The 285517-nt window shown below is 50.4% G+C and overlaps 4 protein-coding genes, 1 long non-coding RNA gene and 1 other non-coding gene across 11 annotated transcripts; 2 read left to right on the top strand and 4 right to left on the bottom strand.

Moving 5' to 3' along the window:
• Positions 1-3270: 3270 nt before the first annotated feature.
• On the bottom strand, positions 3271-14068 carry CFAP161 (cilia and flagella associated protein 161). The gene is made up of 7 exons (XM_066240084.1): positions 13932-14068; positions 12966-13055; positions 12194-12426; positions 10728-10815; positions 6637-6795; positions 4212-4285; positions 3271-3825 (listed from the first exon to the last, which is right to left on the bottom strand). Exons 1-7 carry the CDS (start codon positions 14040-14042, stop codon positions 3630-3632), a joined length of 951 nt encoding a protein of 316 aa, XP_066096181.1. The 5' UTR covers positions 14043-14068; the 3' UTR covers positions 3271-3629.
• A 2445-nt stretch (positions 14069-16513) lies between these two features.
• LOC136311319 (U6 spliceosomal RNA) lies at positions 16514-16620 on the bottom strand. Its single transcript, XR_010726722.1, has one exon. It is a non-coding gene; the product is annotated as a U6 spliceosomal RNA (small nuclear RNA).
• A 69082-nt stretch (positions 16621-85702) lies between these two features.
• TLNRD1 (talin rod domain containing 1) lies at positions 85703-87432 on the bottom strand. Its single transcript, XM_066240462.1, has one exon. It carries the CDS (start codon positions 87430-87432, stop codon positions 86344-86346), a length of 1089 nt encoding a protein of 362 aa, XP_066096559.1. The 3' UTR covers positions 85703-86343.
• Positions 87433-88746: 1314 nt separating this feature from the next.
• Positions 88747-100574, top strand: MESD (mesoderm development LRP chaperone). Of its 2 annotated transcripts, none has more exons than XM_066240464.1 (3): positions 88747-88874; positions 98140-98372; positions 99924-100574. In XM_066240464.1, the coding sequence occupies exons 1-3, from the start codon at positions 88755-88757 to the stop codon at positions 100183-100185; spliced, it is 615 nt and encodes a 204-aa protein (XP_066096561.1). In that variant the 5' UTR covers positions 88747-88754; the 3' UTR covers positions 100186-100574. The 2 variants fall into 2 exon arrangements, with proteins under 2 accessions (XP_066096561.1, XP_066096560.1); XM_066240463.1 differs by lacking the exon at positions 88747-88874 and adding an exon at positions 95448-95687.
• On the top strand, positions 92127-93158 carry LOC136311218 (uncharacterized). Its single transcript, XR_010726690.1, has 3 exons — positions 92127-92210; positions 92619-92726; positions 92809-93158. It is a non-coding gene; the product is annotated as an uncharacterized lncRNA (long non-coding RNA).
• Positions 100575-104757: 4183 nt separating the features above from the next.
• On the bottom strand, positions 104758-260732 carry CEMIP (cell migration inducing hyaluronidase 1). 5 transcript variants are annotated; one of them, XM_066240080.1, is made up of 32 exons: positions 259547-260701; positions 258115-258278; positions 257416-257603; positions 182627-183958; positions 180643-180752; positions 177796-177942; positions 176768-176906; positions 175867-176103; positions 170373-170552; positions 167937-168007; positions 165629-165724; positions 164958-165079; positions 160964-161096; positions 159985-160176; positions 150273-150448; positions 148801-149010; positions 139870-140075; positions 139173-139242; positions 138297-138425; positions 135899-135984; positions 134678-134809; positions 132076-132111; positions 131840-131995; positions 127461-127641; positions 126171-126386; positions 119779-119990; positions 118291-118476; positions 114773-114977; positions 114491-114577; positions 113673-113830; positions 111700-111800; positions 104758-110635 (listed from the first exon to the last, which is right to left on the bottom strand). In XM_066240080.1, exons 4-32 carry the CDS (start codon positions 182668-182670, stop codon positions 110508-110510), a joined length of 4146 nt encoding a protein of 1381 aa, XP_066096177.1. In that variant the 5' UTR covers positions 182671-183958; positions 257416-257603; positions 258115-258278; positions 259547-260701; the 3' UTR covers positions 104758-110507. The 5 variants fall into 5 exon arrangements, with proteins under 5 accessions (XP_066096177.1, XP_066096179.1, XP_066096178.1 ...); XM_066240082.1 differs by having other exon boundaries at positions 183033-183958; XM_066240081.1 differs by having other exon boundaries at positions 260517-260701.
• Between the last annotated feature and the right edge of the window lie 24785 nt (positions 260733-285517).

The raw sequence follows: 285517 nt of genomic DNA, 5'->3' as shown, positions 1-285517 counted from the left end.
CCTATGTGATCTCTCCTAGGTGCTCAGCCAGTCCTGTTGACAGTAACTGTCTGGGCCCTGCAGGCCCTGCCTCTGGCATCTTCCCCGTGCCTGGCATCTGTCCCTTCTCTGAGTTGGGCCTATTTGCCCACCTGTAAAATGACCAGGTGAGGCCAAGTCAGCTCTGACACTCCTGGCTCTGTTACTGCCTTAGGTCTGAGGAAGAACAGGGCACCCCACTGTCCTTATTTGAACATGCTTTGAAGTGCTTATTGGATACGGGAATTCTTTTTATAATTAGCAACTCAAATGCTTTCCTTATTTTTCAACTGTGATGGCTGTCCTCTTCTTCTCTTTTGTGTGTGACACTTCTTTCTAGCTAACTGCTGCCTCCCTTACCACGGTCTGCCCTTAGGAATTAAACCAAGGACTCCCGTCAGGCTCTCCTTATGCGAATGCCTGTGATAACTCAACTGATACTACATTATTATCAAATCTATAAATGACTCTACATGATTATACTTTAAAATAAAGCAGTTATGTTCCTCTCTAAAAGCTCCAGGCAACATCAGATGTTGAGAGAATTTACTAGTGAAACAAACAAACAAACAAAAACAACAGCAACAACGTTTCTACTATTTTTTGCCTTGCATAGAATAAATTAATTGATCTGCTAAAGCCCATCAATCAGCCGGCCAGCTCTGCCCTCTCCCAGGGTCGGGCCTTTGGAGTTGCTCACCGACGATGACTGTGGACTCAGAAGTGACCCTGCCTTCCTCATCCCGGGCATCTCCAGCTCGGGAATAGGCAGGCTCTGCACTGCCCGCTGGATGAATACAGACCCCTCACTACTGCCGTTCCCTTTCAACACCCCCCCCCACACACACACACACACACACACCGGCTCCTACTCGTTGCTACGCTCAAAGTCAACTTCTTGACAAGCTTCCCAAACACATCCTGCATTTCCCCAAGTCAGTAGCTTTGGATTATTAGATTTGTTTTGTGCTTTGTTTTTCTTTAACAACACAAATAACCTCTCTTCATCTCTTAAGTGCCGTCTCTTCAGCTGAGGACCTGAAGGCATGAACATATTTATTCCTGCCTGGATCCCAAGGGCCCACCTCAGTGTCCAGTATGAAATAGTCAGGGAGGTCTGTTGGGTTCAATTAGATGCACAAAAGTCTGCTGTGTGGGCGAGAAAAGAGGGGGTCCTATCCCAGGTGTGAACCTAGGGTGGAGATGGGGACAAGCTGCTTGGACCTCCCCGTGCTAACCTCCCGTGGAAGGCAAAGGCGGGTCCACACACAGACCACCTAACCTCACGGTACAGCACAGCCAGCCCCCCACAGCCTCAAGGGCCCTCACTCTTCCCACTTCACAGAGGCTGCCCTGGGTCCAGTCACCTCCCAGCCAGGAAGTGATCGATCCTGGCCTCCAGCCTTGCTGGTCTCCTCCACGCTCGCAGGCAGGGAACTAGAGTTATCACTCACCCCTGAAGTTGTATTGCAGCCAGTGATCACTCGGCTGCGCGTCTGGGTGGCCGGCCGGCCAGCCCAGCACTGTGCCCAGGAGGTAGTGGAGCATGGCTTCAGCCTCATCCACAGAAAAGCAGCCTCCACCAGAGTCAGCCACCTCCAGGCAACCACCCCAACTTCCCTGCACAGCAACTGCTGTGTTCAGAATCTCACCTAAACATGGAGGTTCCCCTGTCAGTGTCTTAGTGCAGAACCTCACCTCTCTTCCCGGGACCCCTCTCCCTCCCCGCTGCCGCCATAGTGATCTTTTTCAAGCAAAGTCACTATACTTTCCTCCTCAAACTTGCAAAGGATAAAATTCAAGTTCAGTAACTTGATACACACAACCAACAGTGATATTCAGTATAGTGAGCAATTTACAGTTTTCCCTCAATATCACTAGGCGCCAATGAATTAACGCAAACTCAGGCCAGGGTCCTGCAGGCCCCCCGCAGGGCCAGGCATTTACTCTTCAGTTGGCGGGTTGTAGGGAAGTCCAGGGGTCCCTCCGGGGAGGTGCTGGTGTTGCAAGGGGCATCTTGGGAACCAGGATCAGGACCTAGTTTCCAGCCAGAAGGAAGGCATCCCATGATTTTACACCCATGCAGCCCAGCTGGGGGTACCCTCTGAATGTCGGCTTTGCACTGAGAACCCACACTGTGCCAAGTTCTTGCCTCCCACCGCTTTTCCAGAGACTGTACTTCAGGGACACAGAGGGGCCTCCTTTGCCTGGAACAGTGCTGTCCGTAGCGTGTAGCTCCAGTGTCATCTGAGGACAGTACTCCTGTCCCGGGCGTGAGTAATGGCCTTGTTCTTCCACCGGGACCCAGAACGCTGGCTCAGTGCATTACCACACTGGTGGCTGCTCCCTCCCTCCCCCGGTGGCAGGTCTTTGCCTGTTTTCTCACTGTGCCCACCACCTTAGCAAGAGAACTAGCACATGGTCACGGATGGGTCAACATCTGCCCAATTGAGCAAAAGTGAACCTTAGGGCTGGGGAAGCCTCCGTCCATGACTCAGGACACAGCTATGCAACAGTGACTCGGTGGCATTTTCTGTATAACAATCAGCACCCAGAGTACACAAGGGCCACCATCTGTCATTGAGCACCCTTCCTAGTAAGTTCTGAACATTAGCTACACGTATATACACACACAGAGAAATATATATGTGTCTTATATATAACATATTTATAAGTTTCTCCCCACTCATGCCTACTATACTCTTATGGACACTAAAACTAACATCTTGAACAGTAAAAAGCACACACTTAATGCATTTTAAAGCCCCTGAAAAACCCCAACTTTACACTTTTTTTCTAATGACACCAAGTTTGGTTTCATATGTGCAATTTTAACACTAATAGTACATAATATTTTTTATTTATTTAAAAATATGGTTGACATGTATTTTTATTCCCCCCCCTCTCTTTTTAAAGGGGCCCAATATTTTCTTCTGCGCCCGGGGCCTCAACTGACCTTAACCCGCCTCTGAATACATGTGTGTTTTGTCAAGAACTCTCTGACCGCATGGGTGCCACTGCTAATGTGCCAGTTTCAAATGTAAGATAAAAATATTCTGCAGTTCAGAAATCATTACCAAATCACACGTGACCAGTCAGGTAGAGATCCTGCCCCTCCTAAGGCAGAGGGGGGACATCACACACAAGGGGGAAATCGCTGGGCTCCAGGGAAAGGCCACGGCCCCCAGGGACACCCTGGTGATTTCTCAGGACGTTGTACCAAATGGGGAGAAAGCATGGGGCCAAACCTCAGAGCGTTCCCAGAGCTTTATTACAGACACAGCCGCGCCAGGCGGCACCCAGCCCCGTGCACGCGGCCGCTGCATCGGATCTTCACAGAGAAAGCGGAGTTCTTCAGAATCTCGTCATCGACAAAGAAATTCCCCGTCACTTTCAAACACCATTTCTGAGCTATACTCACAGGACTAATTTTTTTGTGTCCTAGACCACCCCTCTCTACCACAACTAACGCAATAATCTTATTCAACAGAGCCTTATTTCAATATACTGATCAGATAGAGGGTTCTGTCCCTTAAAACTGGCATGAAGCATGACCAAGACTGTTGTCGGTTTCTTGAAAAGCCACATTGAACGCCAGCACACCTGGTGTGTCACTGGGCCCTGGGGCTGGTCGCCTGCCCCAGGGTACGGGTGTTCTCCACCGGGGGTTGGTGCACGTCTAGCATGGTGGGCGAGTCCTTCCTGGGACTGCCCGTCACCAACATCCAGTGGTTCCTGGGCTTTTCCACCTTGTGTGGATCCAGGTGTGTGTGAGCAGCAACTTCCACTTCCTTTCCAAAGTAGGTCCTAGGGCGGGAAAGAACGCATACTGACGGAAATGCAGCAACGGCGCTCAGCACATTGGTCATCTGTCAAAAGCACCCAGCTTGGCAGGCTGCTATACAGAACCTTGGGGAAGGGGCCGTCTAAAGCACAGCATCTGTACGAAGAAGCTCCACTCTATTTGAGGAAGGCTGCAGGGGCTGGGTGGGTGAAATCTTATATAAACCCCTCTTGCGTAACAGAAGGGGCTCTAATAGGCTCTTTCACACCAGCAGAGTTCTACGTAATAATATTTCATCATCAAAGGACTTTTTTGCATCTCGCCACACTTTAAATGCAGCTTCTATGCTACCATTCACAGCCCCCCCACCCTCAGGCGTGGTGTTTTGCTATACCCTGCAACACGATACCTTAAGAAAAGATGCCGGTGGGCCGCCAGCCCCCGATTTGTGGGGCAGTGATTGATGAGAATTTTGCAGTTTGCCTTAAAAGATTAAAAAACAATATTATTTGCATTATGAGTTAAGGCCTCCAATATCCTAAAAGCACAACTTTGTATATTCATTTAAATTCAGTTTAAGAAATGTAAGTGGATAGAGTGTTGGCCTGGCATGTGGATGTCCTGGGTTCGAGCCCTGGTGAGGGGACACAGGAGAAGCAACCATCTGCTTCTCTCTCTCTTCCCCTCTCACAGCCAGTGGCTCAACTGGTCCAAGCATCGGTCCCAGGCACTGAGGACAGGGCAGTTGATTAGAGCATCAGCCCCAGACAGGGGTTGCTAGATGGATCTCAGTCAGGGCGCATGCGGGAGTCTGTCTCCCCTCTTCTCATTTAAATATATATATATTTAAATATATATATATAAATATATATATGTATATGTAATAACCTAGAGGACAAACCATAATAGATTAACTACATTAATATAGACACACAAATGATAAAACATTACACAATCATTCAAAGTCATCTTGGAGACAATCTTTGATAACACGAGATATGGTCAGTGGTGTTATTAAGTGGATAAAATAAGAATATTCCTGATGCCCCAGTTTGCAAAAAAGTAAATAAATAAAATTAAGTAAAAAACATATAAAAAATAGAGAAATGGTAAACAACAGTGGGTTTCCCTATTTTTCAAATTATTTGTTGTGTTTTTTCTGAGTTTCCATAGTGAACATATGATGCTTATAATCAGGAAAAAAATACATATCTTAATTCAGAGTCCTTACTCATGTGAGGTAGAAACTGTGTGAGAAAGAGCAAAGCAGCCCCTGACGTGGGGAGCTGGCCTGGCCCTCACAGAATGCTCACATCGCACACTGCCACTGTGACCACAGTGGGTTAGGTCAAAAACAAGACTGCCCGCAGTCACGTCTGAACACAGACAACACATGAGCCACAACACCAACGCCCGCCTCTCCCAGCAAATGTGACTGTGGCTGCTGCTTTATGAGTGACAGCTCAGTCTCGCTCGGGCCTGCACACTCCACAGTAAGATGGACTGAGAAACCCAATATAGAGTTGACCCAGCTTCCTGACTTCGACCGATCAGAGCGAAGCCCGCTTCCAAGGACGCTCCCTAAAATCGCCCACCAAAGCCCATATTCTATCTATAACTTGTCCTTTCTGACAGCCTCTTACTGAGACGCTCCCCCCTTCTCCTTCCCCTCCTTGGCAGCAAGCAGGGAGGCCGATTTGTTCACCCCCAAGGGCTCCTAATGGTCTCTGGCTGGACGGCAGGGGAGCTTGGACAGGTCTGAGGTCTCTCATTTTGCAAAGTTTAACTGTGTCTGAGCGAGGGTGAGAGAGACCTGCCTCAGGCTGTGGCCTGAGGTAGCTATGGAGAAAAAAAACCCTGGTGACTGGACCACGGCACAGCGACATCAACAACTATAACAACAACAACAACAACGATATAACAATAGTTGAAGCCGTGAGTAGAAGCCACTTTTCCAATAAGCACTATAAACGGACTAAGTATTTAATCCTCCCAAAGCCTCATAAGGCAGATATTATCATCATCCCCATGCTACCTGAGGAAACTGAGTACTGACAGTTGAACTCATGGGAATACAAGGCAGTTTCACAGAGAAAAGCTGGGCAAAGGCCACCCAAAGAGGGGAAATGTGTTGAGCGTGTCACTGTGGACCATGCAGAAGACAGAACCTCGTGACCTGGGTCCAGTGCACTCGGGGAGAAGCATGCTGTGTCCTGCAGATTCACCTGGCCAGCCCTTTGTAATTCCACACTCTCCCCTTGACGTCTAACAACTCCTCACTCTGGATGCCTCTGGAGCAAGCAGCAAAGCCTCTGGCCCTGGAGACCACTCTGTGCCCACCAGCCCTGCCATCTCATTAGTCCTGTAGGACCTAGGGTCCTGAGAAAACGTGCAGCCATGAGAACAGAAAGAGGCTGCCTGGCAGGACCATGGTGTTTACCTGCACAGCTGCCCCAGTCTCCTTCACTTGCCCAAGGTTTCCCAGTCTCTTTAGAAATGAGGACTTAACCAGGGCCTGGTAGGAAGCGGTGTCAGCGTCCTCACAATCTCGCGCCAGGGTCAGCCGATCTCGTGGGCAGGAGATATCTCAGTATTTTTATAAAGTGCTGTAGATGATTTTAAGGTGCAGACAGAGTTGAGAAACACCAATGCAGGATGCTGCCAGAGGGCAAAACAGTGCCTCCAAGCTCGAGACACAAATGAATAAAAATAAAAGGAGAAAGAGTGAGGAAGAACATGGGCACAGGGGCCTGGGTGTCACGATAAGCCTCCACTTCGCAGGAAACAGTACACGGCCTCCACTCGACAGCATCAGCACGCCAGGCTGCACTCACCGGGACGGGGAAGCCCTCGTACTCCAGGCGGAGCTGGGGGTCCGGGAAAGCGGCCTGCCAGCAGTTCAGGTAGGAGATCTCATCTGTCAGGTACACCTCCTGGAGACAGGACCTCTTGGACAACTTCAGTGGGGTCCTGTGTTCACTTGATAAATATAACTGAAAAGGACAGCAAGCAGATAAACCATGTTACGCTATTTGAAAATCCGTGAAATAAGAAGCAATCAACTGGCTGATGGCAAGCGTGCTCAAAAGCCATTTTCAAAATCTTTGTTTTCAACCATTGAATGAGAACGCTCCTTTCCCTCCACCTTAGAAACGTCACCTTGCCTGGCCAGGTGGTGGCACAGCAGATAGAACAGTTTCAGTCTCCCTCGCTGTTCTTATTTCCGCCCCTATCCCCTCTTCTTGTCCCGGACATAGGGCCTATATCAGTATTTACTGATTTATTATAAATAATGTTGCATAAAGCTCACTGTGGAAATGAACTGCTCTTAAAACCAGCCTCTTCATTTATTCCTGAGCCTCCGGGGAGCCTACACCCCTCTGGAATAGATGTCCACACTGGGAATTTATTTCGGCAGCTATCTGGCTGCTCGTGACTGACAAGAATCACGTATCCTGCAAAGAAGTCCAAAATACTGACTCCTTGTTAGCTGTTTACTGAGACCTTCCCCCTGAATCTGGAGGTCGTTTCTGTCTGTTCTGATAGATTTTCGTAGGCAGAGCTGTGCTATGAGGCGGGCGCTATGGAGAAGGCAGAAATCAGTTACTAACCCCAAGAACTTTTCTGACTCAGGAGTGACAATCAAGTGTAGCTGCGGGAAGCTCCTGTAAGCGCCTGTCAGGTGTGGCTGTCTAGCAGGACGCACAGAGATGGAAGAGGCAGCGGTGAGAACACATGCCCTCCGAGAAGCTCAGGACCAACCTGTGGGGGCCTAGACAGAGGTACTGGCATAGAGAACAAAGAATGGGCCGGGGTGCGTTAAGGAAGGAGACCCATGGGACTTGGCAATGAGCTGAATGTAGGCAAGGAAGAGAGACGGCTGTAAGATACACTCTGGCTTTGTCCCTGGGTGACAGGGCGAAGGACTGAGCCACTCAGAGCAACCAGAAGAGCAGGACTTCAAACGGCAAAAAACATCTATCTCAACCCACAATCTCTGTCCTGTTTATTTAAAGGAAAACACTAATAAATCGTGAATAAATCCAAAAGGCCACTATCAGCAGATTTTTTATGAATGCCCTAGAAGTTCTCAATAATTCAAAAACAAGGAAAAGAAATAAAAAATATGAGAATTTGAGAAGAGATAAAAATTATCATTTAAAAGCAAAATGACTGTCTAGAAGTCATGACAATCAACTGAAAAACTATTTGAATAAAACTGACTTTATCAATGATGAGTATAAAAATCAATATTTTCTTATCGTTTTGTGGTAACTACCGTAAGGACCTCCCTACAATAGTATCCAAAACAGAAGATACCAAGGGAAAACCTTAATGAGACTGGTGTCAGAGCCATGTGAAAAACCCACCAAACTTGGCCCTGGCCGGTTGGCTAAGCGGTAGAGCGTCGGCCTAGCGTGCGGAGGACCCGGGTTCGATTCCCGGCCAGGGCACATAGGAGAAGCGCCCATTTGCTTCTCCACCCCTCCGCCGCGCTTTCCTCTCTGTCTCTCCCTTCCCCTCCCGCAGCCAAGGCTCCATTGGAGCAAGGATGGCCCGGGCGCTGGGGATGGCTCTGTGGCCTCTGCCCCAGGCGCTAGAGTGGCTCTGGTCGCAACATGGCGACGCCCAGGATGGGCAGAGCATCGCCCCCTGGTGGGCAGAGCGTCGCCCCATGGTGGGCGTGCCGGGTGGATCCCGGTCGGGCGCATGCGGGAGTCTGTCTGACTGTCTCTCCCTGTTTCCAGCTTCAGAAAAATGCAAAAAAAAAAATAAATAAATTTAAAAAAAAAAAAAAGAAAAAAACCCACCAAACTTCAGACAAATGTAAAAGAATAATTAAATAAATAAATGGAGCTACACCTGAGAAGGGTAAATATTGTAAGGCTGCTAAATATGTGAATTTACTTAATTTTGGAATGACAACCAAAATACCAAGTGATTCCCCCCCCCCATAACAGCAGGAGGACTTGAAAAATATATTTAGTAATTCTTTTTTTTTTTTTTTTCCCGAAGCTGGAAACGGGGAGGCAGTCAGACAGACTCCCGCATGCACCCGACCGGGATCCACCCGGCATGCCCACTAGGGGGCGATGCTTTGCCCCTCTGGGGCGTCGCTCTGTTGCATCCAGAGCCATTCTAGCGCCTGAGGCAGAGGCCACAGAGCCATCCCCAGCGCCCGGGCCATCTTTGCTCCAATGGAGCCTCGCTGCGGGAGGGGAAGAGAGAGACAGAGAGGAAGGAGAGGGGGAGGGGTGGAGAAGCAAATGGGCGCCTCTCCTGTGTGCCCTGGCCGGGAATCGAACCCGGGACTCCTGCATGCCAGGCCGACGCTCTACCGCTGAGCCAACCGGCCAGGGCCTGAAAAATATATTTAACTGAAAGATTAATTCTTAAGATAATTCAGAGAAAAAAAGTATAATAAAAGGAATTAGCCCTATGAACCGTCAAAGTATATTCTAAAGCTAGAATAAAATCAGACAACTACAGGCCCTGGCCAAGTGGTTCAGTGGATAGAGCGTCGTCCCAGCATGCCAGGATTTGATCCCCAGTCAGGGCACAAGCAAGAAGCAGCCAATGAGTGTACAACTTAAATGGAACAACTAAGTAGAGCAGCAAATTAGTGTTTCTCTCTCTCTCTCTCTCTCTCTCCACCCCTGCAGCCAAGGATTGATTGGAGCAAGTTGGCCCCAGGCACCAAGAATGGCTCCATGGCCTCTGCCTCAGGCACAAAAAAATGGCTCCAGTTGCAACACAGCTAGGGACCCAGATGGGCAGAGCATCGCCCCCTAGTGGGCTTGCTGGGTGGATCCTGGTCAGGGCGCATGCGGGAGTCTGTCTCTCTGCCTCCTCTCCTCTCACTAAATAAAAAAAAGAAAAAAAATCTAATATTGCAATGCTTGTAATTTTCCCTATATTTGAAACCTGTTCTTTCCCCCTTTATAAAAAAAAATAAGTCAAAATCTTACAGTGCTGATCTCTGGATAAATAAGACAATGTTGATTTACTCCCCTCTCTTGACAATTTGGTAATTTCTCTAATTTCCACATTTAAAATCAGGCAGCAGCTCACCGTCTATGGTGTATCATAGTTTAATTGCCAGCACTGACTTTCCTTAATGGTATAAAATAATGATGATGATGATGACGACGACACTTCACACAATAATGGACTCTGATTCAATGAAAAACCATTAGGGTACCAGCTCTGTCACTTAGTAGCTGAGTGACTTGGAGCAAAATCACTTAACCTCCTTGTGTCTCAGTTTCCCTTCAATAAAACAGGGCTAAAATAGTGCCTCTGCCATAGACTTATTTAGAGGAATAAATGAGTTCATACACATGAAGCACTTAAGCACGTAGTAAGGTACAATAACTCCCATTTCATAGATGAGACAGGCTCGAAAAGGTTCAATAACTTACCCCAGGTCCCATCCCATAGGTTTGCATCTCAGCTGGAATTGAAATCCAAATATATCTCGTTCTAGTTAACCTCCTAGTGCTCCAGGCAGAGGTAAATGTCGAAGTAACTTATGCTGATTTATGCAAACTTAAGCATCTCATATTGTCTCTCATATTACACAGAAGTCTGACAATAAAAACTCAAAAAAGTTACCAGATCTTGCATCGGTAACCTTAAACAACTGTCAGATTACTATCTAATCCAATTATTTGTCTTACAAGTGAAGGGGGTATCAATTTTTACTTTGTCCCAGCTGCATTGAAAATAAGATTTTATCCATTTTAAGGATGTATTTTTGAAATTCGCAAAATTAGAAGGAAAGAATTGGCCCCAAACAGCCTGTGAAACGCTGCGGAGATGGAGCCCACGCCCACAGAGCTTTCTGTCCACTTCAGTAGGGTGCCCTTACCCCACACAGAAACAAATGACCAGTCACAAGCAGACACGCAATGTGACAACTCACTGTTTTGTCTTCAAACACCCCGGTGATCCCGAGGCGAAAGTGCTGCCCGTATCTCAGGACTTGACCAGGAGTGACCTCTCCGTCTGCACTGTCAGTTAAGAATAAGGATGTCATTTCTCTGAGGAACAATCACTCTGTAGCTCTATTCTGTGTGTGTGAAATTTTGTTATATTTTCCCTAATAATGTACATTCATGTACCATACCTGAATTAAGTCATTAAACAAAAGGTGGGTTTTTTTTGGCCTTCAGATCCAGCCAGCCTCCTATGCCCTTGCCTTCCAGCCTGGCCAGAACACAGAGCATCCTCACATGCTCAGCCTAGAGTAGACTGAGCCTGTACGTCCTGTTATTCTACACGAAGGAACTGGGTCAGGGGCAGTAATGTCTTTAGGGAGAACCAAGGTAACATATTTGTTGACATTTAATGCAATCCTTAGGACACAGAAGTTATCTTCATGCAAACTCCCTATTCAAAATAACCCTAAATTAGACTTAAAAGACTGGCTGTATTCCTATAATATAAATATGGCTATCACAATTTAGCAATAAAGTGAAAGCAATATATATATATAGATATAGATATATAGATATATAGATATATATTGTATTTTTCTGAAGCTGGAAACGGGAGAGACAGTCAGACAGACTCCTGCATGCGCCCGACCGGGATCCACCCGCCACGCCCACCAGGGGCGATGCTCTGCCCACCAGGGGGCGATGCCCCGCCCCTCCGGGGCGTCGCTCCGCCCCGTCGCGACCAGAGCCACTCTAGCGCCTGGGGCAGAGGCCAAGGAGCCATCCCCAGCACCCAGGCCATCCTTGCTCCAATGGAGCCTCGGCTGCGGGAGGGGAAGAGAGAGACAGAGAGGAAGGAGAGGGGGAGGGGTGGAGAAGCAGATGGGCGCCTCTCCTGTGTACCCTGGCCAGGAATCGAACCCAGGACCTCTGCACGCCAGGCCGACGCTCTACCACTGAGCCAACCGGCCAGGGCCTGAAAGCAATATTTTTAACTGTAATTATGTGTCTGTTCTCTCAGGATTTAAATGATCATTTTCAAAATCTGTTCAAGTACATTTATAGTGGACAATGAATTTTAAAATAGCAAACTCCCATATTATGCCATGTTGTATTAAATGATATATTTCTGGTATAAAAAAAAACAACAAAAAATATCCATGGCAACATTAAAAACAATAAAAGTCCTCCAATGAGCTCCAAGCACTCTGAGATGTTATTAGGAAAGCCCACTTTGCTACTAGTCAGCTTTTTTAATTGAGCACAAATTACAACTTATCTTGATGTTTAAGAAAAGGAACAGTAAAGGCCCCTTGACAATAATTCTCAAGGTAATAAAGCAAGAATGTTCATAGAACTTCCCCTTCTGACCAGCCTTCCTCCAATCCCAGGACATCCTTAAGCTATAAGTAAAAACAGACATTTATAATGAAATTTAAAGTATCTTTACCTCGAAATGATAAAGGTGTTTCTACTAACTGGGATCTTGGTTGGCGCTGCGCTTAGGCTACAAGGCACTTCAAATTTGTCACTCAGTTGTGCTCTGATCTCATCTGGAGTCAAACACAGGCTCAGGTCCCCGCTGAGAAACAGATCAGCTTCTATCTCAGGATGGTCCGGATTCACAAGCATTATGTGGTCGCCATTGTGAACATATCCGTCCTCAGAGACAGAAAGCTGCATCTACAATTGAAATATATAGGAGTGCTTCTAATTTAAATCATGCAATTCCTTAATGGCCAGTGCTGAGGCCGTCTCAGATGGACCTCCTTTCCTTCTCAGAGTAGGACCATTTCAATAAGGGATTCACTCAGATTCCCTCAAATTCTTTTCTTCCTTTTGCTGCCACCAGCCCATTCCCAATGTGCCAAATTGAAACCCCCAATAACCCAAATGTATTACAATGAAACTGATTGAAAAACCATATGGGTCAAGTCCATTATTTATCCAACATTCATTGAAAATTTCTTCAACACTAACTAAAGGCCATTTTACTAATCCATGTATTAATGTAGTCATTTCTTAATACAGGTTAACATAATTAATAACAAGCTTCTCTTATGTTTCTGAAATCCTATGCAATTTTAAATACTGTGATTTTCAGATCTAAAGAGAAAAACTGGTATTTTCCAAATAACTAATTTATGGAATTCTCACTTGCTTAACATATACTCACACTTGACTTGATACAATTATAAAATGGAGTTTGACTTTGAAATTACCGGTCTTAGGAGAGTCTCTTTTACTCTTCTGTTTCTCTGTATGAGCAGCTCTCCCTTATCCCTCTTCTCTATGAAGTCTTTCATAAGATCCTGGTGAAAATCAAAAAAATCAAATGAAACCCAAAAGGCCAATAATAGTCCTGAATAACACAAATACTGATAACTTTTAAATCAGAAGCACCTCAAGTGAAAAAGCAAAATTTAAAAACAGAAAAAAAAAACAAACAACAAACGTGAATATCATGGGAATGGTGAAAATTTTTTTAGCATTACTTTAATATTTTTATTGCACTATAAAATGTTTAGAAAAATGACAAAGACACAAAAAAGAAACATCACCCATAATAACTCCAGCCAGAGACAGTCAGAAATAACATTTGGAGGCCGTGTGTCCTCCACTAAAGTCCCCCTGGTGATATGATGATTGACACGGAAAGTCTACCCCCCCCCACACACACACACACACAAGTCTGATATAGGGATGGCCCAGGGCCTTGTCAAGACCGCCATAGAATTCAAAGAAGTGAGTGGAAGGTCGCTAACAGGGAGACCACGGGGGCACTCAAGAGGGCATGTATGACAAGGTGGGGCATGTGGGGAGGCAGTATTTCTGTTTAGAGCCTGCCTCCTCACCCTCCTCACCTGGGCTGCAGCCTCTAGGACTGTAAGTGTGTAGGGAACAGAGGGAAAGGAACTCAGAGGAGTTCTTGACTAAGCGGGAGGCACAGGTGGGAGCAGGAGCTTGAGAATCAAGGCACCGAGTTTGAGAGGCAAAGGGACCCAAGGAAAGAGTGAATAGAAAGGCACAGACCTGGGTTAGTGGGACTGCAAGTAGATGGTCAGAGAGGGTAGAATTGTATGAGTACTGGGGGAGAAAAGAGCCTTGGGGTGCTCAGAGTTCAGCCGAACTTAGGGAGGACCTAGGGGTCCCTGAACAGCTGCGTAGCCGCCTGGCTACATCCTCACCTCCTCCAGGTAGACGTCCTCGTTCCAGTTGCCCATCCGGACCCCGAAACCATACGTGTTCTGAGCCATCGCCTTACCGGGACGTTGCAGAGTTAGCGTGCCTGTTGCCATGACAACTCAACCCCCTGCGATTGGCCAAGGCCCGGCTCCTGCCGGCCAATTAGAAATAGCACACGAGTTACACAGGCCTCCGCGGCCCCACCCAGGAGCTGCCACTCCCCACCCCTCCGTATGAACACTGCTACTGGTCCTTGAGTTGAATTGCAAAGCAGGTGAGAAGAAAAACTGAAACCTACAGATGTCATTGTCCTAAATGCTCCCTAGAGAGAAATGTAAAACATATTTTCTTTTAGGATCGAAACAAAAATTACTGTAAAAGGAAGGTACCCCTTACTTGGTAAGGCAGCAGAGTTTTTAAACGGAAGCATAGCTTGTCAGCAGCCTATTTTTATAACCAGGAAAAGCACCAATTTCACTCTAACAGTAGAATAGGACCAGTGTAGAAATCTGGAAACTGAAATAACATAGCAGAAAGGGGGGAGGAGAATTACCCAAAATTTTACCACTTCAAAAGAAATGTATCATGTTAGCATATTTCTATTTACATGTTTGTGAGGTGGTCCATATTTTTACCAGCTCAACAGCCTTTTCCTCCCTCGCCCACTCTCCAAGTACAAGGCTATGATTTGCAAGAACTTGTAATAAAACAAGAATATGCAACCTGACCAGGCGGTGGCGCAGTGGATAGAGCGTCGGACTGGGATGAGGAGGACCCAGGTTCGAGACCCTGAGTTGGAGCATGAATTCATCTGGTTTGAGCAAAGCTCACCAGCTTGGACCCAAGGTTGCTGGCTTGAGCAAGGGGTTACTCGGTCTGCTGTAGCACAACTGTCAAGGCACATATGAGAAAGCAATCAATGAACAATTGATGCTTCTCAACTCTCTCCCTTCCTATCTGTCTGTCCCTATCCATCCCTCTCTTTGACTCTCTCTCTGTCTCTGTCCAAAAAAAAAAAAAAAAAATATGCAAGAGCCAACATTTTTTAAAATGTTATTTTATTTTATGAGGGGAAGGGTTGAACCATTACTGTAAAACTACCTGGAGCTTGGTTGGTGCTGATCAAAGCTCAGCACAGGACAAAAATGAGAGGCAAGGGAACCTTTCTAATCCATAAATACAATTCCTTCAGGAAGAATAGCATAAATTCAGGTAAAGAAGGGCCATGGATTTGAAGAAAGATTCCATTCTGTACTGGGGGTTGTGAGAATGAGAATCAGGAGATCAGTGGTGATTCAGGGAAGGGGACTTTGCAGCTGAACTTGAAGGACACACGTTTGGGAACATTCTCACACACCTGTGACTCCGCCAGCTCGGTCAAGACAGCACCACATTCTATGACACTTCAAAAGGACAAGTGGGACAAGGACGGTAGATCAGATATTATACCACTAACTGCATTTGATAAATTAAGAAACGAGCTCAAAGATGCTAACAGCTTATCCAAGTTGAAACTGCTACAAATTACTCAAAGCAAGGAAACAACCCCGATTTTCTGTCTCCAAAGTCCAGGGTTCTTTCTTTTTCTTTAAGTGTTTTCATATTCCCTGTCAAATCAGAAATATAAGACAACTTTGATCTCATATGATTTAATAAGGCTCTAATGATTCGGTTATTTTATAACTGTTTACACCAACCCAGCTTTGCTCTCACCTTAATTCCATTGTACTGTTATGTCAAGTTGACTAAATTTCTGTATGTTATGGGCCCAATAATACAATTACATACCTATTGTTTTTATTCAATTACTTTTTAAAGCAATCAGGAGAAAAATATGCAGTGGTACTCTTGTAATTATTCTCTTTGCGGCTGCTCTTTGGTTTTTGTGTGGATGCAAGTTACAGCCTGGTAGCACGTGCTTTCAACCTGAAGAAGCTCCTCTGGTTTTTCCTATAAAGCAGGTGTGCTAGCAACACATTCTCTTGGTTTTTACTTATCTTCTTATTTCACCTTCATTTTTGTAAGATAGTTTTACTGGATATAAGACTTTTGGTTACAGTTTTTCTTTTTTTTTTTCTTTTTCATTTTTCTGATGCTGGAAACAGAGAGAGACAGCCAGACAGACTCCCGCATGCGCCCGACCGGGATCCACCCGGCACGCCCACCAGGGGCGACACTCTGCCCACCAGGGGACGATGCTCTGCCCATCCTGGGCGTCGCCATGTTGCGACCAGAGCCACTCTAGCGCCTGAGGCAGAGGCCACAGAGCCATTCCCAGTGCCCGGGCCATCTTTGCTCCAATGGAGCCCCGGCTGCGGGAGGGGAAGAGAGAGACAGAGAGGAAAGCGCGGCGGAGGGGTGGAGAAGCAGATGGGCGCTTCTCCTATGTGCCCCGGCCGGGAATCAAACCCGGGTCCTCCGCACGCTAGGCCGACGCTCCACCGCTGAGCCAACCGGCCAGGGCCAGTTTTTCTTTTAACAGGTTAAACATGCCATCTCCCTGCCTTCTGGCTTCCCATTCTTTAACGAGAAGTCAACTCTCTTATTTTATTTTATTTATTTTTGCATTTTTAAAAACTTCTTTAAAAATAGGGAACGCTTCACAAATTTGCCTGTCATCCTTGTGCAGGGGCCATGCTAATCTTCTCTGCATCGTTCCAATTTTAGTATTTGTGCTGCCGAAGCGAGCACTTCATTATTTTTTTTTTTAAGAGAAAGGAACAAGAAAGGAGAGAGAGAGAGGAGGAGAGAGATGGGAAGCATCAACTCAAAGTTGCTTGACATTAGTTGTTCATTGGTTGCTTCTCATATGTGCCTTGATCAGGGGGCTCACGCTGAGCCAGTGACCTCTTGCTCAAGCCAGAGACCTGGGATCATGTGATCCCACACTCAAGTCAGTAACCCCATGCTCAAGCTGACAAGCCCACACTCAAGCCGGTGAGCTCATGCTCTAGCTAGAGAGCTCGGGGTTTTGAACCAGGGCCCTCAGCATCCCAGGTCGATGCTCTCTCCACTGCGCCACCACTGGTCAGGCTGAGAGAAGTCAGCTCTTAATCCTACTGAGATTCCCTTGTATGCCCTTTAAGTGTCTTGTACTGGCTCTTGCTGCTTGCAAGATGTTCTCTATCCTTGTCTTTCATCATTTGGTCTGGTGATCTCTGTACATTAATCCTATTTGGAATCTGTTGAACATCTTGGACATATAGATTAATGGTTTTATTTTCATCAGATTTGGGTGTTGCTATTATTCCTTTGAATATTTTTTCTGCTCTTTTCCATCTCTCCTCTCCTCCTGGGACTCCTACTACATATATGTTGATGCACTTAATAATATCCTCATTTCTCTCAGGCTGTATTCATTTTTCTTTTTTTTCTCACTTTTGTTCAAATTACATTATTTTTACTGACTTATCTTCAAATTTGTTCATTTATTCCTCACCAGCTAAATCTACTACTCTGTCTAGTGAATTTTTCATTTTGATTATACTTTTCAACTCTAGAACTTCTCTTTCTTTTTTATTTTAATAATTTCTTTATTGATATCCTATATTTACTGAGAATCTGTCATTATATCTTCCTTAAGCCCTTTAATCATGGTTTCCCTAGCCCTCTGACCATATTTATCATAACTGCTTTGAAGTCTTTGTCTGCCAAGCCCAACATCTGGGCCCTTCTCAAAGCCTGTCTTTTCTTCTGCATAAGATCACGTTTTCCTGTTTCTTTGTAGGTCTTACAATTTTATTTTGAAAACTGAACATTAGATAACATATTGTACCAACTCTGTATATGGATTCCCTGCCCTGGTGCCTTTTTTTTTTTTTTTTTTTTTTGCTTGTCTGCTTAGGTATCTGTTGACACCTTGGCTGAACTATTTAGGGGAGATCTTCTCCCCAACAGTGTGAAGCACTCTGATGTCATCATTCAGGGGTGAAGCTATAAGCCTGCAGGGACCCCTGACCCCTTAAGTGAATCTTATGACAAACAAGGTAATATAAAGAACGATCCCACAACCTACAACACAAGTGGGTTTAAAATTCAGGTGATAGTCCTGGCTGGATAACTTGGTTGGTTGGAGCACGTCCCAGTGTGCAGGGGTTGTGGAGTCAATCCTGGTCAGGGTACATATAGAGAGTAAGGTATTTCTGTCTCTCTAAATAAATTAATTAATTAGAAAATAAAATCCAGGTAATAATAAAACTATAAACAAATATTTAGAGAGTTATTTAATAAAACTATAAACAAATATTTAGAGAGTTATTTAAAAGCATATTTTAGTAAATTTTTTTCTTTAAGTGAGCAGAGGGGAAATAGTGGGACAGATTCCCACATACACCCACACTGGGATTCACCCGGCAATCCCCATCTGGGGCTGATGCTTGAAGTAACTGAGCTATTTTTGGTGCCTGAGGCTGATGCATTTGGAACAACTGAGCTATCCTCAGTGCCCAGGACCAACACTTGAACCAATTGAGCCACCACTGGCTGCAGGGGGTCGGGGAGGGGGGAAGATGGGGAAGAAGGAGAGGAAGAGAAGCAAATGGCTGCTTCTCCTGTATGCTCTGACCAGGAATTGAACCTGGGACGTCCACATGCCAGGCCAACATTCTATTCACTGAGCCACCGGCCAGGGCCTACTTTTATTTTTGAAAAATCACAAAATGACTATTTTCTTATAATTACAGAAAATTTTAAATTTACATTCCTCAGAAACCCTCAAGGCTAAGATGAAAACAAAAATGCACTCATACATTGCTAGTCACTGAGTAATTCACTTAGTTCTTATTTAGCAATAAAGATCTCCTTAAAATCCAACCACTAATCCCTTCCCTTTGCAGTTAGCATTTTGACATAAACCAGGTATACACTAGAAAACTTACTTGCTTTAATTTCATGATTTGATGAGACTCTTGGAAAAATTTAATTGGAGCCCTTTGTTACTTACTTGTGAAACATCTGGCAGGAAAGGCCAAAGAAATACTTGGACAGAATCATTTTTTAGAAAAGAGAAGTGGGACAAAGTTCAGATATTGGGAAAGAGAAATGAGAGTTATAACCTTAGAAGCCACGAACTTCCAGGGTGCTGAAAATCAGTTTTAAAGTCTTCAGAGGTTAGCAAATATGATCATTCATCACAGTGTAACAAAGAAAAAAGAGGGGGTGAAGCTCCTTCACTGAGCTTGTGCAAGCGTTTCTGTCTCTCAGTCTCCACATCTTCACTGACAAAATAAGGTAAGGATAACTTGACTGATAATTCTCTAGGAAGCATTTCCAAAATAGTCTGTGATATGTCCATCGTGATGAAGTGGGAAAGAGTTCTGTTGTCAGTACATTTGAGACACGCTGGGTTAAACAGACTTCCTACTGAAGGCCTTGAACATCAGGGCACACGCTAGAACCCTACAAAATAATGGTAGTGCATATAGCATAGCCCCTGCTGAGTTTAACATGGAGTCCTTTTCTTTCTTTTTTAATTTTTTATTGATTATTGTTTTTAGAGAGAGAAGAAGGAAAGGAGTAAGAGAGAGAAAGAGAGAGAAATATCAATTTGTTGATCCACGTATTTATGCACTCATTAGTTGATTCTTTTTTTTTTTTTTTTTTTTTTTTTTTTTTAAATTTTTTTTAAGACTTTATTTATTCATTTTAGACAGGAGAGAGAGAATGAGAGAGAGAGAAAGAGAGAGAGAGAGAAGGGAGGAGCAGGAAGCATCAACTCCCATATGTGCCTTGACCAGGCAAGCCCAGGGTTTTGAACCTGCGACCTCAGCATTCCAGGTCGACGCTTTATCCACTGAGCCACCACAGGTCAGGCCATTAGTTGATTCTTGTATGTGCCCTGACCAGGGATCAAACCCACAACCACGGCATATTGGAACAATGTTCTAACCAGCTGAGCTACCCAGCCAGGGCAGAATCCTTTTTTTTAAAGGATCATTTTGTAGGAGCTATGTTTGAAGGAACAATGACAGAGATTACGTGACATAATATGAAAAGCGGGTAGGCTTTGGACATACAGATAGAAGAGCTGAGGTACGTACTTTCCAGACAGAGGAAGCAGGATGAGGCAGGGCCAGGAAGTAAGAACGCCAGGATTATCTCGAGGGCTAGAATAGAGAGCAGGGCTCAGTGGTAGAGCATCAGCCCAGAATGTATAGAAGTCCCAGTTTGATTCCTGGTCAGGGCACATAGGAGAAGCAATCATCTGCCTCGCTTCTCTTCCCCTCCCTTTCTCTCTGTCTCTCTTCCCCTCCCACAGCCATGACTCGATTGGTTTTAGCGCATTGGCCCGGTGTTGAGGATGCCTTCATGGACTCTCCACCTAAGGCACTAAAAATAGTTTGATTGCAAGCATTGCCCCAGATAGGCAGAGCATCAGTCCCAGACAGGGCTCACGAGGTGGATCCCAGTTGGGGCGCATGCAGGAGTCTATCTCCCTTCCTCTCACTTAGAAAAAAGAAGAAGGAAAAACAGAGAGTGAGCAGGGCATTGAGAGAGTGGGGAGGAGACAGTGAAGGGCCTGTGCCAAGGTGAGGACTATGCATTTCCTTCTGTAAGGAGCAGAGCCATGACAGTTTCTGAAGAGGAAACTGACAAAAGGCAGAGCAGAGGTAAGTGAAGTTTTCTGGGGCTATAGGCTGTGGCCTGAATCTCAGGCAGGCAGGCAGGCAGGCAGGCAAGGGGCGGGGGAAAGAGCCCAGCTAAGAGAGGGCCTGAAGAGGTGATGGGTGTGCCTGAGCAAAGCAGTGGGAATGGAGAGGGAGCAATGAATGAGAAAAGAACCAAAGTTGATATCGTCAGCTTCTGAAAAATGACTATTTGATTGCTCATTTAACCATGATTCACTGTGCAGCAAGCAGCGTGCTCAGCAGGGAGAGATAAGAGAATCACGGACCCTCCCTCTAGGAAGAGTCAGAAAGAGGCAACAACTCTGAACAAGAAATTACTCACGAGAGGCGTGGTGCCAATGGGGCAGTGCAGAGGAGAGCTCTCCAAATGATGCCAAGAAACTGGTGGCGAAGACCACCAGCAATGCACTCGGATTCTCCCGGGCCAGGCACATCTCCAGAGCCCAGCATCCGCCCCAGGGACAGACGGAGGCTAAGCCCTCTCAGTCCCTCCTTATCGCCCTTGGATATCCATTTTACTCTTGCGATCCATCTCAGGCCCCTCCATCGAAGCTGACCTCATGGGTAATGTGCTGACCTCATGGGTAATGTGCTCATATACACTCTACAGTTCTGACAGCGGAAGAAATATCCCTCTATGTACAATCCCACTGACTTCTGAGGAAGGTGCACCCTATTAAAAGGAAGCCGATCTGTTCTACCCAGCTCCCTGGTGGTTTGGAAATGTCAAGTGGACCCAGGACAGGGTGTGGCAGCAGGAGTTAGAAAGAGCCAAATGGCCCTGCCTAGGAGCAGGAATAAAGCGTGTGTCCCATCGGGCCTGCATTCTGCATTCAGGCGAAGCGGCTGACACCCCGCAGCAGGGTGACCAGGAGAACAGGAGCCTGCTGGAGAGGACTTTGGACTTCCTAAAGCATGAAGATGGGGCCTCCAACCATCTCTTCAGAGCAGGAAGCTCTCTGATACTTAGATTATAAGAATAATCACCAGAAATTGATTTCAAACATTTTCCCCCCATTTTAAGTAAGGCAGCCCTCTTTTCCAACAAAAGCAAGACAGAACTCAATCACATAAAACAAGCAGATAAAAATGGGTCATCTTATGGTTGACTCAAATGGTGAGCCCCCAAATGCCCACTTTGCCCCACTAGAGGACCCTAAGTGTCTGCAGAGCACAGTATGGAGACTACTAATCGAGTTTTACAGGAAAGAAAATTGAGAGCGCAAGTCAACTCCACAGTACTATTAATACAAGCTCTTCAGGAAAAGAACAGTGGCTAGAATCGATGTCACTGCCTCTCAGGCCAAGGCTTTTTTACTTCCCAGCCCTCACTGGTCCCTACCCAAGGGATCCCTCTTCTGTCTACCAATGACCCATTAATTTCATTATCCTGGTCAGAATAAAGTTCTAGCCTTTACGGCTTCAGAAAGATATAAACAGAAGCATTTCACACATCAAGGGCAAGACTCAGAATGCAACAAGGGTAAACCCATGTGGGTTCATTTCTCTTATTTTTCTATAATCTTAAAGCCAGTAATTACAAAAGCATCTAAAAGCAAGGCAATCACCCAAACACTTATAGTACAACAGGCCAAAGGAAAAAAAAAGAAAAAAGAAAAAGGATGGAAAGAAGGAAGGAAGGGAGGGAGGGAGGGAGGGAGGGAGGGAGGGAGGGAGGGAAGAGAAAGAGAGAGAGAGAGAGAAAGAAAGAAAGAAAGAAAGAAAGAAAGAAAGAAAGAAAGAAAGAAAGAAAGAAAGAAAGAGAAAGAACCAGTTCCAGGAAATTCTTAAGATACTGGGTGGATGTGCACAGAATTGTATCAATGCAAAGACATATTTCCCCAAACCGTCAGCTTTTCTAGTTCCTTTAATCTTATGGGAAAAGACAAGGTGTCCCTTCATTTTGCAAATGAGGAAACGGAAGCACAGAGAGGTCATGGGAGACACCCAAGTTAGCATCAGAGCCAGAATGAGCCTACCACAAGACTGCAGGAAGAGAAGGGAAAGGAAAAAGAAGAGCAAACAGTAAAGCAAGGCCTTGTATTGCATAGTATTCACAGGTGCCACACCACTTGTATGTACACCCTCTCTGCTGGGCATCGCCATACAAGAGGCTGGAAAACAGCTCCACGTTCTTTGGCTAGCTCTGTGATTTAACATACAGGCTCTGGAGGCAGACATCCCCATTCAAATATCAGAACTAACCACTTACAGGCTGTGCGACCCTTGGTCGATGTCGTAACTACTTGTGACTCAGTTTCCCCATCTATGAAATGAGGAAATTATACCCACTTCCTGTCGTTACATGTGACAGGCCTAGGACACAGCACACACTCAGTAGATACTGTTCCCTGTTATTCTGAAAAAATACACATCAAGAGTGGCTTGGCCAAGTAGGTTTCTGTGTACAAGGCTCACGAGTTCAAGGGATATTTCATTTTGCAAGTAGGAAAACAAAGACCCAGCCAGGGGAGAAGTGGCTAAGATCAGGCAGCTAGTGTTGTCAGAGCGGGAGAGAAAAGCCAGGACTCCTAATCATGTTTGATCATAAGGGTCCCAGTAGCCTGACCTGTGGTGGCGCAGTGGATAAAGCATCGACCTGGAAATGCTGAGGTTGCCGGTTCGAAACCTGCACTTGTCTGGTCAAGGCACGTATGATAATGTGAGGCAAAGTTGATGCTTCCTGCTCCTCCCCCCTTTCTCTCTCTCCCCCCTCTCTAAAATGAATAAATAAAAATAATAATAAGGTTTCCAGTAAGAAACTGGAAAGTGCAGCATATCTTCAACACATAATTCACAAATAGAGAGTAAAGTAGCAGTGCTTAATATTAGGACTTTTTGATACAGAGAAAAATTTCACACTGGAAGTTAATTATCTACAGAGGTACCATTCTCCTCTCTCTTGAGGTGACATCTGTGTCCCAGGAGGGTGACCTGAACTGCCCAGAAGGATAAAGCCGGTGCCACTCTGATTTCAAATCCAGAGGTACCTACATCACACTATGACACTCTCCAAGAAATGAGAGGAAAATTATACACAAGACAATCCTTGAGTTACTAAGTTTCTCCTTCAAATACCCTTCTAGGGACTCCTGTGAGCTCCACTAGGCTGTGGCTTCAATGAGGGCCAGGATAGTATGTTTATCAAACCCTGATAAATGTGTGGGAAGCCCTCTTACCTGCTGCCACTGAGATAGAATATGGAACCGGTGACTCTGGGGAACAATTTTGCCTCACATTATCAAAAGCCTTAAAAATGAGTATGCCTCTAAATTCTATTTCAAGGATATTATACCATGGAGATGTTTACTTTAACAAAAAAAAACTATAAAGAACCAAAACAAAACACCAAAAATGGGTTGTTTCAGTAAATGACAAAGCATTTATACTTTGGATGGCTGTGCAGCTATTAAAGTCATGATATAAGAGTGATATTTAGCCTGACCAGGCGGTGGTGCAATGGATAGAGCATCACACTGGAATACGGAAGACCCAGGATCAAGACTCCGAGGTCACCAGCTTGGCTTCATCTGGTTTGAGCAAAGCTCACCAGCTTGGACCCAAGGTCGCTGGTTTGAACAAGGGGTTACTCGGTCTGCTTTAGCTCCATGTTCAAGGCACATATGAGAAAGCAATCAATGAACAACTAAAGTGCTGCAACAAAAAAAAAGAATTGATGCTTCTCATCTCTCTCCCTTCCTGTCTGTCCCTATCTATCCTTTTCTCTGACTCTCTGTCTCTGTCAAAAAAAAAAAAAAGATTAAAAAAAAAAGAGTGATAGTTAATGATTTGTTAAATGAAATTACATAAGACTTTATAATGGAAGATATCCATTTTACATTTAAAATGTATACTTAAAAAATAAAAATAAAATGTATACTTAAAATGTACATTTAAAAGTGTATATTCATAGGGGAAAATAATAGTTTATAAACATGTGATGATATATATGTACATTATATGTAAATATGCACGTGTTATATATAACACAATATATAGTACCATATAATCATATACATGCATAATTGCATAACTCTACATATGTAATGTATATAATACATATTTATATAACTGATGGGGAGTGGGATCAGTTTTCTGTGATGAACATGCAATTGTTTAAAATGTGTATATATTTGAAAAAGTCTGACCTCATAGCATTCCACACCTAGAGTTCTGATTTGTGTCACAATAGCAAGAATAAAAGATAAAATGTCTTGGTAGCTCCAGAAGTTAGGACCAAGAATGGGAGCCAGTTTTGTGCTCAGATTCCTCCATTTGGCAAATGTTTGCAGCTTTTACATAATCATGTTGGGCCATTTCTCACGCTCATTTGTAATTTGTTATCTAGAAAAAGAGTTTGTGAGGACAAGGTCTTTCCTGATCTTTCTTTGGGAGAGTCTGATTCCATAATTGGGCAATTGCGCCCACGTGTGGCATGATATGGGTACAGCTTTTGTCTATAACGAGGAAGACAGTGACAATAATACAGTGACAAAAGGTCTATGGGCTTCAGACAGGAGACCCCAGCTTACAAGTGAGTCTTTGTTCCCAAAGAGAACTGTTAGGTTGGGCTTCTAGAATTTACAATGAATCATCCCTCTTGATAATAAACATTGAGGTTTAGAGCCAGTCAAATGTCAAAAGCCTATTAAATCACTGTCTACTTGTAACAGTCTCCGCTTCCTCTCCTGTAAATAGTACTGTTTCACATTACGTTCTAAGAGAGTCAAATTATTTGAGGTTTCCCACGACAATGCTTTTACGGCCCTTGATGTTTCCTCTATTTGAATTTTCTTACTCAAGACAATTCTCCATATAACTTCTACTCATCCATCCAGACCATCTCAATGGCCATCTCCCTCAACGACATCCCCAGGCCCCTCCCCTGGGGCTCCTGGGACTTTCTACCCTCTGAAAATCCTTAAACCTTTAACATTAAAAACCATTAAGTCCTTACTAGCTCATGATTTGGGGACATAATGAAAAGATTCCTCTCAATATGTTTTAACTTCTCCTAACTTCCAGATTGAAAATGTATAAGACTTAGATATAAGACATTTAGGAAGAATTCCTTTATATGGTTCCTCAGTATGTACTCTCCAAAGGCAATCATTCCAGAACATTCCACAGAAGGTCAGAAGTATGCCTTGTCACTCATGGGTGCTGCCTGCTCTTGGCACAGCCTCAGGCCGGTTTGTAGGGGAGAACACCTTCCTTGCAGCTTCTAGCATCCCTTTCTGTGTTCTTCCATGTCCTGAGACTCCACTGCCCCGGGTAGAGCTCCCTAACCTTGTACCCTCATCCTACCCCCAGTCCCCACTGTCCAGGACTCCTGTCTGACCCCACACACTAGCTGGCACACAAATCATGAGTTGGCAGTAGGGTTGAACCAGACACCCCCCACCCTCGCCTGTTGGCAGCAGCAGAATTTCCAGAAAAGTCTGCACTCAGCCACTCTTCCCAGACCCATACACAACCGTGCCCACTATGTCCAGGTCCACCAAACATGCACCTTCCCTGTCAGTTCTTACCGGGAAACAGGCAACAATTACCTTCCACAGAACAAGGCCCGGCTCTGCCTGACAAGTATCTCCACTGCTTCCATTCAGTTTGCCAGACGTCTAGCCTTCCCTCACTGGTATCAGAACATGGGTCCACCTCCTTCACTAAGGGTTCAGAGTGCCCTTGCTTCTACATTAGTCAGCAAGACCTGACCAGGGTCCACAAAGCCATGCCACCCCCCATGCCCACAGCCTTCTGGCTGCCAGCCAGCTCTATGGCATCAGCGGGAGAGGGAATAACGGGAGGAGGAAGTTGGCTGAAAGCTCCTGTCTATGGACAGACATCCCATCAGCATTGGCGGAGCCAATCCCTGTCTTTCATGCTGAATCCTACCGCTATTTTCTCTGCTCTGTAAAAAAAAAAAAAAAAAAAAAAAACAACTCCTGACTGTCCGTTCTTCCCAGTGAAATAGAATGTGACAACCGGCCCCACCCCTTCTTAGCTCTGTGACTTTGTGACTTTAACAGGTTTTTTACCCCCTCTCTGCCTTTTTTCTCATCTGTACAATGGGGACAGTAATGCTGCCAAGCAGCAGGTAAATGAGTCAGTGGATCTGAAGAGTGCTAGGCCCGCGTCAGAACCTCCACCAGCATCAACAGCATCGGACGGGCTTCCTCTGCCCCTCCTCCAACTCCCACTCCTGAAGTGGACTGAGATATTTGGCCCTTCAACCTAACCACCTCCCTAAGGGTCTGTCTGGCAAACTCTCAGCAACTCCTTCTTCATACCTCAAATGTTCTCTTCTCAATTAATGCCCGCGTTAAGGATCCGACACCAACTGTGTTTCTTGCCCATCACCTGTCCTACCTTGTCAGTCTACCTTGAGGTCTGCAAGCCAAGCCAGTGTCCCTTTGGGTTTGCCTGCCCAAAACACTGGGCTGCCCTCTCCACAAGCTATCCAAATGTTTGCTGTGAGCCTGTTCCACGTTGGGTTTATATAACACTCTGCAGAGACACTGGGGGCAAGAGGTCTTGTGCAGGGACTGACCTAGAGGACTTGGCTGTGGCCCTGTCCCAGCGCCTTCTCGGACCCAAGCCTCACCCGCAGCTCGCGCCAAGCTCAAGGCCCCCGTTTTCCTGATCCTCTCGCTGTGTGAGAGCATTCTGCGCACCACTGCTGTCTGTGCCGAAGAATTTCATACTTCTTGGCACCGCTTCCCTGACAGCTTGGCTGCCGTGTGATAGAGCCCTTCTTTGGCTCAGTTCTGAGGTATGATTCAGTAACAATTAAATGCCAATCTCAACTGAACGTCCAACTAGCACTTGCTAGCCCCCAAAATACCCTTGCAACCACACCTTTCACCTTGGCAGAGGGCAGAGGCGCAGTCTGCAGCAGGGTGGCGAGGTCAGTTGGTCAGGCACATGCTCAGATTCCTGGAGAAGGTGCCATCATTGTCCTTACTCTGAGCTCCGGGGGACGACCCTGCACGTGTCCAAGCAGCACTGGCAAAGCATCCCATCCGGGATCCCAAGCAAGCAGGCGCACTAACGGAGAACCTGGGGCGACACACCAGAGGAATCAGGCTGGACAAGTACTGGCACGGCTGTTCTGGTTTGAATGTATGGCTATGTTTCCACACTGCCTGGCAAAGAGCTCTTGTCCCCAAACTGGCTAAGTGTCCTTCTGCTATAATGGCTTCCCCAGCCCTCCTTCTCAGGTCACCCAGACATCACCCCACCATCACCATCATTATTCAATAATTAAGGAGAAATATTTGGCACAAGAAGTAGGGGGGAGATCCCTCAGCCTCCGCCCTCTACTACCTCTGCTTCTTTCTGATTGGTCAGGGCAGGTTGTTGACTGTTTTGGCTACCAAACCTGGCCAGACCCATTCACAAAAGGAGGGCTGAAATGCTCAGCAGTTTGATATGGAAAGTTTGCCCCAGTAAAGTAGCCTTGTGAAAAACAAAGCACACAGATGTAAAGATCCTCTAAACTCCCTCGAGCCCACCACGCTGGTGGCCACAGCCCTGAACTAGTAACTCGGACTCCACTGGCTGGCCCACTGGCTGGCCCTCTACCGTGGGGAACCGAAAGAAGGTGCTGCCTGCACTCAGGAAGACAAATCAGCCGGGTATCCAGGGATTCCACAAACGCACATTTGGAGAGAAAACGCTGGGCCAAGTTAAACCTCTTTTTGTTAAGAATGAGAATTCCTCAGAGATAAAAAGTGGAGGCTAGGCCCTGGCCGGTTGGCTCAGCGGTAGAGCGTCAGCCTGGCGTGCAGGGGACCCAGGTTCGATTCCCGGCCAGGGCACATAGGAGAAGCGCCCATTTGCTTCTCCACCCCCCCTCCTTCCTCTCTGTCTCTCTCTTCCCCTCCCGCAGCCAAGGCTCTATTGGAGCAAAGATGGCCCGGGCGCTGGGGATGGCTCCTTGGCCTCTGCCCCAGGCGCTAGAGTGGCTCTGGTCGCGGCAGAGCGACGCCCCAGAGGGGCAGAGCATCGCCCTCTGGTGGGCAGAGCGTCGCCCCTGGTGGGCGCGCTGGGTGGATCCCGGTCGAGCGCATGCGGGAGTCTGTCTGACTGTCTCTCCCCGTTTCCAGCTTCAGAAAAATACAAAAAAAAAAAAAAAAAAAAGTGGAGGCTTTTTTTCTTTAATTTCAAGGGTAAAGGAAGATGCCCATAATCACTGAGGCAATAAAACTCTGAGAAGGCTGCAAAGCAAGATTTCAAAACCCAGCACGTTGTTGTTCATGAGTGAAAGCAACAGAAAGGCATTGATTAAACCCGTCAGCTCTGACGACATTTCTCATACACCTTTACTTATAAATATTATGTAATTGGGCTATATATCAAGCTTAACAACTCAATCATAGGGAGGCTGTATTATAAAAGGACTTATTATATAAATACTGAAAATATGCATATTATGTAAGTATTGACATAATTTAACATGAAACTAAAGTGAAATATTATTAATGTAGTGACAAAGTAATGCACTGCTAAATAATTCTTGAAGAAAAATAATAATGAGCTTTAAACTTTATTAAAAGCCACAGATTAGAGTCAATTATATAATAACTATGTACAATGACAGATGGGTAATAGACATTATGGTGATCATTTTGCAAGGTATATAAATGTTTAATTTCTATGGTATACAACTGAAACTAATATAATATTGTATGACAATTGTAATTAAATATAAATTTCTAAAAATCCAAGGCCATGCCCAAAATGTGGGAGGCAGGGAGAGGTTAAAGAAATTTGAAATGGAAATTTTCTTTTATATGACTTTTATTGAACATTTGCAAACTGTTTTAAATGTTTTATCCTCATTGCCTTATTTACTTTAACTCTGACACTTTTATGAGCTAAAGATTACCCTCATTTCATAGATGACAAAATAGATGCAAAAAAGTTCATTATTTGTGTAATTAAAATGAAAAAAAAAACTTTAGAAATATGACAGACATGAGGAGGGAGATGGAAGGTGATTTGCTTAACTTCATGTCTAATAAAATAGGTTTTTTAAAAGTAAGGGTTTAGGAAATTTGAAATGATATCATTAATAAGTGTGAGTATATTTGGCCTCTGGCGTTCAGTTTCCTCAGCTGTAAAAGGGGTGGGGCTTCCTTCCTGCTATAATGTTCTGCTTGTGCTAAGAGGGTGCTTCCTTTCAACAAACAGCCCTGCAGGTTGGGCTATTTGTGGAGCTCTTGGAATTTCCAGAGCCTGATTCTAAGGGCTGAGATGTTCATGCCAGAACGCTGGACTCCTTCTGAAGCAAGGACCAAACCCCCCTTTGTGCTCCTGCAGTTCCATCTCATGTAGCCTCCTGCAAGGGGCAGCTGGGATTCCCCTGAGGGTCCTGGGTCAGCACTGGAAGTCCGGTGGACAGAATTCTTTAACACACAAATGGTAGCAGGTGCTCTCCTGGTTATGGTCCTTAGCTGGCGATCCTTACTCTCCCTCCTTTGGCTAACTCAGTCCCTTAGGGGTAAAGCACTGGGCAGGGCTTCTCTCTGGTCATCTGCTTCTGGAGATAAGTGTTGATGACTCTGTGCAGGCTCCCATTAGGGAGATAAATTTCCTATCTGGGAGGAAATCACACCCCCTCTTCCCCAGCTGAGTGGCTGGGTCTCCCGCCTTGCAATGGTGGGAAGTGACCACACCCACTCTTCCCACCCCTGGGGGATTCCAGCGTTTGAAAGTTCAGAGCTGGAAAGATAAACATTGCTGCTTATCCCTCACTCCCTCATTGTTCCTCTTCAGTAACAGAAAAGGAACAGAGTACCGGGCTGCACGGAAATTCATCCATCTGCAGGCGTTGTTAAGGGAAACCGCTGCCTTAAATGACACTCCCTGGCTCCTCCCTTTCCTTCTCACCAACACCCCCACCCACCCCCTGAGGAAAACAAAATTCTGATTCTCTTCTCCAAGGCGAGCGGCACCAGCCTGGCCCCGCAGACCCCCTCACCTTGTATTTCCAGAGATGAGACCTGACCCAGTGGATCAAGCTCTAGATCTGGGTCTGTGGAACTGGTTTTCTCACCTCTGGGCTGCAACCCTCAACAGAGTTCATGACTTCAGAGCTCCCTCCGTCGCCCGAGCACCTGCCCCATAGAAATGAATCCTCCTTTTCCCTCTATCTACTTCACAGGATGGTTGAACAAAAGAACATGCTAACCCCAAGTTCTGTTTATGAATAACAAGTACACACCACTGTAGGAATAGCCTTGGCGCCCACTGCCTCCTGCGTGTGTCTCACCTGCCAAGTGAACTCAAGTCTGAATGTTCTGGTCAAATGTGGAGGGCAATTCACTTTTTCCTAAACAAGTCTTTATTCAAACCATTCCTTCCATCAGACGTGTCCTTCCTCCTTGACCTTTTCCTTCGAAATGTCTTCCATCCTTCCCAATCCAGTCAGAATTCCCTGCCTTCCAAGAAGCCTCCCCATTCTAACATCTTCTTCCAGAGTTACCCTTTCTTCTGAACTCCTCCAGCCTTTCTCTGCCCTGATTTCAAACTGACCCCATTTTGCACTGCCTTCAAGGTCTTGTCCATCTGCTCAGCTCCCCAGTGGACCAGCTGTGCTCCCAGTGCCTGAACAGGGACTCGGCAGACAGGGGCCATCTGTGTCATGCATGTATATGTACACATGAATATTTTGGGGCGGGTGGTTTACCCTCCCCCCCTTTCCCAAAAGAGCGAAAGGAAACTCTAGACCCTGACCACAGCTCAGAAGAGGACAGTGGGAGGAAAAGAGAACAGTATGTTTCCAGCATGGAGATGAACTGTTTACTCTAGTGAAGGCTGGATGTATCTCTGAGTTTCCTGGATGAAAGGAAAACGCACTGGCCCGTACTCTTCTTGCTGTACAAATCTCTGGAATCAGACTGGAAAGAGAAATTTTTCCTGGCACCGTGTTCAAGGAGAAATTTATCAAGTGAGTCCTTATGTAACAGACATGAGGTAACACAGTGAGCAGCATCTCTAACCAACATTGTGCAAAAGGACACACATATCTTCAGATGGGCAGTTCCTGTGAGGGAATGAGACAAGGCCCATGTCCAGAGCTTTCTCTACACTGTGGAAGTCTGCAGAAGCCCGAAGAAAGAAAAGCTGGTGAGTTTGTTTACTATTCAAGCTCAAAAACCACGTATAGATCCATTGTAAGGATCTTGGAAGTTGGCTTACAGCAGCTCAAGGCAGGGCATGAGCAAGGCGCTGGGCAGAGTCCCTGACGGCTGATACACACCGACGTGGTCAGGGCTCTCTGTCCCCGTGTCTGGCCCTCCACAGGGGCCTGCACTGCATGCTGTCACAGAGCCTACTGCTCATCAGAAAGACCTCCCCGGGTCCGGTGAGCATCAAAGGAGACTCAAGAAAAATGTGGTGCCTCACAGATGGCGTGACAGGCCATGAAAGAGGCTGGGGAAGAGACACAGCTTGTGGCAACAGCACCAGGCCCCAGAGCTGAGGGAACAGGTGCTGGGGCCACCAAGACGACAGACGAGGATGCCGGGTCCCTGCCTCAGGCGGGGCCGAACCAGCGTGTGCCTTGGGGCATCCACCTGTGAGTTTCAGAGGCAGGAAAGAAAGGTGGGGTCTGACCATAGTAACTCTCGCCTGATGATGAGAGGGACTGAGGCTCACAGAAAGAAACTTAAGCCCAAGGGCTCACAGCTCAGCTCTAAGTTTTGTCTCCACACGTGAAGGGGAGCGCTGTCCTTCAGGGCCTCACAAACACAGCCTCGCTGAGAGGCAGCTGCGCAGGTATGCCCATGGTTTTTAGCTTGAGATTTGTATGTCTAGGAGGATTCTTCTCTTTCCTTTTCGTGCCCACAGCTCTCACAGCACCTCCTGGAATGCCAGCTCGCTCGCTTGGCTCCCTCTGAGAATATTTCTGGTTGAGAAGAAGAGCCAGTCTCTCAGTATATCTGACTCCAGTGAGACCTCAGGATAAAGACCTCCTGGTCACCGTGGCCACCACAGACATCACGACATTGGCAAAGACAGACTTCCCGTGCCACCGGATAGGCGAGGTCAGAAAGACAGCATGGAGATGTCTAAGGCAGGGACAGCCAGGAGGCCCAGAGGGAAGAGGAATGCCACGCCTCTTCTCCATGTGCTGTCGCTCTGTTCTGGGCAGCTCCAGGGTGGGAGTTCTGGGCGGCACTTCCTTCAAGTCCCGTTCAGCGGCATCCAGGTGATAAGACTGAAGAGTCACTGCAAACTGAGCCTGAAGTGCGGGCGCCAGACCCACGGTGAGAGCCACTGGGGAGCCGTGAGCAAGCACACCCCATCCTGTCCCCGAGGAAGGGACGCTGGGACCTGCTGCACCCTCCCCCTCGCACGGTCAGTACGTTATTACTCCCACTAACAGCGACAACGATAAGAATGGAATTACGGGTATGACTGCTCAGCAGTCAGGTACAAAATTGCAACATGTATTTTCCCAAAAGAAATTAGATACGTTTTCTATCAGCTGAAAAGTCCAGAGCATCGAATTAATTAACTGATTGATGACATGGCTTTTTAAAAACTCTTCCTAAGTCATCCTACTGAAGAGCTGTCACCTCCAGCATCTACTCTGTGTCCACCGCCATGTCAGGCACTCTGCATGCGATCTTGCGCTTGATCTGCACGGCTCTGCGGGCAACCTGTCCCCTCAGCAGACAAATGGCACGAGGGCTTGGCTGCTACAGGGCCAGGGGAAGGCTGCTCATAAGCCACCAGCTGCCAGTGCCAACCAGAAAGGGAAGGGACAGCCAGATGCACCTCTGTTCTGCCCTCCGCATGCAAACCTTGAGTACGACTGGGAAAATACAGGATAAAAACCACTGTTGGGGCAGCTTCAGGAATAGAGACCCACATGAACTAAGAGTCCCAGAAGCAGATCGACCAAAACCAGCCAGACCAGAAAATCGCCTACAGATGCTTCCAGCTGGACCTGTGGCCAGCCTGCACGGGCACCTCCACAGTGCTCTCATATAATTCACTTTACATCATCTTCCCAATACCGTGCCACTCAGAGCTCTCCGTTGCTGATAGAGAGAATGAGGCAGAAATGAGGTGAACTCCTCAAGATCCTGGTAAATCTGTCTGTAACACAGCTAGAATTCAAGGCCAGCCCCAGGGCCTGCTTCTGGCCTGCACTCAGGTGCGAGCCACCGGCCAAATACAGGCACACATCAGAGATGCTATGGGTTCAGTTCCGGAGCACCGCGATCAAGTGACTTTTGCAATAAAGCAGGTCACTCAAATTATTTGGTTTCTCAGTGCATATAGTTATGCTTACACTATACTATAGTATGTTATGTGTGCAATCGCATTGTGTCAAAAAATGTACACACCTTAGTGGAAAATGCTTTATTGCTAACACATGCTAACCATCTTCTGAGCTTTGAGCGAGTTATCTTTTTGCTGGTGGAAGATCTTGCCTCAATGTTGATGGAAACAGAATCTGTGAAGTGCAATCAATCAAGTTCTGCCTGTATGTGATGAGGAAATATCATCATTTCACTTTTTAGAGTTTTTCCTTGTAAGGCCAGTAGCCGCGGCCACCATCACAGCCGCCTGTGATTCCTTCTCCTTCTCAATGCAGGTTCCCATCTGATTAGGACAGACGGTAATGAAACAACGGAGCCAAGAACTAGTGGGCCATTAGCTTTTATCCTAGCTTGCACCCAGAGGGCAAGAAATACACACAGTGGGAAAACACTTTCCTTTCCATTCAGGGCTCCCAAAGCCACTGACTTATACGAGTTTCCTAGAATCAAAGGTTTCTAGCTCACCAGCCTTATTCACCTCTGTTCCCCATCTCCTTCTCTCTGCACAAACTACCCTCTCCTTCAGTTCTCTGCCACCTTGGCTGCTTCTCCTCTCCTCCACGTGGCCTTACTTTGCTCTTCTCCTGCATGGGCACCTCTGCCCCATTTTATAGTGTAGAAATCAAAACCTTTAATCCAATATACAAACAAGGAAGTCTCTGATACAAAGTCACTTATCTGCCTGACCAGGCGGTGGCGCAGTGGATAGAGCGTTGGACTGGGATGCAGAGGACCCAGGTTCGAGACCCCGAGGTCGCCAGCTTGAGCACGGGCTCATCTGATTTGAGCAAGGCTCACCAGATTGGACCCAAGGTCACTGGCCCACAGTCAAAGCACATATGAGAAAGCAATCAATGAACAACTAAGGTGTCGCAACGAAAAACTGATGATTGATGCTTCTCATCTCTCTCCGTTTCTGTCTGTCTGTCCCTGTCTATCCCTCTCTCTGACTCTCTCTCTCTGTCTCTGAAAAAAAAAAAAAGTCACTTATCTGAGGCATAATGGGATTCCTCATGAAAGTGCACCACCCCACATCATGCAATAGTCAAGGGTGTGGGGAAAAGCTTAGTTTTGAAAAGATCTTAGTATTAAAAGGGTGGGAAAGGCTTAGTTTTAAGACTACGACCCTGCCTGCTTACAGTCTGTCCCTCACACCCAATGCAAACTATAAGCGAGCAAACATATATATCATATTTACAAACTTATTTGACCAACATTCATAAAAACAAGGATGTATGCACTCCTATCTTTGTGGAAGCCAGTGGGTACACACAGCAGCAGAGGGTAAGGATAGACCAACAGGATCTTCCATTCAAGTTACTTCTCTTCCCTTGTTCTTGTCTCCTTCCTTCTTCCTTTCCCTCCTTTGATTCATTTTTTTTTCTCCTTTTTCCTACTCCGAGTCTCTGTCTAAAAGGGTCCAGGTCTCTGTGAGATAAGACCGCTCCTTCAGCTTCCTCTCTCTGAGCTGGGGGTCTTCTGGAACTGCTGAGTGCCTCTGCAGGGGCAGGGTGGAGGGAGAAGTGAGCTCACCGGGGCTGGGAAACTGGGAAAGGAACGGCCTTGATCTCAGCTGCTGCCTGGTTCTAATTTTAGCAGCAACAGAGCACTGGACTTCCCGGAGGTATCGGATTGCCCGCTCTCCCTCCCGCTCCGCACTGGGCTGACACCAGACATGTGGAAGAGATTCAGATCACAAGAATCACCAAATCAGGTCACACCCATAGCTCATCCGGCCAGCCTCTCTGTCTCAGAAACGGGGATGAGGAGTTTCGGGCTGTCCGAGCTCAGCCATCACCTGGGGAAAGTCCCTCGGTTTACAGAGTAGGACAGAAGCAGAAAGGGAGACAATCGTCCATCTGGATGGCCAGCAGAGCCAGGTCAGAGTCCAGCCCTCTGGCACCTGGTCTTGTGAGTTACCTGCCATGTTGTCCTCTCAAGGTTAGGGTTGTAGCCTGAGGATATCCTTTCTCCCCTTTGAAGTGTGGGCCAATACAGGAATATTTCTAAATAAATTTCCTATTATTTCTATATTTTTAATTCCATCATTTAAATTTTATTTACAGTGAAATGCACATATCTGAAATGTCTAGCCTGATGCATTTGGAAAAACCTGCACATCACCATCAAGATAAAGAACCCACCCATCAACCCTAGAAAATTCCTCCCTGCCCCCCTTCCAGTCAACCTCCCGGTCCCAGCCCAAGCAACCACAGTTCTGATTTCTATCATCTTGGATTAGTTTGGATGGTTCTTAATTTCAAATAAAGGGAATCCTGGTGTCTGGGAAACTTATAATTCTAACCCTTAGCTTTGTGCGGGCCCTTCACTAGGTGGTTCCAGTTGCTTTTCTCTTGTCCGAGCCCCTTCTTGCTGGACTGAGTGGAAAAGACCCTCACCTCCTCATCTCTATCCCCTGAGCCCATGAACAAATAAGTTCACAGTGACCTCTGTTATGTTTTCGAGTTACAAGGTACTCGGTCTAGTTTCCTGCCACAGTGAGGCTTGCACCCTCGAGTTCTCCATCCTGTCCTTCCAGATCTCCTGGAACAATGTCTCCAATTCTTTCCATTACTCAATAATGGCTCTTTGTTCGACAATTAACATGGATACTTTTCTCATGAGAACACAAGCCCGTTTCTTCATGTTTTCTCCCCAGTGAAGCTACAGGATTGCACAGTTGGCCAATAATACAATAACTCGATAAGAAAGCTCTACTTAGGCCCTGGCCGGTTGGCTCAGCGGTAGAGCGTCGGCCTGGCGTGCAGGAGTCCCGGGTTCGATTCCCGGCCAGGGCACACAGGAGAAGCGCCCATCTGCTTCTCCACCCCTCCCTCTCTCCTTCCTCTCTGTCTCTCTCTTCCCTTCCCGCAGCTGAGGCTCCATTGGAGCAAAGATGGCCCAGGCGCTGGGGATGGCTCCATGGCCTCTGCCTCAGGTGCTAGAGTGGCTCTGGTCACAACAGAGTGACGCCCTAGATGGGCAGAGCATCACCCCCAGTGGGCGTGCCAGGTGGATCCTGGTCGGGCACATGCGGGAGTCTGTCTGACTGCCTCCCTGTTTCCAGCTTCAGAAAAATACAAAAATTAAAAATTAAAAAAAAAAAAAAGGCCCTGGCCAGTTGGCTCAGCAGTAGAGCATCGGCCTGGCGTGTGGGGGACCCGGGTTCGATTCCCGGCCAGGGCACATAGGAGAAGCGCCCATTTGCTTCTCCACCCCTCCGCCACGCCTTCCTCTCTGTCTCTCTCTTCTCCTCCCGCAGCCAAGGCTCCATTGGAGCAAAGATGGCCCGGGCGCTGGGGATGGCTCTGTGGCCTCTGCCCCAGGCGCTAGAGTGGCTCTGGTCGCAACATGGCGACGCCCAGGATGGGCAGAGCATCGCCCCCTGGTGGGCAGAGCGTCGCCCCCTGGTGGGCGTGCCGGGTGGATCCCGGTCGGGCGCATGCAGGAGTCTGTCTGACTGTCTCTCCCAGTTTCCAGCTTCAGAAAAATACAAAAAAAAAAAAAAAAGCTCCTTAAACTTCACTCTGTGATGTCGCTTGGCAGGGGTTTTCTATATCTGTACTAAAAAACTTAGCTTTGAACAGAGGTGTATGCCATAACTGCTACATACTAACTTCGGTTTGATATATACAGCTAGTGCTCGACTTACGACCACCGTGATTAGTTCCAACAGACTGGTTGTAACACGATTTGGTTGAAAGTTGAGGAGGCTATATGTATAGTACTGTGAAATGATGTTATAAAAATCTTTAAGTCATATTTTATCATAATTTTCTTTCATTATTGTTATATATCATAATTTTCTTTGTTCATTTTATGCCATTTGTATCATCTCTACAACATTTTGTTTCTTATTTTTACATTCGTCAGGTTTAAGTAAAACACTGCATTACCAGTACAACTGGTTTAATATATATTTGCAAAACATACAAAATTACAAAATACAGGTGCATACAAAAATACAAAATACAGGTGTAAAAAATACCATAGGAAACATTTTCCCAATTGCAAAACATATCAAAATATATAAACATGTATAAAACATTTTATTGGCCGCTGGTGCTTGGCTGCGGATCGTTGATGTTGTCATCTGAGGCAGCAGTTGGGGTTACCGGAGTTAGTTTTTTCATAAACGTGCGATCACATTCACTTTCTTTCCTCCTTAGTACTTGCTCATTGATTGCTTTCTCATATGTGCCTTGACCAGGGGGTTACAGCAGAGTGAGTGGCCCCTTGCTCAGGCCAGTGACTTTGGGCTCAAACCAGCGACCATGGGGTCATGTCTACGATCCCATGCTCAAGCCAGCGCCCCTGCACTCAAGCTGGTGAACCCATGCACAAGTCGGATGAGCCTGTGCTCGTTTTCGTGTCGAGACCGATGGCCTTTCTTTCCTTCTTGGCAGGCTGAGGCGTAGAAAAAGACAATTTCCTCTTGGTGGACATCTTGGGAGGGATTTGATGAAAAATATCCAAGACACAAAACACAAATTGCTGTACCAAGTCTGGGATAACAGTTGAAATGGTGCACACGGAGATGGTAGTGCTGCCGGAAGCTGGTCTGCACTGTCGTACACCCAGCTGGGCAACGCTTGCGCTGCCAGACAAGAGCAGTCGTGGCTAGCGATTGTGGTCGTAATGTCGAATGGTCGTAAGTTACATAGGTCGTAAGTCGATCAATATCTGTAACTCTACCAGTGACCGGTCATGTTCTCGAGACTTGTCATTGTGTGGCCTTGGCAACTCAGATGTCCCCAACAGAAAATGTATGTACCTGCTTTGGGGCATCTTTCACCTGGCCACACCTGGGGTCACCCGTGCTATCTCTCCTCTAAAAGACAATGAATCTTGCCTTATGTCTCTTGCATGTAGCTGATGCTAGGATGTTATAGAACTCTCATAGATGTGTTTAAGGGTTTCTTGAAGGACACTTCACTTCTATACCCTCAGCATTCAGCATAAGGCCAGGCACACAAACATTAACAAATAAATTAATCAATAAATGACACTGGCTCTTCCCTCCCATAAACCAGGTACACCCTCCCTGGTCCTGCGCCAGGACAGATCCCATGGAGAAGACCCAGGACCAAAACCTGCCTTAACTTTAAATATCTTGGTCCCAAGGCGAGGGATGGAGAAACAAAGGAGCAAATGTCATCTACTGAATTTTAGTGTCATTTCACGGTCGGCTATGCCAGACTCCCCCTCAGCCGCCTCATCTCATCTGGGTGCCCACCCTTCAGGTTCTCCCTGAGCCCCATTTTACCACCTTTTCCTCTGTCTCTGTCAGAAGCTTACTTCAGGTGCCCAGCTTACTGGACTGGAGTTAACACAAAACAGAGGAACAGCCAGTTCCTTAAAGAAAGTCTTTTGCTTTCTTTATGTCATTTTCTGTAACCATAATCCAGTCTAAGTGTCACTTAGTGAGCCCTCAACCTTTAACACTTTTCCCTTGGCCTCCCTGAACTTACGCTTGTGATTTTTCTCTGCTGCCTTGAGGAAGTCTCCCTTCCCCGAAGCGATCGCATTCTGATATGATCTTCAATTATTTATTGTCCAGGCAGCTAACCCTGCTGCTGCTCCTAGTTACTGAGGATGTCCTGTTGACAAGGGCACTTCTTTCCCTTCTCATTTGCAGAGAAAAGGAACTCAGCAAGCTGATGCCTCCTTGGCGCACCTTCTGGCCAACCTCACATATGTTAGGAGCGCAGGGGGCAGGGCAGACCCCGCACTGTAACTACAGAGCCTCCAGTCCAGCACCAAGACATACGTTTTCCTACCGGCTGCTCCATCTGCATAGATGTGCTCCCTGGCCCTCTGGCTCTCTGCTGAGTTTGGCCAAGGGGAGGCCCAGCACGAGGGAGGGAGAAGAGTGAATTTCGGGTGTTTGTTCTCCGGAATTCTCTCTGTGAGCGTGCCTGGAAATCACTGTGTCTCTTGACCAGAAGTCACTGCTCCCCTCAAAGCACTTTCTCTACATGGCTCTCTCCCTCCAGATCCCTAGAACCAGTTTCTCCCCTCGCCGCTCTGAGCTGTACGGGCCTGATTACTGCACTACTCCACTCACTTCCACGCCTTTATAAACAGTCCTTTATGAAACCCTCCTATTATCCAAATTTGAGTGTGCCATTTATTTCCTGTTGAGAGTCTTCTTAGTATTTATAAAAATATGTGAAAGGGCCCTGGCCGGTTAGCTCAGCGGTAGAGCGTCGACCTAGCGTGCGGAGGACCCGGGTTCGATTCCCGGCCAGGGCACACAGGAGAAGCACCCATTTGTTTCTCCACCCCCCCCCTCCTTCCTCTCTGTCTCTCTCTTCCCCTCCCGCAGCCAAGGCTCCATTGGAGCAAAGATGGCCTGGGTGCTGGGGATGGCTCCTTGGCCTCTGCCCCAGGCACTAGAGTGGCTCTGGTCACGGCAGAGCGATGCCCCAGAGGGGCAGAGCATCGCCCCCTGGTGGGCAGAGCATTGTCCCTGATGGGCGTGCCGGGTGGATCCCGGTCGGGCGCGCATGCGGGAGTCTGTCTAACTGTCTCTCCCCGTTTCCAGCTTCAGAAAAATACAAAAAAAAAAAAAAAAAAAAAAAAAATAAATAAAAATAAAAATACATGAAGGGGTGTTTATCTCTGGACTTTATATGGAAAGGGCAAGTGCATGTGTTGAGAATGGCAAAGCCAGGGTCGGGGGGTGTAACGGAGGGGAGGAGAGGGGCACAAAGAAAACCAGATAGAAAATGACAGAAGACAATTTGACTTTGGGTGATGGGAATGCAGCATAATCAAAAGTCAAAATAACCTGGAGATGTTTTCTCTGAACTTATGTACCCTGATTTATCCATGTCACCCCATTAAAATTAATTAAAGAAAAAAGAAAATGGTAAAGCCCACTCTATGAGCTGAAACTGTAGAAGATACATAGATGCCTACATCCAACCATCCATACACACTCTCCCCAGAGAGGGACTGGTGGGAGCCTGTAACCAGCACAAGAAAAAGAATGATTCTGGTCTCATCCTTATATCCATGACTGCCCATAAGACCTGGGTCATCTTTTTCTTGCATCAGGAAACTTATTATGGACTCTTAGGCTTGGCTTTTGTGCTGTCCAATGTGTCTCTTTAAACCTGTTGATTTTACAGGTTCTGCATCCTTGCAATCTACATTTTATGACATGAAAGCCCATTCACAGCAAATAAACAGGCTCTGTGATGCTGCAGGGACAGGATGGGCCTTTCAACTGCCTCTGACAGGGTCACCTTCTCCCAGGTAAGTCCAGTGATAATGGCTCCCTTGTTAACAATCACGTTCCTATGTAACGTGATTGAATGTCCCTGGTTGGGGTTGCCCACAACAGATCAGGACCCCTCCCCTGCCCCTCTGCTTTCTGCCTAACATGATGTGGAAAAGGGCAGCGTCTGAACTCTCTCTAAAGCTGCGGGTTCCTACCAGCTATTTCTTTTAGAAACCCACAGTGTTCTGTTCCCTCATAGGTGAGCCCAAAGATCCATGTGAGAAGTTTCCGAAACAGTAGTAGAAGAAAGGGATTCAAAATCTTTGGGGCACATGGTGCTGAAAACGAAGAAGTCTGGATTCTAACCTGGCTCTGCCGGTGACCTACCTGCTCTGCAGCTTGTGAGAAGTTATTTGCCTCTTGAGGCCTCCGTGTTCCTGTGTGTAAAATGCAGGCAAGTGAAGAAAAGTGTCTCTTCCAGACTCAATATGAAAAGATCTGAGGTAATTACTAAGGAGGACTAGGCTCTTCTCTTTTAGTACTCAGAAAGTACAATGCCCTAACCTCTGCCAGGAGACAGTGGAATGGACCACATGGTCAGGCAAAACTCATCTCTACCTCACAATTTCATGGTCATTTCCCCAACGCACCAAATCAGCCAAAAGGAAGCTACTGGGTGTCCGTCCATCAGCCTTTTTATGAACCCGAACATCCGTTAATTCCTGATTGGCTTTCAGAGAAAGTTATGGCCCTCTTTACCCCACAAATTTTCACTCTCAAAGCTGCCTATGAAACTTATTCAGACAAGGGTACAAATTAGTCACAGTGACTGTCTGTTCTGCATAAATGTGAAGAGGCCATTTTCCAAGTGAGTCTGCTACACAAGATGCTGAACCTGGTGTGACGGAGGGAGAAAACTGGCCCAGGTCCCCAGTGCAGGAGGCATTGCATCACTCCCAGCTGGAAGGCCCGGGCTCTGCACGACCAGGATAGGCCAATGTGCCTCCTTTTACAGGAAATGGGTGAAGCCCGGCTCGAAATTATTACTCAGACGTTTTGTGCTGTGAAGGAAATGTCTTCTGATAGCACAAAGCTATTGGTTTCCTGTTGTGAACTGAGTGTTTCTGGCCTGCCCAAGAATGGACAGGAAAGGAAAGGGTGGTTGTCCCTTGGAAGTCCTTGTTTAATGAAAACGCCAGCTCAAGGGCTTTCAGGACACTCTAAATGGCCAGAAGGGAGGTTGAGGAGAGGTCATGTTAGTAAGGGAAGCAGTGTGAAGGGATCAGCTGTACTTCCACAAACATTTGCTGAGAAATCCTATACTTGCTGGGCACTACACTAGGCCTTGGGTATACCAGATGGCTGAGGCAGGCCTCTCCCTCCAAATGACAGTTTTTTTGTTTTTGTTTTTGTTTTGTTTTTAATTTTATTTATTTTAGAGAGGAGAGAGAAAGGGAGAGAGAGAGGAGAGAGACACAGAGATAGAAGGTGGAGCTGGAAGCATCAACTCCCATATGTGCCTTGACTAGGCAAGCCCAGGGTTTCGAACCGGCGACCTCAGCATTTCCAGGTCGACGCTTTATCCACTGCGCCACCACAGGTCAGGCTCCAAATGACAGTTTTAGTGGTGGAATCTGACACAAAAATAATTTGGGGGTAATATGGTAAGGGCTAATATGAAGCTATCCTAGAACACTATAGCCACCTATAGCTGTACTTTGGACCAATCTACATATTTTGGCTCAGTTTCCCTTTGTTATGAGGGTGTGAATAAGGAGATGAATTTTCCAACAGAATAAACATTGAGCATAAGATATGTCTTAAGTGTTTTCCATGCGTTTTTCTCAGCTAATCCTCACAACAACCTGTTATATGGGTCCTGTGAGGGTCGCAGAGAACGACTTACTGAAGGTCACAACTCAGAAGTGGCAGCGCCACCAGATTCCCACACCCCTCTTTTTTTTTTTTTTTTTTTTTTGCATTTTTCTGAAGCTAGAAACAGGGAGAGACAGTCAGACAGACTCCCGCATGCGCCCGACCGGGATCCACCCGGCACACCCACCAGGGGCGACGCTCTGTCCACCAGGGGGCGATGCTCTGCCCATCCTGGGCGTCGCCATGTTGCGACCCTCCTGGGTGTCGCCATGTTGCGACCAGAGCCACTCTAGCGCCTGGGGCAGAGGCCACAGAGCCATCCCCAGCGCCCGGGCCATCTTTGCTCCAATGGAGCCCTGGCTGCGGGAGGGGAAGAGAGAGACAGAGAGGAAGGCGCGGCGGAGGGGTGGAGAAGCAAATGGGCGCTTCTCCTGTGTGCCCTGGCCGGGAATCGAACCCAGGTCCTCCGCACGCTAGGCCGACGCTCTACCGCTGAGCCAACCGGCCAGGGCCCCCCGCACCCCTCTTTTTATCCCTACCCCATTCCAGACCCTCCTTCAGTGTATTTGGGGGTGATGCATTTGCCGCAAGCCCCACGTCTGGTCCTGAGTCATCCTCTTGAAAGCCGCACCAACCTGCTTCGGTACCGTAGCTGTCTTCACCGCTGGTCCAGCCAGAGCAAGCTCAAGATTGTCTGTGTTCACACAACGCTGTCCAGCCAGAGCAAGCTCAAGATTGTCTGTGCCCACACAATGCTGTCCAGCCAGAGCAAGCTCAAGGTCGTCTGTGTCCACACAATGCTGTCCAGCCAGAGCAAGCTCAAGATTGTCTGTGCCCACACAATGCTGTCCAGCCAGAGCAAGCTCAAGATTGTCTGTGTCCACACAACGCTGTCCAGCCAGAGCAAGCTCAAGATCGTCTGTGTCCACACAATGCTGTCCAGCCAGAGCAAGCTCAAGGTCATCTGTGTCCACACAACGCTGTCCAGCCAGAGCAGGCTCAAGATTGTCTGTGCCCACACAATGCTGTCCAGCCAGAGCAAGCTCAAGATTGTCTGTGTTCACACAATGCTGTCCAGCCAGAGCAAGCTCAAGATCGTCTGTGTTCACACAATGCTGTCCAGCCAGAGCAAGCTCAGGATTGTCTGTGCCCACACAAAGTTGGCCTCCTGGAGGGTGATATGGGAGAGCAAACTCTTCCCCTAGACCAGTGGTTCTCAACCTTTCTAATGCCGTGACCCTGCAATATAGTTCCTCATGTTGCGGTGACCCCAAACCAAAAAATAATTTTGGTGGCTACCTCATAACTGTAATTTTGCTACAGTTATGATTCGGAATGTAAATACCTGATATGCATTATGTATTTTCCGATGGCTTTAGGCGACCCCTCCAGGGTCGCGACCCACAGGTTGAGAACCACTGCCCTAGACCTATCCAGAAGCCTCCTAAAATGAGAGAGGCTCGTTTTACTGAAGAGCTTGAGTAACTAAAGGGAGTTAAAATGTAGAGGATATTTCCAATGGTTCACAAAACAAAAATGTTCCCACCCTCCAAATGAAAATTCTCTCTCCAAGGAAGTTAAAACCCATTAGGGGTGATGGTATGCTGGAACGCCCCAGTTCCTAGGCTTGTTACCCTCTCTGAGTTTACTCCTTTTTGTCCTTTGTGCTTCTAATTCGTACCTACTACCTGAAAGGGTTGAGGCTTTGCCCTATAGTCCGTCCTCCTCTCCCCTGCCACTTGCAAGACTCACTGGCCTGGACAGAAAGGCAGAGAACAGACCTGAGGCTTAATGCTGACTGCTGCTGCTCCTTCCCTCACAGCACACACCCTGCCTCTCGGTGCTCATGCTGACTGCTGCTGCTCCCTCCCTCACAGCACACACCCTGCCTCTCGGTGCTCAGGCTGACTGCTGCTGCTCCCTCCCTCACAGCACACACCCTGCCTCTCGGTGCTCATGCTGACTGCGGCTGCTCCTTCCCTCACAGCACACACCCTGCCTCTCAGTGCTCATGCTGACTGCTGCTGCTCCCTCCCTCACAGCACACACCCTGCCTCTCGGTGCTCAGGCTGACTGCTGCTGCTCCCTCCCTCACAGCACACACCCTGCCTCTTGGTGCTCATGCTGACTGCTGCTGCTCCCTCCCTCACAGCACACACCCTGCCTCTTGGTGCTCATGCTGACTGCTGCTGCTCCTTCCCTCACAGCACACACCCTGCCTCTTGGTGCTCATGCTGACTGCTGCTGCTCCTGCCCTCACAGCACACACCCTGCCTCTTGGTGCTCATGCTGACTGCTGCTGCTCCCTCCCTCACAGCACACACCCTGCCTCTTGGTGCTCATGCTGACTGCTGCTGCTCCCTCCCTCACAGCACACACCCTGCCTCTTGGTGCTCATGCTGACTGCTGCTGCTCCTGCCCTCACAGCACACACCCTGCCTCTTGGTGCTCATGCTGACTGCTGCTGCTCCCTCCCTCACAGCACACACCCTGCCTCTTGGTGCTCATGCTGACTGCTGCTGCTCCCTCCCTCACAGCACACACCCTGCCTCTTGGTGCTCATGCTGACTGCTGCTGCTCCTTCCCTCACAGCACACACCCTGCCTCTTGGTGCTCATGCTAACTGCGGCTGCTCCCTCCCTCACAGCACACACCCTGCCTCTCGGTGCTCTCCCACCTGTGTATAGCACTAGATGGCTGGAGGGGAAACAGGTTCTCTGTCTCATAAAAGAAATGACAATTCTTAAACATTTTTTCCTAAGCCCTGGTATCTTGCATGCATGTGTTCACTCCAATTGTTTATGAGGTTTCAAGTAAGTTCCAGGCACTAGAGATTCAGACAAAAACTAACAGCTTATTCCAGTCTTCCAGGAGATGGCTCTCGGCCTGACGGGAGCATTGTAGGTAGTTGACAGGGTAGTCTCACTCACCCGACACCTCATTCCAACCTTCCTCTCCCTTCATCTTCCTCTCTTATGAAGATCAGGGAGCTAGATACTTGTTCATCTGCACTCCCTTCCAGCTAGAAATGGTGACATCTATGGTTCAGGTTAATGCAACATAAATATAATATAAGTCTGTTGAAAGGTATTCTGGAAAGGCTTTCGCTATTACATGTAACGAAGGACAGCTACAGACATGATTTTTGTTGCTTCCCGTCTGGAATACACACATGATGCAGCAGCCACCTTGTGATAACCAGGTGATAAGCCAGACCACACAGAGTAGGGAGTAATACAGAAAGTCCTTGTGTTCCTAACGTTGCTGCTGAGTCATTTTCACACCTATGAACTGCCCACCTTCGCATATTTTATTGTGAAAAAAAAAATCCCCACTTGTTTAAACCACTGTCTATAGCAGGGGTCTCAAACTCGCGGCCCGCCAAACAATTTTGTGCGGCCCGCAGACTAATCCACGAAGTTCAAAATATTTTGGATAAAATTAAGTAAGCCTAGGGGCCTACTTGTATTTTTCATTTCTCTAGCATCCTAGCTAGATATTAGCTTAGTTAACAGCAGTTGTGATGCGAACTACAGTTTCTGGTCGTTTTGTGACACTGAGTAAACTGCATGTACGATTGTGCTTGTACTGATTTTTTTTTTGTTTTCAACTGCAGTGAGAAAAGTGTTGCGTAACAGTTGCCTTTTGTAGACCTAGTGCGGCCCGCCTAATGGCTGTGATCTTGCTCTGCGGCCCACATGCTGAGTTGAGTTTGAGACCCCTGGTCTATAGTCTGGACTCTTTATCACTTTAAGACGTTCCTAACTATACCTGCAAGCATAACAGCTATGCAAGAAGTGCTGTCCTGCCTGACCTGTGGTGGCGCAGTGGATAAAGCGTCGACCTGGAAATGCTGAGGTCGCCGGCTCGAAACCCTGGGCTTGCCCGGTCGAGGCGCATATGGGAGTTGATGCTTCCTGCTCTTCCCTCCCCCTTCTCTCTCTCTCTCTCCTCTCTCAAAAAATTAATAATAATAAAAAAAGAAGTGCTGTCCTAAGAAGTCAGAAAAACAAGTTAGGGGGGCACAGAGATGAGGAATGCTCCCAGGAAGAGGTAGCATTTGAGCAAATCTTGACGGAGCAACAGGAATTTTGCAGGTGCACAAGAAGTCGTGAAGAGTGGTTGACGTAGGAGGAACAGCATGTGCAAAGGCACAGACCTAGGAAGAATGCAGCAAGAGAACTACCACAGATTGGGAGTGCCGATTAAGAATGACCGAGATAAAGCCAGGGAGGGGAAGACAAAGGCAAAATCAGACATCCGCGTGGACTTTATCTTTGGAGCAAGAGGGGAGTCCTTGAAAGCTTTCAAGCAGGAAGATAAAGAGGGGTCATAGTTTGGAAAGAGAACTCAGCCAGGAAGGTGCAGGACGGGTGGGAGGAAGAAGAGAGGAAAGTGGATGGCGCTGGGAGATTACTGAAATCTTACAGCTGAGAACTCTGGGAACTGAACTAAGGCAATGGTCACAGGGCTCAAAGGAAGGAAAGGATTTATAAAATAAATGTTGAAATCCAATCTAAAATTGCAAAGAACTGCACGTACACAGACAAATAAGTGCATATAAACACTGGTGGAAAAAAAATGAATAATTCTGCAGTCTAGATAACAGTATTGTGCCCATGTTGAGGTCCCGGTTTTAATATCATACTATAGCTGTATCAGACATCTCTACGGGAGCAAACTGGAGGGAGGGTACACAGAGTTTATGTATTATTTTAGCAACTTCCTGTGAATCTATAATTACTTCCAAATAAAAAGACTTAAAAGGTTTTAAAACTTCTTAAAAATTTCTAGAAGAATCTATGGCTTTCAAAAGAAAACAAATTATGTAGAGGAGAACGGAAGTCAAGCTGGTCTCCACAAAGCTAAATGCCAAACAGACAAGAGCATAGCATTTACAAGATTTTGAGGATGAATCAAAATGGGGGTCTCAGAACTGGGGAAGACATGGTTTGAAAGTACTAAAAGTGAGCAATGAGCCTAACCGGGCGGTGGCGCAGTGGATAGAGCGTCGGACTGGGATGCAAAGGACCCAAATTTGAGACCCCGAGGTCACCAGCTTGAGCGAGGGCTCATCTGGTTTGAGCAAAAGCTCACCAGCTTGGACCCAAGGTCGCTGGTTCCAGCAAGGGGTTACTCAGTCTGCTGAAGGCCCGCGGTCAAGGCACGTATGAGAAAGCAATCAATGAACAATTAAGGTGTTGCAATGCGCAAAGAAAAACTAATGATTGATGCTTCTCATCTCTCCGTTTCCTGTCTGTCTGTCCCTGTCTATCCCTCTGACTCTCTCTCTGTAAAAAAAAATAAAAAAATAAAAGTGAGCAATGAAATCATTTAAATGTTGAGTTGTCTTTTGAGACTGATTTACTTTGAAAATGTTTTGCAAATGTAAATTTATAATTCTTTAAAGACAAGACATATTGCAAAATAATTCTATAAATACATTAAATGTTGGGTTATTTTTCCTTTGCTGTTCTAACTCCTGGGCCAACATATACTCCCTTAAATTGGTGGTCTTTGCACTTCTTTTCAAGAATGTACATATCCTGGCCCTGGCCGGTTGGCTCAGCGGTAGAGCATCGGCCTGGCGGGCAGAAGTCCTGGGTTCGATTCCCGGCCAGGGCACACAGGAGAAGCGCCCATTTGCTTCTCTACCCCTCCCTCTCTCCTTCCTCTCTGTCTCTCTCTTCCCCTCCTGCAGCTGAGGCTCCATTGGAGCAAAGATGGCCCGGGTGCTGGGGATGGCTCTATGGCCTCTGCCTCAGGCGCTAGAGTGGCTCTGGTCACAACAGAGTGACGCCCCAGATGGGCAGAGCATCGCCCCCTGGTGGGCAGAGCGTTGCCCCCTGGTGGGCATGCCAGGTGGATCCCGGTCGGGCGCATGCGGAAGTCTGTCTGACTGTCTCTCCCCGTTTCCAGCTTCAGGAAAAAAAAAAAAGAATGTACATATCCTTTGGCCATGAGCTTCTAGGACCGTGTATGAGGACCCTGGCCTAGAAGACTGCCCTAAGCCACCAGAGTAGTGGCCTCCTCTGGTCCCATCCCAGGTCTCTAAAGGGTCCTATGAGAGCTCCAGAGCTGCCCCAGGACCCAGGGAACTTCTGCTTTCTGCTTTGCCTGAGAGCTCTACCTGCATTAACCAGCGGCCTCACACATTGGCCCTCTGGAATCACCCTGTGTTGTTGCTAACCCGACCCACAGCATCCCTTTAGTTGTTCCCACTTTGGTATCTGATCTCCCACCACCCCCAACCCTGCAAACGGAATGAGCAATCCAGCAGCGGTGAGTCACCCCATCCTGCAGTTCCAGATTAGAAGGAATAATTTTAGGATAGCATTCCCCAAACTGTGTTTAACAAACTACTAATATCCCATGAGATATTAATAGGTAGCCTAAAAAAAAAAAAGTTCCACTATTAAACTGGACCAAGCAAAGCAAAGTTAAATAGGGCTATTGTTACTGTAAATCATCACAAAGTTTTTAACAGGCTAATATTTATGGTGACTTTTATGCCCAGAACTCATCTGAGGCCCCTTATTTGTGGAAACACTAGTTTCCTAACTCAGAATCCAGACATGCGTAGAGCGATAGTTTGATGAAATGCTGTCCCAGGCTGAGGTGTCCCCAAGGAGGAAGAGACCCCTTCCGCCCCCTCCCTTCCTTTCACTGCCCTATTCCCAGGCTTTGCTGGCAAAGGAAAAATGGCTGGGTTCCAGGACTGAGAGTCAAGTTCTTTCTGTGCAAGAAAAGGAGAAGTGAGCCACCAGCACCCTGAAGGGCTGGCAGTGAGACTGGGAATCCCAGGGAGGTCAGGCAGGAGGGAGGACAAGGACACGGCATAGGGGGCTTCACTCTAATGTAAAACCCTCTGCTTAGGCCCTGGCCGGTTGGCTCAGCGGTAGAGCGTCAGCCTGGCGTGCAGGGGACCTGGGTTCGATTCCCGGCCAGGGCACATAGGAGAAGCGCCCATTTGCTTCTCCACCCCCCCTCCTTCCTCTCTGTCTCTCTCTTCCCCTCCTGCAGCCAAGGCTCCATTGGAGCAAGGATGGCCCGGGCGCTGGGGATGGCTCCTTGGCCTCTGCCCCAGGCGCTAGAGTGGCTCTGGTCGAGGCAGAGCGATGCCCCGGAGGGGCAGAGCATCGCCCCCTGGTGGGCAGAGCGTCACCCCTGGTGGGCATGCGGGTGGATCCCGGTTGGGCGCATGCGGGAGTCTGTCTGACTATCTCTCCCCGTTTCCAGCTTCAGAAAAATACAAAAAAAAAAAAAAAAAAAAAAATTAAAACCCTCTGCTTAGAGACACCTCTGCTCACCCAGGTCATTGATATTTCAAAGCAAAGAATGACACAGGTGAAAAGCAGAGAAAACTTAAAATGGAGCAGGAGAGGACCACGGGGATAAACGCAGTCACGTTATTCTAAACACCTTTCTGTTCCCCTCTCTACCCCCCTCTGCCCATCCTGACACCTGATTCTATCACCTCGTTCAAGCAATCTCCTGGAGCTCCTACCAAACTTCGCTTAGCTCACGTTTAGCGTTCGCTTTCAAACAACTAAGGAAAAAAGAAAAATGAAACATGTCACAGTGGTTGAAGTTAGGCAACGGGGAGTTCAATAACCCACTTCTATACTTTTTAAAGCTTCTGTAAGGAGGCCCAAGATGGCAGCAGCGTGGGCCTATGCAGAGCCAGCACACAGGGAGGGAAAGTATGGCAGGATTCAAATAATTTAACAACCCGTTCCCTGCCCTAATGACTGTTTTAAGTATTAAAAAAACAACATACCATGCTTGACCTATGGTGGCGCAGTGGATAAGGCGTCAACCTGGAAACACTGAGGTTGCCGGTTCAAAACCCTGGCTTGCCTGGTCAAGGCACATATGGGAGTTGATGCTTCCTGCTCCTCCCCCTTCTCTCTCTCTCTCTCTTTCTCTCTCTCCCCCCCTCTAAAATAAATAAATAAATAAAAATTATAAAACAAACAGACAAAAAAAATGACATACCAAAAGGTAGTTTATTATTTCATGCACTTAGCGCTTAAATAAGAGTAAAAGAGGTAAACAAAACTAGATTGTTATAAGAAAGAGCTTTAAAATATGAATGAAAATATATTAATACCAGACAAAAAACAATAAAACTGTTATTTAAGATATTTCCAATAACAGTTTGTCACCCCTTGGTTGTTTGGCACTTCTTCTCTTCACATTATTTGTTTGTTTGAATAAATAAATATTACAAGCATAGTTCCGTCAATTTTTTTTCACCTACAGACGGAATGAACATGATTATGGGCCGCTTAGAATACGCTGTTGTGCAGAATGTTAAAAAAAGAGTAAAGAATGTAAATTCGTGATTTCCCCATTGGGCGGCTGCCCAGTTACCACCTTAGAGAGAGCCCTGATGACACGTACCATTTTAACGACTGGTTCGCCTAACTCAACAAGAAATTAGGTATCTATCAGTTCTGCCTAACCGGTGCAAACCAGCTGACTCCCACCACTAAGGGAAAGCCATTACTCCTGAGGGACAAACAAGGGTGAATCACAGCTTCTGACAGCAAAGAGAAAGACACGGAACAGAGATGCTGGGGAGTGGCAGGAGCTCCCCGGGCCTGCGGAGCTGTGGCACCATGGTTGGGGTCCCCACCACCTTGATAGGGCGGCGGGAGTTAGTGGCTTTGGCCCACCTGCAAGGTGCCCGCAGGGCAGGGTGGTCACAGCTATACCGGCTGGTGCCTTTGCGGCCTCTGAACAAAAGGAAGACCAGGGGCAACAGGAGTCACCACGTACACCCGCCTCCGTGAAGAGAGATGCTCAACGCCCCTGGCAGGCTCAGCGAGGGTGTCTAGAGCGCATGCTCAGCTCCACAGCTGCCCCACACCACGTGGACCAGAGCCGCACAGAGGTCTCTTGTGGACGGCTTCCTTTCAGCGCAGCAAACCAACGAGAGAAACTACAGAAAAGACTGGGGAGCCAGGGGAGCCCTTGGGGTCGAAGGGGCCACTGAGCACCCTGTATACGTCCCCTCTACCTCCATGGGGCGGGAAACGCTCTATCCAGCTCTCTGGTCTGCCAGCCAGGTCGCTATCGCTTCAGAGGGTTTCTGGAAGCATCCCCTGAGCCCATTTTGGCCATAAACAAAGGTAGGAAGTGGAGTCAACAGAGTCCTGTTAAGCACACATGGTCTCTCTGCTGGAACCACACCGGCTTCTTAGGCCAGAGCCCTGGGCACCCACTGAGCTCCTACGTGCTCCCCAAACCACCAGGAACAGTCCCTGCCTCTGTTTCCAAGACTAGGAGAAACAACTATTTTGTCTAATGTCTATAAACAAACAGAGTCAAATAAAATGAAAGGACTGAAGAATATTTTTCATATAAGAAACAAGAAAAAATCCCCATAAAACAACCCCAAGGAAATGGAAACAAGTAATTTATCCAAATAATATTGGAAAGAAAGTCATCAGGATGCTCATCAAACTTGGGAGTGGAATAGAGTAACTTAGGGAGAATTTCAACAGAGAATGTGTAATAAAGAACCAAGCATCCACAAAATGAATACACAACCTACTGAATGGGAAAAAATATTCACAAATGGCACATTTGATAAGGAATTAATATCCAAAATATATAAAGAACTCATAAACTTAACACCAAAAAAATAAGCAATCTAATTAAAAAAGAGGCAGAGGACCTGAATAGGCATTTCTCCAAAGAGGACATACAGATGGCCAGCAGACATATGAAAAGATTCTCAATGTCACTAATCATCAGGGAAATGCAAATTAAAACCACAGTGAGATACCCCTCACACCTGTCAGATAGCTATCACCAACAAATCAGCAAACAAGTGTTGGCGAAGATGTAGAGAAAAGGAAACACTTGTGCACTGTTGGTGGGACTGCGGGTTCGTGCAGCCAATTAGGGAAAACAGTAAGGAGGTTCCTCAAATAATTAAAATGGAACTACCTTGGCCTGACCTGTGGTGGCGCAGTGGATAAAGCGTCAACCTGGAAACGCTGAGGTTGCCAGTTCAAAACCCTGGGCTTGCCTGGTCAAGGCACATATGGGAGTTGATGCTTCCTGCTCCTCCCCCCCCTCTCTCACTCTCTCTCCCCTCTCTATAATGAATAAATAAATAAATAAATCTTAAAATAGAACTACCTTATGACCCAGCAATTCCACTTCTGGGTATTTATCCCAAGAAAACAAAAACACTAATTTGAAAGGATACATGGGCCCTGGTCAGTTTGCTCAGTGGCTAGAGCATCAACCCAGTGTGCAGATGTCCCAGGTTCAGTCCACAGTCAGGGCACACGTGAGAAGAAACCATCTGCTTCTCTTTCCCTCTCTCTCCTCCTTCTCTCTCTCTCTTCCCTTCTCGCAGCCAGTGGCTCAATGGGTCCAAGCATAGACCCCAGGCGCTAAGGGTAGCTCTGTTGACTCAAGCATCAGCCCCAGATGGGGGTTGCTGGGTGGATCTGGGTCGTGGTACATGTGGGAGTCTATCTTTCTGTCTCCCCTCTTCTCCCTTAATACATACATACATACATACATACATATATAAAGGATATATGCATCATCATGTTCATTGCAGCATTATTTACAATAGCCAAATATGGAAGCAGCCCAAGTGCCCATCAATAGGCGAGTAGATAGGAAAATGTGATACATATATACAATGAAATATTGATTTGCCATAAAAAAGAATAAAATCTTGCTATTGCGACAACATGGATGGACCTAAAGAGCATTACACTAAGTGAAATAAGTCAGACTGAGAAAGGCAATACTATTTGATTTCACTTATATGTGAAATCTAAAAACAAACTCATTGATAAAGAGAACAAGGGGGGAGGGGGAATAGGAAAAAATAATAATAAAATAAGAGCTTCCATGGTAAGTAAATGAACCCAACAGATCCTTCACCTTACTGTGAGAATAGGCTTATAGGCTTACCTTAACTCGTTATAAGAAGTTACAAAACAAACCAAAATTAAGAAAAAGAAACAAAGCCAAAGAAATAAAAACCCAAATACACATGAGGCCTTAGTGTTGACTGTAGGATTTTAAAGTTCAAAGTCGTAATAAGCAATCAGTCTGGCAGCTAGCTACCCCCAGACAGCAAGCAGCATAACGTCAGGATGGAGGACGAGAAACTGCCTTTGACGCCGTGTTCCCAAAGTCCTAGCACCGTTGTAAGCTTTAATCATATCAGAAATGTGTGGCCCTGGCCGGTTGGCTCAGCGGTAGAGCGTCGGCCTGGCGTGTGGGGGACCCGGGTTTGATTCCCGGCCAGGGCACATAGGAGAAGCGCCCATTTGCTTCTCCACCCCCCCCTTCCTTCCTCTCTGTCTCTCTCTTCCCCTCCCGCAGCTGAGGCTCCATTGGAGCAAAGATGGCCCGGGCGCTGGGGATGGCTCCTTGGCCTCTGCCCCAGGCGCTAGAGTGGCTCTGGTCGCGGCAGAGTGACGCCCCGGAGGGGCAGAGCATCGCCCCCTGGTGGGCAGAGCGTCGCCCCTGGTGGGCGTGCTGGGTGGATCCTGGTCGGGCACATGCGGGAGTCTGTCTGACTGTCTCTCCCCGTTTCCAGCTTCAGAAAAATACCAAAAAAAAAAGAAATGTGAATAATGCTGCAGATATACCCCCGAAAAAGCATTTGAATTGTTAATTATTCAGGTTTCTTTGGGATCGTTTTAGTTTTGTGAATCTGAAACCATACATGATTAATCTTCTGTTTCAGTCATTGCTAACCAGTGGCAGGAGGAACCAATCTTTTTTATTTTTCTAATAAAAAAATACATTGTTCAAAATGCAAATTCAGTAAGTGCAAATAAAATGTATAGAGTTACATTTTAAAAAAAAATTTTTTTTTAATTTTATTTATTCATTTTAGAGAGGAGAGAGAAAGGGAGAGAGAGAGAGAGAGAGAGGAGAGAGAGCCAGAGAGAGAAGGTGGGGAGGAGCTGGAAGCATCAACTCCCATATGTGCCTTGACCAGGCAAGCCCAGGGATTCGAACCGGCGACTTCAGCATTTCCAGGTCCACACTTTATCCACTGCGCCACCACAGGTCAGGCTAGAGTTACATTTTTTAATGGCCTCTTTTGTGAGTTTAATTTCTACTTCTATACTAAAGCTTAGAGTGCATGAAGGCTTCTGGAACAGGAGGCCACGCATCTTAAATACAAGCAGATATGAAAATGTTATTGACTTTGGGGAACTGGAGGTGGATCTTCAAGGGCTTGCAATCCAATGTTCCCAGGTCAGGCTCTGGAATGCTCACGGATATGTGTCTGTGTCTTCCCTGCCCCTCTCCTCCAGCCCTGTTCAAGGATTAGACTCTGGTGGTGTTTTGGGGGTGGGGGGAGGGGTGGAAGCTCTGGCAAGAGACCCAAGTTTCACCTTTTTGTCCATCTTTCTGTCCTCTGAGCATCAAAGGGCTTTCTCCATGCCGTTTCTGCTTGACCAGCTTCCCACTCTCCCTTCCTGCCCCATCTTTGTTCTGTATCCGTCCTCTCCTTCCTCTGGGCAAAGAGCCCTCGGTTTGACCCAAACGGTGAAAAGACTCCAGGGAGAAAAAAAAGAGACAGTACTCAACAAGAGGGAAACTGGCTATGTTAAGCTAACATAGTTTCCCTTTGTCCTGTTCAAATCTGAGACAGTCTTTCCCCCCCACCCTTATTCCAGAGGTTGAAGTCTTACGGTCTATCCTGGCCAAGGGGAGAGATGCCGGTCTATCCTGGCCAAGGGGAGAGATGCCGGTCTATCCTGGCCAAGGGGAGAGCTTGGTCCTGATGCCGTCCCAGGCCATTCTGATTCTGGAGGTCTAGGGCAGCAGGTGGTCCCAAAGGCCGCACATGCAGAGACATTAACTCACTCCCACTCTCTGCCCAGTCTTCTCCCTCCTCCAATGGCTCCTCTGCTCGGTAGGGAGCCCCAGTCCTCGGCTGGGTGGGGAGCTCCAGGAAATGAGGTGTTTGGACACATGAAGAGAGACAGCATGATGGTGAAGAGCACTGTTTTTAGAGTTAGAGTAGATTATGAACCCTGATCTGACGATCCATGTCCTCAACTGTAGAAACAGGTTACCTAGGGTACCCTCCTCATTATATTATAATGAGCACTGACTAGAATCATCTATACATAGCACCCTGATTGACACTTGGCAAGCCCTCCATAAAAATAATCCAATTTCTAAGTACATGTAGACTCCCAATAATATCTATTTTCCTTCCTTCCTTCCTTCCTTCCTTCCTTCCTTCCTTCCTTCCTTCCTTCCTTCCTTTCTTCCTTCCTTTCTTGTATTTTTCCAAAGTTAGAAGCAGGGAGGCAGAGAGACAGACTCCCGCCTGCACCTGACCAGGATCTACCTGACATGCCCACAAGAGGGCGATGCTCTGCCCATCTGGGGCATTGCTCCACTGCAGCCAGAGACATTCTAGCGCCTGAGCCAGAGGCCATGGAGCCATCCTCAGCATCAGGGCCAACTTTGCTCCAATGGAGCCTTGGCTGCAGGAGGGGAAGAGAGAGATAGAGAAAAAGGAGAGGGGAAGGGTGGAGAAGCAGATGGGCGCTTCCCCTGTGTTCCCTGACCGGGAATCGAACCCAGGACTTCCACACACTGGGCTGACGCTCTACCACTGAGCCAACTGGCCAGGGCTCTATTTCTTTTTCCAGTTGTCCATAAGCCATCAACTTGATACTCTTCTAAAAAACATGCCAGAAGCTAAAATCAATTCACTGTTAGAGTTTTTGGATTTCCCCCTTTTTCCTCCCTTTATTAAAATAACTCAGAGTAACGTTGACCATTTCCAGTTTCCCCTTTGACCCCTCCCATTCCCTTGATTTCTGGAAGATCACTAATATTGCTTCTGCTTTCACAGCTGTACTTCCTCCCAGGCTGCTGGAATTTAATTCATTTGAGCTCAAAGACGTGAATCCAATTAAAGTAGTTAGACACCTCTTCCTTCCCCTCACATACCTTTATTCATTCATTCCACAAATATTCCTGAACAACAACAGCTCTGTGCCAGGGCAGGGTTAGTTAGCTGCTGGCAGGACAAAGTTCACAGCTTAATGTCTTAAACATCAGTTCCCTTTGCAAACCATGTGTCATCTCCTTTAGATTAAAGGGGATGATTCCCCTTGCTGTGAAAAATGGAATCAAAGCCGGCGTTGAGTGGTTTTGCTTCCTCTTAGTCCCCAGTAAGGGGACTTCTTCTCTGGGTGAGTTCAGCATTTCCCCCAGGGCTCTGCTCCTCCTGGGTTCTATTTCTGCACCTAGCCCTGCTTCCATTCTTTTCTATAGAATCTGACCCTTGCCTATAGAGAGCTTCTGGACAGCCCCACTTGTTTCCTCACATGCCTCTCACTGGGAAGGAGATCAGTCGGGATAAGCCAGGATTTTGCTGCAGTAACAAACACCACCCATGTCTTAAAGCAACAGTTTCATTCTTGCTCACTCAGCCTAGGGTGACTTGGCACAGCAGGATGACAAAGGCATGAGCTGTACAGCACCAATGGAACACGTGCCACTTTCACACACACACACACAAAAATGGCCAGAACTTGCCAAATGGCTCCATCTAATTGCAAGTGGGGTAAGGAAGTGAGTTCAGGAGGAAGAGTGGGTATGGGCGGGCACAAGTTCATACCACAGGCTAAGTCACAATCATACAATTAGAAGTGCAGTTTTCAGACCCTCTAAGGCAGGGGTCTCAAACTCAACTCAGCATGTGGGCCGCAGAGCAAGATCACAGCCGTTAGGCGGGCCGAACTAGGTCTACAAAAGGCAACTGTTACGCAACACTTTTCTCACTGCAGTTGAAAACAAAAAAAAATCAGTACAACAAGCACAATCGTACATGCAGTTTACTCAGTGTCACAAAACGACCAGAAACTGTAGTTCGCATCACAACTGCTGTTAACTAAGCTAATATCTAGCTAGGATGCTAGAGAAATGAAAAATACAAGTAGGCCCCTAGGCTTACTTAATTTTATCCAAAATATTTTGAACTTTGTAGATTAGTCTGCGGGCCGCACAAAATTGTTCGGCGGCCCGCGGGCCGCGAGTTGGAGACCCCTGCTCTAAGGTGTCACACAGCATGGACCCTTTGAGGTCCTGGGATCCTAGGATCACATCTATTTCTTGCTGAGGCTCCTTTTCTAAAATCTGAGCTTTATGTCCAATTACTCCCAGCCTCTCCCCTCTTCACTCCTGGTCCTCATTGGTGAGAAACTATAGTCGTTCCAACTTGATTGCTGAATACCCTTTTTGAGCAACCCAAGGTAAATGTGATTTGAGCAAGACAGCCCTGCTGGGGATAAGCAGAAGACAGGATCGCTGGAGTGGACAAGAAGTGGAGCAGATGGCAAAGGAGTGAAGGCTTCCACTGAAGGACTGGGAGACAGAAAGCAGACAAGGAAAGGGAAGGGTCACATGGGAGCCTCACCTAGATGCTCAAAGAGGGGTCCCTGCACCAGCTGCCCCCCTCATCACCTGGCTCTCAGTCCCACCCCAGACTCAGAATCTGCATTTTAACCAGGTCCCCAGGGTGAGAAGTCCTGCTTTGGAGCACCTCAGAACCCACCTGTGGGGAGGGAAGACTTGGAAGAGTGAGAAGTGGTGGGCATAATTCAGCCACCTCATACCTTGAAAACAGAGAAGCACTGAAGCGTTACATATAGGGCATGGAGCCTGCGCCAGTGCTGGTGGTGTTACGTATGTATTTCCAGCAGCAAAACACAATGAGTTTAGAAGCATGTTGTTAACACCGAGGAGAAAAAGAGATGCTGGAAAGCTTTTATGAAGTACAGAATAATAAACAAGAATTACTTTAAAAACCTGACCAGTTGATGCCTGGCCTGTGGTGGTGCAATGGGATAAAGTGTCAACCTGGAACACTGAGGTCGCTGGTTCAAAACCCTGGGCTTGCCCGGTCAAGGCACATATGGGAGTTGATGCTTCCTGCTCCTCTACCTTCTCTCTCTCTCCCCCTGCCTCTCTCTCTCTCTTCTCTAAAAATTGAATAAAGTCTTTAAAAAAATTTAAAAAAAAAAACCTGACCAGTTGGTAGTGCAGTAGATAGAGTGTTGGCCTGGGATGCTGAGGACCCAGGTTCAAAACCTTGAGGTCACCGGCTTAAGCGTGGGCTCACCAGCTTGAGCACAGGATCACCAGCTTGAACATGGATCATAGACATGACTCTATGGTCACTGGCTAGAGCCCTAAGGTTGCTGGCTCGAGCCCAAGTTCGCTAGTTTGAGCAAGGTCACTGGCTCAGCTGTAGCCCCCTGGTCAAGGCACATATGAGAAGCAATCAATGAACAACTGAAGTCCCACAACTATGAGTTGATGCTTTTCATCTCTCTCCCTTCCTGTCTGTCTGTCTCTCTCTCTCTCTCTCAAAGGAAGGAAAGAAAAAAGGAAAGATGGAAGGGAGGGAGGGAGGGAGGGAGGGAGGGGAAAGAGAGAAAGAAAGAATTATATAATACCTACTATTACTAATATGAGGTATGCTAAATGTTGATATTCTCCTAATTTAGTATTTCATTTTAATAGAAGTGCAAGTGTTAAATTAGATTTTCAAGACCCATTTGCATCCTTAGCCCTTACATACTCTTTTTCCTAAGCATTGATCCCACTGCAGGGGTCAGGATCAAACTACCCAGCCATCTTGCCCCCACTGACACAGGATGAAGACCTTGCAGTGTCTGGTTCCATCACTTCCAGTTCCCTCACTTGCTCACAGCCGACTCCTGCAGTCTCCTTCTCTAGACTGCACTGGTGGCCTTGTCTCCATATCATCCCCCTTCTTCACTTAAAGAAGTCACAACCCCAAATACACAGATTATTCTCACCCTTTCAGTGGGGGTTGGATACTTTCCAATGGCACCAAGAGAGTCACTGAGCCAGCCCTGGAAACAAATCCCAAAGGAAAAGGCAAGATGTAAACTGATTTCAGTCCAAGGAAGAACTGCTCCCTGCACTTCTAATAGGCAGGATCGTATCACTCTTGGCCTGAACAATTACTTTATGTCATGATTGATAGATAGATAGATAGATAGATAGATAGATAGATATGAAACTACAGAGATATAGATATCTACTTATTTACTTTTTTTTTTTCTTTTTGTATTTTTCTGAAGCTGGAAACGGGGAGAGACAGTCAGACAGACTCCCGCATGCGCCCGACCGGGATCCACCCGGTACGCCCACCAGGGGCGACGCTCTGCCCACCAGGGGGCGATGCTCTGCCCCTCCGGGGCATCGCTCTGCCACGACCAGAGCCACTCTAGTGCCTGGGGCAGAGGCCAAGGAGCCATCCCCAGCGCCCGGGCCATCTTTGCTCCAATGGAGCCTTGGCTGCGGGAGGGGAAGAGAGAGACAGAGAGGAAGGAGGGGGGTGTGTGGAGAAGCAAATGGGCGCTTCTCCTATGTGCCCTGGCCGGGAATCAAACCCGGGTCCCCTGCATGCCAGGCCGACGCTCTACCGCTGAGCCAACCGGCCAGGGCCCTACTCATTTACTTATTCATGGATAAAGAATACCTGTTTCTCACCGCATGGGAAAACCCAGAGCTCAGAAGGGAGGACACCAACCCACCAAAAGATGCAGAAAAATGGAGAGCAAGTATCCTAAGCATTAAAGCTCCAAGATTTAACCCTTCCTGAGGCCTGGCTACCCCTCTGCTTTTTGACTCAGATGTTTTAGAGGCCATGAGCCCACCCTCTTCTCTACAAGCTATTATTTCAAGCTAGGTTTCTGTTGCCTGAACCAAGAAACCAAAGGTGTCCTCCAAAGGCTCGCCTCTCCCTCCGAAGGCATCCCTCTCTGGACAGGCCCAGAGCCTCACTATAATATGCTGTTATACTGGGACTTTTTAAGCACCGTGGAAAAGGAGGTTTGGCTACTTGCATCTATATTACGATGCTGGTGATGGAATTAACCCATCCATCTGTAGGTTCAGAGAAGAAAAGTCCTACCCCTTCTCCAGCCTCATTCCCAGGTGAGCTCACTGGGGAAGAAGGAGCATGTTACTGACTCTGCGTGTCCGTCAGCAGCTCCGGAACCATGTGAACACACGTTCTGCTGAGAGCAGGTGGAGGAGGACACCTCCGGGCTCTCATTCCAAAACACGGTCAGTAGCCTGACCTGTGGTGGCGCAGTGGATAAAGCGTTGACCTGGAAATGCTGAGGTCGCCGGTTCGAAACCCTGGGCTTGCCTGGTCAAGGCACATATGGGAGTTGATGCTTCCAGCTCCTCCTCCCCCCTTCTATCTCTCTGTCTCTCTCTCCTCTCTAAAAATGAATAAATAAAAATAAATAAATAAATAAATAAATAAATAAATAAATAAAAACACTGTCAGTAGATGCCTAGTGATATGGGAGGATGGACGCGTTTCATCTCTTCTGGGCTGGGTGGGTCCAGGAAGACGGGAGAATCTCCGTGTCCAGGCTTTGTGCATTACCTCACCTGACAGTTGGTTGGCTTACTGATGCTGCAGAATTTACAAAGGAGGTGACTGAGCTCACATCAGGCTCAAGGCCACCAGATCGTAAATGGCAGAGGTAGGATTTGAACCTGTATCTACTAGACTCTAGAGCCCCTTCCCTTCTCCTAAAGCCACGCTGCTCAGACTGTGCCACACATCACCTGGGACCTTGGGGAAACTGTGTTTCCAATTCGGTGGGTCTGGATCTTAGGGTTCAGATCAGAGAGTCCCCATTCCTAACAAGCTCTCAATGATGCCGAGGCTGTGTCTTGCCCACTTCGGTAACACAACTTTAGACAATGTGGCTCTGAGAGCTTAAGTTCCTTAAGAGTTAGGAGCAATCTTAGGGAGGGGTTTTGATTTTCATGAACCATGGAATTGGTGGAAGTTTGAGCTAATTTTACATAGCTCTTGTGGGGTAGTGGGCCCCCAGCTAACATCTGGGCCACAGAAGTATTTAGTTTTACAGAACACAACTCTTTCCGCCTCCCCCCCCCCCCAACATGCAAAGGAGTTTGAAAATTCCCTTTTTGTTCTGCAAGCAAAAGCTTCCCTGGAGAAGGGAGACCTCCCCTGCCGGCCCCCGTGCCTTCCAGAGTGTGCTCTGCAGCGCCCGCTCTGCACGCTGCCCGGCCACCCGCGGGCACGGACCCGGCGGCCATCAACCGGCGATGACAGAAGAAGCCCCTGGTCTCCTTGCTGCCCTCCCCCTCCATGTGCTTTCCAAAATGCTAAAATTACAGCAATTATGCGAATCACTATGAGAAATGGATGATACAATGGAGCACATGTCATAAACCCAGGGGAAAGTCCAACTTTTCAGGAAAAAAAAAATTTTTTTTTTTAATTTTTTTTTTTTTGCACAAATTCCAGAAGGAGGAGGGGGGCAAAGGAGCTTGGCCCAGGGATACTCCCAGTTGAGAGTCTAGGAAACCTTAAATGACTGTTGGCAGTTCTGTGCTGGGGCGGGGTGTGGTCCCCTCTCGTGACAGCGCCAGTGCACTGCTCAAGGATGAACGTGGCTCTGAGAAGCATCTCAGAAGCCAATAAGATGTTGCCACAGCTTTCTTTCAGGACTTGAGCTCATCTCTTATCTACCAAGAGCTGCAGCTTTAACCCCACCTCCCAATTGGTTTCATAGCTGCCACTTAAAAATCACCTTTCAAAACCCAAGTGAATATTTGCAGCATCTACGTGACAGAGGAAATCGACTTCATTCGTGCTGATGTGTGCACCAAAGACACCAACCCTTGTCACAGAAGCCCCATTCCAGATAGCTCTGAAGTGGGAACAACTCAAATGTCCAACAATAGATGAAATCAATGAATTCTGATCCATTTATAGAGCGAAATATTGGGAGTGAATGAGCTATAACTATAGGCAACGACGTGAATGAATTTCACCACTAAAGAAGGAAAGACAAGGTAATCTAAGGTTTTGGAAGTCAGAATGGGGATCTCAGCAGAAGGGGAGGGGTGGGGAGGGAAGGAGACACAGCAGGAAGGGTGTCTGGGTGCTGGTTGTGTTCAGTTTCCTGATCTGGGCGTTGATCACATTAGCGTGTTCACTGCATGAAGATTTATCAGGGCGGCCCCGGGCCGGTTGGTTCAGTGGTAGAGCACTGGCCTGGCATGTGAGTGTCCAGGGTTTAATTCCCAGTCAGGGCACACAGGAGAAGTGCCCATCTGCTTCTCCACTCCTCCCCCCTTCCCTTCTCGCAGCGTGGCTCGAATGGTTGGAGCACATCAGCCCTGGGTGCTGAGGATGACTCTGTGGAGCCTCTGCTTCAGGCGCTAAAAATAGGTCGGTTGCGAGCATGGCCCCAAATGGGCAGCGCATCGGCCCAAGACAGGGTTGCTGGGGGGATTCTGGCTGGAGCACATGAGGGGCTCTGTCTATCTCCCCTCTTCTCACTTGGAAAAGAAGAAGAAGAAGAAAAAAAAGATTCATCAGAGTATAAACTCATGATCTCAACATTTTTCATGTATACATGTGATACTTGAATTTAAAAGTTTACTTTAAAAAAACCGAAGAAGCTTAATATTCCCTTCTAAATCAAAATGTCTTCCTTTTAATAATGTCAGGGCAGCCCCTGAAAGGGGTGGGCATCCTCCTTCCTCCCCTCCACCAGTCTGGCTCTGTGGAATCCTGTGTGACTGGTGTTTGCCTCCTCCCTGCTCCACAACCACTTCCTCCGCCGGGCCTCAGTCCCTCAGACCTGCTGGGACTGAGATGGCTCCTGACTGGGCTCCCTGCTTCCTGTCTCTCCCTCCAAAGTGACGGCTCTACGCCTCTGCTTTCATCATGACCTTCTTTTTCAAACATACAAGGCCCACACCACTATCACCGTCGAATCCAGGAAAAAACCCCGGCTCTTCTACATAGCACTCAAGTCCCCTCTTTGAAAAACCAGGCCACAAGGTCCCTTCCAAATTTATCCACACCGTGAACCAGTTCTCCAGCCAAAGGGTCCCCTCACTGTCACCGCCCCTCCTGGCTTTACTGCCTGCATCCTGTGCAGGAGAGAAAGTCCAGGTCCCCTCAATCATATTCATGAGATCCTCGCCGTGGAAATCCACATCCTGCAAACTCTTGAATATGAGATCAACATTCCCATCGCTTAGCATTTTCTGCGCAAATATTCTTGGTGTGTCCCTGTCAGCATGAATACAGCGACCTTGTCCCGGTTTATCTGCGAGATGACCCTGCAAGAACACGACTTTATCCAAGAAAGCGCTTCCATGCTAGCTGCTGCTTCCTTCCTCCTGGCCCTCTACATGAAGAAGCCCAGACACTTGGCTCCTACCTTGGAGTATTACAGTGGCTACAACACCTCTGATCTTCATCCTTTAGTCAAGAAGCTGAACATACTGCTGACTTTGTGTTCTCGTGATGATGAGCTCAAGGCTGTGCGTTCCAAGTATTCTCACCTGCTCTTCTCTGAAGTCACCAAAACACCCCCCTTGGACCTGCTGAAACTGGAGGATATTTTCAACTCCTGCTACTTCTGAAAATGAGGGCCTGGAACTCTGGCAGCAGCTGCCAGGGCCAGTCTAGCACATGTGACTAGGCTGTATTTATTCTGTCCTTGAATTTGTCTTTTGATTACTTTTCTTCACTTTTACCTTTTGCCTTTTCACAAAATGATGTTATAAATGCTTAAGATTTTTTTAATTTAATTTTATTTATTCATTTTAGAGAGAGGAGAAAGACAGACAGCCGGGGATGGGGAAGCTGGAAGCATCAACTCCCATATGTGCCTTGACCAGGCAAGCCCAGGGTTTCGAACCGGCGACCTCAGCATTTCCAGGTCGATGCTTTAGCTACTGTGCCACCACCACAGGTCAGGCCAAAGATTTTTATAAAAGAGAAGAAATTATTGTACTATTTATTCAGAAATATAATAAAAATTAATATTTGTGGTTAAAAAAAAAGGCAGAAGGGCACACTTGGATTTCTTCATCCTAACTAAGGAGACCTTGACCTAAGTCTCATCCAATCCCTCTCTCCCCTGAGCGTCACTCAGCCATCCGGACTTATTTTCCCAAATCAGGCAGGGGGTACCTGTAACCACAGAACCAGCTCAAATGGTCCTAATAAGATACTGACTCACTTTGCGGAGACAACAGAACAACAGTCTCACCCCCACCTCCACCCCAGAACCAAAGGATGGGACATAACCAGAACTTGAACACCAGAACTGTCAGAAGCAAAGCGTCCACTGTCCAGGAAGATTTGGTGCTGAAGCCCCTTCACTATAAATGGACAAGCTGCACAATCCTCTAGCAAACCGGCCTCACCAGCACTCCTGCATTGCCTGTTCCCTCTAAACCAGCGGTTCTCAACCTGGGGGTCGCGACCCCGGCAGGGTCGCCTAAAGCCATCGGAAAATACATAATGAATATCAGGTATTTATATTCCGAATCATAACTGTAGCAAAATTACAGTTATGAAGTAGCCACCAAAATTATTTTTTGGTTTGGGGTCACCTCAACATGAGGAACTGTATTGTGGGGTCACAGCATTAGAAAGGTTGAGAACCACTGCTCTAAACCCTTCAAACCACCCCAAACCCCGGATGGAGGAAAGAGTAGACTGGTGCCTCCTGCCTTCCTCGAGCCAACTCAGCATTAAACCAATAGCTCTTTCTTTTCTCATAAACCAGTGCCGTAGTCTTCGCTTCCCCACGTTGGGCATGAACACTTGTTCAGTAAAATGCCCTGTGAAAGGAGCAGGGGAGAAAAGAGTTTCTGAACGTTTTCTTCACCAGGCACCCACCCCAAACTGGTCCTGACACTTCAGAATATATATAAAAAAAAAGTCAACTCAGCGGGGAGTGAACTGCCCACTGACTACCAGAGATGACACAGCGTGTCACACAGTGGAGCCGCTGAGTCATACATGGAATTTACTAAATGACAGGGACTAAGATCACAGGGGCTTTAAGGTCAGCTGGAACTCGATTGCTGTATTTCCTCATTCTTTGGGATAATGCTTCTCTGAGCAAACCTTGCTTTTTCAGAAAATCAAGGCAGGGGTTCCTGGCTTACAGGCCCGGGCTGGGCACTGTTGGCCCTGTCCCAGTCAGGCGGCAGGGGGGTTGGAGATAGAATGAGGCAATGCTGGCCCCATAGCTGCCAAGGGAGCCGAGGAACCCCTGGCCTGGTTGCATTGCAGCACAGGGCTTGAAAGGATGTAAACCAGCAAAAGCAAACAGTTGCTCGCATGCAAACAACAGGAGTCGGCAATGAATTTCTGACCCTGCACAGTTGATCCTCCCCGGAATGGGATCCCAGGGGTCATCAACAAGTCAGAAAAAGGCTGATGCCAATGCTGGCGTCAAGACACCTCCGGGTCCAAAATCTGGCTCTGCTATTTATTGGCTGTGTGACCTTGAACAAGTTGCCGAAAGTCCCCGAGATTCTGATTCCTCATCTGTGAGATGCTGATAACAGAGTGTGTACCTCACAGAGGCGCTGTGTAAGGTGGCGATGTAGGTAAAGTGCCCAGCACGGGGCTAGAGCACAATACATAGCTATTATGATCTATAGGCTTCTGGGAACCCAGCTGTCATTAGATTAACCCTCTGTGTGCCAAACCTTCCCACATATTTTGCTTCCCTTGTTTTGTATACTTGCAAACAATGACGCTCTGTCAAAACTGGGAGATTGAAAGTGAAGATGTTATCCAAAGCAAGACTAGTCTAGCAGAGTTGGCCCAAGAGGGCAGACTTGAAGACAGATTAGTCTGCTCCTAACCATCGCTCCCTGGATGCTGTCTGTCTGAAATTCTACCAATCTACTTGGGAGTCAGAACCCTCTTTTTAAATAGGAGCCCCTCTGGGAAGGCGAAGGCTCACATACCAGTGGCACATTAGCAGCCCACAATGATGAGGGACTCAGGGTTTTGGGTGGGGGATATAGTTACCGTATTTTTCGCTCCATAAGACGCATCTATGGTTTTAAGGAGGAAAATAAGAAAAAAAAAATATTCTGAACCAAATGGTGTGTTAAAATATTTAATATACCACAATAATATTTCAACAATGTAGATGCAACAGCAGTATTAACAGCCATTAGCACTGTTATTAACAAATGAGGAGAGACTTTAATGTTCAAATACTCTTCTAGTTGTCCGGGAACCCGCAGCAGCTAAAAAAAAAAACGAACATTTGCTCCATAAGATGCACAGGCATTTTACCCTCCACTTTTTTGGGGAAAAAAAAGTGTGTCTAATGGAGCAAAAAACACGGTAATTGAGGAGCACAGACATGCAGAGGGGCAGGCTAGGGCCAGATGGAGCCTCCCTGAAAGACTGTAGGTAGCAGCACCCTTAAGAGTATGGATTCTAGAACCATACTGCCAGGTCACGATCCCATTTTCATCACATGCCAGCCTTGGTCTTGGGAAAGCTAACTGACCTCTCTGGGCCTCAGTTTCCCCATCAGTAAAATGGGGATGAAGGTCATAGGGTTGTTGTGAAGATTAAATGCGTTATTATATGTAAGTGCTCGGAACTGAGCCTAGAACATGGTTCATATATATGTTAGTTATTATTTTAAAAATTGAGCCTGGCCTGTGATGGCGCAGTGGATAAAGCATCGACCTGGAATGCTGAGGTTGCCGGTTCGAAACTCTGGGTTTGCCTGGTCAAGGCACATAGGGGAGTTGATGCTTCCTGTCCCTCCTTCCTTCTCTCTTTTCTCACTCTAAAAATAAATAAATATAATCTTTAAAAAAAAAAGAAATATTAAAAATATATAGCTACTCATAATTATTAAAACAATAATAAAAAATTGGTACCCTAGCTGGTTGGCTCAGTGGATAATGTTGGCCTGGCATGTGGACATCCCAGGTTTGACCCCCAGTCAGGGCACACATGAGAGGCGACCATGCTTCTCCACCCCTCTCTCTCCCCTTCTCTCCCTCCTTCCTTCTCACAGCCAGTAGCTCGACTGGTTCGAGTGTCAGCCTGGGTGCTGAAGATAGCTCACTTGGTCCCAGTGTTAGCCTCAGGTGCTAAGGATAGTTCCGCTGATTTGAGCATCAGCCCCAGATGGGGGTTGCCAGGTGGATCCTGGTTGGGACGCATGCAGGGAATCTATCTGTCTCTGTCTTCCCTCCTCTCACTTAAAAAAAGAAAAGAAAAAAAAGAAAAAAGAAAGAAATTGGGAAACCTAGGCAAAGGATACTTAGTTACAAGAGAGATAATGCCTAAGACAACTTTTTCCTGTTTCCAAACGCAGAGCCAGGCCAGTGTCCCTGTCTCCCCCACAGCCCGGCCATTTCCATTTCCATAATCCTTTGCAGCCAACACAGGGAATGCACCCCGCCCTGGCCGGTTGGCTCAGTGGTGGAGCGTTGGCCTGGCGTGCAGGAGTCCCGGGTTCAATTCCCGACCACAGCACACAGGAGAAGCGCCCATCTGCTTCTCCACCCCCCCCCCCCTCCTTCCTCTCTGTCTCTCTCTTCCCCTCCTGCAGCCAAGGCTCCATTGGAGCAAAAAGATGGCCCGGGCGCTGGGGATGGCTCCTTGGCCTCTGCCACAGGCGCTATAGTGGCTCTGGTCGGGACAGAACGACGCCCCCGGAGGGGCAGAGCATCGCCCCCCCCCCCCCCCCCCGTGGGATGCCGGGTGGATCCCGGTCGGGCGCATGCAGGAGTCTGTCTGACTGCCTCCCCGTTTCCAGCTTCAGAAAATTAAAAAATAAATAAATAAAAAAGAAAAAGAAAAAAATGCACTGCACTTGGGGGAGGAAGGGACCATTACTTTATAAACACAACACTTAGGATTGAAGCTCTTATGATCACACTTATGCTTCTTAAGAAATCACACCTTGACCTCAGCCTTGAGATTCAAAAGACAAGAATCAGCTGGTTTTGTATCTCTTTGCATTTTGGCCATGACCTCACTTTCCCTGGGGCAACACCCTAAATCAGTTCCTGCCCTTTTTTTTTGAGCTTCAAGTTCCTCAACTGTAACATGGATAAAAACATTCACCTCCCAGAACTTCAGAAGTTTTAAATGAAATAATGTATGCAATGAGTTCGGAGACAACTCACACAGAGCTGGTGAGAATTATAATATTTACCATTCACAATACCAAATAAACTGGTCCTCATTAAAAAGCTCCTCCTTGTCTTTTTTTTTTTTTTTTTTTTTTTTTTTTTTTTGAGAGGCAGAAAGAGAGAGAGACAGGAACACCAAGTGGCTCTTGTATGTGACCCAACCAGATAATTGAACCGGCAACCTTCATGCTCCTGGACAACACTTCAACCAACTGAGCTATCTAACCAGGGCAAAAGTTCCTCCTTTTAAAAGTTCTTCATTTCTCAGCTTCTCTTTGCTATAAGCCTGGATCCTGCTCCTTCAATAATTTGGTTTGTATGAAGGCGTCATCCTAGAGTGGACTTTGGGCTACCTCAGTGCCTTCCAGCACATCCCTTAGAAACCGTCCCAGATTGTTAGTTGTAATTAGACACCTAAGAAAGGAAAGTATACACACATGCTTATCCATACCCTTCAAGTATATAAGGGGCACAGAGTGGCACCACTAGAAGTGACCTAATCCAATGACCTCATTTAAAGATGAGAACACCAAGGCCTAGAGAGGACAACTTGCACAAGGTCATGCAGCAAGTGAAGATAAGTCCTGAGTAGAACCCTTGTCTTAGACTCCCCTAGAGCATCGAATTCTTTTTCTAGGTGTAAACAAGAAGGAAGGTTTCTTTGTTGTTTGTTTTTTTTTCTGAAGTTGGAAACAGGGAGGCAGTCAGACAGACTCCCACATGCGCCCAACTGGGATCCACCCGGCATGCCCACCAGGGAGCGATGCTCTGCCCATCTGGGGCGTTGCTCTGCTGCAACCAGAGCCATTCTAGTGGCTGAGGCACAGGCCACAGAGCCATCCTCAGCGCCCGGGCCATCTTTGCTCCAATGGAGCCTCAGCTGTGGGAGGGGAAGAGAGAGACAGAGAGGAAGGAGAGGGGGAGGGGTGAAGAAGCAGATGGGCGCTTCTCCTGTGTGCCCTGGGCGGGAATCGAACCTGGGACTCCTGCACGCCAGTCCGACACTCTACCACTGAGCCAACTGGTCAGGGCAAGAAGGAAGGTTTTTCAGAAACAACTCATAGAGAAAATAGTAGTTCTCTCTCTCTTTGAGACTGGAGCTATTTGTGTTCCTATCTTATTCCACTAGACTCTGAGCTACTTGAAGACTGGACCCAATTTTAATTATTTCTCCACCAATACCTTGTAGTCACTATATGTGTAATGCTAAGTGTAGAGACAGTTTGTATACAATAAGCAATAACTTAAAGCTGTTCATTGATTTCTAGAAATCTATCTAAGTAAGTGATCAGAAATATCAAGCAAAAAAAGGTCATTCATAAAGATGTCCAGGCAAGCCCTGGCCTGTTGGCTCAGTGGTAGAGTGTCGGCCTGGCGTGCAGGAGTCCCGGGTTCGATTCCCAATCAGGGCACACAGGAGAGGCGCCCATCTGCTTCTCCACCCCTCCCCCTCTCCTTCCTCTCTGTCTCTCTCTTCCCCTCCCGCAGCCAAGGCTCCATTGGAGCAAAGTTGGCCCGGGCGCTGAGGATGGCTCTGTGGCCTCTGCCTCAGGCACTAGAGTGGCTCTGGTTGCAACAGAGCAACGCCCCAGATGGGTAGAGCATTGCCCCCTGGTGGGCATGCCAGGTGGATCCCGGTCGGGTGCATGCGGGAGTCTGTCTGACTGCCTCCCCGTTTCCAACTTCAGAAAAATACAAAAAAAAAGAAAAAAGAAAAAAGATGTCCAGGCAAGCCATCCTTATCATAAGAAACTATTGGCAAAAAAAACAATCAAATGTCTATGACAGAATAACCAATTATACTGTAGTGTACCCATGCAATAGTGTTGAGATTGTATTTTAATTAACTTAACAAAATGTGAAAATATTAAGTTAAAGAAAAAGCAAGTTGCTACAGACAGGCTCTGGTCCTCAGCCAGCATGTAGGAATCACTGATCTAGGTGACAATTGGGGCCAACTCTCTATTCCCCAGGACATTATGTAATAATACCCAGAGCCTTCCAAATCGTACCAGAAGTTGAAACTTGCAAGCGCTGCTGTAACCTTCAGCACCAAATTGTTACAGCTCTCAAATTCTTCCACTTCCTCCCATGCCCCAGTTTCATGTGGGCCTGGCAGCTAGCTAGTTCGTGTCTACAGCATAATTCACCTATTTCCCTAATCTTCATCATTAGAAACAATGACCAGACAGGAGCATGTTGTTAAGAATGTCCATAACTAAGGCCCATTTATAAAGAGAGGAGTCATGCCCAGTCAGACGCCCTCTTCCCCCACAGCGTGACCCCACCCCCACTCTAAAGAGTCAGACTCATCAGCCCTAGGGGACGAGTCACCAAGTACAATCTCCAGTTATGAGTTGATGGATTGTCTGAGAACCAAGTATGACACCCTCCCTTTGGGTGATGTGTGTGTGTGCGCGTGCGGGCAGTGTGGAGGGAGCAAGGCCTGAAATCGATGCTCATAGATGTGTATGAGGATAAAGGGAAGGCAGAGAGATGGCCGCTGAGTTATTCAGGGGTCACTGAGTCCTGATTTCCGTTCCAGTATGTTTTGTGCCAAAAACATGACCTCAGATTTATTCCTCTGAGCCTGGCAGGACTGGGGCTTCCAGTGACCACTACTAAAATGCAAGTGATTGTCCATGAGCATGAATTCTTCTCTAAGTGTCCAGAGTGGGTCATACTTTCCTGTCACTGATATCTGATCCCGGATGAAGTTTCAGGGACCTGCTGGCTGAAATCCAGACTCCAGCAAACCCAGGCTGGCAGCGCAGGCCCCTGGCATATTCAGAAGGACCCACTTCCTAGGAAGTGAGACAGTGAGCCGAGCAAGTGCTCCCCTCAGAAAAGTTAAAGGCAGGGTTACTCTGTGGTAGGGGAGCCTGCCTCAGCCGCCATGAGCTAATCTCTGAGGATGAGTACCAGGACAGGGGATGTCTGGGGGTGTTCAGAAAGAGGGCAGGGAGGTATAAAGACAGAAAGCACAGACCTCCCCCCGTCACGAGTGCCCTTTATGTTGTGATCCCGCCTTGTGCTGGGGACACGAGACCCTCGCTTGTGCCCCTGAGCCCTGGGGCAAGTTTCTGGGTGTGCTTAAAGTAGGATCACTAAGATCATTATTCTTTTCATTTAGTGTTCATACCATTTGTTTCAAAGTGAAAAAAATAGTCTGTGAGAAGCGGGGTCACTTGGTGACCATCACACCACACCTCACACCGCAGGCTGCCCCCCAAGTCGCCCATGATCCACGACACACCACCAGGAAAGGGACGCGAGCAACTCATCTGTTTTTATGAAAATTATCCTGGCCATTCACTGTGGCCATGGTCACTCTATCTGGTTATTACTTCATTGAAACCAGAATTTCAGCGATGGAAGAAAAATGTTAAATGATTCAGTAGATGTGATACCTTCATTTGAAACAATTCCTGTCATTTCAATAAGATAACCATAATCTTATGTTTTAAGTAGTGTCAACTATCAAATGCAAAACAAACAACTAAACAAACAAACAAACAAACAAACAGAAAAACCCAGATATAATGAAACTCTTCAAATGGTAGGTGTAAAAACAGGTTGCTGCCTGGGCCGGTTGGCTCAGTGGTAGAACGTCGGCCTGGCGTGCAGGAGCCCCGGGTTCGATTCCCTGCCAGGGCACACAGGAGAAGTGCCCATCTGCTTCTCTACCCCTCCTCCTCTCCTTCCTCTCTGTCTCCCTCTTCCCCTCCCGCAGCCAAGGCTCCATTGGAGCAAAGTTTGCCCGGGTGCTGAGGATGGCTCCATGGCCTGTGCCTCAGGCGCTAGAATGGCACGGATTGTGGCAGAGCGACGCCCCAAGATGGGCAGAGCATCGCCCCCTGGTGGGCATGCCGGGTGGATCCCGGTCGGGCGCATGCGGGAGTCTGTCTGACTGCCTCCTCATTTCCAGCTTCGGAAAAATACAAAAAAAACCAAACAGACAAAAAAAAACAAAAAACAAGTTGCTGTGGACACTGAGGCCCCCGAGGCTGTCAGTGCCCCGGCTCTGGCAGAGCACCCCCGAATCCCTTCCCTAAGGCTTTGCCTTCTCTCTTCCCTGCACACAACCTGGGCGAGACAGACGCAGGCAGGGGACGCTGGTGGGCACTGCTCACCCCAGAGCTCTGCTTAAGCACACGATTATAACCCAAACCTGATTAGGGAGAGTCATGAGTAATTTTTGGATTATAACAATTACAGAATTGAAAGCCAGGACTCACTCCCTCGGTCAATTCTCACACTGGCTTCAAAGGCTCCTTGGGGAATATGGTTCTAAGTCTGTTCATGGGAAAAAGATGCCCTTCCCGAGTGGCACACCATTTCCCTGTCTCCATGGGCCCAGCACCACCCTGAGCATGCCCACGGGAACCATCACCTGCGCCGAGTCCTGCAGCTCACAGCCCAGGGCCAAGATATGGAGGCCCCGAGGAACCTAGACCACTGGAAGGAAGAGTGTTGGGTCCATCCAGAACCTCTCAAATCTTCCCTGGGAACCCACCCAATTCCCTGGAAGGCCTTCAAAGGACCAGACATGCAGGGCAACCCCGCCTGCAGCACTGGACGCAGTCCGCGCTATGCGGGGCAACCCCGCCTGCAGCACTGGACGCAGTCCGCGCTATGCGGGGCAACCCCGCCTGCAGCACTGGAAGCAGTCCGCGCTATGCGGGGCAACCCCGCCTGCAGCACTGGACGCAGTCCGCGCTATGCGGGGCAACCCCGCCTGCAGCACTGGACGCAGTCCGCGCTATGCGGGGCAACCCCGCCTGCAGCACTGGACGCAGTCCGCGCTATGCGGGGCAACCCCGCCTGCAGCACTGGACGCAGTCCGCGCTCAGGGCGCGAGCACCGCCCAGAGGAATGGAACAAGGCTTCGTGCAGGGGCCAACACCAGCAAAGGCGCAGAGCCAGGAACAGGAGCACAGGGGATGTCCTGTGATCTGTCGCGCTGAAACCACGGCATGGGCTGGGGGTGGGGGTGGGGGTGGGTGGGAGAAGATGACCACAGCCTGACCAGGGTGGTCCTAGCCACTGTGGGCCTTGTCCAGCTGCACACTGTCAGTTCTCAATAAATGTGCCGAAACACTGACTACTTGGAGCTGCTGTTTTGAGTAAAACATTGTTACACCAAAGCCCGAGTGATAGGGAGGGAGAGGATGACGAAGGCAGGCCTGACGAGGCTGCAGCCAGGGAGACGCGGGACACAGCACTGGTGAAGGCCCATGAGGACCTGGGCCAGGGTCCTCGCAGTGCAGCTGAGGGTCCCAGGAAGGAGAAGGCGAAAGCCATTGGTAACTGACTGAAGACAACCCAGACAAAGGTGAAGGTTAGTGAAGAGCTTCACTCCAGAGCTCTTCTTCTCTGGAGCTCAGCCTGACTCATGAACACGTTTGCCCGTGTAGACCACGTGTTAATCCAGGGAGGTGGGCGGACAGCTCTGCCACCTGAGGATGACGCAGACCGGAGCATGGACAGGTAAACGGAATTATTATTATTATTATTTTTTTTTACAAAGACTGAGAGAGAGTCAGAGAGAGGGATAGATAGGGACAGACAAACAGGAATGGAGAGAGATGAGAAGCATCAATCATCAGTTTTTTGTTGTGACACCTTAGTTCATTGATTGCTTTCTCATATGTGCCTTGACCGCGGGCCTTCAGCAGACCAAGTAACCCCTTGCTCAAGCCAGCGACCTTGGTTCCAAGCTGGTGAGCTTTGCTCAAACCAGATGAGCCTGCTCTTAAGCTGGTGACCTCGAGGTCTCGAACCTGGGTCTTCCGCATCCCAGTCCGATGCTCTATCCACTGAGCCACTGCCTGGTCAGGCGGTAAACAGAATTATAATAACCTGATAAATACCGATACAAGGACAGGTTGCCCCCAGGCTGCAGTCAGGGGGGCGGGAAGGGAGAAACAGGGAGCAGACAAGCTTTGCAAGAAGACGCCCCTGTGAAAGCGCAGAGCGGGGAGAGCAATGATGTGGAAAACCCTACAAGGACTATCGGGGTGGAATGTTGTTTGTAGGGGGCTGAGGGGGAGCACACTGGCCACAGATGTCTCAATTAGGAGTTTGTCTTTCACCCTCTAATCAGTAAAGAAACCATGGAGTGTTGCAAGTGTGCAGATAACAAAGATGTATGCATTTTAGAAATCCAAGTGGAGGTTACTGAACAAACCAGAGGTCTGTCTTCCTCAAGCCTTTTTCTAGGATGCCAGGACCACGCAGCAGGCGGGGCCACTTGTTCATGTCATCTGCTTTGCCTGCAACTGCAGGAGGGAGCTGTGGGCCTCGGCCTTCTGTAAAGACCAAAGGCTCAGGAGGAACCCACGAAAACTGTCCATGGTGAGGTTAAACAATAATGAAGTTGGGGGGCATTGTAACCACAAAGGGCAGACGGACCCTATTTTAAAAATTCATTCATTCACTGCATGTAGCCCAGTGGGCGAGCGTGCCGGGCTCTACCAAGCACACCTTGATTCTTGTCCTTATCCGCTTTGTGCTTTGTGCCCCTGGGCAAGTGGGTACAGGTCAGCATCCTCATCTGTAAGATGAGAACAAGCTTTTACATTTCAAAAGGTTACTTTAGGGATTGAAAGACAGAATGCAAAGATCCTTGCTTATATAGTAGGAGCTCAAAACATGCCGAGCATCGCTTTTCTTTCATTAGGCAAACATTTGAGTATGCTGGCCACCTGCTAGGTATGGCAGAGATGAAAAAGACATGGCTCTTGCCTTGGAAGGCTCACAGTCTATCAACTGGCCCCACACCTGACCACATGCACCTTCAAGTGCACTAGCTGGGCTCTCTGTGTTCTGCAAGGACAGTGGGCAGCCAGACCCAGGACCTGGCCCCCCCGGCCCCACCCAGGGCTCCTGATCCAGGGTCAGTCAGGCAGCTTGTATGATCAGAGAGGGGTGTTAGAAGTCTGGGCAACTGCTTTTGCTTCCTGCAGAGCAAACCAGTCCAGAGACAGCCCTATACTCTGCATCAACACGACTCAAAATTAGTGAGTAGAAAAGCAAATGATTCCTGGGCCCTGGAATAGAGCCCACTCCGTAAGTAAGGTACCTGTCTGCGGTCTCTAACAGAAAGCTACGCTCCAGCTACACAGAAAAGAAATTCAGTGAAATTCCCACTTAATTTATAGCTGGTCACCCGGCATTAGGAGCAGGAAATACCAGCTCTGATGCCAACATCCTTTCTCCTAGTCACCAGGATAATATATCCAAGTTGATCAACATTAAGGACTACAAGGTCCAGAATGGCCAAACACCTAGACCACAGGGTCCTCATTAATTACAGCGCCTGTCCTGCCTCCAGCAATTTTTCTCCCTTTCCACTACTTGCACCACGTTCTAAGCTCATCTCCATCTTCCAACTCCTGGTACAAACCCAGTCGTAAGAAATGTCAACTGGAGACTCCTGAAAAATCCAGGGTGAGGCTTCCAGTAAGTATCTCACGCCCAGAGGCACCAATGAGTGCCCTGTTCTCTACGTGGAGTTTGTGAGCCATTCTCTTCTCAGTTAGGAAAAAATGGGCCAAAACAATACAGGAGGAACAATTTAGGTTAGGCAATTTAGGAAGTCCTTCAAAAACTCGACATAAACTCCCAGCAGAGACTGCAGAATTCACTTCTCAAACTACCAAGATGGTAGGAACAGCTCTAGTGCCTTCGCCCCAAGATCAGACAATCCATAGACGCTCCCACAACATGGAATTTCATGAACATGTTTACATGGGAAATAGACCAAAAGGCTCACCTTTGAAAATGTGTTTAAAATCTTTTCCTTGTAGCATTTGAAGTAAATAATCCTCTTATATGCCAGAAGAATCAGCCCCCGTGATACTAAAACCACTGATCAGATCTAAATGGAAGATGTTCTGCTGAGTCAGGGCCGTGCCTACTTCCCACTCCTGAGTCACCCCAACAACGGGACTCGGGAAGCCATGCTTTCACAGGCTCGTGTTTTTTTTTCTTTTCTTTCTTTTAAATTCATGTATTGATTTTTAGAGAGAGAGGAAGGGAGAAAGGGAGAGACAGAAACATCCATCTGTTCCTGTATGTGCCCTGACTGGGGGTTGGACCCACAACCGGGACGATGCTCTAACCAACTGAGCTATCCAACCAGGGCTCACAGGCCCGTGTCTTTGCAGTTATACAGATGTAACACTAAAGGATGGTGGATGTGGAAATCACCTCTACTGGAAGAAAAACAGCCACCTCACATTGATTTTATTGAGGACAACCAAGGATGGGATATTTCCTAATAGTTACCTGTTTATGGCTTTGTCATTTGGGATGTGCCTAACTAACAATATCCCGGATACCCAGTTAATGTTGGCTAAATCAGAAGTGTTTTACCATCAGACTTGCTAAAGCCGACACTACTCTAGACCCAACTAATGACACAGTCACTGACTGGATCAGCCACATGACCCCACGTGACAACGGTCTCACACCCTCATCTATTATTAGTGCAGATCTATGAGGCGTTCTGTGGTTGCTAGTGAAATAAGAAGTCCCGGTGAAGTCAAGAACCACTGAGCTTTCGGTTGAGCTCCAGAGAGGGACAAAGGAACTGGGTCATTTTAAATATTTCATATCCATTCAGCTGATAGTTCTGCTTTAGCTATATGGGTAACCCAGGTGGGGAAACTCCTATTTTGTCCTGAGTTATCAGTCACTGTGGCGAATTGCATTTTAGAGGCATCTTCACAGGATGCTCTTTGGTCAAAAGCCACATCTGGGCCTGTCCGGTTGGCTCAGCGGTAGAGCGTCGGCCTGGCGTGCGGGGGACCCAGGTTCGATTCCCGGCCAGGGCACATAGGAGAAGTGCCCATTTGCTTCTCCACCCCCCCTCCTTCCTCTCTCTCTCTTCCCCTCCCGCAGCCAAGGCTCCATTGGAGCAAGGATGGCCTGGGCGCTGGGGATGGCTCCTTGGCCTCTGCCTCAGGCGTTAGAGTGGCTCTGGTCACGGCAGAGCGACACCCCGGAGGGGCAGAGCATCGCCCCCTGGTGGGCAGAGCGTTGCCCCTGGTGGGCGTGCCGGGTGGATCCCGGTCTGGCGCATGCGGGAGGGAGTCTGTCTGACTGTCTCTCCCCGTTTCCAGCCTCAGAAAAATACAAAAAAAAAAAAAAGCTACATCTGTCTAAAGCCCATAGTGCAGACTCCACCTAACGAAACACTATCATGGAAATTGCTAAGACAGCTGAAATAAATCAGATGACCTATTTCTGTTGGTTCTTCAGACAATTTTCCATAGCATTACTAACAACTTTAAAAATTAAATTCCAAGTGATAAAACTAGAATCCTATTTGTTTTTAGAAATATCTTTATCATGGAACTTACAAGGAAATGAAGTTTAAGTAAAACCTACCTCCCACGGAAATGTTTAAGAAAATCATTTTACCAAAATCTTATCTGAGGGAAGGTGCTAGAATGACATGCCAATTAATTTAGAACAGGAAGCTGACAGCTGTCACAAAAAGAAAAGCTGATTGAGAGGGCATCAATCCCCACCTTGGTTATCCATAAAGCTAAAGCAGAACTACTACTGAATGGATAGGAAATAATTGTTTTTTTCCTTCTTTTCCATGTGAGAGGAGGGGAGATAGTGAAACAGATTCCCACATATGCCCTGACCGGGACCCACCCAGCAACCCCTGTCAGGGTCCAATGCTCTGCCCAGCTAGGAGCATGCTCCAAACTGAGCTATTTTTAGCACCTGAGACAGACTCCACAGAACCATCCTCAGCGCCCAGGGCTGATGTGCTCAAACCAATCAAGCCATGGCTGTGGGAGAGGGAGGTGGGGGGAGAGAGAGAAAGAGACTGAAAGAGAAGGGGAGGGGGAAGGGTGAAGAAGCAGATGGTAGCTTCTCCTGTGTGCCCTGACTAGAAATCAAACCCGGGACTTCCATACACCAGGCCGACACTCTACCACTGAGCCAACCAGCCAGGGACATGAAATCATTTTAAAGATGATCCATTTCCTTCATTCCTCTCTGGAGCTCAACAAAAAGCACTAAACTAAACTAGGTTTCCTACAGTAGGCCTCCAATTTCAGAGGTTTCACATCAGCCTTGGCCTCCTAGGATGCTGATAATATAACCAAGGCAACTAACTAGTGATTTTTCACTTGACCAGACTCTTGAGCGGCATCTAAAATTTTGGTAAATTAAGCTGTCAGAGGGGAGGGGGGTTGGGAGGTTGGGTGGAAAAGGTGAAGGAATTAAGCAAAGGGAATAAAAAACTCCAAGACGCAGACCACAGTGTGGTGATTACCAGAGGGAAAGGGGGTGGGGGGGGGAGGCAGAAGAAGGTAAAGGGGGGAAATCATGATGGAAGGGGCCTTGACTTGGGGGGTGAACACACAATACGATATATAGATGATGTACTGTGGAATTGTACACATGAAAACTATATAATTTTATTAACTGATGCCACTCCAATAAATTCGATAAAATTAAAAATAAAATATTTTAAAGTAAAATTTAGACAAATTAGAACAAAGTCAGAAATGACTGGCGCTTAGGACAGTGGTTCTCAACCTTTCTAATGCCATGACCCCGCAATACAGTTCCTCATGTTGCGGTGACCCCAAACCAAAAAATAATTTTGGTGGCTACTTCATAACTGTAATTTTGCTACAGTTATGATTCGGAATGTAAATACCTGATATGCATTATGTATTTTCCGATGGCTTTAGGCGACCCCGCCGGGGGTCGCGACCCACAGGTTGAGAACCGCTGGCTTGGGAGACGCCCTGTGATGGGAGCAGAGCTTTCCCAGGGCTGCTCAGGCAGTTTCCGTCCCGGGACACAGGACTAGAAAGTTCCCCGTGTCTGACTTCAGCATACTCTGGGTACAGCTGTGTGATTAGTAAATAAAGTTTAAAAAATCAGTATAATCTAAATGAGCTTTCAAACCCTTCTCTGAAGCCTGAAATGTCTGAGTGACATGGTGGTCTTAGGACGTAAGCCGCCCAGTATTCTAGAGAACCTGGGTGGTCTGCCCGATGGGACAGAGGCAGGCACAGAAGACAGGGCTATGTTCTCTTTGGGCACCCCCGAGGCGATGACAAATGTAGCTGCTGTGTCAATTTACTTACTGGAAGGGGAAAGGTGAAATTATTAGGGGGAACTGATTTTAACATAACCTTCAGTTATGACCTTATGAAGTAGACAGAACTAGTCTTTGGTGCTCATCCTGAGGCCTTGCATGGTATGGGGGTTCATCATAAATATTTGATTTACAACAGAAAAACAGGTGTGCTAATGTTTAGATGACTGCTCTCAGGACCCAGTTGAAGAACATACATGAACATGCTTGATACATTGAAAAGATCTAAATGGACCTAATAAATGCGTAAGTTCCCACAGTAAAGCCACCATTCAGTCGTGGCCAGGACGTTGATCTCCTAAAACAGTGCTCCTCGAAGTTAACATGCCCCGAAATGACCTGGAGATCTTGCCAGAGAGCAGATTCTGACTGAGTGGGCCTGGGGTGGGGTCCAGGTTCTGCTGTCCACCAAGTTCCTAGGTGACACCCATGCCAGCTCCCTGGCCCACCCTTGTGAACAGCGAGGCTCTAACTCAGGGGTCCCCAAACTACGGCCCGCAGGCCACATGTGGCCCCCTGAGGCCATTTATCCGGCCCCCGCCGCACTTCTGGAAGGGTACCTCTTTCATTGGTGGTCAGTGAAAGGAGCATAGTTCCCACTGAAATATTGGTCAGTTTGTTGATTTAAATTTACTTGTTCTTTATTTTAAATATTGTATTTGTTCCCGTTTTGTTTTTTTACTTTAAAATAAGATATGTGCAGTGTGCATAGGAATTTGTTCATAGTTTTTTTTATAGTCTGGCCCTCCAACGGTCTGAGGGACAGTGAACTGGCCCCCTGTGTAAAAAGTTTGGGGACCCCTGCTCTAACTGATCGTCCTGAGTCTTGGTGCACGGTTGGCCTTAAAGGGTGTTTTTCCTGAATATACTACAGACACTGGTTATCCCTAAATAAGCTTTGGAGTAAGTCTGTGTGCTTCACTTGGTTCTGAAGAGTACTTTACAAACTTAATAGCAAAGTGCTCTTTCTTGGGCAGCCAGAGCTCAAGGGTAGATTTTTAATTAGGTTGTCTGCTAGTTCTAGTTTTCTAGGACATAAGTCAACAGGCGAAAAGAAAAACAGACACACAGAAAGCTAATTTGCCAGTTTACTATGGCTTGCCTTCATCTTTAAAGGGGTGGCAGGTGGAGGGGGAGAATCTGTACTTGTGTGCACGTGCGCACACACCCACAACCTGTCAATTCCAAATGGCTCACAATATCCAGGGAAACCAACACCTGAGCAAACAAGGAACTTGCTGCTGCCTCCTGATAGAGAAGCACTAGACTTCCACAGTTGGGAGGGAACAGAAAGACGCCCGCAGGGCCTGCATGTCATTGGTTCTGTGGCTTAGGCATGCATCATCACCAGGGAGGGTCTGAAAATGCAGACTGATCGCCCCCCCCCCCCCCCAGCTGCTGATCCAATAGCTCTGAGGAAGGGCCCAGGATGCTGCTAATGCTGTGTCCACGGACCACACCTGAAACGCACCGAGTCTTTGCAAGGGGAGGAACCATGTCTCACTCCCAGCTGCACCACAGCGCCCCCAATAAATAATTCGCTGAATGACCATTAACACTGTCATTTCTAGAACAATTTTAGGACGTGCTTTTGTAAACTTGTTGCAAGTATCCCGTACACAAATTTATTTCAAACATACACATATGCCAGGCACTACAGCCCAGAACGGAAGGGGCTTTCCTTTGACATTATATCTGTCTCCATCCCAGACATGAGTTTCTCAACTTTTCCCCTTCGCTATTTGAACAGTTCAGTCTTTGAGCCTTCTGCCGGTGGAAACAGACAACTCACTTAGCCGATTGACCCTAAAGAATACACCCTACTTATATTAAAAAAGGTAAATTTATTTCACACAGACTCATGCCTGGAGAGAACACAGGTATTGTGTCGACACCGGTAACCCAGACGTAGTCTCCGTAAGGGCTCGTCCAGTTGCTGGACCCCCGAGCCTGAGGGCAGCCCAGGGCCCGAGCCCCAGGGAAAAGCGCTGCCCCGGAACTGGGGGTTTGTTCTGCTTGTCCTTTCACATTCACCGCTTTCCAAACCCTCTGCCGGAACTGCACGTCACCAGTCACATCCGTTCCAAAAAACAGGTGTTTCTGTTAAATTCAGCTGTCTTAAACTGCCAAATATTTTAGATCCCTATGCCAGCTTTAAAAAAAAGTGTTTGAAGGCCCTGGCCGGTTGGCTCAGTGGTAGAGCGTCGGCCTGGCATGCAGGAGTCCCAGGTTCAATTCCCGACCAGGGCACACAGAAGCGCCCGTCTGCTTCTCCACCCCTCCCCCTCTCCTTCCTCTCTGTCTCTCTTCCCCTCCCGCAGCCAAGGCTCCATTGGAGCAAAGATGGCCGGGGAGCTGGGGATGGCTCCATGGCCTCTGCCTCAGGCGCTAGACTCTGGTCGAAACAGAGCAATGCCGGGATGGGCAAAGCATCGCCCCCTGGTGGGCATGCCGGGTGGATCCCGGTCGGGCGCATGGGGGAGTCTGTCTGACTGCCTCCCCATTTCCAGCTTCGGAAAAATACCAAAAAAAAAAAAAAAGTGTTTGTAAAACACTCAATCAGATGTAATTGATGCTTCCGGAATTATACAACTAGTTTCTGAGAAACATGACCGTGAATAAGAAAAGAACTGGAGATGTAGGTAATAGTAGGGAGAAACACACACACACACACACACATTATTTTTGTATTTCCTAATATCAACCTAGCATGAACAGAAAAAGACCAAGCTTAAAACAGCCAAGGAAAGACAGAGGTCTGCTTTTTAGTAGTGAAGTCTAGTGTTTGAAAGCCTCTGTCCCGTTTACTTGGGGTGACTGTCATAAATAATGGCTTTTGTCCCGAGAACTTAGCTGCAATAGTTTCCTTCTCTTGTTACCATTCAAAGGAAGGTTTTCAACATTCCCAGTCAGGATGGTGCCCATTAAGCCTGTGTAAGAAAAAATTGCCTCGCGAAGTCAGAATAGCCTGAGAATTGATGTCTTAAATTAACTCTAGTGTGGTTTAATTTAAAAAAAAAAATCAGGCCATTGTGATTTTTATTCCTGGAACCAGGTATCTCTGCTGACCTTATTAAACCCAAAGAAATAGGTCTGAGATGCTCCTTTTTTTAAAAAATAGGGGCTATTTTAAAACCAAGTTTAGCAACCTGGTACACTGGAAGGAAGTTAAAAATGTCAAAGGCCTGTGTCCCCAAATCCAGCACCTCGCCTCCCAATGCAGGTGCAGAGAGACCGGGCATTCCTCACGCTGGTTGCCTGAACCTTGCTGAGGAAAATACAAGCGACATTCATTTCGAGCCACCTGATGGAAAATAACTAAACTTTATCTTAGAGACAGGGAAAAGAAAGTGAAGACAGCACTGAAACTTAACCTCAAAGGACAGAGATTTTGAATATTGCAAGTCAAAACTTTAAACACAGAAATTTTAAGATACTGATTAACTCAGAGAAAAAGAAGTCCCACAATTAATTGAGTGGCTTGCTAGTGAGTGCCATGCAAGTGGTTAGGGAAAGAGATTTTAGGGGGACCTTGAGTTTTCCTGACAACTGCTGTGGCAAAAATTGGGTCCAAGGAACAATTGGTATTTCTTCTTTTCATAATCAAAATGACAGATTTCTGGCCTTAACTTTATTTTTCTTTGTTCCTTTCAGTTTATTCTTTGTGACTTGCATTGACCAAGTGAACCATATAATTAAAAACTAGCATTACTTATGGAAATCCAATAAATATAAATAAGAAAAAATTCCTATAGGCAGGCAGGACTGTCATTAGGTCATGGTGGGGAGGGTAAGCTTTTCTTCTCCCGAAATGCTTCCTGAATCTGGCTAATCCAGAGTTTAAAGATGGGAAGGGGGAGAGGATTGAACAGTCATCTTTTAAGGATTTTAAAAATTTAAATCTACCAGGACCTAAGTCAGAAAAGCAGCAGCTTCCTTGACCATTTTTTAAAATGTTATGTACCTCACCACTTTAAGACTTTTCATATTTCCAATTCAGAGAAACTAAACAGTCTCAGTTTTACTTGACACAGGGTTAAATACGTTTTACACGTAGAATTTGAGGTTCTAGTAATAAAGACAGTTGTTCAAGTAAAACAGTCAACCTGACTTTTTCTTCTAACACTATTAGATGAAAAATTCTTTCTTTTTATTTCTGTGGGAACTGCAAAGGTTTGGGCACAACCAATTCCAAGAAAGACATAATATAAACTGAGCAAATTTAAAGCGTGTATGAGTTTTTTATCCATGGGGCTCTCCCAGAGCAAGAACTACAAATAAAATTTGTTACACTTCAGTGGGAAAATGTACAATACATCACTAGGTTCAGCAAAACTATACACTCCTCTCCCCCCACAAACTTTTTCTTAAAATGTTTGCAGAAAGGAAAACTACCTTTAAGTAACTCCAAACTTCAAATAACAAAGCATTCTTCCAACATACCATCAACCAGAGCATATCTTACAAGATCAAGGTCACAAAAATAAACCTGTTGCCAGCAATTATGCTGTAATTCTAGGAAGTTCTTAGTACTTTCCAGAGTACCTGTCCCTCCATTCAACAGTCCAGAACCCTCTTCTGAAATCATGGGGAACTGGATCTGGTCTGAATAGACCTGTCTGGATAAGAGCTGACACACTCTCACTCCACGGACAGTTGACTTCTACAGTTCCACTGACATCCTCTGACCTGGGAAGGCTGGCATAACCCACAGATTTAACCTGAAAAAGACAGGCAGAGTACAGATTAGACTTCTCCTTTTGCTGAATTCTAGGCTGCTCGAAGGAAAACAGAGGAAGAACCGAGGATTGGGAACACGCCTCACTGCTACAGAAGCCACTTCCCAGGGTGCCTTTCCATAGATGACATGCGACATCAACACCACAATTATTTAAATTCTACAAAAACCGCAAAAAGCACCTGGCCTGTGGTGGCACAGTGGATCAAGTGTGGACCTGGAATGCTGAGGTCGCTGGGTAGAAACCCCGGGCTTGCCCAGTCAAGGCACATAAGACAATCAATGAACAACTAAAATGAAGCAACTCCCTGGCTGGTTGGCTCAGCGGCAGAGCGTCGGCCTGGCGTGCGGGGGACCCGGGTTCGATCCCCGGCCAGGGCACATAGGAGAAGCACCCATTTGCTTCTCCACCCCCAACCCCTCCTTCCTCTCTGTCTCTCTCTTCCCCTCCCGCAGCCAAGGCTCCATTGGAGCAAAGATGGCCCGGGCGCTGGGGATGGCTCCTTGGCCTCTGCCCCAGGCGCTAGAGGGCAGAGCGTCGCCCCTGGTGGGCCTGCCGGGTGGATCCCGGTTGGGCGCATGCAGGAGTCTGTCTGACTGTCTCTCCCCGTTTCCAGCTTCAGGAAAGTACAATAAATAAATAAATAAATAAATAAATAAATAAAATGAAGCAACTATGATTTGATACTGCTCCTTCCCCTGACCTCTTTTTTTCCTCTTTAAAATCAATAAATCTTTTAAAAAATTAAAAAAAAATCGCAAATAGCCATCTGAGAAACATAACATTTTAATAGATGAAATAAATACTCCAGTACATGCAAGGTAAAAACTTGACATTGGGAGGGAAAAATCACTCTATAGTGTAAATTAGAAAATAAAACACACACTCACAGTAGCTTTTCCCCCATTTTCAAATCACATGGCAAGGTCAGACTCTTTCCACACCAAGTATACACCTAATCCAATTTAAAAAATAACAACATACAAAAAAAAGGTAGCTACATCCATGTCTAAGGAGTGAAAACTGAGGTAACCTTTCTTTTAATTAGAAAATGAAAGACCAAAAAAGAAATGAACCCATGACTTCCTTCCTGCCCAATTAATTCATAAAGTTTAGCCGAAGGATTCCTGAAGAGGAGTTGGGGGTGGGTGGGGGTCAATCCCGCAACAGTAGATTGATTACACATCTTCCATCTCCAGGTCCCTACTGTGTATGGGATGCTGGGCGTGGGCCGTGTATGTAATTGGATGTATGGCCCAGTCTTCCGGAAGATTTCTCTTGCGTTTAACGTGGGGGGGTGTGGGGTGGGAGAGAGCTTCACCTATGATTTCTTTGGTATAAATGGAGAGGGGCAGACAAGGATCTTCCTTTAGCCTGGGAGTGGAAGGAGGGGACGGGGTGGATGGGAGTGCTAATTCACAGAATTGGAATTCACTGGCGGTAAAGTCCTGGGCGAAGACCTCTCCCTTAAAGCCTGAGATAGCAGGGTGCAGCCTTCAGACACGGCACAGGCCGAGTTCCTCAGCCTCTCCCTGTGGTCCGACATCTTGGCGCCCCCGTCAGGGTACTGCGCCAGATCCCTGAGGCACTGGGTCAGGAGCACGCAGGCCGACACCACGCTCATGGCACCACCGAGGATGGCAGTCTGCACCGCCTTGCCCTCGGAGCTCAAAGCCGCCGCGCGACCCAGGAACTGTGGCTCGGTGGCAAAGCCCACCAGCGCGCTCACCGCCTGCACTAGCGGCCCGCTGAAAAGTGCGCAGCGGCTGCGCGCCAGTTCACTGGGCGCCGCTTTGACCTCGCGCACGCAGGCCAGCAGCGCTGATGCGCTCGTGCTCATGCACTTGACGCCCAGCTTGAACTGTTCGCGCGCAAAGCGGTCCCGGGACTTGTCACTGGCCAGGGCGCATGCATCTGTCAGGAACTTGAGGTTACGCGACAGGCCCTGTGACACCTCCAGCAGCAGCTGAGGGGTCATCTCAGCCAGTGGAGTGGCACGCAGCATGGCACAGCCCTGCTCCACCTCGTGGCGGCAGCGGGTCACACGGTAGCGGTCCACCAGCCCCGGCTGCGCGGGCTGGGCGCCTGGCGTGGCCACTGCCGCCAGGTAGGCCGCGTGGGCTGAGCATTCCGTCAGTGACACCACTAAGTCCCCCAGCTCCAGCAGGCTGTCCCCGGCCTCTCCGAAGCGGCCCATGTTGAGCTGGCTCTGCACGTCGTGGGTGAGGATGGAGAGCCCCTTGGTGCGTGCGATGATGGTGTCCCGGCATTGCTCAAAGGACTCGGTGCCGGCACCGGTGGAGGCAGGGCCCTCGAAGAGCACAGGCCGGGCCTCGCTCGACAGCAGCAGCAGGTCAGCCACCAGCTGCATCTTGCCCTTGCACTGGTCGCACACCGACACCAGCCTTTTCCGCGGCTGTGAGCTGGTCCCGCCGACTGCGCTCGCAGGAGCTGGAGAAGTTGCCTCGCCAGTGGGCTTCCCCGCGCTGCCGCTAGCCATTGCGCCCGGGGGGCACTGGCATGCCGCTGGGGAGCCCGCTACCGCCGCCGCTGCCACTGCCGCCACCCCCGCGGCCGTCGCAACTCAGCTGGCCAGGTCCGGGGTGCCTTCCCCGCACCATCATGCCATCCACCGCCGCGGGCGGAGGGCGCGGGGCAGGCCCGCGGGCCAGGGGACGCAGGAGGCTCTTCACGGTGTGGGGAGGGGCTGCGGCGTTTGGCCTCCAGCCTCCGGGAGGGCTTGCAGGAACCATGAACCGGGCACAGCAAACTCACAGTACGCGCTCCTCGTCGTCGGGCCTCCAGGAAAGTCCCTTCTGCCGGGCTGCCGCCGTCGCCTTCCTGGGCATGGCCCGTCCCGGCCGCTGGAGCGGGAGGGCGGGAGGGGAAGCTGGGAGTTGTCCTTCCTTCCTTTCTTTGAAATCAAAATCCTTTCCTCGGGGAGGAGAGCATGCGGTGGCCCGGGCGGGCTCTGCTGTCAGCCTCCTCGGCTCGGCGGCGCACGTGGGCTTCAGGAGCCGGGACCCCGCCCGGCGGCACTTCCCCGCGACGGCAGCCCGGGCTGGTGCTTGGGGACGCGCGGTCGCCCCGGCGCATCTCCTGCCTCCGGCTCTCGGGAAACGGCCCGGCAGCGGCGGCGGGGCCGAGGGTGTGGCCGGTGCTGGCGCGGCCGCGCCGAGTCAGTCGGGCGGGAGCTGCACGGATTGCGCACAGAGGCCGTCCGCTCGCGCTCTGCCCGCCGCCCGCCCGCCACGCCCGGCGACCCTTCCCGCCTCGCGGCTCACAGTGCGCGGCCCGGCGCCCAGGAGGCACGCCCTCCGGCCCCGCGGCCCGCAGCCTGCTGTCGGCGCGAGTCCATGCCCCGCGCCTCTTCTCGGTCTCGCAGTGGCTCAACTCTCCTGGGACCCCGGGCCCTGCGCATCGGACGCCCTGCGCGCGTGTCCCTGGCGGCTGGCCCAACTCAGAAGGTACCCACGACGCTGCGGCCACTCGCCCGGGCCCCGGCTTCTGCCATTTTTGTCAACCTCCAACTTCCGAGCAAGCCGGAGAAACTGAAAGGAAGGGCGGGGGCCGAAAGGCAGAGGGAAACACCGCCTCCTCCCCGCTCTACACCTCGGACTGCGGCCGTGGGCGCGCCGCCCGCCCGCCGGGCTGCTGGAGGCTGTCCTGGTCCCGGCTGGCCTCGCCCCCGCTCGCCGCCGCCGCCGCCGCCTCGGCCGCAGCCTCCCTGGAGCCTATAGAAATCTTTTGTGTGGCGTCACCGCCTTTCGTTTAAATCCCGCTTCCTCCTCTTGCCTTCCTCCGCCCCCTCGCCGCTGCCGGATGCTTGCGCGATGCGCTGCTCCTCCCCCGGGAAGCGGGCGGCTGCGGGAGGACGCCACCGCCCACCGCGGACGCCGGGCCGGGCCGGGCCGGTGGTCCCGGGCCTCTCCGTGGTTACTGGTGAGAGGCGGGGAGGAAGGACGGGACAGAGGCTGCCCGGGTCAGGGCTCTGCGCGCGCCCTGGGTAGTTGGGGCGCAGCCGCCAGTTGGCCTTACGTAAGCGCTCAGCCAGACAGGGGCTCCACGCGTCCTCCCCGCCCAGGGAGCAGGTCTCAAAGGTGACCTGTTTTCTGGACTAGATGGAAGATACTCTATACCATCTCTTAATGACTTGCTGGGGTCCAGTGTTCGCGTTTTGCGGGACATCGTCCGGTTTTCCAAGCACTCCCCCTGCCCTTTGTGTGGCTGATCGTCTCCCACGGTGGGATCTGGGTGGGATCTGAGGGGCTGAGCGGGGTGAGGAAGGCGCACTGGACATGGAGTTCCAAGAGCGCAGCTGGGTGCTGGCCTCGTCCTCCTTTAACTCAGTGCAGTTAGAGCGCGGGCTCTGAATCAGACTTCCTGGGGTCATTCTTTCCCTAGCCATTTATCAGTTGTGAGCTAGTGCCAGTTCTCCAAGTATCCGTTTTCTCATCTTGAAATCAGATACTCTGCAGTGCCTGCTTGAATACTTGGCTGACAAATAGTAGCTGTCGGAATCAGCCTTGACTGGCAGTTTGCCCTCCCATAACCTCCAGGTCTCTGGCTACATAATGGAGTAATCGTGGCCAAGCCTTTGGAGGAAAACATTATTATCCCTGTTTCTCATAAGAAAACTGATGTTCAAATGCCTTAAGTGCCTTCCTAAGGTCAGGAAGGTGGCATACAGCCCGCGAGAAACCCACCCCAGCCTCTTCATTTCAACCAGACCTTATTTTGCAGGAAGTGGTTGAAGCACCTGTGCTTCCTCCCAGACAAGTGCCCCACCTCTTAGTCCTGAAACAGGCCCTCTAGGTGCCCAGCCCACCACAGGCTGGGTGTGTACAGCCAATGCACACATTTGCTCCTCTGTCCCTTTCTAGGACCTGTAGTCACTTTTTCAGCCAGTTGTCACGGTTACTAGGATGACTTTGCAATTTATTGTCCAAACTGAAATACTGTTAATTAACCAGGAACAACAAATACAAACAAACCTGAATAGGAGTCACCCTACTTATAACAAAGTGTTCTTAAGAAACCTTCTAGAATCTGAATAAGCCTCTTAGTTATCTGCAAAACAAGGCAGATAAAACTGACAATTTTTTGAACAAGCAACAATTCTGTAGGGTTAATCCCTTTTATTTTTGTACGAGGAAAAACAGTTGGATAAATCAAGCTCTTAGCAGAGTTACCTAGGAGTAGCACCTCAGTTCTACTTAGCTCCAAAAAAGTATTATGGGAAAGAAGTCAAACCCGTCCCTCTGTGCCAGGTTAGTCATGAAACTTCATTGGAACTGGATTTTTTTTTTCCCAAGGCCACTGGATACCCCAGGGTCCTATCTTCCTTTTTTTTTTTGGTGTATGCAGCCTGTTTTGTTGTTGATAATAGAGAGCTTATATATTCCAATAATGAGCTGTGTTACTCAGACTGCCCACTGTAGTCAAGGATTTTGGTTCAGCAATAAAAATCTGATAGAATTGTTTTTCTTGGTCCTCTCTGCTTCATTTTTCAGATAGGGCAACTCCTAATCTGATCCTTCCAGGGACCCACTGCCTTCCTTCGGGTCACTTTTACTTTATGCCATCGGTCATTCACTCCACGAACTGGGCAGCTACCAGGTGCCAGGCTCTGTACTAGGCCTATAAGGAATATGAGGGCCCTGTCCCTCTGGAGAGCAAAGTTCAGAGAGGGCAACGGAGTCACATGGACAAGGAATCACAATTTCACTATTGGGACAGTGAGAGCAGAGAGTAAAGAAACTATGGCAGATATAGTACTGCTTACCAAATAGTCAGTAGCAACTGAGTAGAACCATGTGATCAATTCTGACCAAAGACATCAGGTGCGGTGATGAGCGGGCAGGACTCTCCAGTCTCCCTGCTATGACTGCTCCGAGCCTGTGTTCTAGATGCTGTGGGTAAAAGATGGCGGAGCACCCATAAGCCTACGTGATCATGAAGCAGACCCTCTATAGACCCGTGTTGGACATAAAACATGAGCAAAAGGTAAACTCAGCTGTAAGTGACTGAGATTTGAGGGTGATTGCTGTAGCATATTTTAGTCTAAGTTGATTAATAGGGAAAGGCTGTGTCTGCCCCTAGTCACGCAGGGGTCGTCAAACTTTTTATAAAAACCGCCCACTTTTGCAGTGCTGGTAGACCTGGTCCCTACCGCCCACTAGTGGGCGTTCCAGCTTTCATGATGGGCCAATCGCGGCGCTGTTTGGTTGCACGTTGGGACCAGGTTGACCAGCACTGCAAAAGTGGGCGGTTTTTATAAAAAGTTTGACGACCCCTGCCAGCAGCCATTACCCCTCCTATCCTGCTTTTAAAATTATAATATGAACCAAAGTTACTTTGCAGAGTATTTTTCATTAAAATGGAAAAGAGGAAAGCTGAAATCGTGTAGACTGAAGGACTGATGGTTTGGGGGGGGGGGGGTGAATGGAGCAGATAAGAGGAAGAATGTATTCTCTGGCTCAAGGGCACTAATTAGTAGTAATTTAACAAGTAAGTGAACAAACAGGCACATTGAGAGCTAACTGAGGATTTGGGGAGGGCTGAAGGGTGAGACTGGCAGATGGGGCATGCAGGTGGGGAAACCCTCTCCCTCCTCCTTGCCTATTCTAGACGGTGCAGCCACCACCTAGACTTGAAGCAGTTTTAAGACAACAGTGTGAGCACCCTGATTTATTTTATTGTGCTGAAATATTCATATCATAAAGTTTACCATCTTACCCATTTTTTGTGAATGTATCCCTTCTCTGATAGTGAGTATATTCTCATTGTTGTGCGGCCATCACCACCACCCATCTCCAGAAATCTTTCATCTTCCCAAACTGAAATTCTGAACCTACTGAACAGTAACTCCTCCATCACCTTTCCCCTCCAGCCCTGGAAACCACCATTCTACTTTCTCTTTGTACATTTGACTGCTCTAGTAACTTATATAAGTGGAATCATACAGTATGTATCCTTTTGTGTCTAGCTTATGACTTAGAGTAAGGTCTAGAAGGTTTATTGACATTGTAGCATGTGTCAGAACTTCTTTCCCTTTTAAGACTGACTAACATTCCATTGTCTATCTGTAGGCCTGCTGGGTTTTGATATCCAACTTTCACGTTGCACTCCAGACTTAAGACCAAGGACCAAACTGTATCTGGTCCACAGTGTCACTTGGCAGTCAGTTCGGGGACTCCAGACTTAAGACCAAGGACCAAACTGTATCTGGTCCACAGTGTCACCTGGCAGTCAGTTCGGGGCATTCTCTACCCTAATGTATCCTTTGGAGCAGCGTCCCTCTGGTTTGTTTTTGTACTGTTAGGTGGGCTAATTCAATCTCAGACAACCTTTCTTACACACAACCAAACATCACCTTGCTTTCAATGTAGCTCTCTTCTAAAGGAGAGGAATTTATATCTGGAAAATTTACATTTCTCCTCCCCTTTTTACAATACAACTGATTTGAAATACCATGGCTTAGGGTTTCCTCTTATTTAAAACAGGGATATTATCATCGCCATGTTTCCCCTCAGGTTCTGACCTCCTGTAAACTGTATATTATTTATCTCCTCTGCTAGTCTGCAAGCTCTTGAGGACAGGGACCTTGTTACATTAACCTTTCCCTCTGTGCCTCACCTGGTCCTTGGTGCACAGTAGGCCCTTACTAAATAAATTCTCCAACAGTTTACCTGAATCAAGTTCCAAATGCCAAAATGGTAAAAAAAAAAATACGATCAATCCAGATGTTTCCACATCGGTGGGTTATAAAATGAACTTCCTCCTTAGATGAAGGTCAGTAGCCCTGGAATTTTTTTTTTATACAATCCCAACAATTCCTATAAAACCCTAAATGACTTGTTTTCTGTATAACCAGATACTGTGGACCAGGCTTCCCAGCACTTCTGCACCTTCACTTGGCAGCTGGCAAAATGAATGAACAGGGTGACCCCTCCCAGCAGAGCACATGATCGACCACAGCTGTGCATGTTTTTTAGCAGGACTGCACCAGGACAGGGCTCCGAGCCACTGGGTGGAGCAATACGCCCTGGGGAGAAAGCTTATGACATTTCCCCTATGATTTCAAAAAAAAGAAAAGAAAGAAACTTCTTTTTCTTGGGAGTAGTTTCTGCTCAAAGTCAACAGAAAATGTCACAGCGTGTGTACATCTAGATACATGCACAAATATGGACATTATCAGCCACCACTATCGGGAGAGAATTTAAACTGCAGGGGTCCTAAGAGCGAAGGTGAGGCAAACATTGTTAGCTGCCTTGTCAACAACTATTTCCTCTCTTGCCTTGATAAGAAAATCCCAATTTTATTTAGGGTGACAATGTATCCAGCTAGAAGACAGCCCCCCCCCCCCCACCTTGGAGGGCTAGGCTGGTTCTAGCCAATGAGATATAAACAGAAGTATTGTGTGGAATGTCCAAGCAGGCTGCTTAACTGGAGCTGACTCCATTGAAAGGTATGTTCCTTTTGGCTTTCCTTTTTCTCTCTCCTGTGGACGAAATTCAGCCTGATGGTCGGAGCATCAGTGGCCATCTTGGAACTTGTGGTGACCTTGAGGATGGAAGCCACAGGCCAGTATGATAGAGCAGGATGACGAACACACTGGGAGTCAGCTGACTAAAGAGCCACAATACCCTAGATGCTTAGTTTCCATCTGCGTCTGTGAAAGCAAAATCAAGCAGTAACAACAAAACCCTCTTTCTTTTCTTAAGACACCTTTTAAAAGGTTTGGTTTTCAGTTATTTACAACCTACTAATCCTATCCAAGCGAAGTGGCTAGTTTGGTAGGCCTGATGTAGCCAAGTACGACAGACTGGGTAGCTTAAGCAACAAACATTTCTTTTTCTCACTATTCTGGAGGCTAGATGGTCCAGATCAAGGTGTGGGCAGGGTGGTTTCTTCTCAGACCTCTCTCCTTGGCTTGTTGATGACTGTCTTCTCCCTGTGTCTTCACATGTCTTCCCCCACATACATGACAATGGCCAAATTTCCTCTTATAACAACACTTGTCATATTGGATGAAGGCCCACCCTAACTACCTCATTTTAACTTAGTTACCTCTTTAAAGGTCCTATGTCCATTCTGAGATACAGGGGATAGCACATATGCAATTAGGGGGATACAATTCAGACCATACCACAAGGTACGAATAAAGAACTTTATCGTGGCTCTATTTTTTTTTTTTTTTTGTCATTATAGAAAAATTGGTAATCAATGTCATCGATAAGATAGTAGGCAAATAAACTTGGTATATTAATACTAAACCATACAGTATCTGTCTAAAGAATAAAAGCACATCACATTGTATTAAGTGGGAAACATTGAAGCAGCTACTATGGTGAGCAGTTTGTACAGCCACCTGGAGGTTTGCAAATGTATTGAGAAATGTTCACAGTATGTGACGGACACTGGTGTATGTGAAGTAGAATTGTGGGGCAGAGAAGAATGTTTGGAACTCTGTTCTATCATAATGAGTGATTTATGATAATGAGTCTTCCTTGTGTAATTAAAAATTTAGAAGAGATCAGCGGACCTGCCCTTTAAAACTCAAATCTCAAAGCACCTCTGGCCAGAATTTTCTTCTTCTTTTTTTTTTAATAATTTTATTTTTTTAATGGGGCGACATCAATAAATCAGGATACATATATTCAAAGATAACATGTCCAGGTTATCTTGTCGTTCAATTATGTTGCATACCCATCACCCAAAGTCAGATTGTCCTCTGTCACCTTCTATCTAGTTTCAGAATCTTAAGATACAAAAATTGAAAAGGATGAGTCAGAGCCTGCAAATCGGGTTAACAGAAGAAACACTGAAGCGATTTTTAAAATGAAAAGTAATGTGGGGTTTAAAAAAAAAAAAAAAAAAGAGTAAAACTTTTTCGAGTGTCAGGGATGACAGGAGTATCTGAAAGCCGGTGGAATTAAATGCTCTAAAAGTAATTTTTTTATAGCTTCTTCGAGTTCGAGAGCTGCAGAAATACAGAAAGCTGGTGGAACTGAATCCCCTCGGCTGAGAGCAAAGCAGGGGCCCGCTGTACGCAGGGCCCTCTGAGAAAGTTGCTCAAAAGTTCTCAAAACTTCACAGAAGTGTCAGGAAGCCGAGGGGAAGCTCCTGACCCCGGGAACCGGGCTCTCCTGGAGCTGAGGCAGCGCCAAGTCACCTCACAGGCGAGGAACTGAGTGAGGCCTCGCAGGGCGCGGAGGAGGATTCCTGAGGCCCGGAGGGAGCTTTTAGCTCGGCCCTAGTGTCGGAGAGAAAGGTCGTCCTCTGGCGGAAAAGGACCAGGAGCGAAGGCCGGGTGCGCCCCACTGCGCCAAGCTTCAGCCGGACCGGAGGAGGGATCTCGGGGCGGGACAAGATGGCGGGGGGCCGGGGCTTTTACAGCGGACGGGGCGGGGCCTGGTAGGGCAGTGCGCGCCCGGAGGCGGAGCAGTGAGGGGGCGTGGCCGGAGGCGGACAGAGGGTGGGGTCCCGGAAAGGGGCGTCTGGAGGCGGGGCCGGCAGCTCGCGCAGGCGCGTTCAGGCGGTGTCGCGGTGAAGATGGCGGCCTCCGGCTGGGCCCGCGCGGTTGTGGTCCTGCTCTGTGCGTTTGATCTGCTGCTGCTGCTGCTGCAGCCCTTAGCCTGCGCAGACGAGGGCCCGGCCGGTAAGCCGGGAGAGGCTGCCCCGAAGAAGAAGAAGAAGGATATTCGGGATTACAATGATGCGGACATGGCACGTCTGCTGGAACAGTGGGAGGTCCGCTGCGCGCGCACATCCTCGGGTTTTTCTCCGTCTCGGTCCCTGCTCCCCCTAACCTTCAACTCCGCTCGGTGTCACTACCTTCCGACCCCATAATCTCTCTGCTTGTGCCACGAGTCCTTACTGATGAGCTCGAGCCACAGCTGACCCTCAGTGGCTCCCCGGACACCCTCGTCTTTTCACACCCGACCCAGGCCTCCATCCCAGTGCCCTCGTCACCGTTTCTGGGGTCTCTCCAGTCATGTGTCAGCCTCTCACATGGAGCCTTAATTTACCTTCAGTGTTCTGGTCACCCCTGCGTTGCTCCCCGTGGTCAGTGAGCCCTGCAAATGGCAGGGAGACCTTTTCCACTGTATACCTGAAGAATGGGGTGAGTGGGTGGTGAGGGGCTGTGGTCAGGATTTCTTTTCAAGAGTGTCAGCTCAGGTTTAATAGTACTCCTCTCTTTCAAATCAGTAGGATTTCAGACTTCCCATTTGGGTACTTTTCCCTACTGAGAGATTTGTAATTTGGGGGGTTGGCTTAATTTTGGAGGGGGCCGGCGCTGAAATCAAAGGCTAGTTGCTCTCTCTTGGGACTCACTTTTTTTCATTTAAAAGAGCAATGACTTCTTTTTGTGGGAGTAAGCTTTGCTTACTGGAATGTGTAATTACAGGGAGTTTGTAATAAGCTTTTTAGATAAACTTCACTAGCCAAAAGGACGTTGCTGCCTTTTTCCCTTCCAAATGTGGTTGTAGCGCCTGGTTAACTTAGAATCAATCAGACTCTAGGTTTTACTCATTGTGTAGCCTTGGGGAAGTCGAGTCTCCTATTTAGGCCTCAGGTTCCTTATTTCCAAGATGAGATTTTAACGGATGATTCCTTCCCACACTGATGTTTCATTATTTTGTGATTCTGTTCATGTGTTTGATAGAGGCTTGCAGACTCAGGCATGAGTTTAAATTACCATGTGATGCATTTGACTAGCAGAACACAGCCTTTTCCTGTTCATCTGCTGATAACAGCTGATAGAAAGATAGGGACAGAGTGGAGGGTGTGAAGACCACTAAGGAAGAGGGAGCTTCATGTAGCTCTTCTCCATTTACCATCTCTCTTGCAATCTTCCAGTTTCTCCCTGGCCTCTAGCAAGTAAAGTTTTGTGTTTGTTTGTTTTTTAAAGCTGGGTCAGCCCACTTTATTATTATTATTATTTTTCACAGAGACAGAGTCAGAGAGAGGGATAGATAGGGACAGACAGGAACGGAGAGAGATGAGAAGCATCGGTCATCAGTTTTTCGCTGCAACACCTTAGTTGTTCATTGATTGCTTTCTCATATGTGCCTTGACCACGGGCCTTCAGCAGACCGAGTAACCCCTTGCTCAAGCCAGTGACCTTGGGACCAAGCTGGTGAGCTTTGCTCAAACCAGATGAGCCTGCGCTCAAGCCGGCGACCTCGGGATTTCGAACCCGAGTCCTCCACATCCCAGTCTGACACCCTATCCACTGTGCCACCGCTTGGTAACTGTGATTGTCATCTTTTTTTATCCATAGAGCCAGATAACATCTACTTTGCAGGGTGCATGCAAACTACATGAGCTAATGTTTGCAGACACTACAAATATGAGCGACCTTCCTCAGTATCAGTGATTTTTTTTTCCTGTGGAAGAGCGTACCCATCTTCACCGGTGCTTTTTTGTAGGAAACAGTACTCTCTGCCCTGGCAGAGATCCCTAAGTCCACCCCCTACTCTTCCTCTGCAGTTCTTTCTGTGACTCCTACAGGGTTTTTGAGAACTGTTATATGCGTCAGTATTTATCTGCCTTGCTTGCAGTATTTCATTGCCATTTTTACGATCTATGATATTGGGTAAATCGGGAGCGAAAAAGCTGTAAAAACCCATGCCGTGGGGCTCTCTGTGATTGGCGACCTGGAAAGACGGGCAGTAAGTACTGCTTGAAACCTAGGCTTGGCCTGAAAGTCAAGTAGAGGAAAAAAACTGCTGGGTTTTTTTTCCTGTTATAATGTAGGTTATAGACCTATTTCTGACGAAGATGTTCTTGCCTCTGCCAGTTGCAAAACACAGTTCTTTTTTTTTTTTTCCTTTTTTTTTTTTTTTTTTAAGTGAGAGGAGTGGAGATAGTGAGACAGACTCCTGCATGCGCCCTGGCTGAGATCTACCCAGCAATCCCCATCTGGAGCCAGTGCTTGAGTACCAAGCTATTTTTAGCACCTGAGGCCATAGTTTGGACCAGCTCAGCCATTCTTGGTGCCCGGGGCCATGTTCAGACCAAACAAGCCACTGGCTGCGAGAGGGTAAGAGGGAGAGAGAAGCAGATGGTCACTTCTCCTGTCCCTGACTGGGAATCGAACTAGAGATGTCCATATATACGCTGGGCCGATGCTCTATCCACTGAGCCACCAGTCAGGGCTGCATTTCTAATGATTGATGCTTTCCCCCCCTCCTGACAGAAAGATGATGACATAGAAGAAGGAGACCTCCCAGAGCACAAAAGGCCCCCAGCACCTGTTGACTTCTCGCAGCTAGACCCAGGCAAGCCAGAGAGCATATTGAAAATGACAAAGAAAGGGAAGACGCTTATGATGTTTGTCACTGTATCAGGAAGCCCCACGGAGAAGGAGACGGAGGAAATCACCAGCCTCTGGCAGGGCAGCCTTTTTAATGCCAACTATGACGTCCAGAGGTAAAGCTTTTCCCACCTTGCTGAGCAAAGTGTGGGCTGTGCTGGGACTTCCCGAGGGTCTATATTTACCAGATGTTCTTTGAAGAAGATTCATTATTGGTTAGAGCCAGTAAGTTACTGTTGCTTTTTTAGAGAGAGAGAGACAGGAACATGGAGCTGTTCCTATATGTGCTGCTGACTGGGAATTGAACCCAGCTGTTTTGTTGTTGTTGTTTTTACAGAGACAGAGAGAGAGTCAGAGAGAGGGATAGATAGGGACAGACAGGAACGGAGAAAGATGAGAAGCATCAATCATCAGTTTTTCCTTGCGACACCTTAGTTGTTCATTGATTGCTTTCTTATATGTGCCTTGACCGTGGGGCAACAGCAGACCAAGTAATCTTCTGCTCAAACCAACGACCTTGGGACCAAGCTGGTGAGCTTTGCTCAAACCAGATGAGCCCGCACTCAAGCTGGCGACCTCAGGGTCTCGAACCTGGGTCCTCCGCATCCCAGTCCAACGCTCTATCCACTGTGCTACCGCTGTTTGTTGTTTCAGTTAACTCATTTGATCCTGAAGTTTTATATATCTGAGTAAAAAGTTGTCTAGGTTATCCTCTTTGGGGGCCAAATTACTTAAGAGTTTGACAGTGTGTTTCCTTTAGAAGTTTCTGCTTATTGGAGGATGCTTTTCTTGGTAGCTGTGTGCACACATAAGCTTGGACCAGATTGCTGACAGGTAACCAGTATAAGGTGAAGGCGTCCGGTTTTCACAGCTCAGTATGATCCTAAGGTGCAATTTTAAGGACTTTCTTTTTCCCACTTCAGTAACAGTTCTAAAATTTAGGATCTTCACATGTCTTAGTTTAGGAAAGATGAAAGTATAAAAAGGAAGTGGGTGCTGAGGGATTGTCGAGGGTGGCAGAGTGCTTTCGTCAGCCCAGACACTTGGGGGGACGGAGCAGTTCCCACTGACCCAGGGGCAGCCCCTCAGGACCAGAATTGTGCTCCAGGCAACACTGGTGGTCCGCCCAGAGCCTGTTCTCTTCCTCTGTGCTCCTTGGGACCTGTCGAGTGTTGAGTGTGGACGTCCTGGGGCCACTCGCTGTTAACCTCCGGAGTTAGGACTCTGTCCAGTAGCCAGGCGTCCTCTTAAGCCCTCATGGACCGCTTACCATGACCCAGTTGAAACCAGTGGTTTCGGCCTTTATCAGCAGGAGCCTTGTGTCCAAAGAAACCTTAAGTGGGCACCTCAGAATTGAAAACGGCACCTGCCCCCTGCTTCTGCAGCACTGGCCCCGCGCCCCATCATGTCCCTGGACGGGCATCCGCCTGCCCCCACGAAATCCGGTTCTGCTTCTGTTTTGGTCTGAGCTGAGGGCTTAACTCGTTGTCAGCTGGGATTTTTAGACATTAAATTTTAGAAGCTACTGGGCCTCAACCAGTCTAGTTTTTTTCTGTATTCATGTAGAATTTGAAAGGAATTGTTTTTCCTGGTTAAGTGCCACAGAAACTCGGCCCCGCTGGCCCCTTGCTGGCATGTGCTGACTCTGGTCGCCTCTCCCTGTCCAGGTTCATCGTGGGCTCGGACCGCGCCATCTTCATGCTGCGGGACGGGAGCTATGCCTGGGAGATCAAGGACTTTTTGGTCAGTCAAGACAGGTGTGCCGATGTCACTCTAGAGGGACAGGTGTACCCTGGCAAAGGAGGAGGAGGCAGCAAAGAGAAAAACAAAACAAAACAAGAGAAGGGCAAGAAGAAGAAGGAGGGAGAGCCGAAACCTCGGGCTTCAAAGGATGGCAATCGAGCTGGGAGTAAACGAGAGGACCTGTAACAGGGCGGCGTGGCCTCTGCGGGCTCGCGGGAGGGGCGGGCGTGCGCAGCCGCACATGGGTGGGCTCCACGTTTCTCCTGGAGAGGGTCCGCCACCTGACCAGTCTGTGGTGAGATGCCTGTTGAAAAGGCTGCAGGTAGGAAGACTGGTTTTATATTAACGTTGGACACTGCCAAATTCACATTTACTGAAAACTCACTTTAGATGGAAACCTGACTTGCTTTTTCCCACTTAACTTTGCGGGAGTCTCTGACTGCCGTGTCACCGTGTGCCCTCGGAGCACCTGCCCTGATCTCGTGTCCCCTGGTTTCACGCGTTTTATTTTCTGTTGTTAACTGGAAAGATACCAGGTTCTGATCAGACAAACATAAAGACTTGGTTTAATTGAATCAGGCTGTTGATGCCGAGAAAACCTATTTTCATTGCGGTGAAATTGAGACGCCCTGGGAGCCCGTGGCCTGGTCTCAGTGGGTACGGCTTCATCTTGGCCTGCCGCGGTCACTGGTTTGATCCCGGTCAGGGCACATACGAGAAGCAACCAGTAAATACACAACTAAAAACGGAACAATGGGTTGACGCTTCTCTATTTCTCTCCCCTACCCCTTCCTCTCTCTGTCTCTCTTTCAAATCGGGGGGGAGGGGGGGCTGGGAGCACTGCATGGAGCTCTGGCATTTAAATATGTATACAATCAGAACACCGGATCTGCAAAACATGCAGAGAACAGAAAGTAATGTAACTTGGAGAGCCTAAGTGTTTCCTTTGACTTTTTGAACTTGAATCCTTGTCAGTTAAAGAGAACCCTGGGTATCTGTTAAGTGTTAGGTGTCTGTGGAGTTCAGGTCTCCTGTTCTATGTCCTGTTTAGGAAACAGGAATGCTGGTGTTAAGGTTCATGTGGTCCATTGAATGTGACAGTTTAAAAGGCGTAGGTTGGAAATGGGCAGCGCCCTTCGGGGCGTGTGGCAGGAAGCCTGATAACCTCATACGTCTGTAAACATGTCTGATCAAGTGCTGTCTCGGGACGGCACTCACGGGACGTCCTGCCCGCTGGTGTTGGGGTCTGCTGTCCCTGTTGGCCTGCTCTGCATGGGAGTTACGGGACTTATATATAGGTGTCATTTTTAAGAACTAAAATGTTTTGTAAAGAACTTCCATTGTGATTTTAACAAAATAGCACATGTACGCGGTTCGGAAATGCCATTAAAGGAGGGTACCAGGTGGGAGGTCCGTGTCCAGCGGCCGCTGCCACTACTGTCCCAACAGAAGCTGCTGTTCGTGTTTCCAAAACATGTGTTGACCAGCTTGTGATGTGTGTAGGGGCCTCGCAGCATCCATTTCCCCTGGTTTTGGTCACCCGTTCTCAGTTCTGGGCTCTGGGTGGGGTATTCGCCCTGCTGTTTCCCCAGCCTCCAGGTCACCCACTGCAGGGTGAAGAGCTGACCCCAGCAAAGTTTCTTTCTTTCTTTCTTTTTTTTTTTTTGTATTTTTGTATTTTTCCGAAGTTAGAAGCAGGGAGGCAGACAGACAGACTCCCACATGTGCCTGACCGGGATCCACCGGCATGCCCACCAGGGGGCAATGCTCTGCCCACCTGGGGCGTTGCCCCATTGCGCCAGAGCCATTCTAGTGCCTTGGGGTAGTGGCCATGGAGCCATCCTCAGCGCCCGGGCCAACTTTGCTCCATGGAGCCTTGGCTGCGGGAGGGGAAGAGAGAGACAGAGAGGAAGGAGAAGGGGAGGGGTGGAGAAGTAGATGGGCGCTTCTCCTGTGTGCCCTGGCCGGGAATCGAACCCAGGACTCCTGCACGTCAGGCCGATGACACTCTACTGCTGAGCCAACCAGCCAGGGCCTCCAGCTAAGTTTCTTGAGCCAACTCAGGAAGAGGTGGCTTTTGTTTCTCATACAGTTTGAACCCAGAGGATGTGAGGCTGGAGCGACTGGAGCTGCCTTGGCCCGCCCAGAGGAGCGGTCAGACCCTGAGGGGACACGGGCAGACAGCCTGGCCCCAGGGGTATCATCTAAGCCCCTCATCCAGCCATGTTTGAAGCGAGCCGTGTGCGTGGGAGTTTTCAGTCCTTTCTTAGGGCTGATTGTTGGGTTTCTGTTGTGTGCAGACATCATGATCTGGTATAGAGCAACTCTCCCAATTAGATAATTGTTTTCATTAAACAAGATGTAGGCTTCATGCTGCCCTGGCCCTTGGGTTTGCACTCAGCAGTCTTCCCATGTCAGAATGTCCCCTCTGTCTCATTGTGCCATCTCAATCAGGATTTTCTGTGTTTCAGTGGGCTCAGCACTGAGGTGCCAGGGACAGTGTAGATGTAGCTCCTGTCATCGTGAAAAGACAAATATTAATTAATCACATGTAAATTAAAATGGCAGCTGTTGTAGGAAAGAAGTACACAGTGCCAGGAGGTGGGCTGGTCAGATGGGAGGAGGGGAGGAGGAAAAGAATAATCAAAGCAGAGGAACAGTCTATGCGAAGGCCCTGAGGTTAGAAGCAGCGGAGGAGGGATGCAGGACGGCCCGAGGAGGACCGGGCCGGAGAGGTAAGGGGAGCGTGGACCAGGGTCTCAGGAATTTGGATGCCCTGATTAAGGCTGCTGCAGGGTGTGTGCAGGAGACACTCCGGCCTGCACTGGCACAACTGGAGAATTGTTTGGAAGGGGGTCCCACTGGGGGTGTGGTGAGTCAGGAGGGTATTTCAGTACCTCGGGCTGTGGTTGCAGGTGGCGCAGGTTAGCTGGCTGGGGGTGAGGTTTGACCCACATTTGAGGTTTCAGGGTTTTGCCAATACACATGCTGTGATGGACATTTAAATAAATATTACAGAATGTTCTGGTAAACTTGTTTGTATCTTAATGTAGACACCTCTGCCTCCCTCAGCCTCCTGCTTTCTGCTGACGGTTGTGCTGAAGTTTTCAGTTCTGGCAACTTCCTTTATACTGGTAAACCTTTTTCTTTTGAATTAAACCAATTTGGTATGTATGAATATTAGCCACGGTGAGGGAACCCACGAGCTCCCCTGGCTCTCCGATCCTAGTTAGTGGTGGTGTTTGTACACTGACAAGATGTAGCACAGCCTCTGCTCCGCTGCCCACGAGCTCCCCCTGGCTCTCCGATCCTAGTTAGTGGTGGTGTTTGTACACTGACAAGATGTAGAGTAGCCACTGCTCAGCTGCCCGCGAGCTCCCCCTGGCTCTCCGATCCTAGTTAGTGGTGGTGTTTGTACACTGACAAGATGTAGCACAGCCTCTGCTCCGCTGCCCATGAGCTCCCCCTGGCTCTCCGATCCTAGTTAGTGGTGGTGTTTGTACACTGACAAGATGTAGCACAGCCTCTGCTCCGCTGCCCACGAGCTCCCCTGTCTCCAATCCTAGTTAGTGGTGGTGTTTGTACACTGACAAGATGTAGCACAGCCTCTGCTCCGCTGCCCACGAGCTCCCCTGTCTCCGATCTTAGTTAGTGGTGGTGTTTGTACACTGACAAGATGTAGAGTAGCCACTGCTCCGCTGCCCACGAGCTCCCCCTGTCTCCGATCCTAGTTAGTGGTGGTGTTTGTCCACTGACAAGATGTAGCACAGCCTCTGCTCCGCTGCCCACGAGCTACCCTGTCTCCGATCCTAGTTAGTGGTGGTGTTTGTACACTGACAAGATGTAGCACAGCCTCTGCTCCGCTGCCCACGAGCTACCCTGTCTCCGATCCTAGTTAGTGGTGGTGTTTGTACACTGACAAGATGTAGCACAGCCTCTGCTCCGCTGCCCACGAGCTCCCCCTGTCTCCGATCTTAGTTAGTGGTGGTGTTTGTACACTGACAAGATGTAGCACAGCCTCTGCTCCGCTGCCCACGAGCTACCCTGTCTCCGATCTTAGTTAGTGGTGGTGTTTGTACACTGACAAGATGTAGCACAGCCTCTGCTCCGCTGCCCACGAGCTACCCTGTCTCCGATCCTAGTTAGTGGTGGTGTTTGTACACTGACAAGATGTAGCACAGCCTCTGCTCCGCTGCCCACGAGCTCCCCTGTCTCCGATCCTAGTTAGTGGTGGTGTTTGTACACTGACAAGATGTAGCACAGCCTCTGCTCCGCTGCCCACGAGCTCCCCCTGTCTCCGATCCTAGTTAGTGGTGGTGTTTGTACACTGACAAGATGTAGCACAGCCTCTGCTCCGCTGCCCACGAGCTCCCCTGTCTCCGATCTTAGTTAGTGGTGGTGTTTGTACACTGACAAGATGTAGCACAGCCTCTGCTCCGCTGCCCACGAGCTACCCTGTCTCCGATCCTAGTTAGTGGTGGTGTTTGTACACTGACAAGATGTAGCACAGCCTCTGCTCCGCTGCCCACGAGCTCCCCCTGTCTCCGATCTTAGTGGTGGTGTTTGTACACTGACAAGATGTAGCACAGCCTCTGCTCCGCTGCCCACGAGCTCCCCTGTCTCCAATCTTAGTTAGTGGTGGTGTTTGTACACTGACAAGATGTAGCACAGCCACTGCTCCGCTGGCGAGGTCTGAAGTCAGATCAGCTTTGTCTTCCTGTCTGCTTTTTTCTGTCAGTTTCGCCTGGGAAGTGTTCCTTTTTTTTTTTTTTTTTTTTTAGATTTTATTTATTGACTTTTAGAGAGAGATAGGAGTTGGGGGAAGAGGTGAGAAGCAGTAATTCGTAGTAGTTGCTTCTCATATGTGCTTTGACCAGGCAAGCCCAGAGTTTCGAACCAGCGACCTCAGCATTCCAGGTTGACACTTTATCCACTGTGCCACTACAGGCCAGCTCTTTATTTTTAAAATCAGTCATTTTGCTAGAAAAAGTGTTGATTTTCAGGAATCTTTTTTTTTTAAATACCCCTAGAACATGGTGTATCATTTTCAACTGCAGATTCACTTTTTTTCCATCATTTTGGAAAAAATATTGTGCTTGGGGCAGCAGTTCTTTGCTCTGAAATGTTTCAGTTTTTAAAATTTCATTTTGCTCTTGTCCTCACTGAGGTTTTTAGAGCTTACATGTGCCTCCCGTTACCCACCTCACACGAGTCTCACACCGGCTCTGTCCGGGAGGTGTGGGCACCTCCAGTGTACAGGGGAGCCAGCCCGGAGGAAGGGACCTGCCCTGATCACAGGACCAGTGACACCCAACCTGTCACTGGTTCTTCTCAACCTGCCAAGTGAGGCACAGCAGCGGAAGTGATTTGGTCAAAACCCTTCTAAAATCATTGTTATCTCCCCGCATAGAGAAGTCATTTTAAAAAAATAGAAATTTGTCCACTAGGGGGCAGCAGAGACCGGCCCTGCCTCAGGCCTCACCAGTGGCTGCTCTGACTTGACGCCCATCCTTGGGCAGGATTCTCCAACTACAGTTGAACAGATCTCTAGAGCTGTGCTTGCTAAATGTGAAAATATTTACAGACACCTCTTTCTCTGAATTTCTCTTTCATCTGTGTGTGCTAGTCTACATGTATCAATTTATTGATATTTCATTGTCATAGCAACCCAAGGCAGTAGACACTATATTCTCATCTTCCACACCAGGAAAGTAAGGCTCAGAGAAGGTAAGCATTGTCCCCAAGGTCTCCTTGCTAGGAAATGACAAAGCCAGGATCTGAACCAGGGTAGTGCGATCTGCCTGGGAAGGGGGCTCCTTCTGTCCTGGCTTCATTGCACCCCCATGTCTGTTTGCACACTCACTACCAAGTACGTATGTGCACACCAACAAATGCCTGGAATTGTGTAGGTTGCAGAGGTTAATGGTGACCAAGCCCCTGCCCTCTTCCTGTTTACAGAATGCATTAAAGATGCTCAGTGTCCTTCACCATCCAGTGAGCACCCACTATGTGCAGGCCCCGGGAATGCTGTTTCCCTTACACTCTGTAACCCCACAAGTTTGACCAGTTAGTAAGTATGAGACCTGTTAGAGCACAGCTCTGAAGTCAGACGGTCCAGCCGATTTTATGAGCTGTGTGTCTTCAGCACATGATTTAAGCACCTCACCTGAGCCCGTGGGCGCTAATAAAAGTCCTCAGAAGTCGTGAGGATCAAGTGAGCGAATCCATGTGAAGCACTGAATAAGCACTCTATACTTGTCAACTATTATTGTGGGGTTTTTGGTTTGTTTTTTAGAAGATCATAAGGGTTAAACCCCTTGGTCACAGCAAGAAAGAGGCATTGGCAGTCTGCCTGACCAGGTGATGGCCCAGTGGATAGTGTGTCAGCCTGGGACACAGAGGACCCAGGTTTGAAACTCTGAGGTCGCCAGCTTGAGCGTGGGATTATAGCCATGACCCCATGGTCACTGACTTGAGCCCAAGGTCACTGGCTTGAGCAAGGGGTCACCGGCTCAGCTGGAGTCTCTCAGTCAAGGCACATATGCAAAAGCAGTCAATGAACAACTAAAGTGCTGCAACTACGAATTGATGCTTCTCATCTCTCTCCCTTCCTGTCTGTCCCGGTCTCTTGCAGAAAAATGGGGGGGGGCAGTGACCTGATTTCCTTTCAGGCAGGAATGTCTGTCACCCCCAAGTCCTTGGTGCTGCACCCTCACATAACTCAGCTGAGGCCCTTCACTCTCAAGGCTGTGCCAGCCTGAAAGGGGCGAAGGCCAGGGCAGAGCTGCCCCGTCCAGGTGGGACTGCAGGAGACAGTGAGATGACTGTGCTGTCTGCAGCCACCATGGGTTTCTAGTGGATGGAGGCTGCGGGTTTGTCGTACGTGCCCTTTATTGTGTTGAGGTACGTTCCCTCTATTACCACCTTCCTTAAGAGTTTTCATCATAAAGAGATGCTGGCTTTGTCAAATACCTTTTCTGCATCTATTGATATGGTCATATACTTTTTATCCTTCATTGTTTATGTGGTGTATCACATTTAATGATTTGCAGATACAAACTGACCTTGCATCCCAGGAATAAACCCCGCTTGATGGTGGTGTAGAATGTTTTTAATGTATTGCTGAATTCAATTGTCCCTATGATGTGAATATTATTATGCTCGATGTCCCAGAGATTCCTTTTATTATCCTCTTTTCTTTTCCTTTTTTGTTGTTCCAATTGGGAGTTTTCAGCTACCTTGTCTTCTAGATCACTGATTTGATCCTCCGCTTCATCTAAGTTGATTTTGAGTTCCTCTGTGTTCCTTCATTTCAGTTATTCTTTATATCTGACTGGTTATTTTATTTATTTTAAAACTTGATTAGAGAGACAGAGAGAAGCATTGATTTGCTATTCCACTTATTTTTGCATTCACTGGTTGACTTGTATGTGCCTTGATTGGGGATTGAACCCACAACTTTGGCATATCAGGATGACACTCTAACCAACTGAACTACCCAGCCAAGGCTTTTTTTTTTTTTTTGTATCTCTCTATTGCAGTTCCCACTGAGTTCATCTGTTCTTCCCAAGTTCATTGAGCATCCTTATAACCAGCATTTTGAACTCTATATCTGGTCTAGCTTGTCTCCATTCTCTTTAGTTCTTTTTCTAGAGTTTTGTCCTATTCATTCATTTGGGACATATTTCTTTGTCTCATTTTGGCAGCCTTCCTGTGTTTATTCTGTATATTAAGCACAGCTGTGATGTCTCCCAGTCTTGTCAGAGTGAGCTTTATTAAAGAGGTGTCCTGTGAGGTCTAGTGGCAAAGTCACCCTGGTCTCTTGAGCCAGGTGCTTCAAGGGTACCTTACTTGACGTTGAGCTTTGATTGCTCTGGGCACATCAGTGGGTGGGGCTGACTGGCCGTGACGGCAACGGAGGTGCTGATGTGCAAGGGCTGGCCCCACAGAGCAGGAGGCCAACCGAGGTGTCCTCTGCGGAGCTGCTTGCGTGTTGCTCTGGTGTGGTCTGAAGCCAGCCACCAGCTGTGTTGGTTCTGGAGCTCCTTTGGAGGGTCCCTGGTATAGGCAGCATCAACCACTTTCCCCTTAGATTGTCAGATAGAAATTTAAAAAATGACAGCCAGCACAACAATAGCCGCTTGGTGTGAATGAATCAAAATTATACCTTTTGTTTTATTGTCATATTGGCAAAAAGTTATTTTTTGGTGTGCCTCCAGTTTTTAGTAATTTGTTTGTGTGCTGTGAGATGAAAAAGGTTGCAAATTGCTGGAATGGTTCTTGGAAGTGAAAGAAGAAGGCAGACTGATGGGGCGTTTCATCAGCCTTAGATTTCTGAGATACGAGGCGCACTCTGAAGGAAAACAGAACAGACAGAGGGAGGGTGGCGCCCTTTGTCCGTTTACTACGGTACAGCGAGGCTCTCCACAGCAGCGCCACGGTCCCGATGCAGCGAGGGCTCTGGGACACTGACGAGCCAGCAAAGGACTCCCCAGACATGGCATTTAAGACAACTCTTCATTTCTCTGACAAGGACTTCTCCAAGTGCATATATAATAAATAAATAGAAAATATATCTTTGTTCATGGTGACGCCTACAAGAAATGTTTACATATAAAACACTATGCAGCCAGTTCCCGAAAAAGGACCAGCTGTTTCGGCAACAGGAAAAAGAAAGCATTTCAGAGGCGTGTTCTCCCTAAAAGCCTGACTCACTTTGACGTTCACGCACAGGAAGAGCAAGGCCAGTTTTCTCAGCAAGAAGGAGACAGCTGCTATCAAGAACACGCCCGGACATTGGCTCTCGGTGAATGGTTTAGGAAAGGTTCTATGCAGGACATAAAGTACAACTCAGGATCCTCAAATAGACACTTTCTGAAATAAACCGAACTGAAGACAGTCAACATTCCTGGCCACCTGAAGTGAGCACATCCCAAGTGGTTCACAGTGTGAGACCCTTGCACGAAAAGAGTTTGAAAAACTCAACAGAACTATAGACAAGAAGAACATGAGGTCACTTGAACTCACCTCCCCATCTGCACTGCTCTGCCTGGAAGAGGTCTTTCCTGGGACTAGGGCCTTTGAAGCTGCCTTGAGTGGCGTCCTATTGTTACTTCCTAGCAGCAAAAGACCTGCTTGGTGGGAAAACCTCTCTGGCAGTGGCTCAACCTGGGGAATGGACTCGCTGACCCGAGTCTCATGGGTACAGCAGGGCAGAGGGAGCCGAGAAAGCCCTCTCTGAGGAAAACGTTTGTGGTGGGGAAGGACGGGGCAGACATAGTTCATCACGAGACCAGAGGGACCTGGTGCGTCATGAGAATAGAAACCACAGGTAGTTTTCCCTCTTCAAGGAGCTCTCTCAGCTCTCTCTAGGGTGAGTAAGGAAGAGAGCAGAGTTCTAAGCAATCGCTGTAGGGCCTGGGGTGGACCCAGCAGCTCTTCAGACCCCCGAGAGCAGCCAGGATGGTTCACAAGTATGTTGGCATGCCCGACGCTGTCTGCTGGGCTGCGCCACAGACCTGCAGAACAAGTAGCACCAGTGGAATTAATGCAGCTGTGGGTGCTGGCGCGTGGGCTGGCAGGTAGTTTGAACAAAGTGGAGGCTACCTATCATTCTTGTAAGCCCCGCTGCTGCCTCCTACAGGAAGTCTTCCTGACTCACCCAAACAGGTAAGATCCTTCCCTCTAAATTGGTCCTCATTTTATTCTCTCTGGTTTCTCTGCCTGGCATCTGAGGGCTCATGTATCTGACTGCCTGTCCTACTGGACTGCCAGGCCCTCACTTAGGTGTCACCCTGCCATCCTGTAGGCCCCAGGCACCCAGCATCATGTGTGTTCTTATCTACTGGGTGCCAGGTACAATATGAAAACCCACAGACTTCTGGAATCTCTGAATTGAAAGAGCCTTTAAAAACCATCTAGTCCTGTCTTACCTTGGGGCCTGGAGTTTCCTGAAAGACTGAGCGCTGCCCAGAGGCGGGCCTCCCACCGTCCCCAGAGGTGGCCAGTCTGCCCCCACGCTCTCTGTGTCCCTGCGCCTCATCCCACAGAGGCTGGTTCTTACAGGACAAAGGTTTCCCTAGGCCAGGGCTCTTTCCTGCATCTGCCCCTAATGCACGTGCTGGGGGGCATGGGGACCCGCGAGGGACCAAGCGCCCCGGCCCACAGCCCTGCCAGAGTGGACGCTGCTGCCCACGCAGCCCAGGTCTCCTCACATGGTCCCTCCACCCTGCACTCAGGAGGCACAGATGGGAGAGAAGCACCCAGGAGGCTGCAGGAAGACAAGGTCTCCAGCATCGGTCAGCACTGCCCGGGGCTGCAGGTAGACACTTGAGTGGGGGCAGATGGAGGCACCAGGGGTCTCTGTCCTTCCCTTGGCCTATCTGGACACATGGCCTTCCCAGGCAGCCACTGGACAGGGGCTGGGGGAGCCAGCCACCCTACCCTGGCCTGCTGCCAAGAGTCCACCATCATAGTCCTCATGGGGCGGCCCCGGGCGACAGCCATCCTCACAGCCTCTTCTTCTTCACCACGGGGATGGGCACAACTTGGAAGATTTTGGCCTTGTAGTCCTCGGTGTCCAGAGTCACCCAGGTGGGCTGGAAGCTGCCTTTGAAGCCAACGAATGCCATTTTCTCTGAAAAATAGTGATGAGTCACATGAGCAGATTAGATACCCCAGGAGAGAATGGCTCTGTGCCACCACCTTCCAAGGCTCCTCACTGTCCCTGCCTGTCCCCAGCACCCCTCCCCCCAGCCACATGGCCCTGGGTTCCTGAGAAGCGCTCTGTGCTCAACTACTGACTGCCGATGACTGTATGAGGGACTCATCTCAGCTGACCTCACAGCCACCTGCGCCGGTGACCCCGCGGCCACCAGCAAGTCCCTGCCCCTCTCTGAGGCCCAGCAACCCTCTGGGCAGTAGTTGTGGTGCTTTTTGTAACTGGGATGACCTGGCAGCCTAGAACCTTGCTTCTGGATTAGAAAAGTTAGGATCTGAGTTACTTAACTGTTTAATTCTTAGTTTCCTCATCTTACTTAGGAGGAGCCTGTTCATAGCTTATTAAAAAGGGCCACTTGCTGTGTAGATGGGAGAACTCTAGGAACTTCCTGCAGTGATGGTCACACTAAGGAAAGCGTCTGGAGCAGTGATGGTCCTAGGGGGCGCTTCGCCCTGCCTCCTGCGGACTACCGGCTGTGCTGAGGAGTCAGAGGCACAGGTTTCCTGGAGGAGGTTCTGGTCTCAGCAGGGAGCAGCAGCCGCCTGCACACCAGGCATCTGGGCTCACAGAAACCCCAGTCCAAACCCCTTACTTATTTTTTCTTTTTTTTTTGAGAGAGAGAGAGAAAGGGGAAGGGAGAGGGGTGAGAAACATCAACTCGTAATTCCAGCACTTTAGTTGTTCACTGATGGCTTCTCATATGTGCCCTGACTGGGGTGGCTCCAGAGAGCCAGTGACCCCTTGCTCAAGCCAGCGACCCTGGGCTCAAGCCAGTGACCTTTGGGATCATATCGATGATCCCACGCTCAAGCTGGAGACCCCACTTCAAGTGAGCCTGCACTCAAGTTAGAAGAGCTTATGCCCAAGTTAGATGAGGCCACGCTCAAACCCACAACCTCAGGGTTTCAAACCTGGGTCCTCAGCATCCCATGTTGACGCTCTATCCACTGCGCCACCACCAGCCAGGCCAAACCCCTTACCTTTCAACTTGAGCCCCTTGTCTGCGCCGAGCTTCTCCAGCACTCGAGTCCATGGGCCTCTGGAGATGTATCTTCCCTTTGATGCCATGAGAACTATGGAACTGAGCAAGAAGGGGCTGATTAGTGGACGGGGGAGCAAAGCGGAGCAAGGGGCTCCCCAGGAGGGGTGGTGGATTGCACGTGGTGAGACAGCCATGGGCCGGTAACCTGGGAAAGGGCAGCCTCTCCTGCGTGCTCACAGTCTGGCTCTTCCCATGTGGTGACCAATGTCCTGAACACCGCACCCACACACCTAGCTGCAGTTGGCACCCATGACTCTAAGGCTGTAGGTACAAGAGTGCACCACTGGGGGCAGCACTGTGCCAGAGCCGGGCCCCATTTCCTAATTGAATGTTCAGTTTGCACAGGAGTGGTAGAAACATGGGAATGGAGAGAGCCTGAATGATCATGTATGTGCATGTGCTCAGGGAGCATTAACCTGTCATGTGCCTGTCACTTCCTTTTCTGGTTGGATAAGACAGCATTACTGTCCTGTTTTGCAAATGGGGAAACAGGCAAACAGTAAGTATCTGAGACAACTGGCAGCAGGGAGCCTTGCTTGGGTGGCGGCAGAGGCCTGGAGCAGTGGGCATGCCAGCCTGAAGACACCAACTTGCAGAGCCTCCCTCGCCTGCTCTGGTTGTGTTCAGGCCAAGTACTGTGGAAACAGCCCCCCGGTGGCAGACGGCAAGCTGCCCAGACGGGAGGAAGTGTACTCCCCCCCCGGGGGGCCACCAGTTCCCATCTCAAAGGAGCCCAATTAACCACAGACCACTGTCCAGACAGGAAAATCTGTATGGGATCCTGGGATCTGTTGCTAACCCCCTCCCCCTACTGTGTCCATTGGGAGCAGAAAGAAAGTTCTTAACACCCAAGGGCTGGTGTGCAGTCAGACAGATGGGGGCGGGGTGGGGCTGTAAGATGGCCGGGGAGGAAAGCCAGGGCTAGAGGCTGTTATGGAAGACAGGAGCATAGCAAACAAGACTTCTGATTTGGGCTCTGTCTTCAGGAGGCTGTGTGTCCATCGCTCCAATCAGAAGGAAAAGCTCAAGTCCCTTTGGCTGGGCTAAGCCTTCCTGCGGAGAGGACTCGGAGGAAGGCCGTGCCTTCTGTACAGGGGCCTGGGTTAGCTCACAGCAGCAGTAAGAAGGACAGGGCTTCTCAGATGTCGCAGCCCCTGAGAGTGGCACCCCGTGGGCGCCCTCTCTGCCTGGCGTGGCTTCTCTAAGGCCCTGTCCCTGCCAGAGTGGGGTCGCCCTCAGGGCAGCAGTGGCAGCTCTGAGAAGCCACTGTTGACTTTTCAGGTGTGAGCAGCTGCCTCTTCTCCTGGGACCCTGGGGCAGTAGTGGCCCTTGGATGGGTGGTAAGGGTGGGGCAGGGGAGGCTTAGGTGGAGGATACCCAAAGGGACCTGCGGGGGCAGCAGCAGGGGTGACAGACAAGGTCATGAAGTGTGGCAAAGGGAAGGAGAGTCAAACATGATGCCTGACTGCTCTGCCTAGACAGTGGCAACAGGGACGTCAAGATAGGGAAAGAGGGAAGACTGGCTTGTTTGGGGGGGGGTAGGAGGGATTTGGAAAAAAAATGTTGAGAATTAAGTTCCACAGGAGACCTCTAAGTGGCATCTCCTCATAGCTGATGGGAGGAATGTCTGTTGTTGAGGAGAAAGAGCTGGGCTGGAGATACTCGGAAGCCATTGGCATTTGGATTGTATTAAAAGTGTGGGAGGGGATGAGATCATGCTGGGAGACTGTCGTCCTGGAGGACGAGGCCAGGGCAAGCGTCCCATTTGTAACTGGGTAGCTGATTGCCTCGGCCTGACCTACATTCACAAGGCCCTGGCTCTAGCAGGAGGTTCCCAGCCCAGGACCTACTATCTGTGGGCCGACCGGGACCGGGCCTGGGCCGGTTCTAGAAGCAGAGGCCCAGACTCACTTGTCAGGAATGGCCGCCACGTAGTTAGAGAGCTGCCACGGTATGCCCTGAAGAATGGCGTTCCTGAAGGTCGTACGGTTCAGCACGTGCCCTTGGCTGCCATCAACCACTACCACCTGGACGCCGTCTTCCAGGCCGGGGTACTTCTTACCGTCCACCTGCAGATCAGAGCCAATGGGGTGAGAGGTGAGGCCCTGAAGGCAGCAAGGCCCTGAGGTCTTCCCGGAGTTCCCAGGCAGACCCTGCACACAGAGGTTGCCTATGCAGCTGCTCAAAGCATAAGACCCACTTAAATCAGTTCCGGGTAGCTTTCTGTTATGAGCTGAATGACCCCCAGAAAAAGCTATGGCCACCCGGAACCTGTGAAAGAAATCTTATTTGGAACAGGATCTTTGCAGATATAATTAAGTATCTCAAGACAAGATCATCTTAGATTTAGGGTGATCCCTAAATCCGATGACTGGTGTCCTTTAAGAGAGGCAGGGGGACATGTAAGACTCAGACACATGGGAGAGGACCATGTGAAGACACAGGCAGCGACTGGAGGGACAGGTCTACGAGTCGAGGGACATCGGGGATTGCCAGCAGCCACTGGAGCTCTGCCAGGCCCGGGACAGCCCTCCCGCAGAGCCGCCAGGAGGAACCATCTGCCAACACCTTGACTTGGGACTTCTGGCCTCCAGAGCTGAGACAGGACACACTTCTGTTGCTTTAAGCCACCCAGTTTGTGGATGTTTGTGACAAGAGCCCCAGGAAACCACCCCCACCCCCACCCCCGTCAGTAAGCACAGCAGCGCTCTGCAGGGCCAGTCTCTCACTTCAATGTAAGCAAGGTCGTTCAGAAGGTGGAAGAAACGTTGCTTGGAACTTTCCATCTTCACCTCCAAGAAGTGGTCCTTTGTCTTCTGGAAAACAAACCCATGTGTTTGTTAGCTCTGAGGAGTCAAGTGTACAGCCTGGTGAGTGGCCATGTCCCTCGGCTCCCCTGCCCCCATCACCGGAAGGAAGTGTGTCGGAGCTGAGCAGATGCCCTGAGAAGACTGTGGTGGGGTCTGGGCCCTACAGAAGGCAAAGGGGTGGGCTCGCCACCTGCCACTCACCAGCTGAGCGCCAACCAGCTTCCGGGGCATTGGCACGTCCACAGTGGCCCTCTCGGCAAACCTGGGGTAGGCCGTGGCCGTGCAGTCACTGACTCCCGCGTGCTTGGGGAGCAGAGCTTTAATCTTGATTCTCTCACAGCCCTTCACAGAGCAGAAGGCGAACTTCTCCCTCTCGTTCTGGGCTGTCAGCTTCAGGAACAGGAGCCTGTGCACAGGGAGCAGAGGGGCTGTTGGCTGTGGCTCTCAGAACACCTCAGGGCAGCGTGGCGGATGGCTGTGCACTGAATAGGACTCTATTTATAAGTTAGCAGCACCTCGCTCAGGTGGCATCTGGCAGATTCCCCTTGCCGGAACACAGCTCAAACCACTCCAGTGGTGGTTAGCCTTGAGAAACAGAGGGATGGCTTGGGGCATGAAACCTATTTGAAACCGCTCACTTTTAGCCTATTTACTTTTATTTTACCCTCAGCTGTCGTGATTCGGTTATCCGGTGACCTAGACAAGAGTGGAAGGGAAGGTAGCCACTGAAAGCAGGCGCTCTGGGCCTGAGTGAGAAATAGCTACAGACGTGTAAGGCACAAAGGTGACCAGGAACAGCCCTAAGACTCTGACAAGCTCCAGAGCTGTATCCAGCTTGCGGGCCCTGAGGGGGTCATGGAGTTAAAGCGCAGCATAATCTGGGCCAGGAACAAACTCACACCTACACGGTCAGCTAATCTGTGACAGGAAGACCGTGCATGGGGGAGAGGCAGACTCTTCCATACAGGGTGCTGGGGAATTAGACCCATGCAAGCAAAGGAAATGAGACCACCTTCCTACACCTCATACAAAATAAACTCAGAATGGATTACAGACTTAAATGTGAAACCTGGAACTATTGACACTAGAAGGAAACAGGCAGTAAACTCTCTTAGCGGTTTTGCTCTTAGCAATTTTCTTTTTGGAGATGTCTCCTTGCACGAGGGAAACGAAAGAAAAACAACTGGGACCATATCGAACTGAAAAGTTTTTTGCACAGCGGAGGAAGTACAACAAAATGAAAAAAGTAAGACCCAAAAGCCCTGAATGGGAGAAGATAGTCGCCAGTGACATATCCAATAAGGGGTTCATACCTACAATTCAGATCTTTATGAATTTAACTCATATAACACCAAACAAACAAACAATACAATTAAAATTGGGCAGAGAACCTGAATAGACATTTCTCAAAAGAGGGCATACCAACGGCCAATAGGCATAGGAGAAGATTCTTAACATCACTAATCATCAGGGAAATGGAAATAAAACCACAATGAGATGTCATCTCACACCTGCCAGAGTGGCTCTCATCAATAAGTGAGCAAACAACAAATGCTGACAAGAATGTGGAAGTAAAAGAACCCTTGTGCACTGCTGGTGGGCTTGCAGACTGGTACAGCCCCTGTGGAAAACACTATGGAGTTTCCTCAAAAAATTAAAAATGGAACTGCCTTATGACCCAGTGATTCCACTTCTGGGTATTTATCTGAGAAACCCCCAAAACACTAATTTGAGGAAATATATGCACGCCTATGTTCATTGCAGCATTATTTACATAGGTGAGGAAGCAACCTAAGTGTCCATCGGTAGGAGAACTGATAAAGAAGACGGGATACTTGTATACAATGCAGTAGGACTCAGCCGTAAATAAGAATGAAATCTTGACACTTGTGACATGGATGGACCTAGAAGGTATTATGCGAAAGTGAAATAAGTTAGAAGACAAATACCGAATGAGTTCACTCATGTGGAATCTAAAAAACAAACGAACAAACAAAACAGAAACAGACTCAGATACAGAAACAAATTGACGTTGCCAGAGGGGAGGGTGAAAAGTGAAGGGATTAAGAAGTAGGAATTGGTAGTTACAGAACAGTCGTGGGGATGTAAAGTGCAGCACAGGGAATATAGTCAGTAATGTCATTATAACTACCGTAACGAATCCGTGATCACTTTGTAAGCTATATAAATGTCCAGCCACTATGTTGTATACCTGAAACTAATATATTGTAATATTTAATGCCAACTATAATTGAAAAGAAAATTTTTAACTATTTAAAAAGCACAGTATAATCATCAACTGGCATAATAATAAGCTAAGCTATCAACAAAAAGGTTGAATTATACAACAAAATCTGTTTAAAGTTAACGGGAAAATCAGATTGTGCAATGTTTTGATCAAAGAGGTCCAACTTGTGCAGTGGCAATTTGCATTGGCAATATTTGCATCTTTGAAACATGATTTTGAAAGGAAAAAATGTGGTCCTGGCCAGTTGGCTCAGTGGATAGAGCATTGGCTCAGCATGCAGACGTCCCGGGTTTGATCCCTCGTCAGGGCACACAGGAGAAGTGACCATCTGCTTTTCTCCCCCTCCGCCTCCCCCTCTCTCCCTCTTCTCCTCCTGCAGCCAGTGGCTCGATTGGTTTGAATGTCAGCCCTGGGCACTGAGGATAGCTCAGTTGGTCTGAGCTTGGCCCCAGATGGCGGTTACTGGGTGGAGGTCAGGGCACCTGTAGGAGTCTCTTTATCTCCCCTCATTTCACTTAAAAAAATAAAGAAAAGAAGAAAAAAATGCAATGGACGGTGCCAAGAGGATTTGACCTTAAAGCATTTGTTTTTTAATCCTAACACTTCCATAGGTGTAGGAGGGATGTTTCCTTCCTCCTCTCTTTTTTTGTCTGGGAAGATTTTTCTACACTCCAGGTCCATCCCCTCACTCATTTCTTCCCCAGGGAAGGAGAGTGCCCCATCCGCTGGGGGGTGTGGGTGTCACATAGGCCCACCCATAGACAGCGGCACTTGGTCCGCCCTGCTGCACCCTGAGTCGTGGGGGTTGGGCTCCAGTGGGGAGCCTGCATGGCTCCGTGCCACCTGGGGCTGGGGGGGGACCTTGGGGACGGCAGGGGGAGCTCTGTTCCCCACAGCTCCGTCAGCAGTAAGACAGTCCCCTCTTCACCTGCTGGCTTTCTGCCCACAACTGGCTTAGAGCTTGTGTGGGAAAAGGGGTGCTATTTGCTTCCCCTGAACCCCAACACTGTACTTACACTTCTGTTTTCAAATTCTAATTTTTCTGTAATCAAATTGATAGAGCTATTATTATAACAATGCCAGCTATTTCTCGATCCTTGACCTCAGTACAAGGTTGGAAATGGCCATAAAGTGACCCTCCCTTCACTCCCCACCGGCTCACTGTCCGTAGCATCGTTGCTTTGGAGATGTGTTGGTACCCTTAAGATGTTAGACTCTTTATAGGGGAGGGACCACATCGCTCCCTCGTCTCCCCCATCTCTGTATTGACTAGAACCTCACGTTGCTCAGCAAAGAGGTGACGGCTTCAAACACGGATGTCTGTCCTACTTGCGAAGCTAACGATTTGAAAAATGACCTTGGTAGGTGGAACCATCAGCCTCAGAAGGGACGCGCCTGGGAAGGGACCCTACACTCACCGCACTCACTGCGGGCAGTCTGGGGTTATGGGACAGACCAGTGGGGTCCTCACCCTGCGGCCTCGTCCCAGTAGTAGTGGCTCCGGCCGGGAAAGCTCTGCTCCACCTTGTCCATCTGCAGGGTCCTCACGAAGGTGCCAGTCTTGGACGTCTGTTTCAGCAGGCGGTTGTGGACATCCGAGAGGATGGAAAAGGTGGTCCCCCGGGGGTAGCAGAGCCCCACTCGGATCCAGTCACCCCTAGAAACCGAGGCAGAGTCAGCTTACAAGCAAGGATGTCCCAGCTACCCAGCCTCCGGGCGTGGCTGGGAGAGACCAAGAATTCCCCACCAGGGACACCTCTTCTGTCATGGGATTTTGAAAGAACACTTGCTGTTGGTAGTGAATTGCAGTTCAGAGAGAGGAGGACATTGCAGTGGGTCCCTTGGGCATCTCCAGGGTCTACCTGGGGGAGCTCCATACGGAACGCTGGCTGGAAAAGACATTCTCGCAACTGTCAGTTCCGTATGGAGGCCCTAGCTCAGCAACTTCCTGTCCAGCTGAGTGTAGGGCCCATGTCGTGTCTCTGGGTCTCACACTGCACATCTGATAAGTGTCTGCCTCACAGGAGTACTGCGCATAGAAAACACTCGAACATCAATAACACCCTCAGTTTAACCCAGGGGTCCCCAAACTTTTTACACAGGGGGCCAGTTCACTGTCCCTCAGACCACTGGAGGGCCGGACTATAAAAAAAACTATGAACAAATCCCTAAGCACACTGCACATATCTTATTTTAAAGTAAAAAAACAAAACGGGAACAAATACAATATTTAAAATAAAGAACAAGTAAATTTAAATCAACAAACTGACCAGCATTTCAATGGGAACTATGGGCCTGCTTTTGGCTAATGAGATGGTCAGTGTCCGGTTCCATATTTGTCAATGCTAGCCATAACAAATGATATGACGCGCTTCCGGAGCCCTGACACGTGCGTCCCGCATCGCTGCGCTTTGTGGCGCCACCACATGCAGCACACAGGATGCATCCTGTGCTCCTCTCACTGACCACCAATGAAAGAGGTGCCCCTTCCGGAAGTACGGCGCGGGCCAGATAAATGGCCTCAGGGGGCCGCATGTGGCCCGCGGGCCGTAGTTTGGGGATCCCTGGTTTAACCCCTGGACCCCAGAATCCCATCCCCTGTGTGTAAAATGGCAACATGGTTGCCGGATATTGTTTTGCCTAATACTGAGCACATTGGAAGGCCAGGTCCTCAGCCAGGCACCTGTCATACGTGATCTCAATGGATCCTCACTGCACCGTGTGAGGTGTTACTGTCCCCATCTCCAAGGTGAAGGGACTGAGGCTCCACAGGGTCGGAGGCCCTGCCTGAGGTCACCCACAGCCACAGCAAGGGCTCAGCCACCTCCTTTGATTGTGAACTGCAGGGTGACGTCAACCCCCGCAGACCACGCTCCTGCAGCAGGGAGGGCTTGGGCCAGCCCGAGGTTCTGCAGCCGTTGTCACCGCTGCCCTAGCTCCCGGCCAGGCCCCCACTCACTTGTTGAAGTTGATGAGCCAGATGGCGAGCTCGGTGGGGGCCGTGTGGTTCCAGTGGATGGTGTACCCCTTCTGCAGGGTGATGACAGGCTGGTACTGCTGGTAGTGGGTGCTCCTGGTCAGGGCCCCCTCCAGGTAGAGCGGGTGGCTGGGGAAGTCATTCTTGATGATCTTCATCCTCAGGTTACTGGTCTTATAGGCCTGAATGTACATCTTTTTAAAGCCCAAAAAGGAAACACACAACAGGACAATTACAAGGGATTATTCCCAGAGCGTCTGGTTAACGTCTGACTACAGACTACACTTTCAAAGGCACTCTCTTAACAGAGCCCTTTTTAGAAGACATAGAGGAAAGGAAGGCCAAATAAGGGGCCTCTCCCTGCAAAACCCACACCGCATTGTGCAGCCCAGCCAGCGCTCTGCGTATCCTCAAAAACATGCTGTGTTGGGGAGACACCGGTAGAAACCAGATGGCAAACTTTGGAAAAAGGAAGAGGAAGGTGGAGAGGCTTGCACAATTCTGCTGCAAATGCAGCTCTCCTCTCATGGGCTGTCGTCCTGCCTGCATTCGGGAGACAGCCTGGGTGACTGCCAGCTTCCCCCTCGGGGTCTCAGTGTCTGGCCCCATGGCCAGTCCACCGGGTGGCCATGCACGCTGTATAGATGAGTGGCATCTCATTTCAGAGGAAAAACTGAAAGCTAGACTGTCAGCTGTTGAGCCCCAGGGACCAAAGAGCCCAGGTGCTTCGGGCCAGCCGTGGTTTAAGACACTGTTTTATGCCGTGTCCCATTTTCATAAGGTGACGACCCTGTCGCGGTGGCCGAGAAAGACCATCATACCAGTGTGCAATAACGCCGTGCCTTTGGAAGGAAGGTGTTATCGTCCCCTCCAGTGGTATCATGTATAAAATGGAAAGAGAAACTTTAGCCCTGCCCCTCATGTGGAGTTGTCAGGAGTATCAAATGTTCAAAGATAGATTAGACCAGCTGCAAAGTGAAGGGAGATTGTGAATACTTATTAACCACTAGCCATTACAAAGGTCATACACCATGATCAAGGAGGATTTATTCTGGTAATGCAAGGTTGGTACGGCATTCGCAGATCAAAAAATGTGATACACCACATAAACAGAAGGATAAAAGTCACATATTAATAAATGCAGAAAATGCACTTGATGAAATTCAGCACCCATGTATGTTAAAAAAAACTCAGCAAAGTGGGAACTAGGGGGGGTACATACTTCAATGTAATTAAGGCCACATATGACAGACCCACAGCCAACATCATACTCAATGGGCAGAACTACAAGTGTTTCCCTTAAGAACAGGAACAAGACAGGGATATCCACTTTCACCACTCTGAACTCAATATAGTACTAGAAGTCGTAGTCACAGCAATCAGACAAGAAGAAAAAAAAGGCACCCAAATTGGAAAGAAAGAAGTAAAACTGTCATTATTTGCAGATGACAAGAGAGTGGATATAGAGAACCCCAGACATTCCACCACAAAACTACTAGAACTGAAAAACTAATTCAGTAAAGTAGCAGGGTATAAAATAAATATCCAGAATTCAGTTGCATTTTTCTAAATAATGATAATCTGTCAGAAAGGGAAAACAGGGAAGCAATACCACTGCTTCAAAAAGGATAAAATACCTAGGACTAAATGTAACCAAGGATGTGAACGACCTGTACTCAGAAAATAACAGGACACTGAAGAAAGAAACTGAAGAAGATACAAACTAGTGGAAGCATATACTACGCTCATGGATGGGAGAATTAACATCACTAAACTGTCCATATTAGGCAAAGCAATCTATAGATTCAACACAATTCCTATCAAGATACCAATGGTGTATTTCACAGAACTAGAACAAATATTCCAAAAATGTATATGGAACTACAAAAGACCCTACACAGCCACAGCAATCTTGAGAAATAAGAACAAAGTTTGAGGAATCACGCTACCCGATATCAAACTATACTATGAGGCCATAGTAATCAAAACAGCATGGTACTGGCATAAAAACAGACATGTAGATCAATGGAACGGAATAGAGAGCCCAGAAATCAGCCCATACCTATAGGGTTAATTAATATTTGACAAAAGAGGCAAGAACATACAATGGGGTAAAAACAGTCTATTCAATAAATGGTGTTGGGAAAATTGGACAGATATGTGCAAAAAATGAAACTAGACCACCAACTTACACCATACACAAGAATAAACTCACACTGGATTAAAGACAAATATTAGACACCAAAATATAAAAATCCTAGAAGAAAGCATAAGCAGTATAATCTTGGACGTTTCTTGTAGCAGTACTTTTTCTGCTCTATCTCCTTGGGCAAGGGAAATAAGGGGAAAATAAACAAATGGGACTACATCAAACGGAAGGTTTGCACAGCAAAGGAGACCATCAACAAAATGGGAAGACCTGGACTGCCCTGCGGTGGCGCAATGGGTAAAAACGTCGACCTGGAATGCTGAGGTCACTGGTTCGAAACCCTGGGCTTGCCTGGTCAAGGCACATATGGGAGTTGATGCTTCCTGCTCATCCCCACTTCTCTCTCTCTTTGTCCCCTCTCTCTAAAATGAATAAATCTAAAAAAAAAAAAAAATGGAAAGACAGCCTGCTGAATGGGAGAACATATTTACTGATAGATCTGATAAGGGGTTAATGTCCAAAATTTATAAAGAACGTACAAAACTCAACACTAAAAAGGAACCAACAATTCAATTTTAAAAATGGGCAAAGAGCCTGAATAGATACTTTTCTAAAGAGGACATACAGATGGCCAATAAACATACGAAAAGATGCTCAACATCACTAATGATAAGATACTCTTTTATGGATTCTTGCTGTATTGGCCAAGAGTTTGCTTAAAGGCTTTTAATCACTGTAAAAAAAAATAGAAGACTGGATAAAGAAGATGGGGCACATATACACCATGGCATACTATTCAGCTAGAAGAAATGATGACATCGGATCACTTACAGCAGAATGGTGGAATCTTGATAACATTATGCAGAGTGAAATAAGTGAATCAGAAAAAAAACAAGAACTGCAGGATTCCATACATTGGTGGGACATAAAAACGAGACTAAGAGACATGGACAGGCGTGGGGTGGTTACGGGGGGGGGGGGAGGGGAGGGGAGGAGGGAGAGGGGGAGGGGGAGGGGTACAAAGAAAACTGGATAGAGGGTGACGGAGGACGATCTCTGGGTGATGGGTATGCAACAGAACTAAATGACAAGATAACCTGGAAATGTTTTCTTTGAATATATGTACCCTGATTTATTGATGTCACCCCATTAAAATAAAAATTTATAAAAAAAAACAAACATCACTAATGATAAGAGAAATACAAATTAAAAACAAAGAGATGATCACCTCACACCTGTCAGAATAGCTAAGCAAACAACAAGTGCTAGTGAGGGTGTGGAGAAAAGGGACCCCTCCTGCACTGCTGGTGGGAATGCAGACTGGTGCAGCCACTGTGGAAAACAGTATGGAGATTCCTCAAAAAATTAAAAATGGAGGCCCTGGCCGGTTGGCTCAGCGGTAGAGCGTCGGCCTAGCGTGCGGAGGACCCGGGTTTGATTCCCGGCCAGGGCACAGAGGAGAAGCGTCCATTTGCTTCTCCACCCCTCCGCCGCGCTTTCCTCTCTGTCTCTCTCTTCCCCTCCTGCAGCCAAGGCTCCATTGGAGCAAAGATGGCCCGGGCGCTGGGGATGGCTCTGTGGCCTCTGCCTCAGGCGCTACAGTGGCTCTGGTCGCAAGATGGCGACGCCCAGGATGGGCAGAGCAACGCCCCCCTGGTGGGCAGAGCATCGCCCCTGGTGGGCGTGCCGGGTGGATCCCGGTCGGGCGCATGCGGGAGTCTGTCTGACTGTCTCTCCCTGTTTCCAGCTTCAGAAAAATGGAAAAGAAAAAAAAAAAAATTAAAAATGGAGCTGCCTTTTGACCCAGTGATCCCACTTCTGGGAATATATCCTAAGAAGCCTGTTATACTAAATTGAAAGAATATTTGCACCCCTATGTTCAGTGCAGTGTTATTTATAATAACCAAGGTCTCAAAACAGCCCAAGTGCCCATTAGTGGATGAGTGAATAGAAAAGGTGTGGTATATTTACAATAAAATTCTACACAACCATAAAAAGAAGGAATTCTTTTCTTTTACAACAGCACATATGGACCTGAAAAGCATTATGCTAAGTGAAATAAGCCAGTCAGAGAAAGACAAGTACTATACGATTTTACTCATATGAACGCTAATAATGAACAAAATGAACTAACAAGCAAAATAGAGACAGATGCACACATAGAGAGCAGGCTGACAGCTGTCAGGGGAGGGGGAGGGGCAGCAGGACTGGGGAGGGAGGTGGAGGCAGAGAGCAAAGAAAGACCAAAACACTCAAGGACACAGACAAGAGTGTGGTGATGGCTGGGAGGGGAGGGCATGGAGGAGGGTATGGGGACATACATGGCAATGGACAGACTTGTCTTGGCGGGTGAACACACCACATGGGGTACAGAGATGTGTTGTAGACTGGGCACCTGAAACCTGTATAATTATATTAACTAGTGTCACCCTAATAAAGTCAATAAAAAAATAATTAACCACTAGTCAGTTATAACCAGGCATGCTCAGAGCCATCCCTTGTCTTCAGAAGATAGGCCATGAGTGTATGGGAAAGAGGGAGGGGGGGACCAAGGTCAGGGCTCCGCATGTGATGTCCTTGGGCCAGGGATGCCGTGCAGCACCCAAAGTGTGGGTACTCGGCTCACGGGTTTGGTCACCCTTTCATTACCAGGTCATGACTCCCATCTACCAGCGCCTTCTGACCCCATTTTCCTCTTAATCTTTCTTAGTTCATCACAACCACCTCTCATACCCATGAGCGTCGACCCCCTGCCCTGTCCGCACACGCACACGCAGCAGAAGTCTCGTGGAGATTTCCTCTCCCAGGGCTGAGGAAATCCCACAGTGGGGAGAGGGGCCTCTTCCAAACTGTGCGGGCCCCACTGTTTCCAGCACCACCCGGCCTTCCTTCACACCGTCTTGTCAGCAGTTTCCGATTTCCGCTGACAGGACACACCAGCCAAACCAAGCTGAGTGCTCTCTGCCAGCCACCCTGCACGGGCTGACTCGGCCCTCTCTGCCCGTGACCTCATCCACTGCAGCGAGCACTCGGCTTTCTACCCCAGCCTGGGCCCTGTCTTCCTCTGGGCCTTCCTGCTAAACACCAGCTCCTCTCACCTGTGCCCCCCGCCCCCGTGAACCCCTGCAGCCACGTGCCTGCCTGGCCCCCATGGCCCTTTCCCCTCAGGCTCGTATCAGCTCCCTCTCCTGTCTCTCCCCAAACCCCTTTCAGCTCTAACACCCCAAGTCCTGATGTCCACAGTGGGGTAGTTATGGGAACAACCTCACACATTTCCTGCCCACGTGGGCCTCTAGCCTTCTCCTCATCTATTCATCAGTCATTCATCTGGACAGTAACAGCAACAAGAATATGGTAAGAGCTCACTACTCTTTTCAGCCCTGCCACACTTCACACACTGTCCACGCCTGCGCTGTCCCGTACTCTAGCCATCAGCCACCGCTGGCCACTGAGCACCGGAAACATGGCCTGTATGGCTGAGGACCTGGATTTTAAATTTGATTTTAATCAAAGTTTCAATTGCAAAACAATTGCCATGTAAAATATTTTTCTATCCAACACAACTATCTTTTATGCTGTTGAAAATCTGCATCCAAATTTAGCGGGCAATCAATATAAAACGTACGGTGCATTTAAAGACTTCGAAAAATATGAGTGCAAAATGTCTCATGGATGGTTTTCCCATGGATTACATGTTGAGATGATAGTATTTTGAATATACTGATTAAATAAAATGTACTGTTGAGATTAATTTCACCCGTTTTCCCCTTTTCACATGGCTACGAGAAAATTTAAGATTGTAAGTGTGGCTTGCATTGTATTTTCGGAGGATAGGGCTGGTAAAGCACTTTATGTGGCTTGTATGACCCCTTCTCCCAATCTCATTAAGGAAGTTCAATTACCCCGGTTTTACAGGTGAGGAAACTGAGGCCCAAGGGTTTGAGTGACTTGCTCCAGGTCACGCCGTTAGCGCGGGAGCCCGAGCAGCGTCCGCGTGCTGGGCTGCAGAGCACTTTTTGTAAGCATTCTGCTTGCACGGTGTGTCCACTTGGAGTTTTTAAAAAATGCTACGGGGTGAGGAGGAAAAGTAGGAAGAATCAAGGAAGGAGAAAAGAAAAGCCTGTCCTTCTGGCCTGAGGCGGAGCACGACCCGCTGTAGGCACTCACTCAGCGCCTGTCACAGGAGTGGTGACCACAGACAACCAGAGTGCCACTGTGCGCCCACCTGTGCGTAGCGCCCGCTGCAGATGGCCCCTCGCCAGTCGGGGACGTCGATGCAGTCTGGGTGCCGGACCAGCCAGTTGTCGGCCTTGGTGAGGTAGGAGCCGGGGTACTCGGACACGGAGCCATCCACGTCATGGAACACTGACGTCTTGTCCCCGTCCATGTTCAGTTGGTTGAACCAGGGCCCGGGCTCCCCGAAGAACACCCTGGAGGTGATCTAAACAGAGCCCAGGGCAGTCAGGTGGGGTCAGGAGGTGAAGGGAAACACAGCCGTCAGCAGGCCAGGGCAGGGCAGAGTTCCCGATTTCCACTGACGTGGCACACCAGCCAGACCAAAGGTGCTCTCAGGCACGGGGGACCCGCACGGCTGACCTCTCAGAGGGGGGGGGGCCCAGCCTCTGCTGTGCCCAACTCCTGGACCCAGCATGTTATGTGGGCCCCTGCTTGTGGGGGGGGGGCGGCTGCTTGGGTGACCTGCAGGGAGCTCTGGTCCTGGACATGTGTAAACGCACATGTCGGGAGAGCACGGGGGAGAGAGAATGCGTATGTGTGCCGTGTTTCAGGAAGACTGTCTTTCAACATGAGCCCCCGGAGACACCCATGACTGGCCTCTTTCAGGCCCTCATGGCCTGAGTAAGGAAATTAGGTAACTTAAGTTTTCACATCTTTTCCCTCATCCTGATGTAACCAGGCAGACAGGCAAAGGGCAGGGGCGGAGGCGGGGAAGAGGGGAAGGCCGAGGAAATCCGTAACCGGAGGAAGAGGCAGCAGGAGGTCTGGACCTGCCTGGTCTCCCAGGCCTGTCGTCCTGACCTCGTCACCCCCAGCCACTTGCCCGTCCACTGTCTGGCGAGGAGGCCCCTGTGTATGTTCTGCTCTGAGGGAGGGACTGAACACATCTTCAGCAAAGATTCCCTTAGAAACTGCAGGTTTTTAAAATTAACTGTGCCAACTCAGGTGGCCCAGTCACAAGACTATAGGTCAAAAGCAAGACTCAGAAGAACAGCCTCAGAACCTCAGGTCCAACATGCGGCCGGCTCCCACTGAGGCCCGGGCAGGCTCTGAGCAAGGTGAGGGCAAGCAGGCAGCTACCCCAACCTGACCTGTGGGGCACCCCACGCCTGTACTTTTCCAGTTTGGATGCAGACAGAACTGGAACGCGGCCCAGCCTGCTCAGAGGAGGCCGTTCAGCCCTGTGGTGGTGGCAACGGTTCAACTGCAGCCCCCAAGGACCTGTGACTCACCGCCGGAGTCTGGGTTTGCCGGGAGCCGGCCCCGGCGCCTCACTCACCGGGACGTCCTCAAAGGCGATGTTGGTCACGTTGTTGTGGGGGCAGCTCTGCCAGGCGTTGTTCAGGCGGAAGGCCAGGGCGCTGGTGTGTCGGCCCTCCAGGGCCACAAACTTGCGGAAGGTGCAGTTCTGGATGTTGATGGGGCCGTCATAGAACTGAATTCCTCGGATCGGAAAATTCCTGCAGAGTGGGGGAGGTCGGATGTCAGGTGAATCGCCATGTTTGCACCCACCAAGGAGGATGGCAACAGAGACCTAGATAAATGATTCCTGAACCCCACCCCCAGCAACTCCCCCTTCACAGAACACCACTGACTCATTCACTAATTCAAGGGAAAAGCATTCATGGACACAGTAATATCAATAAACGGATGGGTGGATGGATGGATGGATGGAGAGATGCATATCTGTCTGGTTGCTGGTTTGAGATTTGGGGGATCATCTATTGCAAACCAATTTTTCCATCAATTCCCCAATTTTTCCAATCTCTGAAGAGTCCTTGGGTAAATACTGTAAATACTGCCGGAGAGCGCCCCTGGGAAGGGAGAGCCATCAGTCATTATTGCCTTCGTCTAGTTGCTATAACAGGTTTAACCAGATTAAGATTCAGATGAGTTTCCTGTCTGTGAATAAGCCTTTCAATTGGGAGCATGCTGGATTTGGGGAACAGAGGGAAGCAGGCACGACAGTGGACAGCCTGAGGACCCCAGCAGGCCCAGGTGCCCGGAGGCAGGGAGAGGTAGACTTGGCAATTAAGGGAGAGGACTGAAGTAGGACCGGGACTTGGAAATTTTGCCTTGGGCCCAGCAGGGGGCAGGGTACTCAGAGACCTTTGCCATTTGCTTTGGGCTCCTGAGCAAGGCCTGGGAGGCAAGGGCCGGAGAGGGGCTGGCTGGGCTTCCTGGTGGCCTTCCCGGTCCTGGCCCTCAGTCTGGGCTTGCTCATCCTCCACACCTAATTTTTCTGCTTTCGCTGGTACCTACGTCTGGGCCAGCGCCCTCCCCTCTCACAGTGAGCACAGGAAGCGCAGGAAGATGAAGAAGAAATGCATTTAAAGAATTTGTCTGTGGGAGGAGGCCGCACCCAGCTGTCCCCAGTCATCGCACTGGGCCCCTCCATGTGGACACGGTTCCCCGAGGGAACCCTCGTCACGCAGTCTTGGCAACGTGTCGTCAGCGGGCACCAAGGACCTCCTGAATTTGTGCTGTTTTATTAGTAACTGATTAACATCATGACCTAGAATGTCGATTCTCACGGGCTGGCTCTGCGTTTTTCCATTTAAGGCGTTCTCGGGACAGCCCATTCTCCAGGGCTCTACGCTTAAACTTTAGACCCAAACTCAGGCCCAGACACGACGAATCGCCCACCGTTAGGTCCCCGGTTCCCGCTCACGAGTGCAGTTGGAGGGCCCTGGCCGAGTCTGACAGAGGTGTCAGGCCTCCGTAAACAAACTCACCTCTGGAAACCATCAGAGCACTGTGGGCCTGGGAGGCAGGCAACCCTCAGCAAAGAGGCCCCAGCTCTGCAGCCCCAGAGCTGCTCATAAAAACGGCCTGACCGGACGGCCAGCGTCCCTGAGGTCAGACGCTGAGGTCAACGGCCCTCGCTGAGGTCCGCGTCCCTGAGGTCAACGGCCCTCGGCAGCTCGCACCTGGAGACTGTGGCTCTGTCTGCAAAACCCTTTCAAACATACGCATCCCCTCGGGGTGGCAGTTTCTACCTGTGTCCTGCCCATCGAGGCAGGAATGATACTGTTCTAGAGAAGGAGGAGAGAGCTCGGGGGGCAGGAATGATACTGTTCTAGAGAAGGAGGAGAAGGCTCGGGGGGCAGGAATGATACTGTTCTAGAGAAGGAGGAGAGAGCTCGGGGGGCAGGAGTGATACTGTTCTAGAGAAGGAGGAGAGAGCTCGGGGGCAGGAGTGATACTGTTCTAGAGAAGGAGGAGAGAGCTCGGGGGCAGGAGTGATACTGTTCTAGAGAAGGAGGAGACAGCTCGGGGGGCAGGAATGATACTGTTCTAGAGAAGGAGGAGAGAGCTCGGGGGGCAGGAGTGATACTGTTCTAGAGAAGGAGGAGACAGCTCAGGAGGCAGGAATGATACTGTTCTAGAGAAGGAGAAGGCTCGGGAGGCAGGAATGATACTGTTCTAGAGAAGGAGGAGAGCTCAGGGGGCAGGAGTGATACTGTTCTAGAGAAGGAGGAGAGAGCTCGGGGGGCAGGAGTGATACTGTTCTAGAGAAGGAGGAGAGAGCTCAGGGGGCAGGAGTGATACTGTTCTAGAGAAGGAGGAGACAGCTCAGGAGGCAGGAATGATACTGTTCTAGAGAAGGAGAAGGCTCGGGAGGCAGGAATGATACTGTTCTAGAGAAGGAGGAGAGCTCAGGGGGCAGGAGTGATACTGTTCTAGAGAAGGAGGAGAGAGCTCGGGGGGCAGGAGTGATACTGTTCTAGAGAAGGAGGAGAAGGCTCGGGGAGCAGGAGTGATACTGTTCTAGAGAAGGAGGAGAGAGCTCGGAGGGCAGGAATGATACTGTTCTAGAGAAGGAGGAGAAGGCTCGGGGGGCAGGAGTGATACTGTTCTAGAGAAGGAGGAGAGAGCTCGGGGGGCAGGAGTGATACTGTTCTAGAGAAGGAGGAGACGGCTCGGGAGGCAGGAATGATACTGTTCTAGAGAAGGAGGAGAGCTCGGGGGGCAGGAGTGATACTGTTCTAGAGAAGGAGGAGAGAGCTCGGAGGGCAGGAATGATACTGTTCTAGAGAAGGAGGAGAAGGCTCGGGGGGCAGGAGTGATACTGTTCTAGAGAAGGAGGAGAGAGCTCGGGGGGCAGGAATGATACTGTTCTAGAGAAGGAGGAGAGAGCTCGGGGGGCAGGAGTGATACTGTTCTAGAGAAGGAGGAGAGAGCTTGGGAGGCAGGAATGATACTGTTCTAGAGAAGGAGGAGAGAGCTCGGAGGGCAGGAATGATACTGTTCTAGAGAAGGAGGAGAGAGCTCGGGGGCAGGAATGATACTGTTCTAGAGAAGGAGGAGAGAGCTCAGGGGCAGGAATGATACTGTTCTAGAGAAGGAGGAGAGAGCTCAGGAGGCAGGAATGATACTGTTCTAGAGAAGGAGGAGAGAGCTCGGGGGGCAGGAATGATACTGTTCTAGAGAAGGAGGAGAGAGCTCGGGGGCAGGAATGATACTGTTCTAGAGAAGGAGGAGAGAGCTCGGGGGCAGGAATGATACTGTTCTAGAGAAGGAGGAGAGAGCTCGGGGGCAGGAATGATACTGTTCTGGAGAAGGAGGAGACGGCTCGGGTGGCAGGAATGATACTGTTCTAGAGAAGGAGGAGACAGCTCGGGGGGCAGGAATGATACTGTTCTAGAGAAGGAGGAGAAAGCTCGGGGGGGCAGGAGTGATACTGTTCTAGAGAAGGAGGAGAGAGCTCGGAGGGCAGGAATGATACTGTTCTAGAGAAGGAGGAGAAGGCTCGGGGGGCAGGAGTGATACTGTTCTAGAGAAGGAGGAGAGAGCTCGGGGGGCAGGAATGATACTGTTCTAGAGAAGGAGGAGAGAGCTCGGGGGTGGGAGCCGGAAGGGCTGGTCTCAGCCCTCGGAGCCTGGGGCCATGTGCTGCTGGCCTGGATCCCATCTGGGCAGAGGCTCCACCCGCATGGGAGGGACATCCTCACCACGGACCCAAGCTGTGGCCTCGCGAGGACCCGACCGAGTCCCTGTGCTTGCTCGGTGAGCACACCAGCCGCCCCAGTTCCCCCACCCTCACGGACCACCAGGTGATTACTCAGCCTTCATCTGCAGGACTGTCCCGCGATTCAGTCTTTCCACGAATCCGACTGCTAGAGCAGTCCTTCCAGCTCTGAACCCGTTCTAACTGAGCCCACATGGAGTGAGCCTCACATGTGCGCGGCAGCTCTTAGGATAACTTCCCAAGTGGGATCCCACCTGCTGGTTGAAGATCCCAGTCTGCTTTTGACACGGTTTGGGTTGGGCCCCCCTCCTGCTGGCTCTCCCTTAAGTGTGCTCTGGCCTGACTCTCTCTGCCACCCTCGGGGCATGCAATGCTCCAAGTGGACATGTCTCAGAGGACAAAACAACCTAGTTGCTGATCCTGACATGACATTCCTTATCCATGTGGCCCAGAGCCACATAGTGCAGTTAGTAGCCCCATCGCCCGGTGGACTTATATTCAACAATGTTCTGACTTCTCTCTCACGTTCTAGATCCCACCCCACTGTTTCAGTGACTGCTCTGACCACACACGGGCAGAGGAATTCGTAGTTCACAGCCAGAAACCACTAATGGGCATCTCTCCTCTCCCTGCTGACACCCAGCTAGCTACGCAGAACAGAGAGGCCGCCCTGGTCGCAAACCTACTGGCCTATAGGGAGGGTTCTTCCACTGTGATCCAAGCCGCCGGGGCCCCAGATCCTGTTGTCCATCATCTCGGTCCCCACGTTGCCACTCTCGCCAACAAACAGGCTGTTCTTAATTTCCTGCTTGGAGCCGTCATCATATGGGAAGGTTCCGCCACTGTAGGGGGAAGAGGCCTGGGATGAGATGGCCAGAAACAGCTTCCCCAGAGGGCCCAGCACAATGACAGGTGCCCTTACCTGGCCAGGGTCAGGCCGATGCCGTTGTCAGCAAACCTGGGGACGAGAGCAGACAGTCAACGTGTGCTCTCACTCGGTGAAGTGGAGGAGAGGGCCCTTCTGTTCCCTGGAGTCCCGCTGTGGCTCCTGTGTGTGTGTGGGGGACTCTACCTAAGCACAGGATTTGCTGAGGGAGCTGGGGACATTGTAGGTCCCCTCCCGCTCAGTCTGACTTCAAGGAGGAAAGAGTGACTTCAGTGTCTTTTGGAGTCTGATGTCCCATTGCATCAGCAGCACGAAGACTGGGGCCCGGGGCCTCTGTCTCTAGCCTGCCCTCACTGGGCTCCCCGGGCTCAGTGGGAGGCTGGGCCAGAGTGATGTGGAGAGCCTTGGTGGCATCTCCATATCACTGCCACCCCCAGTGCTCTGCCTGAGGCCTTCTCATTCTCCGTGTGACCCTGGGGACCTCACAAAGACTCCCAGCACAGGTTCCATCCCAGTCTGCTACTGACTGTAAAATCAGCCACTCTCCTCACCTGCCTTCTCAAAATCTGGCCTATTTCCATGGACTATCTCACACGCATCCTGAATAAAACAGCACACTTCTCCCCATCTAAGCCAGGCCACTGCCCCAAAGGCCCGGTTTCAGCTCCGCGCTCACCATCTGCAGTCCTCCCTCGGCTGGACGATTGGAGTAGCTCCTCACCTGTCCTTCCTCCTGTGGCAGGGCCCCGCCCACCTGCCTATGCCCAGTGGTTGCTAGCATGATCTTTCTGCAATGGACCCAAAGGCCAAACACTCAGAGTCCTTGAAGGGACCCTTCCTCCCAACTTCTGCCAGTCCTGACTGTGCCAACCCTGTCCCCTCGTGGGACTGCAGCCACGGTGCCACCAGACTCGGCTACACTAGAAGGGAATCCACGGGGAGCTAGAAGGCCCACCCACACCGGCAGGGGGCTCACAGTTTGCCCCAAACCACTGAGACAGTCACTGGACCTGAAACACTGCAGAGAATTTCAGCACCGACACCCTGCGTTCTCTCACCCCTTACATAGTCACTTTCAGCGTCAGTGGGCCTGTTCTTGGGACGAGCAGCTCATATCCAACATCTGGCAGTCCAGGGAAGGTCTTCCTTCTACTGAGCTGGAAGCTGCCCTGTGCCTAGCACAGCGGTTCTCAACCTTTCTAATGCCGTGACCCCGCAATACAGTTCCTCATGTTGCGGTGACCCCAAACCAAAAAATAATTTTGGTGGCTACTTCATAACTGTAACTTTGCTACAGTTATGATTCGGAATGTAAATACCTGATATGCATTATGTATTCTCATTGCCTCTCCGCCTCCTAGGCTTCTGTCCTCCGGCGCTTGCTGCACCCGCCCACTGATGACGTCAGCAAGCGCCCGACACACACACGTAATGCGCTGCTATGGACTGTGGAGCGTTCCCCCCCCCCCCTGCTTCCCCCGCCCCTTAGGCCCCGGACAGATGATGCAATCACGTCTGCGCATGACCGCAGGCATTCAGTTTGGAACGCACGTCCATAACGGCGTGCGTTCAAGCTGAATAGCGCTGCTGCAGACGGTATCGCGGCTTCTCACGGCTAAGGCCATCGGAAATATGTATTTTCTGATGGCTTTAGGCGACCCCCGTGTTTTGGTCGTTCGACCCATGCCGGGGTCGCGACCCACAGGTTGAGAACCGCTGGTCTAGCACTTCCGCTTTCTAATCTGTCAGAACACACCTGTCTCCTCTCCCACTCAATGCCCTCAGAACCTGGAGCCAACCTTCTCAAAACTCATGACTTCTCTGAGCCCCTGTTGGTCTGCCAGCATCTCCTAGGCACCCTTGTCTGAGGCTCCATCCTGAGTCAGTTATCTGTCTGTCTGTCTCTCCTCAGGCTCTGCTCTTCTGAACACCCTTTCTTTCTCTTTCTCTCTCTCTCTCTCTCTCTCTCCTCTCTCCTGTTTCCCTCCTTGCACACTTTTGCTTCCTCTCTCTCCCTTTCCCTGTTACTTCTCCTCTAAGTGGTCACAATGAAATAGAGAAATACATTTATTTCCAATGTAGACTTTTTCATGATATCCTTCAAAGCAAATCCCAGCTCAGCTGCCTGTCCCTTCGGGTCCTTGTCCAGGGTGGGGCAGGTGGCTCTCCATGGAGCCCACATCACAGCCCACATCTTCACTGGGCCTTGGAGTCCAGTGAGCTGAAATGTCAAGCTCCAGGCCAACCATTTCCTGGTTTAAGGAAACACTATGAACAGAGCCTCAGGTGGCCATCTCTGAAAGAGGAGAATTTCTATCTTTCAGAAGCATAGTAAGAAGTGAAGGCGGCCAAGGACTCAGCACACAGTAGGTGCTAACACACACCGGCTTTCTTGTCCCCCCTTTCACGAACTGACCGTGTGGCCTGAGGAAGCCAAGCCCAGGGACGATCAGGAGTGAATCATGACCCACAGCACCTGGCATTGTGGGCTGGGCTGTTTTTAGGGGGTTTGGGAGTCATTGCCCGCTGCCATTCTCTGCCCAGGAAACCAAATGTCGGTACACCGTGTTTCCTCTTTCTGCTCAGGGGCAGGAGCGCCTGAGCGCTTGGGGCCGACACCGCAGGGCTCTGTACTCACCGGCAGCTGTCCAGCCACACATCTCCGCCGCGCAGCCAGGCCCCGTGGTCCTGGTTCTTGTAGGCGGTGAAATGCCGGATGATGGCCGGCTCCCGGGGCTTCAGCGGGTCGGCGTCCTGGTGAGGGCTGTACCTGGAACACAGCGTGTGGACGGCTCAGAGGTCGGTGCGGGGCTCCTGAAGGCACTCCCTCCCGGGTTCCGAGCACCTCTCTGCTCGCGGTGCCCACAAGACTCTTACAAAACAGCAACTCATTCCCACCAGGGGGCTCAGGAACGAACTTTCTGAGTTCGACACAGAAGGAGTAGGGTCTCTTCTCCACGGCCCAGCTCCGTGCAGGTGACAGACGCGTCACCGATCAGTCAGCAGTGCTCAGGAGCACCCTGTGCCCCAGGCTGGTCAGAGCTCAGAGGAAAGTTCAGACAGCCCCAAATTGGGAGGCCATGAAGCCCATGTGGTGAGAAAGGAGATGCAGCTCTCCACCCACTGGAGGTGGGTGATCGTGAACCAGAGCCTTTCCTGGGCCTCAGCTTCTTAGTTATAAAGCAGAGCACTGAGCCCGGATGCTCACTGATGTCCACTTGAGCAAATGTCTCCTGAGGACATTATCATGTCACCAGCGCCCCTCACTTCAGATGAAGACGAAGCAACCCCATCTCTGTAAAGGGTCCCGGTTTCCTAACTACCTGGGGTTTAGAAGTAGCTGTGGGCCTTTGGCTGAGCTCCAGATCTATTACAGCTACAACCGGCATGCTCCTTCTCTTTAAACTGATATCGGCATTCTTCCCACCTTTCCTTCCCTGGTTTTGATCCCAGCCAACCTGCTGTGGCCCTGACCAATCCTGTGGACTCACCAGGTATTGGCTTTTGCTGAAACCCTAATTCAACCCTAATGTTGAAACCTAAATGCCGAAATCCAGACCTGGTCCTATTTGGATTTTCACCACAGTGTCCCCAGCAACTAGGTCAATGTGCAGAACATAAAAAATATTCAATAAATACCCATGGAAGGGTGGGATGGATGGATGGATGGATGGGTGGATGGATGGGTGGATGGATGGGTGGATGGATGGATGGGTGGATGGATGGGTGGATGGATGGATGGGTGGATGGATGGGTGGGTGGATGGGTGGGTGGATGGATGGGTGGATGGATGGGTGGATGGATGGGTGGATGGATGGATGGAATGGGGCTTACTGAAAGGTTCCTGAGGGCTGATTACCTGGCAGAGATGATAGAGAGGAAGGGCCGCTTGTCCTTGGCGGAGGCCTCAGTGGTTTTGACCCCGTTGTCTATGATCATGCCCGCCTGGGGAGGGAGACGTTCGGGGGCATGTTGGCTCGCTCCCCCTGCAGGCCAGGCATAGCTCCTCACACTCAGCCTCACTCACTCTATCATTTTGAATGCTCCAGTAAAACCAGGTTTGCTCTCAGGATGCATTATTGGAAGTAGGGGGTCTGCAGTAAGGGAGGTGAATCTGCATTGCTCAGGTCAAATCGGAAATAAAGTGTCCTCTGGAGGTACAGGTGAGAAAACTGAGGTTGACAGGGGATAAGGATCTTGTCCAAGGCCACTCAGGTAAGTCCGTGCCCAGCACAAACACCCAAGTCAAGGGTAACGGCTATGCTTTCCTGGGGAATGTCTCTGCAGTGATTTAAAGGAAGTGCTGAACTTAAATCCCATCTTTACCTCGGGGCAGAGGTCTGTGGCCGTCCTGGGCTCTCATCTTGGATCCTGCCCAACTCGAGGAGAAAACCTCACTTTCCTATTTGGCTCCGAATCTGTCCGTTTGTCAGCCATGGTAAGTGGAGCCGGGGCAGCTGAGTGGTGCTGCCCAGTGAGGTCATGTCTCTCCCTTCCTAGGACCCTTTGTCCCTTAGGAATGTCTAACGTCGGGGTTCTCTTATTTAGATCGTTGGAGGTCACTCTGGCTACTGCATTTGCCCACTGACTTCTAATGAAGCCATGGTGATGTGACTTAGGCGTGAGGCTGGACTCCTGGCTCCTCTCTCGTGAGCTGTGACTTGAAGTCCCCTCACTTCTGGGGCCTCAGCTGTAGCCTCTGTGAGATGAGCTGATAGCGCCACCTTCACAGACAGCTGTGAGGCGTAAATATGGCAGCCCAGGTGAAGAGCCAGGACAGGAACCCCACACAGTGTGTGGAGGCGGGTTCACCAGGCATGAATGCCAAGCACGGGGCCTCCTTTGCTCACACATTCAATCCATCCAGCTCCAGGCTCCTCCTCCCTCCTGCCCCACCTGCCACCTTCCTCCAGGCTATCCCTCACCTGTGCCCATGACCCCGCCCTACCTACTTCCTGTGGGAAACTACCCTCTCTTTATATCCTCCCTCCCTCCCTTCCTCCCTCCCTTCTCTTTCTCTCTCTCTTTCTCTCTCTCTCTCTCTCTCTCTCTCTCTCTCTCTCTCTCTCTCTCTCTTTCTTTCTTTGTAGGAGAGAGGAGGGGAGATAAAGAGACAGAGTCCCACATGCACCCCAAGCAGGATCCACCTGGAAATCCCTGTTTGGGGCCAGTGCTCTGCCTATCTGGGGCTATGCTCACAATTGAGCTATTTTTAGAGCCTGGGCAGACGCTCCATGAAGCCATCCTCAGTGCCCAGGGCGCTGATGCACTTGAGCCATGGCTGCAGGAGAAGGGGGGGGGGGGGGAGAGAGAGAGAGAGAGAAAGTGGGGAGGAGGAGGGAGGAAGAAGCAGATAGTCGCCTCTCCTATATGCCCTGCCCAGAAATTGAACCTGAGACTTCCACACACCAGGTCGACACTCTACTGCTGAGCCAACCAGCTGGGACTATCCTCACCTGTTCTAACCTCTCTAAACATCCAGGTCCAACACAGCTCACCACCCCCCTCATAGGAAGGTCCTCAAGGGGTCTGACAAGCAGCCAAGGCATTTTCTCTCCCACCCTGTTTATGGCCTGCTCTGTATGGAGACAGCCCCCCACGGCCCGTGACAACCTCGGGAATGCTCCCTCTGAGGCCTGTGCTAATTCTGTCAGGTGGCACTGGGACCCCCTCCTCGCCCCTGCCCTCTGACCCGTGAACCTCTTCTTTCTTAGCTTCTGGGACACGACCCTGCCCAGGGTCCCCTATGTGCCACCCTGCCCAGCCCCCTCGCAGGCCGTCCCCAGGCACAAGCACAGCCCGTCCTGAGAACGTGTCTCTTCTATGTGTCTTCTTTCTTAGCTCCTGGGACACGACCCTGCCCAGGGTCCCCTATCTGCCACCCTGCCCAGCCCCCTCACAGGCCGTCCCCGGGCACAAGCACAGCCCGTCCTGAGAACATGTCTCTTCTATGTGTCTACTCCCTGAGTGACTCTTGTTCTGTTTTTGTTGCTGGTGGTTTTGTTTTTGTTTTTATCCTGAATATGTCCATTCCCCTCTGGGAGAGCGTCCATTCCCCACCTGCACCACTAGGGACTGGATCGGAGGACGAGCCCGACGTCCAGGGCTCTGTGTCCGCACTGCCTCCACGTCCCTGGACCAGCTTTGCCCAGAGCCGCGCCTCTGGTCTCCGCCCCGACCCCAGCCCCAGCCCCGCAGCCCTGCCCCGGGTCTCGGTGCTGCCTGGACCGGGAACTCACCTAACCACAAAGACTCACCCGGTAGTTAGAATGTGCTCGGTTGTTCTGGAACTTTCCCAGGGGGATGTGCTCCGAGTAACCCGGGGAGTACATCCCGACCGAGGGGCCCGTCGGCACGTGGTGGAAAATAAACCAAAATCCAGTTTCCTGTTGCGGGTGGGGGGACAGAGGAGAAGCCACACAACTTAGCACCAGCCAGCTTCTCGTCAAGGCAACTGGATGGCCCCAAATTTCCCCCGCAGGCCCTACGGCTCGCCCCCAAACACCTCTGGGAAGCAGTGGAAAGCTTGAGGAGATGCACTCTGTGGGGCCCGCCCTGACTGTTAAAACCCTTCATCGGATCCGACTCTGTCAGCCGCGGGTACCACACGGCTGGCTGTCCGTGTGCCCCTGGCTCATAGCGGGAAGGCTTCACAAGCATCCTCAGCCTCTCGCCTTCACTCTACAGATCTGGAGGGACAGCACCTGCTCTGCTCAGGGTCCTGGGGGCTGAGCAGCAGGGAGGGGGGTGAGCGCAAGTCCACGTCCGGATCCCGTGCCCTTGGGCACACGAGCTCCCCTCGCCTCTGTCTCCTCGCCCGTCCAGCGGAAGGTGATAGCACTATCTCAGCGAGCCGATGCAAGAATTAAGTCATTTTGGCTCCTTAGAACGTGGATGTGCCAGGCCCAGTTCCATGCAACAGTAATTTCAATCTAGTAATGAGTTTATTACACATAAAGTGCTTTGTTCTCAGAAGCTGTGGCTCCCAGTGCATGAATGCACAACCCTCGCTGAAAACCAGTCCACTCACACCACTGGGAGTTCACAGCACACACATTTCAGGTTGGCCCCGGCCAGCCCGAGCTCCCGGCCTCCACCAGATTTCCTCCAGAGAAGAGGTAAGTCCTGCTCACCTCAGATCCCGCCGCAGAGCAGTTTATGAGGTTGTTGTTGGGATTGGCCATCCAAAAGGTGGACACACCACTGCAGGAGGGGAGGGGGAGATGGAAAGGCGTTAGACAACGGCTCCCAGTCCCACACTGCTGCCTGGGGTCTGCACTAGGCTCTCTGAGGTCTCTCCAAAGAGCCTCTGAGAGATGGGGAAGTCCAGGATTTGTTGATCTGAAACCCGGTTTTCTGGCTGGAGCAGGGTGCGCGGAAGCACTTAAGATGTGCAGAGTCTGACAGGGGCGCGGCTCTTTGAAGGAGACGCCGCCTGCATGTGGGTGAAGCCTGAGATGGGCTCTAAAATAAATCTAAGTCAGAAGGACCCAGGAAGGTGGCTGCTTCTAAGGGAGAGGCCCTGGACCCGGAAGGTTGGCACACAGGAAGCTCCATCTCTCGCATCTGTAGAGGGTTAGTGTGGCTGGCACCAGTGTGCACACATGGGGAGCCCCGGGGCAGCTGCTCTCCTCAGAGAGCACTGTGGGGTGTCACGAAAAGCCTGAGGGTGAGAACCGTGGTTCTGTTTGGACAAGAAAGGAGACCTGCCCCGTCTCTGAGCTGCAGGTGGTTCAGGGCTGGGGGTCCAACCTGCTTAGCAGCCCCGGTGTGGGAGGTGCCCTGGCTGGAAGGCGGGTATCCCTGCGCTGGTATGGGGGGGGCACTTACTTGCAGTCCTGCCTGGGCTTAGGGATGTACCCCGGGTACGAGTCCTCTGTAATTATCTTGCACATCCTGCTGTCACGGTCTGAGGGCAGGAGGGTCCCAGGTTTGACAAGGAGGCCAAGACAGTGGTCGAAGGTGTTGCGTTCCTCCGGCCCGTCCTCCGTGAAGAAGCAGTGGCCCAGCGAGTTATAGCCCACAACGTCCTTGATCTGCAGTGGTAGAGCGAGGGGAACATTTCACCCGGTGCCCAGTTATTCGTGGGCTTGTCCATTCATTCGACACACATCAAACATTATCAACTGCACACCAGGCCCTGTGAGGAACACGGGAGGTTTGGAAATGGACCGGACACAGGTGTTGGGCCTAGGGAGGGCTGGCCAGAAGGATAATTATTAGGTCACTTTAAAGGCCCTTCCAGCTGGAGATGTTACGGCTGAGGCTTCATGGGGTAGGAAGAGGGATAACATGTTAGAAGTAAGTCCGGTAGGAGATGGTGGACTAGGTCATGTGAGCCTGCTCCGGTGAGTACACAGTGAGAACACAGTTTACAGGACTTTTTTTATTATTATTAAGTGAGAGGAGAGGAGGCAGAGAGACTCCTATATGCACCCCAACTGGGAACCACCTAGTAAGCCCCCTATGGGGCAATGCTCTGTCCATCTGGGGCTGTTGTTCCATTGCTCAGCAACTGAGCTATTTTTAGTGTCTGAGGTGGAGGCCATGGAGCCATCCTCAGTGCCCAGGGCCAACTTGCTCAAACCAATCAAGCCATGGCTATGGGAGGGAAAGAGAGAGAAAAAAAGGGGGAAGGGGTGGAGAAGCAGATGGTACCTCTCCTATGTGCCTTGACAAGGAATCGAACCTGGGACATCCACACACTGGGCCAATGCTCTACCAATGAACCAACCAGCCAGGGCTACAGATTACATGACTTAATGGAAGGTGGTAGGAGGGAGCCTCACCTGGGCAGCAGTATCTGAGCTGGGCCTAGTGGGTGTTTAAGTGATACTGGTGTTGATCTTCCTCATTGTGTCCTCACCCACAAAGCCCAACCCATTGCATCGCCCACAAAGCACATCAAGTCACGCTTGCAACCCTTGGGCTGGGAACCAGAAAGGGTTAAAAAAAACCTCCATCCTCAATGTCCTTCTTGGAACCACAACGTCGGTGGAGAAGCAGAAAGACCATCTGAAGATATCAAGCCTGACCAGGTGGTGGCACAGTGAATAGAGCATTGGACTGGGACGCGGAGGACCCAGGTTTGAAACCCTGAGGTCACCGCCTTGATAGCAGGCTCATCCAGCTTGAGCGTGGGATCACAGACATGACCCCATGGTTGCTGGCTTGAGCCCAAAGGTCACTGGCTTATAAACTCAAAGTCACTGGCTTGAAGCCCAAGGTCACTGGCTTGAGCAAGGGGTCCTTTGCTCTGCTATAGCCCTCTGGTCAAGGCACATATGAGAAAGCAATCAATTAACTAAGGTGCTGCAACAAAAACTTGGTGCTTCTCATCTCTCTCCCTTCCTGTGTGTCTGTCCCTATCTGTCCCTCTTTCTGGCTCTGTCTCTGTCAAAAAGTAAAAAAAAAAAAAAGACATCAAGAGACCTGGGGTCAGGTCTTAGCCCTGCATCCAACCACATGAGGATCTTAACAAGTCTCTGAACTTGTCTTCAGCCCACCACAAATGGAGAATTTGAACTCCACAATCTCTGAGGCCCTTTCTGGGTTTGAACCCTATGAACTCATCAATGTCAGAACTAGAAGGTCCTCAGAGATCCTCGAGTCTGAGCCTACTCACCATCCACAGCCAGAATCTGCTCACTAGTATTTGTATGTCCTGCTTTTGCTTAAACAGCTCAGAGTGAGACACTTACGGCCTCACAGTGTGGCCCGTCCACAGTGGGACAGGTGAGAATGGCCAGAAACACCTCACTTATCATGACTGTAATCTCCGACCCTCACCCCCACCCCAGGCCCTGACTGTTCACTGACGTCACCCAACAAGAAAGTTTCGCGCCCTGGCCGGTTGGCTCAGTGGTAGAGCGTCGGCCTGGCGTGTGGAAGTCCCGGGTTCGATTCCCAGCCAGGGCACACAGGAGAAGCGCCCATCTGCTTCTCCACCCCTCCCCCTCTCCTTCCTCTCTGTCTCTCTCTTCCTCTCCTGCAGCCGAGGCTCCATTGGAGCAAAGATGGCCCGGGCGCTGGGGATGGCTCCTTGGCCTCTGCCTCAGGTGCTAGAGTGGCTCTGGTTGCAACAGAGTGACGCCCCGAATGGGCAGAGCATCGCTCCCTGGTGGGCGTGCCAGGTGGATCCCGGTCAGGTGCATGCAGGAGTCTGTCTGACTGCCTCCCTGTTTCCAGCTTCAGAAAAAAAAAAAAGAAAGAAAGTTCTCCTCTATGACGTCAGTTACCCCACACCTATTACGTGCCCACCATGGGGCCAGGCCCTGGATAATCCGCACAACTCCTTGCAATGCCGGGAGCCCCCCGGGGCCGTCCCGCACACTGCGGGGTGTTGAGCAGCCTCCCCGGCCTCTGTCGCTAGACGCCTGCACAACCTCCTCAGCTGTGACAACCAAAAATGTCTCCAGACATTCACTGCCCAATATGCCCACCGGGGAAGGGGTGACAACGTTGTCCCGATGAAGCAGCATAAATCTAAGGCGAACACCGCAGTTCCCTCGAGTCATTCAAACGACAAAGCTGCCCGCTCTGCAATGCCCAGGTGCTCTGGGAGCAGCCAGGACTGGGACCCGTCCTGTCCCAGCACCGCGCTGGGCTCCGATACCTTTTAATCTTGCTTAAGTCCTACACAATCCCCACGCAGTATTTTTAGAGATGAAGAGAAATGAGGCTCAGAGAAGTGAAATGATTTGCCCAAGGTCACTCAACGGCCAGGGCTGGAACCCCAGTTCATGCCAGAGAGGAGCCCCCAGATACACAGGCAGGCTCTGTTCTCTCGAACAGTGTCCTCTCCTGCCTGACCTGTGGTGGTGCAGTGGATAAAGTGTCGACCTGGAAATGCTGAGGTCGCCGGTTCGAAACCCTGGGCTTGCCTGGTCAAGGCACATATGGGAGTTGATGCTTCCTGCTCCTCCCCCCTTCTCTATCTCTCTCCTCTCTCTCTCTCTCTCTCCCTCCCTCTCTCTCTCCTTTCTAAAATGAATAAATAAAATTAAAATAAAATTAAAAAAAAACAAACAGTGTCCTCTCCCTTAATCTCTGGTCCTAGGCAAGGGCGTGACCTTCACTCCCATTCACCCCTCAATGAGCATTTCAGTTAATACCAAGGTCATCCAATGGAACTGCTTCCTCTTCTCCTAGTGAGCTACGCAAGCTGGTTATAAATAGGCTAAAGACAAGCATGGGAGGACGAGGCAAGGAGCCGCGGGCTGCTCAAGCTGGCAGGGACATCTGAGAGCAAGTTCAACGGCTTCAAATGACTGACGCCCAGAGAAGGGGCGTGGAGCGTCCAAGGACACTCATCGGCCTCGTGAGGTGGAGCCCTGCACAGACCCGGGCCTCCTGCCCCCTGCCCACAGCTCTTTTCAAATCCTGTGCACCCCTTGCCCGCTGTCTGGATCACACTTTGGGTAGGCCTTCTTTGAATGCAAATGAATAATAAATTACATATATTCTTATTCTAACAAATGTCTCTGAAAGAAATTCCCCTTGAAATGTGCTATGGAGAAAAATTCTCATTGAAAGGAGTGAAAGTAACTACCCTCTACTGGGTATCCAATGTGTTACATACACACATTATCTCATTTAATCTTTATCACAACAACTGTTTCCTTTCTACAAGTGACACTGAGACTCAGGAGGTTGCCCAAAGGCACTTCCCTTGCAAGGACGGAATTGAGACTTGAGACTTCCATCTGTCGGATCCATAACTGGTAACTAATCAGTTCCCGACAGCACCAGGAAGGAAAATACAAAAACAGAACCCTTGCGTTAGGAGTGGGGTGAGGGTGGTGCACAGAGTCAAGGGAGAAGCAGGAGAAGGCAGAAGAAAGCCCTGGGTTGGGAGAAGACAAATTCACGTTGTAGCCACACTAGTTGTGACTCGCCTGACTTCTTTTGCCTTAGGGTGACTTCTGACATCCCTTCCAGTTCTAACATTCTACCACTGTTCTTCCTGAGAACATTTCTCAGAATTAAATACTCAAACCAACACAGCTTGACATAGATAGATAGACAGGTAAGTAAAGAAATCAACAGGTAAGTAGGCAGGCAGGCAGGCAGGTAGGTAGGTAGGTAGATAATAGATAGACAAGAGTCTGGGTTCCTCATTTGAACTCATGTGGGAAGGAGACATAAGACCAGCTGCATGAATCATGAAGCACGTGAGACTGACTTCAAGACTCTGGATAAAAGCCCTGACCGGGTTGTTCAGTGGATAAAGTAGGTTCGATCCCTGGTCAGGGCACATTCGAGAAGCAATCAATGAGGAAACAACTAAGCAAAACAATGAGTTGGTGCTTCTCTCTCAATCTGTGTCTCGCTCTCTCAAATGATTGGAAAAGTTAAGAGAATAAAACTGGATGGAGGAGAAGCCCACCACCCCCAGAGCTCTGAGCTCTGAGGCCACGTACGCATGGGGGCCTGGCATCTGGATGACACCCGCTGACGGATGCTTCCTCCCAGTCTGGTGGCCAGCATCCTTTGGGGCCAGATAGGAAGAGAGCTTTGGTATGGTGGACGGCAAGGATCTGCTGGTTCCAAGAGGTTGCTCAAGGCTCTGGCTGCAAGAATCTATCTCTACTGTGGATGCAAGTGACCCTTCTGGCTGTTCCGTGGGCCACTGTGCTTGCCCTCCTCCTGACACATCTCTTGGTGGCCCTGTGATCCTTATTAACTTGGACGTGTGGCTTGCGCTAACCCTCCCCGCCTCTCCCCAGCGTGCATCCCGGCTGAGATGCATGGTCACAGCATGGCTGTGCTAGGCCTGGAGGGGCAGTGACTGAGGCTCTCACGCCTCTGGCCCCACCCTCAATGGTTCCCCATTTTCTGGGGCTGAGACCTGGGCGCACTGCTCTGAGGAAGGTTTGCTGTTACAAAGACGGCCAGAAGCCATGGCCGGTTGGCTCAGTGGTAGAGCGTCGGCCTGGCGTACAGAAGTCCTGGGTTTGATTCCTGGCCAGGGCACACAGGAGAAGCGCCCATCTGCTTCTCCACCCCTCCCCCTCTCCTTCCTCTCTGTCTCTCTCTTCCCCTCCCGCAGCCGAGGCTCCATTGGAGCAAAGATGGCCCGGGCGCTGGGGATGGCTCCTTGGCCTCTGCCCAGGCACTAGAGTGGCTCTGGTCTCAGCAGAGCGACGCCTCGGAGGGGCAGAGCATCACCCCCTGGTGGGCGTGCCGGGTGGATCCCGGTCAGGCGCATGCGGGAGTCTGTCTGACTGTCTCTCCCCATTTCCAGCTTCAGAAAAATACAAAAAAAACCCCACAAAAACAAAACAAACAAACAAAAAACCCCAAAAAACAAAGACGGCCAGAAACATCGCACAGAGGCGGTGGTCACGCTCTCCACAGAACATATACGGAAGATCTACTGATAAAAGGACTGCCCGAGGCCACACAGCGAGTGGGTCAGCCCCACGTCCTCCCGTGCGTAACTGCCCTGAGGTTTCGAACAGCTGCGAGCACGGCCTGTGAGTCATCTCACTTTCCCTTTAGTGACGTTAAATGTAGGTGAATGAAAGCTGAATTTAAAGACAAACCTTTAGAATAAATGCTTAAAACAAGGGAAGCTCCTAGGAGTCTGGCCTTTCTTACGCAATTCCTCATGGTTCCTTCCCACCACGTACTCTGGGCTTCATCGCCAGTCCGAGCGGAGTGTCTGGAACTCCCCACCTGGCGTCCATTCTGCAAAGTGCCAGGCCGGACGCTGCTCCCAGAGCTAGTGTGTCCCAGGCTCTGGACTCAGCCTTTTCTTTTCTTTTTTTTTGTATTTTTCTGAAGCTGGAAACGGTGAGGCAGACAGACTCCTGCATGCACCTGACCGGGATCCACCTGGCATGCCCACCAGGGGGCGACGCTCTGCCCACCAGGGGGCGATGCTCTGCCCCTCCAGGGCGTCGCTCTATTGCAACCAGAGCCATTCTAGCGCCTGAGGCAGAGGCCACAGAGCCATCCTCAGCGCCTGGCCAACTTTGCTCCAATGGAGCCTCGGCTGAAGGAGGGGAAGAGAGAGACAGAGAGGAAGGAGGGGGGAAGGGTGGAGAAGCAGTTGGGCACCTCTCCTGTGTGCCCTGGCCGGGAATCGAACCCAGGACTCCCGCATGCCAGACCGACACTCTACCACTGAGCCAACCGGCCAGGGCCAGCCTTTTCCTTTTATTGTTTCTTATTTTATTGATTTTGAAAGAGAACAAGAGAGAGAGAGAGATGAGAAGCATCAACTTGTAGCAACTTCACTTTAGTTGTTCATTGACTGCTGCTTATTCGTGCCTTGGTGGAGGGTGAGGGGGCGGTTCAAGCCAAGTCAGTGACCCCTTGCTCAAGCCCATGACCTTTGGGTTCAAGCCAGAGACCATGGGATCATGTTGATGATCCCACACCCAAGCTGGTGGCCTCGGGGTTTTGAACTGGGTACGGCAGCCTTCTGGACCAATGTTCTATCCACTGCGCCACCACAGGTCAGGCTGGACTCAACACTTTCCATGTCCTCTGCCTCTGCTCAGTTCTCACAACAAGCACACAGGGAAGGCAGGGCTGACCTCCCATCTCATGAAGGAGGAGACAGAGGCCAGCAGAAGCGCAGTGAGGGTCCAGGTCCCACAGCTGGTGAGCGGCAGCGGCCACGGGAACCAGGGTCCCGGCTCCTGCTGGGTCCTCTCTGCTCTTGCCCTTCTGAATTTATTGTAAATCCTGCTGTCTTTCTGCTTCTACCAGAAATCATTCTCCTGTTCCTTCTTGAGCCAGAACCAAACCCCACGCCTTCCGGCGGCTCCTGACACAATCTTCCCACCACGCGCCGGGGGGCGCGGCCCTGGCTCCCGGCCAGCGCTCCCCCAGGAGCCCAGCCTGCGGGCACTGGGCCTCAGGGCTCCCTTGTGCGCCGGCACCTCACAGCCCTGTGCGTTTGGTGTTATTCCATCCCTTGATTGGGTAGGAAACTGAGTTTCAGAGAGGTTAAACAACCTGCCCAAGGTCCCACAGCTCATAACCTGTGGATCAAGCCCTGGAACCCAGGCCTTTCTAGACAGGGCCCCACAGCCCATGCTCCCTGCTCTATACTCAGTGGGGTTTCCCATCACAGCATCTCAAACACAGCGGCTACAGGCCCTCCTCTGTGAGAGGCGTGCACGGAAACCGCAGTGCATGGAACAGAAGCAGAAGCTGCTTCACCAGGGACACGCTGACAGGCCCATCCCCTTCCCTCACCGCACGCCTGGTGGGGAGGGTCACTCTGTTTGGTTTAAAGAGAGAGTCGCGCCCTGGCCGTTTGGCTCAGTGGTAGAGCATCGGCCTGGCGTGCAGGAGTCCCAGGTTCGATTCCTGGCCAGGGCACACAGGAGAAGCGCCCATCTGTTTCTCCACCCCTCCCCCTCTCCTTCCTCTCTGTCTCTCTCTTCCCCTCCCGCAGCTGAGGCTCCATTGGAGCAGGGATGGCCCGGGCGCTGAGGATGGCTCTGTGGCCTCTGCCTCAGGCGCTAGAATGGCTCTGATTGCGGCAGAGCGATGCCCCAGATGGGCAGAGCATCGCCCCCTGGTGGGCAGAGCATCGCCCCCTGGTGGGCATGCCAGGTGGATCCCGGTCGGGCGCATGCGGGAGTCTGTCTGACTGCCTCCCCGTTTCCAACTTCAGAAAAATACAAAATAAATAAATAAATAAAATAAAATAAAATAAAAAAATAGAGAGTCACAAATGCAAATGCAGTTGATGGCACCAGGCTAGGCATGTACTGTGATGTACGGGGAAGTGGCGGCCACAGGGTCCGCGGGAGAACAAGCTGGTGCAGCGGGCAGCCGGGCTGGCACGGGGGTCTGGTGCTGCCGACTCAGCCGACTCCTGCAAGAGAAGCCTGGGATCCAGACTTTTATGTGAAATCTCTTAATGTTTAAATGATGGAAACGCATGTGAATGTTTCTTTAAGCACCGCTGCAGCCAAACAAAACACATCTGGTGCTGGATTCCGCTCGCAGGGTGCCATTTTGTGACATCCGGTTTTAAAGTTCGCAGAGGGTATAAGTTCAGTCCATTTAAAGGAAGTTCAATTTACTGTAAAATTATCAGTTTAGCGTCAAAAGGATCAAATGTTTCTCTAAACACCATACAAGCCAAACCAAACACGAGCCGGAGTCAGCTCGCGGGGTGCCGTTTTGTAACGTCCAGTTGGAGATGTTTATAGAGAATATAAGTTGAGTTCATTTAAAGAAGCATCAACTCCGCGTAAGCGCTCTCTGTGCAAATCAAGACAAGCCTCGAGCACATCCACCAGTTTGCTCGCGAGGACATTTCTCTCAGCAGCATTTGCTCCGACGGACACTGAGTTTACCAAAAGGGAAGGGGCCCTTGCTGCGGCTGGCTCAGCTGGTCAGGCAGATGCCACAGCTCAGTCCTGGCACGGGGCCCCTTGTCCGCAGCTGGCAGATCTGTCATGCCACGTGGCCAAGGAATGGCCCTCCCCACCACACGTGGACTCCCATGACCACCACAGACTGCATCCTGGTGCCCTCTGGCACGGACACAGCCCTGTTTTCTCCCTCCTCGTTGCTCAGTTGCCTGTTGTCAGTTGAGAGCACTCTAAAATCCCAGGTAAGGATGGTTCAACCGCTGACGAGCCCTGGACTGAGTGACTAGTTGTAAACACTCTTCCAGCACTGACGGCCCCTGGGCCCAGCAATGAGCTGGCTGGCATGGGGCGGGGCGGGGGGGGGAAGGTGTGAGGGCCCTCAAGGTCTTTTCTTCCCTAGGAAGGAGGCACTTACCAACAAGCCATTGGAGCCGTGGACGGTGACACAACGAGAGAAGGTGTGGTGGATGGACAGGTCCCGGATGTACGTGGGCGGGTTGTAGCCACCATGCTCGTCCACGTCACCCGCCAGGTGGAAGTGAATGGGGTACTGACCCACCAGCTGCTGCCCCATGTGCGTCAGCTCCACGCCTTCCAGATGTGCTGCCTTAAACCCCAGTGCAAACTAGGAAAGGAGAGACAAGAGTCAGAAGGAGTCCGTGAGGCATTCCCTGACCCCGCTTGGGGGTGTCCACATTCTGAAAACGTGCAGGCGTTATCTTCAAAATGCTTCGTTAATCTCGTCTCGGGTAAATCAGTGATGCTCTCCACAAACGCGTTAAGACCACTAGCTCGTCTTACCCCGGAAAGGGACAAGGTGTTCCTTATAACGGGTGTGGCAAGGCAATGGACTTGAATGGAGGGGTGCAGAGCAACTGGGGCTCACGTCTACCTTCTCTTCCTGCCTCCAAAGCCACTGAGTGTGACGAGGAAGGGAACTACCAGAAGTGCTTTTGATGGTGACAAAGCATTGAATGAGCAGGGACCAGGGAAGCTGGAAACCCTATAACAGGGGCAGGCATGACAGAACACTGTGTCACCTAAAACGCCAGGAGGGTCCCCACTGTGAACTCTGGAAGTTTCACTCTATCGTTCTTCTCAATTATTTACCAGTAAGTCTCATACTTAAAGCGTGATTCTAGCTTCAAGAGAATGGTCCTCACAAAACTCCAATATACTATTATTATTCTGTCAGCTTTAACCCCAAATCACAGAGCACAATGGTCCCATGAAAATGTTCGGGGGTGTCTTATGCTATTCAATGTGCAAGGTAAAGGTGGTTTAAGTAGAGCTGCAAAGGAAATTGCTCTGAGAGTGGAAGGCTACGAGACTGTGAGCTCCGATGCGCTGATATTCTTCCTCACTGCACAGTGAGAATTAATTCTGCCGCTCATTTCGGCTCTCATGGCCTGGAATCTCTACCTGCAGACTCACAGGTTAATGTAACAGCTATAGGCTCTGGTTCTGCTACTTATCATTTATCTGCATTTTAAAGGACCTATTGTACACTTGACCTTTTGTGAGTTAAATACCAGTTGTTGCTTTCAGGAAGGGATGGGGTTAAATAAGGAAGAAAGAAAATGACAGCCAGGATTGGGGTTGAAAAGCAGGAAGGTAGGGAAGGCAGCAGAATGTGGGCCATGTGACGGTGAGTAGGGAGATGTTCCCAGCTTGGCTCCACCATCCCCCTGTTCCCTAGTACTAATGGGTGGGACAGCATGGCAGTAGATAATACATAAGAGACTTCTCCAACTTCCAGAAGGTTCTCTTGCCTTCATCCCCTTTCCTACCCTTCCATCCCCTTCCCTACCAAGAATCCTGCCCGCTGGCTGGCATCGTGGGAATTCTGCTGGGTGGGCTTAAGACCTCAGCCAGGTGGACCCCTACCTTGATGTGGCCTCCGAAGGTATCGAAGTCGAAGAAGCTGCAAAGGTGGGCGCTGTAGGGATAGCACTCGGCCTCCATCTCCCCCATGATTACGATGTTCCGGCTCAAGAGCCCGACCTCGGCCCGCATGTCCACACCATCGATCTCCTCCCCGGTGTGAAGGTACATGGGTTTTCCTAGGCCAATCAGAGAGACTGCCTGTGCCCACCGTGCCCCGGGCCCCTGCCAGCCGCCGCCTCCGCCGCTCTGGCGTAGGTCTTCCCGTGACCCGTGTGCACGGTGGCCGCAGGGCCCTGCCCGTCCCACCGCAAGGAAGGAGGAAGCTCAGGGACGTGGTCACCTGTCTGAACGAAGAGGCAGGATTCATGGCCATGCATGTTTGGATCTGAAACCTGTAGTTCAGAAATTGCTATCTGTCCCCCCAATATCTGTCCCCTTTTCTGCTTTTTGGTACTAAAATCTCCAGTGTTTTAGGTTGGCTCGTGGCTCCGTAGGAGAGCGACAGGGCCCAGGTTCCCTGCAGTGGGTGTGGTCACAGGGCGAGCAGAAGGGATGTGTGCAGCCTGAGGTGGCCCCTGCTCTCTCTCTGTCCCTGGGGCTGGAATGTAGACATGGGAGGGTGATCCAGCCTCACCTGGCAGGTGAGGCCCATGCCCTAGAGGTGGCATATGGACAAGACAGAAGAAATCTGGGTTCTGATGACCGCACAGAGCGTACACCCTAGACTGCCAAGCAGCTGGGATTCTTTTTTTTTTTTTTTTTTTAAATTTATTTTTTACAGAGACAGAGAGAAAGCCAAAGAGAGGGATAAACAGGGACAGACAGACAGGAACGGAGAGATGAGAAGCATCAATCATTAGTTTTTTGTTGCTCATTGCGACACCTTAGTTGTTCATTGATTGCTTTCTCATATGTGCCTTGACTGCGGGCCATCAGCAGATCGAGTAACCCCTTGCTCGAGCCAACAACCTTGGGTCCAAGCTGGCGAGCTTTTTGCTCAAACCAGATGAGCCCACGCTCAAGCCGGGGACCTCGGAGTCTTGAACCTGGGTCCTCGGCATCGCAGTCCGACGCTCTATCCGTTGCGCCACCGGCCGGTCAGGCGCGCAGCTGGAATTCTACAGACACAGAGCAACCTGCTCTTTACAGCCACTGCAACAAAGCAGCGCAAATCCATGCTCTGTGAAAGTAGGCAGATCAGTTGGGTAGTCTTCAACCTCATGCACAGTGTGTAGCCACAACCAGGTTACCTAGAAAGGAGCCAGACTGGAGCTTCCCTGACCAGCACGGGGGGCCGGGCTCTGGCTGCCTCTGTGGTCCTGATCGGAACAGCACAGGAGAGCATTCACCTCACTCGTGTCGACCTCGTCACAGCCTCCCTATCTCCCTTCTTCTGGTCGTGGAGGAGATGACACTCTGTCCCTTGTACCGCTGACCCCAAGCCCCACCCCAGAGTGACAAGAGTTTGGAACTTTGGTACTGCCTTTGATTTTTCAGTCCCAAATTCTGCCTCTATTAACAATCCCAAATCCTTTTCTGGAACAGAGAGATCTTAGCCTGCCTCTGAATTCGCCTCCTCGTTGGGCATGCTGACCTGGCTGGTAGGCACTGCCACTTCCCGTTGGGGGAAGAGCAACGATCTCTCGTGTGGATTCGCAGCCCGAACCACACCACGGACGCCACTCGGCCTTCACCGTGACCTTGACCTGAGCAACAGAACACGCGCCTCCGTCAGCCCCGTGACACGGTAACCACATGCAAGAGCCCTGAGCAGCCACCAGCAGTGACCCCAGCCCGCCCTCTCCCCTGAGGAGGAACCCAGCACACCCTGACCCGGGCTGCGAGATTTCTAAGGATGTTGACTGTCCTGAAATTTTGCAGACGCAAGGAGAGTGTGGTTTCTTTGAAGCGTCATAGTTCAAAGGCGCGAACCTGGCTCACGGCAAAGCCGAGAAAACATCCCCTTTGGAATCAGTATCAGCTTCCTAGGGCCGCTCTAACAAGTTACCACAAACTTTGGCTTCAAACAACAGTGATTTCTTTTCTCCAGTTCCGGGGGGAGGGCGGGGGTCAGAAGTCCAAGACCAGCCTCAGTGGGTCGGCAGCAATGGTGTTGGCAGGGCTGGGCCCCTGGGAGGCTTGAGCCAGCATCCGTTCTGGACTTGTTCAGATTCTGATGCTGCCGAGGCTCCTGGGCTGGTGGCCCTTCCTCCATCTTTAATATGCATCCCTCTAATCTGCTTCTGTCTCCACATCACTTTCTCCTCTGACTCTGACCCCCCGGGGTCCCTTTTATGAGGACCTTTGTGATTCCATCAGGCCACCCAGATGATCCGGAATAATCTCTCATCATCTCACAGCCATAACTTCATCACACCTGCAAAGTCCCTTCTGCCAAGTCAGGGAACATTCACAGGCCCTGAGGATTAGGATGTGGACCTCTTTGGGGGCATTGTTCAGCCAACCAGCAGAATTCTCTCCAAAAAAAGGGGGGGGGTTTAGGTATTAAAAAAATTAACTTTACTCTATAGTCTGTTTATTATAATATACTCTTATTCCTTGAGCCTGGGGTCAAAGGTCTGTGCCCCCTGCTCAATGGAAGAGGTCAGGAGTGGACACCACGGGCAGGGGCTGTCGGGCCTTGGGTTTCACACGTGTTCTGATACTGAGAGCGTCTGGAACAAGTCAGCTCTGCAGAATGCCGGGCCCCGCTTGTCTTCAGGACATCCCACTGCGGCTTCTGTTTTTTTTCTTTTCTGCTTTTCCAAGTGAGAGGAGGGGGAGATAGAGGGATAGACTCCTACAGGAGTCCCCAACAGGGATCCACACAGCAACTCCCATCTGGGGCTGATGCTCTGCCCAACTGGGTCCATATTCTCAACGGAGCTATTTTTAGTGCCTGAGGTGGAGGCTCCATGGAGCCATCCTCAGCTCCTGGGGCCTGTGCACTCAAACCAAGTGAGCCATGGCTGCTGTGGGAGGGGAAGAGAAAGAGAGAGAGGAAGGAGAGGGGGAGGGGTGGAGAAGCAGATGGGCGCTTCTCCTGTGAGCCCTGACCAGGAATCAAACCTGGACATCCACACGCCGGGATGACACTCGACCATTGGCCAACCGGCCAGGGCCTGGGTCTTTACAGTTTTAAAGTCAAGCAGCCGGGTGCCCTCTGTAAGGCGTGTAGCTAGCAGACAGCCTCTGGCTCAGGAGCCAGACCAGACCCCCACCCTTCCCGGATAAGCCTATGCTAGTTTACTTCTCAGGACTTCTGTCTACGCTGCTCCCTCCGGCTGGGACAGCCTTGTCCACCCTGTCCACATAGCAGTCGCCTTGTCCATCCAGATCTAGTTCCAGTGGCTCCTTCTTAGTGAAGGCTTCCCCGACTACCCTCGGCATCAGCCTCCGGTTTCTGTGTGCCCGCAGGGCTGGGCAGAGCCGGAAACCAGACCATACCCCCCAGGACTTCTCGCTCGCCCTCCCAGGCCCCTGCGCTTCAGGCTCAGGGGCTTACATAGCGTCTCTCGCTTCGTCAGTGTCTCCCTAACGTGTAATGTCGAAGCAGGACACTGACCATAGGCTTTGGTGGGTAGCCCGAGGGTCCTCCTCGGGGACCAGTCTGAACAGGATGGTAGGTGGGAGCGCTGTGGCTCGAGAGCCTGACTATCTGGGTCAGACCCAAACTCAGATGGTAGCCACGAGTCCCTGACACTATTCAAGCAGCCTGAACCTCCGGCTTTTCATCTACAAATGAAAAGAATAACAGCACGTATCTCAAAAGGAGTGTTAAACGGGCTGACCCACGGAACGTGCTCAGGGGCAGCGCCAGGTACACACGGAGGCTAGGATAACAGGTGTGACACACACGGCTGCCCCTGGCAGCGCCCTCACGTGAATGCTGGCGCCCGGGGCCCCCACCACTGCCTTCACACCGGTAACGACCTCAGGTTCCACAGCTTCCTTGTTCCCTGGGGAAACGGCCAGCGTGTAGGAGTGAATTCCACGGGAGACGAGAGTCTGTGTTTGTCAGAAAGACTGTGTTTGTCAGACTCCTGTGAGCAGGCAACATCGGACAGAGAGGTCTGCGTGTTTCTGCCCTGCCCTCCCGCCCAGCCTGCAGCGCCCCCATCAGGACCCGACCGAACAGGCCCTCAGGGCAGCTGTCTGTCCTGCTGCTGCATTCACCGCCCCTCCTGGCTGCGAGCCCCGGCTTCCCACGTCCACCTCTCTCTCCCTTCCTCCTTGCAGCTCTGACACTGAGGGTTAAGCAGGGACAGCAGATGTGGCCATAGTTGTCCCCAACAATCTAGAAGAGCCAGGAGCATGGGCAAGGAAGGGATGGGGTGGCTGGGAAGCAGAGGGGCTCTGCACAGCGGCCCCACGCAGGGCTTTAAATGCTGCCCCCCCCTGCCCTGCTCACCTACAGCTGCCCTGCCCCACCCCCAGCCCTCTCCTCAGTGGAGCAGCAGCAGCCACTCCGGGGTAAGAGAAGAATAGACATAAGGTGACCAGTCATCCTCCTTTAGGGAGGACAGTCCTCCTTTTGTTAAGTTCCGTCCTCCCTTGAAGAGTGTCCTCCTCCATGTCCTCCTTTTTGATATTGGGAGACTCATCTGTAAATGTCTGTATTCAATCAGTGCAGAGTTGACCCACTGCGTGTGATGTGACGTATCTGTATCTAAATGAGTACTCTTTTCTTAAAATTACTATTAAAAGTTAATAGGCATGTAAGCATAATTACAATATAAAATATTACAAATGTTTTTATTATGCATGATAGTGTATTATTGTTGCAATGAATAAAATGTTTCTTTTACTTATGATATTGTTTTTCTTCCATTTATTTCTGTCCTCCTTTTCACTGTAAAAAAAGTTGATCAACTTCATAAACATCAACGACCCTCCAAGGGGGAGAAACAGACACAAGCCCATGGCTCAGACCAGCAGGGTCCGTGAGACTGTAGGTCCCGGGGGGGGGGGGCCAGGGGTCAGCCCTTCTCAGACCACTGAGGAACAGTCCGGAGGGGCTGGGCTGGCAGGCCCTAGGGAAGTGAATTTAGACCACAGAGCTCCCAGTTTCCTCCACAGTCCTGTCAACTTGTAGACTGGGAGGGGAGATGCTGGCATGGGGGCCTACATAGAGGGAGGACAAGGTGGATCACGTCGCCTTGGGGCCAGACAGCTCTAAGTGTGCACCCTGCTCAGCTTGGTCTGTACCAGCAGCTCTGAGAGGATAGTACTACTCTGTTCTGTGCCGTCACAGGGTAGCCACTAGCCACGTGTGGCCACTGAACACCTGAGATCCGGCTAGTGTGACCAACAAACAGGAACTCTTAACTTTATTTAGTTTTAATTACATTTAAATAGCCACGTGCGGCTGGTGGCTACCGTATTGAAAAGCACGAGTTCAGATGTTTCATTTCTGTGAACCAGTTTTCCTCATCTGTGCCCTGGAGAAAACAGTAGCTCCCTCCTTCTTAGCTTATGGTGAAGAGGGGCCAAGATGGATGCTGTAAGTGCTTAGCACCTCATAGGAAAGCAAAAGAAGTCACAGCACTAGTTAGCAGCGGTGTTATGTAAATGCAGGGGGAAGGGCAGTGACAGGCAAAGTGGGAAGACGGGCAAAGAGCAGAGAGTCAAGGAGCTTTCTAATTGCCATGTCACGAGGTGTTAGGAATTACACTGTCGTTGGTGCAACTCTGAAATGTTTTTTTTTTTAGATGATTCACACATTTTCATGACTTTGTTTTATTCCCATCTGTTTCCCATCAGAAAACCCTTACCATGCCTGTTTACTGGAAAGGGGCCGTGAGGAAGGAGCCAGGGAAGAAGCCTCCTCCGGCCCTCTCTGCAACCGGCCTGGGAAGGGAACCCGGAGAGAGAACAGGAGGCAGCTTTGCAGAAGAAGGAAGCAGGTGTACTCCTTGCTCTCTCTCAGGGGGAGGTGGAGAGGCAGAGAAAGGGCGTGGGGCTGAACAGGAGAAATGTGTGGCCCCCTAGACCAGGGGTCCCCAAACCTTTTACACAGGGGGCCAGTTCACTGTCCTTCAGACCGTTGGAGGGCCGGACTATAAAAAAAAAACTATGAACAAATCCCTATGTACACTGCACATATCTTATTTTAAAGTAAAAATACAAAACGGGAACGAATATAATATTTAAAATAAAGAACAAGTAAATTTAAATCAACAAACTGACCAGTATTTTAATGGGAACTATGCTCCTCTCACTGACCACCAATGAAAGAGGTGCCCCTTCCGGAAGTGCGATGGGGGCCGGATAAATGGCCGCAGGGGGCCGCATGTGGCCCGCAGGTCGTAGTTTGGGGACCCCTGCCCTATACGGACACAAAGACTCATACCCCTGCCTGGGGCTTTTCTGACACTGTCCACCAGGGGGCGCTGTTTTCACACAAGCCCCACACTTGTGAGTAAAATCAAATGGACCATCCACTCTGAGTCTAATAACTTGAGAAAGGGGTCAGCTGGGTGTGGGGCTGGTGCAGATACAGACATAAGACTTGCTAAACCAGGGGAGGGGAGAGTCTTGAAGGGCCCAGCATCTTCTCCATTCAATCTTTCCTTCCCATACTCAGGCCCAGAGAAGCCCAGTTCTCTCTCCAACCAGCCCTAAGAGGCCTCAAGAAGCAGCTGGATCTGTTGTTGGGCATTGCCAAGAGGAGCAGCTCCCCATCACTCACCCCAAACCACCATGCTGGGAGGCCCCTTACATCGGCACATGGGCCCCTCACTCTCAGGGCCACCCTTGGCACCCACGGTTCACAGTGAAACCTGCCCCCCAGGACTCAGGGTGCCCGGCACTGGGTGCAGACGAGGGCTGTGTGAAGAGACCCGGAGCACCCCTCCCAGGGGCTCCTCCGCCCACCTTCACACGGGCCAGGCACTCAAGGCAGGCTCGCCACCTGCCTAGAAGCCCCGTGCTGCCCAGAACCACGGTCACCTTACAGTGAGCAGTGACATCAGCTCAAATGGTCCGAATGCAGCTCCTGCCAAGAGTCCAGGGGGACACCTGGTGTCCCAAAAAACCTGTCCACACGTATTATCCCTGGAGACACAGAAGTCATCCAGTGAAGACCCCAGGTTCCACACTCTAGGAACTCACTCCCCTGGGGCTGTCCTGTGAACAGGGATATGGGAAGTCTTTCCTCCTGGGAAAAACCAACAGGCCATTGCCCTCAGAATAAAGCCACACAGTGACACCAGGGGGTCTCCCTTGCCTCCAGGCCCAGCTGTCCTGTCCTCACTGTGCTGGTCCTCTTCCGTAGCCGGAACCCCAAGTGAGGCTCCCTCCTGGCACAGCTCTCTGCGCTCTGCTGACCCTCTCAGAGCTTTCTTCCCCTCATTACCTTTTCCGCTTCCTCCAGCTCTACGCTCCATCACTAACGCCTCCGCCTCCAGGAGGGCTTCCATGCCTGCTCTGACTTTGCCACGCCCCTTTCCATGCTTCCACCACCGCCACGCCCCTGTTCCTCTCCATAGTGCTTCACACACATGGGATTTAATTTTTATTGGGATGGTTCATTGCTGGGTGTCTCTTTTTACTGTAGGACTGCAGGCTCCCTGGGGGGCAGCGCCATGTGTACCTGGCTCAGCATTTCACCCCAAAGCCTGGAGCACTGCCTGGCATGTACATGCCAGACTCTGTTACGTTGTCAAGGAACAAATATTTGGCCATCACAGCCTCTACCCACACGCTGCTGCCTCCCTCCATCTCTCCAGGCATGCCAACTGTACCACCAGCTCAAGCAGCAGGGGCAGCTTGAGTAGTTCTGAGTCCTGGGCTGGTGCTTGGGGTCACAGTGCCTTGTCAGTGGGCCACCTTGGCCATATGACCTCCACAGTCCACTCCCCCACAGATAAAATAAGGGCATTGAACTCCAGCACTGTTTCTCCCCTCTTTAAAAACCTTTGCTCCCCCAAATTCTTTCTCAGCACATCCCTACCAGTCATAAAGATTGCGTTGAATTTTACTTTCTGTACTTGCATTTCCAAAAAGAGTAGATATTTGGAATATAGTGGATATACTTTCTCAATCCATAGTCCTGTCCGACTCCCAAGTCTAATGCTCCTCCAGGGGAGTTGAGATTTTTAATGCCCAGAAGCATCTCTTTTCTTCTGGTCAGACACTCCGAGTTTTCCTCTGGGGAGTGACCCTTTCTCCATGTGAAATCGTCTTAGAGAGACTGTCAGTGACAGTGTCCTGTCCCCTCCTGGCCACAGGGTGAGCACACAAGCCACCTACCCAACAAGCGTTCCCTCTTTCTGAAGGCGACCTTTGAGCTTTGTCTCAGGGATTAAGCATGGTGCCTGTAGACAGTGATGCCTACGGAAGCCGCCCTGGCCCCTGGTCCTTTCACAGCTCGGCCGTGTCTACTTCAGTTCTCTCGGTTGAACAGCCCCAGCTGAATTCCATGTCCGAGTCAAGTTAGATTCTGTTTCTTGCAACCAAAGAACCCCAATGGCTACAGAACTCTGTCCACGGAGAGTCAATAACCTGGTGATAGTTGAGGTCTCTTTTTACCTCTAACAATCTGTGATTCAGATTAGCCCCACCTAACAGAAACAACAAGGCATCCAAGTCAAGATTTAGAAGAAGAAAAACATAAACCCAAAAGCTATAGAAAGAAGAGGTTTAAAAGTCTGGGGTAGGTTGCATTACGGCTTAACAAACATTCACTCTCCTGATGAGAGAGACAGGCTTCCCCACCCCACACGTGCTGACTGTATAGTATGCTTTGGCCAACAGAAGGTGGGTGGGAGAGTGCTTGTTCTGAGTCCAAGCTTCAGCCTCCTTCCACGTTTCTGCAAACCCCTCTGGGAGCTTTCCACCTCCCCCGGGGAGGGGAGAAAGAGAGTCCTATGAAGCCAACTTGAACCCATTTCTCAACCTGGAGAAGCTGAGCCCTAAACCGGTATTTTTCAACTGCTGGTTCATGAACCAGTATGCCAGAAATTTCGTGCAGGTCTGCGAAAGAGCCACCCTGATGTTGTATAAAGATTATAGACTCTGTGATCTTAATGACCAAATTCACTTATGCTCAGGATGATTTCTGCCTTAGCAGTCCCTGAAATAATTCTCCTATTTTCACTGGTTCCCAAGTGTAAAAAGGTTGAAAACCACTTCTCTAGACATCCTGCCGATGCATGAATAAGAAATAAATGCTTGCCGTGAGATTTTAATTAAGGGTTTTTTGTTGTTGTTGTTCTTGTTCTTATGCAGCGTTATTATGGCAATAGCTGACTAATACAGGGCGTCCTCGAGTTATGACAGTCTCGACATAACGATGTTTTGAGATTATGATGCTCACTCCCATAAAAACTTAAAATTGAGACGTGAGTGTTTTGGCTTACGCTGTTAGCGTCGTACTTAAGGACTACATGGGCAAACTAGTTTGGTTGTGCGTGGCAGAAAAACACTCACTGACTCGGAATATGAGGGAGGGAGCTGGTGTCCCCCCCCCCCCCCCCCCCCCCCCGCCGGTACGCTTACCGACACCATTTTGGACTGTTAAAAGTGCAAGTGTTCCGCTTGTGTTAGGCTGGGTTGTGTTTTGACTGACACCAAAATTCAGGTGATATCACTGTCGTAGGAACAGAGCTGTGTCACAACCCGAGGACCCCCCCCCCCCCATACAGATTGTCTGTGATTTCAGCCAATTGTAAGCTTCGCCAGTCTGGGACGGGGTTAATGGAAGTCCTACCTGCGACTCTGAGCTGGTTGGAGGCACAGGTTCTGCAGGGAAGCACCTGGAACTCCTCCGCCTGGTACATGGAGTAGTCGGTACTGGCCACGACCACGGTGTCCCCGGGCTGCCACGACTGCACGTCATCTTCCAGGGTCAGGAGAGTGCTGTTGACATTGGCGTCGATGGTGACGGTGAGTTTGGGCCTCACTGTAACCCAAAGCAGGAGGGACTGAGATACTGCCCTTTGCCCTTTGGCAAACTTTGGACTGCCCACCACTTCCCTTCGCCCTCCCTAAGTTAAGTAAATGCCAGGTTTGCCTATCCAAAACCCAAATCGCCATGCTTGCTCCTTTTCAGCCTTGGTACAGGTTTTTTTTGAAGTCAACAAAAAAGCCCTACCAGAAAAAGAGCCATTCATTAGCTCTGGGCAGAGGAATTTTCCACTAAGTTCTCAGCCGGAGTTAAATGCGGCTGTCTCACCACACCCACTTTGCTCAAGATGTAAAACAAATATAGTTCCTCTCAACTATTATTTACAGTAGCTGTAAGCCTTTTCCCCCACAAAGACCTCGCGTCCCTAATGACTGCCTTCTGGGGATGGCCAAGTGCCGGCCATTTCCAGCCTCTTCTAACAAGCATCCCAGAGACTTGGTTTAAAATAATAGCGCCCTCAGAGGCCAGGAGCCGGGTGCCCGTGCCGGTGCCGGTGTCGGTGCCGGGCAGGGCTGCAGGAAGGTCGGCTCTGCCCACTGCACCCTGGCTTTCTCGGACCAGGCCCTTCCCCTTCCTGACGGACAAATGGGCAAGGTGGGGTCTGCCGACTCCTGCCAACTCCGAGCACCCTCCCACTTCTCCTGTGTCATTACCAGCTTGGCGGGAGCTCTGTGTCTTAGAGGCCGCGGACCCAGCCATCCAAACTCCCAATCTATGACCCCCCCAGCTCAGAGAGCACAACCATTGCTGCATTTCTGTCCCCCAACAAAGAGCTGCTTACCGGGCCGCCCACACAGGAACCGCACACGGTATCGCTGGCAGGCGTGGCCCTGGTCATAGCACACAAACCTATAATCCTGGCCTCTTTTGTAGACAACCTTGGTGGTGAGGTTAGCTCCATCCACTGTCGTGGCCTGGGAATGGCACGGAAATTACAGAGCAAAGTCATTTTTTTTTTTTTTTGTAAAGAAGGAAGGTGATGATTAATGCTATAAACATATACTCTCACAAGTCTAAAATTGTCCCTGAAGCAAGACGTATGTACAACGGCTTGAGACTATTGTTCCAACAATTGCCCCTGGTGTTGTTATGAAGTTGCGGGGTGGATCTACGCCTTGCCTGGGGTCCTGCAGTCTCGGTATCTGGACCAGTGATTTACTGTGCATCGCTGGGTAAACATTTTAAGGAGAATCCACTATAAGCAGATACTCTCCTAGGAGCTGGGCTGCCTACTCACAGCTGTACCACCACCACCTGCACCAGGATCGGTGGCCGACACGAAGACTCACTATTATTATATTCAACCCACTGGTGATTCCAGAGCACATGGGGACTCTTTAAAAATGCTCATGCCCAGGCCCGATCCTCAAGTCTCAGATCTGATTGTGGCTGGATGTGGCCAAGGGCATCAGAGCTTTTCAAAGCTGCCTTGGTGATTCCAACAGGCCATGAAGTCTGAGAACCACCTCGTTGTAGCAATGGAGCTATATTGTTCGCATATATTATCTCATTCCGTCTTTGTGACAAAACTGTGAGGTCTTTGCTGGGTTTACAGATACAGAAACAGAGACTCAGAGAGGCTGAGGAACTTGCCCAGGGTCACAGAGCCAGCTAGTGAGTGGCACAGACAAAATTTCAAATCCAGACTCATCCAACTACAAAGCTTAGAGTTGCTGCTCCCTTAGGGACTCCCAGACTAGTGTCTGTGGCCCTTAGGGACTCCCAGACTAGTGTCTCCCTGTGATGTCTATCCCCTCCTAGTGATCGTGGTTCTGGGGAGGGCAAGGACCAGGTTTTCCCGGCCTTCCTGCTCCCAGCATCCAGCCCAGAGCTTGACACAGAGTGGGGTCTCAGTTGACGAGTGTGTGTGTGTGTGGGGGGGTGCTGACAAATGAGCAGTCTCAGGCCAGGTAGAGAATGCGGGCAGCGAGCCCCGAGGACGGGGACGGCTGATCCCTGCCAGCTGGGGCTCCTCCTGGGGCTGGGTGTGTGGAGACTGGCTGTCATCAGAGACAGGCAATTCCCAGTGAGGGCGACAGCTGCTGTCCCCCTTGGCACAGAGACCAAAGGCACCAGGGCTGGGGAGATAGGGAGTCAAGGGATAGTAGTCAACCTAAAAACGGGGAGGGGGTGCTTTTTAGGAAATATTATTTTGAACCCAGTTGTCTTTGGCTTTTAGAAGGAGAGCCATGCGGACACGAGTTCAGCCATAACTGAAATGCAGCCTTTTCCGACGAGCGACACACGTGCTGTCCCCGCGGGTGGTCCCCACAGCCACCAGAGAGGCAGGGGCTGCCGATGAGCTCTTCCAGGGGCAAGACGAAGGCTCACAGGGTTTAGAAGCTCAAGGTCACTTGACCACCACGCCCAGCACCTCTAGCTCTCTGAGGCCACCTGCTCTTCTGTGGGAGACCCCACAGTATTGAAAACTGAGCTGAACACATCAGCAGATCGAGCTGGACATTTTTCAAGGTACAAAATCCAACCACAGTGTCAACAAAACAGCTGCTCAGTTCTGCCACTTTTTCTTTCTCTTTCCTTCTTTCTTCTTTCTTTTTCTTCTTTTCCAAGTGAGAAGAGGGGAGTTAGAGCGATAGACTCCCACATGATCCCTGACCAGGATCTGCCCAGCAACCCCCATCTGGGGCCATGCACACAACTTAGCTATTTTTAGCTCCTGAGGCAGAGGCTCCAGGGAGCCATCCTCAGAGCCCAGGGCCTATATGCTCAAATCAACAGAGCCATGGCTGCAGGAGAATAAAGGGGAGGGAGGGAGGGGTGGAGAAGCAGGTGGTTGCCTCTCCTGTGTGCCCCGCCGACTAGGAATCAAACACAGGACATCCACACGCCAGGCTGACGCTCTACCACTGCGCCACCCCACCAAGGCCTCTCTTTCCTTTCTCTAACGCGAAGACCTCAGTGTTGGATCCCAGAGTACACAGGGCTCTCTCCCTGGTCAGGGAGCTGACCTGCACTTTACATAGACACAGTTTCATTGTACTTCATAATGATTAATAACCATAAAATAACTGGCAGTACTACCATCCTCATAATAAAATAAAGTAATTTTCCCATAAAACAATTGATGGGCGCTCACTGTGGGTCGGGCTCTTCATGTATTGTCGCATTAAAACTACAAAATAATCCCACCGGGGAACAACTGTTATTCCTGTTTTTCCATGGGAGGAAATTGAGACATTAAGTTAAGGAACTGGACCTATCTCTTTGACCAGAACCGAGTGTGAAGTACCCAGAATACAACATTTTAGCTGGCCAGGGTCTAAGTGGCGTGCCCAGGCAGAGTCAACACCCAAGAGGTAAAAAATACATACAGGTGTGTTTTTCACCAGTCTCCTCCGCTAGCTGCAAGCTTTGAGTCAAGTTTTAATTTTTTTTGGCCCAGAATTAGCTTCGACCCTCAGGGAAGAGCCTGAGTCCATGGTGGGAACAGTGACTGGGAGGAGAGGGAAATGCTTGAGGAAAGATGTCTTCCCGGCAGGGAGAGGCGGGCTTCTAACAACAGTGGTCTGGAGCCCACAGTGGGCAACAGCACGAGGCATTTGTGGGACATGTGAGCATCCTGGGAGGACTTCCGGAAGTGCTCAGGGGCGGGGGAGGGGCAGCGTCTAGCGAAGGGCGGGACTTCCTGTAGCCAAGTGAGCTGGAGGAATAAGACTATGGCCGACTTCAGAATGAAAGCTGGGACGCCAAGGGTTGCAAGAGAAAACTGGAATTAAATCTGGGAAGTATATGCTTTTGTGTGTGTGTGTGGGGGGGGGCAGTGCCTTTTGATTCTGTTGGACCCAAGAAGGGTCTACAACTTGCAACTTAATTTGGGTAAACACTTCTCAGTAATGTCGGGGCCACATGAATGAAAAGCTTTGCCCAATAAGGAGGAAGTCTTCTCGACTTTGCTGCCTGCACGACAGAGTGTCCGCCCTTGGGAAAGCAGTCCCTTGTCCACTGTCCCTGCACAGTCAGATGACCTGCAATTAGATTACCTGGGAGAAGGTTTTTGTTGTTGTTGTTTTGTTTGGCTGAAAGAGGATAAAATGGGTAGAGGGTATCTTTCTCAAATGACTTCTAATTCTGCATCAAGCTTATAAGTGGCCTACCTCTTGTTTTGGAGCAAAACCGGGCATAAGACTATAAATGCCACTCACTCTGTCTGTGTCTCGGTCTTTCCGGTTGTGCATTGAGTCCACAGCCTCACAGCTGGGCTGCTGAGCTGTGAGGGCTGCGTGCTTACTCAACACTTCCCTGACGAGAAAGTGTCCAGGTCCCTTTAGATAGGCTAACGACAAGGGCAGGTCCTGAGCCAACATCGCCCATCTATGAACTCTGGCATCCACTCAGGAGAACCAGGCTGTGGGTGGGTGTGCTCACCACCTGGGCTAGGCTCAGCCTGCACCCCGCATCCTGCACTGTACACCCCACACCCCGTACACCAGCTGGATCCTGTGCACTCAGGGTCCCAAAGGAGATAAGTTGAGAAGTGAGACCGAGTTAAGTCTAACCTATCTCTGCGCTGGGCGCTCCGCTGTGGCACAGAAGCAAGGTGAGGAGCGGGAAAGGACTCGTCAGCAGGATCCAGGAGAGAATCTGAGTCCGGCTCTGGGACTCAGTAGCCAGGAGGCGGGAGCAGATCGTGAGCCTATAACGTGGGAATGTTCGTCTCTTGGCCATGAGACTCACACCACTCAAATGGTGAGAACATCTGAGATCTACAGGGTCTTCCTCAAAATAACCACGCGATTGATTGTCGGAGTTGGTACCTGTATATCAAGCGGGCGATTGCAGATTTTTCCTGGATGAGCTGCCCGGAGGTCTGAAATTTTCTCTCCACCTTTGGTGTGTGGCAGTTTGTTATGGTCGAACCACTCTGTCCACTCCATGTCTAGGCAGAAAGCAAAGAGCCGAGTCAGACAGGAAGGCCTGGGGAGGGGGGGGTCGCAAGTCACGCTAAGCGTCACCCCCACACACCCCTCTATACAACAGGATGGAGTGCCACCTGTCTGGAACTGCACCAGCTGGAGAACAATTTGCCACCTCCCCCAACATTTAATTAAAAACACCTCTCACTTTATAAAAGCAATAGATATTCTTCATTACTGCAAAAAGGAGAAAGAGGAATCTGGGTATCCAAGGATTGCTGCCTCTGTACTCCAGCCCCCATGTGTGGGCTCCCCGAAGGCCAGATGCTAGTAGTCCTGCTTGTATCCTGGCATGGAAAAGGTATTCCATGAGGGAATAAAAATCGCCCCTCTGGGCTATTGGCTACAGCACCTTGATGATTCAAAGATAAATTTAGGATGCAACTTTAGCTTCCTCTCCCACAGTTAAGTGGTCTTACTGGTGCAAGAGAAAAATCCTCGTCCGTAAAGACAGTACGTCCTGGCCTTTTGTCCAAATGTTAGATCTTACCAGGCAATCCCAAGTGCCTCACCTTGAACCCATTCACTGGATGAAGAAACGTTGAAGTACTCGCCGTGCTCTGAGTGGAACAGTTTGAACACACGGGCAGCAGCGGAGCCGCGATGACCTGTCAGAGACCAGACATTTAGCACCAGACGAAACCCCACATCCAGAGGGGTGTGAGTCTAAGATGGAGGGAGCTCTCTACACACAGGGATCTTGAACTGTGTCTTTTTTTAAAAAAGAGCTTCAAGCCAATCTTTCCACTTGGGAAGCAGATTACTGTCTCCTCTTTTGCTTCGGGTTTGTAAGCTGGACCACAGGGCCCCACACGTCTGTAGTTTGGAGCCCCGTCATTTCTCGTGTGGATTTCCACTCTCCAATTAGACCCGCCGGTGCCTTCCACACCCTTCTCTGGGCAGAGGAAGCTGCCGTTATAAAGGCCCATCCAAAGTATCTTTTTAGCTCAATTGCGCCTGCTGGCTGTGTCCCAGTTCCTGTATTTTTTCTGTCACTTGTTTTGGATTAAGTTGTTAAGAAAAATAATAAACAAAGCCACTTGTAAATGGAGCTGGAGCTGCCCATAGGAAATGCCTTGCACATCTAGTACCTCCAATCTTTGGGATGTCAAAACAGCAAAATAACCTTTGGACAGGGCTGAAGACATCCTTGTGTCCCAAAGAACTGTTTGCAAAGATAATAAAGCAAATATGATGACTACTAGACTGATGGCTACCAACTGAAAATGAAAAACATTGTTTAGGCCCTGGCCAATTGGCTCAGCGGCAGAACATCAGCTCGGCATGTGGATGTCCCGGGTTTGATTCCCAGTCAGGGGATACAGAGAAGCAACCATCTGCTTCTCCACCCCTCTTCTTCCTCTTTTCCTTCTTTCTCTCTCTCTCTTCTCCTCCTCTGGCAGCCATGGATCAATTGGTTCAAGCACAGGGGCCCTGAGTGCTGAGGATGGCTCCCTAGAGCCTCTGCCTTAGATGCTAAAAACAGCTTGGTTGCGAGCATGGCCTCAGATAGGCAGAGCATCAGCCCCCAGATGGGAATTGCCAGGTAGATCCTAGTTGGAAGTAATGCGGGAGTCTATGCCTCTATCTACCCTCCTCTTACTTGGAAAAGAAGGTGAAAAAACCATTGTTTAGAATTAATATCTCTATGTTATATTTTCTGTACCAACAGCGATGTCTTCCCGCTATGGGTGGACTCCGCCCACTCCTCCACGTCTCATAAATACTCAGCGCCTTTGTCTCCTAATGGGACCAATATTTTGGCTTCTGACTGAATTAATGATTCCCAAATAGTTGTTCTCATTGGTCTCAAATAACCACATGTTGTCTCTCACTTTGAAAGGCCTATTATTATTATTATTATTATTATTATTATTTATTTTTGTTGCAGAGACAGAGAGAGTCAGAGAGAGGACAGACAGACAGGAAGGAAGAAAGATGAGGAACATCAATTCTTTGTTGTGGTTCTTTAGTTGTTCATTGACTGATCCCCCACATGTGCCCTGACCTGTGGGGCACAGCAGAACGAGTAACCCCTTGCTCGAGCCAGCAACCTTGGGCTCAAGCTGGTGAGCCTTGCTCAAACCAGATGAGCCCACGCTCAAGCTGGTGACCTCGGGATCTCTAACCTGGGTCCTCTGCATCCCAGTCCGACGCTCTATCCACTGTGCCACCGCCTGGTCAGGCTGAAAGGCCTATTATTTTTAGGTTCACAAAGTTGAAGAGCTCTCCAAAAATGTAAAATTCATCTTTTTTTTTTTTTTTTTTGTGACAGAGACTGAGAGACAGAGAGAGGGACAAACAGACAGAAAGAGAGAGAGATTAGAAGTATTAGTTCTTCGTTGCAGCTCCTTAGTGGTTCATTGATTGCTTTCTCATATGTGCCTTGATGGGGGGGGGGGCTACATCAGAGCGAGTGACCCCTTGCTCAAGCCAGCGACCTTGAGCTTCAAGCCAGCGACCTTTGGGATTAAGCCAGTGACCATGGGGGTCATGTCTATGATCCCACATTCAAGCCAGTGACCTGGCGCTCAAGCCGGTGACCTTGGGACTTTGAACCTGGGTCCTCTGTGTCCCAGTCCGATGCTTTACCCACTGTGCCACTGCCTGGTCAGGCTAAAATTTATCTTATCGATTGACTTTCAATAGTGTTGGCTTTTGCCCCTTTGATGGAACAAGGCCAATTAAGAGGCTGGTCAGTCCATGGGGTGTTGGGAGGTGGGTCAGCCATGCCTAGAGGGAAGACCCAAGCGTTTCCATCAGAGAGCCTGGGGCGGGGGGGGGGGGGGGAGACTCAGCCTTCCGCTAGTCATTTGTTACCGTGATACTCAATGTGGTCCTCCACGGAAGAAGCCGGGTTTCCCTTCACTGTTAGGAAACTCCACGGGTGTCTGAAAGAAACAACAAAAGTGAAGTTCTTCACATGTCCAGGCCTGTGCTGGGGGCAGACATGGCACAGCACACGGGTCACGTGGGTGAGCAGCCCTCTGGGCCTTTGGGGAAGTGAGTTCCCAGGCTGGGCTTCACCTCCAGAACGTGAGCCCTTCTTACAAGCCCTGGGCTTTCTGCCCGCCTGGCTTGTCTGCCGTTTACCTACTGTAAGCCTCTCGGCTCTCCTGGCCGTACACAAGGCATGAATCACAGATAAACAAGCCCAGGGACCTGCCTACGCCCACCAGGCTCACTGAGGTGCTGAAGCAAGTGCTCCGATTCCTTCAGGAAAACAAGGAAATGTGTTCCAAGAGAAGGGTTATTCCTCTCACGCCCAGGTGTTCTTGAACCAACCAAGGTAACCGGGAGGAAAATGCCAGAGGCTAGAGCGACAGCCCCCCACGCTAACCCCCACCCCGGGGATCAGCAACAGGCTTTGGAAAGGAACCAGATGCCTCTTCTTATTAACGGAGAGCAAAGGAGAGAGAGAAGGTGCAAGGTTTTGGAAAGCTGTCCCGTCATCTTCCCTCCGCAGGAGCGGACGCGGCTAGGGGCCAGGAAGGTCTACTGGCCCATTTTGTCTGTTCCCGAATGCCTAATATTAGCCTCTCTCTTGCTGTGAGATCACAAGAGCTTTTTATGGCCCTTAACAGCTTTTATGCTTTTAGTTTTGACCTCTGATCTTGGAAAGTAAGTCTATTATTGAGGTTGGGGATTTGACTGTGCCACTCTCTGGCTTAAATCCGTCCATGGCTCCTCACTGCCCACTGGATAAAAACCAGGCCTCTTGGCATGAAGGCCTTCCCATGCCCACCCCCCAGCCTCATGCCTCCCTCCATCGCATACCTGCGGCTGCCTGAAAGCTACACCTCTCCCTGGGGACTCTGAACCCCCTGGGCTCTCCTGGGGAATCAGCACGCACTTACCCTCCCCTGCAGGTCTACTAAAGCCCCTTTCTGCCTCCCGCTGTCTCTCTTGCTCTTGGACACCCCATCATCTTCTCGCTTAAAGTCTGCCCTCCCACGAGAGCTCAGGACACCTAGAGCCTCACGTAAATGTCTTCTCAATAATCACTCCCAGAATGAATGAACAGGTGGTGGGGTCGGGTCTCAGCTCTGTAACTGATGTCAGATGCTTTGAGTCTGTCACTCAAGGTATGTCTGTACAAACGAGGGGTAAATAGTCCTGCACACCTATGGGAACAGCCATGACCAAACACACCAACCATCCGTCCTTCCCGTGGCTCTTGTTTAAAAGGAGAGAATGGTTTCTAACATTTAGTGAGTCCTTATTCTGTGCTCATATGATCACATTGAATCCTCCTAATGGTCCTTGGAGATGGCTCCCACTGTCTCCCATTTTACAGATGCAGAAACCCAGCAAAGAGAGGGTGCGTCACTTGCCTGTGGTCACACCCAATGGAAAGTGCAGCCCAGATGCAAAATCAGGTCAAATCGGGTGCCAGGTCTTGGGGCCTTAGTCACTACCTTCTCCAGCTGAGGCCCTACGTATCCAGGCCCTCAGGGTTCAGCCTCTCAGTGTGTATCAATGAACTGGCCTTCTGGCTTATAAAACAGTGCTAACAAAGGAACCTTGCGATAACAAGATGTCACGTCTCTGTTGTCCTTGGCTGCTTGTATTTCCTGCCCAAACCCTTTTAGAAGGAGTAGCCCCTGGGCTGTTGGGAAGACACTGTGGACCCTGGAGCGCCCCCCCCCCCTGCCCGCCCAGGGGATATCTGCCCAGCCAGGAAGGCTGTTTTGCTCAATAGCAATAGAAAAGCCTCTGACCTGCCCCCCCGTGTTGCAAAACGACCGGCAGAGCTGAAGGGAAAGGCATCACCGTCTCCACACAGCCACAGGACAGGAGACCTCAGCACTGAGCTGAGATCTGATCTAACATGATAAAAAAGGTGTGGCTACTTTAGGGCAAACGGCTTCCTCCCGGTGCCAAAGTCGGGCATGATGCTGCAGTCTAAGGTAAACAGAATTCACGGCGGAAGACATGAAGCGCCCTTCCCGGGGGGTGCGGGCTGGGCAGGAACACTTCAGATGGTGCCTGATCAAGTGTCTGCCAATCCCCAGCATGTCGTGAGCTCGGCTGCAGAACTGAGGCACAATTCATATTTTGTGAGTGGCCAACTGAATGAATCCTAGCTTCCCTTTGAGAACAAGCCCCAATCCGTCCCGTGCAGATGCAGAACAAGGCGGCAGCTTCTTAAATCCCCACTGAGGGCGGTGTGGTGGCAGGACAGGGGGCTTCTGTGGGGACAGGGTGGCCGGTATTCTGGAGCCGGGGGGAGCAGGGGGGAGTGGTGGGCGGTACCTGAATCCGAGGTGCAGGAAGTGCTTGCTGCCCAGTCTGGTCATCGCCTTCCTGGCCGTGTCGTCCAGGTTCCGGGACCCTTCGTCATTCACTGCGACAGACAGAATCCTGCCGTTGGGCACCGCGTTCAAATACTGGACCAGACGTTCGCTCTCCTTCTTGAATCTGTAGGTGTCAAACCTGAAAAGGGCAGTGAGAGGGGATGTTATAGTCCTGACAGCGGCCAACAAAACCCGAGAGGACTTCGTGTCTTTCTTGCAACAACCAAGGTGCCCCCCCCCTCCAGAGGTGCCCAGGGCTCTCTGATTTTTTAAAGAGAGAAGTTTTCATTACAGCAAAATCTGAGCACCTCAAACTCGACACCAGTCACCCACCCTCATACACTTCAAACACCCATGAAGCACAGCTCTCTAAAAATCTACACCACTGGTGACAAGAATTTACAAAGGAGAGACGGTTTTGTAATGATGGCAACCCTCCCCCATGTCGGCTATAAAGATTTTGTGCAGCTGCAATGGAAATTCCAAATGGAATTTGTCTTGGGACTTGACCACCAAAATAGTTCTAGAATGAATCTAGAAAAAATAAACCAGTGTGAATAGCCAAGATTTTGGAAAAGAAAAACTGGTGAGGGGGCAGTTGCCGGATAGGTGCTTCTGAGTCATTGTTTGCATAACCCGGTCCGACCCGCCAAGGCCCCTCCCCAGGAATCGGCAGCGGCAAGCCTGCCGTGTCTCCGCGCCCTGTGCCCACGCCGCATGCCCGCTCCTGCCTCCACTCACTCGGCCTCACCTCCCCGCTACTTAATCAAATGCTTACTGCCTTTCTAGCACACACCTATGTTATTATCCCTCCAGGTAATCTCAGGCTACTGTAGCCTGCATTTATGTGTGTGTTTAATGTTCATTATCATCTTGACTCAGACACAGTCAGCTATCAGATTCTTGAGGCCACTGACACATATTTTAAGCCAGGCATCCCCAAACTACAGCCCGTGGGCCGCATGTGGCCCCCTGAGGCCATTTATCCGGCCCCCCGCAGCACTTCCGGAAGGGGCACCTCTTTCATTGGTGGTCAGTGAGAGGAGCACTGTATGTGGCGGCCCTCCAACGGTCTGAGGGACAGTGAACTGGCCCCCTGTGTAAAATGTTTGGGGACCCCTGCTTTAAGTAAAGGAGATGGGGGTGGAGGGCAGGTGTTCTGTCTTTGGAGCCTTCACGGCAGCTGTCTGGAAAGCTTCTCATTCCCAATTTCAATAATGAATTTATCTTAAGGTTGGCTTACTGCAAATAATGCTATTAAACTGATATAAGAAGCAGAGCCAAGGAGCTAGCACAGAGGGGGGAGGGGTAGTCCCTGGTGGGGGGGTAGTCCCCTCTCGTGTGAAGGTAGGAGCTCTCTGACATGCTCTGTGTCAACCATGCTCATCCTGACCGCAGGCTGGGGTTGGCTCAACCCCATGCCAAGGCAGGGGGCTATCACCAAGCCACCTATGGAGGCAACATAGTGGTTAAGGGTCTGGGTCGATCTGGGTTGGAGTCCCAGCTCCCACATTTACCAGCCTTGTGACTCTGAGCAAATTTTGCTCCTCTGAGCCTCGGTGTTTTCTTCGGTATAATGTGGATAATAACAGAAGTGAAAAACACCCTGGCTAGTTGGCTCAGTGGTTGAGCATCATCCCAGTGTGTGGATGTCCTGGGTTCAATTCCTAGTCAGGGCACACAGGGGAAGTGACCATCTGCTTCTCCACCCCTCCCCCCCTTCCTCTCCCGTAGCCATGGCTCGATTGGTTTGAGTGTATCAGCCCCAGGCGCTAAGGATGTCTCTGTGGAGCCTCTACCTCAGGTACTAAAAATAGCTCAGTTGCAGGCATGACCTCAGATAGGCAGAGCATTGGCTCCAGATGGGGCTTGCCCGGTGGATCCCAGTTGGGGTGCATGAGGGAGTCTATCTCCTCTCCTCTCACTTGGAAAAAAAAAAGTGAAAAACCTTAGTATTATTTACAATAACCAAGATATGGAAGCAACCTAAATGCCCATCAATAGATGAATGGATAAAAAAGTTGTGCACATATACAATGGAATACTACTCAGCCTTAAGAAGGGATGAAATCTTGCCATTTGTAACATGAATGCACCTAGAGTGTATTATGCTCAGTGGAGTTAGTTAGACAGAGAAAGACAAGTAACATAGTATCACTTACATGTAGAATCTAAAAAACCAAGATAAAGGAACAAGTAAAATTGAAAGGGACTCAGAGATACAGAGAACAGACTGACAGCTGCCAGATAGAAAGGGATTTGGGGGGCTGGGTGAAAAAGGCGAGGGGATTAAGAAGTACAAATTGCTAGTTATAAAAACAGTCACAGAGCCTGACTAGGAGGTGGCGCAGTGGATAGAGCTTCGGACTGGGATGCAGAAGACCCGGGTTCGAGACCCCAAGGTCGCCAGCTTGAGCGCGGGCTCATCTGGTTTGAGGAAAAGCCCACCAGCTTGAACCCAAGGTCGCTGGCTCGAGCAAAGGGTTACTCAGTCTGCTGAAGGCCCACGGTCAAGGCACATATGAGAGGGCAATCAATGAACAACTAAGGTGTTGCAACGCGCAATGAAGAACTAATGATTGATGCTTCTCATCTCTCTCCGTTCCTGTCTGTCTGTCCCTGTCTATCCCTCTCTCTGACTCTCTCTCTGTCTCTGTAAAAAACAACAACAACAACAAAAAACCAGTCACAGGGAAGCAAAGTACAACATAAGAAATATGATCAATAATATTGTAATAACTATGGATGATGAGAGGTGGGTACTCGACTTACCGGGATGATCACTTTGTAAAGTATATAAATGTCTAACCACTATGTTGTACACCTGAAACTAATATAATTTTGACTAACAATAACTGTAATTTTTTTTAAAAAAAAGAAAAGTAAAAAAATAAAAATAAATAAAAAAAAGAAGGCCTGGACATAAAAGGGGCAGATTTTCTTAGAGGAAGATGGTGCGGGGCGCAGCCTGAGCCGGGAAGGCCCTGCGCCAGGCGGCAGACGGATGGGAGAGGAAGCAGCAGCCTCGGGCGCCATTGCAGCCGTACATCCTCCCGGGGAATTTTTGTTAAAAGACCTAACCAATGGCGACCTTAACTTGGTAGAAAGAAGAAATCAGGGTTTTCCTGCAGGACTGACTCACATGGCGCGAACCAGCAGACACAGCTCGGAAGCCCAGGGTCTAGTCAGAGGGTCTAACGGAGTCCGTGAGGAGCCCCTGTCTGCAAACAGCTGCTAGACACTTACTATTTATGAACTGAGGGCCCTCAGTTCCTCTTGGGGAGTCCAGCTCAGTAGATTAACTCCTTATCAAGGTTCACATCAAATAAATGTCTCATCTTGGGTCCTTTGGGTCAGGACAGACCACAAACGGGGTGGTGGTCCCACAGATGAGCACAGAGTTGAACATTCCTACAGTGTTTGTGTCACAGCTGCGTCAAGTTGTAGCCACAGCAATGCTGTAACCGCAAAGCATTGCTCACACGTGTGTGGGGATGCTGGTGTAAGCAACCCCCCTGAGCTGCCTCTCATATAAAAGTATAGCGGGTGCAATTATGTACAGTATAATACTTGATCATGATTAGAAACAACTATGTTATTGGTTAGTACACTTACTACATTATAATTTTGTCATTATTTTAGAGTGTACTCTTTCCACCTGTAAAAAGAGTTGGCTATATTTTATGTTTGCTGTATTTTGTTTTCCTCATACTTTCGTGTCTCTTGATTGCATCATTTTCTCTTGCGCTTGATTAATTTCGTGTTGTTTTATAAACTTAGTGTTGCCTAAGTGCACAGTGTTTATAAAGCCTAGAGTCGTGTACAGTAATTGCCCAGGTTTTCACATTTATCATCAATCTCACCCCCTGACTCACCCAGAGCAACTTCCAGTCCCGCCAGCTCCATGCATGGTAAGGGTCTCAGGTGCACCATTTAAAAAATCTTTCATAGGCCCTGGTCAGTTGGCTCAGTGGTAGAGTGTCGGTCTAGCATGTGGATGTCCCGGGTTTGATTCCTGATCACAGGAGAAGAGACCATCCACTTCTCCACCCCTCCCTCACCTCCTTCTTTCTCGCTATCTCTCTTTCCCTCCCACAGCCATGGTTCAATTGGTTAGAGCGCATCAGCCCTGGGTGCTGAGGATGGCTCTGTAGAACCTCTGCCTCAGGTGCTAAAAATAGCTTGGTTGTAAGCATGGCCTCAGATGGGCAGAGCATCAGCCCCAGATGGGGGCTGCTGGGTGGATCCTGGTTGGGGTTCATGCAGGAGTCTGTGTCTCCCCTCCTCTCACTTGGAAAAGAAGAAAATAAATAAAATCTTTTACACCATATATATTTTTTAATTAATTAATTTATTTATTTTTTTGTATTTTTCTGAAGCTAGAAACGGGGAGAGACAGTCAGACAGACTCCCACATGTGCCCAACTGGGATCCACCCGGCACGCCTACCAGGGGGCGACGCTCTGCCCACCAGGGGGCGATGCTCTGCCCCTCTGGGGTGTTGCTCTGCCGCGACCAGAGCCACTCTAGCGCCTGGGGCAGAGGCCAAGGAGCCATCCCCAGCGCCCGGGCCATCTTTGCTCCAATGGAGCCTCGGCTGCGGGAGGGGAAGAGAGAGACAGAGAGGAAGGAGAGGGGGAGGGGTGGAGAAGTGGATTGGCACTTCTCCTCTGTGCCCTGGCTGGGAATCGAACCCGGGACTTCTGCACGCCAGGCCAACGCTCTACCACTGAGCCAACCGGCCAGGGCTATACCATATTTTTATTGTACCTTTCCTATGTTTAGATACACAAGTATTTGTCACTGTTACAACTGCCTACAGCATTCAGTACAGTAACATGCTGTACAGGTGTGTAGCCCATATAGCCGAGGTATGCGGTAGACTGTACCGTTTCGGGGTGAGCAACTCTGTGATCTGCACGAGGATGAAATCGTCCAGCGACGTACTGCCTGCTCTGTTCCCACCGCTGTCTGCATCCTTACCCCCCGGCTGGCTCTTCTGTGTCTGAGAACATCACGCCCTTTCTCACCTCTGGCCCCGGCACCTGTCACTCTCGGTTGGACATTCATCCCCTGACAAGGCCTCACCGCACAGCTTTCAGCTCAAATGCTGTTGCCTTGCCCTTTCCCAACTCCCTGATGCCCAGCGGTCTTCCCTGGTGACTCTGCTGTTCACTGTGTCTTTTTCCCCTCATTGTGGATCACCATAATCTGAGCTTATGTTGTATGTGCATGTGTGTACCTGTGCGTGTCTGTGTGTGCTCGTTCCTGTTTTAGTTCAGCTTCTCTGGGCCGATGCCTGACGAGGGAGAGACGTGGCTCCCTGAGGTCGGATTTCTGTCTGATTCCCTCACTGCTCTGCTCCCAGCTCCGGGACCGTGTGATCCAGGGCACAAGCTCAGGGAGCGTCTGCTGAACGGAGGAGTCTGTCTTTCAGTGGAGACCAACCTTACCGGTCAGAATGGATGACTGTCCCCAATTTGGGGTCGATGACGTGAACAATGACTCCGCGGTGGCCCCAGCTCCTTTCAAAAAAGTAGCCTCCTTCCTCCATGCCGCCCGGGTTGAGAGTCTTGTTCAGAAACGTCCAGGAGAGCTTCCTCTGTCCGTGCAGCTCCAGGGTGCCTCCTTGGCCGACCCCGATGTACTTCAGGCCAAAGTAAGGGTCCGGCTGAAGGCCTTCGTCCGCCCTACGAGGGAAGACAGCTCTCCTGGTCAGCTGACACCTCGCTTTCCTGGACGCTAAACCCGGCGGGGAATCTCACTGCTCCCTGACCCCCCCCCCCCTTACAGGGTGACGTCACAAGGTCAGGGGAAATGGCCTTACAATCCTATCTTCCTAAGCCAGACCAAAATGAGGTCAAAAGGCCAAGTGGAAACACACAGCTTTAGTTTATATGTTGGCACATCTTCTCAGGGCAAAGTATTTGCTGTTTTGGTCCATAACACACATGGACTCACCTGGACACAAACTGCCTACCTTTGTGTGTTCTTAGCTATCGCTACTTAGGCCTCCGAGTCCTTTGAGAGAGCACAGACAGAGGCAAACACTGCCGAAATTCATTATGTAAACACAGAGCCTCCCTGAGACGGGACATGATTGGAGGCGGCTGAAAGGCTGGCGTGGACTCTCTACCTTAAGTACAGACCTAGGATACAACAGTAAAGTGTCCCGTGTACCCACCTGTCCAGCTCGCCCCCATCACCGACATCTCTTGTTCATGATTACAATCTGTGCACTGTAACCCCATCACACTCTAAAGTCTGGTCAGCTCATCCCAATCTCTCCTTTAAAAAGCCTCCCTCCCTGCAGATCCAAGAGTAGCGTTTGACCCACGGATACCGTCTACCCACCTGCCATACAAAACGATACTGAAATTGCCCTGGAAAGGGCAGAGGGCGCTCCCAGCATGTAGCTCTCCTCCGTTGTCAATCAGGATGTGCCGGGTACGCAAAATAATGGTCTCCTCGTGATCTTTAACGACCAGCTTTCCTGAGGAGGCAGGAACGGGGTAAGGTTTAAGAACACTGAGTGGTATGGGTGAGGTTCCAGCAGAGCCGAGGGCAGGCGTCCCAGGCCCCCACTTCATCCAGGCGGGCAAGGAACACGTTGTTTAAACACCTCTGTGCTTGCTGTGCTTACAAGGGCTTTTCTCTTCTTGCTGGCTTGCAACGTGTACACAATGCCTGCTTGATTTACTGCCGTCCCTACATGCATGGCATTCGATCGGCAAGCCTCTTAAGGCAGGCTAAGCTGGCATGCTCAGAGCACCAGGAAGGACTTTGCTCTGTAAAGGCTTCTTTCTCTATGTTTGGACCTTAGACAAGCCGTTCTTAAGTGCTCGGCGCTGATGGTTATCTTAAAAAAGAACCAGGCCCTGGCCGGTTGGCTCAGCGGTAGAGCGTTGGCCTGGCATGTGGAAGTCCTGGGTTTGATTCCTGGTCAGGGCACACAGGAGAAGCACCCATCTGCTTCTCCACCCCTCCGCCTCTCCTTCCTCTCTATTTCTCTCTTCCCCTCCCACAGACAAGGCTCCATTGGAACAAAGTTGGCCCGGGCGCTGAGGACGGCTCCATGGCCTCTGCCTCAGGCCCTAGAATGGCTCCGGCCACAACAGAGCAATGCCCCAGATGGGCAGAGCATCGCCCCCTAGTGGGGCATGCTGGGTGGATCCCAGCCAGGTGCATGCAGGAGTCTGTCTGACTGTCTGACTTCCTCCCTGCTTCTCACTTTGGAAAAATACAAAAAAAAAAAAAAAAAAAGGAACCAGCTGCTCTGACATGAACCCAAAGCCCATGATCTCAGTTCTGTCCCTCTGACTCCCATCTGGGAGGCTCTGAGATAGCAGAAGAACAGGAGACTGGGGCAGAGACTGGCTTACCTCTGTCCGAGATGTGGATGGAGTGGACAGTGGCAGACGAGGTCAGCAGGAGCGCTCTGCCCTGGCTGATGTATACATGGTGGTTCCGGTCATGGCCAGGGTTCCAGGGCTGCAGCTCAGGGCTCTGGTCAGGGCACTCGGCTGCCACTGTCAAGGACAGAGAGATCTCATGGCTCCCACGCACCAAGATTGCCACAGACCACAGCAGGGGGCATCTCACGCATCTCCGTGGCTCATGCCTCCTCCCGACTAGAACTGAAAGCAAGGTCTGAGAGAGCAAGGAGACCCTGACGTGGGCGCCAGGAGACCGGGGTCCAGCCCCACGTCTTTTCACTGGTTCATCACGTGTCTGTGGACGAGTCACCTCCCCGAGCCCCAGCCCCGCACCACCCTCCTCCATGCTCACATCTGCCGCATTGTCGGCCCTAAGAAGAGACTCACACTCTTTCTGTTTTATTGCAACAGGTCTTCCAGCTGTTGTAAACTCCAGGGAAGTCAAGCAGTGATCAAGCAAGAAAAAAATGTGGCCTTGCTTATCAGCAAACTTTCTGCTTTGACGTAGAGCGGGGTTACCAGGGTGAACAGGAGGTGTCTGCTCTGTCACTCTGCAGCCCTTGGGGTGCCTGAGGGCTACGGGCCAGCGTCCCCCCGAGGGCCTTCTCAGGCTCAGTGTCCATCCCTGGGTTCGTCTTCAGACAGGTCAAGTGCTGGCCGGCTTTCGGCAGAGGACAATCAGAGGCCCTGGGCTGCCCTCCATCTAGTCCTAGACCTGGGGTGTCCGTTTGCAAGGAGGTGACTCCCCAGTTGTGCTGGAAACATGAGGCCAACTGGCGAGCCCAGTGGCCCAGGCAGGGAGCCACGAGCTGGCTGAGCAAGAATCATTCTAAATCCATGGGCAAAGCCTCAGGTCTCCCCACCCATACCTCCAGGGCAGCGCTGACTGCCCCTGCCCTCTCCAAGGGCGTGCTTGTGCGTCAGACTCTGCACCTGGGTTTGAAGGCGGTCAGCCTGACCCTTCGGACTCTCCTGTCCTCAAGAGCATGAGCCCAGCAGCTCTGAGACCCCACAGTGAAAGCACAGTGGTCACAAGCTTGGCCTTCGACTTGTGAAAGTGCCTTCGCTGGACCTGGATGCTTCAGCTCTCGGTGAAGGTCAATTTCAGTGGGTGTCCATTTGAGTGGCTGGAAATGGTCAATGCCTGTACACTGCACAATCACCATGGCAACCGCCCCTCCCAGGAGGGGCCGCGGGAATCGGGGTGAGAGTGAATGGAAGCCCGACCTAGTTGGACCATAAACGGCCAGGGCTGGCATCTGCATCCCTCTGACGTCAGAGAAAAGCACAGACCAGAGGGAGCCAGACTTTCCTCACGGTTTGTACTCAAACAGAAGAGGGGACCCAGGATAAGAGAGGGCACGCCCAGGGCAGGACCCGATGAAACCTCCCCAGCACCCCTGCTGCGATCACTCTCAGAGAGAAACCCCAAGCCAGCTCCTGACAGGCTCAGGGCCCGCTTAGTGTGTATTCCTTGAATAAACAACGGGAGGATCCATGAATGACTTCAGGCAACGTTGTCAATTGTTGCATCAAATGTTAAAATGTTGATGGCTTGCTCTGTTCCCTATTGGGTCGGAACGATTCTTCGAGGAATCATATTGAAGGAGTTTCGATAGTGAAGAATTAGACTTCCTTTCATCATTGGGTTGAGAAAAACCAAAATATAATATAATCTAAGGTCCTTTATCCATAGTATAGAAGAGCATCCAGCTGAATGAATTAGAATAAATTTACTTATTTATTTATTTTAGCAAGAGAGGAAGGGAGGGAGAGAGACAGACACAGGAATATGGACCCACTCCTATATGTGCCCTGACCAGGGATCAAATCGCAACCGCCGAGCTTCAGGGGGATGCTCCAACTGAGCCATCAGGCCGGGGCTGAGAATAATTTTTTTTTCAAAGCAATTGACTGATGGTTTTATTACTAAACCCTCTACCTCTATTTTGGTTTATTTAATCACTATTTTCTGTACCTAGCTGAACATGCCTTGTGCTTTTTTGGGTGTTAAGGCAAAATCCCTCAAAGAAAAAGTTGATACTGAGATAAAAAAAAGTAGATCGAAACCTTGTCCAGAGCACGTATATTTAATATATATTGGATCTTCGGATGGGAAGGGAAGGGAACGCTGACGTCAGGCGGCCCCGAGGGGGCCAGACGGCTCACAGACACGTGGCCTGTAAAATCAAAGCTGGTTGCCCACGTTTAACAAGGAGGGAACTTTTGCATAAAAATCTAGATGTCTGGCTTCTCTTAAAGATTCACAGGATCCACTTGACCAGTGGTTAGTGCAGTAGATCAAGTGTCAACCTGGAACAATGAGGTTGCTGGTTCAAAATCCCAGGTTTGCCTGGTCAAGGCACATATGGGAGTTGATGCTTCCTGCTCCTCCCCCCTTTTCTCTCTCTCTCTCTCTCTCTCTCTCTCTCTCTCTCAAATGAATTTAAAAAAAATATATTATTTTTTTAATTCACAAGCTCCTACAACAAGGGCTTCACTATCACATAGGGCAACACTTTGCCAGAACTGAGAAGAGAAGTGGGTGTCCCTTTCCAGGGGCCTAAACTCCCCAGGTGACCCTGGTCCCTGCCTGGCCAGCTGCAGTGGCTCCTCTGGACACCACGTTGTTAACCCCTGAGTCTAGTCCATCCACTTCACTTTGTGTGTGATGGGACTGAAGCCCAGAATGAGGCCTGTCTGGGATCAAGGGACAAGCAGGGACTGTCAGAGCCCTATGGCTCCTTCTCCTGCCCCCGCCCCAGCAACTTGCTTCAACTGCTCTTGGCTCACCTGTGGTCATGTCCCCAGGGTAGCAGGCCAGGAGGAACCAGTTGACTATCAGCATCGCCTTGAAGGAACAGTCCTGCCTCCTGGCAAATCCCATCCTGGCTGAGTTTTCCCTGAAATATAAGTACACCAGGTCAGACCTGCACTCTCTGTGGGCTGGAGTCAGCGTTCGGGGCAGACCCACAGTCTGGGCCACGTGCACACGTGGAGAAGACAGTGCCAGGACGGGCACCCTGCAGCCGGCCGTGACTCAGCGCTGGGCAGATCGGGGCATGCCAACCCTGCCGCCGTCCCGCCCGTGTCCTGCAGCTCAGACCCTGTGAGGGATGGAATTCCATCCTGGATGCTCGAACTCCCTCCGCTCCGTCTGAAGCAGCTTTTTTTCTTGGAAACACAGAAAAACAAAACCACTCCCACTGAACAGGAGCTGGGAGTTAGATGGCGCCAACTTGCTGTGTGATCGCAGCTGATTTGATAACCTCTCTGGGCCTCAGTTTCTTAATCTCAAAAAAAAAGATGTAAACAGACCGATTTTTTTTTTTTTTTTTTTTTTGACAGAGAGTCAGAAAGAGGGACAGATAGGGACAGACAGGAAAGGAGAGAGATGAGAAGCATCAATTCTTCATGGGACACCTTAGTTGCTCAATGATTGCTTTCTCATATGTGCCTTGACCGGGGGCTACAGCAGAGCGAGTGACCTCTTGCTCAAGCCAGTGGCCCTGGGCTTCAAGCCAGTGACCTTTGGGCTCAAGCTAGCGATCATGGGGTCATGTCAATGATCCCACGCACAAGTCAGTGACCCTGAGCTCAAGCTGGTGAGCCTGCCCTCAAGCCAGTGACCCTGGGGTGTCGAATCGGGTCCTCCACATCCCAGTCCGATGCTCTATTTACTGTGCCACCACTTGGGTCAGGCTAAACAGATCGATTTCTAAGCTTGACTCCAACTTTAACAGTCTATGCTTCTAAAACAAGTCTTAATAATAATCTAGAAATCCCAAATATGATGCCTAGATGTTATAAACCCTCCTATGTAAACCATCCAAGGAGAAGGTGGGAGCAGAAATAGCTAAGTCCTGCAATATCTATTTTCTCTCCTTATTCAGTAAAAAAAAATTCCTGATTTTTATCTGGGTACATGGCCACCTAGAGTGAAGGCGACCTTCTCCATTACCTCTCACATTAGTTGTGGCCTTGGAATTAGGTTCTGGCCAACATAAAAGACATACAGTGTGTGAATTTCAGGAAATGTTCTTAAGGGAAGACAGGAAGTCTTTCTCCCCTACTTCCTGCTGGTTGGAATATAGATATGAAGGCTGGATCTCAGCAGCTATCTTTGGCCATAGAGGGGGAGCCATGCACTGCAGACATCAATGCGAACACAAGGAACCAGGCTCTGACCTTGTGGAGAATTTAGCAGCCCTAGACTACAGATTTATTTTTACGTGAGAGAGATTCACAAAACTTCCATTTTACTAAAACCACTTTTTTTTTTCTTTTACTCGTACAGAAGGTGATACGGGAATCTGTCTAGATAAACCTCAAAATGAACCTTTTTAAAAAGACACCAGATTGCCCTTTCAGAATATAATGCCACTTGGAGGACATGTCTTTGTCTTCAAGTCCCGTGTGGCAAACAGACTGCATAGAGGGGACTGTGTCCCCGGTCCCTCCCCTGAGCCTGACTGTAGTTGTGCCCAGAAATAAACAGATATTCTGCCACACCGAGAAAGTGGTTCAAATCTATCTCACACCGCCCTCTGAACTAGCTTAGGGCCAATCTGATCATCCCTGACCTTTCACTCCAGGTGAGGCGCTTTGTGTGAGCTCAGTGTTTGAGGGCTGCAGGAGGGTCTGAAAGGGAGCAACTGGCCCTTTGCTGTATCCCCCCCCCCCCGCCCCGCCGCCCCACACAGGTATGCTGGAAGCCCGGGAAGGGAGGGGACAGTCCTCCCAGAATCAATGCCTGTGGTGTCCTTGTAACGGGCACCTTGCCGGGCCCAGGCCTGGTCGGCAGAGAACAACAGGACCCATTCTAGTGCCTCAGCCGATGGCCGAAGTCATGCATCTCGGCATCTGGGAACGGCGCCTTTCCCACGGCCCCAGAAGAGGAGTGTCCTGCTTTCATGCTCTTTGCAATAGAAAGGAGGGGACACTGGGGACAGGAGTGTTCTGTGGTCCTTAGGGGAAAAGCCAGAGCCCTGCTCTCAAGTCTCCATCAGTTTAGAAAAACCAAAGGTAGTTGGCTGGCTGCTGTTGGAAAGCACCAAATCATCAAAGGGTTCCTTTGATGGAGTCTGGCCTTTGGGTCCAGGATCTGGTCCCTTCCCTTTGTAAAGGAAGGTGACAGGCCAGGCAGGGTGTGGCAGGGGGAGGGGGCAGTCTGGATACAGCACCCCTTCTGCCCTGACGGCCGGTGACCCGCAGCGAGGGGCTCCCCTTGGGGCCTGCACGTCTGGACTGTAGGATCTGGAGCTCTGGCACGACGAGTCCGGTCAGATCACAGCTCATTTCAAAGACATAGGAGATCACTTTCTTGTTGGACGTAAAGACAATTCCATCTGGAGGGCTCAAGCTCAAACCTCTTTTTCCTGACGTTAAAAGCTCTCCTGCCATGTCTCTGAGCCAGCCCTGCCTGAGCCAGGGAGGCAGGGCCCTCCCAGCCCTAACATGTGAACCCCACATTGCTGGCGATGGTCCACCTGCTTCCTCGCCCGTAAGTAGCTCCCATCACCTCAGTATCTACAACAACCCCCAGAAACAGTCTATTGAAGTGACTTGCAAATGTTCTCAGATTCCATTTGGGAGAGCAACACCAAGGGAGGACGGCTTTGTCCGGTGGCCACGGAACGCTCTCTGGCCTTGAGGTTTGGGTTCGGCTTCTCCAAGTTGCCAAGACGACAAATCCCAGCCACGGGAGTTCTCGACTGAGCGAGCGCTGCCAATCGACAGTGTGAGAAGTCTCCGGAAGCTGGTGGCCGAGGCTGGATGGCCGCTTCCCTTGCTGGTCCCCACGGCCCCCAGCCGGCCTATTCCAAAGGGGAGCCGTGCCCTTCAGCACTCCGGGCTCTTCTGCAAGTCTTCAAAACAGCAAGCGGACATTTTCCAAGGGCGGTGTCCCCCACTGTCCAGCAGCGGCTCGGTTCCTGGGTTTGCCAGGCCTCACGGGAACCGGCGGAGGGGGCAGGAGCCGGGGAGGAGCGAGGGCGCTGCCTGCCACCGCGTCTCTGCCTCTCCCGGCTGCCATCGCCCCGGGCACCTGGGTCGTTCCTCTTCCTGCAGGTAGCCCGGCTGCAGCTGCACGGGGTCCGGGGCTTGTCACCTGCACAGTGAGAGAGGAGCCGCGTTATTCCAGCCTCCAAAGGGGCTGCTGGGTTCTTGTTTCTTAATCACTTTTTTAGATTATTTTTTAAGGTTATTTTTCAATTCCAGTTGACATTCAATGTTATATTAGTTTTCGATGTACGACACAGTGATGAGACATTTATCTAAGTTGCGAAGCGGTCCCCCCAGCAGGTCTCGTACCCACCTGCACCACACCTAGTTGTTACAATATCATTGACTACATTCCCTATGCTGTGCTCTACCTCCCAGGGATTGTTTTCACAACTGGCAATTTGTACTTCTTAATCCCGCCCCCTCTCCCCCCATCTCTCCAAGCCCCTCCCATCCCCAACCATCATTTCTTCTCTGTATCCTGCTCAGACCTCCCTCCCCAGAGCAGCAGCACCAGCAGGTACACACCTACCTGGGGCACTTGGCCTCAGGGCTTTCTTCAAGAATTAACAGAGGCAGAGGGAGAAGGTAGGGGAGAGGGCTCGTCTAAGCTCTGGGGCAGGGGTGAGCAGGGACCTGCAGGGTGATCTGAGACAGCACCGGGACAGCCATCCCTGCCCCTGTCCTCTCTACACTGAGGCGATTCCAATTTCACGGGGACCTAGACAAGCAGGACCGTGTGGTGACTGAGAACGGGGGACCCAGCATCTGCCATCTCAGCCACACACACACACACCTTACGTTGAAAAAAAGTCACCCGAGCACCTGGGCCTCACCGGTTTGCCTGCAGAATTAGAATAATGTATCCCAAATTCCACAGTCCAGTGAGGATCAAACGAGACGCTCTATCCCAAGGGCTTAGAGCTCTGAGCCTGGCCCGTGGTCAGTGCTCACGTCGTAGTCGTGGGAGCTGCAGGAATGCGGACTCGCTGTACGGCAGCTGAAGGGCCCTGGGACGGGAGTCGGAGAGCCTGGGTTTGCAGACTGGCCCAGCAGCCCTGGGATCTGAACCTGCATTTCTAACAAGCTCCCCAGGGAGGCTGCTGCCCTGCTGGGTGGAGGGCTACGCTCTGACCAGCAAGCATCTAATTCAACCCCACCCTCCCCACGTTCCAGGGGGGCAAACCGAGGCCCTCAGAGCAAAAGAAGGTTGCTCACAGAGGTTGGGAACAGTACATGGAAGACTGAACCAGCATCTGAGAGAAGAACTACTGTCGCACCCTAACGTATGGGGCACTGTCACCTTCTCTGCTCCCTGCTTCAACTGAGGAATCACTTGACATCCTAGTTTAGAGAGTCAACATGCCTCAGGGGTGCTGTGTACCTCCACAGAGTCTTAAATGATGTTTCCCCAAGGAAACACCTCCTCTGATAGGGGAAATTCCCAGGGGAGACCCACCTGCAGAGCCTAAGAGAAGAGAGGCCCCCATCCCAGGCAGATCAGAGAGCTAATAATACCCTCGGGTCCTGCCTGTCAAATCCCCCTCCACACCCCAAATAAGCTACTTCGCTGGTGGCTTCAAAGCCTTCGTCGCTGCTGCCCTGAAACCTCACGCCCACCCTGCTCACTCGGCACAGGTGGCGCCAGCACCCCGTGCCTGTCCCCTGCCTGTCCCCTGCCTGTCCCCTGCCTGTCCTGCTGCTAGGGGAGCAGGACCTCAGATCCTAGCCCTCAGAACGGCCCCTGTCATCGCCCTATGCATCACCCTCCAGCCAAGGAGACATTTCCTAATACAGAGTTCACTCTTACTCACGGTGAAGAGCGAGTGTAAGTCATGACATCACAGTGACACATCTCACTCTCCTTTGTGCTTAAAGCTGTGCCATCTGAGACGGTGGCTGCTAGTCACAGGTTAGGTATGCTGGGTAAATTTGAAATTTCATTAAAATGAGATAAAATTTAAAATAAGAATCCAAGCCTGCAGTCACACCTGGGACACATTTCAAATGTCTGATAGCCATGAGCAGCTAGAATTAGCCACCACGCTGGGCAGAACAGATCGAGAACATTGCCGTGGTCATGGACACTTGTACTGGAGCTGCAGTGAGTATTGAGGGTCACGTAGTAGGTCCACACTGGCGTTCCAACTCAGTGCAGAGCCTGGTTCGCCGAGGGACGTCCCCCTACCCGGAGCGCAGCCGCACTCCGGACCTGCCAACCTCCCGGACCAGGACGGAGGTCCAGCACCCCGTGTCTACAAGCCTCCAGGACACGGCTCTGTGCGCTCAAGTGTGAGAGCCCCTAGTTCAGTCGACCACGAGCGAGGTGTCGACCTCGTGAACAGGGGACACAGTACTGGCTCAGCGTGGAGCGTCAGGCTCTGCCACAGGACAGAGGCCAGGGTAACTCTCAGATCTGCAGCCTGACAGCCGCGCGTGAACTTGGCCATTCATTGAACAAGCTAAGCCTCGGTTTCCTCGTCTATAAAATGGGATAACTGTAGCTGCCTTCTAGAGCTGCAGGGCAGGATGAGGTGACACATGCGAAGTGTGTGGCAGTGACAGGCCCCTGCTACCAGAATGTCCAAGTGAGGTTAGTGTATCGCCATCACCTGTGTCTGCCGCCTGTTCACGGACTCACGCAGCCAGCCTCGGCCCCCCCACGTACCAAGTGGGATTTTTAGGCTCTTCCACTGACCGATCGGTAGAACTGCGTCATTGGTTAAGAAGTGCTGCTAAATAAGAGACACTTGCTCAACAGCGGGACAACAGGAAAGCCGTACCCACGGAGCAGTGTGTTTATGGAGCGGGGAAGAGACACAAATAGGACATCGGGGAGACTGCGCCGGGCGCTGGGCACAGGTTCTGCCTGGAGCCTTCTCCTTGGAAGGCATGCACGGGGGGTGGGGGCTCCAGGCACCGCAGAGGGCAAGGAGGGGGTGGGGAAGCCCTCTCCCTCTCAGGAGGGTTTCGCTTGTCCCTACTGTTCAAGTAAAACAGAATCCCCAAAGGAAAAGAGGAGGGAGGTAAGAAGATAAAAGAGGATTATATACTCAGCCCGGGATTAGTTACCACTTCCAGTGGATGGGAGTGAAGAGGAGAAAGAAACCCAGGGCACAGGGAGCAGACGGGTCCCTGGCCCCCAGCTGTACCCCAGCTTCCCGCCGGCCCGCAATGGAGGAGCAGGGTCTGCCTCCCTGACTCCACATTCCTTCTCTCCACCACCATCCTCCCAGCGGCCACGGCGACCTCTGGAAATGTGCAATCTGTTGTGAGATTCCACTCTAAGACGTAACCCAAGTGTCCCAGGATCTTCTAATCTTGGTCCCCAGGCGTTAGACACCTGACATCCCCAAACCACTTGCCCGCATGGAAAGTCTGGCCCCCTTGCATGGTCCCCCCCTTTCCCCAGACATATCTGAGACTCCCACAGCTGCCAGGGCCCCGGATGTCACAGCCACAGCCTCCAGCACTGCTGCTGGGGGCTGAGCAGAGCTCCACCTCTGCTGGTGGAGCCGGAGCCCCTTGCCCCGTGGGAGGAGAGGCTGCCGCCACCCCCATGGCGCATGGGAGGGTCCCCACGGTGGAGCTGTGTCCTGCCTCACCCTGCAGGCTGCAGCGAGAGAGAGAGCCTGCTCTGCCACACTCCCACAGCCGGCTGACCGGGCTCCCAGGGTATCAGAGGGGTTCCTTCAGGGCACACAGGTCCAGGCAGTGTACTGGGCTAGGGTCCCTGGGGACAGGATACCTGACTTTAGGGACAAGCTGACCTGGGTCTCGCCCAGGCTTTAGCATATCCCTTACAGAGGACACGGCATCTCTGTGGAATGGATCTCCTCTCCCAGCACAGGGAGACTGCTGGCTCTAAGGCTTCTATCCTCTCGTTTGCCCTGGACGAACGCAGGGAGGCCCAGCCCACAGGGCCCTGTGCCCTTCTCACAGAGTTCAGCGACCTCCAAGTGAAGCCTCCCCGGGGGCTGAGTCAGAGCCTTGACCTGCGCAAGTCAAACCCCAGCTGCACACCTTCCCAGCTGGTTGTGTGCATGCTTCTGGCTGGGTCAGTGACTGTGGAAATAAACATTCCGTCAATTGTGTTTTTAACTGAAAATCCCAGCATCAGCAGTTGGCTTGGCATCTGTCCTGGCCTGGAGTTGCCCTGTGTGGGCCCACTTGTTTCCAAGGCTCCGGAAAGATGTCTGCAAAGTGCCCCCTGCCCTTTCTGCGCCTCCTCCCTCCAGGGTGAGACCCACCATACTCCCCCTGTGATTCCGATGGCTCCTGTGTCACCCTCTCCATGCTGAGGGGTTCCCGCCTGGTGCGGACGGGGCTCCTTCTCACATCAGTTTTTATTTCAAAGAGCACAAAATCGGTGCTAAATCACCATGAGGGTTGCCAAGTTCGAGGAGCAGCTGAGGTGAGCAGCGTCCGCTCCTGACGCACCTTGGGTGCAAAATTGAAGACTTTGGACCTGGCCCTGAAGGCTGAGGGGCCACTGGCAGACCAGAGGAGCCGGGGACAAGTCCCTGTGTATTTTATAAAGACTGCTTGCTGGCAGGGACGGAGAGGGATGGGCGGGCAGTGGGAGTGCAGCCCAGAGGCCTCTGCTGAGTGGAATTAACTCAACACACATTTATTAAGTGCCTACTGCATGACAGTTCCAGGCCCTGGGCCCCAGCGGCAAACGACTCAGGAAAGGAGCCTGCCCCAAGTCAGGGAGAGCTCCCAGTCCTGTGTGAGTGGGTGGGTGGGAGTCAAGAAAGAACAAGAACAAGGAAATCTCTCCCAGGGTGTCTGCAGGTTAGGAGCCGTGGAGAATAATCCGCAGAGAAGAGGGAAGGAGTGACTGTATCACAAGGGGTTCAGGGAAATCGTCACCAAGAAGGTGACATATGAGCAGAGACCTGAGGGGAAGGACAGGGCAGGAGCCGTGTGAGTTCCAGGCAGAGAAACAACCCCAGCAGGGAAAGACGGTGCGGTGGGCACAGGTTCGAGTCCTCGGAATGCATGGGGGTGGGGCTGGGACTTAGTGGTGAGGGCGGAGGGACCAGTGCGGGGAGTAAGGGGTCCACCAGGCATGCGCACCAGGTGGCCGTAACGAGGGCCTGTCATAGGAAGAATGCCATCATCAGGGAGGGCCCACTGGCTCAAGGCTGCACCAGTTACTTCACCAGGTGGGGCCCAGAGGAGCAGAGGGAATGGGGCAGGGTATAAAAAGGCTGACTCCTCGCTGAGAGGGCTAGTCTGAATGCGCCTGGAAAGAGAGCTGTTCTCAAAACCACCAGACCCTGGAACAGGTCAGCTATTGTCAGCGTGGTTCTGATCTGTGTATTCAAGCTATTCTTGTATCAGAGCTGGAGTTCTCAAGCACCCATGTTCAGATTTCAAGGGAGAGGAGGAGGGGACGGGGCACCAGAGCGACTCATCCCAGACTCCCTGAAGGTGGGGTGCGGGCAGCTGACGGCCTGAGCTGGAAAGGTCTAGAGGAGAGAGAGACAGAGACAGAGACAGAGACATACAGAGAGAGGAGACAGAGAGCCGGAGAGACAGGGAGAGAAGCGTTCTCTGAGAGTTTGATAAGCATGCAGAACCCAGCCAGTCACGTTGACACACACACCTGACACCCTGGATGGTTCTGAGGCCGACCCTGCCCTGCAGAGGCACAGGTTGAGAAGCGCGTTTAGTTTCAGGATGGGCCCGCCATCCCGGGGCAAAGGCCTTGCGCCCCGGGCAACACGCTCCTGCTCAGCGCTCTGTGTCACTAGGAGAGGCAAGGGCCAGACAGGGTTGGAGTTTCGCCCAGAGCCCAGACGGAGGAGCAGTTTTCACGACTGGTGGGAGAATACGCTCCCCTAATCTAGGGTGAGACAGAGGGAGACCCGGGTGCAGGCAGGGTGGACACTGTGGACATTGGTGGGCTTTGCTCGCCTGTTTCCCTTGTCCTGCCTACAGCACCTCACTCTTCCGTTGACACCCACGTCTCCCTCACTCTCAGTCATGCGGTCCAGGTGCGGCAGAGCCACCTGGTGGACACGTGACCCAGCCTGGCCAATGACGTCATTCCACTCCCTGGGCGCTGTGAATGGTTCAGGGATGGTCACGTGACCCAAGGCAAGCTCAGGGGGCATGCACGAAACTACTGGGAAAGCTGGTTCTCATCCCCCATGGCCGGCACACCTGCAATCTGAGAGGGCCTGCCTGAGGATGAAGCTTGCGCTCAGGAACTGGGGATGGAGGGGGCGGTACTTGAGCGCCCAGGGGTCTCAAACTCGTGGCCGTGCGGCCCGCCCACCAATTTTGTGCGGCCCACAGACTAATCAAACTTCGTGGATTAATCTGCGGGCCGCACAAAATTGGTGGGCGGGCCACGAATTTGAGACCCCTGCCCTGTGCCTGCCCTTTTCAATTACAGGAGCCAATGAAGTGCCTTTTTCATTTAAGCCAATTTGAGTTGTGTTTTGATATTTACTATGGAAACAATCCTGACTAAAGAGGAGCCAAAAGGGAAAAGAGAGATGAAGATTAGTTTTCTTACAAGTCTTGCTCTCAAATGCCCATTTTACTCAATGAGACCTCATATTACTTTACTGGCAAAAGGGATTTCCTGTCTCCAATTGTAGCATGTCCCCCAAACATGCATGTCCTTAGGAAAGGTGACCCACATTAGAAAGAATGAAAGTCATGCCACCACCATAGTCTTAGGCACTTTCCTGTAAGATTCTGCAAGAACCATTCCCCCCGCCCCACACCCAGCCCACATTCCATAGACCAGTCAGCGTGGATTATGGACCATTTTTGCTTTAAAACCCTTCCATCACACCTAAAATGAAGTCAGAACTCCTCACCTGGCCATACATGGCTGGGGTCACTCTCCAGCTCGATCCACAGCAGTTTCTACTCCTGCCATATCAGCCTCTCTGTTTTTCCTTAAAGATGCCAAGCTCCTTTCTACCCCAGGACCTTTTCACATGCTACCCCTATTGCCTGGAATGCTTTCTCCTGCTCCACCCACCCTCGGGTCTCAGTAAAAGCCCTTTTCTTAGAGAAGCTTTTCCTGACACCCCCATCTGAGGAAGGTCATCTCTGTCAAGACCTTCCACAGTGTCTTCACCTGACACCGCTTACAATCATATATTTACTTGCGAGTTTGTCTACTGTCCATAAGCTTTGTGAGAGAAGGGGTTGTGGCCATTGGTGGTGTTGCTCTGAGTGTGGTCCAGGGACCGGCAGCACCAGCCTCTCCTGAGAGCCCATGGAAATAAGGCATCTTGGCCGAGGCTCAGGGATTCATGTGCACACTGAGGGGTGAGAGCTCTACTTCTGGGGGATCTCCCTCCACTCTGACACACCTCCGTGACCTAGTAGTCCCCCCCCCCCTCCCCCGCTGCTGGAGGAGCCGGACCTGCTGGCTTCTTGCATTTCTATCCATCTCTCTGTCCCCTGGCGGTACTGACACTAACCAGGAGGGCGGCTAAACTCAGGACAAGGAGGTCGGCCGGGAACAGTTCCCCAAGGAGCTTCCGTGAGGCCCCGAGACAGGCAGGCAGCAGCCCCCAGGGAGCCCCCAGGCTGGGACACAACAAGGGGCCGACCTGCTGGCTCCCTGCTGTGCCTGGAAGCTGGGCTGCAATGTCCTGAGGCGGCCTGGCAGCAGTCCAGACAGCTCAGCCTGCCCCTGCTCCTGATCGCGGCCTCACACAAACCCAGGAAGGGCAGAGATGGGGATGTTTGCACAGCAGACAGACTTTCCCTGCTCCTCCCTCTGCTCGGCAGATTGGAGTCGAGAGCCCACGCCTGACTTGGGTTCAGGTTTGGGCCAAAGCCCTCCTTTGATCTGAGGGGCTTGTCTTTTCCCTGGGTTATTTATTTGGAGAAACCGCTCTGGCTTCCCACCACTTCAAACACACCTCCAGGAAGCAACACCAGGCGAGGGCCCCACCAGGGGCCGCTTCTCTGCCCGGGGCCCCCCAGCCCTGTTCCTGGGATCAGTCACCTGTATTCCTATATGCAGGTGCGATTCACAGCCCTGGAGCACAAGTCCATGATCTCTGGAAGAATATGGGCTCCGACCAACTGATGCGGAGGGGTGCCTAGAAATGAGGAGTCCTGGGTTCCAGTCCTCAGACACCTGGGGCAGCGTGTACTTAGGTGCTGACTCAGGGCCGGGCCTGCACAGGGCTGGGACAGAGATGAGTAAGGATGACGGTCTCTGCTTGGAGCAACTCACCTGGGAACCCTGCTTCACCGCTCGGGGAAGGGCTCTATCTAATTGTCCCCTCCCACATCTCCAACATTTCAGTATGAACGTTTCCAAACACACAGCCAAAACTGGAAGAATTTCCCAGTGAATGCCAACATATCTCCCACCACCTGGAAGCCATCACTAACATTTTGCTATATTTTCTTTGTCACATATCTGTCCATCCATCCATCCATCCCTCTACCCACTCAAAAATCATCCTTAATTTTTTTGCCTGAATTTCAGAGTAAGTTGCAGGAACCAGGGCACCTCTCTCTAAATCAGCGGTTCTCAACCTGTGGGTCGCGACCCTGGCGGGGGTCAAACGACCAAAACACAGGGGTCGCCTAAAGCCATCGGAAAATACATATTTATTATACAATACATTTTTAAGGTTGAGAACCGCTGCTCTAAATACTTCACACGTCTGTGATTACCGAGAGTTCAACATTCATTTAATTTTTTAGAACCTTTTGAGGCCTGACCTGTGGTGGCGCAGTGGATAAAGTGTTGACCTGGAATGGTGAGGTCGCCAGTTTGAAACCCCAGGCTTGCCTGGTCAAGGCACATAAGAGAAGCAACTACTGCGAGTTAATGCTTCCATCCTCCTCTACCCTTTCTTTCTCTCCTTTCTCTGAAATCAATAAATAAAATCTAAAGTAACAAAAAAAAATCTTTTGAAGCAAAATTTACATGTCACAAAGCACACAGACCTTAAGCGCACATTGGCTGAGTTCTGGCACATGCATACACCCGCATAACCCACGCCCTTATCAAGGTGTAGGGCATTGTCATCACCCTAACCCTGTCCCTGTCAGTTCCCTCTTGTAGCTGGAACATATCAGAACAGATTCCTTTTACCTGCTCTAGAATTCTCTATACATGGAATTATTCGGTATGCAATCTGCTGTGCGAGGCTTCCTCTCCTGGCGTGCTTTTGGGATCCGCCCATGTTGCTGTATCAGCAGTTTGCTTCTCAGAGCTGCGGTGTGGGATCCAATTGCATGAATAAACCCTACTACAAATTACTGCTCCAAATGAAGTGGGGTTTAGGAGGAAAAAAAAAAGAGAGAGACAACTTTGCTATCCTAACACAGCCAGATAAATCCATGTTGGCCACTGTCCTTGAACCCAAGATGCTCTGGTGGGTGTCCCAGCCCTGCCACATAGTGGCGGCCCAGGTCACACTCCTCTGTAAGCACCCTCCTCAAATGGCCTTCGTGAGGAATAACGAGGCGGCCCATGCAAGGTGACTGGCAGAGCACCCAGCACAAAGAGTAAGCGCCCTCAATGTTACTGCGTTGGCAAAGAGGAGCTTTGATTCACCAAGACAAAGTGAGTTGAAACCTCGCAGGTGTCTCTGAGTGGCTCCGCCATCCTGGGAATTCCCTGTAGGTTCTTTTTTGAAAACAGGAGCAGTGTTGTGTAGTATTTCATGGTGTTATCTTGCGGCCATTCACCTTTTCCAATGACCTTTCTCTGATGTTTTACGCTGGTTCCTCTCCAGCACAGAAGGTGGTGGGCATCTCCCAGCTCACAGAGGTTTGGAGAGACAGAACAAATCCGAAGTGCTAAGGGCAGCTCCAGGTGTGCAGTAAGCACTCTGTAAGTTACCTTCCATCCATAGCCGTGCTCGCTGAAAGGGCAGGACAGCGACTGGTTCATATTTGCTGAGAACAGTGGGTATTTAAGGAATGCTTTTGAGAGACTCTTGCCTTGAGAAGTCAGGACGCCCAGCACACAGGTCGGCCTTGGGCTTCCAGCCCAGCAGAGGCAACTACAAACGCGATTCCGGAGGTGGGGGTCCCCTGGGCCCACAGCCTGACCTCCCGGAGCTGCAGCCCATGCCTGGGTCACGGCCAGCGCAGAGCACCCCCCTGCCCCCGCCGAGGCTCTGGCCTCCTTTGCTGTGCTGAGCCGAGCTGGGGCTCAGTATACTTACTGGCCCGGGTTCAGCCCACGTTGGCTGTGTTGCCTAAGATCTTCCAGAGGCTTCAGCTGGAAAAAGTTAATCCTCGCTTTTTACCATAAAATAGGAGAGGGTGGCTAAGCGAGGAGGTGGCTGTCAGCTCAGGGCAGACCCTGCTGGCTCGCCGAGGGCCTGCTGGACGGTGCCTGGCTGGGATCTGAACCCAGAACTCTCTGACTCCAGCTTTTTCCTGCCCCTCCCTGACTGCCAGCTGGCTCTTAGTAGCAAACCTGGAGGTGATGTTTCTAGCACCCCGGAGCAGGGAGGGACCTTCACAACCATGGAGCCCGTGACTTGCCCAAGGTCCTAGAGTGAAGATTCAAAGCTGGTCCAAACTCAATTCAACCTACGGGTATCTCGTATTGGGTTGAGCAAAATAAAACCATTTATGTTCAACCAGTTTGATGTGATTCAACTGACGCCCTTATCCAGCCTCTGTCATGTGTACGTGGCTGTCCTTGAGTCAGGGAGGTGCCGGGGGCAGGGGCACAGAGACGAGGAGGCAGTGATTGTCCCGGGAGCTTAGGCTGGTGTCCGTAATCTACGTGCTATGTGGCGATCTTTTTCCTAAGAGGTCCTGCCTCTTACTGTGGGATCCACACCATTTGACTTGGGTCAGTGACCTTCTCAGGGCTTCAAAGACCCCCAGACTCCACAGCTCCCCAAACCTCTGCCCCGAGTCTGTGCTGCGGACCCCCTGGGACCTGCCCTTTCGCCGGGTGGGTCTCCTGGAGTGACATTTGTTCAGTGGGACCCCTGACTCCTTGGTCAAACTGACTGGACCAGCAGTGACAACTGATCCAAACGAGGCTGATTATTTTTCTCTGGGTTCCGGTCCCTTCTGCTGGCCTGGCTTTATACCTGCCTTTAATTCTAGGAGACACCCGTGTCCTTAGAACAAATCCAACCCCATGTTTTTGTTTTGTTTTGTTTTGCTAAATTTAGCTCAATTTATTATCTATTACTTGCAACAAAAAAGAAAAAAAAAATCTTAATTTTCAGCCCACCAAGGAGTGTCTGGCCTTTCTCTCCCAGGGTCTTATGCAGCCACCGGGACTTTTGGACACAATTTTCTGAGTGGATTTCTACCTCCATTCTCAGGGACTCTTCCTGGGTAGCTATAGTCCTATCTCTGGTGGCCAGGATTTTCTAAGGACAGAGGATGTCATGCCCTCGATTCCCTCCAGGTCCCCGGCTAGGCAAGGGTCAGCTGAGCAGGATGCATGCAGGACTCACAAAGATGGTGCACATGAGCGTGGGCTGTTGGGGGCATTTTGCTGCACCTATTAGGAGCTACTCTCGTGTGTTTACAATTCAATTCGTGTTGGAACAAAGACAAGCTGAAAATCAAATAAACAGCTTCCAGACACTCAGCACACTGCACACCCTTTGTCTCCCTCGCCCCTCAGGACGGAGCATGGGACAAGCACCACCTTGTCTGGCTGTTCCGGGGCCCTGGCAGGAAAGGGTCAATTAAGGTGGTGAGGACGTCTCTCCCGAGTCTGTTGTGACATGAAAGCAGAGAAGTAAAACCCTTCTTTGAATGGGGACAAAAGAGGCTTTAGAAACACGTTTCGGTATAAAGACAGATGCCAGGGGAAAACGCTTGGGAGCCGGGTCGGAACGCCTCCCGTGCACGAAAACAAGCCGCTGTCCTCAACACTGAACGGGTTCCGTCGCTGCTGTTAATTATAAGTCATGCCTCTCCAACTTCTAAAAATACATGCTGAAAACAGCCAGTGAGTCCCCAAAGGTTTAGATTCTGATTCAAATGACACATCTGAGTGCCTTCCACCTGCCAGGCACTGGACTGGGCTACTTACTCTCTGGCCAGCCTCTCACCATGTCCCAGAGGTTAAGTGATTTAATTGTCCAAAATTCACATAATCAGTAAGTGATACATCCCTTCCAGGGGCCAAAGTGCTGGACTTCCCAATCATTGCCTTGGCCCCGCCTGCCCCATTATTCTTAGGAACAGATGGTTCCTTTGGAGGACTGCGTGAACTCTCAGACAAGGGTCCCTCTCTGTCCCCAAAACTTTGCCTCCTCTCTCTCTTGCTCATGAACTCATCCTGTCCACATGAAGTTTGACCGGGGACCTCCTCCCTGCTGTCCTCTCTCCAATCGTGGGTCTAGCACACCGCCTCTCCGCCACCTTCCTGACATTCATGGTGGCTTCCTGACCGGGCTGTGGTCTCCAGTCTCTTCCTCCTCTGGTCCCTGCCCAGCACAGGCAGCGGACGAGCTCTCCTCCAGGGCAGATCTTACTTACACCCTTCCCAACCCCTCATGTCACCTGAGGTCCCTCACGACATGGCCCCTGGCTGCCTACCCAACCTCACCTCTTGCCACTCTGTCCTCACCCACCTTCTCACCTACACACTGGTCACCCTAGGCCATGGGAAGACCCCCTCCAGTGGCCCACACACTCTCAGGGTCTGTGCCTCTCCCCACCTGGCTCTTTCTGCCTCGCAGGCTCCTGGTCAGCATCACTGCCTGGGAAACCCCGCCCTGCCTTCTAGGGCGACTGAAATTTACCTCTTCCGGGAGTCTTTACTGGATTCTCAAGAGGAATCGATCACTTCCTTATTCCCATCTCTATCTACTATTTGTCATTATCATCATCATCATAGAATTTTATCCCGTGTATCTCCCATGCGAGAACGAGAGCCTCTAGAAGGCAGGAAGCCTTATTTTCTTCACCTCTGTACCGCTGGGCCAGGGTCTGGCACGGAACAGGGATTCCGAAAGGGCATGTTGGCCAAATCACAGCCTCAATGCACCAACAGATCAATGAATGGATAACTTGTCTTAACTCTATAAAGAACCTCCCCAGACTGAGGTGGTATCAGCCCTCCGATCACTGGCCCAGCTTACCCTGCCCTTTTCTCTCCCCATTTCTCCCTGCTCCTGGGTGGAGGGGCAGGGGACCCCACAATTGTCTGCCCACCTGCTCTCCACTTCCATGAGGGGACCCCCACCTGTGCTAGCCGACGGGTCCACAGGTGAGCACCTGACTCAGGCCAGACCAACAGGTCACTTCCCGGGATTCTGGGTTTGGGGCTGGTTGGAGAGTGAGTGTGAGGACAGCCATGTTGCTGTGGGGGAGGCTATTCCCCATAAAGCAGGAGCCCTGTCAGTCTCCTGTTCCTCATCCGTCTGCCCTGCAAGGCCCAAACACAAGGAGGAGAACAGAGCAGAGGGAGAGGGGAACAGAGGCAAAGTCGTGTCAGCGCGTGAGCCCTGAGCTCAGCTGTCCTGAGGTCGCCCTCCCCCTCCCTCCCCCCACTTCTACAACTTGGTCCTCAGGCCTGTCTAGTGCTCTCCAAGCCTCACCTTCTTTTGGTTTAGCTGACTCTTGAGTTGGGTTTTTGTCACTGACACACAAGGAAGGAAATCAACAGACCTGGAGGAAAACTGGGCTGTGTGGAGAAGGGGCTCCCTCCCCCGAGTGCCCCGCCCCCACTGCAGTAGACAGCAAACTTCCCAGTACTGTGCCTCTTCCCCCGACCTTCAGGACCTGTCTCCTTGGAGCAGTGAGAGGTAACACCGATAAAGAAGCTGCCAGCTACTCTCTCCTTCAATCACTGTCCCAGACAGCTGCGGCCAAGATCCTGTGCCGCTCCAGCACCTCTGGACCCTGGACCCTGATGCAGTCCACACTCTGCCCACCCTTGTCCGGACAACCACAACTACCCGCTCTCTCTCCAGCCCACCTTGTCAACGGAATGTTCCCCAGCACATCTGTTATGTTCCGGATGTGCTCAGAGCCTTTGAGGCTGCCCCTGCCCACCACCTCAGCCTGCGGACAGACGCTTACTACGTCATTGCGTCATTGCACTGGCTGTCCCCTAACTGTGGGCCACGCTCTCCTGGGGACGCCCCGCCCACTTCTGCCCCGCCCTCCTCGCTCAGCCCCTCAGCCCGGAGGCCCTTCCCACCTACTCACACCGTGCTACCTTCTGAATATTTCTGCTCTACCTCCCTTTTGAGAATTCCCCTGATCACCCTAACACCCTGCTTCCTAATACACTTCTCTGTCTGTCTCTCTCTTTCCCCCCTTCCTCTCTCTATCCCTCTGCTGGTCACTATCCTTCATCACACATGACATTTAAATGAAGAGAAACCCTGTATGTCCTTCATGGCCCTCCCTTCGCAGTCCATGAAGCACGCATGGACACTGAGGCCAGGCCTGGCCCACAGTCTCCTGGGCCTCTGGCAGAGCAGGTGACCCATCCAGTGTGTGAAGAAGGTGAGCAAGCATGAGGAGCCAGATGATTCAGGGGCCGGGGGCTGGGGCGCAGGGTGGGCCCCGGTCAGGAGGGTGGTGAAGTTCCCAGCTGACCGGATGTACCTGTGGTACGGGAGATGCTGTGGCGGCCACGCACGAGTGCCGTGTGTGTGTGTGTGTGTGTGTGTGTGTGTGTGTTAGGTTGTGTGGGTGTGTCCGGAGGTCAGCAGAGAGGTGTGCGCTGTAGTCACAGTCTAAAGAGGCCCCTGCAGCCATGTGGCGCGGTATGAACTCATCAGGGACACACCAACTGGGAGGAGGTTGAGCACAGAACAGACTCAGTGGCAGGACCCTGCAAAGTCCCCCGGGGCCCCTCGGAGGAGGTTGCCGTCTACACTACAAGGCTGGCCCTGCTTTCCAAGGCTGGGGAAGCCTGTTCCCGGGACCAGCTTCCTGCACCCCTTCCTTCCACCCAAAGGGCCCCTTCCCCTCAGAGGGCAGGCTGTGCCCCTGGGGCTAGCCAAGCTGTCAGAGCATTTGAAGTCCCCGCCTGGGGCATGTTGGGCTGGCAGCCCAGCGCCAGCCCCTGGCTGCCAGCCAGGCCCACCACCTGCTCGGTCAGGTGTCCCACTTTCCTGTGGCTGGCAGCTGCTGACGTGGCCTCTGCTCCCGCAGGCTCCAGGCTGGTCGACTCTCCGAGGGTTCTCCCTCCCTGGGGACATCAGGCTGCAGTTTCCTTCCTTTCCTGCCACTGTTGTTGGAAAAATGACCCCAAGATGTAAACTAACTTCATCTCTCCCTAGAAACACCCGCCGCTGTTTAAGTTCAGGCCCAGGAGAAAAGGCTTAGGCCTTGGCACACGGGGGCTCTGCTTCCCCACCAGCTGTTTCTGAGCCAACGGGGCCGTAAACGTGTTACGAGGTGTGAGCAGGTTGTACGAGGCCAGCTCAAAGTGTTGGAGCAGGGAGAGGGGAGGCCGGGGTGCAGCTGGCCAGGAACCAAGTCGCTGACCAGCCCCCTTCCCAGAACCACAGAGCAGAGTGGCTTCTAGATAGGAAAAGGCTCGTGGGGGCAGGTGACGAGGCCAGAAACAGAGGGATTCCCTCGCTCCTCCCAGACCACGGAGGATCCTGCCAGGCTCTCCGTCTTGGGTTGTTTTCCAGACTTTCCAATAAATAGTCCACTTTCTGTTTTATCTGGTTCATCTCCTTCTTAAAGGTCTGAAGATCACCCCGTGACTCCTACCACACTTGAGTGCAGAGCCCTGTGGTCCCATGTTGGGTATCAAGTCCCCTCAGTCCCTGCAGGAGGTGTCTGAGGAGGGCCCTCCAGTTGAATGGGAATAACATTAGTAAGCTAGGCTCTGTCTACGTGGTTTGCAGGCGTAGAGGGAGGGGATGCTCACCAAGGTGCTCACGGTCCCACACCTGGGAGTTCCTGAATCAAGATGGAAATCTCGATGTGTCCCACTTCAAAGTCTATCACTCATTCATTCATTCACTCATTCATTCATTCTTCAACAGTCCAGCACTGAGCCAGGCACTAGGGAACCAACATTCAACAAAACAGCCAAGTTCCCCATCCTCTTAATGGTTTTTTTTTTTTAAAGGATTTATTTTTTATTGATTGATATTTAGAGAGACAGAGAAAGGAAAGGAGAGAGAAGGCTGATCTGTAGAGAGACAGAGAAAGGAAGGGAGAAAGAAGGTAAAGCATTCATTTGTCATTACACTTAGTTGTGCATTCATTGCTCACTTCCCATAGGTGCCCTGACCGGGGATTGAACCCCCAACCTTGGTGTTTCAGGACGTCACTTTAACCTACTGATCTAACCAACCAGGGTCCCCTTGATGTTTTTAATCTACTGTATTGGCCAGTGTGTATCCAATAGCCACAAAACCAAATGTATAAAAAACAAACAAACAGAAACAAACTGATATAGTAAGTTATATTGAGTGAAAATATGGGATACTATGAGAGATTATAACAGGAGTAGAGGTAGGTTGGGAAGGGGGTTGGCAGGGAAAGCCTTTCAGGATATTGAGCTATTGAGGCCTGCAAGCTGTATGTGACCCACCCAGGGGAGAAGGGCTCCCGTTGCTGACTGGTTGAGTGACTCAGTGAGCAGGTGAATGCAGGCCCCACGCCGACCGTGAGCCTGAGCTTATGGGGCGGGTAGAAGGTATCCAACTCCCTGGGACTGACACTACAAACGCTTAGGCGAGGGCTGTTCCATTACACCCTTTGCCAGGGCCTGTCCTTCCCTCTCCCACCAGGCACAGCCCAAGCACATGGTTTGTGTGGGGATTTAGACTGACAGGGACGTGGAAGGAAGCGCGTGTCCCTCGCCCTGCAGGAGTGGTTTCAGGGTGGGGTGGGTTTTAGCAGAGGGCGAGCCCAAGGAGCACAGGGCCAGACAGGTGTGGGTGTGGCCGGGTGAGTGGGCCATGGTGTGTTGGGAGGGCTCACCCCGACGGGATGGAGGAGTCAGAACGGGCCGGCCCCGGAAAACCTGTTGGGCTCCCTGGTTGTCAGGTCACCTGCATCAGACTCTAGGACCTACCTCAGCCTTCTATTATCCCGGGTCTAATCCAGCGCCGCCTGGTGTCTCTGTCTAGCTCAGGGGTCCCCAAACTACGGCCCACGGACCGCATGCGGCCCCCTGAGGCCATTTATCCGGCCCCCGCCGCACTTCCAGAAGGGGCACCTCTTTCATTGGTGGTGAGAGGAGCACACTGACTATCTCATTAGCCAAAAGCAGGCCCATAGTTCCCATTGAAATACTGGTCAGTTTGTTGATTTAAATTTACTTGTTCTTTATTTTAAATATTGTATTTGTTCCCGTTTTGTTTTTTTTATTTTAAAATAAGAAATGCGCAGTGTGCATAGGGATTTGTTCATAGTTTTTTTTATAGTCCGGCCCTCCAATGGTCTGAGGGACAGTGAACTGGCCCCCTGTGTAAAAAGTTTGGGGACCCCTGGTCTAGCTCATCAACAAGACTTTATGTATCATTACGGCCTGCATGTCCCATCCCAGGCCACCGTTAAAGTCACCATGGAACAGTGAAAGGCTGGACTAAGTGATATCCTGAACCCACTAAGACCCAGGTTGAATCGCGGAAATGTTCCACGCAAACACCTGTGCTCCCTGACAGAGTCCAGGGGAAGGAGTCAGGGAAGGACACCAGACAACTGGAAACAAGAGGGAGGCAAGGTCAGCTCGCCCTGTGTTTACTCATCGACGGATAACTAATAGGGTTTTTTAAATGCCACTATTACATACCAGCTGCAACACAACATTTGCTTAAAATAATTCTCCAATGTATTCCTCTTCAAATATTAGCTTTGTTCTTTAATAATTGTCAAATCACTTATTACTACAAAAGCTTTTTAAGTTTATCCATATATGAGTTTATAGTCCTTTCACACATCATTCATATCTGGGGACACTTTGGACAAGCTGACTTGGAGGTCTCAGTCATTCCATGCTACCACTGTTCTCACCATATCTCTGAAGCGGAAGTGGGGACCCAGGAAGTGGGGGCAGCCCCATTCGGCCTGGCCCCAGCCCCCTGTGTAGCAAATGGATGGTCAGGTTCAACTGACTTAAAAGGGCCTGGACTGAAATGAGTAAACCTTCCTGTTGGGGCTGCCCCCGCCTGTGAGTCAGCCTGGGGGTGGGGTTCAGGATCACAACCCCACCACGGAGACAATGGCCACCGAAAAGGCCCAGAGGGTAAGGAGGCGGCAAAGCCATCACCTGGCTAAATCTGGAAACAGGCTGGCAGCTGTTCCCACCCCCTCCTGCCCCTCTGTCCTGGCATTTGGCGTATTTTAATGCCCTTTGCTTCTGGCCGAGCTCTGCCAGCCAGTTCTGGGGACACTGAGCCCTGCGGTAAGGGGCGCGCGTTGGCTGGGGGCTCAGGCAGCTGCAGCTCAGACCCAGGAAGGGGCAGGAAGCCCACACCCCCTGACCAGCTGCTCCTGAGCCTGGGCCTGCATGCCAGGGAGGTTGGCTCCAGCTGTGTGGACCTGCCCGAGGGATAGCTGGTAGACCTCTGTGCCTCGCTTCCTGGGAGGAGAGGACGCAAGGCCGGCTCCCCCAAGATCAGGCCCCATAGAGTCAGTGATCTGGGCCTGGGGAGAAGCCAGACCATCGCTGGGCTGCATTCTCACCTGGCTCTGTCACTAGAGTCCCTGGGAAGCCTTGGGCAGTGGCTTCTCCTTGTTTTACTGTCCCCATCTGTGAAATAAGGGGAAGTCTCCTATTTTTCCCAGGTGCCATGTCTCTACGATCCTACCTTTTCTCCTTAGAGTGCAGCTGCTGGGAGCTGGATGGGAGCACCCAGGGGCAGAGCTCCCGTAAGACCTCACCTTCCCGTGTGTGCTGGTGGCGCCCACGTGCAGCTCCAGTCCAGACCCATCATCCCACGCACTCAGTATCTCCAAGCAGAGACAGTACATGCTGTAGAATACGATACAGTCCGCACGAGGGCAGGTATTTCTGACAAGTAAACAAAACACCTCAGCAGTGCCAGCCCCATAGCCCGTGCTCAATAAATAGTTGAAGAAACACAAGAACAAATGGTTAAGAGGGTAGGCTCTGGAGTCAGACTCTATTTGCTAGCTGTGTGACTTTGGATCAGTCAGTTACCTAACATTTCTGACCCTGAGTAGACTAGACTAACCTGAAAAGTGGGGATAATTACGGTGCCTACCCTCCCAGGGCCAGTGTGAAGATGCAACCAGTTGCAACATCTTGGACGTTTTGTATGTGGTTAGGACAGAGTAGGTTCACGGCGATCACTTACAGGATAGCGCTCTATCCAAATGTCCTGCCAACATCTCCAAGGTCACCTTGTATAGTCTGCTTGACTTCTCTCACTACGAACCTTTGTCTCTGCTGCTTTTACTCTCAGTTGCCCCAAACTGGCAGTTCTGGCTGGTTTGCCTGATCCCCGGAATCCCACTGTGCCCTCTCCACCTCCCTCCACAGGTCTACTTGCTGCATCTCTTCTCCATTGCTGCCCTCACGCCCCTATTCCCTCTCCAGTATGATGGCGTCGTCCCTGCCCCAGGCCCCTCCAGCACCATGGCATTCCCTTTCTCCTCCCTGGCTACAACCATCTGTCTATCTGCCGTCCTCCCTGTGAGCCCCTCGAAGGCACGGGGCACATCTCAGTGTTCAGTAAGCGTTTGCTGACTCAGCAAACTCCGGGAGGCCAGAGCAAAGGTCCTAGAAGGTGCAGGGAGGCCAAGCAAGAGCAAAAGGCCACGTCATGCATCATTTATTACCTTTTAGCCCATTGTGGTTTTGTTTAAAAGAGACTGAGGTGGGAGCTGAAATGGAAATACATCTATAAAACATGCATAGGCAGCATCCAGCTGGTGGTGTGCTTATAAGTTGGTTGTTTAGAACCTGGCATTGTATCTTCTGTGAGAAAGTCAACTCAGGAAGAGTTGGAGATTCACTACATTATTTTTTTTCCTTTTTTTGTATTTTTCTGAAGCTGGAAACGGGGAGAGACAGTCAGACAGACTCCCACATGCGCCCGACCGGGATCCACCCGGCATGCCCCCCAGGGGTGACGCTCTGCCCACCAGGGGGCAATGCTCTGCCCCTCCGGGGCGTCGCTCTTTTGTGACCAGAGCCACTCTAGTGCCTGGGGCAGAGGCCAAGGAGTCATCCCCAGTGCCCGGACCATCTTTGCTCCAATGGAGCCTTGGCTGCGGGAGGGGAAGAGAGAGATAGAGAGGAAGGAGGGGGGGTGGAGAAGCAAATGGGCGCTTCTCCTATGTGCCCTGGCCGGGTCCCCCGCACGCCAGGCCGACGCTCTACCGCTGAGCCAACCGGCCAGGGCCTCACTACATTATTGATTAGCTCTTAATATATGCCAGGTACTGTGTGGGCACTGCCCACGCGCCTTTGAATTTAATTCTCCCCCCTCCAACTCCAGGGAAGGAATTACTATTACATTTTACAGAAAAAGAAACAGAGGTGCAGGAAACTTGGAGAATAGTCTCAAGTATGTACAACTACTTAAGGAAAGACATGAGTTGAATCCAAGTCTGTCTGGTCCCAAAGCTGCTTCTGCTTTCTCCCCCTATGCTATATTGTCATTGATTCCCACCAATATGGCCCACTGATATGATTGGTCAGCCACCAGCTTCCCAGCCTGGTCATTGGCCAAAACCTCCTAGGGGCGGGTTCTGGTGGCCACAAGGACCTATGAGGGATGCAGCTATAGGTGTAGAAGTGAAGGGGGAGGGAGAAAGAGCCTCTTTGTGGGCTGAAGCAGCAGAATGAGGCCAAGCCAAGTGCAACTGAAATGCCTAAGAAAGAAACAGGGTCCAATTCTGGAAACCATAGCCTTCTCCTCCTGCCCCTAAATCTGCGCAGAGATGGGGGTGGGCGGGGCAAGAACCAAGAATTGGAGCAATCCCTGCCCTTTGGGGGTGAAGAAGAATTATGCCCTTCTTGCCTATGGACTTTGGGGTCCTCCTCCCCACCTCCATCCCATCATGGGCTAGGGGACCCTTTGCTTCTGTGGCCTTGGATTCTGAAGGCCACGAGCAGAGGTCACTAACTGGCAGCCTAGGGACCACATCTGGTCTGCAGATGTGTAGCTCAGCCTGCATAGCATTTTTAAGCGTTTTAAAAATTGAGAAATTTCACACAAATATCTAGATTTCCAGCTTTGCTGGAAAAATCTAAAAACCTAGCATTTCAGGTCCAACGTCCCACACGGCAATAGAAGTAGCTGCCCCTTCGCGTTGTCCTCCCCTCTTATAGGACATGTTGAGAAGGGCGGGGGCTCTACATTGCCCCTGGCCATGACCCTATGTTCTGGGATAGTAGCCCAAATGTTCCCAAGAGCCATGTCTCCTTCTACTTGTGGCTGAGGGACAGAGAACTGCTTTGTCAGCTGACAGAGTTGAGGTATGATGGCCACACAGTGGGGAGTCAGGCGGCCTCCAAGCCCACTCCTTTCTTGACCACTGGCCTCTGTCCACTCCAGGAAGCCTGCTGGTATTTCCAGTGTAACATTAAATACTTCTGGCTTCCTGGCCTGGACCCCTGGGGCTCCCCCTCAGGCCATCAAGGCCCCCACACCCCAGGCTGGTCTGTGCAGGGCACCTGGGCAAACACCCGGGCCTGCAGGGCCCAGGCCGTCTCCCAACAACAACGCAGCAGTGTGGCCCTGCACGCCTGTTTACTCCCCGGGCAGTGCTGCAGGGGCCAGGCCTGCCAGGGGGCGAGAGGCATCTCAGAACCACCGGGCAGATGTTTTATTCCAACTTCAAGGAGCTTCCAGAAAATCCAAACAAATATTTGAAAATGGCTGCATTGCCACCGTCCTAGAGGCAGCGCCAAGGAGAACACAGACACCAGACCAGCGGGGTCAGGCCCAGGAGGAGGGTGGGGACAGGCCTGACTGGCCTGAGACCCCCGCTGCTTCCAGATGACTGGCTCTGAGCCCTGTCAATCACAGTCCAACCCAGTGCGCAGTGTGGACCGCTTCTGCCCCGCCTGACAGGTCCCCCATCACAGCCCCAAATCCCCCACAGCCTTCTGCACCCCTTTCACGGCAGCTCTGACTCCATCTGAAGCCCCACTGGACACTGAACCCCCTTTCTGCTTTTCACCTTTTACCAGAATTGGTGGGTTGTTGATGGCTTTCTCATCCCTTGAGAGGAGGAGGAAATTCTAAAGGACTCAGCTTATTCTGTGTTGTTTTGTTGATGAGCGCCATTCTGACTGGTGTGAGGTGATATCTCATTGTGGTTTTACGGAGTGAAATAAGTAAATCAGAAAAAAAACTAAGAACTACATGAATCCATACATAGAAGGGACATAAAAATGAGACTCAGAGACATGAACAAGAATGTGATGGCAACAGGGGGAGGGGGTGGGGGGAGGGGGGGAGGGGGTGAAGAAGGAGAGAGGGGTTGGGGGAGGGGAGGGGCACAAAGAAAACCAGATAGAAGGTGACAAAAGACAATTTAACTTTGGGGGAGGGGTATACAGCACAATCAAATGTCAAAATAATCTAGAGATGTTTTCTCTCAACATATGTACCCTGATCTATCAATGTCACTGCATTAAATTTAATAAATAAATTAAAAAAAAAAAAAGGACTCAGCTTCAGGTCCCAACCCCACCCGTACCAGCTTTGTGACCTGAGACAGTCACTTCCTCTGTGGTGACAGTTCTGTTTCCTCAGCTGTAATGGGGTTAATAGCCCTTCCCTAGCCGAGAATTAAGGAAGTTGTGTATGAAGTGTTTAGCACCAGGCCTGGGGCATACGGTAACTACAGCAGCACAGATGTTGGACACATAGAAAGCCTGAGGGACAAGTGCCCCAGCGAGTGAGATGCCACGCAGCCAGCTCCGTGCCTCCCTACCCGTGGCCTGCAGGGCAGTGGGAGAGGGAAGGGATGGGTTTTCTCCTGCGCCCGTCCTGCTGCGAGGGGCCCTCTCCAAGAACTTCTAGTATGCCCCCTGGAAGACCTCTCATCCTCTGTCCCTGTCTGTCAGTAGCAGGTTGGTGACGGAGCAGCCCACGCCAGGACTGGCCTGATTTTTGCAGCCCTATCCTTCCGTGAGGTCTGCCCCCTGTAGCCCTGTCTGGGGCAGGGATGCAAAGGAGCAGGGGGAGACCTCCCCCAGCTTTGCACTTGACTTCTTCAGATGCTCCTGACCTCTTGCTCCCTGCCTGCCCCGCCCCCATTTGGGACAAGATGCCCTTGTATGTCTGCTTAATTCACCCTGGACTGTAGTAAAGCCATACACATATACACACACACACATGTACACATATACACAAATGCACATGTGCACACATGTTCACACACACACACAGCCTTAGCTCCTGACCAGCCTCCTTTGAACAGAGGGCTCCTGTCTGTGGAATGCCCTTCTGCTGACTAAGGAGAAAGAACATTCTGGGGCCTCTTCCCTCAGAGAGGTGGCTGTTCCCCACCCCCCTAATGCCATCAGCTGCTTGTTATGTTCCTCTCCTGTGACCCTGAGGCCTCAGCCCCATCCCAGTGCCTCTCTGTCCTCCCCAATCAGAGGCTCAGCTACAAACCAAGGTGGTCGGGCAGGCTCAGCTCCCGAGTGGCGCCCCCTGTGGACCAGAGCCCCGGGCACTGTGGCACCAAACCCACGCAGAGCATTACGGGCGCCCTGGGCGGGGCTGGGGACAGCGCTCTGCAGCCAGGCAGACCCAGGGTCACTCATTCGCTCTGCTCCTCCCTAGCTGAGTCACTGACGGCAAGCTGCCCGACCTGCTGGGACTTCAGTGTGCTCCTCTGTAAAATGGGACTGCACCTCACATCCAAACGAGGAACTGCTCTGGATTTCAGAGCGGCATGAGCATTGGTTACCATGATGAAAGGTATTCATTGGTTGGAATCTGTCCTCTGAATACAACAAGGATAAGTCATATGGAGATGGGCCTACCCACTAGTGAGGGGTGAGACCCACAGACGAATGCAGAAGAAGGAGGGCTTCTTAGAGGGGCCGGATGACGTGCCAGAGTTCAATCCAACCGAACGCACCTGGGCAGGAGGGAATGTGGCACTACACCTGGCCTTGCACCAGGGGCAGGGCTGGACAAGCAGAGTCTGGGGCAGGGAACAGAGCACACACAGGACCAAAGGCAGGGGCAGGGGCAAGATGAGAACCACCACTGTGAGCTCAGCGGGGAAAGCATCTTCTCCCCCAGACAGCGAGCAGAGAAGGTGGCATGCCGGACGGGAGTGTAGACAGGCAGCGGGAGACCATCGTGCGCACAGGGGAAGCTCCTGCCAGCTGGCATATTGGATGAAATTAAAGAAGCACTAATAATAATGTCCCCAAATAAATACAAGAGTGCTCGGTTTAGATGTTCTGGAGTATCTGGGCACTGCCTCCTGATGGAAGGCAGATGGGAAGGAGGAACACAATGCCGGGTAGCACTTGGCACAAGTGTGCTAGCAGAGCAGCAGCTATGCCCGTGGAGTCCTCATCCACCTGCGGTTAGCTGCATGGCCCTGGGCAACCCTTAGTCTCCTGGGTTCCACGACCTCTCAGGGGTGTTGCAAGGACTGACGTGAGGTGGAGCCGATAGGAAGCGCTCTGGACCAGGCTGGCAGAGAGAAACGCTAACTTCTTGTTAGGTCTTGGCATTTTGATGCCTCTTCCAGAAGAGCCCGGGACACCCTCTGCTTACGTGATCCCAGATCCTATCACTCATTATCAACACCCCTCCCTTCCCTCTCAGTCCCTTCCATAACACACCCAGCCGTCTTCCTGTCAAGCTTGGCATCTGGCGTAGCAACACCGGCCCACCATCTGCAGCACCTCGGAGTGTCTGTTTAACATTGTGTGGTTTCTATGGAGCGAAGCCTGCAGAACAGATACAGGGTTCCCCAGGAGCCTGCCTGTCAGGACGGCTGGCACCGCTTGAAGAATTTAGCAACCCCACCTGCTCCTAGGGTCCAGGACCCAGCTAGAGCCACTCAGATTCCTTAGACCACATAATCAGCTGAGGATTGCACAGAGAAATGACTGCTGGATCTGTCCCCAAGGGAGGGCCAGCCCTGGAGGATTAGAGGCTGGGAGAAATGACTAGGGCTAGCCAGGGGCTCAGAAATTCTTCTAGGACTTTTCTGTTTGTCTGTATAATACTACCTTCTTATTCTGGCTTGTATAAATAAAAAGACTACTTAGGGCCCTGGCCGGTTGGCTCAGCGGTAGAGCGTCGGCCTGGAGTGTGGGGGACCCGGGTTCGATTCCCAGCCAGGGCACATAGGAGAAGTGCCCATTTGTTTCTCCACCCCCCCCCTCCTTCCTCTCTGTCTCTCTCTTCCCCTCCCGCAGCCAAGGCTCCACTGGAGCAAAGATGGCCCGGGCGCTGAGGATGGCTCCTTGGCCTCTGCCCCAGGCACTAGAGTGGCTCTGGTCGCGACAGAGCGACGCCCCAGAGGGGCAGATCATCGCCCCCTGGTGGGCAGAGCGTCGCCCCCTGGTGGGCATGCTAGGTGGATCCCTGTCGGACGCATGCGGGAGTCTGTCTGACTGTCTCTCCCTGTTTCCAGCTTCAGAAAAATACAAAAAAAAAAAAAAAAGACTACTTAGAACTTCCTACGGCCACAGTGCTGGTGATAGCCCTTTGCTGGGAACCCTATTGACTGGGCATGGAAGTCCACACCAGACCAGAGATAAGGGGGGGGGGCCTTTGGATTTGAGGCGGGGTGGGGAGGGGCATGGCTGGCAGACTCCAGGCGGGCAAAGGAGAGAGAACAGACCTGGCAGGGCTGGGCACGGAGGAGTCAGAACTATATAGAGCAGACACGGAGACAAGGGTTTCCAAGCTGTGCTGTGTGAAGTACGTGTCATTGCCTTCCTTCCCATGAAACCTTCGGTAAAATTTCTGCTACGCTCACACATGCTTTGGGTGCAAAGGGACAAAAACCAGAGGCAAGCTACAGACATAGCCAGAGGTTGGCAAAAACAATCTTTTCATCCCTGCCTTATTTCCAACAGAGAAAGGCCTTTTTTTTCCCCTGCTCTTTGGAGCACTGCCTTCCGGTGCCCATTACGAACCCCAGCCCAAGAAACGGTGCTTTTTCTCTTGTAAAGAGAGAAGCAGAACTCAAGGTCAAACAAAGCTCAGGGTATTTAACTCTTCACTTTGGGAAACAGAAGGCTGCACCGGCCTCGCAGGGCCAGGAAAATACACCGACCGTGCAGAGGGTGGAGAAATTTTCCAGGCTCTCTTTGGTTGAAAAAGAAAAATAGAAAAAAAAAAAACTTAATGCAAAAAAATCACCTCTGTCCCCTCTATAAATATATCAAGTACGAGCTTCTTTTTACGAGCAAACCAAGTTACACATAACCTGTTTTGATGTTTCCCAACCAACAAAGGAAACTTAACATTTTAAAAGGACACTTAAAAATAAACATGGAGATATTTCCATTTTCGCCTCAATTTTATTATGTTTTTTTGAAAAAAACTCCATGGTTCCAGCTGGGGCCAGCCTCTCATTTGTCTAGACTAGCCGTGGTCAATGGGGAGGCAGAGAGGATGAGACTGTGGAGAAGGCAGACCATGATGGGTGGACCCCAAACCCCAAGGTTCCTAAAAAGGGGAAACCCTGAAGATATCCAAAATGTCCACAAATCCTAGACACACGGGAGAATACACAAGATGTCTTGAGAGACATCTCCAATCTATAAAATATAAAATAAGCCCTGGCCGGTTGGCTCAGTGGTAGAGCATCGGCCTGGCGTGCAGAAGTCCCGGGTTTGATTCCCGGCCAGGGCACACAGGAGAAGCGCCCATCTGCTTCTCCACCCCTCCCCCTCTCCTTCCTCTCTGTCTCTCTCTTCCCCTCCCGCAGCCGAGGCTCCATTGGAGCAAGGATGGCCCGGGCGCTGGGGATGGCTCCTTGGCCTCTGCCCCAGGCGCTGCTAGAGTGGCTCTGGTCGTGACAGAGCGATGCCCTGGAGGGGCAGAGCATCGCCCCCTGGTGGGCAGAGCATCGCCCTCTGGTGGGCGTGCCAGGTGGATCCCGGTCGGGCGCATGCGGGAGTCTGACTGTCTCTCCCCGTTTCCAGCTTCAGAAAAATACAACAAAACAAAACAAAAAAAAAACAAAAAACAAACAAACAAACAAAAATAATATCTGCTTCCGAACTTTATGAACCCTTTATGAACCCTGTGGATTCAGACCAGCTAAGACAGCAGGCAGATTTCACATGCTCGAGACAAGCTGCGTCCTTCTATGGACCAGAAAAACATGGAGGGTGAGGTGGCCATACCTGGCCCTGGCCCACATACTGCAAATGTCACAGTGGAGCAAATCCTGACTGAGCTTCTGTGCGGTCCGTGCGTGGCCGAGGCACTGGTGGACGGTGGACACCCCCTCTGCACTGGTGTCACGTTCTCCAGGAAGCCTTCCCTGATATCACCCAGCCAGCCCTGATTCTAGGTCCAGTGTCTGACGCCCCTCTTCTGTGTCCTCCTGCAGCAGCAGCTGCATGTGCGGCGGTCGTCTGTGTGTTTGTGGGTTGTCAGAGGGTGGGGGCGTGTTTAATCTCCCTGTAACCCAGGAGCCCAGCACGGGGCTGGCGTCTAGAAGAACCTCAGGATATGAATGAATGAATGAATGAATGAGTTCATCTTTGTCAACACGGTCCTATCCCACACTCTACTGCCAGAGGCAGACTAGAACATAACCAGCCCCTATACCAGGTGACAAATACAAGGATGGAAGGTACAACAAGAATGCCAAGGGACCCAGAGGAAGATGTAGCTAGCTCATCCTGTTTGGGGCTGGGGTGCTCAAGGAACACTTGGCCCAGGCTTTGAAATATGAGCAGTTAGCTCTGATGAGAGACATTCCAGGCAGAGGGAACAGTAGGAACAAGGGCAGGAGGAACTGCGGGAATTTAGAGCAACTTCACATGGCCACAGGGAAGATGCACAGATGGGGTCGGGGACAGTGACAGGATGGGTGGAACTGAACTGCTAATCCTACTGAACACCAGGCTAGGAAGTGTGGGTGCTCTCCCTCTCTCTCTGCAATAAGAATTCAAATATTCTTTTCTTTTCTTTTTTTTTTTTCTGAAGTGAGAAGCGGGAAGGCAGACAGACTCCCGTATGCGCCTGACCGGGCTCCACCCGGCACGCTCACCAGGGGGCGACGCTCTGCCCATCTGGGGCGTTGCTCCATAATCAGAGCTATTCTAGCTCCTGAGGTGGAGGCCATAGAGCCATCCTCAGTGCCCAGGCCAACTTTGCTACAATGGAACCTTGGCTGTGGGAGGGGAAGAGAGAAATAGAGAGAAAGGAGAGGGGGAGGGGTGGAGAAGCAGATGGACGCTTCTCCTGTGTGCCCTGGCCGGGAATCGAACCTAGGACTTCACACACCAGGCTGACGCTCTACTGCTGAGCTAGTCAGGCAGGACTAGGATTCAAATATTCTTTAGTCTAATTACATAATCTTTTAAAATGCAAAGAGATCCTTATTTTGAAAAAAAAAACTTTATTTATTTTAATTTGTCCATTGGTTTGAGAGAGGGGGAAGAACCACTTCTTAGTTCCACTTAGTTGTGCACTCATTGATTGCTTCCCGTGTGTGTACCCTGACCGGGGACTGAACTTATGACCTCAGTGCACCAGGATAACACTCTATCCACTAATTCACCTGGCCAGAGCCAATAACTTTATTACTATAAGAAACTTGCCCTGGCCGGTTGGCTCAGCGGTAGAGCGTCGGCCTAGCGTGCGGAGGACCCGGGTTCGATTCCCGGCCAGGGCACACAGGAGAAGCGCCCATTTGCTTCTCCACCCCTCCGCCGCGCTTTCCTCTCTGTCTCTCTCGTCCCCTCCCGCAGCCAAGGCTCCATTGGAGCAAAGATGGCCCAGGCGCTGGGGATGGCTCTGTGGCCTTTGCCTCAGGCTCTAGAGTGGCTCTGGTCGCAACATGGCGACGCCCAGGATGGGCAGAGCATCGCCCCCTGGTGGGCAGAGCGTCGCCCCTGGTGGGCGTGCCGGGTGGATCCCGGTCGGGCTCATGCGGGAGTCTGTCTGACTGTCTCTCCCTGTTTCCAGCTTCAGAAAAATGAAAAAAAAAAAAAAAAAAAAAAAGAAACTACACAGCCTGACCAAGCGGTGATGCAGTGGATAGAGCATCGGACTGGGACATGGAGGACCCAGGTTTGAAACCCCAAGGTCACTGGCTAGAGTGTGGGCTCATCAGCTTAAGCATGGGGTTGCTGGCTTGAGCGTGGGATCATAGACATGACCCCATGGTTACCAGCTTAAGCCCAAAGGTCACTGGCTTGAAGCCCAAGGTCACTGGCTTGAGCAAGGGATCACTCGCTCTGCTGTAGCCCCCCTGGTCAAGACACATATGAGAAAGCAATTAGTGAACAACTAAGGTGCCACAACAAAGAATTGATGCTTCTCATCTCTTTCCCTTCCTGTCTGTCCCTCTCTCTGACTCTCTGTCTCTGTCAAAAAGAAAAAAGAAAGAAAAAGAAACTATATATACACACACAGTCTATTTTAAACCAATGCTTCAGAAATCTGAAGCAGTATTTGATATAACAACTAATAGCCAACCCAGATCAAAGAGTGGATTCCTCACAGCTGGGTCTGTAATAATATAAGTCCACCCTGGGGCTATGATGTTAAATATGGGAAAGGCCGGTTTTGCACCCGATTTTGCCAAACAAAAGCAGGCAGGACTACCGTACTTCCTCTGCTGTACAGTGAGTACAGTAGTTGCTTCTGCAAACACATTCTTGTCCCTCTGGCCAGAGCAGGTGATGCTTAGAACAGGAGCCGTTTGAATGACAATAGACGGGAACTGTTCCCAACAGGTTCTTTCTATCTCTGTCTGGCCCTCACTGTCACCCCATCTCTAAATCCTCTTTTTCTGGGAGTTCCGTTTGTATACAAGGCAGTAGTAGGGAGGGCCAGGGAGAAGGAATGTGGCACTGCCATCCTTGCAAGAGCCCTGTGGCCAGCAGCTGCACCTGGAAGCCCTCACACCTGTGGTCGGCCTGGGGCGCGGCCGCTCACCACCACACTGTCCCAGCAGGGAACCCTCGTGACATCCAGCCCTGCAGATCTCTGCTCAGAGACCCCCAATGTTCCCGCATGGGCTTTGGAACTGTCCAAGTGGAATGCTCCCAAGGCAATCCGTTTGTCTCCACGTGGGATCCCCATTCAGACACGTCATCTTTCCCTAAGCACTGCTCGCTGCTTGATTTCGGAAATGGCACGACTAGCCTAGGCCACAGCTGCCCCTCTCTGAGATTCTGAGCTAACACCCCATACATCCTGCCCCCTCACTTATCCCTAACCCACACTCCTGAGCCCCCCCCCCAGGAGACAAGTGAGATTGATGGTTTTGGAAATGGTGTAGTCCCCCAAAACAAATGGTGTCATCCAAGAGGCCTTTCTTGAAGGCCCTGGGTGGTTGGCTGAGCAGTAGAGCATCAGCCCAGTGTGTAGAAGTCCCAGGTTTGATCTGCTTCTCCACCCCTCCTCCTCTCCCTTCTCTCTCTCTCTCTCTCTCTCTCTCTCTCTCTCTCTCCTCTCCTGCAGCCATGGCTCAAATGGTTCAAGCAAGTTGGCCCCAGGCACTGAGGATGGCTCCATGGCCTCAGCCTCAGGCGCTAAAATAGCCTGGTTGTCAAGCAACAGAGCTATGGACCCAGATGGGCAGAGCATCACCTGGTGGTGGGGCTTGCCGGGTGGATATTAGTCAGGGCATATGTGGGAGTCTGTCTCTGTCTCCCCACCTTCCACTTAATAAAAAAGAAAGAAAGGCCTCTTCATAGGCTTTCTGTCCTCTCTCATCCCCACCACTCTCTCTCGGCCTCTTTTTCCCCACGGTTTCTGCAGGAGCTGTACTTTGTAATGCACAACTTTGTCCAAACCTCAACACCTTCACAGAAGGTTCCTTCCACCTCCTACCTGAACCAAACACATAGAGTCCCTGTCAGCCTCCTGAGGCCACCTGTTTCCCACATGTCCCATTCCTCTGGGTTGGAAAGTGAGGTCATTATCTTTTAGACCCGTGATTCTCAAATCTAACACAATGTCCCTGGGTTTTAACTGCCTCCTGGTTTACTTCTGCCTGGACATGAACTTCTAGGGGGACCGGTACTGGGCCTCACACAAAAGTGCATAATACACTCATGAAAGCTGAATGACTTAAGGGATACATGGCAGGTACAAGGCCCTATCCGACAGGTGAGGGAGCACCTCAGAGAGGATAACAGAGGAACCCAGTCACACAACCACAGCTGGAAAGAGGCGGCCTGGATCCCTCACACCTTGCTCTGTGATAACATCACTCAGCCTAGATAACGAAACTGCCTAGATAACGAAACTAGAAAACAAAGGGGCTTTTGTTTCCAGTTAACACAGACCTCCAAAAAGAAAAGAAATGAACTATAGGGAATCTCCTGAAAGAAACTAAAGACACCCAGGCCCTGGCCGGTTGGCTCAGCGGTAGAGCGTCAGCCTGGCGTGCGGGGGACCCGGATTCGATTCCCAGCCAGGGCACATAGGGGAGGCGCCCATTTGCTTCTCCACCCCCCCCCTTCCTCTCTGTCTCTCTCTTCCCCTCCCGTAGCCAAGGCTCCATTGGAGCAAAGATGGCCCGGGCGCTGGGGATGGCTCCTTGGCCTCTGCCTCAGGCGCTAGAGTGGCTCTGGTCGCAGCAGAGCGACGCCCCGGAGGGGCAGAGCATCGCCCCCTGGTGGGCAGAGCATCGCCCCTGGTGGGCGTGCCAGGTGGATCCCGGTCGGGCGCATGCGGGAGTCTGTCTGTCTCTCCCTGTTTCCAGCTTCAGAAAAATACAAAAAAATACAACAAACAAACAAAAAAAAACAAAACTAAAGACACCCAACAAGATAACTTCACGGGGCCCAGGAGCAGCCTTAGCCCTGGGCAGAACAGGGCAGTCAGAGACCTCACAGCTCTGGAACCAGGAGGACACCTCAGGGACATCCCAGGCCTGGCTAGTCCTCCCCACTGGGTCTGGTCCAAGACTATCAGAGACAAAATCAGGACAGGCTGTTACAGGACATGATCACTCACTGCCGTAATTACATAATTACGGCTGGAAGGTGAAGTGGGATCTGTCACCCAACAGATGAGAATAAAAGAAACTAAATTACAAAACGGTGAGTAAATGGCAGGTAGGAATACTGAACATAGGAAGTGGATGGGCGTGTGTAACAATGACCAGCCCAGGCCAGAAAGCCTGGCCCGTGTGGGCCTGCGACACAGAGCGCCTCTGTGCAGAGCTGCCCACATCCCTCCGAACGCTAACACTGGGTCAGGAGAGGCCGGAGCCTGGGAGCCTGGTTGCCTAGTGAGAGGATGTGCACACACAGAGACACAGAGACACAGATGCACACATATGCACACATATGCAATTGACACCAATGCACACAGAAAGACACACACAGACGCACACACAAAGACACACAGACACAAAAAGTCATCCCTAGGGTCATGCCTTTCCCGCCCCCATGTGCAGGTCAGACCTGGCCCGGACAGCACAGAGGAGCAATGTGTCTAACGGGTGCATGGACATGTTGGGAGCCCACGGGGCGGGGGGGGGGGGGTTGAAGGGCAGGGGCTGTGGTGTTGGAAAGACCAGTCCCACCCCCCACCACCACAGTCCTGCTTCTTACTGTGGGACTCTGGACAAGTTACACGGCCTCCAGGTGGGCCTCAGTTCCCTCATCTAAAAATTAATCTTCATTAAGTTATTATAAGGATGAAATGAGAATGTATGTTAAACAGGAGGTAGAAGCTGAAAGCCATGTGAGAAAAGGTAGGTAAGAAATGAGAAGAGAAACTGGGGAGAGAGGTACAATAAGGAGTGGTGGAGACTGTGGCCAACTGGGAACACCTGGAGATCAAATGCCACATGTAAAGATACTCAAAATCTAACAACAAAGGCCAAATGCATTATGTCTGTTGGTCAAAATGTACCTGATGGGCTCATTCTTTAGTAGAATTTAATAAAGGTAGGTGCTCTGTGATTTGAGGCCTGCATAATTTAGAAGCCAGTAGACCACAGTTCAACATCAGGCCTTAGTTCTCTGCCAATCTTACCCCGAGCAAGCAATGAGCTGTGACCCAGAGCAACTACTGAGTTTATACACTGATACCCTGGAAATACCCTCACTTTTACCATAGAGCGTTAAGTGACGTCCATGGCGCTCAGCTAAGGCAGGGCCTGCAAGCACCCAGAAGCCAGGGCCACAAACAGTAACTATGCACCAGAAAGACTGGGAGAGGGGCAGCAAAGAGCCACATGCAGAGACAGCCCCAAGGGGACAGCAAACTGGCCCAACTACAATTTGACAGCAAGTGAAATTTGTAAATAAAGCGAAATTTGTATCACGTGTAGAGAATGCACTATTACATGAAATGTAAGGTCTTGGGAGGCAGGCTTGTGTGTGTGTTGAGTTCCCTACCAAGCCTACAGCAGCCTGAGCACACAGGAGGTGCCGGGTTAACAGGAGATGAAGGACAGGTATTGGAAGACGTTGCTAGGAAAAGGGAAGACGTGCCCAAGTCAGGATGGAGGTGGTGTGAGCAGGAGAATTGGAAAGGTGAGTCTCTGCATGTTTGTATAAGCAGGGAGGAAGCCCAGGTGACAATGACTTTTTCTTCTCATACTTTCAGCTGCCCGGACAGTAACAGGTGTGAATGAATGAACCTGTGAATAAAGGGGAGCTTCGTGGTGGGCTATTTGCTGCAGGCTCTTAACTGAGGGGAAAGAAAAGCATTCTTAAAGCCTAAGGAGGGCCCTGCTGGTAGCTTAGTGGATAGTGTGTCAGCCCAGCTTATGGATGTCCGGGTTCGGTTCCCAGTAAGGGCACACAGGAGAAGCAGCCGTCTGCTTCTCCTCCCTCCCTCTGCCCCTTCTTTCTTTCTTCCTCTCCCACAGCCAGTGGCTTGATTGATTTGAGCATGGCCCCGGGTGCTGAGATTAGTTCTGTTGGAGCACATCAGCCTCAGGCACTAAAAATAGCTCAGTTCTCAAGCATCGGCCCTAGATGGGTTTGCCAGGTGGATCCCAGTCAGGGCACATGTGGGAATCTGCCTCATTATCTCCCCTCCTCTCACCCAAAGAAAAGAAAAAAGGCGTAAGGAGTCATCCATGTGTCCAGCTACTCCTCTCTGATCTGAGTGACATTGGAGGCTGGGCCAGCTGTGTGGCCAGTGACTTGGTCCCGGAGGGAAATGGCTGATAGAACTCTGATTGCTTTGCTCTTGTCCTCTCCTTGGATGTAAGGAGAAGGCACAATGGCCTTGCTCACTTGTCTGCACCCTGGCTTTAGAGCTGTGGCTTGGCCGCCTCTCAGCACTGGAGAGGTTTAAAGAGCAGGTCAGACAGAGGCCGCCCCAGCCCAGCCCCATTCTGGAAATTCTTATTAACATTTCCAAAAATAAGAGGAGAAAATAATGCCTGCCTCTCAGGGTGAGAGAGAGGGTGAGAGCCCGGGAGCTGGGAATTCGATGCATTAACCCTGGTTCATGCTAACCTCCAGCGGGAGGGGGGGGGGGTCCTTAGACACATCCTTGAACGTCTCGAGCCTCAGTTTCCTCGTTTGTAAATTGAAGGGCATGCCAGCATAGGTCTGCTGGGAGAGTTAGTAGAGGAGATCACACACACACACACACACACACACAGCACAGAGGTATAGTGCCGCCCGGTATGCCACAGGCACTCAGTAACCATTTCATCTATAAACCGGGGACCATGACCTCCCACACCTGTGTCACAGGTTTGCTGCAGTGGCCATAAGATGAGATGTGAGTAGTCTGGGGGTGCTACCTGCACCCCCTTCCTCTTCCTCTGGATGATGAGGAACACATGTAAACCCACATGGAGATGAAAATGTCCATCGTACTCAGGCTGCCTGGCCACTGCTAACTGAAGAATGGTCCTGAGCATCATTTGTCCCAACTCAACCTGATGAAATCTTGACCAAGAGGTAGACCTGCTTTCTCCTTCGACAGGTCCAAGGAGATTGGCCAGTTTTTTGTTTGTTTGTTTGTGGGTTTTTTTGTATTTTTCTGAAGCTGGAAACGGGGAGAGACAGTCAGACAGACTCCTGCATGCGCCCGACCGGGATCCACCCGGCACGCCCACCAGGGGCGACGCTCTGCCCACCAGGGGGCGATGCTCTGCTCCTCTGGGGCGTAGCTCTGCCGAGACCAGAGCCACTCTAGCGCCTGGGGCAGAGGCCAAGGAACCATCCTCAGCGCCCGGGCCATCTTTGCTCCAATGGAGCCTCGGCTGCAGGAGGGGAAGAGAGAGACAGAGAGGAAGGGGGGGGAGGGGTGGAGAAGCAGATGGGCGCTTCTCCTGTGTGCCCTGGCCAGGAATCGAACCCAGGACTTCCACACGCCAGGCCGACACTCTACCACTGAGCCAACCGGCCAGGGCGGCCTTTCCAAGTCTTTACGCATTCAAACCGGTGAAATGGGTCAGGAGACCCATCCGGGAAGAGAGCTGCCCCATCCGGGGAGCGGGGTCCGGCTGCTGATGTCAGCATGGGGCAGAGGGCGGGGGGCTGGTGCAGACCCCTCTACTGTTGCCAAAAAGTTAGACCCAGAAATTCTAGCTGTGTCTGGTCACAGGCACCTCCAAGCGCTCGGACAGGGGCCGAGGGTCTGGAGCAGAAGATGCCAGGGAAGGTCCACTGGGGTCACAGGTGGAGAAAACAGAATTCTTGAGGGTGGAGCAGGGAGACAGCTGCTGAGACTCTGACAGAGGTGACTTGCCTGGGAGCAGTTTCAGCCACAAGACTAAAAGATGGGGTCTGAGGCCCAAACAAGAAAGGAGGGAGGGCAGATGAAGGGAGCAAATGGGAGAGCTCGCTCCGCAGGAGGCCTGGTGAGCCAGGGCATAAACAGTGCTGGCGGGTGCTAGGGCAGAGTCAGTCGAGGGCAATGCCAGCATCTCCCACTTCTCTTCTCAGGGACCCCAAATGTGCCCTCACAATCCTTTTCCCCTCAAACCCTGGCCAGTTGGCTCAGTGGTAGAGCGTCAGTCTGGCGTGTGGATGTCCCAGGTTCAATTCCTGGTCAGGGCACACAGAAGAAGCAACTGTCTGATTCTCCACCCTTCCCCATCCCCTTTCTTTCTCTATCTCTTCCCGTCCTGCAGCTATGCCTTGGTTGGAGCAAGATGGCCTCAGGCACTGAGAATGGTTCCACCTCAGGAGCTAAAAATAGCTTGGTTGCTGAGCAATGGAGCAATGGCCCCAGATGGACAGAGCATTGCCTGGTAGGGGGCTTGCTGGGTGGATCCCAGTAGGGCACATGCTTCTCCCCTGAGTTGACAAGCAAGAGGAAACTTGAGCTTGCTACCCCAGGCCCAGAGGAAAGACTGCACAGGAGGGGGTGTTCAGGTCACTGAGGGTTACATTTGCTGCTTTGCTGCTCAGCAGCTGTCCCGGTCTGTGAGATCAGGCACCTCACGGTGAATGTGAGCATCCTCGCACCTGGCCCGCCAGTTATGCACATGGCGGATGTTCAGAAAGGGTCAGGGGTCTTTCTCCTTCTGTCCATCATTTCACCCTCTGGAGGCCCCTCATCCAAATACACAAATATTTGCCTCAGTCCAAATATACAGCTCACTGAACATCCTATCATCTCCCTCCCTCTCTTAAAAATTATTCAACCCACTAACATTTACTCAGACATGGCTGGGCAGAGTCATATCATCATTAGAACTGAAATCATAAAATAGCACCTTCCCACGTCCAGTCTCAGAACAGGAGGTCCCAAGGGATGGTGTGGGTGTGTGTGAGGGTCAGAGAAAAGGAGAAAGTGGTGCCTCTCCAGGCCCCCAGCGAGGAAGGGGCCTCTGGGAGACTCAGTCCTTCGGGACCACATCCCTTCTGGGGATGCCAGTGGGAACCTGAGTAATTCTGGCCCTGGGGTCCCAGGCTGGGATCACTCTGGAGATGCCATCATCTTCCAGGGGTGCCCTCAGGTTGATGCTTTGCTCCTGGCCAACCCTCTGGGGGTTCCAAGTGCATCTGAAGCCACCCGCCATCAAATGGAATGACTTGTTCCTAACAGGAATTGACACACACACAAGGTCTGGAAACCCACACAGGCTGAATCCCCACAGGAGTTAAACACAAGCATGCGCTCGCCTCAACGGGGGAACTCAAACTGCTTCCCACAGTTCCCTTCCCGGAATCCTCTGCTTTTTCATTCAAATTCACACAAGAAAGGTTCAGGGTGTGTTGTTATTTTAATGTGCAAGATAGCTGGGACCCCGTGGATAACAAGCGGAGGGCCGGCCGGGATCACAAGATCCTTCAGCGCCACGCTCTCTCCCTGCGTCTGACGACTTCGCCAGCCTGGCTCCCGTTCCTGGCCATCTGTTTGAGAAGCTGAAGAGTGAGGTGCCCTGCGTGCTGGCAGATGGAAATCAATCAAGGCACAGAAACCAAATGGCACCGTGTGTGTGTGTGTGTGTGTGTGTGTGTGTGTGTGTGTGTGTGTGGAGGGTGGATACTCTCAAACCGGCAATGTCCTCATTTTGTGCCACAAACAACAAGAAAGGAGGAAATAAAACCAGACGGTGAGCCAAGCAGCCGTAACTGTTTCTACAAGAACGGAGCCCCTCATGACGTCCATCATCACCGAGCGAGCAGCAGCTTTCAACATGGTGCTGGCACTGCTGACTAGCATCAGGTCAGAGCCTTCTGCTCTGGGCTTGTCCAAGGTCTCTGCTGTCCTTCCCATGGAAAATCGAGACGGGAGACAGGGGCTTGTGCAAACAGAGTCAACCAGCCGGTGGGGAGCATCACAGGAGGCCTCCGTTGCCAGGCCAAAGGGAACTTGGCCCCCGTGTTAGAGACCTGATGCCTGGCACAGGCTGGGTTTGGCTTGGAAAGGGACAGCACCATGACGGCACACATGAGAAGACTGTCAACATCAATCACCCCCACTTCCTGCGAGGTCGTGGAGGCGTGGCCCCAAGGGGCAGGCAGCAGGGAGGCACATGCATTCAGACAGCAACCAACCGCACTTTTTTCCAGAGAATCAGGACCTGGGCTCAGCGCTGGGACTGACTGATTGGACCCGTGTGTGAAGTAGCTCCCTGGAGCCAGGTAGCTGTTACAAGGAACATCAAAGGTTCCTGTCTGGGAGCGTCTGCTAATGTCTATGCCAATGCTTCTTCGGGGACCATCAGATCCACCAGCTATCAGAAACAGGTAATATCTGGACGTGTTCTCGACGTGAGGATGAAACACAATCCGGTCACTGGACCAGAGTCTCTCACAACGCAGTGACCAAGAGGTACAGGAAACTGGGTGAGTCGCTCTTGTGCCCAATGGCACATGGTGGCCTCTAGAAAGTTGACAACTTCCCCCCACAAGCTCTGGACCTGCATCCCTTCTAGTCCCAAAGAGTGTCAGAAAGGTCCACCTGGGAACATTCCTCAGAGTCCCCTTTAGGGATTGGCCAGCCACAGCTGGACCTTGAGTGAATTCGCCATCTCCTCTTACCCCACCCAGCTCTGTCCCCTGCGTCATGGGCAGGTCAAAGGAAGCCATGACAGGAAATCCCACAGAGAGGAAGGAGACCCACAAGGACGGAACTGTCCTTCTCCCCAAAAGGCCCCTGTGCTCACTCCCACCCCCCACGGCACACCTGATTAAGCGGCAGCCCCATCAGCCTGCCTTCATGGGTGACTGCCGACATTACCTCTTACAGGTCTCTGGAATCTGTCCCCGATTTTGGATCCTTGTTCTTTTCACTTGGTGATGGGGAAACCCTCAAGCTGGTCTCCTGGCCCTTATCTACCTTCTTCCACACAACACACGGGGCTGCCAGAGGCCCCTTTCCAAAACGCAAATGTGCTCGCACCTGAGCTCAAACTTGCCACAGCTCTCCGTTGCTTAGGGGTCAGCCTGACCCTTTGTAACTAAGTCTCTGCTCACCTTTCTTGTCACTTCCAGCATTAGTAGAAAAAACCACTGGGAATAAAACAGAAGTCCAAGTTTCTGAATACAATAAAAGCCAGAAGAATATGGTCTTCCATGCTCCTGTGCTTCCCCAGTACTCTAAGCCATCTGCATTCTCACATCTTACAGTCCGGTGGCTGTTTCCCTGTGAGATAATGTGCTCCAAGAGGCCAGGGGCAGGTGCTCCAAGGGGCCGGGGGTGGATTTGGTTCATCTCCAAATTGTGAGCACTCAGCACGGAGGACGGGCACAGTGGGTGTCCCGTATATGTTGGCTGAGCACTCAGCACGGAGGACGGGCACAGTGGGTGTCCCGTATATGTTGGCTGAACAGAACTCTGGAAACTGAACAGTTCCTTTCTAACCTCTGCCTTCTCAAAGGTTTGACCTCCTTATGATGAAGACCAGATTTAACTATTTTGAAGCACCTATTATATTCCAAACTCCATATTAGACACTTTCACGTGAGTTTATTTGAACCTTACAGCAACCTTGGAAGCTGGGTAACAGTAACAGTCTAATTAAAAACATCCAACATTTATTGAGCATTTATCATATGCCCCAAATTGTCCAGCGCGTTCCCACATTTGAATTAATCTACTGTGCACAACAATCTGGTGGCTTAATTACTACTGCAACCTCCATTCTATCATTGAGAAAACTGCATTTGGAAAAGGGTGAGGGACTTGCCCAAAGTTTCCTGGGACACATCAGCTTCTACAACCTGTGATTTCAGCAACTCTCATCACCCCATTTTACAGGTGTGGAAAATGAGGCTCGGAAAATGTAGAGAGTTGTTCAGGGTCACAGCGCTAGCAAGCGCCCTTGCCAGCTCTCCTGATTCCACGCCCCCCATGGTCCAACACTCCCTGCATCTGGTGTTCAGAACCGTGGTTCTCGTAGGCTGAGGCAAGAACCTTGACCCATCAACAACCAGGTTCCTAAGATAGGGAGCCCCCACAAGAGCATGAGACTCTCTGAGGACAAAGGACACACTGTTTCACTGGTCCTCGGGAAACTTGCACAGGCCAAAGAAGGACTTGGGTTCTGCATGAATATTCTTGGCAGCCGGGGAGACATGTGACTCATGGTATTTATTAGGAACAGGCTGCCCACTTTCTCCGACCAGTCTGGGGAACAGCACTACTGTGGAATACCACTGCCCAACAGAATTCCATATTAAATCAGGGAAAATCGATCAGGGAAAAGAAACACACACACAGAGAAAAGGCGGTCTGTTTATGCCCAGCTCTGCAGAAGGTCCTCGGCAGGAGCTGTGACTCGAGACGAGAATCAAGGATTAACGATGAGCGAAAGAACATTTTCCTAAAGTTTCCCTCCCCTGCCCTCCTCGTGCTGGGCAGAGACCGGGATGCCTTCAATCCACTTCCCAGGCCACGTGGAGGAGTCCAGGGGGTCCAGACTTGCCTTTGCATCCTGACTCTGCCCTAATGCGGCCAAGCGACCAAGCTGTTCAGCTTGAACAAGCCTCAGTTTCCTCAACCATAAAAATAGAGTGATTGAGACCCATATCTTAAGGATTGTTGTGAGGATTAATGAAAAAATGTACAAGAAATACTGGCACTGCCTGACCAGGCACTGGCGCAGTGGATAAAGAGTCGGACTAGTATGCGAAGGACCCGGGTTTGAAACCCCGAGCTAGAGCATGGGCTCACCAGCCCGAGCGCAGGGTCGCTGGCTTGAGTGTGGGATCGCAGACATGACCCCATGGTTGCTGACTTGAGCCCAAGGTCGCTGGCTTGAACAGGGGGGTCACTCACTCTGCTGTAGCCCCTCCCTCGGTCAAGGCACGTATGAGAAAGCAATCAATGAACAACTAAGGAGCCGCAACGAAGAACTGATGCATCTCATCTCTCTCTCTTCCTGTCTGTCTGTCCTTATCTGTCCCTCTGTCTCTGTCTGTCTGTCTGTCTGTCTCTCTCTTTCTCTCTCTCTCACACACACACACAGAAATACTGGCACCCACTCAATAAACATTCCTCCATTCCCTTCTTCTATGTAAGAGAAGACCCTTTCTCTCCTCTTAAAATAAAAAAGCTAGCCCATCCTTCTAAATGAGGAGTGCCCCCGATTTCTTGTCATGAAAGCTACAGAGAGGAAGGAGGGACTGTAGGGATGTGCAGCCTGTGGCTTGTGAGGAGCTGGCAGCAGTGACGTCCTCTCATAACTGAGACATAAATGGGCATGGCAGAGGTCCCAAGAGGAAAGCAATTTCTGAACCGCAGCCGCCGGCCTCCTAAATAAAGCAAGCCAAGGCCAGCTGAACCTAGCAAGACATCTGGGACCGTCCTGAGGAGTGAGCATCACTCCAGCCAGGACCCAGCCTTGCCACGAGAGGAGTCGCGTTTCTGGCTCACGGGGCTGCAGGTGACGAGGCCGGGCTCCTCCGTGGCTTCGGCCACAGCATCAAGACGAGAAGGGACATGGGTGGGGCCCGTTTCAGAGTTATATAATTCTCCATTTTCACAAATAGGAGTGGGTATTTTTGGAAAGAACTGGCTGGGTGAGGTGTTTAATAGTCTTTCTGGGTAGCCTGTGGAAACTAGGAAAATGGCTTTAGAAAGATGTGTCACCTGGTATAGGCAGAGAGGGATGAAGGTGCCAGGCTGGCTTCATCCATCAGAGGAGGTGGCTCCACACCGGGACCCTGCAGACAGAGGCTGGCACTTTAGAAGCTGTGCCCTGCTCTGCAATGCATGCTGGGAGGAGACAAGAGCCAGCCTCCCACGGATTACGGGTCACTGCAGCAAGTCCCATCATCGAGTGTGATGCCCTCTGAGGGTTACGATGACCAAGGTGACAAAGGCCTGGCAACTGCTTCCTCTCCCCTCCTCCTCCCATGTCAGACATAACAAATCAATCCAGCTCTCCTCCTCTGTGAGCCCTGGACCAATTCCTTTCAGCCAACTCTTCCAGAAGCCACGACAGTCCCAGGATTGGCACGAGGTGACCACTACTTCTCTGTCTCTGCAATCACCAGAGAGCAGATGGCTTCAGTCTGGGTCCCTGCGACCTCAGGGGCTGACCTGTTTGTTTGTTGGGATAGACAAGGGATTCTGGTGTCAGGTGGACGCTTCCTGTGGGGCGGCTGCTGGGACACAGGCCCAGCTGGTATGAGAGTGGAAACACTCATCTTCGTTTTTGACAAAGTGAAACCATCCACAAATATCCCGATCCTCCCTGCCTCTGGGGCAGGGTAAGTCTGTGCTTCCTCCCTGCCACATTTGAAGTCAGGCGTGGTCACATGAACTGATTTGCTGAGTGATGTGTGTAGAGCAGCGACACGTGGCACTCAGAATGTTTGAGAGCCCTGGTGGCCCCGAGTGATGGAGACGCCATCTCCTCCCTGAAATAAACGTGCTCTGAACGCTCCACTTTCACAAGAGCTGGGGCATGGGAGCCGGTCCTCGCTCTCACTGAAAAGTATTATCTGCATATTGGCCCAGAAAGACCAAAATTATTTCTGAGATGACCGAAGACCACCACGGAAGGACAAAGCCAGAATCGACCGCCGCAATCTCCTAGATTAAGGACCCGGCTCATCTGTGCATTAGGCACCCACCTCCTCGCATCCAGCCACACCCCAGCCCTGAATCTTCTCCTGGTGCTCTCCGCCTCTGATCACACATTATTTACAAGAGTCGTATTCTCCTGTTAGCAGGATCTAATGATTTAAGTCACTTTCTCTCCACTTTTTCTATCCAATGACAGATACTACCCGTCCAGGGCACTGTGCCCCAGGCCTCCCACACCCCCAGTTGCAAGCTGTATATAATCATAATAATTATATTAGCTAACACATCCTAATTTCAGCTCCTTCATCTTTCTACATGGCTTTCCATTTATTTTTCTACATAAATAGCCCATTATTGTAAAGGCTTTCCTGTCAGCCAACTCCATTCTTTTCTGGAAGTAGGAAGAGAATATATTGCAAAGGAAAATATACTACCTGTAATAGATTTCTCCTTACTGTCCTCAGACCTTTAAATCATGTCTGTCTAGTGAAGTCACCGAGAGAGAGAATGTCCTGTCTCCTCTGCTGAGTCCCTCCCCTAGAGCCTCGTATGGCAAGGTCCCTAATCACAGGTACCATTCGGTCACCTAGTCCTGCCCATGCTGAGCTTGGGGCTGTGCAGGTGCAGGACACGCTGTCTTCTGTCCCCACATCCTGTCCTGAGCGCTCTTCACACAAGCACAATCCTGCCGCCGGGTCAGGTGGGGGCACCAGAGGAGGCCGGGATGGACACTGGGGGAGGCCAGACGGGCACTGGGGGAGGCCGGGATGGACACTGGGGAAGGCCAGACAGGCACTGGGGGAGGCCAGATGGGCACAGGCGAGGCCGGGATGTGCACCAGGGGAGGCCAGACAGGCACCGGGGGAGGCGGGGGTGGGGACCAGGGGGAATGGAGGAGGCCGGGATGGACACCGGGGGAGGCCAGACGGGCACTGGGGGAGGCGGGGGTGGGGACCAGGGGGAACGGAGGAGGCCGGGATGGACACCGGGGGAGGCCAGACGGGCACTGGGGGAGGCGGGGGTGGGGACCAGGGGGAACAGAGGAGGCCGGGATGGACACCGGGGGAGGCCAGACGGGCACTGGGGGAGGCGGGGGTGGGGACCAGGGGGAACGGAGGAGGCCGGGATGGGCACCGGGGGAGGCCAGACGGGCACTGGGGGAGGCGGGGGTGGGGACCAGGGGGAACGGAGGAGGCCGGGATGGACACCGGGGGAGGTCGAGGAGGCCAGGGTGGGCACCGACAGAGGCCGAACAGGCACCGGGAGAGGCCAGACGGGCACAGGCGAGGCCGGGGTGGACACTGGGGGAAGCACCGACAGACACCGAGGGAGGCCAGATTCCAGCAGTAGAGGCGGAGCTCAGGTCTATCAGAGCAGGTCACAGAGTTGGTCTCAGTGGAGGCTCTCAAGGATTCAGGGAAGGAATGCTGAGATCTGGAGTGGCCAAGAAAGCTTCCCCGAGGAGCTGCAGCTCGCACTGGGCCAGGAACTTGGCTTATTTACGTGGCAGTGGGCGGGCTGGCCCAGGAGAAGCAGAAACAAAGTTAGGAGGAGGGAGGCGACAGGACCCGGTGGTGGGCACAGACATCACCTTGAACGGGGTCATGGAGCAGGAGGCAGGGAGGGGCCAAAGGAAATATTCAAACAGCTCTTCTGCCCCGTTTCTGGGGTGTCAGAGTGTCCCCTCCCTGGTCTGGCTTGCCTCGCCACCACCGGCTGGCAGCATGGAGAAGGACGCAGGCAGGGTGAGAAGTCCTGCTGAGGAGCGAGTGTGGCGGGCAGCCCTTGCCCCCTCCCTCCTCATGCCTAGACCAGGTGGTCAAGGCTTCAGGATTCCCAGACACCCACTGTATCCATAGCCCTGCCCTGACTGGGTGGCTCAGTAGATAAAGAGTCGTTTCAGTACACCAAGGTCATGGGTTCAATCCCGGGTCAGGGCACATACGAAAAGCAACCAATGAGAGTACAACTAAACGGAACAGCGACGTGGAACAAGGAGTTGATGCTTCTCTGTCTCTCTCTCTTCCTTCCCCTCACCGCCCTCCCCCCCCCCCGCCCCTCTCTCAGATCAATGTAAAAAACAAAAAAAAAAAGAATAGCCATGGCTTTTCACCGCATCGCGTTGAGTTTGCTTTGGAAAGTCGCCGTCTCTGAACTCACTTGGATTTTCAAACGCAACCGTTCAATCTGGACGAATATTGGAAAGAGGGCACCGGCAGTGGATGCATCCCAGGAAAAGTATTTATTCTTGCCTTTCCCCGGCCAAGGAAAGTTTCTACGCTGGAAAAAGCACCTCACCATCCACCAAGCTGTATGGCAAGGCTTATAAATAGAAATAAAGAAGTCATTCTGACATGTTTATCATCCCGCCTGTAACTCCTGGGGCTCCCAGAGCAGGAGAGCTCGGAACCTTTTCCTCCTACTTGGAAAAAAAATCCTATTTCTTGAGGTTCCCAAGTCATATCCCTCTAATAAACATGGTCTTTTATTTTTTTTAAAAGGCACAGACTCGGCCTCTTTAATTAGAGGATATTCATTCTAACTCCTCGTTTTTCTAACTAAGACAGAAAGAAGAAGAAAGGAGGCGAGGGAGGGAAGGAGGAAGAAAAAATTACATTGAGTTGGCACTGAATTCCAGGCACGTGCTGTGACTTCTCCACATGCCCCTCATTGACTCTTCATAGCCAACCCATCTGGAAAAGATCTGTGGCCTTATTTTCATGATCATATGAGGCACAGTCATTAAAATGACTCTCTCGGCCCTGGCCAGTTGGCTCAGCGGTAGAGCGTTGGCCTGGCGTGCGGGGGACCTGGGTTCGATTCCTGGCCAGGGCACACAGGAGAAGTGCCCATTTGCTTCTCCATCCCCTCCCCTTCCTCTCTGTCTCTCTCTTCCCCTCCTGCAGCTAAGGCTCCATTGGAGCAAAGATGGCCCGGGCGCTGGGGATGGCTCCTTGGCCTCTGCCCCAGGCGCTAGAGTGGCTCTGGTTGCGGCAGAGTGACGCCCTGGAGGGGCAGAGCATCGCCCCCTGGTGGGCAGAGCGTCGCCCCTGGTGGGCGTACCGGGTGGATCCCGGTCAGGCACATGCGGGAGTCTGTCTCTCCCCATTTCCAGCTTCAGAAAAATACAAAAAAAAAAAAAAAAAGACTGTCTCCATGTTACACAACTAGATGAGTTAGAGTAAGAACCTGAAGTGACCTTCTTGACACATTGTCTACTCTCGAAAGCGTGGCATACCCATGAGTCTTCAAGGCTCGGTAAACAGCATTCTTGCCTGGTTTCTGGATTTCGCCTTTACCCCACTCCCAGCCCCCATGAGTCCAGGAGTTGATATCCTACACGGAGTGAAGTGAGCAGCTGGTCCCATACCCACAGCTCACCTGGTCTTCCCCACAGAAGTGAAGGAAGTGTCAGGAGTTGGGCCAGGAACAGTGGTGGGATTCAGCCGGTTCGCACTGGTTCGGGAGAACTGATACCTAATTTTTTGTTGAGTTCGGCAAACTGGTTGTTAAAATGGCGCTTGTAATCAGGGTTCTCTCTAAGGTGGGTGCCTCAGCAGCTGCCCAATGTGGAAATCACAGATTTACATTTCTGACTCTATTTTTTTTTGTATTTTTCCAAAGCTGGAAACAGGGAGAGACAGTCAGACAGACTCCCGCATGCGCCTGACCGGGATCCACCTGGCACGCCCACCAGGGGCGACACTCTGCCCACCAGGGGGCACTGCTCTGCCCCTCCGGGGCGTCGCTCTGTTGCGACCAGAGCCACTCTAGCGCCTGGGGCAGAGGCCAAAGAGCCATCCCCAGTGCCCGGGCCATCTTTGCTCCAATGGAGCCTTGGCTGCGGGAGGGGAAGAGAGAGACAGAGAGGAAGGAGAGGGGGAGGGGTGGAGAAGCAGATGGGTGCCTCTCCTGTGTGCCCTGGCCGGGAATCGAACCCGGGGCCCCTTGGACGCCAGGCCGACGCTCTACCACTGAGCCAACCGGCCAGGGCTTCTGACTCTATTTTAATGTTCATCCGCACAACAGTGTATTCTAAATACCCATACTAATGTTCATTCCGTCCACAGGTGGTAAAAAAAAAAATTGATGGAACTATGCTTGTAATATTTACTTATTTATTTTGTAAAACTCATTATATACCTTTGATGAAATACTACATTTTAATTCCCTCGCATTTGTTACCTCAGTAAACATCATATAACATAAAGAGAAAGTGCCAAACAACCTGGGCGTGGCAAGCTGTCGTCGGAAATATCTTCAATAACAGCTTTACTGTTTTTTGTCAGGTATTACTTAATATTTTTTATTAATATATTAAAACTTTTTCTTATAACATAATCTAGTTTTGTGTGCCTCTTTTATTGCTCTTATTTAAGTATGAAATGCATGAAATAATAAACTACCTTTCAGTATCTCGGGGGTTTTTTATACTTAAAACGGTCATTAGGGCAGAGAACCAATTGTTGAATTCTTTGAATCCCACCACTGTCCAGTCAGCCATTTAACACCCAATTTACAGATGAAGAGCCAGATTTGCAGAGATGCTGAGGGAATAATTTGCTCATAGCCACAAAGTTCACAAGCAGCAGAACTGGGTAAGAATTTCCCCTACACTTTCAGCTAGTGTATGTTCAACTGTGCTACATGCAGACGACAGATGGTGAGTTTCCCACACCTGGGGCGGGACAGGGGACATCTTTCCAAACACAGGAATCACTACTGTGATCTCACTGTAAGACCCCCTCCAGGCTCAGGGAGAGGAGGAGGGGAACTGTCCACTTGCCAGTCATCAAGGGCGGGTCAGAAACACCTGCAGCCAGACCGCACCTTGTTAACACCCATGAGAGCGCATGTGAGGAGATCAGGTCTGTGCTTCTCGGGACCTGTCCTGAGCATGTCCGGTCGCCATGAACCCTCCTCAGACCCCCTGTCTTTTGCGTAACCTGCAGCTCGCTTGGTACCCCTCATCAATTCACTTCCCCATACTATCGCTTGTGTTGGAAACTGAGGCTCCTCTATGGTAGACAAATACACCCAAACTCAGATATCCAGATAGTTATTATCCCAACACCCTCTGAAGAGAATGGGGACTCATGCCAATGTCATTTCTGAGGGAGTGGCCTTCAAACCCAGTAGCACATTCTCCACACTGTTCTCCAAAGTGGCAAATGTTTACCTTTCTTAAGACTGGATTCCTGAAAATGGCAGGGGGTCACTTAAAAAGAAAAGTGGAAAGGTTAGGCAGTCCCCAGGTTACAAATGAGATAGGTTCTGTAGGTTTGAAAATGCATGAGTATTTATGTGCACAGAAAACTAAAAATAAATATTATGTTAAGATAAACATCTGTCTAAGTTGCATTTAATAGGTAAATGTACCTGGTCCAGCTTACATACAAATTCAACTTAAGAACAAACCTACAGAACCGATCTCATTCGTAATCTGGGGGCTGCCTGTGTGCCACTGCGCAAAGGGACAGCCACTCCCTCCTGGGGCTCAGACTCCTGGGTAGAAAGCGGTTCCTAAGAGCCGTCCCAGGTCCCTAAGCCACTGTCTAAGGAAACAGGTCCCTAACTGTAGCACTGCCCTTCCCCATCTCCCATGTGAGGTGGGCGAAAATATCGAATTCCTTAAACACGTACTGAAGAAATATCCAATGAATCAATTCAGTCCCTTTTGCTGTTTCCTGGTTCCTGCAAGAAAACTGTTCCCTCGGGTCACACCACGTTGCAGGGAGACCTCTTCTCCTTCTGTGGGCGCTCACCACACACCTCTTCCAGAAGACTTTTCAAAATGGGGGTCCAGAGACCGCTATGGATGCAGTCTCAGGGCTCTGAACTATGCGCAATTCTGAGCCACCGGGAAGAGCACCAGGCAACAAAGCGCCGAGCTGACAAACAGCCTGCAGCAGGTCAAGAGGAAGTAACAATGTCTAGCATCCTCCACAAAGTTTTCACAGTATAAGGGGCAGAAATACCAAGTCATCACATGACACATGTTAAAATGGACATGCCAATCTCTCCCTTCAAAAATTTTTTTGTAGGGCATTCTGGTTACAAAATGCATTCTACAGACCTCATTAGAGCAGGAAGTAATCAAGAATAGTCCAGCCTGACCAGGCCGTGGTGCAGTGGATAGAGCGCATGGAACTGGGACGCAGAGGACCCAGGTTTGAAACCCCAAGGTTGCCGGCTTGAGCCCAGGGTCACCAGCTTGAGTGTGGGATCATAGACATGACCCCAAGGTCGCTGGCTTGAGCAGAGGATCACTGGCTTAGCTGGAGCCTATTGGTCAAGGTACATACCAGAAAGCAATCAATGAACAACTAAGGTGCTGCAACTATGAGTTGATGCTTCTCATCTCTGTCCCTTCCTGTCTGTCTGTCCCTCTCTCTCTCTCTTGCTAAAAAATAAAAAATAGTTCATTAGCCTGGCCTGTGGTGGCACAGTGAATAGATTGTTGACCTGGAATGTTGAGGTCACTGATTCAAAACCCTGGGCTTGCTCGATCAAGGTACATACAACCAATGAACAACTAAAGTGAAGCAACTGTGAGTTGATACTTCTTGCTCCCCTGCTCTGTGAAATCAATAAATAAAACTTTTAAAAAGAAAAAAAAAAAGAAAAGTCCATTAACCAGCACTTGAATTTTTTTTAGTGTTAAGATAGTTAAGAACTTTTCTTCTATAACAACTGGCTTATTAAAAGGATGGCTTAATGGCTCAAAATAAGTTCAATGTTAAAAATGAGAAAAAATCATCCATGAGAAGTCAAACAAGGTCCTGTGCACACATCAAATAAACCCAGACACTAACAAATGAAATACAAGACGTAGCAATGAAATTTTTTCCTATTAAGCCCAACAGCAGAGATTAGATGTAGGATACCGAGTTCATGCTGGCAAACAGAATTTCATTCATGTTATAGTTTTGTTTGCATGTCATTTGTAAATTTGCTTTAGATTTATAGCTGTACATGAATGTCAAGCTGAAGGAACTTGTACCTGGTGAGATGTTTGTACATATTTAAATAACATAATAATAAAGGTAATTTAAGTCAACACTGAACATCCTTGAGAATATTTTCTTGTGAAAAGGGTCTGTATCTTCTTCAAGTAAGAACAACATGGCTGTGGGCTCACTGACCACTTGGTGACCACGGCGGGATGGCAGGCTTGGATGGCCCGCAAATGTGCTCTTTAAACACCTAACACGGCGCTGGGCAAGGACTGGGCATTGGTGAGCCTGGCTCACCAGGCCATTCAAACCCAAAAAGAAGGTCTGCTTGTTTGCATGTCTGCTTTGTAAATATTGTCCCGGGCTGGGCAGGAAGGGGTAGGTTTTAAAAACACCATAATCATCTTCTTCTGTGTATTCCTTTCGCTCTGGACCTAACTCACAGAATGCAAACAGCCTTTCTCGGCCTTGCTGGGTGAGGAAGCAGACCAGTTTCTCCAGGGCTGCTAGGTTCTCTAAGCCTCTGCTGATCTTATCGCTGCACAGAGCGAGCTCTCTGAGGTTTTCATGGGCTTGTGGGAGGTGGGAGGGGGGAGAGGGCATGGGGAACGAGGGGGAGGTGTGGGAGGTGTGAGAGGGTGGGGGCAAACACAGAAATCAGATCTGGCCCTGGCCGGATAGCTTGGTTACAGTTGGTTACAGCTTTGTCCCGAAGCACAGAGGTTGCCTGTTTAATCCCCGTTCAGGGCACATACAGGAACAGATTGATGTTCCTGTCTCTCTCTCCCTTCGTCTCTCGCTGAAATTAATACAGTCGTTCCCTCGCCATATCATGGTTCACTTTTCGCGGGCTCACTGTATTGCGAATTTTTAAATTGTATATATCTAATTTTGTATTGTGGATTTTTCGCTACATAGTGTATAGTGTGGGATTTTGCGGTGTATAGGTATTTTTGTATATTTATTATTTTCATAATTTTTTTTTCATTTTTCCGAAGCTGGAAACGGGGAGGCAGTCAGACAGACTCCCGCATGCGCCTGACCGGGATCCACCCGGCATGCCCACCAGGGGGTGATGCTCTTCCCCTCTGGGGCATCGCTCTGTTGCATCCAAAGTCATTCTAGCGCCTGAGGCAGAGGCCATAGAGCCATCCTCAGCGCCCGGGCCTTCTTTGCTCCAATGGAGCCTTGGCTGCGGGAGGGGAAGAGAGAGATAGAGAGGAAGGAGGGGGGAGGGGTGGAGAAGCAGATGGGCGCTTCTCCTGTGTGCCCTGGCCGGGAATCGAACCCGGGACTCCTGCATGCCAGGCCGACGCTCTACCACTGAGCCAACCGGCCAGGGCCTTCATTATTTTTGAGGTAAAATAAGCAAAATAAGTGTGGGAAAGGTTAATAACAGTGTGGGAAAGGTTTTAAGAGTGTGGGGGAGGGTTTACAAAGCTTTAAAATATATATAAATAATAAAATAAATATAAGGTCATCACTTCACAGATTTTCTTCTATTGTGGGGGGTTCTGGAACATAACCCCCTACGATAGATGAGGGACCACTGTAAATAAAATTTTTTTTAATAAATAAAAAGAACTTAAGAAAAAAAGAAAGAAATCGGAGTCCCCAGGCTGACCAACCGTGTGAAGGGAAACCCGTCCAGGCCCACCAGGACGCTGTCTCCTCGGCCACGGGACAAGCCCCTAGCACTTTCTCCTGGAAATCCGGGCCTGGGCTACCTCGCATGCCACAGAGGAGCCGCCGCCTTCCCAGCGTGAACGGAGCAGGGGTTCTGTAATAAACTGACAAGCCCAGTGACAAAAAGTAACTTCACAGGGTGACCTGGTCGTCCCTTCCTCACTGCGTGGGTCGTGGTGGGTCGTCATGCCCCAGGCATAGAAAATTTTTAGGAAAAGGTTCATTTTTGCCTTAAGCAAGCCCTGCCCCTTGTGGCTGTGCATCTAGGTTAACACAACCTTTGAAATAAGTGTAACCACCCTGAGAAGAGCACATGTTCTTGTCCACTTGCCTATAACCCAACCCCCAGCTCGGCTTTCTCCCATCTCTGTGGAATCAACCTTAAATCTCACAGAAGAAACGCATAAAAGAAACTGTAAAACTGTTCTCTGGAGCACTGGAGATCTTGCTCCCCGGCCACTGTCAGTTTGACTCAAATAAACCCTTTTAAAAATTCCCTACCGCGCTCGCTTCGGCAGCACACATACTAAAAACTCCTGTAGAGAAGCCGCTTGTTTCTTACACACCGACGCCAACAACAAGAGCAACGTGCGAACCTCTCCTCCAAGGCTCCTCTGCGTGTCCCCTCGTTCAGGTCCTGCTGCCTCAGTTTGCTACTGACCAGAGGGAATGTCTTATATAGTTTTACCCATTTGCTCTGACTTCAGCCTTTTCCAAAACTTTTACAACATTCATCTGATAGGAAGGAATCCATTAACAAAACCCCAGATGCACTCAGCGAGTCTAATCCTGGGGTCTAGTCACAGGCATTGGCCTTTGCATATATATATATACACACACACACACACACACACACACACACACAGCATATATATATATATACACACACACACACACACACACACACACACACACACACACAGCACAGGTGAGCAGGGCCGGCAACCTCCCCAGGTGTCAGAGCTGGAAGGGGCCCGGACACAACCTAATCCAACCATGCTTCACCAGTGGGGACACTGAGGCTCAAAAGAACCAAGCTGTACCTGAGGTCACACAGCCACCTGGTGTGGAAGCTGAACAGAATACTTAGGGCTCCTGTCCCATATTCCAGAATTCTTTCCACCCGGGGACAGCAATGTCTTAAATAAAAGAGTCTGGCCCTCAGCACACAGGCTGCGGCTTGGGGCAGCAGCATCATTTACAAACAGTACACCGAACAGGCACCATGTTCTCCAGCAAGATGCAAGCCGTAGGAATCAAAGTACTTTAGAGCTAAAAAAAAAAAAGAGAGAGAGAGAGAGAGAGATCCTGGGGTCCCACTGGTTCGTTTTTCCAGATGAAATCTTTGAAGTCCAAAGATAGTCGCTTACCCACAACAGCAAATGAGTCAGAGGCAAAGCACAGACCTGAGCTCTAACACCAGACCCCCCCCCCCCAACATGCCTGTAGTAGTTATATATCCTCGGGCCAGTGGCTTAACTTCTTCAGGCCTCTTTTATCTCGTCCAAAGCATCTTAATAGTAGAGAACTGGACCGCAGAGAGATAAGGATGGCAAATACTGGCCCCCGAGCCCAAGCCTGGGAGACAGTAGACATTCAAAACACTGTAAAACCATCACTATCACCTTCTCCTCTGTCTCTCAGTCCAAGGAATTTTCCATGACAATATCCGGCTTCTTTTACAATTCTTTTTGCTTTTGCTTTTTTATGTAAATCCTAGAATTAAACTTGCTTGGTTTGGCATTTCCTAATCCTTGGTTTGAAATTTTGGGTCAAAAGTGAACTGAATAGTCTCTGCATGTCTATCAGGAGGACGGCGCTCCTGCTCGGTCATTTGGTGCCGTGTGATGTCAGCCACGCACATTCATCCCAGGGGGGATGCTGCCCAGCGACCTCCCTGTATGTGGGTACACAGGATGCAGCCATGCCAGGTCCTCACAGGAGGTTCTCTCCATGCTGGGGAGCCCCTGGTGGTGTGAAGTCTGGTTTACACCCACATCTGTCAGGACTATCCCACCTCTGTGCTGGGCAGGGAAGGAGAGGCTGGAAACTGCGGTCCTCTCGTGAGGAAATGCAGACGGGCGCTCGGGTGGGACAGTCCATGACTGAGCTCAGCATCACCCTCCTGCTCAGGGCTCTGGACAACGGCTGGGCAGAAGGACAGGGCCGAGAAGCCCACTGCCGGGGCCCGGTGAGGCCTCGGGTTGACCAGCAGGCTGGCTCTGCATGGAAGGGGGAGAAACTCAACAAAGTCTCATCCACTGAGAAGACAGAACTCCTTATCCGCAAAATGGTCTTCAAACTAAAATCAAGGTGGTTCAATGAATAAATAAAACAAGAAAAATATAATAAAAGATTTTTCTTCCATAATCATTAAAAAAAATAAAATGAAATAAAGAAGGAAAACCAAGGTGGGAAGGAAGGAAACGCTCAATTCCAGTCTCCACCGTCCCACCACCCCGTGACCCAGGGACAACCCTTTCCTACCACTCACACAGGTCAAGGATTTAAAGGCCTGTTAAAATAGTGACAAACTCAAAGCCAAAATTATTCTAAGGGAAAAACGTTTTCCCCGAAGGCAGTGAGCCCGGGTCCACTGTGAGAAAGCACAGAACTGGACAGCTTCAGGCACCTTTGTGAGTGTCCGGGAAAGGCACCCTCTCTGGGCTGACGCAACCCAGGAGCACAGACCCTGGTAAGATCATGCTCTCAGGAAAAGAGAAAGGTGGCCTTCCTTGAAGTAGCCACAGCCCCTGCCGGGCACCCAACTTCACGACAGTGGGAGGAGTTCTCAGCTCTCCTGACCCCTTGTCCTGGCGCCCGTGTGCAGCTCACAAACTCGGGAAGGTCTGAGAGAAGCTCCTGGTCATCTTCATGTCAGGGATTAAAACATCAGGGATTACCCCACCACGGTACAAACAAGAAAACTTGGGCCTGGAGAAGTGAAACTGCTGGTCCAAGTTCCCACGGCAAAGCCAGGGCAGAATCTGGAACCCAGGACCTCTGACTTCAACACCCCGGCTCTCCTGACCACATCACGGGGTGGACATGTGCGCATGCTAGAGACTCCAGGACAGGTACCCAACGCTAAGATGCAGTGTTCAAAGATGGAGAGAAAAGCGGCAGGAACTGACCCAAATTGCAGGACAATGATGTCATTGCCCTTGCCAGCCCACGCTCCATGGTCATTATTTTAAAAGCGATGAGACCATCCATTAAAGTTGGTGCTGGAGCCATGCCCCTGTCAACATCCGGGGGTGTGGGCAGGGCCAGGAGCAGTCTTCTGGGGCTGCATTGCTGACACTGTGGGTCAGGGCTGGAGCCTGGGCCGGCAGGACCTCCCACGCCCGACTGAAGGCAAGGGCACCGAGAAGGGCGAGACAGCTTCCTTCGGGCCTGGGACCTGCCCCGAAGCACCAACCTTCAGGACATGCTGCCAAGATTCTATGCAGCATGTCCCCTTCCTACCTTAGGGTCCCCGCCCTCCTGGGTACCTCCTGCACCCAGAGGATGGACGAAAAACACACCCCAAGGAAATTAACTGAAAACGCAGATGCCAGCTGAGATTAAGGCAAGTATCAGTTCGTGTTTGCAGAACTGGGACTCACATAAATAAACGAGCAAGGTGTCACCGTGTAAATACATCGAAGTGCACTAATCCTACAGAGCAGGCCGCTCTATCAAAGGCGGGTGCGGTGGATGGATCATGGATATGGCCCTGCTCACCTCACCCTTCTCTCCTCACCCAAGACCCAAGTCCTTGGCCTTGAGAACACGCACGGCTAGTCGGCTGGATGAGGAGGAAGACGTGGTCCAGCCACCCTCATCCCCTCTGAAGAAAGCCAGCAATGCCAAACGTGGATGAGGACACTCTAGACCAGGGGTCCCCAAACTACGGCCCGCAGGCCACATGCAGCCCCCTGAGGCCATTTATCCGGCCCCGCTGCACACCTGGAAGGGGCACCTCTTTCATTGGTGGTCAGTGAGAGGAGCATAGTTCCCATTGAAATACTGGTCAGTTTGTTGATTTAAATTTACTTGTTCTTTATTTTAAATATTGTATTTGTTCCCGTTTTGTTTTTTTACTTTAAAATAAGATATGTGCAGTGTGCATAAGGATTTGTTCATAGCTTTTTTTATAGTCCGGCCCTTCAACGGTCTGAGGGACAGTGAACTGGCCCCCTGTGTAAAAAGTTTGGGGACCCCTGCTCTAGACCAGCCAGCCTACATGTAGACACAGGCGCGAGCCGACATCAGCGAAGCTGGCTGACCCACAGAGCCATGATCACACAGTTATGATTTAAGCCCCAGCGGGGGGGGGGGGTGTGTGTGTGTGCTTTGTTACACAGCACTAGCTTCCTGACATATTGGAGAAGGAGGCTCAGGGGCCTCTTCATAAAGAAGGGGATGGGCAAGGTCAGGAAGGATGGATAGCCCTTGGCTGGAAGTTTAGGCAGAAAAAACAGTATTTGCAATAGTGAAAAGCAGCATTGTGTCAGCAGGACTGTAATCCATTAGAGTCTAAAATGAAAAAGAGCAGCAGCTGCTCAAGGAGCTGGAGAGCCCTGGGCGCTGGGCTGAGCTGCTTCCCAGTGGTCCCCAAACCTCTAGGCCAGGGGTCAGGAACCTTTCTGGCTGAGAGAGCCATGAACGCCACATATTTTAAAATGTAATTCCGTGAGAGCCATACAACGACCCGGGTCATTACGCATTATCCAATAAAAATTTGGTGTTGTCCCGGAGGACAGCTGTGATTGGCTCCAGCCACCCGCAACCATGAACATGAGTGGTAGGAAATGAATGGATTGTAATACATGAGAATGTTTTATATTTTTAATGTTACTATTTTTTTTTGTGTGTGTATTTTTCTGAAGCTGGAAACAGGGAGAGACAGTCAGACAGACTCCCGCATGCGCCCGACCGGGATCTACCTGGCATGCCCACCAGGGGCGACGCTCTGCCCACCAGGGGGCGATGCTCTGCCCCTCCGGGGGTCGCTCTGCCGCGACCAGAGCCACTCTAGCGCCTGGGGCAGAGGCCAAGGAGCCATCCCCAGCACCCAGGCCATCTTTGCTCCAATGGAGCCTTGGCTGCGGGAGGGGAAGAGAGAGACAGAGAGGAAGGAGGGGGTGGGGGTAGAGAAGCAAATGGGCGCTTCTCCTATGTGCCCTGGCTGGGAATCGAACCCGGGTCCCCCGCACGCCAGGCCGACATACTACCGCTGAGCCAACCGGCCAGGGCTACTATTTTTTTTTTTTATTAAAGATTTGTCTGCGAGCCAGATGCAGCCATCAAAAGAGCCACATCTGGCTCGTGAGCCATAGGTTCCCAATCCCTGCTCTAGGCCAATAGCTTCACTTTGTCACAGGTTTTTGGAAAGTCAAAAGAAAGAAAAAACTCAATGCTTTTGCTCATATGCCAAGAACTGAAATATTCCAACTATGACCAGAAACAGTGGAAACATCAATCACCCTGCAAATCTTTCTCGAATGTGAATTTCTTCTCTCACTCTGACACCAACTAAAAGTTTTGAAAAGATGGCTTGTGAAGGCTCCTAAAGTACGTGACCGGAACGGACATTTGATGAAAAAATAAAGCCTGGAATTAGAAAGAAGTCTTAAAGTAGGATGATATCAAATCAAGGCTTTTGTTAAATAAAAAGACCAGCAGTTTAAGAGGAATTGCCATTTGCCCTGGCTGATTGGCTCAGTGTAGAACGTCGGCCTGGCATGTGGAAGTCCTGGGTTCAGTTCCTAGGCAGGGCACACAGGAGAAGTGACCATCTGCTTCTTCACCCTTCCCCCTCCACCCTCTGTCTGTCTGTCTGTCTGTCTCTCTCTCTCTCTCCTCCTGCAGCCATGGCTGGAATGGTTGGAGTAAGTTGGCCTCAGGTGTTGAGGATGGCTCCACGGCCCCGTCTCAGGCACTAAAAGCCTTGCCAAGCAACAGAGCAATAGCCCCAGATGAGCAGAGCATTGCCCAGTAGGGGGCTTGCAGGGTGGATACCAGTCGAGGCACATGCGGGAGTCTGTCTCTCTGCATCCCTGCCTCTCACTTAATAAAAAATAAAATAAAATTTAAAAATAAAATAAAATAAATAAAAGGAGTTGCCACAATTAACCTTAACTATCTTAGCTGTGGGAAGAGGTGGAAGAGCCAGCCACAGCCAATCAGTGATCTCTCACTCACTCATTCATTTATTCATTCATTCACCCATCTGTTCATTCATACATTCATGTATTCATTCATTCATCCATCCATCAGTCAGTCAGTCATTCCATAAAGGCAGCAGGCATGGGCACTGTCAGATCTTCAGTAGACCCTGAGGCTGTACAAACAGACACACACCTTCCTCTCTCAGCACCCCAGGTAGAGGGGGAGAATGGATAAGTGACCACGCCACATCAGACACCTCATATGGTTTGTATTAATAAAGGTGGGCCCTGGCCGGTTAGCTCAGTGGCAGAGTGTCGGCCTGGCGTGCAGGAGTCCCGGGTTCGATTCCCGGCCAGGGCACACAGGAGAAGCGCCCATCTGCTTCTCCACCCCTCCTCCTCTCCTTCCTCTCTGTCTCTCTCTTCCCCTCCCGCAGCCAAGGCTCCATTGGAGCAAAAGTTTGCCCAGGTGCTGAGGATGGCTCTGTGGCCTCTGCCTCAGGCGTAGAATGGCTCTGGTTGCAACAGAGCGACGCCCCCAGATGAGCAGAGCATCGCCCCTGGTGGGTGTGCCGGGTGGATCCCGGTCGGGCGCATGCGGGAGTCTGTCTGACTGCCTCCCCGTTTCCAACTTCAGAAAAATGCAAAAAAAAAAAATGCAAAAAAATAAAATAAAGGTGGTCGGGGAACCCAGTGGTTGGACAGGTGACATCAGCTACCCCTTTGACAGAGGCTATGAACAAATTTCCTTACACTATTTGTGAATAAAATGTTGCACCAACTCCCATTTGTGGGAGCAGGGGAAGGCTGTATATGATGCTTGGAATTGCGATGCCCCTCTGGGCCAGGCCTTCCCTCGTCTGGGCCATGTGTGGGAGCCCAGTGGGTGGTCTCTGTCAGGCCTTGACTCACTGAGGGACACACAGATGAGCCCCCCACAGGGAAGCACTGTCTAGCTCCTCTCTCCATCACAGACTGCCCGATCTGGAGCTCACGGGGGGCCGACGGCCTTGGGTGCCACCAGACTGATCCTCCTCTGGCTCAGTTGAGAGCAGAGAGGCTGGTGGAGCGGGCCTGGGAGACACGGCGAGGCCTGGTCTGCTGTGATAGAAACAGAGCGGTCCGCCCAGATGGTCAGATCAAATGTCCGGCTGAATTCCTGCCACGCTAGTCTTATCGCATTCCTGACATCGTCCACTTGGGTAACTGGATCAAATAAGCTTTTACTGGAAGAACAAATCAATGGAGAAAAGAAAGATTGTTCCCTAAAACTGTGCTTGGATAATAGGCTAGTCAGTAGAGGGTGAAACAGAGTTAGTATCGCTCGCTGCACCATGAACAGAAATAAATTCCCGATAGGTCCAAGAGCTTACAAATCAATCCAGAGGACCACCAGAAGACTCCAGTCCTGCGTACCCAATCATCAAGATCAAGAAGTAAACGATAGGCAGATTGGACTACATGAAAATATCTCACATATGTTACAAAAATAACCAAAAAGGAAGAGGGGGAGAGAGAACCAGTAAGGTATGTAAAGAGACCAGGTGTATTGATGAGAAGTATCATGAATTCTCCATAAACAAGCATAATGATCTGAATAGACAGTGCTAAAAAGAAAATAATAATAATTAATTAAGCGAACATATAAGCAAGTCTTTAACTTTATTAGTCATGCAGGAAATACAGACTTAAATACTCGGGTATGATTTTTCACCTACTAAAATGATTTTCCAAACTTGAAGAGTAATCTATTGCTCTGAAAATGCATTATGCCGTTTGTGGTGGTGTTGTGGTCTGCATCAAGAATCAGGATAGTGTCCATATACTTTGACCCACATAATTTCAGCTTCAGGGATAAATTCAGCCTACAGCAATCACTCTAGCTTTAGTTAAAACATATATACAAAATGGTCACTTAAAAAAATGTAAGTAGTGCCCTGGCCAGATGGTTTGGTTGGTCAGAGCAACGCCCCAGAGTTCAGATTACCTGTTCAATCCCCAGTCATGGCACATCCAGGAACAGATGTTTCTGTCTCTCTCCTGCTCTCTCCCTTCTCCTATCTAAAGTCAATAAAATAATCTTTAAATATATATATATATACACACACACACATATATATATGTATATATATATTTATTTTATTTTATTTTTTTATTTTTCTGAAGTTGGAAACAGGGAGGCAGTCAGACAAGACTCCCGCATGCACCTGACCGGGATCCACCCGGCATGCCCACCAGGGGGCGATGCTCAGCTCCTCTGGGGCATCGCTCTGTTGCAACCAGAGCCATTCTAGCGCCTGAGGCAGAGGCCACAGAGCCATCCTCAGCGCCCAACTTTGCTCCAATGGAGCCTTGGCTGCGGGAGGGGAAGAGAGAGACAGAGAGGAAGGAGAGGGGGAGGGGTGGAGAAGCAGATGGGCGCTTCTCCTGTGTGCCCTGGCCGGGAATCGAACCCGGGACTCCTGCATGCCAGGCCAACGCTCTACCACTGAGCCAACCGGCCACGGCTATTTTTTTAATGTAAGTAGTAAAACTTTAGAAATGAATTGACTGTCCTTTCACAGGAAATAGAATGATGATTTTGAAAATTGAGGTGGCTCTGGTCATTTGGCTCAGTGGACAGAGTTTTGGCCCGGCATAAGGATGTCCCGGGTTCAACACATAGGTCAGGGCACACAGGGGAAGCACCCGTCTCGTTCTCTTCTCCTCCCTCTCCACCTTCTCTCCCTTTTCCCCTCTCACTGCCAGTGGTTCGATTGATTCAATCGTTGGCCCTGGGCACTGAGGAGCACTCCAGCAGAGCATCGGCCCCAGACGGGGGTTGCTGGGTGGGTTCCACTCGGGGCGCATGCAGGAGTCTGTCGATCTCCCCTCCTCTCCCTTAAAAAACAAAAAAACCCAAAACTGAGCAAAAGCCTTAACGTGCTTATGTACAAGGCAAAATGATATCTCAACTTCTCCCATTTGCAACAGCCACAGGTCGCTGCTCACCACTCCCCAGGCAGCTCTGGCCATTCTCAGCATGCTGGGCCCATGAGGAGCAGGGACTCTTGTCAGCCTGGTCTTGTAAGACTTCTGTAGGCAACACTCACTCCAAAGCCTTGCCACATCTGACTTTGTCCACACACCCTGGCCACACCAAACCCTTCAATAGACCAAGTTGTCTTATCTCTTTTGGTCCAAAGAGCCCTTCTCCAACCAACAAGTTCCTCCTATGTTTTGTCATGCGCACATCAAGCATTCAGCCCCCCAGGTACAATGGGGTTATCTCACTTTTCTGCCCCCTCTGTGCCTTGTACGGATACAGAACATCTCAGTATTCTCATTCATTCACATGACCGCCCTGCGCCTCAACTTCTCAGGTAGGAGCACACGTGGAGGTGGGGGTTGCATGCTCCGTGTCTGGTGCAGAGAGGTTGATTAATAAGTGTTTGCTGGATAAACCGGCTAAGCAAACACAGTGCCCCGTGGTTTTATTGATTCACCTGGCGCTGACTCCAAGATTCCAGACCCTGTGTGTTTCAGTAAACAGGTCAGGCTGACAAATGCTTGGGTGGCTTCTCAGACATAGCAGTGGGACCAGAGCACACACTCAAAGCCCTGTGATAAGAGCTTCTCATCCAGAATACCTTTGGTCTGCTCCCGGCAGACTCCTTTTGAGTATGTCTTGGGTTTCAAGTTCTCCATCCAGGCAACCGAAGATGAAAAACGGACCCACGGAGGGTATGCATTACCGGCTCTGAACTGTGCGGCAGCCCTATCCCTTTACAAAGCCTTCTGCGGTGCAGAGAGCAACCAGCAAAGAGAGGCTGATCGGAATCTCTGTTGAAAACCTCACTCGGTCTGCATCGATGTTGTTTAAAAAGTACTGTGGGAAAAGGCATCTCTTTATGGAAATACTTCCTGGTACAATCTGTCTGTAATTGCAATAACTTGCAAAATGGAACTGAAGTTATTTGGTCCCCTACGCTCAGTTACAGATCATCGCTGCACACTTGATAGCCTTCCAATGTAATTGACTTTTTTTAAAATTCATTTTAGAGAGGAGAGGGAGGGAGGGAGAGAGAGAGAGAGAGGAGAGACACAGAGAGAGAAGTGGAGGAGGAGCTAGAAGCATCAACTCCCATATGTGCCTTGACCAGGCAAGCCCAGGGTTTCGAACCAGCAACCTCAGCATTTCCAGGTCGACGCTTTATCCACTGCGTCACCACAGGTCAGGCGTAATTGACTTTTTAAAGCAATGAATCCCAGTTGAAAAGAGGCAGGGTTTCCGGCCTGGCCATGCCGCTTGTGTCCTAAGTGCGTATCTTCACCCCAGCCTTCCTCAGTCTTCCTCCTGTCCACTGTGGCGCGGCCCCCAAGCCTGCAACTTTCCCTGGACAGTTCCCTCTCGCTCATCCTGCACTCAAGCCGTCTTTGTTTATGGTGTCTCCTGAACACCAGTGAGCTCCATCATGTCTGTCCGTCTGCACTGGCATCACTCCAGCTCACCATCACAGCACCCCCAGCCCAGCACCAGGGCCTCCTCTGCCTCTTCCTATGCTGACCAACCTCTGCCCATTCCTCCCCCCCCCACACACACACAGAAAGTCATCTGAGAGCAGCCAGAGGGATCCTTTATTAACAATAAAAACCAGACACTCTAACTCCCTTGCTTAAAACTGTTTAGTGACTCCCACTGCTTCTGGAATGAAGGTCACAGTCTTTTTTCTTTTTTGAGAAAGAGAGAGAGAGAGAGGGACAGACAGACAGGAAGGGAGAGAGATGTAGAGATGTAAAGCATCAAGTCAGAGTTGTGGCACTTTAGTTGTTCATTGATTGATTGCTTTCTCATATGTGCCTTGACGGGGGGGGGGGGGGGGCAGAGCACTCCAGCCAAGCCAGTGACCCCTTGCTCAAGCCAGTGATCTTATGCTCAAGCCAGCAACCTTGGGCTCAATCCAGCGACCATGGGATCATGGTCTATGATCCTACACTCAAGTTGGTGACCCCCTGCTCAAGCCAGATGAGCCCGCACTCAAGCCAGTGACCTCGGGTTTCAAACCTGGGTCCTCAGCATCCCAGGTCAATGCTCTATCCACTGCGCCACCACCTGGTCAAGCAAAGATCGCCGTCTTAATTGTGGTTTGGAAGACGCTGCATGGTCTCGCCTGTGCCCCTCACCCCATCTACCATCCTGTCCTGCCTGGCCCCGCCCTTCACTGTCCCTGCCCCAGATGAGCTGCTCATCTCATTACCGACCCCTGAGACATTCCCATCCACTCCAGTCTTCCCAGCTCGGCTCTGTCACTTCCCCAGATCGGACTTCCCTCCCAACTCCTCCATCTCCACCTCCACCACCAACCTCCCCACCCCAGGTCCCCTGACTAGTCTCTCTCCTGGCACCTTTCTACACACACTCAAGGGTAACACTAGTGTGAATAAAACAGTAATTACTGCCATTTCAGGACTGTGTTCAGAGGTGCCCAGTTACACTCAGGGTGTGTTCTTCAGTCAGTCTACTAATTAATACTTAGCCCAGAATTCCCCCAACACGTGTTCACAGAATGAGTCTCACGGGTCCCCCTGGGAAAGTAGAATGAGCTTCTCTGGAAGGAGGCCCTTGAGAAGGGCTGTCACCCCGGTTCCCCTTGAAGGTTTAGGAAGCACACTGGTTTGTAACGGCGTTGAGAAGGAAGGCTGCTCAGCGCGGGGGAACCCAGCGTGTCCCAAACTCACCTGACTTCAGAATACCTGTGTACAGCCGCAGGCAGCACTGCCCTGAGAAACGCATTTTAGGAAATGCTTGTCTGAGCTCGGTTGTCAAAACCATAATTAGCGATACATTGTTCTAATCTGGTGGGTAATCCTACCTGTGGGAAACCCAGCGGTGATGGAGTTCACCGCTACCCTTTACTCTGGGTTCCAGACGGACGCCGCTGTGGACTGTTGACGGCGCGTGGAGTCGTCCTGTGACAAGTAAACAAGGAACTTGGCCGGCGCTGGCTTCACACACCCGCACCAGTGACGAGCTGCCCAATGGCTCCAGAGCTGGCCGAGCAGAAGCGGAAACACAGTTCTCCGCGACAGCAATAGGGTTTTCCAGCTGAAACAGCCAAGCTGGGCCAGCAGGCTACACCCTCCAGATGTCACCGTCACACGGACCTGTCAGGACCCACTGCCGCTCCGCACACTCGCTCACTCAGTGTCCTGTCCTAGCTGGGGCACTTGGACTCCAGAAAACCTGCTTTTTGCACTTTTTATGCTGCAGTTCTATCAGAAGTCAGAACATTTCTAATTCCTTTCCTTACCCCCCCACCACCACCACCACCAGAGGCCCCGAGGTACAGGTCTATTGTGAGGTTTGAGTGAGTGAATCTGTCCGAGGCGCTTACAAAGGCAGGTGGTATATAGCAGAGTTAGGAGATGCTGAGGGGGGAGCTCTTCTTCCAAAGTAACATTCACTCACAAACTGTGTTAAGTACCAACTCAGCTCTGGAGATGCAGACGCAAGCAAAGCAGGCCCTGTTTCTGCACCTGTGGGCACTGAGCTGGGCACATGCTGGACCCCGGACACAGTCTTCCTCCGGAGCAGGCGCTGGGGCCATTCAGGCGGTGACTGCAGGACTGGCTGCGGCCCGAAGATTCCCAAAGTTTGAAAATTTGAAAACTCCCCCCAGGTTACAGTATTTTCTCTACTTAACACACGTGCTAACCTGACCATTGTGTCAACAGAGGGGAGACGTGCCATCTTGTTCACCTCACATATACCAGGTCACAACACTGAGAGGTTTGCCATGTATCATCCTCGGAATAATATACAATCATACGTGAGGGGATGAATAAACAACCATGGCACAGAGAGGTGAAGTAACTGATTCAAAGTCACACAGCTAATCGGTGGGGGAGGCAGACTTGCAGTGAGGTTTGAGGAGCTTCAAAGCCTATATGACCCTTTCTAGTTTATTACGCCAACTCGATTATTCTACCAACCAAGGAAAAGACAAGCTAAAGAGCCTAGACATTGTGAGGAAGGGATATGGAAGGCAGCTTATTTTGCAATGGCAAAACAGAAGGTAGCCCTCTCTGAAGTCGTCGGCTCCTATTTCTCCATTAGTCTGGTTAGAACCATCTTAGAGATATCAGTGACCTGAACCCTCATGAATGTGTTTCTGTTGAACGGCAAAAGCCCAAGGCCTCGGTCACCTTTCTCCTCCAACCACTTGATGGCCACTCTTAGACCTGCTTTAGGGCCAAGTGCAGTTCTGGGCACAGGGGTAGAACTACGAGAATATCTGTGGATCAATTTAGTTCGTTAAATTACATTGTAAGTGGCCCTGGCCGGTTAGCTTAGTCAGTTAAAAGTATTGTCCAGAAATAAGGTTGCGGGTTCGATCCCCGGTCAGGGCACACACGGGAAGCAACAAAAAAAAAACATGACTGAGTGGAACAATGAATGTTTCCCTTCCCCCTCTCCTCTCCTCTCCTTCCCTTCGTCTCTCTGTCTTTCTAAAATCAGTGAAAGTTAAGCCCTGGCTGGATAGCTCTGGAGCGTCGTCTCAGAGCATGTGCCCGGTCAGGGCACACACAGGAGCAGCTTGATGTTCCTGACTCTCTCTCTCTCTTTTTCTCTCTCTCTCTCTCTCTCTCCCACACACACACACATACACGCAAAATTACATTATAAATTATTACAATTGGCCCTGGCCGGTTGGCTCAGTGGTAGAGCGTCAGCCTGGCATGTGGGGGACCCGGGTTCGATTCCCGGCCAGGGCACACAAGAGAAGCGCCCATCTGCTTCTCCACCCCTCCCCCTCTCATTCCTCTCTGTCTCTCTCTTCCCCTCCCGCAGCCGAGGCTCCATTGGAGCAAAGATGGCCCGGGCGCTGGGGATGGCTCCTTGGCCTCTGCCCCAGGCGCTAGAGTGGCTCTGGTCGCGGCAGAGCGACGCCCCGGAGGGGCAGAGCGTCGCCCCCTGGTGGGCAGAGCGTCGCCCCCTGGTGGGCGTGCCGGGTGGATCCCGGTCGGGCACATGCGAGAGTCTGTCTGACTGTCTCTCCCAGTTTCCAGCTTCAGAAAAATATAAATAAATAAATAAATAAATAAAAAATAAATTATTACAATTACCATGCAGAAAAGAGAGAACACTATGAATGGCAGACTGGACAGTCTCAGAACCTCTATTTCATCCAGTGAAGCATTTCCACAATTTGAACAGGACCAGCATGCTTCACAGAGATAACTTGCCTTTCCAAAGGTGAGCCTCCCATGAAAGTTCTGTCCCTGCATCCCACTGTCTGTCCACGACCTTGGCTGTAGTCAGTCAAACAAAGCAGCTCAAAACTTGCCCCAAAACTCGGCACACAGGCCACAGGATGAAGACGTGGATACTCCTGACCCCACACTGAGACTGGACACGGAAGTGGGGCTATGTCCGTCTGCAGGGATAACCCCCAAGAGGTCAGGATTATGAGTCTCAGAGAAACGTTTCCTTGAAGACTTGGACCTCTACCTGCAGAGACTCAGGCTGGCAGAGACTCGGACCACCAGGCCCCTGAAATGTTTCCAATTTAATGCTGTCCCTCATGCCTTCCATGTCCGATTGCCCTGCTGCCAGGGACTCACTTGGGGCTGTGCAGTTCTGATGGCTCTGTTGGGCCCCAACAGCCACCTTCTCAAGTGAGAGCTCTTATTCTAGAATGGACTTCCTGTCCAGAACATCATCCTTAGGACTAAGGAACACAAGTCCAGCTCAAGCCACCTGCCAGCCGGAAAAATGACCTAATAATGTCCACCAACTGAATGACACCTGTCAGAGTCACTTAAAGGCCAAACTTGCTAATGAGCTTTTAAGGACCACGCCCACCTGCCCCTACCTTTATGATCTCATTTCTAGCCCCAGGGAACTCCTAGACCCTTCCCTCAAATGTACATTTTCTGGATTCTTGGAGCTTCTTCTTTCCTTCCTGACCCTCCTTCCTCTGGCCAGCAAATGGTTTTCTCCTTCAAGAGCCAATCATATATCCCTTCCTCCACGACACCTGTCTTTCCCCAGCAGAGCTATTACCATCAATCTGTAGCATTTCCATATTGTTCACACCTTTCCTACAGCGTGGCTCTAGGTAACTGAGTGTCTGTGTGTCACCCCTACTGGACCGTGAGCTCCTCCATCGCAGGGAGGTGCAGCGGAGCCACGCGTGTGAGTCCCAGAGGTCCAGAATCAGCAAATTGACAATGAACGTGTTTGGGCTACAACGACTCTCAAACTGCTTCACTATAAATTGTAATACTCCCACAAACACACTTCCTCAAAATTCAAGAATCAAGCAATGTCTGCCATTATTCAGAGCCCAGCCCAGGGGTCCCCAAACTACGGCCCGCGGGCCGCATGCGGCCCCCTGAGGCCATTTATCCGGCCCCCGCTGCACACCTGGAAGAGGCACCTCTTTCATTGGTGGTCAGTGAGAGGAGCATAGTTCCCATTGAAATACTGGTCAGTTTGTTGATTTAAGTTTACTTGTTCTCTATTTTAAATATTGTATTTGTTCCCATTTTGTTTTTTTTACTTTAAAATAAGATATGTGTAGTGTGCATAGGGATTTGTTCATGGTTTTTTTATAGTCCGGCCCTCCAACGGTCTGAGGGACAGTGAACTGGCCCCCTGTGTAAAAAGTTTGGGGACCCCTGGCCCAGCCCTTTCTTTGGACTCACAGAGACCTGGGGTCTCAGTCCCAACTCTGTCACCTCTCGTCGAGCAGCCCCGGGTAGACGTCATCGCGAATTCTCCGCTGATGCCTTGCTCAGCTCCGAGTTGTCAGGAAGATTCAGTGATCTCATGGTGCCTGAGCTTAGTAAGTGCTCAGTAAGCATTGGACAGAAAGGCTACAGATGGAAATAACCACAGGGCCCACTGGAGCACAGACCTCGGAGAAGGCGACGGGCAGGCTATGGTTTCGTTCGATTGCCACAGCAGAACACACAAGAGTCAGCATCACTCCACTGAGAGGTGCGCAGGCTCGGGGGGCTGGGGCTCAGATGCAGGACTCACGCATTTATGTATCTAATAAATATGTGAGTACCTACTATGTGCTCATCCTTGGAAATAAAATAGAACATGAAGGGGTCCCTGTGTCTAAGCCCAAAGGGGTCCGTCCTGAATGAAGAAATGACTCTGTCTAGTACTGGGACGTGGCTGAGATCGGCAGCGACACCATGCCCCACACCGAGAAAACTCCAGCCGCCTGCCTAACCAAAGGGCCCTGCGGACCAGACACACGCCATTCAAAGTGTGGCTCTCCCCCTGTGTATTCCCCTGACCTTGGAGAGGTGATGTCCTCAAACAACCTCAGCAGAGCCCAAGCTCAAGTTCAGGCTTATTAAGCAAAATTGAATCAAAACATCTCCCCCCCCCCCCCGGCATGTTTAAAATAGCTTCATATTTGGAGTAACTGCATATGGGGATGTTTAAAGTAAAAATGAAGTTCGTTCCATGGCCATTCTCAGAAAAATCCCAAGATATGTATATATGTTACCATTTATAACAACATTACCCAATGATTTTAAAATTTAAAACAGATTTAAGCCCTCTCTCAGCCACCTGGAAGGCGCATGCACATACACAGCCCACAGTTATGTGGTCAGAGGAGTCTCTGAGCCTCTTCGAAGCTGTGAACCAGACACCACTGAGCCGGCTGTGCTGTTTTGTTTTCACAAAAATCACTTAAATGAGAAGAAATTTTTGCACGTGGATGTTCCAAAGGCAAAAATCCTACAACGGCTTTCTCTTTCGAAATCAGGAACTGAATTGAGAAATCTGGTGAACTCAGTGCCTTACAAAGTCACAGACAGAGTGACACATCAGCCCAGCAGAATTAGCAAAACATTCTACTATGGAAAACCACAATTCCTTCTCTCTCCACAGAGTAAGGGAAGCCGGGGAAAGGGAAGATATGTGGCTTCAGACCACGTGGAAGTCTATACAGAATTTGAGCTCGTGTCTATACCGCCAGCTCAAATCCACAGCTAGAGCCAGAGCCCGAGGGGCCTTGGGGGCGTCCCCAAGAGCTGTTTGCTGTCTCTGACATGGGTGGATCTCTGCATCAGGAAAAGACAGGAGCAGAGCCAGCCCCAATGCTAAGGGAAGTGCCCATGCTGCCCAGCAGGAACCCTGGAGGGGGTGCTCACCAGGGTAGGGGATCAAGGGTGAGGCAAGGGTGCGAAATTTAAGAGGGCACCAAAACCCTCAGCCATCAAATACAGGTGGTATTGCAATGCAGTATTTGAAATTCAAAATCCATGCAAAAACTCCATAGTGAACCACACATAAAAAAGTGACTTTTCCTTTTGCCTCCAGTGACTACACATTTACTGTGCCTCATAAAAGGCTGTCAAGCCACACAGCTGTGAGCAGAGAGAGGCTCAGCTGCAAGCATTAGGTGGGCAAAGCTCCGGGCCGGCCGAGGGGGGGGAGGGGCGCGGGGGCACAGTAACAGCTTAGCAATGTTGGAGAAAAACAACCTTTTGCTGAGTAACGCGGAAATGGATCTGAAACATATGGATTGAATTCCTCCGAAAATAAACATAATTTTTAAGGGAAAGGAAAAGTACTTAGCCACGATGTTTGAGGTTTTCCTGAACCTTTGGAAAATGAGCACACGAGAGGATCGCTCAGCGACGGCTCACACAGTCAGCTTTGAGCTAGGCTTGTCGCAAACCGCCTGTTTGCTTTTCAAATTTTTTAATGGTTTGCTCAAATCAATCCCCCCCACATTCACTCCTTGTGAGGTTCACTCTTGTTTTTCTTTACAGGAAGGAGACGGCTTAGGATATCCACTGTCTACCTGGGAAGGTGTGGAGACCCAGGACGTGGTGGGGCTAGAGGAGAGCATGCTGGGAAGAGCCCTGGAGAGAAGGCAGAGGAGTGATGTACTAGACTAGGAGCTGGACAGACACCCAACGTGACATCCTTCACCTGTGCCCACGAGTCACCCACCTGCAGACACCGCCACCCTGTCACGGGAGGGCAGGCGGGCATGCAACACGGTGAGTGGATGCAGTCCACACCCCCAGACCGTTCCGTAATATTGAAGGAAAGAACCAGGTCACCTGTGCCAACAGGCCAGGGTGACCGAGGAGCCAGCCTGAGTCCAGCCCTAGGAAGCAGGAAGAGGCTGAATTCCCATGGTTTGGGAGTCAAGCTCCAAGCTCACAGTGTTCCAGTTTCTATGACGACAGGGATGGATGCAAAGCCTCCTGGATGTGAGGCAGATGCCCCCAGATGGTGATACTGCCTATCACCCACCAGCATCCAGCCTCCCTGACACCACCCAGCTCAACAGGGAAACCTCTGCCCCTTGGCCTCCTGCCACTCCCACTGGACTTCCTCCAGAGCTGGCGCTGTTTCCTACACTCCCTAGACTGGATGAGCCTCACTTTCAACACCTTAAACCAGTCAGATGCTTACGTTTTAGCGCTGGCTGTGCCCAGGGCTTCTTCCCAACCCTTGCTAAGGACTAGGTCCACCCAATATGAGGGTGGGGCTCCCTTTGGGCGTTGTCCCCTTCCCATATCAACTTCCTCCTTTATAGGAGCAGGCAGAGGACCCTCACTTCACCCTCACCCTCCGCCAGCCGAGTCTGACATTCCCACATGCCTGGCCTACCGTCCTGTTTCAAACACCACTTTCAAAATCATTCCGCACTCAGGTTGGGCTGCTTTAGATCAGGGGAAAGGGCTACAGGGGTCTGGATAGAATCTGTCAAGGCTTCCAACCTGGAAATAAGCTATTTTATTTTTTCTTGCCAGCTTTAATAGAATCTGAAAAATCGTGGGAGATTAGACAAGATTGATTGACAAGGTTGAAAATAAAAAGTCTATTTTTCCCTGGCCGTGTGGCTCCGTCAGTTAGGTCAGTGGTCGGCAAACTCATTAGTCAGCAGAGCCAAATATCCACAGTACAACAATTGAAATTTCTTTGGAGAACCAAATTGTTTAAACTTAAACTGTCTAGTTAGGTACATTCCTTATCGAGGTAGCGCCCGCACGTGGTATTTTGTGGAAGAGCCGCACTCAAGGGGCCAAAGAGCTGCACGCGGCTGGCGAGCCGTGGTTTGCCGACCAAGGAGAGTGTCGTGCTGTTAGGCCAAAGCTGTAGGTTCGATCCTCAGTCAGGGCGAGCACATGCAACAGCCAATCAATCAATACATAGATAAGCGGGACAACAAATTGATGTTTCTTTTTCTCTAATCAATAAATTTAAAACAAAAAACTTTTAAGCCCGTTTCTGCGGGCTCACGGCTCAGCTCGCCTCCTCTGGGGTCAGCTGCAGCGTGAGTTTTCGGAACCAGCGCCCGCCGCATGTCCTGTCCCACGAGCCACCCCGTAACCCGGTATTTGTTCGATCGTCACACACAGGGTCATTCTGGTTTCACGTCATGGAAAACGGTTTTCACAAAATCCAGCAAGACAGGAGACTATGAGGAAGACGGAGCAAGACAAAACCACCGGAAAAACAAGGTCACAGTTACTCTGACTACCGAAAGCAAAAGGAAACGAGCCGGGAGAGAGGTTTTCAAACGGTGCCCCTGGGAGCCCACAGAGCTCTGTGCAATCCCTTGAGGGGCCTTGAGGGGCCTCGAGACAGAAACCCAGACCCTACTCCCAGCCCCGCCACGATCGGGTCTTACTAATTGGATTTAGTAAGATTTTGTTAGAAAAAAAACCCAAAACATTTCATGGTTAAAGTATTCTTAAACCACTGGGCTAAGAAGTTAAAGGAACACAGAGACCTACAACTGCTTAGCAGGATTCTCTCTTCTGCAGGGTGGAGGCCAAGGTCAAGGTCTGGGAGGTAAGGAGCTTTGTATACCTGAGAGATTTAGGTCTGTCTGTGCTTCTAGATTTTCCCCCATGGCCTTGTCTCTGTATGAAATGCCTTCTGAACTCCAATTCCCTCACCCTATCTATGTCTCGCCAGAAAATTCCTGTAAACTGTTAACTGTTCCAGGTCACCTCATGCCCCTTCTCAGGTAAGCTCCCTGGGAGGGTCTCTGGCTTCCCCTTGCCCCGGAAAAGGCCCCCTGCCCACCACGCATCCTGACCCATCTGTCTTAGCCTCATCACACGGCATGGCGACTGCTGACTTAGGCGTCTGTCCCCAGATGACCGTCAGCTCTGGGGGGCAACACCATTCATTCAGTCCATTCTCATTCTGCCTCCCCAGCGGTTAACACCAGAACCAGACCAAAACACAGTGGTCAATTTCTCCTTTGCTTCTAGGTGTGACAGCAGGTGACACCATGCGCGCTGGCACACCTGCCCAAGGGCTGACCAGAGTGCATCTATGATGACCAGCTCCCACCACAGGAATGCTGTGGGGGAAGGGGGGCGGGTAACTGCTGAGCTTTCAGCTTGTTTTCAGGTTAAAGAAAAAAAAATGTTGTGATCTTTAGAGTCAAAGAAAGTTGTTTAAATGTAAACAGGCATTCTCGGTATCAGCAGGCAGAGAAAGATGAAATCCCCAAGTGATCTCTTAATACCACGGATACTGCACTCAGATGCTCAGCCAGGCAGAGATAAACCACCATGTGCACACTGATCCCGAGAGCTTCGGGAAATTTATGATGACAGGGAAAAGGAGAACTCAAGGGGGTCCCAGAATATCTAGCATGCTGATAAGACAGCTTAAGAGCGACAAACAATTATGTCCAAGAATCTGAAGAGCCGTGATAAGGTCATTAGGAGGACACAGGCCAGCTGGGCCCCATCTACTCGGTCACCAGAAGCCACTCTGAAAAGAGCTTAGAGTCACAGAAAGTGAGCAAGGATGGAGGGACGCTCGCCTGGGCCCCTGTTAGAAATGCAAGGGCCCAGGCCCTGTACCAGATCTGCCCAATCATAACTGGCATTTTAACAGGCTCCCTTGGGACCCCAGGAAAGCCAAGCAGTGAGGCTGGCCTTGTAGCCCTCCAGCCCCCCCCCCCCCCCACCTACCCCCATCCCCTTGATGTCTAGAAATGGAAAAGGCAGAGCTCCCATGGACAGCTGAGAGAAAGAAACACACAGGGTTTTCCAAAGCAGTTGTCTGGTCAAAGCACTTTAAACCCAAGTGATATCTAAATCTGTCACGTGGCTGCCCTTTCAGGAGATTCAAAGATAACGCCTCAGCAGTTTCCCAAAGCGAGGAGCCAGGCTGTCCGGAGCTGGAGAGAGGGAAGCTGTTCTGAGTGAGCCCGGGGAGGCAGCCTGCCTGCACCCCCAGGACTCAGCCCCCCTGAGAGGAAAGGGTGCAGCTGCATTGCTGGAGCCACGCTGAGCCTAGAGGTGGCCCTGGAGAATATTAGGGCAAAGAACAGTGGTGGCTCCTCTCCCTCGGGGAGTGGGGCGGATTGTGTTTCCCAGCACCCAGGAAACCAAGCAGAAAGCCAATGTATATTTGATGACATTTCTCTGCAGGCAGCCTCCCTTCAGAAAATCCAAATTTCAACACAGCCTGACACCAGAACACACAGGGGAAGAATGAAGGACCAGGGGACCTACAGAGAAGCCAGGGAAGAGTCGGCTGGGGCAAAGAGGTGCTGGTATTCATCAGAGTCACTGTGGTAGCCACTGCACCCTTACCCAACTTAACACAGTTTCAATGGGCCCGGCTCTTGGGAAAAGAAGTTCAGGGCCCAGTTGAACATGTGGCAAAAACAGTTCAAAGGAAATCTAACCAGATACAAGACAGTAAGCCTGTGACCCTGCCTATTCGCTGTTCAAAGGAGGCTGAGCTGTCTCCATATAATGGCCAAAGCCAAGCAGAGGTGCTAACTGAGCATCCCTCTGACGAAATCAGACGCCTGGGTATCAGCCATCCCACGAAAAGAGAGATGAAGCCTGTGTGGTTTGTGGGAATGCGTCTTCTGGCTGCAACCCATGCACATGACATTGTTCCTTCAGGCACCAACCACATACATGCTTGCTTGCATTTCTCTTTTGAGCTATAACTACCAATGCACAATGCATTTTTCCTGTACAATCGTGCTGCTCTGCCGATACCACCAGAGGGGCTAAAAGGGGTTGCTTAAACGGGAGCTTCGAGGGAGTCTGAGAGTAACTGCTTCCCCAAGCATCCCGCTGCCATCCCTACTGAATGGGTGGCCACCTCTTGCCACCCCACTGGCCTGTCCCAGGGACAGGGATGCTGCTGCTACAGACAGAATGCCAGAGGACCCACGGGTCACCTATTTCTACCCTCATAGCCCTGCAGGGCGAGAGTTATATATAGTTTAGCACTTGTCCTACCAGAACCGGAGACACAGGGAAATCCCAAGAAGACAGCAGGACTTCGAGATCGGCCAGGGCCCATGCCCTCCTGCTCCAGTCACACTGCCGGGTAGGTGACAGTCACCGGAAGACTTCCAGTGTCCATGAGCTGCGTCCTGTACGTCCACTACCTTCGGCTGGAGGAGGCTGAGGTTACTTCTGGTCTTCTGAAGAAAGAATAAATTAAAATCTAGTATCCGAATGTAAAATGTGCAGAATCACACACATACACATACCTCCCACATTACTTTTTTGAATAAAATAATATAACTGTAAGATTGGGCCCATTATAACTCCATTATCCAAACTTCTGTGGTGTGTCCCACACTAGTGTTTTCTACTCAATAGGAGACTTAGAAAGAATGTTGAAATCCAGCTGAGACCACACATGTGGCCAGCGCTCCGGGCACAGTGAGTGTCTCCGCCAGGATCTCACAGCTAAGCAAGGCTCACGCATGAAGGAATGACCACTGAGGGGCTCTCAGTGAACCCTCACTCCTCCCTGCTGTCACCCAGAAGTGGGGTTATAGGGCCACCCCCATCAATACCCAAGAGGACCTCACTCCTATCAGGACAAGGAAGCCACTTGGAAGGCCCCACATTCTTCTGAGAGAAGGATCAGAAAAAAATGGCTCATCGGAACCAGAGGGCTGTGAGGATATTTTGAAAATGACTTACTTCATCTTGCCTCCAAGTGGTACAGGTGGGAAAAACAGGCGACTGACTGGTCTCACAAAAATTCTTCCATTTATCTTTGGACTAGAATTTTTTGGCATTGGGATGGACTTCAGCACTCTCGCCAGTCCCATCCAGGTCTCGAACATGAAGAGGGGACGGAGTACCTGTGAGACAATCACTAGGTGAGGAGAGAGAGAGCAGAGGACTGGCGAGCCTAAGTCAAAAGAAATGCACAACTGTCTAAAACACTCCTGTAATCACAACCGTTCTAAGAGCTTTCTCTGTGCTCAGCACTGAGCCGAGAGCTTGTAACTGAGCCACTTGATTCTCATTAGCAACTCAGCAAGGTTGGTAGTGCCGTCTCCAGCTTACGGATGAGGAAACACACACACAGAGCTTAAGTGGCTTTCGAAAAGTCACACACGCTGTCTCAAGAAGGAGAAACCCGGTCACTTTTACTCTCCATGGGCCTTCATCAGTCACACACAGAAGCAGACCCGAATTTCTTGCATTTTTTAAATGGGGGACTTCACGCTTCTGCGTATGTGGAGACACAAAAGAAGAGCCTCAGCTGATGTCATCTTTTATCAAAGGAGATACAGGTTTCATTCACACAGATTAAGCCCTACAGGTTCTCCCACTTATTCCTAAACCACCAACTAGAAAAATCAAATGCTCCCTGAAGAGGGAACCATTGGAAGCTTCTTTCAGAGTGTTGAGCAGTTTGGAGAAAACAGGATCAGAAAATAGGATAGCTGCTTGTGCAAATGCACCCAGACCTTCTGTATAAACTTGTTCCAGTTGACTTTTCTACAGTCTGTCACTGTCACTGTAAATCTAGCATATGCTCCCAATACTTTATTCACTAAATAATGTAATAAAACAAAACATGACCCTATGACACGCATAGAAAGCAGTTTGAGCCAGTTAGTCACAATAGTGACTCTGGCTTTATGTCACTGCCTCTCTGTCAGATGTACTAGAGGCCCGGTAGAGACACCATACTGGAGGTCCTATACAGACCCCAGCTGCAAGCTGAGCTAGGACCTGGTCACAAACCACACACACGCTCTCTTTCTTCTCTTGAGGGCTCACCCGTTCTGGGAACAGGATATCGGGGGCTCCTGCAGACTAACTGTCCCTCTTCTCCTGCTCTGCGCCCTAAGCGTTGAGCTGGGGAGGGAAGCGCGCGACTTCCCTGAGACCCAGGGCCACAGACCCAGCACTGAGGAAGCGGCTGGGAGCTGTCCATGGTGGCGCCGCGCCTGGGCACGCACAGCCGCGGGCTCCCCACCCCCGGGCGCGCCCAGGCTTCTCTCTCTCCAGACCGCCGGAATGGAGAGAATCGCTCCAGGCTCACCATCTCCGGGATGGGGCTACAGCCAGGCACTGGCTCACACATCAAAAGGTTAGTTCAAAAGGCAGTTCTCACCTGTGGGTAGCATTGGCTGCCGGAAGCAGGACTCAGGACCTCAAATCCGGCTGCTGGCGGCACGTAGTGTTGGACCCTTGGTCACAGAGGGCGCTGAGAGCGAGTCTGCGGCTGAGGACCTCGGTGCACTGAGCTCCTTTCTCAAGAGCACACGCGTCCCGCCTGTCCATTCCAGAATGTCTCTGGCCCTCGTTCCCAGAGCGGCGAGCTGGAGACGTGGCCACGGAACTGGCCTGCGCTCCGCCAGGTCCCTGCCTTTCCTCCCAACCTAATTTGACCTTTCTTGGAGCCAATATCCCTTGCCAGGAACCTCTGAACCCTCTCTTCCAGATATGCCAGGTTTGGAGTCCCAGTCTAAACATCGGCAGGGGCCCTCCTGTCACCTAACGTTCAATGATCCCCACCCGTTCCGCGCTAGCGCCACGCTGGGTGCCTAGCGCTGTCCGGGAGGCGGAGGGGGAACCAGAGAGAAGACCGGCTGAGAACCAGCGGTGGAGCGCAGACCTGTTTCCAGGCGCACGCCCGCCCACTGTGCACAGCGCGAGAGGCTCCTGGTCGGTCGGCGGGACTCTGCAACCTGACCCTCGGAGCAGGCCCTCCGCGGAGGGCTCTGTCCCAGGCGCAAGCCCTGTGAGACGTTCAGAAGTGGGGACTATAAGGAAAGCAGGGATCTGCCCCCCGCTGGATGCGTTCCAGGGACACTGGTGCCCTGGCACCTGCCGCTTGCAAAGGATCACACAGTCGCAGAGGAATCTCACAGAGGACAGTGACAGGGGCATGTGCGGTGACAGATGCGTGGACAGACAGGCAGACGGACAGAGGTGGGCTGCACAGCACGGAGTGGACAAACAGAAGCCGATGCTGGGTAACGTTTTCCCTGCGACGAGGGGAGCTGCCAGATGCCCGTTCTTCCCTCCCCTCCGAGGCTGGGCAGTCAGCGCAGCCAGGCGCGCCGGGCTGGCCCCCTTACCTCCCAGTCGGCAGCCCCGGCGGTGCCACACCTCCCAAACCAGTAGCGCAGGGGCCAGTGCGTCTGTTTGGCAGCAAACCGCTGGGCCGTGAGCTCCTGGGCATGGGCAGGCGGAGCGGTGGTTGGTTTGGGAAAGCGGGGTTCAGGCCCTGCCGTGCTGCCCAAGCTGGTTGGCTCACCAGGGACGGTTCGACCTCCCGGCGCTGCGCTCGACTCACGCTCTCCGCTGCGCGCCAGCACCGTGGCTTTATAGCCGTGGCGCGGGAAGGCAAGCTCCTCCCCCGGCCCAGACGCCCAGCCACCAACCCGCCCCCGCCGGAGCTCCCGCCTGCCCGAGTGGGGCGGGGGCCTGCGCCCCGGCCGGAGGCAGACTCGCAGAGAAAGCACCGCAGCCGCCGGGTGAGGGCGCTGGAGCTCTGGACTTGGAGCCGCGGCTGTGGTGCCCAGAGCGCCCGTTCCGGGGCTCCAGGGCAAGGGCCGCCGTGCACAGGCATAAACCCCCACGCGTGCCGGTGGCTTCTCAGGGGAGAAGGCCACCGAGGAAAGAAAGGCTTGCCACAGAATCACCAGAAGATGGGGTCCAGGGTTTTTAAATCTCACAATCTTTTTTTTTTTTTTTTTGGTAACTTAGGAAACAGAGGCCTTAGAAAGAGAGCCTGGTGTAGAGACCTAGCAGTTCCTCCGAGAAGCAATTGGTTGACTTTCAGTCAGAGACTTTAGATTGAAACGGGGTCAGACATGCCAGTTATGTGACTGTGGACAAGGATGTTATTAACCTTCCTCAGCCTCAGTTTCCTCCTTAGGAAAATGGGTTGTACAGCTTTCTGGCAGGATTGAAAGGAGGATTTAAAAGAGGTTGCGATCGGCCCTGGCCAGTTGCTCAGTGGGTTAGAGCGTTCCTCGGGAAACACCAAGGCTGAGAGCACAAGCGGGAAGCCACCAGTGAATGCACAATTAAGGGGAACAAGAAATGAATGCTTCTCGTACCCCTCCCCCCCCTTGCTCTAAAATCAATCAATAACAATAAAAAAAGGTCGTCATAGTAGGGGTACCTAGGGCACAGTAAATGCTCAATAAGTTAGAATCCTTCCTGTATGTGGGGAGGGCTTTGTGCCCCTCTACCTGGACAGACCAAGATTCTCAAGGGTCAAAGAAGGCATGACTGACTGCTCTATATATTCCTTGCAGAGGACACAGGACCGCTGGCAAGAGCCCCTATCAGGCCCCCAGGGCACCTGAAATTCCTTCTCAACTCTGCCTCTTCACTTGCTGTGCGCCCCAGGGCCACCTCCTTGGCCCCTCTTGGGTCTCTCTTTGTTGTCTGTAAAACGGGGCTCTGACACCAGTTCTCCATCCCTCCTCCACTTTTTTTTGCAGCTTATAACTCAACCCCTTCACCTAGTTACTTGGTTACCTGGAGTTCCCCCCAAAATACACCTTTCCGCCTTCCTTCCAGCCAGTGCCCTGTAAGAGCCAACCCTGCAGGAAGGTCTGCCTTCCGAGCGGCACAGCCGTGCCGCTGCGCCCAGGCTGCTCGCTGGAGTCTGTGTCCAGGTCTCCCAGGCTGGGGAAGAACCTTGGCTGCCTGACTCACCCACAGCAGCCCGCAGTCCCCTCCCGGCCTGGCCTGGAGAGCTCACGGGGGTCAGTGACCAGGGTTCTCAGCCCTTCCTCAACTTCTCTGGAGAGAACGAGCTGTGTGCGGCCACCGTTCTCCCTCCCCAGCCTTCTTTCCCAGCAAATGTGGATGGAATACGTGCCCCTTCCTTATCCCATAACTCTCTTAGTTCCTTCCCTTTCTTTAGTAGGTGCCCCCAGATGCCAGGCCCACAGACACTTGGGGGATGCTGAGCAGTTGGCCCCAGTGAAGAAAGGTCAGCCTTTGGCTCAGCCTTTCCTTGGCGCATCGAGAGCCGCCCGCGGGGCTTCCCCTCTCCCTTCGGAGGAGAGTAGGTTGGAGGCCTGCGGGTCCGGAGAGCTCTGGTGAGAGGCCTGCTCCACAGGCATCCGAGAGATGATACGGTAACAAAGGGCTCCAGTCTGGTGATGAGCTCTGAGAAGTGCTTCGTCATGTTTTCTCACAGCACAGAAATGCCTGGCACATTCCTCTGGCGTCCAGCTTGCTTTATCTCAGGCCCGAGCCCCAGGGAAAAGAGCAATGCTGATGAATTGCAGACGGGCTCCACGCATCTCCAGCCAGACTCCTCCGCCGAGCTCCACACGGTGCTCCCAACTCAGCGCCCAGTGATGGACGGGCTGTGACGGGTCATTCTTTTGTGGATGGCTGCTGACAGCATCACTCTGGCCCAATGACGACCCGAACTGTCCGTCCATCACAGATCTTGCTCTTAAAAGAGCAGATCCAAGAGCTCGCCGATCTATTCAGAATCAGCAGTGTCCAGGTAGAGAGGAAATGTTCGCACAGGTGTGGCATCACCCAGAAGGACCTGCTCTTCCTCCATGGGCATTGCTTGCAGCCATCCTTACCATGGAAGGGTGCAGCTCCTTCTCCACGCCCTTGTTCGATAAAGAAGCTGCCTACTCATGGCTCCCACAAGCTGCCCAAGCCCTGCATTCCCAAATCAAGGTCGGTCTCTTAGCTCATGAGTCACCACACTCTACCTGCTGACCAGCAAAGCCAGCCAGCCGCCTGCCCTATAGTAGCCTGCCTGCAAAGTTTGAAAGGCTGGCCACACTGTGTCTCCATCCTCCAAGCCTCCAGGTCTGCTTTTCCCAGGAAAACATCAGGAAAGCCAGAGGAGATGAGGTGGTCGGGCATGGAGATGTGGAAAGCAACATGCAGCTGGTCTAAGGGGCAAGAGGACCCCACAAAAACATAAAACCTCAGGCATCACAATCTTAAGAGGCTCACCAATTATGAGGACATTTAAAAATTCCACCAACAGGGGTCGCGCTTGCACACTGAGCCTGAAGTTGGCATCTGACAAGGGAACTTCCCAGTCCCTGCGCTGGGGGCCAGACTTCCAGGACGAATAAATTGGTCTGTTCCTGTTTTTTCTTTTTTTGGATACAGATGAGGTTGCCCAGCCAAGGAGACCAGTCCTCAGTTTTTCTGGTGAGTGGACTTCTACGCTGGAATTTGGGACAGAAAGTCCTAGAACACTGGCCAACCAGTAGAAGCTCTAAAAATGGATTTCTACATCTTCCCGTTCAAACTCATCATCACCAACGAGAAAGAACATTCTTTTCTTGTGTTTTTTTTTATATCTAAAATACATGTAAACATATGTGTGAGGTTTTTGTGTCGTGAACTCTTTTTTTCTCAATGCAAAAATCACAAATGTTCCTTGCAAAAGAACTTCCAAAATTCAGATAACAAATAAAGAAGAAACCACCTAACCGTAAACCTAATGTCTATACATTACAAAAAGCTTGAAAAATATAGAAAAGTAAAAATGGTTCCTGTGCATTGACCTGGAATGCTGAGGTTGCTAGTTTGAAACCTGGGGCTTGCCTGGGTCAAGGCACATACGGGTAGCAATAGGACCCCTTTCTCTTTCTCTCTTGCTCTCCCCACCTCTAAAATCAATAAATGAGGCCCTGGCTGGTTGGCTCAGCGGTAGAGCGTCGGCCTGGCGAGTGGGGGACCCGGGTTCGATTCCTGGCCAGGGCACATAGGAGAAGCGCCCATTTGCTTCTCCACCCCCCTCCCTCCTTCCTCTCTGTCTCTCTCTTCCCCTCCCGCAGCCAAGGCTCCATTGGAGCAAAGATGGCCCGGGCTCTGGGGATGGCTCCTTGGCCTCTGCCCCAGAGGCTAGAGTGGCTCTGGTCGAGGCAGAGTGACGCCCCGGAGGGGCAGAGCATCACCCCCTGGTGGGCAGAGCGTCGCCCCCTGGTGGGCAGAGCGTCGCCCCCTGGTGGGCGTGCCGGGTGGATCCCGGTCGGGCGCATGCGGGAGTCTGACTGTCTCTCCCCGTTTCCAGCTTCAGAACGAAAAAAAATAAAAATAAAAAAAATAAAATCAATAAATAAAATTTTTAAATAAAAAAAGCAAAAAGGGAAACAATTACTTCTACTCAATAGTCATCTCTGTTCATGTCAGTATATAAGCAAGTTCTGTTTCCATGTATAGGTCACATGCTATATAGATGCACAAACACACATACATGTGTGTAAGTTTTCCATAAGTAGTTGAATGTTTAGCTCAGAATCCTTCTCCACAGTTCTCACATCTGGGAGAGCACAGTCAGAGTCACTCAATTCCCCTCCTTCACCCCCAGGAGCTCCTGTAGTGTGCAACAGAGAGTTGGTGTGTAGGAGGTATTTACATTGAGAATGAGTGAGTACATGAATGAGCATTTATAATTAAAATAGCATATTGATACATGGAATTCATGAGGGAGGGGGAATCCAATGGTTTGTAAATATTTAAAAAGAGCCTCAACTTTGCACACAAGGAAATATAAATTGATACTACACTGAAATACTCATCCGATTGGCAAAAATCCAAAAGTTTGATGCTGCCACCTCCATTGGGAGACCGGGCAGGGTAGAGAACAGATTCCTGCCTCATACCTCACTGATAAAAGCATAAATTGTTACAACCTCCTAGGGCAGTTTGCCAAGGCTTAAAAATGTATGTAACGTTGGACTCAGTAGTTTCACTTCCAGGAAGTTATCCTGTGGATCTATTTGCACAGTGTGTGAAGTGACATTGTTATACATTGCAGCCCTATTGGTAGAAGGGGAAAAGTGGAAACAGCCTAAATGCCTAATAGTAGCACTAATTAAAGTATGTTACATCCATGCAATGGACTACTGTGCAGCTATTTTTTTAAAAAGACACTAATGATAAATTTATATACTAAAATGAAAAATTAAACTGTGAAGCAATGTGTATAGCAAAGTACCATTTGTCCAAAAGGGGAAAGGAAAAAGGATACATATTTGTATTTCCTTACAGATACATTAAGAAGTAACCTAGAATGATACACAAGAAACTAAGAACAGGGTTGTCTGATTGCTGGTGATGGTTTCGGTGAGAGGATAGAAAGATGGATGGAGTAGGTTAGTCGACTTTTCCTTCAAAAAGTTTCTGTATATTTTTATTTTGAAACAAGTGAATTTACTACCAAGGAAAGAAGTGAATAATTTTTAAATGGAAAAAGAATCATGTCATATATAATAATTATAAGTCATTTTTTTTCAGTTAGTAATATACCACAAACATTGTCCTAAGCCTTAAATCTCCTTCAACATTATTTTTTAGTGGTATACCATTTCCTAATATGGATGTAATTTATATAATCAATCCCATTACTGGTTTCAGTATTCTAAATAAGGCTGTGATGTAGAACATTTTTGCACTTGTCTCTCATTATTTCTTTAGGATATTTTCAAATTTGCACCAACTTAAAGCCAAATGACCTTCTAGAAAAATTGGACCAATCACCACTCCAACAGTTCACATATGATAGGGCCTGTTTCCCTGAATTCCCTCTAACACCTGGAATTCTTTTAACTCATTATCAATTTGGATATATACTGGTAAATATACACATATATATAATGTTTCATTGTGGTTTTAATTTTCATTGCTTCTCTTACCAGCCCAATTAACACTTTTTTTTTTTTTGGTATTTTTCTGAAGCTGGAAACAGGGAGAGACAGACTCCCGCATGCGCCCAACCGGGATCCACCCGGCACGCCCACCAGGGGTGATGCTCTGCCCACCAGGGGGCGATGCTCTGCCCCTCCAGGGCGTCGCTCTGCCGCCTGGGGCAGAGGCCAAGGAGCCATCCCCAGCGCCCGGCCATCTTTGCTCCAATGGAGCCTTGGCTGTGGGAGGGGAAGAGAGAGACAGAGAGGAAGGAGGGGGGAGGGGGGAGAAGCAAATGGGCGCTTCTCCTATGTGCCCTGGCCGGGAATCGAACCCGGGTCCCCCGCACGCCAGGCCAACGCTCTACCGCTGAGCCAACCGGCCAGGGCCCAAATTAACACTTTGATGTGAACATTCTAGTTCTTCCTTTGGAAATCGCTTGCTCCTGGAAGAGAATGTATCATGGGTCAATCACGTCAAGCATTTATGAATTTGGTAGTTGCTACCAAACTGCTGTGATGACGGCTCTAAACTACCTTGACATTAGAAAGTGTCCTGGCGTGTCATGGAAGCATGGTTCATTTCTCCAAAGAAGATAGATACACAGATGGCCAACAAGCACATGAAATGATGATTAACATCACTCACCATTGGGAAATACACATCACAGTGCACATCACTGAAATATCACCATTATGATATTAAAAAAATAATAATGGGCCTGACCAGGTGGTGGCACAGTGGATAGAGCATCATACTGGGACGCAGGTTTGAAACCCCAAGGTTGCCGGCTTGAACGCAGGCTCACCAGCTTGAGCACAGAGTCACTGACTTGAGCATGGGATCATAGATATAACCCCATGGTCACTGGCTTGAGCTCAAAGGTTGCTGATTTGAACAAGGGGTCACCTGCTCTGATGTAGCCCCCCTCCCCCCCGGTCAAGGCACATATGAGAAAGCAATCAATGAACAACTAAGGAGCCACAACAAAGAATTGATGCTTCTTATCTCTTTCCCTTCCTGTCTGCTCCTATCTGTCTTTATTGCTGACTCTCTCTCTGTCTCTGTAAATAATAATAATGGGCCCTGGCCAGTTTGCTCAGTGATAGAGTGTTGGCTCAGCATATGAAAGTCCCAGGTTCAATTCCCAATCAGGGCACACAAGAGAAGCAACCACTTGCTTCTCTACCCCTCCATCTCCCCCTTCTCTCCCTCTTCTCCTCCTGCAGCCAGTGGCTCAATTAGTTCGAGCGTCAGCCCTGGGTGCTGAGGATAGCTAGCTTGGTCTGAGTGCATCAGCCTCAAGTGCTAAAATGGCTCTGTTGATTGGAGCATCAACCTCAGACAGGGGTTGTGAGCAGATCCCTGTCAGAGTGCATGTGGGAGAGAGTCTGTCTCACTATCTCCCCTCCTCTCACTTAAAATAATAACAATAATAATAATAATAATAATGTGCTAGCAAGGATGTAAAGAGATTGTGCCCATGGGTGAGAGTGTAAAATAATTGGGCATTCTCCAAAAAATTAAAAATAGAACTACCATATGATCCAGCAGCCCTACTTCTGGGTACATCTCCAAGTAACTGAAAGCAAGATATTGAAGAGAAATCTGTACACCTGCGTTCACAGCAGGGTTATTCACAATAGCCAAAAGGTGGAAGCAATCCAACTGTCCATCAACAGATAAATGGATAAACAGCCTCAAAAACAGATAAATGGAATATTATTCAGCCTCAAAAACCCAGAAATCCTTGCCCTGGCCAGTTGGCTCAGTGATAGAGCGTCGGCCTGGCGTGCGGAGGACCCGGGTTTGATTCCCGGCCAGGGCACACAGGAGAAGCGCCCATCTGCTTCTCCACCCCTCCCCCTCTCCTTCCTCTCTGTCTCTCTCTTCCCCTCCCGCAGCCAGGGCTCCATTGGAGCAAAGATGGCCCGGGTGCTGGGGATGGCTCCTTGGCCTCTGCCCCAGGTGCTAGAGTGGCTCTGGTCTCAACAGAGCAACACCCCAGAGGGGCAGAGCATCGCCCCCTGGTGGGCAGAGCGTCGCCCCCTGGTGGGCGTGCCGGGTGGATCCTGGTCGGGTGCATGCGGGAGTCTGTCTCTCCCCATTTCCAGCTTCAGAAAAATACAAAAAAACACACAAACCCCCCCCCACAGAAATCCTAACACCTGCTTCAATGTGCATGAAACTTGAGAATATTATGCCACGTGAAATAAACCAGTCACAAAAAGACAAGTACTGCATGATTCCACTTATACGAGGACCCTAGAGTGGTCAAATTCATAGCGTAGAAACTGGCATGTGGTGGCTGACAGGGGCTCTAGGGAGGAGAGCGGGAGCTGTTGTTTAATGGATGGACCTTCTAGTTTTGCAGGCTGAAAACCAATCTGGAGATTGGAGAGCAGTGTGAATATAGTCAATGCTACTGTGTACACTGTAAAATGGCTATGATGGCAAGTTTTATGCTATGTGAATTTTAGCAGTTTTTTTTTTTAAGCGAGAGACAGAGACAGTAAAAAAAAAAAAAAAAAAAGGCATTACAAAGAAATTATGGCTAGAGTTTTCCTTCCAAAACCTTTGTCGGAATACAACTTTCTACTCAAAGCTCTCCAATTTACTTCGCAATCTGAGCAAAATTGAGCAAAATCCGGAGACATGATGGGGCCACCTGAGGCCGTCCAACCTCAGTCATTGATCCTCTTGCTCACTCAGCTCAGTCCCTTTGCCTTTGGGTGTTTCCTTAACACGCGGAATACATTCCAGCCTGAGGCCCTTGGTACCTGCTGGCCCTCTGCCTGAAGTGCCCCTTAGGAACTCTGCCCCTCTGCAGACATGCGCACAACCCTGTCCCTGACTCCAAGCTTCTGCTCAAAAATCACACACTCGCCCTGGCCGGTTGGCTCAGTGGTAGAGCATCGGCCTGGCGTGCAGAGGTCCCGGGTTCGATTCCCGGCCAGGGCACACAGGAGAAGTGCCCATCTGCTTCTCCACCCCTCCCCCTCTCCTTCCTCTCTGTCTCTCTCTTCCCCTCCCGCAGCCAAGGCTCCATTGGAGCAAAGATGGCCCGGGCGCTGGGGATGGCTCCTTGGCCTCTGCCCCAGGCGCTAGAGTGGCTCTGGTCGCGGCAGAGCGACGCCCCGGAGGGGCAGAGCATCGCCCCCTGGTGGGCAGAGCGTCGCCCCCTGGTGGGCGTGCCAGGTGGATCCCAGTCGGGCGCATGCGGGAGTCTGTCTCCCCGTTTCCAGCTTCAGGAAAAAAAAAATTCATGCACTCAGAGAGGCCTGTTCCATCTTCCCTAAGTTCGGTCTCCATCACCCTCTCTGTACTGAATGGTGCCTTTTACCATATTCAGTGGAAGCTAAAAGCTGCGTTGATCACTTGCTGGGCGATAAACACAGCGATCTGCCAGCTTCCTATGGCAGTTTGGGAAGTGCGGCGGGGGTGAGGGATCGGTGAGCATTTAGGCCTGAGGTGACCTTTAGCAAAGGAAGCCAGGTGACTGGAGCAGGACTGTTGTTGATTGGCTGGGCTTCTGAAGCGTGTCACTGACCAGAGAAGGAAGTCTCTGCTGGAATGGGGCGGCTCCCAAATCCTTCCTCCCGGTTACTCGTCACTGCGGCCAAGGAACAGGGTTATTTCTTGGAGGTGGGGGTGGTATAGAAGTTATTCTCAGTAGGATCCCTTTTTTAGGTAACTGTCAAATAATCTAGGTCAGAGATTTTCAAACTTTAGCATGAAGCAAGTCCCGTCTCATGGAGGGCTTGTTAAAAGACTCCTGGGCCCCGCCCCTCTGAGCGGCTGAGTCAGCAGGTCTGAGAGGGGCCCCAGGACCCTGAGCTGCTCACAACTCCCCTGGGGCGCTGGCGCTGCTGGTCCAGTGACTACTGGTCTAGTGTTGTGGGATTTGTATCTTATTATCTGCTGGTTAAGAACATATTTAACACAATGAGGTACTAGTGAGTCTAGAATTCCGTGCATGAATTTTTTTAAATGGTTATTTTTTTTCCCATTCCAAGTGAGAGGAGATAGTGAGACAGACTCCCACATGCCCTCCGACCAGGATCCACCCGGTATCCCCCTTACAGGGCTGACGTTCAAACCAACTGAGCCACTGGCTGCAGGAGGGGAAGAGGGAGAGAAGAGGAAGAGGGAGGGGGAGAGAAGCAGATGGTCACTTCTCATGTGTGCCCTAACCAGGAATCGAACCCAGGATATCTGCATGCCAGGCCAATGCTCACTCCACTGGGCCACCAGCCAGGGCCATAAAATGGTAATCAATCACAGCCACATCTTTGTACATTTGAAAAATGATAAATACATAGGTAAAATACAGTATTTACTGCATCTACAGATCATGGTGAGGAAGTACGAATTCCGGGACTTACTGCAGTTCCATCCTGTCTCTCCTCTATGCTTGCTCTTCCCACCTTCTCCCTCGGAATCTGAGGCTTGCCCCATTTGGGGGAATCCTGGACCAGATATTCCCCGAGTGATCACCCAGGTTTGATGATTCTTTGCTTTGCAACACTTGATGACTATACACGTGAACGTCAACACATACAAGCTGCATCAGTGAAGTGGTGTACCGTATATTCCCATGTATAAGATGCATCTTTTTTTCAAAAAATTTGGGATCTAAAAACTGGGTGTGTCCTACACAGTGGTTGTAGATTTTTTTTACTTGCATTTCCCGCTTTTTCACGCCTGTTTTTGCGCTCATTGTTGAAGACAGTGATTCGTCATCAGACACAGATGAGGAGAAGCTAATGGATGGGACTTTTGACAGTGATGAGGAGTTGAATGAATTTTATGATGAATACAACTTGAGTTCAATAACTTTATGTAATACATTTTTTTTTTCAAATTTCGAGCCCCCAAATTAAGGTGCATCTTATACATGGGGAAATACGGTAATTGGAAAATATGGGAGGCAAGCAAGTTTATAAAATTGGTAGAGAGCAAGCCAGGATGGGAGGGAGGAAAGGAAGGAGGGAGGGAGAAAGGAAAGAAGAGAAGAAGGGAGGGAGGAAAGAGAAAGAGAAAAAGGGAAAGGCTGGCTTTAGAAATTCTCCATCTAATGAAGGACAGCTGCTCCTCCTTACATCTGGTTGTGTGCCAGGTGAGGTCAGATCTCTCTGGTCCTCTAGACACAAGTCCTCCGTCCTCCGGAGGAAAGCCGGGCACATGTCTAAGTCTGTGCTGCCACCCGCTGAGCCGGGGCCCCTCAGTGTAAAAGTAGAAAAGAGAAATGAAACACACTTCTGCGTTTCTGAAGATAAGAATTTTTTACAAAGAAAATTCTTACTCAGGAAAAAGAATCTAAGGGCCACTATTCCACACAACAGCCATCTCTACGCACGGTGTCGTTGCCTGGAAAGAAAGATTTAGTCCACAATGAGAGAATGATATTCACCCATCCATGCCCAAGAGGCTGTTTGCTGCTGTGTTAATGTGAAAATTCTCCCAGTAGAAGAGAAAAATGTTCTATTTCTACAGGTGATAACAGCTAAAATTTATTGAAAGCTTGTAGAATTCTGTTTGATGCTATTGGGGAAACGGTGTAGTTATCTTCTTCTTGTGGTTTTGGAAAAAAAGCTAATGTATTTCAAGCAGTAATACAGCAAAAACCTATTAAGAGTTTGAGATTGCATGCTCTGCAAAAGATGTCATGAAGAAAGTTAACGGGCAAGGAACATACTGGGAGAATATATTTGCAGCATAGGAAAGGCTTAGCATTCTGAATCTATAAATAATCCCCATGAAAAAGGGAAAGATAGAAAGTGGGCAAAATTGACGTGGTGTGTAAAGGGTGTTATACTGAGCAGGACACTTGAAACTATGTCATCACAATAAATTAACAATAAAAAAATTATAGGCTCTGGTCAGTTAACCCAGTCGGTTAAGAGCATTGTCCCAAAACGACAAGGTTGCAGGTTCGATCCCCAGCCAGGGCACATGCGGCAAACAACCAGTGAATGCACGACTGAGTGGAACAATAAATGAACGCTTCCTTCCCCCTCCCCTCTCTCTCTCTCTCCCTTCCTCTCTCCGTCTCTCTAAAAATCAATAAAAATTAAGCCGTGGCTGGATAGTTTAGTTGGTTGGAGCACCGTCCCAGAGTGTGGAGGCTGCCGGTTTGATTCCCCGGTCAGGGCACATACAGGAGGAGCAGCTTGGTGTTTCTGTCTCTCACTCTTCTCTCCCTGCCTCTCTCTCTCTCTCTCTCTCTCAAAAAAAAAATTGTAAAATAAAAAACATAAATAAAAATTAAACTGATTTCTGCTTGCAAAATAAAAAATTAGGAAGAAAGTGAGTAAGAGTCAAGCACAGGCATTATGCAATAGAGAACTTACCAATGGCCCATGTTTGTGCAAAGTTGATTATCCTCGTGAGTAATCATGGACAAAAACATTTCACATCCACTATTTAGGCAAAAATTAACAAAGTCAGAGGACATCATTTCCGAAGCCTAGACTCTCCGTCCAACATTGGGGGAGGGTTGGCATTACCTACTTGGGCAAGGAATGAGTCACAGGAAATTCAGGATGGGAGTTTCTCCACGGGGCGTGGAGGAAAAGGCTCATGATTAGAAGAAAATGGGGGAGAATGGGAGCTTCCATGGTCCTGGGGACATATTTCTTAGGTTCATTACTGGGAATATGGATGTTCCTTTTTTCCCCCTTTAAATTGTAAAAATATGTTTTATCTACTGTTCTGAATAAAATTTTAAATGTTTTAAAAGGGCACTTTTTTGGGCTGTGACCAGGTAGCCCATCTGGTTAGGCCTTCCATTCCGATACATCAAGGTTGCAGGTTCGATCCCCAGTCAGGGCAAAATACAGAAATTAACCAATGAGTTCCTAAGTAAGCGGAACAACAAATTAGTGTTTCTCTCTCTCCTCCTTCTTTTCTCTCTCTAAAATCAAGAAAGTTAAAAAAGTTTAATGAAGAAAAAAAAAAAAAGGGCACCTTTGGTATAAGTTCCTCTCCACCCACCTGGGTCTCTTTTATCACTGAATAAAAAGATGAGATCACTCCAGGTCCCATCTCAGAAATCTGGGTGAGTTAAGGAGTGACACCTGGAAGGCCAGAGACAGGAGACAATGTCCGCGCAGCGGGAAGCCCATCTCCACTCACACCCAGAGAGAGCCAGGCAGGGGACAGGTGTGAACAATCCGGGAACAGCCCAATGGAAAACCACATAGCAGCAGAGCGCGGATTAACAACACAGGGAGGGCACTCCCAGGGCCGAGGGTCTTCACCTGGTTTACAAAGTGTTCCCTGTTTTGTTCTGAACCAAACTGCCGCCATCGTGGAATGAGTGGGTCCAAGTCTCCGCGATATTTGCAAAGCGCCTCCACCTGTGGGATTGCAAACGAGCCTCCTGTGCCTGAGTGAGAGGCATGGCTGCCACTTCAGAGATAAAGAACAAGTTAAGATCAGTAAAGAGGTCACGGAGCCGTCACGGCACAACAGCCAGGCCCAGGGCCCTCTCCTTGTCTCACTCGCTCCTGGGCCTGTAAATGCATTGCTGCCCAACTCCTCATGCAGAGAGCTCTGACTACGTGTGCCCCTCTGGGCTTGCCTGCAGGATAAATCCAGCCCCTTCACCTCCCAAATCTACTCACAGTTCTCAGAATCCGAAAATAATTGGTTTTAAAAGAACGTTGTAGAGACTATCTAGCAGTTTTTAATATATCAGAATCACTGATACTTCTAAGAATCTGTTGAAACTGTGGAACTTCTCCCCAGAAAAATGCCCATTGGTACAGACATCCTACGTACGACCTAGTCACAGATCCCATGATTGCTGTTACGAATTATATACTAATCAGGTGTGGTGTTTCCCCCCAGAGGTTAAAAATAGCATGATCAGATGATTCAACAATTCTGAGTATAACAGAAATCAGGGTCTTCAACCCATATCTGTGCACCCATGTTCAGAGCAGCATTAGTCACAGTAGCCCAAATGGTAGAAACAACCCAAGCGTCCAACCACAGAGGAGTAAACAAAATGGAGTAATGTCCATACACTAGAATGTTATTCAGCCCTTAAAAAGGAATTCAACTGGATGAACTTTGACATTATACTAAGTAGAATAAGTTAGTCGCCAAAGGACAAACACTGTATGATTCCACTCAGAGGAGGCACTTAGAATAGTCAAGGTCACCGAGACAGGAAGAAGGTGAGGGGTGGGGGGTTAGTATTTAACAGGGACAGAGTTTTGGTTTGGGAAGATAAAAACATTCAGGAGATAGATAAAAACATTCAGGAGATGGGTGGTGGTGAATGTACTAAATGCCACTGACCTGTACACCTAAAATTGGTTAAAAAGATAAATTTCATCTGCCCTGTGGTGGTGCAGTGGATGGAGTGTCGACCTGGAATGCTAAGATCATGGGTTTGAAACCCTGTGCTTGCCCGGTCAAGGCACATACGGGAAGCAAGTACTACAAGGTGGTGCTTCCCACTCCACCACCCCCCGCCCCCCACCTTTCTCTCTCTAAAATCAGTAAATAAAATCTTTTGTAAAAAGGTAAATTTTGGCCCTGGCTGGTTGGCTCAGTGGTAGAGCATTGGCCTGGCGTGCAGAAGTCCCGGGTTCGATTCCCGGCCAGGGCACACAGGAGAAGCGCCCATCTGCTTCTCCACCCCTTCCCCTCTCCTTCCTCTCTGTCTCTCTCTTCCCCTCCCGCAGCAGAGGCTCCATTGGAGCAAAGATGGCCCGGGCACTGGGGATGACTCCATGGCTTCTGCCTCAGGTGCTAGAGTGGCTCTGGTCGCAACAGAGCAACACCCTGGAGGGGCAGAGCATCGCCCCTGGTGGGCGTGCCGGGTGGATCCCGGTCGGGCGCATGCGGGAGTCTGTCTGACTGGCTCTCCCCGTTTCCAGCTTCAGAAAAATACGAAAAATAAAAAAGGTAAATTTTATGTTATATATACACAGAAGCACCTGCTCATAAAAAGTAGGGGATCAGGGAACATGCAGATACTCTAGTACAGTGATTTTTCAACCTTTTTTGAGCCGCGGCACATTTTTTACATTTACAAAATCCTGGGGCATACCACCTACCAAAATGACACAAAATGACACTCTAACACAGTACATATTATACATATAGTTAATAATATAGTTTCTAAATGTATTTATACTCACTTAGTGTGAAACCTGGGCCTGTTTCGATGAACACAAAAGGGATATCCTGGCAGGAATGGTAGAAAGACACACACGAAGCTCTTCCTCAACAGTTCTCAGTCTCTCTCTGTTTTTAGTTTTTATCGCAGTCAAGCTTGAGAAGCTCAGCTCACATAGATATGTGGTTGAAAACGGGAGTAACGTCAAAATAGCTTTGTTGGCCAGAATGGGGAACTCCTTGGCAACAGATAACCAAAAACTGTCCAAAGGAAGATCAGCAAACTTTAGCTTTAAAGTTAGATAACATTGTAATGCATTGTATCACCCTCTGCGGGGGACTCTTTTAAAAAGAAAAAGGTCAAATATCTATATACACCATCAGGATAGACATAAGCAGCTGAGGCTGAGGCTTCATCTAGTGGTGGCAACATTTTCCTCCAGTCCTGACCAGGATTAGAAATCGGGACCATGGGGAGGAGTAGCAGCTTCAACTACTCGCCACGGCCACACAATGACAAGTGCGTGGCAGGCCGAGCAGGGACCTTCCTGGGTGTGGATGAGAGGCGGCCTACTATTGGTTCATCGCTAGTGGTCAGGATGAATCCTAGAAGGTGAATGGTCAGTGAGCGTTCCCTGTGCCTCCACTCTTCCTGTCGCTGATAGCTGGAGGGATTGTGAGGGAATGTTTATGTTCAGATAGAGGCGGCTGGCCACGAGCTGGATAAATAGCTTCCGTGGGCTGTATCCGGCATGCGGGCTGTAGTTTGGAGACCCATGTTTAATTTCCCCACGGCACACTTGACCATGTCTCACGGCACACTAGTGTGCTGCAGCACACTGGTTGAAAAACACTGCTCTAGTACTTTCAGCCTTTTGTATAGTGCACTTTCACCAACGAAATAAAAGTTGGTTTTGCATCTCATTTGCATAATTGAACAACTTCCTTTGACTTGTTGTTTGCTTTCCTGATGTTCTTGTTTAAAAAAAAAAAATCAGGCCCTGGCCGGTTGGCTCAGTGGTAGAACATTGGCCTGGCATGCAGGAGTCCTGGGTTCGATTCCCGGCCAGGGCACACAGGAGAAGCACTCATATGCTTCCTCCCCCCTCTCCTTCTTCTCTGTCTCTCTCTTCCCCTCCCATAGCCAAGGCTCCATTGGAACAAAGTTGGCCCAGGAGCTGAGGATGGCTCCATGGCCTCTGCCTCAGGCGCTAGAATGGCTCTGGTTGCAACAGAGCGACACCCCAGATGGGCAGAGCATCGCCCCCTGGTGGGCATGCCGGGTGGATCCTGGTCAGGTGCATGCGGGAGTCTGTCTACCTCCCCGTTTCCAACTTCAGAAAAACACAAAAAATAAAATAATCAAATGTGTCTTTTTTTTTATTATTGCTTCATATTCATTTTGAAATATTTCCTGCCTGACCTGTGGTGGCGCAGTGGGATAAAGCGTCGACCTGGAAATGCTGAGGTCACCGGTTCGAAACCCTGGGCTTGCCTGGTCAAGGCACATATGGGAGTTGATGCTTCCAGCTCCTCCCCCCTTCTCTCTCTCTGTCTCTCCCTCTCCTCTCTGAAAAAATGAAATAAAAATAAATAAATAAAAGGATGGAAAAAAAAAGAAAGAAATATTCCCTAATTCTTGTGAGCAGTATATTTTCCTCTCTGCGTAGGGAGGCACAGGGACAAGGCCAGGCCTCCAGGTTCCAGGGCCACCTCCCCAGCCCCTGCCCTGGAGCTCTGCACCTGCCCCTGTACAAAAGGGGCTGAGCCCTCTGTACAAAATACCGGTGGGCAAGGCCTGAGGGGAGGCAGCATGGGAGCTGCGGGCATGAGAGGTGATATTGATAATGAACTTCACCTCCAGCGTAGTAACCCTCACCGCGAGAGGATGCGCTTTACCCAGGGTGACTTGTCCCGCCCTGTCAAAGCAGCATTTTCTGGGGGAGGGAGATACTGCCGTCAACAGTGGGCCGTAACAAATGGCAAATACTCCTCGGCATATGATGGCATTATGCTTACTAAACCCATTATAAAGTGAAAATGTAAGTCAAAAATGCATTTAACACATCTAACCCACCGACCATCATAGCTTAGCCTAGCTTACCTCACATGTGCATTCGCGCATGCGCAGAGGATGTACGTGAGCCCCATTATCACAGGACTGCCCAGCATCGCAAGAGGTTATCCCGCTGCTTACCGCTTGGTGGGGGGAAGACCAGCTGTAAGAAATGATGACCTATTGCCATTTATGACAACATGGATAGACCTTGATGACATTATACTGAGTGAAATAAGTAAATCAGAAGAAGCTAAGAACTATTGCAGCAGGAAGCGACCCGACGGAGGATAGACACTCAGATAACTTAATCAATGAAGGAAGGAGAATTTATTAAAGCTGGCAGAGCACATGGAGATTGTAGCTCCAAAACACAGGCTCCCCGAAGTTGATTTTCTTACAGGTTATATACCTTTACAGTATCTAAGCAGTGGGCATGTGATTTCTTTGTTTAAGGTTTCCCACGACTCAAGGAGAGGGGAAGAAAGTTTCGGTGGAGTCAGCAAGGGGGGAGGGGTTTCCAGATCACTGGCCATAGTTACATACAGATCCTGCTATTCTTGCTTTGTGTTGTAACTATGGAATATAGTTAATTTATCACTGGGTGACTCGGTTACCCCAGCTGGCTCCTTTCCCTTGTATTCTTTTTGTTTCTTCCTTCTTAGGGAAGAGGGGGCCTGCCCCTCCTTCCTTACTGTATGATTTCACACATAGGTGGGATATAAAAATGAGACTCATGGACATAGATAAAAAGTGAGGTGGTTACCACAGGGAGAGGGGTAGGGGAGTAAAAAGGGACAAATATACGTGACAGAAATTGATTTGACTTTGGGTGATGGTGTTATAGTAAACATTAAATCAAATTAATATAAAATGTAAAATGGAAACTAAGAGTGATGTAGGTGTAACCAGTTAGGTGTCACATGCCAGAGAATTCCATGTTTCAACTGCATGCCAATACCATGTGTGAATTAATGCGATTAACTATATTTTAGGTAAAAGCCCACTATGTAAGGCCCAGTTACCAAGGTGTAACGGGTTTACTCCCTTTTCTGATCACTCCATCTGTCAACCTTATCAAGCCCATTTGTGACTTATATTTGAAGTGTGATAATGGAACTCTATGATGTGACAAGTGGCCAAACCAGATATAAGTAGCTGGGGTGTAGATCAGGTCAGCCGCCTGAGATGCAGACTCCACGTCCACCGCAATCATTTGGCAACTGCTGCGAAGTACCCTGCCTCTCCAAGCAAGTTTGTTAGGGGCCCCACCAAAGCCAGGACCTAGACTTAGCCAGCCACTCATCTTAACTGCGAGTGAATCAAAGCCTATGTTATTTATACTGCTCACAAAAATTAGGGGATATTTCAAAATGAATATAAAGCATTTTATTTATTTTTTTTTTTTTGTATTCTTCTGAAGCTAGAAACGGGGAGAGACAGCCAGACAGATTCCCGCATGCGCCTGACCGGGATCCACCCAGCACGCCCACCAGGGGGCGATGCTCTGCCCCTCCGGGGTGTCGCTCTGCCGCGACCAGAGCCACTCTAGCACCTGGGGCAGAGGCCAAGGAGCCATCCCCAGCGCCCGGGCCATCTTTGCTCCAATGGAGCCCTGGCTGCGGGAGGGGAAGAGAGAGACAGAGAGGAAGGAGAGGGGGAGGGGTGGAGAAGCAGATGGGTGCTTCTCCTGTGTGCCCTGGCCGGGAATCGAACCTGGGACTTCTGCACGCCAGGCCGACGCTCTACCACTGAGCCAACCGGCCAGGGTCTGATTTTTTTTTTTATTAAACAAGAAAATCAGAAAAGTAAATAGCAAGTCAAAGAAAGTTATTTAATTATGCAAATGAAATGCAAAACCAACTTTTACTTCATTGGTGAAAACACACAATACAAAAGGCTGAAAGTACTGGAGCATCTGCACGTTCCCAGATCCCCTAATTTTTGTGAGCAGTGTAGCTTGCTATGAGTGTCTTTGCCAGTTCAATGGACTCCTAATTATTTTCATTTTATGTCATGAATTACCTAACAAACCCAGCTAGAACTTAATTATAACCAACTAAATAGTTTATCATGAGAGATGGTGTGGGGCAGCGGTGTTAGGCTTGCTCGCAGGTTCACCAGCTGCAAGCTCTTTGCTTGATCAGTACGTGAGCACGTGGCAGAGGCACGTGTGCGTAGCCTCTATGGGGCTATGGGCGCTTCCCCTGGGCGGTGATTCTGCCAGATTGCTATCCCACCACTGTACGGTGCAGTTTTCCCTGCTCCCTTGCCCTTACTGTGAATAGCAGATCTTCCTTTATTAGCTCGTTTGCTTTCGTTATTTGCTCGCCTGTCTTTGAGAGCCTCCAATAAACGGGTATGGCCTGACACTTTCTGGCTCCACAGTTTTTCTACACGTCTACAACAGCCGGAGAGTTCTGCCTGCGATCCAGGTCGTGAAGGCATGTTGTGGGGACATGCAGCACATTCCCCCTTGCAATTACCCGTTTCCTGGCATGTGACTAGCGCAAAGCAGTACCGCCTGACAGGCAGCTATGAAGAAATCACTGGGACAGTCCTTGTGCTAGAAAAAGTGGGGATCATCCGGCCAGTACACAGTCCTTACAACTCCCTGGTGTGGCCTGTGTGCAAACCAGAAGGAACCTGGCGAATGACAGTGGATTACAGGGAACTTAATAAAGTTGTTCCCCCTTTGCACGCTGCTGTTCCCTCAATAGCTAACCTGATGGATCAGTTAAGCCATGAGTTGGGAACATACCACTTTATGGCAGACTTGGCTAACGCCTTTTTCTCTATTGATAATAGCTGCAGAGAGCCAAGATGAATTTGCCTTCACTTGGGAAGGGAGACAATGGACCTTTACAGTGTTACCCCAGGGCTATTTGCATAGCCCCACCTTGTGTCATGGGCTGGTGGCTGCTGACCTGGCTAAATGGAAACAACCAGAGGCAGTTCGTATGTGTCATTATATTGATGACATTAAGCTAACTAGTGACTCTTTTCCAGAACTGGAGCAAGCAGTCCCTACCCTGCTATCCCACATAGTCTGGCTGGGTGGTCAACGAGGGCAAATTACAAGGACCTGGGTTGTTGGGGACCAAAAAATAAACAGGGTATTTTGCAGTCTGGATTTTGGGGACAGAGGTGTGGGGAATTGGCTATAAGCTGACAGTCTGCCCGACCCCCCACCTCACCTGCCTGATTAAGTTAACAAAGGGCTGTGCTTCAGTGCTTGTCCTGCCTGCCCGTGTTCCCCAGAAGGACTGGAAGCTAGCTTCTTCTCTGTTTAAAGTTAAGATGGTGGGGGTTTTTCTGCATCTGGTGGTTTTCTTGTGTTGCCTTGGAAACGTGATTGATTTGCTAATGGCCGACCGTGTCCAGTGAATAAAAAAGGATGTTTTCTGGGGGCGGCCATGTTTTTGCAGCTCGGCCAGGACAGTAGTTAGTGACTGTTGGCAAGGAGCTGTGGCACCCTCCCGAACCCATCCTGTGTATGTCTTTAAGTCTCTATTTGTTTTCATTCAATTTCGTATCCTTTCCTGCTCGAGACCCTGGAATAGACTCGTCACGCAGGTTGGGGCACTGGGTTATCTGTTAAGTTCTTGGGAGTTGTCTGGTTGGGTAAGACAAGGTTATCCCTGATGCAGTTATAGATAAGATCCAAGCATACCCTGTGCCCACTGCGGTAAAGCAGTTATAGAAATCCCCAGGTCTGTTGGGGTATTGGCGAGCATTCATACTCCATTTAGCTCAGTTACTGCATCCCTTATATCACCTTATTTGTCTGGGATTGGACTGAGCAAGCACAAGGTGCATTTGCAGTAACTAAGAGCTGTCAAGGTGGCACAGGCCTTGAATGTGTTTGATCCTGCCAGGTCCTGTGAGCTTGATGTCCATGTAATCCCTGAGGGATTTGGATGAGGCTTGTGGCCACAGATAGAGCGCCTACGGAAACCTATTGGGTTTTGGTCCCAATTGTGGAAAGGTGCTGAAGTCTGTTACTCTCCAGTGGAGAAACAGTTGGCTGTGTATGCTGCCCTCCTGGCCACTGAGAGTATTATGATCACAACTCCAGTTACAGTCAAGACCACATACCCTATTGCAGGATGGGTGAGAGACTGGGCAACCAAACCTCATAGTGGTATGGCCCAAATGTCCACCCTGGCCAAGTGGGGTGCCTACCTGCAGCAATGCTGTGCTCTTAGCACCAGCCCATTGAGGGCAGAACTGCAAGAAGTCTTGGGTCCAGTCACCTATCTGACCTTAGAGTCAGGTGCAGCTGGGGATCAGGAGGCAGAACCTGAAGTCAGCCCGTACCAGGAGGGGCAAATGCCCATCCCCGAGGACGCCTAGTATACTGATGGTTCTAGCAGGGGCCAACTGGCCACGTGGACAGCCATAGCCTTCCATCTGGCCACTGAGACTATTTGGGTGGACATAGGTACAGCCGTATGGCTAGTTGTCCATAATGAACCTTCACCTCTGGTGACCTGTACTGACAGCTGGGCTGTCTATCGTGGACTGACCCTTTGGATTGCTACTTGGCACATTAACCAGTAGATGGTAATGCACCATCCACTATAGGGTCAGACCATATGGCAGGACTTATGGGAAACAGGACACCAGCAACAGGTGACAGTATACCTTGTCACAGGGCTAGCCTCTCTAGCCCATCCTGGGAATGATGAGGAAGACACTTTGGCGAGGGTGCGATGGTTGGAGATTGTACCTGCAGGTAATGTGGCATAGTGGCTCTACCGGCATCTGCTTCATGCGGGACAGAAAACTACACTGCTCACAAAAATTAGAGGATATTTCAAAATGAATATGAAGCTATAAAATATCCCCTAACTTTTGTGAGCAGTGTATGTGGGCCACCGTTAAGGCATGAACCCTGCCCGTGTCCTATGCAGAGGTACTCGTAGCCTGCAAGCAATGTGCAGTGTGTTCCAAGGAGCACCCACGGAGACAACGGGCATTTCCAGGACAGATCCAGAGAGGTCAGTGTTCCACTGACATGGTGGCAAATGGACAGCATTGCCCCCTTGCCAAAGTTGGACGGGTACCAGTATGCAGTCACCTGTGTAGATACTGCCACCGGTCTGCTTGCTGCTTACCCTGCCCGTACCCCAACCAAAGGGCAAGCATGCAGGCTCTGGACCACCTGAGAGCTGGGTACAGGCAGCCGCTGGTCCTTGAAAGTGACCGTGGTACCCATTTCACGGGTTCTATGGTGAGGCAATGGGTTCAAGACCTAGGGGTGGACTGGAAGTACCATGTCCCCTACCACCCACAGGCTGCTGGTATCACTGAGCGGTATAATGGACTCTTACATCAGGGACTGCGGCAGGAGGGGGGCACTAGCTCCCTTACTGGACGGACATGATGCTTGTGAACAGTACTCTGGATTTTGAATGAGAGACCTCGATGGGGGGTGGGGGCCAGTTCTTGTAGAGACCCTCCTGCACCCGGCAGCTGCTCCCATCCAGTTGCAGATGTGCACCTAGGACACTTCGTTCAAGCCGGGCTTCGGACGGCAGGGCGATGTGCTCTTGCCTGCACCAACAGCCCTCCTTAAAGGCCAACGGCTTCAATGGACATGGCCCTGGACTGTACAGGCACCCCCCTACAATGGGTGGCCTTGTTGGCACCATGGAGTAGGGGGTTAGAGGTGGACCTCCAGTTAACTCCCTGGGCGACCAGCACCTGGCCACCTAAGGTGTTATCTCTTGAGTGTTCAGGGGGACAGCATTATGAAGGGAACCTTTGTAATTTCTTTATGGCCAGTAACGAGTTCTCCCATTTTGCTGCATGCCGAACCAGCAGATCCTGGTGTGCTGGCCAATAAGGTTTGGTATGCCCTCCCCGGGGCAGCCTCTGGTACCTGCTACTGTGCTGTCTGCAGACAGAGCTCTGGCCTGGGTTCTGCCAGAAGGGAAGGATTTGCCTTTCTTGGTGCTGCCGACCACTCTATCACTTCACCCAGAGCTGTGTTTGTAATTCTGTTGCTGTGTAGACTGTACTGTTTTGGGTTTTGTAATGTACCGCACTCCCTCACACAGGGACCATCACGCAGACACCTGTCACGTAGACCGAGGCGAGCGACCCTAAAGGGGTGGACTGTGGGGCAGCTGTGTTAGGCATGCTCGCAGGTTTACCAGCTGCAAGCACTTTGCTTGATTAGTGCGTGATCACGTGGCAGAGGCATGTGCGCATAGGCTATCTAAGGCTATGGGCGCTTCTCCTGGGCGGCCATTCTCCCAGATGGCTCTCCCACCACTGTAAGGTAGTTTTCCCTGCTCCCTTGCCCTTACTGTGAATAGCAGATTTTCCTTTGTTTATTAGCTCTCTCCTTTTTGTTGTTTATTTGCTCATGTGTCTTTGCAAGCCTCCAATAAACGGGTATGGCCCAACACTTTCCGGCTCTGCAGTTTCTCTACCGTCTGCAGCTAGCCCCTTAACATTTCCTGTAGTACTGGTTTGGTTGTAATAAATTCCTTGAGTTGTTTTTTTTTGTTTTGTTTTGTTTTTTTGTCTGGGAAGCTTTTTATTTCTCCTTCAATTTTAAATGATAATCTTGCTGGATAAAGAATTCTTGGTTGTAGGCTCTTGTTTTGCATAACTTTAAATATTTCTTGCTATTCCCTTTTGGCCTCAAGCATTTCTGTTGAAAAGTCAAATGTCATCCTTATGGGGGATAATCTATGACTTCTTTTCTCTTGCTGCTTTTAGTATTTTTTCTTTATCTCTTAACTTTGGTATTTTAATTATGATGTGTCTTGATGTAGGCCTCATTGGGTTTCTTTTTATTGGGACTCTCTGTGCTTCTTGAACTTGTATGACTTTTTCCTTCATCAATTTAGGAAAGTTTTCAGCTATGATTTCTTCAAACAGATTCTCTATCCCTTGTTCTTTCTCTTCTCCTTCAGGAACCCCTACGATGCAGATGTTATTTCTCTTCATATTGTCACAGAGTTCTCTTATAGTTTCCTCAGACTTTTTGAGCCTCTTTTCTTTTTGCTACTCTGTTTCTGTGTTTTTATGTATCTTGTCCTCTAAGGTGCTGATTCGGTCCTCTGCTTCATCGAGCATGCTGTTGATTCCTTCTAGTGTAGTCTTTATTTCTGATAATTGTAATTGCCATTTCTGATTGATTCTTTTCTATGATTTCAGTCTCCTTTTTGATGCTTGCAATTTCTTTATTTAGGTGCTCATTTAGTCCATCCATTGTAGCTTTGAGATCCTTAAGCATCCTAACAATCATTATTTTAAACTCTGCATCCAGTAATTTGATTACTTCCATCTCATTCAGTTCTTTTCCTGGGGATTTTTCTTGTTGATTCATATGCTTTACGTTCCTCTGTCTTCCCATTCTTTCTCTGTGTGGTTTGCAAGCTTGTTAGAGTTGTAGGTCTGAGGTTGGTTTATGAAATGTGGCTTCTCCTCCAGGACTTGATTCCTCAGCCTCTGCTTGTTGCTTGGATTTTAATTCTCCTAAACTATTAGAGCCACTTAAAAGTCTCAGTTTCCCTGCAGTTTGTTTTCTGAGTCCAGCAGGACACGTCTGTGTTTGCTGATCCCAGCAGGGGGCTTCTGTCTTTAGGAGGGGAGAAGTAGGCATATCTGGTGTTTTTGTTTTGTTTTTTTTTTAAATTGAAACTGTATCCAGGAATGCAGTAGGTGTGACCTCTGAGATTCTGAAGGTGTGTTTTGCCCAGTGCTTCTCCGGGGCTGAGATGCGTTCTCAGTATCAAGGGGGAGGTGTAGCTCGGGTCTCCCTGGAAACCTGAGTCACTGCCTCTCCCATTTACTTCCTCCTTTCCAAATGGCCTTTTGCGCTGATTGGAGCTGGAGAGATTTATGGAGGTGGGTCAACTGGTTCCATGCTTGGCTTGTGCAGGGCGGAGGGAGCAACCCCTCCCCCAGCTATGGCCACCTCAGCACTAGAGAATGACTCAGGTCAGCTCTGGCTCTCCTCTTCCCATCACCATTTGTGTCTCTGTGTCTCAATCTCTCCACTCTCCTCATGCAAGACTAGTCCTCTCAGCCCTCCTCGCCCCCGAAACCCCAGGCAAATGGCTGTGAGTGAAATTTTCTGCACTGGCCCTTTAAGGCTGCACTTTCTTTTGCCAGCCGCTTCCCACAGACAGAACTCTCACTCTTCTCCCCACTCAATGCTGTCAGGCTGTCTCTTCCAGTCCCTGGGTTTCTAGGCTGGGGCTCCGGTCCTGGGACTGAGGACCCCTG

This window comes from Saccopteryx bilineata, chromosome 7 (assembly GCF_036850765.1).
Source record: "Saccopteryx bilineata isolate mSacBil1 chromosome 7, mSacBil1_pri_phased_curated, whole genome shotgun sequence".
In the NCBI taxonomy this organism is placed as follows: Eukaryota; Metazoa; Chordata; class Mammalia; order Chiroptera; family Emballonuridae; genus Saccopteryx; species Saccopteryx bilineata.
This window is presented reverse-complemented; position numbering and strand designations above follow the sequence as displayed.

What these genes read in the sequence shown, in the direction of transcription:
- MESD (XM_066240463.1), top strand. Translation starts at nt 95,490, where the DNA reads ATGGCGGCCTCCGGCTGGGCCCGCGCGGTTGTGGTCCTGCTCTGTGCG. An exon ending in GTCTGCTGGAACAGTGGGAG is followed by an intron (nt 95,688 to 98,139) that starts GTCCGCTGCGCG and finishes CCCTCCTGACAG; the next exon opens with AAAGATGATGACATAGAAGA. An exon ending in GCCAACTATGACGTCCAGAG is followed by an intron (nt 98,373 to 99,923) that starts GTAAAGCTTTTC and finishes CTCCCTGTCCAG; the next exon opens with GTTCATCGTGGGCTCGGACC.
- TLNRD1 (XM_066240462.1), bottom strand. Translation starts at nt 87,432, where the DNA reads ATGGCTAGCGGCAGCGCGGGGAAGCCCACTGGCGAGGCAACTTCTCCA.
- CEMIP (XM_066240079.1), bottom strand. Translation starts at nt 260,620, where the DNA reads ATGCCCAGGAGCTCACGGCCCAGCGGTTTGCTGCCAAACAGACGCACT. An exon ending in GAGCACATTCTAACTACCGG is followed by an intron (nt 135,985 to 138,296) that starts GTGAGTCTTTGT and finishes CTCCCTCCCCAG; the next exon opens with GCGGGCATGATCATAGACAA. An exon ending in ACGACCTTGCTTACATTGAA is followed by an intron (nt 113,831 to 114,490) that starts GTGAGAGACTGG and finishes TCTGATCTGCAG; the next exon opens with GTGGACGGTAAGAAGTACCC.
- CFAP161 (XM_066240084.1), bottom strand. Translation starts at nt 14,042, where the DNA reads ATGGCAACAGGCACGCTAACTCTGCAACGTCCCGGTAAGGCGATGGCT. An exon ending in ACGAGGGCTTCCCCGTCCCG is followed by an intron (nt 4,286 to 6,636) that starts GTGAGTGCAGCC and finishes TAATCTTTTAAG; the next exon opens with GCAAACTGCAAAATTCTCAT. An exon ending in CACCGGCATCTTTTCTTAAG is followed by an intron (nt 3,826 to 4,211) that starts GTATCGTGTTGC and finishes TTCCCGCCCTAG; the next exon opens with GACCTACTTTGGAAAGGAAG.